The following is a 288,358-nucleotide window of genomic DNA, read 5'->3' on the forward strand; positions in this document are numbered from 1 at the left end:
TATAGCTTTGCTATAAAAATAACTAAAATAATATATTAAAACGTCTAGAAAAATGGCTGGCAAGGAGTGGGTTTTTGTTATTTGTATTATCATTATTATTGTTACTATTATTGTCGTGATGGTTGTTATTTGTTAAGATTCTACCTTACATAAAAGCTAACAAGTTAGCCAGTCTCAGTTTTCTGAATACTAGCAGAAAGACATGAGATTCCTGGGTCAGAGACAAAAGACATTTTTTTTTGCTCAAATCATTATGTATATCATTATGTTGGCATACATTTCCTGAGCCCCAATTCCTACAGGAAAACAGAATGAGTTTCTGGAGAATCCTGCACACACATTGAACTACATTACAAGAGAGAAAATTCAAGCTCAGGGAACATAAATCTTTTGTAATGAGCAATAAACCCATCTGACTTTTGCCTCAGAAAAAGACATTTTCTTTATCATACTTGATTTTGTTACTATCTTTATCTTCCAAGGTTGTTAGCTATACAAACATATTTGAAAAATTAGTCTGGGACAAAGGCAGCCTATACCTTTCTTGACATAATGTGCAAAAATAAAGGAGGCTCATGAAAATCATTTAAAATGATCTGCCCCTTGTTTCCATACCATCTTGGCTTCCGGTGAATTTTTTCATGAGTATATATCACATTTGTATTCCTCTGATAAATCTGATTGACAGAGGCTTGGATTATATCTGTTCAATTTGTCTCATGTAGCTTTTAACTAAGGCTATTATCAATTCCACTACAAGAAGGAGGATGGAGCAAACCTACAGTACTGACCACAGCAATGGTCTCCCAGGTTCTGAAATCCAATCAACTGAACAAATCCCGTAAATCATTAAGGTCTAACTTAGGAAGCCCGGATATTTTTCCTATAAGTTTTTGCATTATCCCTTTCACTTGTGTTGAGATATTAATTCATGTAGAACAGAATGTATTAACAATTGCATGGACCCTGCCTTGGCTTTCAAGGAGGAAGTCTAGGACCATTCTATTATCCCTAACAACCTCAGCCAGGGAGTTGAAGATAACCTTAATGTCTTTATAGGTCAAGGTGGTATTATTGATCATTTCAGGTAAAGTCAAGAAACAAATTTCCTACCACCTTTTCTAACTGGATGACTCCCATTATAGGGATAAACTGCCCTCAGGATGCATATAAATAATGAGTCAGTTATCTCTCCAGGAAGCCCTTCTGAACAATCAAGGATAACTTCATTCTAGAAAGAGCTCTAAATGATCTACTGGCAATGTCTTATTAAATACTCGAAGGTCTCTAAAGTACAATTCACCATGTTTTATAGAGGAATGCAAGTTAATGTCTGGTTTCCACACAAGAATTATAGTCCTGAAGCACACATGGTTCCTTTGGGAAAAAAAGTGTTATTTGCAATTGTTGGGATCCTCCAACTGAAACCTATATAAGTTGAGGGGCACAGGTTGACAGTGCTTCCAGTGTGGCTGAGAACAAAACAAGCATGAAACAGATTTATTATCAGTTGGAAAACAATGGACAGAATCATTTGCTAATAATTTCTCTTTTGCCCGGTGTGAATATATTTTTCTCCCCCTTCTTTCTTCTGTTAATATTTCACATGCTCACATAGCCTATGTTTGTGAAGATAGACTATATAATTATAGAATGCCAACACAGACTTGCGACTGTACTAATGAAGGACTGAGACTGAATGTTTCCCCAAGGAATATTCAGTGACTGCTAGAATTTATTTATTTTTTTTCCTTTTGGACAGTTGTCAAATATATTTTTGTTGTTGAGTGATGGTTTTACTGTTTCCTATGAGCTTATTGTTATTTCTATTGTATGTGTGTGTGTATATGTGTATGTTTGTAAATTAGATATGAGAAGAAGGGTACTTGTGAAATAGAGTAGCCTAATGGTTAAAGTGTGGTGAATGCGATTAACTGACAGTAGGGTGACTTTCTATATTTTGGAAATTTGAAAACATGATATGGTTCTAGACCAAGCAGCATCATACCAGCTTCTCGATTGGAGGTCTTTTTGATTGTGGCAGTGGTTTTGATTGGACCAGCGGTTTCTTAATCATAGAAGAGATAACAGCCTTCTTATCCTGGTCCTGGTCCTACAGTAGAAATATTAAAAATTTCCTGAAAATTTATCTCATATCTTTTTTATTAGTCTTCCTAAGAATCTGGACTATTTTTAAAACTCTGTAATAAATCATTTTGTGCTTAAAATGCCTACAATGTACCGTTTTCTGCAACTGAAACTTTATTAATACATTGCCATAAGTTTGCTCTATAAAAATGATTTATATTTTTTATGGAGTAGACACCTTTAATGCCCTATAAACTATTAGCACAACTCATATAAGATGGATACCTTTCACATTCTTATATGTTTTCTTCTAAAATTATCTGCAATAATCTAAATCTTTCAAACCTAAACTCAAAATCAATCCATTTAAATTGTATTGCTTTGAATAACTGTCTTCGTTGGGCACTGAATTTTTAAATAGTTTCATATTTCATAAATGAGCACAAATGTTTGTAGAGATAGTTGCAGTTCTTCCATAAGTAGTTAATTACAAATTAAGTGTATGTTTTTTTTAATGTCAAATACTAGCACAATGGCTACAGCTGCATCCTGATATATGTAATCTGAATGTTTTCTAGGAGCTTATATCTTTAATAAGATGATTCTACTTTGTTATTCAATTGAAAAATAGAAAGCACACCTTTACTGAAAATGATGGAAGATTAAATGTTTTAGTATCATCAAGATGAAGTCACACTCTTTTGAGCTTTCAAGTACAATCTGGCTGAAGTCAATTGCCAGGACTTCTTTTTAGAAACTTATTCAGTTAGGAAATTTGTTAACATTTATTGAGCATTTAGGATATTCAGAAAACTGAAGTTTGCACAAGAGCATAGAAAAAACAATTACTGCAACATCATTTTGAAATGGGGACATTTACTTACCTTTATATATGACTGAAATTACATGCAACAAATTAAGCAAACAAAATTGTAAGAGGTAGGATCTGAGGGCAACTACTTGACTCAGTTTCCCTGAGTACTAGTACTCTGCATCATGGAGTTTCATTTTGGAGGTTCTCTGTAGACTAACACATGATTTTTGTTATTAAATAGGTAATTTATATTCATATTAATTCTTTTCAAGGAAAGAGAATTGTAGAATCATTGTGTAATTTAATGGAAAGACTGTGGAATTTGAAATTCAAAATATTAAAAATGCGGTTTTAGGCAACTTATTTCATTTAGCCTTGATTCAAAATAAATTATCCAGAAAGAGGCACAGAGAGTTAAAGACATGGAAAACGTAACAGAAAGTTTAGGAAACATGGAAGATAGAGTAAGAAGAACCAATATATATCTAACAAGCATTCCAGAATGAGAAGGGAGAGATAATAGAAGAAAAGGAATGTTATTTAAAGAGATAATGACTGAAAATTTCCAGACCTGACAAAAAAAAAATGAACCATAGATTCAAAAATTCTTACTGAATTTCAATCAAAAGTTTTGTAAAAGATGGGCATAATCTATGCCATTAAGAATATTATAAACTAATGAGGAAAACAAATATTGTGTAAGTGTGAACAGCAAAGGAACCTAATGATCAGCTCAGGAACATGCAATCAGGCACACTTCCACGAGGATGACTAGGAACTTCATGCACAATCCAGGTCAGTGGGAAGAGTGTGAAAACAGTAATAGCTTCACTATATAAACAAGCTGGGGATGCAACAGAACTTCTCCCCTGTAATGCAATGCCTATTTGTGGGATAGCTGAGACAGGCCAACAAACAAGAAATGATGTAGAACCTAATTCTGCCCAATATAAGTGTACGAAGTTTTTTAAAATTTTGTCTATGGTGTACTCAAATCAAATACTAAACTATAAATTACTATCTAGTGCTTCAGTTTTATTATTAAAACATTAGCTATAGCTCCATTAAATTTAAAGGACTGAAGTTAAATATAGAAATTATAATAATATATGCTTAATGAGGCATTAATAGTGACATCTTGTGTAAACAGAACTTCATTTTTCTGAGTGAAGAGTGAAACTGTAAAATATTTCTTTCAGAAATTAGTACTCTACTACCTTGAAATGTGCTAATCAAATAAGTTAAGCTTATACTTAGATGTGACCACTATTTCTGTATCACAATGTCTCACATAGTATAAAAAGTATCTTAATTATAACGTTTGAATAAAGAAGCAGCAATATAGCAAATGCCCATTTAGATGTATAAATTAATATTAAGGGCAAATTACAAAGTCTGGTTTTTGAAAACGAGAAGGCCAAGTCTTCAAATCTTGATTGCAAGTTTTCTTGACTCAAATACCAAGACTAATTATTTCTAACTGTCTTCTGCTACTCTCTGACAAAAATAAAATTGTATTCATTTCTCATAAATGTATTTTATCTTATTTATTTTATCTAATGTTAGTATGACCCAACATGTATAATGAGTATAATGGGTAATAAAGACAAGGAAGATATTGTAGTTCCATTGTTAGTCATCAATGGGAACTCTTTTTCCTTCATTCACAACACATGTTCCAATTCCATTCTAGTTCTACTTATCTCTTCACCGTCTTGTTTTGGCCTTGTTCTTGGAGTTTAAAAATGTTAATTGTTTGTAATTGTCCTAGAATAATTCTTGCCAGAATAATTTATGTTTGACATTAAGCTTTAGTCTCTTTCCAGTCATGGATCCTTTAGAATAGGAAGGAGAGAAGGTAAAACTTCTACGTCCATACGAAGTCCTTTGAAACCTCAGTCCCTCCCCTTATAAATACTTTATAGTGAAGTCGACATGAAAATTTTAGCCTCTAATATATAGAATCTAAAAAAATTAAATTTAAAAAGCTGAACTCAAAGTAACAGAGAATAGAATGATAGGCTGGGTTATGGTGGAAAAAGAAGATCAAAAAACAGAGTGGTGGTTGCCAGGGGCCGGGATGGGTGGAAAGGGGATTGTCAGCACCAAGCTGATAGAGAAGGGACGGTTCAATGGTGAGATGCCCAGTTGGAAGAACGCACAAAAGGCCGACATGAGAATGAAATGGCAGGCACCTACTTTATTGTAGGGAGTGCGTTTCTGTTGGGGGGGTAGCGCGGTATTGCGTGCACTTCTTCTGCTCCTCATCTTGTGTTCCCCTTCTGCTCTCCAGGGGACTGCATGGCTCCACGCATAGCAGAGTACAATAGTGGCATTCAACCACACTTACGTGATACGGTAAGCTGAAGTATGTTTACATATTTTAGGCACAGGTGCCCTACTACACTAATGTAACATTCTAAATCCTGGGTCCTATTCCTAATTGTGAACATGGATCACAGCCAGACCTGGGACCAGCTAGGCCTGGGACCCACAGAGGTGTGTCATGGGGAGTTATTTTTAAATGTGTATAGTTTGTTTTGCAAGATAAAAAGAGTTCTAAAGATGAACGGTGGTGATGGTTGTACAACAATATGAATATACTTAATACAACTGAACTATACTCTTAAAATGGTTAAGATAGCAAATTTTATCTTATATATACATTTTACCATGATTTTAAAAATTGAAAAAAAAAGGACACCTATGGAATATTTCTTTCCTTATGTTGTGATGGAGACATAATTTGTTTTCACTTTTTCAATAAAAAAGATACTTTTCTATTAGAATATAATTTCTAATATATTTCTTTGGTAACGAAAAGTTGTTCTCTTGGATGACTCCACATCTCAATCATAACCCACTTACCTGAGCCACCAATCACCTCCACACTTATTGAGAGACACTGCTGATTAGGGCACTTGTGAGCATAGTAAAATATAGCCTGCCATCCCAGTGTAAACTAAAGACAAGTTAAATTTGATAATAGAGATGCATATAACAAAATCTGTGAAATGCCTGTGTTCTTTGCTCTACTACAGGCCATTTGTATTTTACATTATATACATTATACAGAGATATAAATATTAACAATTCAATTGTAAATTATACTTAAGCAGTAAATTTGCATCAGTTGGAAAATACAATGATTTATATGAGCATCGAGGGCAAGTCTTTATATTTTCCCCTTTTTAAAAAGTATTTTTTAATTTTATTTGCATTTCTGGAGTTTTTCAAAGTTAAAAAAAATATTTGATGGTAATGTCCAATGTTTTGATGTGTATGCTGAACCTTTGCCCATTTTCAATGGGCACTGCCTCTTTCCCTGCACAGGGATGGCCCAGCAGCTGTGCTTATCTTTTTCACTAAAGATAATACAGTTGAATGGACCAAACTGCTCCTGTGAATTATTTTACTCAAAAATTTGAACCATGCTACATAAGCAGTGAGTCTTGTTATTCCAACACATCAGTAAAGTCCCTAGGCCAACCCTACTTTCCCGCACTCAGGCTTTAATGCTTATGAAACATTTTATGTCCTTTCCCTGAGTTCTTTTTGTGTTCACATCACTTGGAAGTTGCTCTTGTTCTTACTCAAAAAGAGTCAAGAGTAAGATACTGACTTTTAGGAAGCAAAATATAGCTTTGCATAAAATATTCTACCTTAACTTCAACACTACCTAAAGCAACTTAAAGGAGTTAAAATGTTCAATATAACTATTAGACAAAAAGAGGAATGTAATGAATAAGTGATTAGTATGAAGTAAAGTAAAAGAATAAAATAAAAATTAAAAATTAGAGAATTAAAAACATTTTTTCCTTAAATATAGAATCAATTGTCTGGAATGTATTGGACTTTGAGATAAGCCTTAGGGATGGTGGCCCATGTCCACACTCATAGCAAAATCTTCCTGTAAGAGGCATGCTTGATGATTTTTAAGTATTGATACTCGTTCTTTTTCCATTTATTTGGCATTTCACGTGTATTTAGTTTGAAAGTAAATGAGCTTTCAACCAGTGAGTACAAGAACAGTTCAAAGTTGATATGCTTCATTATTTACATCTTTTTACTATTGTACATCTTAAGACATGATTTAGAAATTTTCCATAAGATTATTTTTATTGATTCATGGAAGAAATGTTAAAAAATTTTAAGCCATTAATGGAGTTCCACAAGGAGTTCCACAAGAATGAATTTTCCCAGACAAATGAACCTCAAATATTTATGCTCCAAAATGTTCACTGAAATTGCTTTCTCAGCAGTTTCCTTGGTTTTTCACTCTAAAGGTGAGGCAAAATTTCTAATTCCATAGGAATCCCATTGAAACCTTAGCTCCTCCTTTTCTAAATTGTTTGGAGCAAAGATAACATAAAATGCTTCCCTTTATAGCCTGCTTTCATTTACATGAATTTAACAAAGCCTAGACTATAAATTGATATTGGAGAAACTAGCTAAATGCTATTGAAAAATGTAGCATTTTTCTGACTATAATTTTACTGAGATGTGAATTTGAAGCTATACATACTCACCTTATTATTTAAAGTAAGCATGTTTTCCCCCAGGAAAATAGTAGCAAAATGTGTTAGTATGAGTAATTTTAAAAATATTTTGATTTAAAAGCATAGACTGAAAAATAACAATTATAATATTATATAACTGTATGTATACTCACATTGTTTATAATTATCTGCGAGTCTATAATGTACAAATTAATAATTTTAATTAGATTATAATTAATTGATTATATAGTAAATTTTTAAGAATGAATACTTTGTTGCACAAGATTTGACACTGTCACTTAAATTCACTTCATTATGAGAAAAACTAACTTGTAATGTTCATGTAATTTTTTTTTTCTTTACTAATATAGACTAAACTTGAAACTATACACAAGCAAGCAGAGGTCTCCAAAATAGAACCAGAGATTAGAGAAAGCCCATAAATAGGTTTATAAAATAAAAACATGTATACACATAGCTGCAGAGTAGAATTACAGTGGGAGTTTTAAAACTTTATCATAACTTCTCTCAGGATTCTAAATTATTTGATCTAGGATAGGACTAATGTTTTCTTAAAACTCTTCAAGTGATTTTGAAGTGTGGTGAGGGTTGAGAAATAGTGTATGAGAACTTATCTTATTGATAAAAATGGCTCTGTTACACTATTTTGACATTTAAAATTATTTAATTTCAGCAATATTAGCAATAATAGTAATAAACAAATGAGGAGCTCATTTAAATAAAATTGCATTAAATTAACAGAATCTATTCAACTAGAAAACTGTGCTATTTCAGGTTTACAAACAGAATGATAAACTGGACTCTATCTAAAGAAAAAATCTTATTTATTTTATTTAATACTTTCATGTAAATGTGACACTTTTATAATAGAATGTAGCCAATTTTCTGGGTGAACTTTTATTTTCCATAGTACCACTTTCTTAATGTGTTAAAAATTCAACATTAGCAATTCATGACTCTCCCGCCTAAAATTTCAGGGTAGATTTATACTTCTCCTGTCACCCTATACTTTCTATTTTAAAAAGATATCTAAGAAATTAAGATTTAAAACCACTATTATAAAATGTAGGTGCTATACCTCGATAAAAAGTCACATTTACAATAAATTCAATTATTATAAGCAAACGTAATGATTAGAGGACAAAAACCACAATTTTCAGATCAAATATATTTAAATTAATTTTAATAAGTACAAAAAGATAATGTTTAGCATTAATTTGCATATGATTAATTAGGGATTTTTTTTTTAACAGCAAGCATAATGACACATTCAATAAAGGTTGAATTATCTTACACACATAAAAAATAGTGACTTTTCCCAATTACAACAAGGTCACAAATTACAAATATTATTATCTCCCGAATAATTTCCTCAAACCAGGAAACCTACCATACAAGTATAATATCACCCAGAAAATTTAAATTTCACCTAATGTGAATGTTTAAAGTTTATATTTGGAGATTTAACATACATTCCTTATGCATGTAATTTTATTATTAATTTGTAGCAAAGGGAAAACATTTCAGTTCTTTTGTTCTTTCTTCTCTAATTTAACAACAAATATGAAGCTTATAAGTGTTCATGTATGTCACTTCTAAAGGGAGTATTTCATGAAAGGTCACATTCTTCAGTTTGGAGCACACAAATCCTGAATTTGTATCTGCTCAGAAAAATATTGAAAACCAGTGGATACCAACAAATTGAAATCAATTGTGGATCAAGCACCCAAGATCAACAATCAGGGACTTATCCATAGATGATAAAGTTTAATTCATGAAAATTGTGGCTCAAAGTTCAATTTGTTTAAGCCTTTCTCATAACACATTCAACTTCTTCACACATTACGTGAGGTATAAAACATAGCCAAGAGCTTCCACTACTGTGCTGAATATTTAAAACATATATAAATTGGGAATAAATATATAAGGCATTATCCCTACAGTGATTGAACTTTGTTGTTTAGCTTTCTTAGGACCTTTTGTTTTTACAATTATGCTTTGTTGGAGAGCCTCGTTTATCCAACAATATAGGCTTGCATTTGTCAGCATGTTATGGTAAAGTTAGTCTTCCGAAACGAAGTATGTAAAACTGCAATTATTATACCAGCTAAGGTAATTTAACACTTATAATCCCAATACTGGCATTTATTGGGGGTCAGTTTAGGCTTCTTTCTATTAATAGTAATTTGTAACAAATTGCTTGATGGAATCAATATAAAATACTTGAAGTCTGACGGATTTAAATGTCATGAAACCAACAATATTGTGAATAAAAACCTCTCCAACTCCTAACCGAACAGGCAAGAAAGAAAGAAAAGAAAGAAAAAGGAAGGAAGGAAGAGTAGGAAGGAAGGAAGGAAGGAAGGAAGAAGAAGGAAGGAAGGAAGGAAGGTAGGAAGGAAGGAAAGAAGGAAGGAAGAAAAGAAAGACAGAAGGCAGAAAGAGAAAATAAAGAAGGAAGTGCTTCTTCTGTGTGCTTAATCAACTCTAAGCAATTTTTATACATGAGAAGTACCTAGGGATCAAAAAATAAAAATGTAATGTATTTCAAGAAACTAATTGTAACCAATGTTAATAAATAGCTAGTTTCACAAAAGTAGACTCTTGGTTGTTGTACAGTTTAGTTTTAGTGTTTGCTTGGATTTATTGTATAGAATAGCAGATAGTGACTTTCATATTAAGTATAGTAGATTGATGCTCCCCAAAAGGTATAAGTATAAATTTTAATTAAAGCAAAAAAAAAATACAGCTTTTTCTTTTTTTAACTTTACTTAAAATATAAGTTAGACTAGTGTGTTGGTGTACTATATAGAAATTTAAAACTTCCGCAACTTCAAGAATCACACAGTGATTACGGTGGTTGTGACTGAATAAGGTAATATATGTAAAGGGCTTGGAATACTGACTAGAATGTAATGATAGCATGCAATTATAGATGAACTATCTATAAGAATATACTCAGCAGTATTTCAATTCAAAAAAGTACAAAACTAACCATTAACGAATGTAAATGACTTGATATTTAAAAATGATCAACCAAGTATTTAATTTAATGGAGGCTTTCAAAAACCTCCATTGAGAAACTTGGAGTTGAAGGCTTTTTCTATTCTATCTTACAAGCAGAATTGTGATATCATTTTGAACTTAATGGCTCAAAAGAATCAGCTAAAAAAAATCAGAAAAAATGTTTACACCTGTGTAAGAAGCGTATTTCTAACCATTTGTATAGCTTGAGACTAAATTCTAATTAATAAGTTTGTTACTGATTTATTGAAAAAGCTATTCTATTGACTAACTAGTGAATTCCTAGTTTAATAAGAACTACATTTGTGATTGAATCAATTAATAAAATAAATTGTCTAGATTTCATAAATTTGTCTGAATTTCTCAAAATGTTCTTTCGTACCTGGGAAACACACACGCACACACACAAACGTGCGCACACACACACACACTTCAAATCAAAGCTAATAACTTATTAAAAGTGCTTTGGGAATATTACCATAAACTGAAGCATAAACTTGTTATTTATTCTTCTCTACTGGCAATATTAAATGATGTTATGCATTAAATGCAGCATAGAGAAAGTGATTTGAAGCAGGGTACATAATTACCTATAAGAAAATATTCTTTATATAAACAAACAAAAATAGAAAATTTCAACTAAATAGAATTGAAAATAGTAATCTAAATAAGTTGGATAATTAAGAATTTTAAGGAAGAACATGATATAAAATCCTTATAAGTAGATATTGAATAATTTATTGATTACTACATTCCTCAAATGTTTTCACATGAACTTTATCTATTTTAGAATTTTAATCATGATGTGTACCTTGATAGACTCATGACTGTTGGGTATCTCTGCATATAATTGTGTATGTAATTTCTTCCCTCTCTTAGGAGTTAAAAAGAGAAAATGCTTCACTTAGTTTAACAACAGCCTCATTATTCTAGTGAGGCTCTTCTTTTCCTGTTTTTGAAGTCCTGAATTTGTCTTTGAATATGATGAAAATATGAGTGCTTAATACCAGTGGAAAATATCTTTTATATAAAGTTGATAATGCAAGATTATGAATATTAGAAATTATTAATTGCTGAATTTCATTTTTAAAGTATGAATTCAACAGATGAAAATGTCATAATTTGTCTTGTCCATGCAGTTATGACTGATTTGGATACAGTTTCCTGGGTTCCCATGTATGCAAGTGTTAAAAATAACTGCACTCCCCTCAGTTGCAATTTTATGCTTCTGTATAACTTTAGATTAATAAAAGGGAAGCCAAGGTGCCCATGAAACCTGAATTAAAAGGAAAATAAATGCAATACAGGGTAACAATAGCTCAGCTTATGATTCCCTTAAAATTCTGAATCTTTTTATATGAAAAAATCGTTGCAAAATATTCAAATGAATGTAGGAATGCCAGAAGATTAATAACAGAAACAACCTGTGTAATAAATTTATTAATATGGTCCTGGGTAATAAATTAAGTAATAAATGTTTTAGTATTCCACAGGCATTGTCTGGGGGCATCAAGTATGGAGCACTTGAAAAGTGCTCTTAATAGATACTGAAGAACCGTAACTTTGCAAGGATGACTTGAACTATTTCCCTTGTCCTCACATAGAAATGATGACAAGCCACGCCGAAGTCCGGTATTCATAGAATCCACTGAGCTTTGGTGCCCCTCTAGAATCTATGATACCATGGCCGAGTTCCGTTCCCTCAACTAGGAATATAAAAAAAGCCACATCATAAACACATGAGAATATTTCATATGTATATACTATGAGTGAAATAATAGCTTCTGTGTTCTTTTTAAGTAAACTATGAACTATTTAAGAAAAAAAAAAGTGCAAATGTAGTTCAAGGAGATCGCTTATCCAAACTTGAGATAAATTCAAAATAGAAAGATTCCTGAAAAACATGGCTAAACTAAAAAAGTCACTGAAGTTTGAAAAATGTTAAATGGTTATATTAATTTCATATTTATATTCAAACATATAAGAATGCCGATAGGAGAAAAGACATAGCCACCAACTTAGCAGAGTAGTGATCTCACAGCTAAGTGAACAACTCTCACTGCTAAATTAATTTACATGTTCCATTTAGTTTTTGATTTTAACTCTTTATAAGAATGAGATGTACTTTAATTTTTAGCTAAGTTCTATGGGTGTGATATGAGTAGTATTAACACTCTTTCCACTTGATGGCACATAGGAAGAGGTAAAAAAATATTTGTTGAATAAATATTAGCTGAATCAGAGCCGTAGCTATACAGGGAAATTATACCTCTACATATGTACACATATTTACCTACATTTTTTACATACCATAACCTTTTATGTCAAAGTACAACTGCATAAAATAGGCATAATATTACGGGCCAATGAGACCACTGTTAGTATATTAAAACTGCATTTCCTGAAAAATTAGCCTTATTTCAATAATTCCATGTCACCTTGATGTTTTTAAAATGGTTTATGGAAGGGAAGATAATTGTAAAGACTATTTTTTATCATTTAAAATTCTTTCCCATGGAGCATCCTCCTGCTCTCCAGCAATACCAAAGGCTCTCTTTGATTTATTGAAATTTAAAAGATTAAAAAGTGTGAAAAATTCAACAAAAAGAAATAATAGAAAATCCTGAACCACATTATCAGAAAATATGAACTATTACGATGTCATCAGGTTCAAATAAGAGTTTCAATTATAACTAAGAATAACATTAATGATAACTCTTCTGGCCAATCTACCATAAACTTTAATAAAACTGGTGCCATTGATGTAGTTGCATCCCTTTGTCAAAGATGTAGGTGAGTCATTTTTTTGTCCTACAGAAACTGATATTTACAACTATTTTTACATATGTACATATTTATAAATTTATAATTTATAGTCAGACATTAAAGGGGCAATGCAGAACTTAGAACAATATTTTTAAATTGTCTATTAATGCATACCATACAAAGCATTTTTATTGCTTGCCTTCAAGCATTGTGTACATTGTCAGACTATGGCACACTCCCCTAAACTACGCAGAAGAGCTGTGCTATATTTAAATGTGTAAGAAAATAGGATATCTTCCATTTCAATGTATAAGTAAAGTGCACATTTTAAATCTATTTAGATGTTAAAGAAGTCGTTATTGAAAGGGAATTAAAGAAATACATTTTTTAGCTCATGTAACAATTTTATTTTATTACCTTCTGTGAGGGAATTTTTAATTTCAAGGCTGTCTTCACATCAAAATCTGTCAATAAGATGCATTTGTGACCCTGGTAATAATATAATCATGCAAAGCACATAATAAAATCACACTAAAACAAAAAAAGAAAAAGAAAAGAAAAAATGTAAATGAGGCAAAGAAATAGAAATTTCTGTTGTGATTTTGCTTATTTCAATAAGATACTCCTTTTATTGATTTTATGAACATACTTATTTATGCACTATACTGAAATACTATACAAAACTGCAAGAAATGACACTATTTGACTACTTATTTTTCTACAAAAACACCATCGTAAAAGTGTATCTATTAGTAAAAGTCAGCTAATAACTGCTAATATATATGTGAGTCAAAAGGGTTTTAAGTTTTCCAAAAACATTGAATCTACACATGAGACACAATTGTTAACTTCTATTAACATATTTCAGGGGCATAAAGGGCATTTTTTAAATATTAAAAGAAAAATGAATTTTACCCATTAATAATCAGTAATTCTATAAAATTGAAAATTGTGGTTTCTGATTTAAGCTACATGTTTGTATGTGTTGTAATTTAGCTAATTGAGTGTGTGTTATTTTTCTGCATGTAAATTAATTCACAATCTGTTGGTGATGCTTTGAAGTTTCAGTTTAAAAATTTTCAACTCTTACCAAAACCTCTTCTGGTATACAAAGCTGTTGTAAATTTGAGTCAGCGAAATTTAAAGTTGCAATTACAAAAACAGATTTACATTAATTCTTATCTGAAAGTGCTGCTTTCAAGACAGAAAAATGTGCCAATTAACTGCTCTTTCCTTTGTAATTAGTGGCTTCTGAGTCCTGATGAAAAGAAGCCTTAAGGCAGAATTTACAGTAAACAGGAAAGAAGAGAATCATGTAAGTGCTCATCTATATTCTGTGACACCTATGAATTCTCATTGGTGGGAGTTTTTGGCACACTTTTCTAATCCAATATGAATGTTGTTCCACAGCAGCCAAACTGGATGCTTTTTCCAGTCTCCAGCACCAAAAAAATTTTGCTGATCAATTTCAGTACAACACATACCTGGAAAGAGTAAGACACATTTAATTTTACCTTTTTTTAATTTAAGGTAGTATCCAATGATTAAAATGATCTATAGAATTTCAATTATTATTTTCAAATAAACTAACACTAAAAATGTAGAGACCATGATATTCCAATAGTTATTAAATTCTAGGCATAATTAACACCCTGTCAGAGGTTACTCGTAATTATTTGAGCATGTCATGCTGTAATATGTACATAGCTATAGATACTATGCAGAGTAATTAAAAGCTGATGTCAAATCTCTAGTTTTTCTTCTGATGTGTGCTAAGCTTCTAATTATACAAGGAGAGATTCTGAGCACTCGAGAAGGGTGCTCAGATATAATGTTGCAGACATGAGGTTCTGTTATTTAGAAGAATTTATCGTGAAATGGCAATGTTATCTTAACATTATAGTTAGGCAACAGTAGAAAATACTCCTATGTAAGACCTGAATCAAAAGGGTTCATGAAATGCAGTATAGGATCCACGTTTTCACTGCTATTAGAAGAGGAAATAAATCAGGTCACCTGAAATCCACCTTAAATCAGTTCCTAGAGTAAATCTTAAAAAGTTTTGGGTGTAGAGTTCTTTCTGCCTGTAGTTTCGCGAGTTGGCAAATGCATGTCTCCATTAGAGGTGTACTGGTAAGCTGTATCGCTATTTACATACTGTACACATTGGTTCACAAATTAGCAGTTATTAGTCAGACTATACATAGCAAAACAAACCAAGCTTAATGTTGCTATACATCCCAAAGTTAATCTGTGCCTAGATTCAAGGACTGACCCCTAATACAGGTTCCCTGTTTAAATACGTAGCCCAGTAAACTAAATTAAATGTACCAAACAAAACTGGGAAAACTATTCTAGACATTCTGTCAATTTTGCTAACACTGTTGAAGGTTTTTTTGGCTTCGGCTGGCTTGTTTTCCGGCTTCTTGTTGGGTTCTGGCGTGGTTGCACTCTTGGAGATGGTGGAGAGAACTGGGTCTTTTGAAAGGTTCGGGGCATAATTGGCAACAGCCACTGCATAGGCATTGTTCTGTATCATTACAGAGGCTTTCTCTTTTTTCTATTGAAAAATAAAAGAATGAACAGAATGTGGGTTGAGCCAGCTGCTTAACGTTTCCAAACTCCAGTTCAAATTCTGAAGAAAAGTATCTTGGCAAACATCATTACCCATCAGAAAGAAGGAATTCACGGAAAAAACTAAAAAGAGTTTATTAAGTCTTAAAACCGTGAGGGTGAAGAAACCCCCAGAGTAAGATCAATAGTACCATTTTTCTGGAGAGCCATTTTTTGTTGCTCACATGAAAAACAATTAAAAATACAACTTTAATAACTAGTACAGCAGCTTTGACTACTGTAGTAGCTCAACAGTCTGCTGAATGAATGAGTGAATGAAAAGTAAAATATAGAACTCTTTCAACAAGAGGAATGATTACCTATAATGAATCATCTCAAATTCTCAATAAAGAAATTTACTCTTTTACTCGATAACAGGATTTCCCCCTTCATGTCAAAATCAAACAGCAAAGCTTTACTCAGATGGTGGGAAATTATAACCATATACAGATGGCAGTATCATAAACACTAAAAACACAGAAGGAAGATGAAATACAAACTTTTTGATTTTCGCCTAGTTTATCCATAATCTGTTTCTTTTTATAATCCCCAGTTCAGTTCTCACAGACTCTAGTCTAGGTGTCACTGTTATCTCTTGACCAGACAAATAGATATTGCTGATTGCTCTGCCAGCTAAGCTTGACCTCATCCAACCATTAAACATACTATGGACACAAAAATTTTTTAAAGGCATAAATTGGATGATGTCACTCTTCTGCTTAAATCTCTTAAACACCATCTCATGGAACTTAGAATAAACTCAACACTTCTTACCATGGTTTTTTTTCTTGTGCTCATTACATACCAGTCCCATTAAAATAACTTCAGTTTTCAGAATATTTCCTTGTTTGGTGCCTGTGGCCATGCTACTTTCTCTGCCTGGAATGCCTTCTCTCCATCCTGTATTTTATGTGATTAATTCCCTGCCGTATTTTGATCTTGGTTAAATATCATTTCCTCAGAAAGGCCTTCGCTAACCACTCTCTCTAACATGGTCCTTTTCCTCATATACATTCTTTCATAACATCCAGTTTATTCCCACATGACATTTTTCAAAATTTGTAAATTGCTTCTTTTGTGTTGTAACTATTTGGTTAAAATTTTTCTTTCTCATTAGAAACTTAGTTCAGTGAAAGCTAATGTTACTTCTGTCTTGTTCATTGTAATCTTAGCATTTAGCATACTGCTTTCCATGAGGTAAGGCATAATAGGTAGCCGGATTAATGAAACCTGAAAATAGAAATACTATTTATCTGCATTTCTATACTAATATAAATGTATTGTTTGTTATCAAAATGTGAACACAATTAAGCCAGCAATGAATTATGCAACATAGTAAATAATGTAAATCAACAGTTTTAGAGGACCAATCGATTGATCTAGAATGGAATTTTGAGTATCAATTATTTTGAAATAAAAATTCACAAATGTTCAAGTAAAATAAGGTCTGAAAGTGTCTCGGAGAGCCCAGAAGGATCTGAAAACAAGCCCAGGTTTTCTTTCCTTCACTGACATCAGGTTTTCCTTCTCTTTTTCCCTCATTGATGAGGCATTCTTCCAGACCTGGCTGGAGCATAAAAGGAAAAAAGATGAGGGATCACCACTTGTAACTTTATAAAAAGCTATAAAATAGCCTTTCTTCAAAGTGACACTTGCAGTTGCCATGTTACAAGTGGAGGGTAATCTGCAAGCATACAACTGATCAGATGATAGTCAACAACTAGGAGATGGCAGGGTGAATGGTAAGCCTGGGTGTCATCTGTGACAAACTTTACTACTGGATAGAAAGTAAGTTCTATTAACCCTATGTTACAAATTAAAAATGGAAGCTAAAGAGTTTTTGTGACATGACCAGGTATCTTGTTTATTAAGTGGATGAAAAATCATACACACTTAGATGTGTGTGACTTCTAAACCTCTGCTTTAAACACCATGCTATGTGACTTTCTCTCTGAGGAAGCTGTATGAAACTTAAAGTATTTTTTCCTAAATTATTCCAATTTAATTTAAATTACTAGGTCAATCTTCTAAAAAGACTCTTTAACCCATAAAGTTTGTAACATATAGTGTTCATAATATTTCAACTATATCTAAGCATCATTTGAAATGATATCAAATTACATTTATAGAGAATTTGGTCCTTGAGAATGTTCCTTAATCTCTCTCTACTTCAGCTTCTAGTTTGAAAAAAGAGAAATAATTATATGTTGTGAGAATCAACATAGTTGATGAACTGATAGAGTTCATCACTGTGAACTAATACATAGTCAAACCACAGTGAAAAACATAGTCTGTTAGTGAAAAGAAGTGAAAGTTATAACTATGATGAGCTAGACAACAATTATTGGTAAATAAAATGTATAGATAATGTACTTTATATCTTTGGAAGACATAAACACTGTGTAGAGGAGAGCTCAAGGAATGTTTTGTGGAAGAGGGAGATTTAAGTTGGGTCAGGAATGATGATGTAGGATTTAGACATTTAGACAAAGAAACATAAAATGTAAATGATTTTTGTTGCAAGAGGAGTCTACTAATAGAAACTATACTAACTCTTACCAGCATCTTTCCTGCCCTCCCCCCGCACTTAAATACCTTTCAATTTTACATAAATGTATGGGTAATACTATAGATATAATATAATATTACCCATACATATAGTATGTACATGTATATACATATATACATATATATACAAGTGCATATATATGTATATACATATATACATATATATACAAGTGCATATATATGTATATACATATATATACATATATATATATGTGTATATATATATATATGTAACAAATGCTAGAGCAGAAACATTAACACATTAGAACAGATACTCTTGACTAATACAAATGGACATCAGCTATAAATACCAAGAAGGGCTGCACCCATATGTACCAGCCAAATGTGAACCCTATAAATTTGTTTGTTGGTGTTTTTTTGTTTCATCACAGCACCATGGGTGCTATAACAAGCAGTGTTAAAAATTATTCCAACATATGTTTATAATATTTAGTGACTTAGCTACAAATCAAAATTTCTTCTTATTTTTTTTCTTGCTGTCCAAAATATGGCTTCAACTTCTGAATATTAAGTATAAACTTCAGAGGTAGTCTTAGCACTTGAGAAGATAATGGATCGGGCTTCAAAATACTCCCTTGGAAGTTAGAAAATTAACTATTTTCAGAATTGGTAGCAAGAAAAAGTGCCGTAGTCATCAGTACTATCTTTCATCAAACAGTGGTTGGCACTCGTAATGTCTTACCAGTTTATTGAATGAAAAGTAGGACACCTTCATGGTGTTAAACCTTCTTAATTCCTAGCACTAGCCCAGTAAAGCCTTTCTGGCTCAGAATCTTAAAAACCTTGTTTGAAATGATAAAATAACTCCCCTCAGGTCATTTAAAAAAATAATTACCACAAACCTATAGTAAATAAAAGTGTTCCTATCTGGTTAGAATTAAAATCGTGTACGTATGTATGTATGTATGTATATATATATATATATATATATATATATATATACACACACACACACACACACACACACACACATATAGATAAAACATACTGTTGAATTCATAGCTGACTTACAATTCTAAGATCTGCTAAAGCAGAATATACAGATTAAGTCCACATAATATATTTTATTAATGTTCTTTATAAGACCTAGATCTGCCAGTGATAGCACCAAAGAATATTCATCCTTTAAGCCATTACTAGAAGATATTACCTTGCCCTATTCATTATTAACTTCTGTTACAAACAACCAAGTTGATGGATATTATGTTATAAAGTCTTCTGAACATCATGCAAGTCTCTAATCAAGCCAGACCATTGGCAGGCAGAATACTTGGACCACATGATTTTTGACCACTCTAGACTGATATTACGTTATGTGACGTAATCCTTGGCTTACACTCAGATCCTCAGACTCTGGAAGAGAAACTGTCCAATGAAGTCTAGTGTTGTGTTAACTGTTCAAACCAGTACTCACTGCTATGAGATAATTTTGTTGAATGAATGCTCATGTCCCTATATAAAGTTTAGATTCTTTTGAGAACTAGGTGAGCTTTGATTGTTCATACTATCTAATTTCTCATAGTCTAATTTTTTCATTTCTACTTTAAGACTCTTAGGTAGGCCACTTCATAACTTTTCAAGTATAAGGTCAGATATGGTTGAAAATACAAGTTAAAAAATAATGTTAAATATGAAGAACTAAACCAAAATGAAGGAGAATGGGGGAAATAAAGACAAATTGGCACTGCTATTTTTAAATTAAGTGACCATTATGGCTTTGGCTAATTATGGATGACTGCTATAATTTCTCTCACCAGAATTCTTACCCACTGTTTCACTGACTTTTCCATCTACAGGTTTTTAAAACATAAAATGTCCAAACATGAATTAAGGTTACTTTCACTGCCAACGTAAATCTGAACACCCTCCTGTATTCTCTAACCTGTGAATAGTACCACAATAAAGCTAGGAACTGGTAATCAACCCACATTGGTCCTCTAAGTCAGATACATTTTACACTGACTTAGCTCAGAATCACATCTGTTGAACATCACTTGCTACAGCAATTAGTCCCCCTTTCATGTGCTTCCACAGCACACTAGTGCTTATCGCTATAATGTTATATACATGTTTTCACTTCTGTTTTAAAATTTACTTGATTGTAAGCTCTTTGAAGGCATAGACTATGCAATGCAAAACTCCTAACTAACATAGCTCCTGGCACAGAGCAGTCTCTAAAAATGTTTGCTTAATGAAAAATGAATGGAAGGTACTAGATTGATTACTCTGAATATATATACATATATATGAATATATGTATGTAAAATACATAAACATTAGGTGTTTATAGAATACAAAAATATTTATGATTATTAACAGATTTCAATAGTTTATTCTACAATTCTATTTTGTAATTATCCTGAAAGTTCTCAATTTCATTGTCTGCAGATATAGAAGACTGAGAAATCATAAAATAAACTCAAGTAAAAAACAATGTCTGTGGAAGTTATTTTACTGGTAATTGAGACTTATATAAGTGGGAAAGGGGAAATGTGGCTTATGAAAAAAATCAGTTAATGGTGTATTTTCATACACTATCTGGGGGAAAAGTTAATTAACTGTTATAAAATTTGTTGATGCTGCTACTGAAGTAAAATTAACAGAAAATATAACCCACATTAATTAAATTTTCTATTTTTAAATGTTTTATAAAATTCATAATATTCTGAGTTTATTACTTTATTCGAGTGTGTAAATACATATATAAAATTAAATTCTGGAAATTTTTTGATTACAGATGTTGAAATGTCTTTCATCATGGCAACAAATCGATCTTGGCTTCCTTAGAATTTTAGGTAAAATAATGTGTTAATAACTTGAGCACATACACTAGCTAAAATACAGACACCTATTAATGAAGTGGCCTGGCATATAAATCAAAATAACAAACACATGGTTTCAGAATTGGAAAGAATTTTAGATTTGTCTCTTAGAATAAGAAAATGGACTTTCATAAACATAGCATTAAATATATCAGACTTTGGGAAAAACACCAGGTCTGCAAAATGGAAAATCTATTCTCTTTCTACATACCATGTTGCTTTTTTTTTTTTTAAGTCATCATGGCTACTAGAAAGCCCATTACTTGTAAAACAGCAACTTGCTCCCTGATCAGACAATGCTATTGCTAACTATCTGCTAATCATCCTGACTGAGAAAAGTGATACTTACAGAAGATTGTTTGAAGGTTATACAGTCCATCCACTTCTCTAAGTACTCTAAAGTCTTTCCTTGGATTAAATTGGGCCATGAGAAAGCTACATACTTGGACCATATTAGCTTAGCTCCTTGAAGAATTGCCTTCACTGAGTTGTATGTTAATGTAATGCCTTCAGCTTTTATTGAAGGGGACTACAAGAAACATCAATATGAAATTCATTACTGCGTTTATTGGGAAAATATTGATATTACTACCTGCAACAGTACCCAGCTTTGCCTAACAGAAAACCCATATGATATTGTTTTAAGAAGAGTATTCCATGCAGGATTTTTTTTTTTTCTGAGGAAATTTATACTTCTATTTTTTTGATTAAAGAAAATCAATTTCCCCCACCCCATCCCTACCCCCCTGCTACTCCATGGTTCACTGTGATAGCCACGAAGCTCAGAATTTGAAGCTTAGCTACTCTAGCTATGAACTATAGTTAATGTTCTAGCCCAAATGGTGGATATATTTGCAGTCTATTTTTCTTTATTCTGATTTCCTGCTTCTGTTTATATGTTATTTTATAATAATGTAAGTACATGCATTCTTTTGGTAAACTGCCTGAAATGCTTTTGGAACAAGGCAAGATGTTAAAAATGCAAATAAATAAATGATAACACTTGAACAGTGATGTTTTCAAGTGTATGGAGTGAATCACAAAACAATGGCACATTTCATGCTAGTTAGGATATTGAACTGTATGGAGTAAATCACAAAACAATGGCACATTTCATGCTAGTTAGGATATTATGTTGCTATATCTGTGTTTTAAGTAATTTAATATCTTATGTATTTCCAGAGAAATGGTTTGCTTGGGCAGTATAAAACCACTGACTAAGAAATGCAAACCACCACAACAGATTGAAGTTATTTATTTTTTTAAATTTAATTCAAATAAATTATGTGCTAAACACGCTAGGAAACGGCAAAGAAAATGATAAATAAGACAAAACTATTATCTTCTTAGAGATTGTAACCTGCTGCTAGGAACAGATTTATTTACGAATAAATGTATAATTTTATGAGATTGCATAAAATAATTTGTACCCGGTATTGTGGAAACATTTCAGCAATTGGATTTGTTTAGAAAACGTCGAAATTAAGTAACATCATATAGATCTTAAGAAATAAGTAGGAGTTCATCATTTAGGAAAGAAAGGCAAGGGGACTTTAGCAAGAGGGATCAGCATATCTAATGTCCTGGAGATTTGCAGAGGCACAGATATTGAGGATGTATGTAATGGCTACAGGAAGATTGCATGGATCTTAGATCTGTGTTCAATACTGAGTCCATCACTTATTAGCTATGTGGTCCTCAGCAAGTAATTTTACTTGGCCAATCCTATATTTGCTCATTTCTAAAATGGAGATATTCTCGGGCACATGGTATTAAGTGCACAATAAATAACAACAAAAATTTTTCCTTATTATTCATTATGTAAATAAATAGATGAGAAAGCTATATACTTGGACCATATTAGCTGATCTGCTTAAAGAAGTGTCTTCAACTAGTCATTAAAGAGCTGAAAAATTAAATGATCAGATTCCTCTTTTAGAAAGATAACCCCAGAATTAACATAGAGCATAGATTAAAGGGGGACTAGATTAGAGGTAGTAAGAAGTAAAGAGACTCAAAATAATAAGAGCTGGCAAGGGCATATTCTATAATATATAGGTAGGAAAATGGACACCACTTAATTGGTTAGATGTTAAGGGATACATCCGAGTTATCGAAATACAGTTCTAGGTTTTCCCCTGAACTGAGGTAAAGAGGAAAAATAGGTGTGGGTAGGGGAAAGATATAAAATCAATTTAACAGGTTTATTTTTGTTTGTTTGTCATTTCTTTCATATTAAAAAAAAAGATATGGAAAGATTGAGATGTTTTATACAGGTAGAAATGCCTAGGGTACAGGCTGGGTATATGATTCTGGAAGTTAAAAGACAAATATGGAATACAGTTGTAGATAATAGCTGTAGAAGGTAAGATGAAGGTGTGGGTTGTGAATTTGATTTATTCCACTTCATTAATCCATATCATATTTATTGAGCATCTTAATATATAGAAAGCCCTATGCAAAGGGACACAGATAAATGATTAATTAAAATAAATATGGCCATTGATATTATGATCGGTGAAGATGTTAAGACATGAATATGCAATTATAAACTGTGATGAGTCTCTAATGTAAAAGAAGAGGGTATTAAACAAATTTACAAAGGGATCTAATCATTTGGAGGGGGGGCAAGAATTCAGAAATTTCCTGAGGATATTGATATTTGTATTTAGAATGAGTAGGGATTATCTACTTGGGGACAGTAAATGGGTAGTCAATGTGCTTAGTGCTGCAGACAATCCTATAGATATTTTCAGTAAAATCCTTAAAGTGAGAACATATAGTAAATAATAAAAATAAAAACAACATAAAATAAAGCCAAATGACTGTCTGTGGGAATAAACAAGAGCAGATGCAAAGGAAAATGGATCCACTCTGAACTCTGGCAGAGAATCTCAAAGAATAGAATGAATAGTGGCAGCTGCCAGAACTTGAATGAAGAAAGCTGATATTCTAAGTCTTATTTTAAAGAGGAAGAGAAAAAGTTGCTGACTTGGGCCTGATATGAAGTTCTGGAATCTAACAGTATTCAATGAATTCAAAGGGAACCCATTGAGAAAAATTGAAAATTATTATCTGATCTGAAAATGTGAAGGTTATTGGTACCTTTCTGTTACAGGAAAATAAATAGAAAGGAAACCAGATTACAGTGGGTTGAGAATGAAATTAAAAATGAGAACACAGCACTGTAAGCAATGCTTTCAAAAAGGTCAAATGGAGAAAATAAGGCAGAATCTCATGATGGGGGAATGGGTGACATTAGATCTGAAGAGAGGGTTTTTGTTTTTACGGTAATTTAAGCATATTCAGCATCTTCAGAAAATGAAAGGAAGGAGGCAATTGAAAAGGAGATGAAAATAAGAGAAGAGAATAACCAATGGATCAATGTTGAGAAAGGAACAAGAAGGAAAGGAATCAAGAGCTGGAGTTAAATAATTAGTCTTGGGCAAGTGAAAGAACTGGGCATAAGGGAAGGTTTCAGAAGAATTTAGCAGTTGCATAAGTAGATACTTTTGCATATGGAAGGAAATAAAATCTGGATCATTTGATCAAACACTACATTTTTAAAATGATAAGGTTTTGTTGTCTAATTTCACACCTGAGGCTAAAAGTAACATAAAATTGTGTTCAAGATCACGGGGCAAGGTAGGCTCTGTCTTCTAATAGAGGAGTCAAATGTAACTTAAATATGAATTGAGGGGATTTATTTATTTGACTTTAAAGATTGTCAGAGCACAATCTACGTGTAAAGTGTCTGTTAAATACATATTTTTTTTCAAACATATAACATTAATATGTATGTTGCAATGATTATTCTTATGAGGCAAATTAACACTTGCCAGTTAAGAAATTTTCAAGAACGTTTTACATGCTCTTCGAAATGACAGATAATTTAACTACATTTACTCATGTTTACTAACTTCAAAAGCACAGGATTCCACAAGCCAACGGTCTGTGGATTAAAACTCTGTATTTCTAGAAAAAATATTATTTTCCATTTAAAAATTAAATCTAAGAAAAACTAAAACAGAGGTAGACTGCTTTATATATACATGATATTTATATATATCATATATATATAATGTATACATATATATATATATTTTTTTTCAGATGGGCTAGTTTAGAGCACTCTATTTGATTTCCTTTTAGTTTAAGGACCTGGTTATTTCCAAAGTGGGTCGAGGAAACACCTCCAAAAATTCACTTGAATCATGAAATTGGATTGAGTATACATTGATAAATTCATCATTATTAAATTTTAAAAGATTTTCCATGAAGGGAAAAGAGACTTCTCATTGGTTTTACATTGCCAGATTTAATATCGGAAACTCATTTGTTCTTTTATTCAACAAAAATCACTGAAGTACCTGCCACTGCGGTTGGCGCTCTAGCTAAGCAATGTGCCTGATATAAGGTTTACTTTAACTTAACCCCTAAACTGAGTCAGTGAGAACTGGAATAATATAAACTTTATTAGTTGTTTTCCCCCAAATTAGGTTGGAACATCAATGATTTCAACCTAGATTTACCTTCACTATGTGTGATTTGATATGTAGGTAGACTTAAATCCAGTATTTATTAGTAGTAGGTCATAGCTTTTAGAATGCATTATCAAGAATATGTTTATTGCAATTATGAGTACTTCTATTTTCCAAGTTCAGGGGTTGAGAAGGCATATTATTTGATATGCCAAATCACAATATCAATTTGATTGGCACCCTCATAGCATTATAATACAATATATCGGTAAATTACTATAAGGGGCATTTATACTACAAACCACTATCCTTTCTGACATAGTTACAAAGAACCAACTAGCATTTTATCTTAAAAAAAATGTAAATATGAAAGTGCACGTGTAACTAATATAATTAAAAAGAAGTCATTTCATAGATAGCAATAAAAACACGGTATACTATATGGGGAATGAAAACATAAATCAACAATAAAATGTAATGGAAATGCTAAAATAACCTGGAGATTACGGATAGAAAATTAATCACATTCCCTTTAATATTTACTCATTGGCTGTTAGTTTGCAAACCATAGATTATAAAATAAAATAAATCAGAACTCATTAACAGTTCTACAGTTTACAAAATTAAGAGAAAAGGGAAGGACTTTTAAACTATAACACATTTGTATGTTTAAACTGTAATACGGTCATGAAAATTAGGAAAAATATTTACATTCAGATAACTGAAAAGGAAATGAAATGATAAGTATTTATTCCAAATTTGATGGAAGCACATCTAAGCAGATATATTGTTAAAAGAAATTCTGAAAGTATAACTTTTACTCTTATAAGAAAACTTTATATCTCACTGTGGTATATCCAAAGACTCTTCTTAAAGTAGATGAATAATAATCTATACAATAAGAAAGGAAACAGCTGATATATCAATGCACAACTCCCACTAGCTTCAGTACTGGAAAACTAAAAATGGACACCAATAATCCCAACAGAAGTTAATGTTAGAAATAAATAACTTTTGTCTTATAGACTTATATGGGCAACTTAAAAATTTTAGACATCCCAGCACCTACTTACTTATTCCTGTATACAACACAGGAGAAGGTAATAGTGGTGCATGGACTTTTACATCCAAGCAACAGAAATGGAAGTAAGTGAGAGTAACAAGACTTTAAATTTTATAGCACTAACAAGACTTTAAATTTTATAGCACTAACAAGACTTTAAATTTTATAGCAGTTAAAGGTAATGCCCACTTTTCTTTACAAATCTCTTTATTATGAAACAGTGTGGTGTTTAACAGCATGAATTTAATGATCAGACAAATTTTGATTTAAGTATACTTATTAACTACTTGTATTTAGCTCTGACAAATAAATAACTTGATTAAGCCCAGTTTCTTCATTGGAAAAAAAAGAAAATTAAAAAGAAACAACTAGTTATAAAGTTGATGTAAAGATTATATGACAGAGCATATGTAAAACAACTTAGCACAGTGCCTGACACACTGTCAAACCTCACCAGATGCTAGGGAGTGATCTTAACAGAAGTATTACTACCACAAGCACTCCTAAAGTATTTCAGGCAAGAACACACTCTAAAATCTGTATGATTTTTATATATATATACATATATATATATATGTATATATATATAAATATATATAATTTATATTTGAATCTTCTTAATGTCAATTTTGGGAATGTATCTGTTATATCTGTTATAAGCTACATCTGTCAGGGGATTCTCTTACTCCTGGTGAAAAGAAAGCTCTCACTTACCTTGTCATTTACTACACTCTTCCCATCCCAAGCCCATCCTCTTTTGGTGAAGTAATTAACAGTTGCAAATTCAATTAGGGCAGAGAACACAAATGCATAACAAACAGCAATAAACCAGTCCATGGCAGTTGCATAAGCCACTTTGGGGAGAGAATTCCGGGCACTGATGCTTAGAGTTGTCATTGTTAGAACAGTTGTTACACCTGTAGAAGAAGAGATATGAACCAAAAACATCAACAGATACTATCAGGAGAGCACCAGAAGTAGTTTTGTTTTTGTTTTTGTTTTTCTTTTTTTCAAAGCAACTTTCAGTGCCACTTTTATCCACACACACACACAAAAAAACCTACTAAAAAAAAATCCCTGAAATCCTTTCAGTTTTCATTTTTATTTGTATGAATTCTTTCTATTTTTTTCTTCTTAAGTATTATTGAGGTTAAAAAGACTGTGAGACTGAAGTCAACACTTTAAGTTGACTTATTGCCATTAACATGATTTTTTAAAAATTCTACAGAAAGCCTCATATTAATTTGTTCATCATTTATTTGAATCATGGTAGACAATTGACCAATCATCCACAACAGTGATTGCAATGGAACTACGATTAAGAAGTTCTTCATTTTATACATAATTACCTAAGTATGAAATTAATTCTGAATTGCTTAGCATTGTGAGGATATCATTTCTTTCATAATGAAGGTTAGAATCTATAGAAAATAAAACAAGCAACTAAAACCCAAACCTTGCAAAATGTAATACACTAATTTTAAGGAACATTTTAAATTTCTGTTGGTTTAAAAAAATAATCTAGTTGTCCTCATGAACTGTTGGTGGTCATCTAAATAATAAAATGTTATAGCAATTTCAGTATGAATCTATTATGAGATTATTTTTCACCATATTCAAATCTTCTTCATATCTGAATTTTATGTTCTTTTACCTGGTTTTGGTAACTTAATAACATTGTTAACACTGACTATAAGTTCCTTTCTTCTTTCCCTCCCTCCCTTCCCTTTTCTCTTTTCACTTGAAGCAGCAAGCTTTTCTTTTCTTTTCTTTTTTAATTTTTTCTTTTAGGCGAGGCAATCCTTGATTGACCTCACAGATTGCAAGGACCTTGTCAGCTTACAATCCCTTATTTTTTCATTTTTTATTCCTACAGCACCTGGTCTTCCTAGGTGGTCTCCCATCCAAGTACTAACTAGGCTCGACCCTGCTTAGCTTCTGAGATCAGACAAGATCGGGCTTGTTTGGGGTAGCATGGCCGTAGACAGTGTAGCCTGGTCCCCTTACACTGTAAATCGAAGAGCTAGGCATTAGTAAAGAGGTGCACTTAACTGGAAAGCCCACAAACCTCCGACATGCCTGTCTCCCAATGATGGGCATTTTTTTATACTTAGTAGGATCTCCACATCATTTCTTTAACAGACCGTTTCTTCCTTTATCACCTCTGTGGGACTGCTATAACCCAATGCTTTTTTGGGACATTTATGTTTGTTTTTCAGTAAAATAAAGGCAAGTTTCTCAAGGTGTTTTTAGCACAAAAATTCTATGCATATGTGGAATATATGTGAGCATTCCCCATCTAACACACAGCTCTTTTATCTTCTAGTTTTAGTCTCCACAATATCTCTTATTTCAGGGTATAGGTGTCAAAAACCTGCCATTCCTTTACTTTGACACCATTTGCAGCTGAGCAAATGGTGTCAAAGTAAAGGAATGGCAAGTTTTGAGTGAAAACATGCAATGAAAGAAGACAATCAAATCAGGGGAAGCGATTTCAGCAGAGATTGACACTGTGGGCTCCAAGGCCCGGTTCCTGTGTTCTAATCTTTACAAACTTGAGGTTTCCCTAACCTCTTTGTACCATAGTTTCCTCATTTGTGAGGTGAAGATTACAAGTAGTGTTTTCCCATATAGTGTTGTTAGAGCAACAATGAGTTATTGCATATAAAGCAGTATCTCTATTGTAAAAAGAAACCTCAGCACATGTGAAAGAAAAATATCACTCTGAAAGCAAAATCAAAACAGATTGAAATCAGAATAATAAAATAAAATCCTCATTTAGACCTTTATTCCCATGCAATGCTTGTGTATGAGCATTTATAATGTGGGGTGGAAGTTAGGAAGGAGAAGTCTTAGAAACCAAACACACACAAAGTCTGCAATAGAACAGAAATGTGAAATTGTTTGATACCACCTGCTGGTTACTGCTAGAAACAGCAAAAACAACAGACATTCTGATAACAAGTGCAGTTTCCGCCAACCCCTTCAGCACAATGGACAGAGAAATAATACCTCCCCTCAAAACAAATAAACAAACAAACAAATGATAAGATTTACAAATACACTTTAAGTGCACTATGAAAAGTTGCAATTTTATTTTTATTTTTAAGGTTGAGATTTTAAGTCATAACTATACTACATCTGAATGATAAAAATCTTGAAATTTTTATGTGTCAGAGACAAAAATTAGAACTTGTATAATGTATCTGTCATAAAATCTAATTAACTCAAACCCTGCTAATTGAAAATTTGAGAGACTTTAGAAACTATTGATTATAATCCAGGAGAAAATGTTTGAAAGGTTAATTATAATGTGGACAATATAATTGTGAGGGATTACAAATTTTTGTTTGCTCACCTGAATATATCATGGATTTTAATAAATCCAAAACTCATATCTCTCTCCTTCAAGCCTTTTCTTCCTAAGTCTTTTTCTTGGTAAAAAGCTCCTAAAATCTAAATGAAGCCATTTTCATATTTCAGGTTGAAATTGCACTGACATGTATATTCTGTCAGTCTGAGCAACATATCGTTTCCTCTACCTAGAATTTTTTCCTTGTTCCTCATCCATCTTTTTTTATTTAGCTAACTCCAATTTCTTCTCTTAATAAATTATTGGGTACCTACTAAATGCCAGATATTTTTATAGGCACTGGGAACACACCACAAAAGAAAACGGCAAAGATTCCTCCACCCAAGGAGTGAACAACCTACTAATGTTGTAGCACACATGGCTCCATTTGTTCCTTCTGCAGGATTTCGATCTTAAAGGCACTTATGACTTGGTCCTATTCAGACCTCTATCATATCATGATCATTTTATAAAGCATTTATATGGTTTACATGATTGTATACCCCAGTCAGCTATATGGATTAGAACTTGTGTGTATTCTCCCCAAAATGTAAAAGGGTGCCCAGTAGCGGGTAGGAGGTCATTAAATGAATAAATATTTATTAAAACCACTTCCCTAATGATCTGTAATTGATAACCATTGATCTATTAGGATAATTGCAAGAACTCTATTCTTCCATTTATAAAGCAAGTATGCATTTGGTCCCCATTTTGTGCTGGACACTGTGGAGCTGTGAATGGAATGTGAGCAAAACCAAATAAGTTAGACTTTTTTTTAAAGCACAATGTAAATTAACATTATATCTGGTCAGGGTTGATGATGAATTGTAATTAGGTGATCTACCTAGACTGACATATTGAATTAGGCTACTCTTAGAAAATACAAGGAAAATACAAGTGGTCACCAGACAAGAGAAAATAACCAGATTTAGGGAAAAGAATGCACAGAAGCCCAGGGACATGGTGAAGATGACATTTAAGAAGGAAAAGAAGCTTGCAAGGTGAGAAGGCAGGAAAAAATGGTTTCCTGGAAGATGAGGCCAGAGAAGGGGGCAGGAGCCAGACTATTCACAGCCTGTAAGATTGTGTTAAGGTGATAGAACTTCTTTTCAAGAGCAATGAGAAACCATTATATACAGGGTAGTGACATGATCAGTATTTCTTGTTTAAAAGATTACTTTGACTATTGTTCCTCTTGTTAAGGCGGTCGTTTTTTCTTCTTTTGTTTTTTTTTCCAATATTTTCTTTTTGCTTTTGCTTTATTGCAGTTTGAATATGATATGATTAGGTATGTTTTTTGTTTGTTGATTGCTTTTTTGTTTGTTCATTTTTTATAGTTATCTTCCTCGGTGTTCTCTCAGTTTTCTGGATCTATGGTTTGTTCATTAATATTAGGAAAGTTCTCAGCTATTATTACCTCAAATATTTCTTCTGCTCTGTTCTCACTTTCTTCTTCTGATATTCCAATTGTAAATAGGTTATACCTGTTGAAATTATACCATGGTTCTTGGATGTTTTGTCCTATTTTGTTGTTATTGTTCTTGTTTGTTCGATTGTTTTTTTTTTCCTGCTTGAATTTTAATTTGAAAAAGTTTTAAATATATATATATATATATTCATTCTTTGGACATGTTAAGTTCCTTGAGGAGCCCATTAGAGGTATTCCTCATTTCTGTTACTGTTTCTTTGAATTTTTATCATTCTTTTTGATTCTTAGAGTTTCCATCTCTTTGCTTACATAACAGATCTCTTTTTTGATATTGTTTACTTTTTACATTAATGATATTAACATACTTATCAGTTATTTTAAATTCCTTGTCTATTAATTCCAACATTTGTACCATATCTGAGTCTGGTTCTATTGTTTGCTTTTCACCTATAGAGTGCGTTTTGGTTTTTGTTTTTCATTTTTCCTTTGACATGCCATCTTTTCTTTTTCATGCCATATATTTCATGCCATATATTTTCTTTTTCCTCCCAGTTTTATTGAGATATAATGGACGTATATCAGTCTAATTTTTTGTTGTAAGCTGAACGTGTTGATTTGGGTAATAGGAACTGAGATAAAGAAAACTTTAGTGTAGGATTTATGTTAATCCAGCTAAAAGTTGAAGTGTGTTTAATGTTTTCTGTAGTTACAGGTGCCACAGGACTCAAGTGCCTTTTGTGTTCTTATTGTGGTTTTCCCTTTTGACTTTGGGCTTTCCTAAGTACTCCTCTTCCCAGAGTCTTGTCTTCAGCTCTTTCTGCTCTAATCTACTGCTATTCTACTGTATCCTTCCTGTTTTGGTTGATAAGGTGTACAGAATGGAATGAAGGACAGTTCTAAAATCTTCCAATCAAATCTCAATTTCTAGAGGTCCTATATATTAGGCTATAACCTTCACAAATGTTTCGCTACCCGTACAGCTTTATTCCCCATTTTCCTTACTCCCTTTTCTGGCTGCAGCATGCACCATCTATTCCTTTGAAGCTCTGATCTGATGACAGGGTTTCATTTCCTCATATCCCCATAGATGAAAGGGTAAGGCTAGAGAGAGTGGAGTGGAGAGAATGCCCTCTATCAGCTGGGATGAGGGATGAGTCTCTAGCCAAGTCCCTTCTCTTGAACATAGGCTTTTGTTATGGAGAAGGCTCTGGTGTATTTCAAAACAATACCTCTTCCTTGCTCCTTCCCTTACCACAGTCAAGAAGGATTATTTCTCAGATCTTAACCCTAAGAATTCTCTGGTGGGATTCCTGGAGGTAAAACTCATAAATATGTGGAGCTCCCCCATAAGACTGTGGCCTTCGGAGTTTGTAGCTCTCACACACACTCAATCTCCAGTAATTCATCAAAATGATTATTTAAGTGCCTCTATCAGTGTATAATGCTTCAGCAGCATATCTTCCAGGTTAAAGAAAAAAAAAAAATCTTAGCTGTGTCTCTCTGAATGTGAACAATTTGGGATGGTGGTTTGCCTGTCACCTCAATTCTCTTATGAATGCAATGAAAGTATTTAATTTTCAGTTTGTTTGGCTTTCTCTTGTTATAAGAATGGAAGCAAGAACTCGTGAGCTCTTCACTATCAGCTCTGAAAACTAAAGCTTAGTGCCTTGATTTTAATACATGATTTTCTATAACTTCCCATGTTATTAGTCAGATATCTATTTTTTTTTTTTCTTCTTGGGTTTCAGGTTGTATTCTGGGTAATTGAGTTTGCAGATAATTGGAAAAAATGAGGTAATAATTAGCAAGATAATGAATCAGTAAAATATAGGCAACCTTCTGGAAGTAAAGAATGAACTGATTTCAGCAGATGACTGATAGTCAACAAGGCAAATTCGTAAATCTCTGAATTTGGCGAGCATAATTAAATTTGAAGCACAGGTGCTCTAATGGCTCACTGCATTCATGCTAACTATCTTAAAAGGGGGGACTTTAAAAGCATATAAAATGAATTATAATATATTATAATGTCTGATTATTGTTATAATATTATTATAACTACATCATTTTAAAATAGCTTGGATAGAAAAAGTTAAGAAATCAACTAAGTTTTTAATTGATATGTACTTGATTTATTTAGTCAGCTTTCTTAATATACTTTTTTGTTTTTCTCACTAACTGTCTTGATTATATTTTTTGGAAAAAACATGACATACAATTTGGCCAAATTTCTTAATGCTTTCACCACAGTATAAGCAAAATCATATTGTTTAATATTGAAAGTGAGAAGAAAATTCATGCAGGAATGTTACTAACATTAATTTAACATCTACGCATACTGGCTATTAAATTAGTAAAATGTCGAAAACCTTAATGGATATAGACTGAAATTTATTTGCAATAAGTATGAATGTACATACACATATACTCATACGAATATCCCAGAACTCTGGGGAATCAGTGGTGGAGCCTCGAGCTGTAAGGATTAGTTAATACACCAGGTCTGGACTGAGAGCCCCTTTCATGTCACCAGAGCACCTTGCACCTTCCTAGTACATAACACATCATAATATATGCGATTGTTTACCTGCCAATCCCCTCAAACAGACTGTAGCCTCTGTGAGGGTATAGATCCTATCATTTGTATTTACATTATATGTATAAGGCCTAGCATAGTACCTGGCATATATTTTGAACTGAATGAAGGAATAAATAAATCTATGAAGCAAATACACCTATTTGTGTAGATATAGACATAGAAATGAGTGGATATGTTTGTGTATGTTTGGGGTTAAATACACAAATACACAAAAGTAGCCTGATGATAGCTAGTTTTTCTAGAATCCAATGACTAGAGAAATGGATGTCTGAGTAGATATGGGGATAGAAAAATGTATGGTCATTCTGGCACAGGTTTTAAATATTTTATGTGTACTACTTAAATTATATATGTAATATTTTATATATCCACACATGCATATATATGCAGTATGTATATAGTATACATGTACTATATATTGTTATGTACATAATATATATATTATATTGCATATATATAATAAGCTAAAGTTAAGTCATAGAAAAGGTATTAAGCTAAGCACCAGCTAAAAACTATTCTCTGGAGTGAGCAATAAGAAAGCAGACAAGGTTTAATTAAAGGTTTTTCCACTTCCCTCTCATTTAAAAGTTGTGGCATGAGACATCCAGGGTAAGATGGTCTTGGTATCAGAGACTTACGCTTATTTTGGAATATTTCTGTTCTGGTACCTATGATCCATTTCTTCATTTATTTATTTACATGTCTGCCTCACTCCTCCACACTCTGAGCTGCTTGTGGGCACATGGCTCATCATGTCTTTTTAAAACACTGCCACGGAACTCGGATTCTAGCAACAACAAATATTCATTATCCATTGATTTACCCAACGAAAGGATTAATTTAAAAAACTAAACAGTAACACTGGTGAACCATATTTACAGATTCTATAAGAAGAAATATACAAGTTAAGATCTAGTAAGCTTTAGAATAAAACAGTGGTTTAATCACAACATCACAATTTAAATATAAGAATAGTATAAACTCATGCCTTTTACACATAAATCTCATATTCTTACATTACTCCAGATAGAATAATAGGAAGTATCACTTAGGAGCACCTACTACGTGCCACATTCTATTATAAGAACTTTTCATGTATTAATTTGTTTAATCCTAATAATAACCCTGTGAGTTAGATATTGTTATCATCCTCATTTACAGATGAGGAAATTGAGGCTGAGGTTGAGTATCTTATTGAAGACCATAATGTCCTCAAGAAGTAGAGGTGGGATACAAACCCATGCAGAGTGCCTCAAAAGCCCACACTCTTCTCTAAATTATACTGCCTAATATATAAAGGGTATTCTCCTTCAATGTCAATTGTATGTCCGTATCATGTATTTTTCAATATCATAAAAGTAACCCTTACATTTAACTACTTGATAAATTCATATCAAGTATTGACGTGTTTAAATTGCTTGAGAAGTAGCTATACATAGGGACAAATATACACTAAAATTGGGCAAGGATTTGGATTCTGCTTCTGCCACATTTAGCAACTATGTGATCTTGCTAAGCTTCAGCCTCTTCCCTCATTTGAAAAATGGAAACTATATTTCTTCAGGTTGTTGAGAAGATAAAGTACGAGCCTATATGCCTTATGTAGTTAGGTAGTTAGTCAGACATGAGTGACGGGGAATAAAGGAATAGGGGCCAGGCACAGAGACTGCCCAAAGAACACCCTATTGGTAATTAGAAAATCCCTCCTGCATCCTGGAAGACAAAGGACAGGAGGGTCTTAGTCTTAGCTGGCCTAATCTGGCTATGGATGCCTGTGCAGAAGATCATAATAATACTATGTTTATGCCTGGAAGTTCTTGAATCTAATTATAACAGACTGTATTCTGGGTAAACACATGCACACTAGGCAAAGTTATATAGCAGCTAGGTGTCAATCAAAATGACCACTTGCCAATCACCTAGGAATGCCTTTGGAACCACTCCATCACCACCCAAATATAAGGCAGACATTCCTACTTCTGAGTCTCTTTATTATCCCCCTCCTTTTTGCCCTTCTGGGCCTTCTTTTTGCTCCCCCACCTTTTGCCCTTCTGGGCCTTCTTTTGCTTGTTGCCCTTCTGGGCCTTCTTTTTTCTTTTTTCTTTCTGCTCTCTTGTTGTTGTGATGGTTGTAATTACAGCGCTCTGTTGCAGCTCTCATTGCTGGGACAATGTACCTCCTTGGGGCATGCTTTGTCTTTATCCATGTGCCTCCTTGGGGCATGTTTTGTCTTTCTAAAATATATTTTTAATAAAACTATTAAATCTCGATGACCTGTGATTCTTCACTGCCATAATTTGAGGAAGCACAGAGGGAAAATGCTAACTACATGTCTGCACCATTGTTATCTCTCTTCCTTCCCCCTACCACTGGGGTGACACTGAACTCGGATAGGCCCCATTGGAAACAATACATAAAATTGCCCAACAAATGTTCAATTTTCCCTTTTCTCTCTCTGAGCCTCAGTGACTTCATCTCTAAAATGGGGATTATAATATACATCATATAGACTTGAACATTTAATAATACATGCAAATGGCCTATAGAGAACCTGTCAGATAAAGAGCACTATGGCCTCCCTGATATTTCTGAGTACATTAAGATCCCAAAGTATGGATAAAGAATCTAAGAATTCAAACCAAAGATAGTCCCATCTAGTGGTGGTTTAGGAAAAATCGAAGAACACTTAGGAATTTTAAAGCTTAAATTGTTATCTAAAAGCCTTGGGATATTTTATTTTAGTTATCCATTTTCCACCTTGAGAAATAGTTTATTTGCCTTACAAGGAATGAGAAAGAAGAACCTTGAACTAGATTCCCCTCTATTCTTCCACTGTTCCAAGAAAGGCTGAAATATTTTCAGAGTTGATACACATGCATCTGGCCTTATTAAATAACTTTATTTCATCCAGTCTGAACTATTCTGTTCCTAGATTTCTAAGAGGAGATAATTCAACTCTTTCAGGCACAATTTGATAGTCTGATGCTATCAAATGGATTCATCCATGTCATTATGACTTAAGACCAATCTCTTTTAAGAACTAACCTTCAATCACAATTTCTTACATTTGAGAGGTGATTTCCAAGAAATCTAGCATGGTTCACATTTGATCTCAAATAAAAGAGGAATGAAGTAGAAGTTCTGGATTAAGGTAAGATTGAATCTAAAAATGGTTGAATACATCCTGCCAGGGATATCACTACGGGATCCCAGCACCAATGCTCTGTTACTCAAAAAGGTCCAATTTAATGTAACAATTAAACGTTACAGTAATTATTATGAATTGCATGTCTGTCTTTCTCAAAAGTGTGTATATTGAAATCTAAGTCTCAATGTGACGGTATTTGAATGGTGGAGCCTTTGGGAAGTGATTTGGTCATGAGAGTAGAGCCTTCATGAATGGGATTAGTGTTCTTACAAGACGAGGCCAGAGACCTAGCCTATTCTCTTTCCTCCATGTGAGAATACAATGAGAAGTCAGCAGTCTACTACCCAAAATAGGGCTTTCACCAGAACCCCACCACGCTGGCACACTGATCTCAGATTTCCAGCCTTCAGAACTGTGAGAAATAAACTTCTGTTGCCTATAAGACACCCAGTCTATGGTATTTTGTTAAAGCGGCTTGAACTAAAACAGAATATTCTGATTTCTTGAGTTTAAAAGAAACTAATAAATTCAGTGGGATGACAGTAAGACAATAAAAGAACAGGAGACAACAGAAAACACTATCTCATATAAGCTACTCATTGTTTCCAAACCCTTTTTCTATTTCAATCTTGCAATTGCATTGCCATAAAATGCAGGGTGACTGTTCAAATGTTAATAGTTTAGTGACTTCTCATAGCTCCCTGAGGTGATTTAACTGGGGAGATACTATGTTATTTGTGATGAATAATGCATTATTAAAGATTTTTTCACAAAAAGTCACCCAAGTGGAAAACATTTCCTTAAAAGACTAGTGCATATTTGAAAATAAATAATAGCTTTTATCCTTTCTTTTGAAAGTTAAAAAATTAAGAATAAGTATGCACTCAAATTTTGCTATAGTGAAAGTACATATTTAATGACCTAAACCTGTATAAAGAGTAAAATAATCAAAGTAGGAAAAGCCATATTTTTTGTTATTTCAAATTTTAATGAAACGAAAATTATATTTACCAAAAAAAATCAAAACAAGAGAATGACAAAAATCCTTGTCTAGAAATACCTGAAATCTCCCATATATACAAGATTATCAAGCTTTCACCAATCAATTCCAAGACAAAGTATATTATAGAGAAATGGTAGTAATCAAGTTTTTTACCTCAGATTAAACAGAAGTTTCGAATATTCAGGCGATCCTATTATAAGTAACTATACTTTTTAAGACCTCAATTAACTATCCTAATTTGGGTTAAAAATGCAGAATATGACACCTGGGCAGAATGAACTTTGAAAAGCCATGTAGTGTATTAGTTGCTATAACATAATCTGACAGTATGAACTTCTAGACAAGGCATAGGGCAAGGAATTTGAAACACTTCAATAAGCAGCTGCTGATACTAATGATTAACTAGAATTCAAATCTGAATGTTCGCCTCAAGTTCTGGTCTACGTCTGGTAAGCCTGCCTCACCCATGTAATCACCCAGGATATTTCTGACTTCAGTCTTAAAGAGAAAGAAAAAGTAGTTTGATGGCACAATGGTACAGTACAAAAAAAATGAAAGCATTAGAGTTGGAGGGAAAACTATAAGGTCAAATTCTTTCTTTGTTACTGGCCTGCTGTATGATAATGGAAAAGCCTACTAACAGCTCCTGGTTTTAATGTTCTTGTTTGTAAATGGGGACTAGTTACTTTCCTAACTGAGGCTTTTTTGTTTTTTCAGAATTTAACAATGAGTAAATCTGAAGTGCCTACACAGTATATAATGTATAGAAGGTGCTCAACAAATGCTTTTAATTTTTTTCCTCATCATTATTACTACATGGATTTCAGTGTAGGAATTGAGGTTGGATAAATTGCCCATGACTTCAATGGTCATAACTGTACTGAAGTAATATTTTCACATCCTAGAAAAATCTAACAATAAAAGAAATCATGCACAAAACATTTTTAATTCTCCTCCTATACCTATACTAATAATTCATTCTCATCAGTCAAACTTAACTTGTCCACATATATTCCTGAAACAATTTTTAAATCTGCCTCTAGACTAGAACTCACAAGGCTTTCTAATTTTCCTTGCCATGGTTTATTAATGTATTTTGCTTCAGTCATTTTCCTAATTGGCAGTGGCTATGATGAGTCTCTGACAGCAGGGAGGAGGGCGGCTGGTGGGCTGGCAGCTTGCTGATTAGCATGTGCTGCCTTGTGCCAAAGTCAATTCTGGGATGCCAGGTGTGCCGCCTGTTAGCACTTCACAGCCCATGCCTAGTGGAAGACAGAGATTTGGAATGAGTTTTGCAGAGGCTGTTTCTGCCTGCATAGGCTTTCTGTTCACTGGGTTCGTATCCTGCTATCACCTACTCCCGCTGCCACTTTCTCACTACTTTTCAATTAAAACCATCTATGTCTCTTTCTAAGGCTGCCCCAACAGTCACTCACTCACTCTCTCTCTCTTTTAATTTTTCAGCTTTATTGACATTTAATTGACAAATAAAATTGTAGTATATTTAAATGGTATAATGTAATGAATTGATATACATTGTGAAAAGATACCTACCATGGTTAATTAACACATTACCTCACAGTTATCCCTTTTTTGCTCTCTTTTGGTGAGAACACTTAAGTTCTATTTTCTTAGCAAATTTCAATTATACAATACAGCATTATCAATTATAGTCACCATGTTGCACATTAGCTCCTCACATCTCATTTATCTTACAACTAAAGTTTGGACCCCTTTACTAGCCTCATCCTTTTTCCTCAAACCTCAGCCACTGGCAACCATTATTCTACTCTGTTTCTATAAGTTTGACTTTCTCTCTCTTTGTTTTTGCTTTTTTTTTTTTTGGCCCAATTTTCATGGAATGTTCTTTCCTATCTCTGCATGCCTTGATCATAGACTGAAAATTCCAATGTACATAAGAACTAAACAGAAAAAATAAATAGGTAAGGTGGGAAATAGTGAGTGACAGGGGCTGTGGCAAACTAGAGATTACGTGCCCAGCTACTCAGTTCCTGTCCAGAGTTGCCATGCAAGAACATGAGTTCCTGTTTTACTGAATTTTCTGATTTTTCAATTAGCTTTTTTTAAACGATGGAAACTATTAACATCTAACATACACATATGCACACAGAATTTTTTATATATAAAGGCAATAAAAGTAAAATATATGTATTATCTATCATCTTTGATGTCCTATGTAGCCGTATGAGATTCAGCAGTTAGTTCAGACAAAGTGTAAGAAATAGTCAGGTATATAATTAAGAGAATTAGTTAAAACTTCATAGAAGTGGAAATTATAAGATCAGGCTAAAGAAATTTGAATTCAAGAAAGAAATACACAAACCACTTGGATTAACAGTACATTCTACAGTATCCTTGGCTCTCAAGAAATAATTCAATTTTTTGATTTGTTGAATATATAAGATAATAAATGTATTTTTAATATTTAAGAAACCCTATACATGTGTTGTTTTACGGATCCTCTTAACATCACTCTGAGGTAGATAGCATATGTTTTACATGCATTTGCAGCACAGAAAATCTAGAGTTTAGAGAGGCTGCATACTTGCTTAATCTAGAAGTGGAGTCAGGACCTGAGAGAAACTCTCTTCATTCCCGTTGCAATATTCTTTCAAATATGTTGCAAGTACTCAATAGTGTCAGTTGTTTTATTATTAAAGGAAAATATTCTAGATTCATTACTTCAGATCATGATTATCTCTTCATTAAACTGCAGTACCTCATTATTAAGGATGCTTCTGTACAATAAGTGACTGGTTTCTTAAAAGTTGTAGTGGACTCCTTATCTACCAATTTTATGATCACCTATAGTATACAGCTGTGTTTCGTATAACAGGTACACAGCCAATTTTCTGGATAGTTTTCTAGAATGAAATGAAAAAGCATGCTTTTCATTCACCAATTGCACTGTAAACAAGGCATTTCTAATAGTAAACAACTTGTTGGACATGCTGGTGAGGAGGAAGGAATGGCCCAGAGTAGTACTAACTGTTGAGACCTAAGAGGAATTATGCAATGATGAGGGAAACAGGGTAAAGGGAAAGTGAGATAAGAGAGAAGAAAGAAAGGGGACTAGAGACAATAATGATAGAGGTATGAAGGAGATATATTGATAACTCAAAATTATGACTTAGTAATTAGACACTTAATATTTTATTTATAATACATACTGTATGTATAATAAAGAATTTTAACCTTACCCAGGAGAGGTTGATCTTTGCCCTCAGCTTCTGAGATTATTTCTCTGTTTTGAAATTCACACCTGAATGGAGTAGCTTTGTTTGCCTGGGGGCTTTGGGTCAGCCAGATAGTAACAACTGGATTTAGGGTGTCTTTGGATCATGCTTATCAGTTTGACCCCCTGAGTTGCTGGAAACAGATCACCCATAAGACCTGTCAACAGTGCCCATGTGACAGAGCCCAAGACAGACTCTGGATACCAAGGTGCAAGAGCTTTCCTGGTTGGCAGTATTCTGTATGTGTTGTCACACATTAATGCCAGGAAAACAAATGCTGTCCATGACTCTATGGGGAGAAGACAATGGAAGTTCTGCATTTAGAACTTGGCCTGGGGCATACTCTATGTGCTTCTTCCTTTGGCTGTTTTTAATCTGTATCTTTTCCTCATCATAAATCATAACTGTGACTGTAATATATTTCAATGTGTTCTATGAGGCCTTCTGGTAAATTATCAACACGGAGGATGGTTCAGGGAACCCTATGAACTTACAGTTAGTGTCAAAATCATTGCAGCTCTCTACAATGATTGTGTTCCTTCTAAACTTCAAAGTCGGTTAATCTATTGCAATGGATAATTTTTATTTGTTTATTTTTTGCTCAATATCTATCCAACCTTACATGGAAATACACTCTGATATTTTAATTAAGAAAATCAAGAAACTAATTTGCCTACACTTTTAAACTATATGATTTGGTTTTGCTAACCTAACTCTAATTAAACTCATGAATGTATCTGTTTATCATTTTAATCTATCTATCTATCTATCTATCTAGTTATCATCTATCATCTCTATTTATCATCTATCATGCATATAGGTCTATATGATTCTGTCTATCTAAAATTATTTTTAATTTATTACTTATTTTATCAGTATTAGACAGGTCAAGTAAACTTATCTGAGGATTGGCCACAAGATTTATTGTTCATTAGTTAAAAAAAAAAAAAGATAAAAATAACTGCCATCACAAGGATAGTTCAACACAATTGATTTGATCAATGTATACACCACATAAACAAAATAAAGGATAAAAAAATCATTTGATCCTATCAATAAATGCAGAAAAAGCATTTGACATGATACAGCATCTATTTATGATTAAAATAATAAAATGGGTATAGAATGGTAGTACCTCAAAATAACAAAGGCTATATATGACAAACCCTTGGCTAATATCATATTTAATGGTGAAAAATGAAAGCTTTTCCTTCATGAGAAGGAACAAGACAAGGATGCTCTCTCTCACCACTCTTATTCAACATAATATTGGAAGTCTTAGCTAGAGCAATCAGGCAAGAGAGAGAAACAAAAGGCATCAAAATTGGGAATGAAGAAATCAAATAATCATTTTTTGCAGGTGACATTCTTTTTACAGAAAACCCTTGTAGAAGACTCTACTAAAAATTACTTGAAACAATAAGCAAATGCAGTAAAGTTGCAGAATACAAAATCAATGTCTAAAAATTCATTACGTTCCTAGATGCTAACAACGAAAAATAAAAATTCCTTTTGCAATTACAACAAAAAGAATAAAATACCTAGGACTATACTTAGCAAAGGATGTGAAGGACCTATACACTGAAAACTACAAGACATTAAAAGAAATTGAAGAAGACACAAAGAAATGAAAAAGTATTTCATGTCCATGGATTGGAAGAATCGACTTAGTTAAAATAAAATGGTCAAGCAATATACAGATTTAATGCAGTTCCATCAAAATCCCATTTTTTAAATAAATAGAACACAAAAATCATAAGATATGTATGGAATCACAGAAGACCCTGAATAGTGAAAGCAATCCTGAGAAAAAAGAACAAGGCCGAAGGTACATACTTCCTGGCTTCAAATTACATAACAAAGCAACATAATCAAAACAGCCTGGTATTGGCAGAAAAATGGACACAGACCAAATGGAACAGCATTGAGAGTCCAGAAATAAACTGAAATAATATATATGGGCAAATAATTTTCAACAAAGGAACCAAGAACATCAACTAGAGAAAGGAAAGCCTCTTCAATAAATGGTGCTAGGAAAATTGTAAAACTATATATAAAAGAATGAAACTAGACTGCTGTCTTTCACCCTATACCAAAATTAACTCAGCATGGATAAACGACCTAAGTATAAGACCCGAAACAATAAATTGTGCAGAAGAAAACATAAGTACGAAACTCATGGACCTTAGATTTAGAGAGGATTTTATTATTTGACTCCAAGGCAAAGGAAGTAAAAGTGAAAATAAATTAGTGGGGCTATATCAAACTAAAAAGCTTCTGCACAGCAAAAGAAACCATCAACAAAACAAAGAAGCAAACAAACAAATGGGAGAAGACATTTGCAAACAACACTTCTGATAAGGGACTAATATGCAAAATATACAAAGAACTCATACAACTCAACAACAAAAAAACAAACAGTCCAATTAAAAAATGGACAGAAACCTGAACACTTTTCCCAAGAAGATATGCAAATGGCCAGCAGACATATAAAAAGATACTGAATTTCACAAACTATTAGGAAAATGCAAATCAAAATCACAGTGAGATACCACCTTATACAGGTTAAAATAGCTGCTATCAACAAAACAATAAGTGTTGGAGAGGCTGTGGGGAAAAAAGAACCCTCATACACTGCTGGTGAAAATGTAAATTGATACAGCTACTACGGAAAACCATATAGAGGTTCCTCAAATAATTAAGAATGGAATTACCCTATGACCCAGTAATCCCTCTTCTGGGTATCTATCCCTCAAATTCGAAAACATCTGTAAAATATGTGCACCTCTATATTCATTGCCGCGTTATTCACAGAGGCCGAGACATAGAAACAACTGAAGTGTCCTTTGATAGATAATTTAATAAAGAAAATGTGGTACACATATAAAATGAAATATTACTCAGTCATAAGAAAAGATAAAATACTACCATTTGCGACAACATAGATGGATGTTAAGATTATCGTGCTAAGCAAAATAAGTCAGACAGAAAAAGTTGAGAACCATATGATTTCATTCATATGTGAGATATAATACTGAAAGCAAAAAATGAGGAAGACATACAAACAAAAACTCATAGACACAGACAACAGTTTAGTGATTACCAGAGAAAAAGAGGGGAGGAGGAAAGTAGAAAGGGTAAAGGGGGTTAAATATATGGTGACAGAGGAGTTTTGATTTTGAGAGGTAAACACACAATGCAATATACAGACTATGTATTACATCATTGCACACTTGAAACCTATATTATTTTATTAACCAATGTCACCCCAATAAATTTAATTTAAAAAATAACTGCCTTCTTGAAATTTAAATCCTAGTGAAAGAGACAGAAATTGAACAAAAATATTTCTATAAAATAGTAGAAAATGATATGTTCAATAAAGAAAATAATAAAGTAGACCAGGGAGAGCAGAAGAGTTGGGATTGTAAAGCAGTTCACAATTTTATGTGAAGGATTCTCATAAGATTCTCGGGAAAGTCTCTTTGAGATGACAGTTGAGAAAACCCTCAAGGAAATGAAGGAATGAGCACACAGATATCTTAGAAAAGAGAGGTCCAAGCAAAGGGAATAGACAAAGCTGGTAGGTGAATGTTTGCCATGTTCATGAAATAAGAAGGAGGCCAGTGTGGATATCAGGGAAAAAGTGAGTGATAGGAGGAGGGGTAGAAGTTGAACTTGGAAGGAAGGGGAGTTCTTACAGCATAAGACTTAGTGACTTTTGAAGAGACTTTTGCATTTACTCTAAGTACATTAGTGAGCCAATGGGTTTGGAGCATGAGTGTTATATGATCTGAGTTAACATCTTGAAAGGATCACTACTATGTTGACAGTGAACACGCACAAGGGTGAAAGCAAGACACAGTGTACAATCTAGTGCAGTGTTATGAACTAAATGCATGTGTCACTCCCAAATTCATATGTTGAAGCCCTAACACCCCTTGTGGTGTATTTCAAAAGTAATTAAAGTAAATTCAGATCATAAGAATGGGCTCTAATTCAATAGAATTCAATGAGATTAGTTTCTTTATAATAAGACATGCCTGAGAGTACATGCACATACATAAGAAAGGCCATGTGAGGGTATACTGAGAAGTTAGCCATCTGCAAGCCAGGAAAAAGGCTTCCACCAGAAACCAACTCTGCTGGACCTCGATTGTGGAATTTTTGCCTCCAGAACTGTGAGAAAAATTTCTGTTTTTAAAGCAATGTAGTCTGTGATATTTTGTTATGGCAACCCAAGCAGACCAAGACATGCTACATCAAAGAGAGAAATAATAGGGACTCAGTCTATAGCAGTGGTCCCCAATCCCTGGGCCATGGACATATCCCTATCGTGGCCTTTTAGGAACCAGCTCACACAGTAATAGGTGAGCAGTGGACAAGTGAGCGAAGCTTCATCTGTATTTGCAACCACTCCCACCACCTGAGCTCCACTCTGGATTATCAGGCATTAGATTCTCATAGGAGCACTGGTACCTGGTGCCGAAAAGGTTGGGAACCACTGGTCTAGAGTGTAAGCAAGGTTACAAGTGGACTAGATTTTGAGGAAAGGAAGATCGAAACTTCAGTTTGTGCATATTGAGTTTGAGATGTCTATTGGACATCAAAGTGGAGATGTAAGGAAAATAGATGTATGGGTCTGGAGTTAGGGAAGAGGTCTGGACAGATACAAATTTGGTAATTATCACATGAATATTGTAATAAGCCATGATAAGTGATGAAGTCACCAAAGTAGAGAGCATAGAGAAGAGAATGGCTAAATATTGAGCTCTGGAGCCCTCTGATATTTAAGTGGTCTGGGAAAGAGCAGAGACCGGCAAAGGAAACTAAATAAGCATGGAAAATGGGAGATAAATCAAAAGTGTGTGACTATCTTGGAAACTAAATAAAATACTTTCCAAAATATTTATGCTCAGTTACAAGGAGGAATGTCCTCTGTCAAAGGCTTCTGTTAGGCAGGGTAAATTGATCTGAGAATTGGCAATTAAATTTAGCAATGGAGACAGGAATAGTTTTGGTGGAGCATAGAGACAAAGCCTGATTAGAATGGTTTTGAATTATCATAAGAGGGGAAAATTGGGAATAGTAAATATATTAAACTCAAGTAAATCTGCTTAAAAAGAGAGCAAAGAAAGGAAGTGCTGGCCAGAGGATTAGTATAGTCAGGGAAATTTGATTTGAGAATTGGGTAAATAATACCATATTTGTATTTCTGTTAGGGATGATTGAGTAAGGATCACAGACATTGATAACATTAGAGAGAGGGGAGAGTTGCTGGAATAATGCCCTCGAGCAGGTGAGAAAGGACATACTCTTATGCACAGGTGGAAGGGACAGCATTATATAAAAACATAGTCAAGTAGAACTTGTGGGCATGGGGGCTTGGGTAGATGAGATTGTGGGATACTAGGGAGGTCCTTTTTCCATTGCTTCGGTTTTCTCAATAAAGTAGAAATCAAGGTCATCATCACAGAGTTAAGCAAGATGTAAATGGGATACAAAGATCAGCGACTGAGAATGTGTGAAGAGTTATTTCCTTTTGATAACAGTCTCCAATTCTCCTTTCCTTAAATAACTACTCATCTTTTACTTTCAGAGTGGATTTGTCAATACCTTCCCAAATCTTGCTAATAAGTGCGTACTTGGCTGTGATGATTGTATCAAGGATGAGAAATAACCCATGTCTACTCAGTAAAACTTAATTATGGGACTTTGATATGGGATGCACATCTAAGATGGTATTTCTTGTGGATACCTACATAAACTTGTGATTAATTAAGAATGAAGTTGACTAAGAAGCGTAAGCCAGCTTGACCTGGGTTGCATTTCACTATAATCAAATGAGCCTTGACTAAAACTGAACACAGAATGGTATATATAACTTATAAAGAAATATCAAAGATTCTGAAATTCCCTTCAAACAACCCAAAGACTGATGATATGATGTCAAAAAAGCTGAATTCCTGCCCAGTCCTGTCTTCTCTAGAGTTTATAGAGTTTATATTCCTAAAATATGTCATTTTGGGAAGAGATTACTGCTATTCAAACTAAAACAAGACCTGACCATTCTTTACATATTTCTTGACATGAAGGAGAGAATTAGTATTAGATAATAATTATTAATAATAATAATAAATGATTACATTGCATTTACTATGTGCCAGAATAGTTTTCGATGGCCCATGTGTGTATGAATGTATGTGTGTGTGTGTGTATGTGTGTTTATTTCCTAAACTATCTCACAAAGTAGATATTATAATTATTGTTTTACAAGGTGTGAAACTAAGATGCAAAGAGGTTAAGAAACTTGTCAGAAGTCACATAATTTGATAGTAGCAGAGCCAGGTTTTGAACAAAGTTACTCTGGTTCCAGAATATATGTTTTTAATCATTTTAAGGCCTTAAAATAGCAAAATACTATTTTTTTCTTCTTTTAGTAGAAACCATTAACCATCAATCCAATATTTAGTCAATCCATAATATTAGAATACTGAATTTATTCAGGATGGCAATTTCACAGATGTTTTGGTTATGAGATCAGGTTAGGCTAAAGATATATAAATAGAGATTATTGAGAGAGACTTTTGGAAACACTCATTTATGGTGAACAGATAGATGGAAGAGTTATTTTGCTTTTTTACTTATCCCTTCATGTTTTTCAGGAATAAATGTGATGGCTGGAGCACCAACAGTCTTTTTGACCTGTGAAATAAAACTCCATGCTAAGGATATCAAAGAAGAAAGAAAGACTGAGTGTCCCACACCCATGATGTTGTCATATCTGTCGTGGAAAAAAAATATATTCAAGCCACTATATTTTGTATCCCATGACATAAACAGTCAAATTGAATCATGGAACCAGAAAGAAAAATAAACAATCCAAACATACCACTTTGGAGTTTTAATTATTCTAAAATTTATATAAGACAGACATCTAAGGCCTTTTCATATGCCAGGAACTTTTGTGCAACATAAAGCATTTGAACTCTCTGTACTCATTTATCAGACAAACTGCATCCTAACAGATGTTTGCTATTTGATTTTAGTTTTTAATAGACAAAATTCTTTGTTCCATGCTAAATATAATATTAAGGCAAAAATATCAGACATATTAATTATGTATAAACTTATTCATATATTTGCATAAATTTATAGTCACATATTCATATATTATCTGTATATTTGAAAAAAGTATTCTACTTCAAACATAACTCCTAAATTTCTTATAATTATTTCTTATTTACATAAAGTTCTGAAGGGTGTTAAGCAACTGAAAGAACCAGAAGCCCCAATTTCACAAAATAATCCGTATGTTTATACAAACATAAAATAAGGTTTGTAAGTTGTGAATACATTTTTCACCCTCAGGAGCCTTAAAAGCACAAAATCTGAGGTAAAAGGTAAAAAGTTTCTCAAGTGCTTTCTTATACTATTGCCTACAGAGAGCAGCTACTTCATGATGAAGGAAAATGTAGTTGTTTTTTCTTCAAGGATGTATCCCAAGCATCTATAACAGTGTGATAAAAATAGCTGTTCAATAAGTATTTGTTGATGCTAAATAAATTGGACATGAACACTGAGAGAAAATAAAAACAGGCTTTTATCATTGCATGATACATGGTCAGCCTCTTTGAAGAAATATCTTTTGAAATATATCAAGCCAAATCTACAATCATAAAATAAACAACAATAAAAACCTAATATAATGGAGCAAGGTCTCTAATATCAAGAGGTACACATTCTGATTTCAACTCCTCTGCTTACTGTCTTGTTTGCCCCATTTTCCTTTTCTATTCACAGTATGAAAACAGACCTCAAAGGTTGAGAAATTTGACATCTGTCTCCCAGGGCATATTAATTTCTTAACTGTAATAGTTTTTTACTTGGGTGAGGTACCCATCATAGAAAGCCTTGGAGGCAGGAGGAGGACAAGTGAATTAATGATACCTTATCAACTTGTAAACATGACTGCGAATTCAGAGAGAAAATGGAGAGGGTAAAAATGTTGCTTAGGTATCTGCTGTCTACCTGTCAGATCATGATGTTCAAACTCAAAAGGAGTCAGATAACATTGAAAAATGGAATAAGGGTGCAGAAAAAGGAGGCTGGGAAGCTTTCAAGTCCCATTCGAGACTGGACATAGAATTTTTTGTTTATATTTTACATATACACTCACATTAAATTATATTTATTATAAGTTGTACACAGAATAACTTATAGAAATAATACTAAGGATGCTTTTACTACTTAGTTTCAATTTATATGAAAATAGGACTTTTTGAATTTTTAATTTTATATTTGTTACCAATATTTAAAACTTCTGTATGCATTTGTTATAATTAAATCTAACAATTTTAAGATATTCTGCTGATTCAAAGTTAAATATTCATCTATGTACCTCTCCTCTATACTTAGATAAGAGTCTTCTACTTACTTCTTTTAACATGTGCATTTATTTGATTTATGCTGCAAAATGTCTCTATCTCAATGCAATATTTTATTTTCTTCACAACTTTATCAAACAAATACCTAATTATTTTATATTATCTGATTTGTCATATATTTATATATAAATTTAGATCTTTGTGGAATATCAATTGAGTCCTATTCATTTCCTCTGTTTTTAATTATTGTGTCATTTTCCCTTAAACATTTTTCTCTATTATTTCTGTTCTGGAAATCATGTAACCTTATTTTTTAAGTCATCTGAATAAAAACTTTGGCCACATCAAATTTTTTTGGCCACATTTAATTTTTTATCTTTGATTTAATAATGTGCAATTTTTGAAACATGTATCTGAGAACATTAATCTGTCTGTAAATGCAGGAAACCCTTGTTGTACTCATTCAATGATTTTTTTTTATAACTCATGACTTTTCAAAATTATTTTACTGAGGTGAAATTCAAATAACACATAACCCTCCATTTTAAAGTATATAATTCGGTGGCATTTATTCATTCACAGTATTCAGCAACCATCGCTTCTCTCTGGTTTCAAAACTTTTTCACGATCCTAGAAGAACACTCTGTTCTTATTAAGTAATCACATCCAGTTTCCCACTGACTCCATCCACTGGCAACTATTAAACTGCTTTCTGTCTCTGTAGACTTGCCTATTCTAGATTAATATAAAAGGATTCATACAATATATGATCTTTTGTATCTGGCTTCTTCCATTTAGCATGATGTTTTTGAGATTCATTCATGTTGTAACACATGTCAGTACTTAAGTCTTTTTATGAATAAATAATATTCCTTTGTAAGTATATTCCACATTTTGGCTATCCACCCATTTGCTGATGAAAATATGGGTTGTTTCCATCTTTTGACTTTAGGAATGATAGCACTATAAACATGTGTGTACAAGTTTCCATGTGAACATATCAATAATCTTGAGTATATACCTAGATTTGGAATTGGTGGGTCATATGGTAATTCTATGTTTAACTTTTGGAGGAATTGTTGAACTTTTCTTCAGAGGATACATCATTTTGCATTTCTACAAACAGTATATGAGGTTTTTTATTTCTCCACATCCCTGCCAACATTTATTTCCTGTTTTTTATTTTTTAATTACTATTATTAGTATAGACATTCTACTCTTTATAAAATGTATTTTATTGTGGTTTTGGTTTTTATTTTCTGAATGTTCAATAATGTTGCACATCATTTCATGTGCTTGTTTGCCATTGTATAATTTCTTTAGAAAGGAAGTCCATTCAAGTCCTATGTCCATTTTTAAATCTGTTTCTTGTAAGTTGTAAGAGCTCTTTATTTATTCAGTACATTAAGCTCTTATCAGATACATGAGATTTTTCCCATATGTACGTTGTCTTTTCACATTCTTTATAATGTTCTTTGAGGCACAAAATTTTTAATTTTAATGAAATCTAATGTAAATTTTTTTTTGTTATTCATGCTTTTGGTGTCAAATCTAAGAATTCAATGCTAGATCTAAGGTCATAAAGATTTATTCTGTTTTCTTCTAATGAGTTTTTTAAAATAATTTTTTATTTTTCAATTACAGTTGGCATACAATATATTAGTTTCAGGTGTACAAAAGAGTGGTTAGACATTTATATAATTTAGGAAGTGATCATCTCAATAAATCTAGTACCCATCTGATATAATACATAGTTATCACCATTTTATTGACTATTCCTTATGCTACAGTTCACATTTCCATAACTATTATGTAACTATTCATTTTTATTTCTTAATCCCTTCCCCTTTTTTACCTACTCCTGCAAAACCCCTCCTATCTGGCAATCATCAAATGTTCTCTGTATCTATGAGTTTGTTTCTGTTTCATTTTTTTATTTTGGTTTGTAGATCTTGCATGTAAGTGAAATCATATGATATTGTCTTTCTCTGTCTGACCTGCTCCACTCCGCATAATACTCTCTAGGTCCATCTAGGTTGCTGCAGATGGAAAACTCTCATTTTTTTTTTTTTATGGCAGAATGATATTCCATTATATACATATACCACCTCTTATTTATCCATTCATCCATTGATGGACACCTAGGTTTCCTCCATATCTTGACTATTGTAAATAATGCTGCAGGAAACACATGGATGTACATGTCCTTTTGAAGTAATGTGTGAATTTCTTCGAATCAATACCCAGAAATGGGATTACTGGGACTTGTCTCTTGTTATAGACTTTGTTTTAAAGGCTATTTTGTCTGGTATTAATATAGCTACCCCAGCTTTTTATTTCTTTATTTCCATTTTATGAAATATCTTATCCATCCTTTTACTTTCAGTCTGTGTGTGTTTTTTTATCTGAGGTGAGTCTCTTGTAAGCTGCACATGTAAGGGTCTTGTTTTCTTATTCATTTAGGCACCCTATCTTTTGAATGGAGCATTTAATCTATTTACATTTAAAGCAATTGTTGGTAGATATATAGTTATTAACATTTTATTATTCTTTTTCATTCCAGTCCTCCTCTTCCTCCTCCTCCTTTTTTCATCTCTCTAATATTTCTTGCAATACTGGTTTGGTGGTGATAAACTCCTTTAGCTTCTTTTTGTCTGAGAAACTATCTCACCTTCAATTTTAATTGATAGCCTTGCTAGGTAGAGTAGTCTTGATTGTAGGTCCTTGCTGTTCATCACTTTGAATATTTTGTGCCAATCTCTCTGGTCTACAAATTTTTTGTCGAGAAATCAGTTGACAGTCTTATAGGAGCTCCCTTGTAGGTAAACTAACTGCTTTTGCCTTGCTGCTTTTAAGATTCTCTTTTTGTCTTTAACCTTTGGCATTTTAATTATGGCATGGCTTGGAGTGAGCCTGTTTGGGTTCATCTTGTTTGGGACTCTCTGAGCTTCTCGAGATTATATACCTATTTCTTTTGCCAGGTTAGGAAAGTTTCCATCATTTTTTCCTCAAATAGGTTTCCAATTCTTTGCTCTCTCTCTCTTCTTCTTCTGGTATCTCTATGATGCAAATGTTAGTATGCTTGATGTTGTCCCAGAGGCCCCTTAAACTATCCTCATTTTTTTTTTTTGAATTTTTTTTCTTGGTGCTGTTCTGATTGGGTGTTTTCTGCTACCTTATCTTTTGAATTACAAATTTGATCGTCTGCTTCATCTAATCTACTATTGATTCTCTCTAATGGATCCTTCATTTCAGTTATTGTGTTCTTCATTTCTGACTGGTTCTTTTCATGTTTTCTATCTCCATTTTTATGTTTTCTATCTCTTTGTTAAATTTATCACTGAATTTTTCTACTCTTTCTCTAAGTTCATTGTGCATTCTCATAATCAGTGTTTTGAACACTGTATCTGATAGATTGCTTGTCTCCATTAGTTTAGATTTTTTTTCTGAAGATTTGTTCTCTTTCATTTGGAATATGTTTTTTGGTCTCCCCATTTTGCCTGCATCCCTGTGTTTGTTTCTAAGTATTAGGTAGGGCTGCTATGTCTTCTGGTTTTAGTAGTGTAGCCTTATGTAGTAGGTGTCCTGTAGGGCCCAGGTGCACCTGGGTTGGGTGCTCCAGGTATGCCCCTTTTGTGGGTTGTATGTGTCCTCCTGTTATAGTTGAGCCTTGGTTGCTTTTTGCATGTCAATGGGAAAGACTGACTGTTAGTCTGATTGGTTGTAAGCACCAGCTAATGACTATAGTGGAAAAGCTGTTATGCAGAGGTTGACCTTAGGGTTAGGATTTGCTTCAGCAGGGCTCTGCTGCCTTCTCAGTCTGTCATCCTCAGATGTGTCCTTGCATGGTTCTCCAGTTTTATCAGAAGCTAGCCCCAGGACAACCTGAACAGGGTCCCTCTGGCAGGGCTGGTTTAGCCTCAGCCTGTGCCCTGTCTGAGGCCACTTGGCATGACCCACCAACACTGGGCTTAGAAGTGCCTATGGCAGCCGACCATGAACCGAGGCCAGCTGCCGCTAGTGCCAGATTTGGAGCTGCTCAGCAAGAGGTATGGGGCATGCTGAGGCCAGATGCTGCTTATCTGAGTTTTGTGTACCTTTGAGAGACTTTAGGAAATTCTGCAGCATGAGCCAAGACAGGACATTTGTATGGAAAAGCTATTAGAAGTGACCTGGGTGGGCTTACAAGTAAGGTGGTACAGGGTCTTAGGAAATCATTAGGTTGGGGCAACCAGTGTTGGCAGGTTGATGGAGATTCAAATATGGCAGCTGCCTGCATCTGTACACCAGGACCAAAGAGGGCTCAATGAAAGAACAATGAATTCTGCCAATACTTCTGTCTAGGAGAAAGCTGCTCTTCAAGTCTTACCCTGAAGCCAAACAATTTAGTTCCTCCCTGCTGTCTCTGGTATTTTTCATGCTGCTGCCCTAGTTCTGAAGCTCAGAGTGAGTGAGTCTGTCAGTGAGTAAGTCTGCATATGGCCCCTTTAAGAGAAATGCCTGGGACTCTAGCAGCCACAATTTTCTCACTCAGCCACAATTTGCTGTGAGAAACAAATTGTGGGAAGTCCTCCTTCCAGCACTGGAATCTTGAGCTGGGGAGCCCAGTGTAGGACCAGGGCTCCTTTCTCTTCTGGGGATACCTCTGCAGTTTAGATATTCATCTTGATGTTTAACCCCGCACGCAAGTTTGAGTATAGCCCATTCCATGTCTCTGCCCCTCCTACCAGTCTTGAGGTGGCCTCTTCTGTATGTAAGTTGTAGGACTTTTGTTCAGTTAGACTTCAGGCGATACTCAATGATGGTGGTCCTGTAGATGAGTTGTAATTTTGATGTGGTTGTGAGAGGACGCAAGCACAGATACCATCCACTCTGCCTTCTTGACTGGAAATTTTAAAAATTGTTTTGTAGTTTTAGATTTTATATTAATGTTTTGTATCTATTTGAGTTAACTGTTGTGTCTAGAGTGAGGAAGGGGTCCTATTTCATTACTTTGCATGTGGTGGGCTTCCAGCTATACCAGCATCATTTGATGAAGAGACCTCTGTTTTCTCATAGAATGGTCTTGGCACTTTTGTTGAAAATTAATTGTCTGTTGGTGTTTTGAGTTTGTTTCCACACCCTTAATTTTATTCTACTGGACTGTATCTCTATCCTTATGCCACTACCACACTGTTTTGATTAATGTAGCTTTGTACTGTTTTGATACTGGAAAGTCCACCAACTTTGTTTTGCTTTTTCAATATTGTTTGGCGATTTGGAGTCTCTCTGCAATTCCATATGAATTTTAGGATTGATTTTGCAATTTTTGCAAAAAAATGCCATTTTGGACTTTTAACAAGTATTGAATTGAATGTATAGATTGCTTTCGGGGTTATTCTCATCTTAACAGTACTGTCTTCAAAGCCATGAATATGGATTTTTTTCATCTAATTAGTTCTTTTTTAATTTCTTTCAGCAATGTTTTATAGTTTTCAGTGAACAAGTCTTTTACTTATTTGGCTAAATTTATTTCTAGGTATTTTTCTCTTTGGGATGATATTGTAAGTAGAATTATTTTTAAAATTTCTTTTGAATTATTCATTGCTTATGTTGAGAATAAAACTGATTTTTTTTGCATTAACAATAAGAATAGCTAACAATTATATAGCACATATTAAATATCAGGGATGTTCTAAGAGCCTTACACATGTTTATAGCCTCAAAGCACTATAGTAACTTGCTATTGCCTATAAGATAAAGATAAATTATATTGACACAGCTTATAAGGTCTTTCTTATCTAGGTCTCAAATTATACTTCTGTCTGCATGTATCTCCACTGACATTGAAACAGCTCACTGTAACCAAACACATTATATTCTTTCATCCCTCGATGTCATTTCATTATATAATCTATCATTTTTTGGCTAGGATTTTTGTCCAGTATCATTTGTCTGGGAATCTCCTACTCATTTTTCAAGATTTAGATCAAATGTTAACTCAGCTACTTAATCAGTTCTTCTAGAGATGATCCATGTTGCTGTTTTCTATAACAACTTGTATATGCTTTTTTTTTTTAATGCCTTCATCTTATGATATCATTATTTTTTTCTGCTTATTTTGTTGCCCTCCACTATATCGAGCTAGTTGAATGCAGGAACTATATTTTACATGTATTTGCAGCTCTTGGGCCTAGTGCAGTATCCAGGATAGTATATTCTCAATAAAATTTTCCTAAATGATTGAATGAGCCAAATACACAAAGGTAACCTACCTTGTCACGAAATGAGCTTAGCCTATTTCCTATATCCAAAGAGCAGTGACCAGATTCTCCTGAAAGATTTACATCAAGAAAATTAAATATATGGAACACAGTTATGGATGTAAATGAGGGGGATTCTTTCTCTCTCCTTCCCTTCCTTTCTTTCTGTAACTTAAAGTACTAAGATAATTTTTTGTTTACCTAAAAACAACACACACCACACATTATTGATGTATCAAGAAAGATAATGCTCTTGAAAGTACACTATAAAACATAATGTGCTATACAACAAAGTGTGTAGTTATTCACTCACCAAATACAGTTCTTGCAGGCACAGATTCTCTGTTAAGCCAGAATGACACTTGGGAGAGAATGACAGTCATGATGCAAGGCAGATATGTCTGAATCACAAAATACCCAATTTTTCTTTTCAAGTGGAAATGAGCTGTCATTACAGTATATTCACCTAGAAGAAAAAATTAAGTAGCTTAAGAAATAATAATAATCAAAAGTTTGCACATTTTGGAAATATAAAGGATTATACAAAGAAAAGTTTCTGATTTTAAAAAAGAAATAATTTATCACATATATGACATGAAAAGTTTATAACATTTAAATATCAGCATAGCAAGAATGTTTAAAAGAGAGTCTTACTATTAACAAGAAACTTGCATTACATTTCTGTGGTATGGCATTTGCTTTTCTCTCTAGATCATACTTATTTATCAAAGGGTACAGGATTCATAAATTGTTCTCTGGCCATAAATTATTTTAGCTACTCAGGTCCCTCATCCCCACTGGTGCCAGCCTCAAGTTCAATTCTCTCTGACTCTTTAAGTGTCACTTTCTAGCCACATAACCAAGACTGATTTTATGACCCAGATTTTCCACTTTTGACCCTGTCACCAATTCTAAATTTTTCAATGTTGTATGTCTGCTCTTATTCACCGCAGTCAGTTTTTTTCCATCCTCAAAGGTAACTTCCTTTCTGCTCTCTGGGTTTACATCTGCCAGATGTAATCTCATTAGTCCACACAGCTGCTTTTTCTTAGACGAGGCCCTTAGAAAGGACATCAGCTTTCCCGTGTAGGCCAGTAGTAATTATCCATAAATTAAGAGTTCAATATGTACTAATGCAATATACAGATGATATATTATCAAATTTTACACATGAAATCCATATAATTTTATTAACTAATGTTACCACAATAAATTTAATAAAATTAAAAAAAAAACACTAACAAAAGCACTTTTTAAAAAAGTTGAATAATCAATTATAAATTATCCAAATGGGGGAAAGAATTAGAAATTAGGAAAATTACGACATTATTTGAAGATAAAGTTGATGTCTGAAGAGACATACTTTTTGAATATAAAGTGTATTTTAGACTACTGTTTCTCAAACATTAATGCACACCTTGGCATCTCCTTGGAATCTTGTTAAAATGCAGATCCTGACTTAGTAAGAGGTCCAGCCTGAGATTCGGAATTTATAAAAAGCTCCTAAGCACAGTTTATACTGCTAGTTCTTGGACCTCAACTGCAAAAGGTTTTAAGCAAATTGATATGTTCCCAGGTACTTGAACCCATTAGTTTTCTTAAGAACTAGCTTTTCTTTGGACTCATTTTACTAACCTGTACTGGATTTAATTGTCTCCTTCCCAATTGATTGTCCCAACAAATCATATTGATTTAACCTGGAGCCATCAGGAGCAACTTGTACTGAATCAGATGCATTATAAGTCCAAATATAAGTGACCTCCGAGGTTGTATATGCATCTGTAGGAAATAAGAAAAAATATTTTTATTACTTTAGTAAGAACCATCAACAAAGTGCAACATGAAATGTTATATATTTCATACAACCATTGCTAACTAAAAAAAATCATTGATATTTACAGATTACATTTTTTAGGGTAAAAGTGCCTGAAATTTACAACTTCAATATGAAGAATATAAGGCAGACAAAAAAAGATATAATCACAATTATGAAAGTATTTTCACTGCAACCATTTTGAGAGTAGAGAGCAAATTTCTCTTTAGAGCTTGCAAGAATCATTGGGCACTGAGAAGGTTAAAACATCTCCTATAGTCTCAAGGTGGCAGATGAAGACATTGTGGTAAACAGGTTATGAATGCCCATAGCCCAGTTAAATAATTTAGAAATAGCGATCACTTATGAAATGCTAATCATAACCCACAATATTGCTTTCAAGACATAAAGTAATTTAGTTAATAATTAAGTGACTTAGGTATCATGATACAACGTATTTCATTAGAAGAACGAGTACTAATTATTGCACAACATGTAAAATAAATGAGAATGCTATAGTTTCCTCAAGTTGTGAATACTTTTAAAAGCATTTTCATTTTAAAATGAATACACACAGATCTTATTGGACTCTACTTCTATTGCATCCTAGATGAGCTATGAATTGGTAGAAAGAGACAAAAGACATACAGACCAGGTATAATTTCCTGTTTTACTTGGCCAAGGAGAACTTAGCAGAATTGAGATGACTCTAGACCAGAGGAGCAAGAAGCATGTCTTCTCTTAGTTGTTCTCTGGCCCTGGCATTTCCTTTGCGCCTGAATGTCCTGATTGGGGAGTAGCTGGCCTCTCATAAAGTCTCTCCACAGTTGAAAAAAACAGACAACTCTTGCTTTTACTCATCTTGTGGAAAACAGCTATGCACTTTTGCTCATGGGAGTGTTTAGAAACATCAGTTATAACTGGTCCTTGAGCAATACTCAACACCATGGTCTCATTTTCAATTAAGGGAGAGAAAGGACCAGTTATCTGGCAATATTTCTGCCTCTAGCTATCTAGGACACTGGGAAGCTTACTTCCTTTATGTCTACAAATTTTCTAGTTTAAATTGTGCTGAGATGGTCCTGGTACTTACCTTGATTCATAATCTGTGATCATAAATTATTTCCCACTTAATCATCAGTAACAATAAAATGAATGGGTCTTACTCTCTGTGTAGTCTTTTAATGGTATACTACAATGTTGCCTGGTTTTCTGATGGTCATTAGTAAATGTTCATATTAATGAAATACAGATTTCCTTGTATATGTATTCACCTACATTCACAAGTAAATTATTGAAATAGGATTAAAATGTATGTGCATATGTATATATGTCTATATATATATATTAAAAGCAAGATATATTGATATAGTTTGTATATGAATAAATTCTAGTTAGTCTGAAGATTCAATTTTTATTAATTTCAACTAGTTAGTCATTGATGAGTCTGCTAAGATTAAACAAGTAATATCAGAAATGTGGATAACTAGCAATTCATTTGCAAATCATCAAATTGTTCATTTTGGTCTCCCATGAATACATATCATGGCCCTCTTGTCAATAAAATTCCAAATGTCACAGAATTTAATAAATCAAGGACACATCAATGTGCCACTTTATATCAGAAGGCCTCACATTATTCAAATAGTTGTGAATTCTAATAAATTATAAATCTTTTTAAAGAATAATTGCAACACCCTTTTTGATTTTCATGTTACTTTTAAATATAAATAAAATAAAATGAAACAGTACAAATCTGATGAACTTTTAAGAAACAAGAGAGACAGTGATGTGCAGGGACTCTGTCTGATTCGTGGATATATTTCTAGCCGGACACACACATAAAAATTCTTAAATCATTCTTACCAGATTAGTAAATAAACTAATAATATTTAGCTATATACTCTTATAGAAGATGTAAATCTAAATAGCAGCCTAATAATATATTAAAGATGATGACTGATCCTTTTCATGTCTTTTATAAAAAAGCAATTATTGTACTTCTTTAGTTGTACAGGAATACACTTTTTAGATTTGGAGTCTGGAGAGAGCAGATTTAGCACAAAGTTATGCAGTGAGGATTAGAAGCACTCCCTGGTACACTATCACACATACAAACCGGGAGGCCATTACAGTTTTTCTCAGTAAAGTATAAAAGGAGAGAAAGACAGTATGTTTTATAAATTTCATTATAAATTCTATCTCTAAATTAGAATTTCATTAAATAATTTTAATTCTGTTAAGGGACCCATCTTTTTTTTTTTAGTATTGTTCTGTGTTAAACATCAACTGCATGCTGACTGCTTGTTAATATTTGGTAATTTAACCCCACAATATTTTTTCATTATTAATTTTCATTAAAAAAGATAACTTTCCATTTATTTGAGGTTAATGCACAGAATACACCTAGACATCCTTTCAGGAAGTTTTAGTCAAGTTAAACAACAAAGGAATATGTGAAAATATGAGACAATTAGAATTAAACAAAACTGAATTCAAAATTATAAACTTATAGGAAAAATGCTTTTTTTATTTGAGGACAATGATAAATTTCCAAAAACTCCATCATTTTGGGGAATATAAAGGGGATTTTTAAGAAGATAGGAATAAATTACTAGAAATAAAAGTCATGACTGCTTCCGCCAAAATTTGCTGTGCCAAAATCTTGAAGTTGAGGTTGGCTCATTAGTTTAATATTCCATGCAGTTATTCATATTTTTAATACTTACACATCAAGCACCTATGTCAGTAAGGATAAATAAATGAATTGCAAATAGTTTATTCAATGTCAGAAAACAAACAAAGAAAACTAAGTAAAAAACAGAGAATGCCTAACAACAAACTTTATGTATCACCCATATCATTTCTAGATAGACAACCATATTCTCAAGCATGCAATATTCCACTACTCTGTTGACACACTATAAAGTATTTTTACAATTTCACTTAAAATGATTTCAGGTGTATTTATTTCATATTCAGTATTGAGACATCACATCATTTATATTTGGTATCTTAATAGCACTAACTTGTCCACTGAAAAATGCCTTTCCTTCTTACATCATTACTGCATCATGAATAAATCCTTTCTTTGGTATCAAATTTTCAATTTTCTCTTTAATATCACTTATGCAATGCAAATGAGTTTTTCTTTGCTACATCTGCTGTAGTTTTTTTCTGCATCATATTAACGTTGTATAACATAATTGACTCTCTTAAATAATTTTGGAAGAAATGCCAGTATTGAAGTGGTGGTTTCCATGACAATAAAAAAGGGCTTTGTAGTCAAACAAAGAAGCGATTCTCAATGAAAATAGAGAGCTGACACCTTCTGAAAGAATGAACTGAACAAACAAGATTAAACTTCTCCTTTCACAAAACTATGGTCATCAAAATAATTAGAGGGTTTTACATTCATATTAGCCATCATTCTTCCTTTTTCTTTCACTCAGTATAGTCTGTGCGGAAAAAGCACCCTACTTAGACAGAAATATTTTCAATCAGGTTAGAGAACTGCATTTCTATTCAAGAGATGAAAAAGTCAAAAGCTGCCCAAAATGGACAAAGATGGGAGTGCCAGAAAGAGCAAGTTTTCTGAAAAGGTCAGGCAATGGGACACGCTCACATAAGAAAGACACTGTTTAGTAGTGTCCATAAATTTATCCTGAGCTTGCCCTGAATGCCTTGTGGGCCTAGGGAGATGATCTGACCTTCCTTCCCTCTTTTCAATTATTCTGGGAGAGTGAATGCTTCTGCTTGACATACAAGATATAACCTCAGTGACTTAAAGATGGTCAAATGCACAGAGCCATTTTGAAAATATTCTATATACAAAGAAGGTGCCTGCATATAGCAATCCAGCTACATCGTCTCTTTCAAATTTATTTTAGGAAATTAAAAAAAAAAAAAAACTTTCATTAGTTAGAAAGTAAAAAAAATAATTGCACAGATCCAACATCTGTGCTTGCCATTTGCAACAATCTGATAGCTACTTTAATAAACAGTAGACTCTATCCTTTATAATTCATTCTTATTTGACAAAAACAAAACATCTATTTTGCATTTTTAATGTGCTATACTTGGCAAATAAGGTAAATGACATTGTCCTGACCTTCAAGGAGCTCTTGGCCTAGTTTTACATATTTACAAAAACACACTTTTTTTTTATTAGCAATAAAGTAAGTGATAATTTAAACAGCATGATTAAAATACAATGATATTTGAGACTAAAATAGGGTTAGCCAAATAGTTCTATGAGCGAAAACAGCATGTCTTTTACTTCTGTATCTTATTAGGCAGGTATTAAGCATTCCATATGAGAAGAAATTATAAAATAAAGCAGTGCTGCTGACTATCTTTGATATTATTGCCCCAAAACATGTGACTTAATTTCCATACTTACAGCTGCCAAATTTGAGAGGACATGAATGAGCATCCATTGGAAAATCCTCCAAGTGCATTGGACATTCAGCTTGAACTGTAAGCCTAAAAGCCAAAATTCCACTCTTTGTTTAAGTAAATTGGCAAGTCAAGATAAATCACTCACTCCTTATTGTTGACAATAGAATTAATGAAGAGGCAGGACCTTCATTATAGCATCTTTTTTATATTTACATGACCACAATAAAGAGTAATCATAACAAATTTGTTATAAAGTTTCAAGTATTCCATTTCACACAAAGGTAGAGTGGATAAAACAGGTACTAAACTCACAGAAGAATCTCATAATGAGCAAAACGAATGTGGCCAACAATTTATTTAGAGCTTATACACTTCTAAGAGTATGTTTAAGTAGAACTCCGTGCAATAATTTCCAAAACTCTATGTATTCTTTGCCTATATTTACTTAAATTCCAAATCTCTAATCATTGTCTTAATCCACAGGAATGATCAAAGTGTATAAAATTACAGGGATACTGGCTCTATATTGTAAGTTTCAGAGAGAGAGAGATCCATAAAGAATAGCTTATACTCCATTTTAGGCAATGGTCATTTAGTAATGAGTCTTCAAAATTTTTTTCTTTAAAGATCAGAAATATATTATTGTCTCTTCTTAAATAATTTTTACAATTGAAATCTACTACAACATTTCATATGATATAATATTACATGAAAGTTATCCATGCTTTAAAGCCTTCTTAAACATTTTAATTTTAGAGTATATGTCATTTTATTAAATTTGAGATGATTTTCTTTGTTACATAATACGAGAAACTTATTTTAAAAGATTAATTCATGGAAATAGTTAAAATGAAATAGTAATTAGTGTCAACAACTATATATCCTTTTTATAATTTTTTAAGGTTGAAGAATTAAAATTGATGCTACACGACTTTTTAATTTACAAAATGGCAATGTCATATGGTTCAATCTAATACATAGTATTAGATTGATATCCAATTTACTTGTAAGCCTTATTAAATAAAAACTACCTTTGAACTTAAAAAATTATTTTTTTCTTTAGAATAACTTCATAAAGAGGATCACAATATTAAATGAAAGCTTGCTAAAAAATTACTTAAACTTTTGATAGGTTATCTTATGAGATATTAAAAATAAAGTACATGCTGATACAAAGAAAATTTTGTCATGCCATTAAATCCTGCTTAAAAATGTAGTGCAAAAAATAAATAGCCAAAAATTTTTTAATAATTAAAGCAATTATTAAATTTTTAACATACTAAGATAAGAATCAAACTCATAAATACTACTTTATCTTCACTTTTTTAAATATGCAAGCATTTACAAAGCATATTATAGATACTTTAGTGAGTTTTTATGAAAATATTCAACTTGTGCTAATACTTGACCAGTCTTTTAATAAATTAATTTGTCAGTATTTAAATGCAGCATACTAAACTAAAGACATACCTCATTGTGTACAGAAGAGTGCCATCATCCTGTATTCGAAGAAGCTTATTTGGCATTGTCATATTATGAGCTACTGATTTCTTCCCATTGTGAAAAAAGGTATCTGGAGTCCAAATTTTGCTAGCCATTAAATTGTTCAGTCGAAGGATGTTCATAGGACCTTTAAATTTTAACCGTTCATCTTTCCATTTTTGTCGAAAGAAAACATCTATTGTATATTCCTGAAATATAAAATAGCTCTTTTAAAAATAAATGTTTTAGATACAAGAATCATAAAACTCCAACAAAAATCATAACAGAGTTTAAAAAGAGAGAGATATATTGAGAGAAGTAAATTTTGAAACAGAAAGATCATTCCTTTCTCTTTTCAATAAATGTTGCCACTTATGGGATAAAGCATGTGTATGTGCACAATTAGCTACACAATATTATGAAAAAAATAAATTTACTTTCCCTGGTCTCTTTCAGTTAAAAAAAAAAAAGTCTGATTCAAACTGCTTTACTGTATTCTATAGTTTAGAACTACTTGGAGAAGGAGCTTGCTTAGGAGAGTGTTTGGATAGACTGTGTTAAGTCATTTATCTCAGCAGCAAGAAAGAAAAAAAGAAAAACTATTAAATACACTGTCAGATCTGTATGAGTCATCATCTGTTGCCAAAGAAATTGTACAATATCTTTTTTGAAATCTTAAAGAAAGTTGAGATATTGTTAGCAAGAATGTATTAGAGGATGATAATTTCAAAGTTTATTTTATTACATTAGTTGTAATAAAAAATTTTGGCAAGTTATGAGAATACTCAACATACAAATATTCTTTTTTTATAAACTCCCTCAGGTTAAAATATAGTTTTAAATATTCATACAGACCAGCTAGTAATCAATTCCTTTATTATCATTCTCCAATGCTTTGTTAGCTGAGTCTCAATTCTCTCTGTTCTCTCCCTCTCTCCCTATTTTCTTTCTCATCGCCCTTTTCCCTCTCTGTCTCTCCCCTCTTTTCACTTTCTGTTTGTCTTTCTTAGCATAAGAGAGTGCAAACATTTTAGATGTGATATGCAATTCATAGTTGTGATTAATACTAACAATCTATTAAATGGTACAATTTTTGTCAATGTATCTGTGCAAATACAAAATAAATAATTAAAATGCTCAATTACACACTTGAGATTGGAAATTCATAAATTGTCCTTTGAGCACAAAATTAGTTATCATGTTTGAAAAATACACTTCAGCAATTGACTATTGCATTCAACTAAAATTATGTTTTAAAAGGGGCAGATTAAAAAGGCTATCTACTTTAAAAACATAAAATCATTTGTAGAAATATTAACCAAGTAAATAAAAGTAAATGATTCCCAGTGATCCCTCAAAAATTGAATGTATGAAGATGATTTATATATCAGCCACAGGTAATGGCATATGAACAGGCCATGAACAGTGGATCTGGACTGTGCTCTTAATCCTTAGGAGAAAATTTTATAATCGAATCCACCCTCACTCTCTATGGTTTAGTCATTGTTCATGTATCTCTTGTTTAGTTTCTGACTCTGATATCGGTAAATAGGAATTATGTGTTGAATAATTTAATTTATGTGTCTATGTCACATAATCAAAAATAAAATATGCCTAATTGAAGGTGAATGTGTTGAGGACTATTTACCAAACTGGTAATTCTGTGCAACTTGTTCATACTGAAAATTACATAAATAAATATTCTGAGGAATAAGTCTCAGAAAAAAAAAAAAGTATAAAATAAAATACGATGCCCCCCGAAATGATTTCTTCAAAAGAAAACAAACAAAAAAGTTTAACTCCATACAGATGGAATTCAATTAATGACAACAACAAACTAAATTAAGAGATAAGTCTTTGTATATAAGTTTTTATGCAAGTGTTTCTTTACAACTGTGGTTCCCTCAAATGCTAGCTGAAAGTGAGTACCTATGACATTTCCTTTTCCAGGCAAACTGAATGTATTTTGCAAACTGAATGTATTTTGAAAACTGAATGTATTTTACAACTTTTTATAAAACTTCAAATACGATTTTTCATTTTTATAAAATGGTATGATGTTTTATCTGTTTTAGAGGCTATTGCTATGGCAATAATCATATTCTACAGACATACCACATAGGAGATACAGAAGGTTTACAAACAGTAAGTTTCAGGCAATCTTTCTAAAAAATTGTTTTCAGGAACATTATTCACAGTATCCTAAGTTGTGCCTTGCCAACTTATCCAGCGTGATCTGGATCTTTTTCTCTGGCTCCCACCAGGCACATTCATGCGATGCTCCAGGCAATTTTAACAATCCTCTCTCCTTACCATTTCTAAAATAGAACAAGTTCCCTGCCCTCCCTACCCAAGAGCTCTACTCACAACCACACTCCCAGTTCTTTGAACATCTGGAAAATACACAGTCAACCACACTCCCAGTTCTTTGAACATCTGGAAAATACACAGTCAGTCTCTTATCTTTATCACTCATAGAGCATTCCATTACTGCACAGTCATATACTGCTACTAAACGTTTGTACTGTCTCTCAACTAGCTTGAAAATCTTCAAGCAAAGAACCATGGCTTTTATATATATATTATTTTTCTTTGTCTTCAGACATATAAGAGTATAATGAATGTTAAAAACACCTTTAAACCATCACCAGCAGAAATGTTATCACAAATGCAACTGAAGCCTTCCCTCTCCTTTTATCCATCCACAATCACATTGCCCTGCTCTCTGAGGAAATAATTGTCTTGAATTTGGTGTTTGTCATTTACATACATATACTTACACATTTGCTATACAAATATATGTGTTTTATGTCACATTTTTAACATTTACAGAAATGGTACCATACTGTGTATATTTTTCTGACACTCACTTTTTCAGTTACATAGTTGAGATTAATTCATCTAGTACTTTATTTCATTTTCACTGCTACATAGCATTACTTTATAAGAATATTTCACAATACTCATTTTTTTTCTCCTTGCTCTTATATATTTTCCTATTTTCAATTTGTCACTATTGTAAGCAGTACTACTATAAAAATTCTTATACAATGCTTTTAATACAAAGATGTTAAGAGTTAGTCTAGACCAGAGGTCAGCAAACTTTTCCATAAAGAGCCACTTAGTAAACAATTTAGGCTTTGCAGACCATATGGTAAGTATCCCAACTATTCAACTCTGCTATTGTGTGAAAGATCCCACAGGCAATACATAAATGAGTGAGAGTGGTATGTTCCAAATCTTTTCACAAGAATAGGCAGCTGACAGAATTTGGTCCACTGCTTGAGAGTAAGTTGGTAAATGGAATTACTTGGATGTATTGTATGTGCATTTTTAAAATAACAAGATATTGTCAAATTGAAATCCTAGGAGGTATGTATATTTACATCCCCTCTAGCAGTGTATAAATTTTCTTGTTTCTCTACAAGTTGGTACAGATAGGGTATTTCATCTTAACATTATGATTGCTATGCAATGTTTCATAGTATTACTATCTGAATTTTTGTTAAATAGTGAAATTTAACACATTTTCATGTTTATTAAACAGTCTAGTTTTCTCTTATGGATTACCTGTTTTTTCATTTATTCAGTTTCCTTTAGGTTAACTTTGTCTTATTGAGTTATAGAAATTCTTTATATTTCTATATGTGAATATTTTTCAAATATATACTCAGTAATTATTCTAATAAAGATCATAAAGACACAATATATCATAAATATATCCCTGTATGTTTCATCTAAAATATAAATTAAACATTTAGGTCCTGTAATTATTTTGTATCATATGAGATAAAGATCCATCTTTTTTTTTCTAAAGGAGAAAACAACTTTATAGTATCATTTATTGACTGGTTCATCTTTCCCCACAGATCTGCAATGGCATTTCTGTTATGTATCTAGTGTCAATATAGGTATAAATCTATTTCTAAGATTTCTCTTCATTTCTATTATCTGTCTATCCCTGCACCAGTTCCAAAATTATGATTACAATAGCTATATGATAATTATAATTAATAGTATTTTCATCATTCTTCAGTCAAAGACATTTTATAATTTCCAGTATTAGGTTTCTTATTCTTTATGTAGGAGATATTGCAAAGTGTGCTTTTATGTTTTCAAATGTATCAGGTTTTTGTATTTATATTTTTGTCAATGATGTTTAATTTTACTGCATTTATAATAAGTGAATATATTCTGAAGATACCAATCATTTCCAATTTATTGAAAATATCTTGAGTTATTTTTTTTGTGGAATCTAACCATCTCCATCTTTTAATGATAATTCAATTTGTTTACATTTAATGTGATTACTAATATATTGGAAATATAAAAGACTGCTGTGAATGAATAGAGTTTGAGAGCATCTAAAACCTCACTTTATCACATGAGTCCAGTGAAAGTCTCATGGGTCTAATACCAGGGAGGCTGATTGGTTATAACTTAGGAAAAATAACTGTAAGAGAAATTAACTGAAGAGAAAGCCTGTGAGCAGAAGCAAGATAATCAGCTTAGAGCAATAGTTTAAAAAGTGGGGTGTACACATCCATTTGCATGTAAGAAGAGAATATAGAATCTTTATTTTTATATGGAATTATTATCTAAACATAAGAAGTAGGTGAAGCTTTGCTAATAGATAATATGTGAAATGATACTGATATTCTCACCATGTCCATAAGTAGATGATGATCGTGTATATAAGGCATTCTATTGGAAAGGAGCCTCAACAGGAAATGGTCAAGTGATGCCTCACTCATTCATTTTCAGTGTACTGTGATTTGTACTTAGGCAAATTTGTAAATTATAATATCCAGTTTTGATTAAACACACTTATGAAAATAGACAAATGGCTTCAAAAAATCATTGCTAAATGACACTATGAATTGGAGAAAACCCTGATAACCACACAAGCACAAGTGGACAACAAGGAAAAGAGATATCTCTTCTATGTGCCTAATTTGTGCTCTTCATTAGCCACATAAAGAATGATGAACTAATCAACTCTAAAACAAGATCTGCAAAAGAAAATTTATAATTATCAATGAGGCTGTTTAAAATATGGGCTTACACTCATTGTTTTTAATAAGGAGCTTTATCTTAAGCAAATGTTGTACCTTGGAATACTGGTTAATGATAGCATAAGGTCATTGCTAATAATGTTTTTTTTTCTTTTCTTTTTTTTTAAACTAAGCATCTAGAACATGAAGACAAATATATAAAATTATTGGATGGGTTTTTAAAAATTAGCGTGATGTTTCAATAATCAATACCCAATGATGCATTTTCTAAATTTGAATTTATAGGTCTTTTCTTTCTATAACATAAATCAAAACAAGTATTAAAACAATATGAATTAGAATCATACCTTTGATTGTTGTATGATAAAGTATTTAAGAAAGATAATTAGAAATAATAAAGCACATTTAAGCATATTAACATCTAAAATATAATCATAAATAGCAATATTAAGTAGAAGAAAATAAATCTATTTCATTAATAAATAAAATAATTATTTCTGAAATAAGTAATTTAATTTTCTCTTATTCTAATTATTGCTTTAGTGTTAATCATATATTTTAATACATTAGCAAAAAAGTATATAGATATATAAACACATAAATAAATTAGTTGATCCACTAGTTTTTGTGGTTTTGCTTTCTAGATTAAAAAGGAAAGATAAAGAGATATTTCAACCAAATAATATTTATTGGATATCCACTAATAAGAACAGGATTTACAAACAATTTATTTGCATGTGGTTGTCTTAAATGCATATAAAATGTGCATTTTCAGTATTTAAAAATAATATTATTAAAAATTCCTTAAAATAAACTTCAAATTTTCCAGGAGTACGTACTGATATAGAAATTATTTGATTTGTGTTATAAGAAAATTGCCAGAGAAGTACAAACAACGCAAGTTGTTCATAGAAACTTAAGACTTAGATCCATGAACCAAGATAATAAAAGAAATAAATAATAACAAGAGCAAATATAATATCTCTTAGGGACTACACAAACAACTAATGAGAAAATTTAGGGAAAAAAAATTCATCAGGACATATCGGCATGCAGCTATCCTACAGCCCATGCACAGGAGACATAGGACTATTTATTGATGGGGAAAACTAAAGAGTTGAAGAATCCGTATACTTCCAGATTTGAAAAATTCTTTACCAGAAATGTAATCCAAATTCTCCTTTTTATATAGTGAATTTTCTCTTCCCAAACTTGTCAGGGGCAGAACTAAGACAAGGATACAGTTCTCAACCCAATATTTTTACTACCATTAAGTGTTAATTCCATAATTTGTATTGTAAACAAGGAAATCGTTCTCTATTGCCCAGTTCATTGTATAAACGTGATTCAAGGACACTTTAACTTAGTGAAGACAGCATATTTTTAATGCCTGGCCATACTAATTGTAAGTCAATCCTTCTCACCTATTTCTGATAAATTATATCTACTCACTAAAACAACCAAATGGCAGGACTGCTGCTCTCAGTGATTTCCCACTTACTTTGATTTACTGAGTATATCTTAAAGTACCAAATTTATTTTATTATATTATTTATGCCAATAAAGGCTGTTTTCCTCTGAGTAAATTCCAATCAATGTGTTTCTTCTACAACAAAGAAAAATGTGGTTTATAAAGCATATAAATAACAATTAAAGAAACAACCTTGGAATATATAAGAATGGTTAAACTCAAACACTTTCAGTCGGTACTCAAAGGGGCTAAAAAACAAATTTAATCCAATATTAGCACTGCAAAAATTGCAAGAAGCGAGAAGCTTAAGAACAGATCAACAGAATGTAAATAAACCCAATTAGTACAAGATCATAAAACTCTTTTATGCAAAAAAGCTGGTACAAACAGAGATTGTAGAATAACACACAACCTCATGTTCCAATCACTGTGCAGGTAAGATGTCTAGGCTTTCCTTTTGGAACTAGTAGACAAGCAAGTTTTATGAGCAAATTAGAAATTAATACTAAAGATTCAGATTCTAATTATAGATTATCAAAATATATCTAATCAAGGCATTCAAAAATTAATAACAAGTATATATTAATTGCAATTAATTTTGACATAATGTTATTAAAATTCATAATTTTATTAAATAGGAAAAGTACAGCTATTTCACAGATAAGGAATACTTCTGAAGCCACATTCATTTGAAAAATAAAAGAGAGGGAAAGCGAAAATTTGAACTCGAACTTTATGCTTCCCAACACCATGCTCTTTTTGTTATATCAAACATAAAAACAATACTTGAAGGCAAACATCATAACAAAATTTCTTTATTTTACAGACCAATAAATGGAGCCAGTAATGGATTATGAACAGTGACAAGGAGAAATTAGTTGTAGGGCTGATTTTAGAATCTTCCTACATTTAAAACTGACTCAAACACAAGACTGAAGAATAACAAGAATAATAAATTGTGTGATATGAAATAGATGTTAAGAGCATGGGCTCTTAAGTCAGATACCTGATCTTGAGCAAGTTTAGTCTCTTTATTTCAATTGACTTCTCTGTAAAATGGTGATAATAATATAATCTACGCCTTAGAACTCTTTTAAGAATGAAGTAAGATACTATGTGTAAAGTTCTTAGAAACTAGACATCAAGGATGATAGACACACACATAAAAACATATACACTTCACACATATGAATTTAAGGATTAAGGTATTGCATGCAGGTGCAATTACTGATTTGAAGCTTAAATCACCTTCAAAATATCTTTCTTCCCCATTCTCCATACTCAACAAACAGGTGTTCTAACAAGGGAGGGACACCCAGCAGCAACAGGTCATAAAGCAAAGTGCCAGGGCAGGGGCTGATTAGGATGCCACAAGAAATCCATTAAAGAATAAGCCATCTACATTTTTTGGTGTTTGGGTTAGTAAGGATGTCACTGAGAAGAAATCATGGGTGTGGCCCATAAAAGAGCCTGCATTTATCTACCAGCCATACAAATGGCATTGACTGCCAAGAGAGAATCATCAATAGAACAAGTTAAGTAAAAAGGTATTTTCCTCCTATTTATTATCTACCTTCTTGCCTCAACTCTGGAAGACCCAGAAAGAAGAGAGGAAAAGTACAACATTATCTAATGCCCACTATTCATTCCTTAGCTGTGAACACAGCTGAGAAAATAAAAGGTCTAAATGGTGTAAGAGATTGATGTTTAAATTGGACTGGCCTGGACTCTTTGATATTTGAAAGTGAACAGAAAGCTACAGGATGCACTTGAGATGCTGCCATGGTGTCGGAAATGGAGATCCAAAGAATGAAGTGTTGCTGCTTGTCAGTAGAATTTCTAAAGCCCTTGGGATGAGGTCCAAATCCTTTCTCATAGCCTCCAAGGCCCAGCATAATCTTTCCCTCCCTATACCTCTCTAGCCTCATGTTCAGCAGTCATTCCCCTACCCCATATACTTTCTCCTGCAGCAATACTGATATTTCAGGGCCTCTGATGTATCACGTTTCATGTTACTCATTGATCTCTGCTGTACTTTCTCTTCCCTACCAATCGCCACATTTGGCCAACATTTACTCCACACTAAAAACAAGGACCATAACCACCTTCTTCATTGCTGTGTTACAAACATTGAATAAACTGCCTGGAACATAGGATATAAACAATAATTAGTCCATGAGTGAATGAATAAAAGGATTCATTTGAAGTTAAATATTGTAACAAGGATTCTGGGCAACAACTCGAATGGTACATAAGAAGAAAGGCATCAACAGAGGCAGATGGTAGAAAAACTCTCAGATTATTTTACAGCGATTACACCTGCATGCAATACCTTAATCCTTAAATTCATATGTGTGAAGTGTATATGTTTTTATGTGTGTGTCTATGTAACTATATTAAACTAATCACAGTAGGTTTTTATTCTGTATAATAGTTATATTTTAAAAACTGTCAACACATATCCAAAAAAGCCATGACATAATAAGTTTTCTAGTAGCAAAGATATACTATATTTTAGTTTTATTTGGGGATGCTTTTATGGTCTTTGGAGTGGTGAAATTGGCTATAAGTCTTTTCGTGATCTGGCTCTGAGTTATTTTCTAGCCTCATCTTCCCCCAAATCCCTAAAAGCCTTCTAAACTACAGTCACAATGAACTTTTACATTTTACTAAATTCAACACACTCTTATAATTTATGCTAAAACACTTTTCCCCTTATGGAGCTTGCCAATCCCTATTTGTTCTCATTAGCTATTTTCTTTTCTAGAAACTTTCTCAGATATACATATCCTCTACCCCACGGATCCCCAACTCCTGGGTAGTGGACCAGTTACTGGACCGTTGCCTGTTAGGAACTGGGACTCACAGCAGGAAGTGAGAGGCAGGCATTCGAGCAAAGCTTCATTTGTATTTGTAGCCTCTCCCCAGCACTAGCATCACCACCTCAGCTCCACCTCAGATCATCAGGCATTAGATTCTCATAGGGACACCAATCCCTGGTGCCAAAAAGTGGGGGACTGTTGCTCTACTCCCATCCCTTGTATTATCATATTAATCCATAAATACTTCAATAAAAACATAATCACACTGTTTTAAATGTGATGATTTTTTTTCCCTCAGCTCACCCTTCCCTGCCACTGCACCAGGAACAATTTGAGGGCAGCATTAGTTAAATACTTAAATATTTCAGCTCCTGACATTGTGACAGACACTGAGCATGTACTTAGTAAATCCTGTTGAAATGAACAAACACAACTCATGCCTTCTAGTAGCTTAGACTGCAGTAAAAAGAAAGACACATAAATTTTTTATAATCCAGTGTGTAAAGTCATAAAAAATGTGTGAACACCATGTGGTAGAGCACAAGGACAAGAAGGACTGATTCTACTTGGAATAGCCTAGAAAAACATCAGAGAAGATGAAATTTGAGATTGGCCTTGAATAAATAAAAGATTTCTAGTTAGTAAAGGAGAAAAGCATAACAGGAACAGGGAAAAACATCTTCAAGGCCAGAGAGTTGTTAAGTATAATGGTATGTTCAGAGAACAGTGAAAAGTTCAATGCAGTTTTTTTTTTAATAGCTTCACAAATAGTTATAATGCCTTACAGCTACTGCCCTCTGTCTCACCTCCTCTCCTCAACCACGCTGCTTAAAAATGTTGCCTCCACTCTTTCTCCACTTCCTTACCACCCACTGCAATCTGGTTGCTTTTACCATGATCAGCAAATATATCCTTGTTCTTAATCTAATGACACATTCGAATACTTTTCTTGGCTTTAACATATCGTATGACACTTGTTCTCTCCCTAATTGCGTAATACTTTCCTGCATTGGCATTAGAACCCCATTATCCTGATGTTGTGGGAAATCTTTGAAAAAAATCCTCATCATAGAATCTGAGAACTTCTCTGTCTGCCAATCAACATGTAATAATATCTCCAGGAAAACGGGACTAACACCAATGGATAATCAAGGCATACAAGTTCTGTGTGGCTCTTCCAAAGAGATGAATTCCACCCTTGAAACCTGGGGAAAGAACATGCAACCTCTGCAATTTTTATTTAAAAATCACTTTATGTCAAATTATAGCTGTTTGCTATTTAATTTATATAAAAGGATGTGAGAGTAATATGGAATGCCCCTTTTCTGAGGAAGCCAAGAGAACTATGACTGGATATACTTAGTCCTCTCAACCCTCTCTCCTGTAAGATGGTAAAGGATGGAGTCAAACTAGTTAATTATCTTTATCTGACCTCTTCCCTGGGATTGTTATCTCAATCCCTAGGTGAGATTTTATTGTGGGCAAAACATATGGGTTCTTCCCATTACCAAATGAACCATACCCTTTTTAGTATACAGAATCCTACCTTAACTAACAGCTATAAGTAATACAGATATCTGACTATTGCACATCATTGCATCTGATAAGGAATAAAAGGCAGTGGTCTCTGACTTTTGTTGTTAAGAGTCAAAGCACACTCTAGCTCAGAGAAAGAAATCCACCTTTATCTTTTCCTTCTAGGTCTCCTATGCAATCTTTGTTAAACTCTTGTGTTCTAAAGTTTCTTCGAAAGTATGATGACTATTTCATGCTAATCTCTTTCCTCACTCAAGTTTATGCATGCCCGTTTTTCAACTACCATCAGATGGCTTCCCAAACCATCTGCACTCTAAGCCCTTCTCTTAAGCTGCAGATCTATATCTGCTGCCTAGACATCTCCAATTAAAATTCTCACAGACACCTGTTCACTAAATCCAAAACATAAATACTTGTCTCCTAAACACCAAAACAAAAGCAAATAAAACTTCTGTGTACCATACCTTAGTGAATAGTGCCACCATCTACCCAATCTCCTAAGCTTTCATTCTGTGCAAATACCTTATTCTGTTACAATACAGACTGTCATGCCCATGACTAGCAATTATTATTCTACAGATCTTAGAAGGAGCCCAGGAAATTGCTATTTTAATAAATAACTCCCTGTGATTCCAATTTAAGTGTCTATGAATCGCATTTTGAGAAATGTTTTAAAAAACTCTAGGAGGCTGCTGAAAAATATCAGCTGAATAAATTAATGTTCTCCAAATCTAATTCCTATTCTTTCAAAATATCGATAACCTTGACTTCCAGTCAAGATGGCAGAGTAGGTAAATGCTGTGCTGGCCTCCTCTCATGATCATATCAAAACTACAACTAAACTACAGAAAAATCATCGAGAATTGCCTGAAGTATAGCTGAACACAAGTCCTGCAACTAAGGACATACAGAAGAAGCCACCTCAAGACTGGGAGGAGGGGTGGAAACATGGAAGGGACTGGTTCCACCATATGTAGCAGTTGAGAATCAAGAGGAATATTTTGGTTGTGGAGGTTCCCCAGGAGGAGCAAGTGATTTCAATCCCAGACAAGGCTCCCAGCACAGGGTTCAGTGCTGGGAAGAGAAGTCCCTACAGCTTCTGGCTATGAAAACCAGTAATGAATGTGGCTGAGTGAGATGGAGGGCTGCTAGAGCCCCAGGCATTTCTCTTAGAGAGCCTGCTCAGGAACTTACTCAGTGATAGACTCACTCACTATGAGCCTCAGTGCTGAGGCATCAGCTTGAAAGGTGCCAAGGACATATGGGGAAGAATCGAATTATCTGGCTCCAAGGTGAGGTCTAAGGGTGGCTTTCTTCCAGACAGAAGTACTGACAGAATCCATTGTTTCTCTGTTGAGACTTCCATATTCAAGGCTTACTGACCCAGGCAGCTGCCATATTTGAGTTTCTATCGACCTGGCTAGCATTGTTCTCTCTACCCTCATGATTCTCCGAGACCTTGCCCCACCCAACTTGTGGGCCCACCCAACAGTTTCCAGGGGTTTTTCTATACAACAGCCTGTCTTGTCTCATGCTTTAGACTTTCGTAAAATCTCTCGAAGTTTCAAAAAACCATACCCCATACCTCTAACAGAACAGCCCCAAGCCTGGACTAGTGGCAGTCAACCTCTGTTTGTGGCTTGGCCTCTCAAAGCACCTTCAAGCCCAGTGTGGGTCACAGTCATCTGTGGGTTGCTTAGTGGCTCAAGCCAGGTGGTCCTGAGCAGAGCATAGGCTGCAGCTGTACTTGGCCTGTGTCAGGGCCCCTGCCAAGAGGCTCCAGGGGCAGCACATCCTGTGACCAGCTTCAGACCAAGCCAGAGCACCACCTGGTCACTTCCACAGATAATACACCCAAATAGTAGTCTGGGAAGGTGCCAGAGCCCTGCTAAAGTGAATCCTGCCCCATAGGGTCAGCTCCTGTACAACAGATCCTTCAGTATAGTCATTGGCCAGTTCTCACAACCAGCCTTGGAATCAATCCCTCCCATTGATGTGCAAACAGGAACCAAGGCTCAACTACAATAGAAGGACACATACAACTCATATAAAGGACATACCTCAAGCACTCGGTTCAGGTGACCAAAGAGACTATGCCACAGGGCCCGACACTACGCCTATTACATGAGGCCACTCCACTAAGACCAGGAGACATAGCAGCCCTACCTAATACATAGACACAAACACAAGGATTCAGACAAAATGGGGGAGATCAAGAAGCATGTCCTAAATGAAAGAGAAGAAAACTCCAGAAAAGAACTAAACAAAATACAAACAAGCAATCTACCAGTTACAGAGTTCAAAACACTGGTTATAAGGATGCTTCATAAACTTAGGGGAAAAATAGATGAACTCAGTGAGAACTTCAACAAAAATATAATAAACATAAAAAAATAACCAGTCAGAAATAAAAATGCAATAACTGAAATGAAGCATACAGTAGAGGGAATCAACAGTAGATTAGATGAAGCAGAGGATCAAATCAGAGATTTAGAAGATAAGGTAGCAGAAAACACCCAATCAGAATAGCAACAAGAAAAAATCCAAAAAGAAATGAGGGTCTTTAAGGGGCCTTTGGGAAAACATCAATTTTGCCAATGTTTGCATTATAGTGGAACCATAAAAAGAGAGAGAACAAGGAATGGAAACCTGTTTGAAAAAAACAATAACAGAATTCTTCTTTTTCTTGGCAAAGGAAATAGACATACAAGCTCAGAAGTGCAGAGAGTTCCAAGCAAGCTGAACCCAAAGAGGCCCACACCAAACACATCATAACCAAAATGCCACAGGTTAAAGACAAAGAGAATTTTAAAAGCAGTAAGAGAAAAGCAATTAGTTACCTACAAGGGTGATCCCATAAGACTATCATCTGATTTCTCGACAGAAACTTTGCAAGCCAGAAGAGATTGGCACAAAATATTCAAAGTAATGAACAGCAAGGACCTACAATCAAAATTACTCTACCTATCAAAGCTATCATTTAGGACTGAAGGACAGATAAAGAGCTTCCCAAACAAGAACAATCTAAAGAAGTTCATCACCATCAAACCAGTATTACAAGAAATATTAAAGACACTCCTTCAAGAAGAAGAAGAAGAAGAAAAAGAATATGAATAATAAAATGGCAATAACTACATACCTTTAAACATAAATGGATTAAATTATTCAATAAAAAAATAGGATGGCGGAATGAATAAGAAAACAAGAGCTTCACATATGCTCCCTACAAGAGACTCACTTCAGATAGAAAGACACACACAGACTGAAAGGGGTGGAAAAAGATATTTCATGAAAATGGAAACAAACAAAAAGTTGGGATAGTAATACTTATACCATATAAAACAGACTTTAAAGTAAAGGCTATAACAAAAGACAAAGAAGGTCTCAATAATCCCACTCCTGTGTATTTATCCGAAGAAACCCCAAACGCTACTTTGAAGGGACATGTGCATCCATATGTTCCTTGCAGCATTATTTATAATAACCATGATATTGAGGCAACCTGGGTGTCCATCAATGGATGAATGAATAAAGAAAAGGTGGTACATATATACAATGGAATATTACTCAGTTATAAAAAAAGAATGAACTCTTTCCATCTGCAACAACATGGATGGATCTAGAGGATATTGTGCTGAGTGGAATAAGTCAGAGAGAAAATAAATGTCATATAATTTTACTTACATGTAGAATCTAAAGAAAAATAAACAAATAAAATAGAAACTAATAGATATAGAGATCATTTTGATGGTTGCCAGATGGGAGGGTGATTGGGGAAGGAAGTGCAGGTAAAAATGGGGAAGAGATTAAGAAGTACAAATTGGTAGTTACAAAATAGTCATGGGGATGTAAAGTACAGTGTAAGAAATATAGTCAATAATATTCTAATAATTATGTATTGTGTCAGATGGGTACTAGACTTAGCAGGGTGATCATTTCATAAGTTACATAAATGTCTAATCACTGTGTTGTATACCTGAAACTAATTTAATATGGTATGTCAATTGTAAAATTTTAAAAATTAATCATTAAAAAAATCAATAACCTTTCAGCAGTCACTTCTACATGCCAGCTTTAAAGTGAGTAAACATTATTTCTTTACTTTTGATATATAGCATTTGCAATATGTGTAGCGGCTTTCCTTATCTAGCTACATTTACAAATGACAACTGCTGCTAAGGATTAATTTCTAAGTTTTTATCAATTTTCAATCAAATATTGAGATATAATAACTCTCTAAACCTCCCTATAATGTTAACTATTTAATGACATAATATCTTTATAGCTTCTGGGAAATCTAAGAGATAATGCACACTTGTATTCATAAGATAAAAAAGTATTAACCAAGGGGATTGATATGATCAATAAACCAATGTCATTACTTACCTGAATTCCTGCTTCTTAAAAGCCTAAAGGTAAACTCTGTATCAGAAATCTTGAAATGACTTCAAAGCTTACATTGTTCAAGTTCTGACTCTAGCACTTAGCACTGTAATAAATAACCATTTGGGCTGAGGTGGCTTAGCTTTAGGTGCAGTAATTGGTGACTATATCATTTATACCTGAAGAATATGCACACAGAGTGAAAATGTTTATTAACATGAGAAAAGACATCCTATATAGACACCAAAGAGAAAAGAAAAACATGAGAAAAGACATCCTATATAGACACCAAAGAGAAAAGAATAAAAAGAGGAGTGAGTTATAAGTTGCTAAAATGCACACGCTACAAACTTTGTCAATTGTCAGCTACTAGTACATTCCAAAGTTTAATTATATTCTTACTCATTTTTTTAATGTTGAAATAAAATATTTTAAACTAAATTGCAGACACTGTAATTAGAATCTTTAATTATAATTTAGACCTGCAAATTTCCTTAGACAATTACACTGGTTAATGATTCTGAGATACAGTTTGTGTGTGTGTGTGTGTGTGTGTGTGTGTGTGTGTGTGTGTGTGTGTGTGTGTGTTCTTTTGGTTCTTAATTCTTTTTGCTATGCTGCTTTTTCCTCTCAGGCTAATGTCACAACAAATCTACATCATTGACCTGAACCAGAAGACTTAGGAGTTTAGGTCTTTTTACGCAGCATGTACACTGCATAGAAATGAGTGTATCTGCTAAGCTACTAACAGTGAAGTTAAATTTATTCTTTACATTTTTCCCATTAATTGCTTCTGTAAGCCATGAATTAGAAATAATCGTGTCTACTTTTATATGTAGGTGATGATAATATATGTATTTTCCCTCACCATCTTAATAAATATCTTTCTATTTAAAATGTCACAGTCAAGTTTCATTTTTTGACTTGACCATCTACACTAACATAAATTCAAACTTTCCTTAATTATTAATCTTTCATTCCAGCAAAACTAATATCAAGATTGAGAATCTCTTCATTTATTCAACAAGAAGTCAAAATCATTTCTCTTCACAAAATGTATACGTTTTTAAATTGAGCTCTATCTTCACTAAAAGATATATAATATGAGCAAGTGTGTATATTTGTGTGTCTGTGTTACATTTGTATATAGATTTTTCAGCTTTCATTTTCCTTAGCTTCATCTTGCTTCTATAGATTTGAACAAATAATAAACAGTACCTGTTGAGTGAGCAAACTCTCTCAGTTCCTACTCAGAATTCTCCTCATTTCACACATTACGTATACCAATTACCAACCTATTTCCTCTCAGCTCCAAATCCACCCTCCTTTCCCCTTCTTTGTGATATAAGAGGAGGACTCTGTAAACATTGTTCTTTTGCCAGCTCACACAATGTTAGGCTTTGTCAATAGAGAGTGCTGGAGGGATATCCCAATGTCATTGCAAGAGAAGGGGACTTTTCTTTCTGCTTCTCTTCCTGGTTTAGGTGCATTGTCATGCTTTGGCACAGCTTCAAAAAACTGACATGCACTGAGTTTTCAGCCACCAGGTAGGATATTCCTACTGGCCATATTTAGCATGTACATGTTTCTTCATGAGCAATAGCTGTATACTCCTGTAGCAGCAATATCCTCTCCATTGAGGTCTGAATCTCACTCAACCTTGAGGGGAAGGGCACTCTCCCAAGTCCTCAGTTCATGGCGCTTCACCTCTGGAAGTAGATATTGCCTTCTGTATTTGCTAATTCTGAGTTGCTTTGAGTCTTCTTTTATGCTATTTTATTATTCAACCACCTTTTTCTAGTTACTAATTTATTATATTAGATTTTCTGTGTTCAAATTACTGTTATGGATCCTTTCCTCTGACTAGATTCTGAGTAAATAGGTGCTCAGTTGGTGGTTTTGCAATGATTCTGACTTCTAGTGACTGGTATGGCTTAGTAAACAAGATGAATAAAGATTGAAATAAAGTAGAAAATCTGACATGACAAAAAGAATTCTATAGAACTCTGTTAGGTAGGTGATGCAGGGAAATGTATCATTAGAAATATGTCAAGGGCCTTCAAGCCTTTCAAGAGCCTACTGAGATGTTAAATATGTATTTCATTTGGAGGGATATCTCCATATATAGATGCATGTGACCAAAAACACACATATTCACATACACATACACTCCAAAATGGAAAAAAAAATTAAAAATCAAAGTGACCTTTTAATTTAAATGTTGCCAATTATAATTTGACTGAAATCAATTCCACATACATATAGTTTGGAATGTAAGTAAATTTTAATGTTTAATAAAATGTGTAGTAGGGTCCTCAAAATAAGAAAGCATATGTTGAGTTTGTTAAAATTTGTTAAAGTCCTTGGGTTAAATTTGCTGAAGAGACCAAAGTTTTGACTTCAATTCAGAGATGGAGTGTAAATGTGTTCTGTTGCTAATGACTGCATATCTAACATCAGCCCTACTGGCTTTTATTTATTTATTTGCATATAAAAATTAATATTTTTTTAGACTGAAAGCAGCAGATAGGACCACAGACACAACAGCTAGAAAAACGACTGCCTGATCGTGACTACTTCACTTGGACATGGTCCTGTCCCAGCTCTGGGACATGTTCACCTTAACTTTCAAGTCTTAGCTTCGCACATCAGCATTCACTGCTCTCCTTCAACTTGACATCAGTGGATCCTTTATGTTGACTGCTAAAATTTAATTCTTGCAGGATTATAACACTTTTTCCCATTTTTTCTTACTTAATTTTTCTCAGATTTCAGGATTTGTACAAATATATAAATTTTCCAACAAAGGCTTGAAAGGAACTCCTACATAGAAACACTAGCTAAATCCTCACAATTTCTTTTCCTTTCTTTTTTTTCTTAAATATCAGTTTCATTGAGAGATAACTGACAAAATTGCAAGAGGTTTAAAGTGTGCATTGTGGTGATTTAATATATGTATACATTGTAAAAGAATCTTCCACATCTAGTTAATTAACACATCCATCACTTCAAATATTTATCTTTTGTGTGTGTGATAACATAAGTAAGGAGGTCTCAATAAATTGGTCAATAATGTTTACAAGAGCTTGCAAAAAGGGCAGACCTCTTGTTTTTGTTTGTTTATCCAGGTGGAAAAAAAATGTCCAAACTTGTCATCTTTCCCCTTGGGTTATCAGAGAAAGGGAAGAAACTGGGAAGAGATGACATGATGAAAGATGATCACGAAAGAAAGAACAAGGGCATCTTCTCTAATTCAAACTCCCTAGGCCATAAGGAAGGTGGATGTCTAAAGAGCCATTGGACCTTGGAGCGGAGGATGCCTGAGGGGTGGATGAGATTGTGAGCCACAAATTTGCCAGAGATGTAGCATGCGACAAGAGATAGGCATGTCAGGAGAATGCAGTGTAAAGCTGGCAACAGCTGGAAGATGCAGCAGGATCTGACAAGGCATTAGTGAATTAAAAATTACTTCAACAAAAACTTCTATAATAGAGCACTACAGTTAGCAGTAGAAATATAGAAGATTAATTATCAAATGTTTGTGCTTAATTAAGAATTTATCTTTGATGTTTCTAGCCCACCAGTATCTAAACCCACCAAACTATTTTCCTCTCCTACCCACTGTATTTTAATAAAAAATAAATAAGTACCAATTTCATAGAATGCAAGTATGTCAAGATTCGAGTTTTCTTTAGATTGATTTATATGTGCCTTATATACATAATTTGTAAGTATGTAGATATTAGACAAAGTGCCCAACTTACTCAGTGCCTTAAAGAGGTTTCCATTTATAACACTACCCATGACTACTTTCTGTAAGAAGTAGTTATCTATGAAACTATAGAGAAGTTACTTATGGAAGTCCAAGCAGGTATATTTATCCTAGAAAATGATTCTCAGTAATATCATTATTTTTATTTAAATAATTGTTTATTGATCACAAATTTGGAAAAGAATATAACATATTCTTTTAACAAAACAGATAAAGGGTAATCTGAACACCCAAGCTGGAATGGTATACCACAGATACAAACAGATGAACATTCTTAACTCTCCACATACTTGGATAGACTAAGTAGGCATTAGACAGTTATATAATCCTATAACACTAAAACAACTTGTTTAGTCTAAATGATCCCTTCCAATGCATGATATGAAATAAAAATACTATTTAATGAAAAACTCACCATATCTGTGTCTGAGACAGGGCCAAAACTGGTCACATAGATGTTAGTGAAGACTTCAGTAATACTGTCTGATATGAGAAAAAGAGATTGAATATAGACATTATATAATGAGAGCCATAGGAGAGAGAAGTGGTCAAGTTCTTGGCATGGTTAGAAAGTTGCGTGATATTTAGAAATATTTTTTTAATTTTCTTTTCAACTTTCAGAACCAACAAAAATAGCTACATTGATCAAATATTTCATATGTTCTTACGACCTTAAATGCAAAATGTCCAGAAGTATTAAGACCTTCTTACTTGAAAGTTACACCCAATAGAGTATTCTTTTTAAAGCATTTTTCTCAGAATTAAGAGTTTCTTAGAATCTATTTTAACTAAACTAGTTTACAACAAATTTTCCACCAGCACTGAAAACAAAGTATGATTAATATGGTTACCATTTGATATAGTCTGAATTTGATTTTTAAACTAAATATTTCAGATGATATTTCATAATAGTAGATATTTAGTCCATAGATTGTAAATTTGTACATTTTCTTTAAAAACCACAAATACAGATTGTTAATCATTACAAATAAAAATAATCCATATTGTTATAAAAAGCTTTATCATTCAGTGACAGAAAAATAAAAGCAAATAACATACATTAATCACAATGGATTACTTCTAAACAAGATGCCTTTAAATACATTTAAGAATGTCTGAGATGCTAAGACGTAGCATCCATCTTAATTATATAGAATTAAATTCTAAAGTTATGTAACTTATTAACTGTAACATGATTAACAGGATTGCTCTATTAACCAGGTGATTTAAATCTTTGATTTTAAATAAAGCAAATGGTGATAGACAAAAGTTTAAAAGAGATTTCAAAAGAAAAATCCTTTTAATGTTCTTATAGGAAAACATCATTAATTTCCATCATCATGAACTAAATGTCTTATCTATACCTGTCAAAATTTTTATTCTACACAAACAATATCATAAAATATTTTTAATATTACACTGGCCATCAATTCACAACCATGCAAGAGAGAGTAAGGCTGGGATAGTGCATCCACTAAGGCAAAAATAAAAATGAAAAAAGTTTAAGTTTGAAATAATAGAATAGATTTCTTCAAAGGACTTGAAATATAATAATCTGTATAACAAACCTCTGAGATCAATTTTATGTTATCATCCCAGTGTGTATGTACCTTGATGCACAGAAAAGTAAGGAAATATGCCCAATGACCCATACTTAGTAGAGGAGCTAGAGCCAGGTTTTAAAACCCAAACAATCTGGCTCCTCAGGGTAAACCAAAGCATTATACCATAGTCAACAATAAACTTGAAATTAAAACTGTTTTCTCATTAACAATAAACTTGAAACTAAAACTGTTTTCTCATTAACTAATATTTCTATTCACCACAATCTGCACCAAAAAGATGGTCAGAATGTTCCAAATATAGTCATTCAACTTTATTATATTTATATACTATTTTATTTTATTACAAAAATTGTATTTATGAAAGTTTATGATAAAACTGATTTGAAACATAAATATATTTACAAAGTTAATTCTCAGCTGCTACTTGCCCCAAAGACCTGTACAGTTTCAGCTTTATGGATGTGAAACTTGTGCAATCACACAAGAGTGCTCAGAAGAGCCCCATGACTGATTTAATGTTCTATTTTGCTGTCTTTAAATTCTTAATTAATTTTTGAATAAAAAGCCCTGCATTTTCATCTTGGACTGGGCCTCACAAATTATGTAGCTGATCCTTGACCTAAATCATACATGCTATTAGAAAGAAATCAAGAAATGGGACCCAAGTTTCTTTTTTTCCCCCTTATTCATACTAAACCAACCATACTATTACATTTATTCAATAAACAATTTTAAAATTTAAGTCATTATTGATGTTGATTTAACATGTTCCAGGAAAGAGAAACTCAAATGTTAAGGTAGTCTTCACAAACAGAAGCAAATAAAATTACCCTTCTTAGTTTGTAGTAGTAAATTTAAAAAGAGATGATGAAAATGCGTGAATATATTCATGCTGAAGATATAAAGAACATCCACTACAAGCTAAGCAGCAAGTAAAGGGTAAAGGTATTAATCAGTATCTAATGGCTGCAGGGAAGTGCCAGCTAAGAATCCAAAAAGAGAAAAACGCGATTACCCTCAAAGCTCTAAGAAGTAAGAAAAACACTTAAAGAGGCAGAACCTAGATACGCTGTTACCTTAAAGAACTGATTTCATGGTTTATTGACTTCATAAACATAGCTAAAGAATGCATGCATTTGAAGGGATGGTCTCCTGCTATTGAATTTCAGAAAAAGGAAAATCAGCAAGACAAACACTGACCATAAATACTCAATAGATACCTGAGATTGGGAAAGGGATATTTGGTAATGAGACAGGATTTCTGTATAGATTGATGCCTGGAGTTGTAAACAATATGCATTAATGAAATATTTAAGCGTTATGAATACAAATATTTGACACATATAATGCAACTTTCCAGGGTTCTATATTCAGAGTGCGATCTTTCATTAAGATCTGGCTTTTTATAAGAGAAGGGAAGGGAAGGAAAGAGGCAGGAGGGTGAGCGAGATTATATAAATACATGTAAGTTATTTTGGATTTTGTGACACTGATTTGTCAAAATCAGTCCATACTATCTTCTGGTTTTATTTTGTTTTCCCATTGGGATGTAGGACAGGGTTTCGTTGTATTATTAATGCTTTTTACAATATTCTTATCCATGTGACAAATGTATGTCACAAGTAAACAAATGAACTGATATTCTAGTGGAATCATCGTCTCTGCATTTTAGGTACTGTGAGTTACCCTCTCAAATCTTGATCACTTTTAGTGGATATACCAAGCACTGTTCTGATTCAGGGCTTTCACATTGGATTTTGCTTCTCCTCCATTCTTGGTTAACTGCTTCTCTGTCTTTTAGTATTGATTTAAGTATTCTCAGAGCAGGGGTTCACTATTTCTACTATATAATCTAAGTCCTCCTCTCTCCCTCTCTGACACTTTTGTTTTGGTTTGTTTTGTTTTTCCATAAGATGTTTTAGAATTTGCTATTTTTTTTATGCCTTAATATTTTTTTACTTGTTTTTTTGTTCATTTGTTTTGTTTTGTTTGGTCTCTCTCTCCAACTAGGATTCAAATTTGCTAGAGGACGGGGATTGTTTGTGTTCTTTTTTATATCACCATTGCTAACACAATGTCTGCCACATATTATATTTATATCTGAATAATCAAATCATTTCTAATTACAGTTTATGTAGAACATATACCTTTCCCAAAATATTTCATCAACATTAAAAATAGCTGTGAAGTTGTTGCTACTCATAGAGAAAGGGCACTGTCATTTGTGAAGGCAGAGACCAAACTGTCCATTGATAGAAGGTGGTTGAAAGCCTAGGGAATAGGTGCCAAGTGAAGAAAAAAAGTCAAGCAAAAGGGGAGAATGTTTTAAAGGAAGTACTCTCAGTAGAAATCAAAATTTAACTGCTGAGCAGTAGGAGGCTTTTAACAGAAACATCCACCATGAGTTGCTTTACTTCAAAATAATTGCTTAGCAGCTAGATTTTGGGCTTTAGAAATACCAAAAGCATAATATGCAAAAAAGTAGGAGGATCTCTATAGACTTTCCAAAGGCAAAAACACCTTGAGTTAATAACAGGTACTTTAGGAAAAATAAGAAATGCATGTGATAAACATAGAATAATGTGTGATCCTCAGGAGCAATCATCAAATTCAGGATGGCAGCTATTATTGGGGAGAGAGAAAGGGAAATAACCTGCTGACAGGTGCCGAGGAACCTCTAATACATTTCTAATATTTTCCTTCTTTTAAAATTGACTTTAATAAATTTTGAGAAAATCTTAAGATGTGATGAAGCTGGTCATGGAATAAGCCATATTATTCTCCACTTCTCTGAATGTTTGAAATACTTCACAGAAGAAATAAATAAATGGACTTGACAACACCCAAAATAAATATATAAATAATTTCACGAAAGGTTTAAATTAACTTATGGAAATTGTTCTTCACTGGACAATGCAGCATACAATAAAAATTTTTTTGCAAATAGTTAAGTTTGGCTCATGAACATGATCAACATGTGCAGAAGTGTAGAGTATTAAGTTGTAAAGAAAGATAGAAGTTGTATCAAAAAAAGATCTGACAATGATGTGAATACTGTCTCTATATATACAATAGCAGGGCATTCACTGAAGGACTTTGATTTAGAGATTGTATATCTAAAGCTATTATAGTAGAAATGTTATGTAGGCAAACTGAATCAGAGGATATTGAAGACAATGTATCCATTCTGAGACAATGAAATAGTTAAGCCAAAAGAAAAAATGACATTGAGAATAGGAAAATGTAGACATTAAGGAAATAGAGTTTTCTTTTCAAAAAGTGATATTGTTAAAAGATGCTAAAATAGGTCCCTTTGTTTAACTCTTAGAGAATCTTTAGAGCCTAGAAATGAGCAGTTGTAGAATTATAAGGGCAGAAAACAAATAAAAGAGGACTGGAAAGTAAATAGATGTCACATACATGAAAAGAGGAAGTGGAAAGTAGTTTCTTTAAATGCTTCTCAAAAAATATTTGGATGAAGCATAGACAGCTGAAATGTACTTGGTAATGTAATACACTAGCCATCAAACCTTCAAGCAAAAATTTCTAACATTTGATAAGAGTAAAATCATGTCTTTATGTAAAACATGTGGTTAATGATTGATAGACACATGAAATTATGCAATAATGCTTGTTGTTTCCAGTGGTTCTTCAGGAGTGGGCAAAGGTTTTCAACATAATTGAATATAGCAGTGGGCTTTCTGTTACTTTCTCAGTAAGGTACAGTTTCTCATCCCATTTTGAGTTACAACCATTCCATATTTCTCTCTAGTTTTATATGTTCATTTATTTATTGTGTTTACTGTTTGCTGTCTATATCTATCATTATGGTAGACACAAGCCACACATGACTAAGTTTAAATTAATTAATTAAAATTAAAATAGGAAGAGATTCCGGTCAAGACGGCAGGATAGATAAACACTGTGCATGCCTCTTCCCATGACTGCATTAAAATTGCGACTAAATTATGAAATGATCAACCAGGAGAATGATATGAAGACTAATTGAACAGAACTTCTATAACTGGGTATATAAAGAGGAGACCACATTGAGACTGGTAGGTGGGGTAGAGACATGAAGGGGGCCGGTCCCACTACCACCTCTGGTGATTGAGCATCAGGATGTATATCTCAGCTGTAGAGGCCCCCTTGCCAGAGGAGTGACAAGCCACAGCCCCATAGTAAAGCTTCCCAGCTCAGGGTTCCCATGTCAGGAAAGGGAGTCTCTACAAAATTTGGCAGTGAAAATAAGTAGAGATTGGCCATCTGGGCAGATGGAAGGCAGCTAAAAATCCAAACGTCCTCTTAAAGGACTCACACATATGCTCCTTTGCTCATATGCATATACCTTGGGCTCCAGTGGAGGGACAGCAGCTCTGAAAATGCCTGAGACATGCAGAGAAAGACTGAGTTCAGCGGCTTCAAGGCAAGAATTGGAGGAACAACTGCCATTGTCCTTTTGTTGAGCCCTTCTCCCATGCAGCCAGCAAGTAAGCACCATTTTGCCTTTGTTAAACCCTCCCCGCACATGGTCATTGATGAATCTGCACTGGACTGGTGAGATCTACTTGCTCCACCTGGGAGACTCCCTGAGATCCTGCCCCACCCAACATGCAAATTGCCCGGTGGCAATTTTGAGCATTTACTTGGCAACCAGTCCCACCCCACACTCTCAGAAGGAGGTTCCTTATAATGCAATCAATAGGCCTCCACTGCAGCACCTCAGGAGACACTTTCGGTGGTGAGTAACCAGCCCCAGCCACTGTGCAGTATTTCTTGAACAAATCTCAGAGGCAGCAGCTGTCCTCAGTGTGAGCTGAGACTTTTGTGAGTACCTACAGGCTAAGCACTGGCAAAAAATATGAATCTACACCAACCTGGGGAACACAACGTGCCCCACTCTGGTAACTCCCTGACATCCTGCCTCATCCAACTCTGATTCTTCAAGACTTATTCAGCCATTGAGTCATATAAGCAGGCGGTAGGCAGCCTCGAGCATGGAGGTGTCCCGGCCTTTTGCTGAGCTGCCCCAGGCCTAGTACTAGTGGGAGTAGGCCTCAGTTTGCCACCTGGCCTCTCTCAATAGCCCCAAGTCCAGCTCAGGCAGTGATCAAACATGGATAGTTTTATAGTTCCTACCAGGTAACCCAGGGCAGGTCACAGGCAGGGGCTGATCTTGCCCCACACGGGAGACCCTCCCAAGGAGATTCAGAACAAACACATCCAGAGGCTAGCATTAGACCTCAACAGGGCAATACCTGTTAGCCCCACAAATGGCACACCCAAAGAATGGTCTCAAAAGCCAAGCAAACGCTCTGGGGTGAACCCCATTCCATGGGGTCAGCCTGCAGATCATACATTATGAGCATGGCCAATACTCAGAGCCAGTCAACCTGAGAGTCAATACCAGTCAAACAACAAACATTTAACTAAATTTTCCAACTACAACAATGGGGGGGGGTGGGCACACACAATCACATAGGGGTTACTCCTAAAGCACCTGACTCAGATGGACAGAAGACTGTGTCACTGGTCCACACAGGATACCTATTGTATAAGGCCACTTGGCTAAGACTGAGAAACATGGTAAGTCTACCTAATACTTATAAATGAACATAGAGAGGCAATCAAAATGAGAAAACAAAGAAACATCTCAAATGAAAGAACAGGCAAAAACTCTAGGAGAAAACAAAACTAAATAAAATGGAGTCAAGCAACCTGCCAGATACAGAGTTCAAATAATGAGTCATAAGAATTCTCAAGGAACTTAGGGAAAGAATAGACGAGCTAAGTGAGAACTTCAACAAAGAGATAATAAGCATAAAACAAAGACACAGAAACCATAAAAAAGAATCAGTCAGAAATTAAAACTACAATAACTGAAGTGAAGAATACACTAAAAGGAATGAACAGCAGAGAATCAAATCAATAATTTAGAAGACAAGGTAGCAGAAAATGCCCAATTAGAACTGCAAAAATAAATAAGGGACCTCTGGGACAGTGTAAAGCATAACAATATTGGTATCAATATAGGCGTGCCAGAAGGAGAAGAGAAAAAACAAGGGATTGAGAACCTATTTGAGGAAATAATGACCGAAAACTTTCTTTATCTGGGGAAAGAAATAGACATACAAGTCCAGGAAGCACAGAGAGTCACAAACAAAATGAATCCAAACGGTTCACACAAAGACACATAATAATTAAAATGCCAAAGATTAAAGATAGAGAAAAAATCTTAAAAGCAACAAGAAAAAGGCAGTTAGTTACTTACAAGGAGCTCCCATTAGATAGTCTGCTAATTTCTCAACAGAAACTTTGCAGGCCAGAAGGGGTGGGCACAAAATATTCAAAATGAAGAACATCAAAGACCTAAATAATGAACAGCAAAGACCTACAATCAAAACTACTCTACTCAGCAGGGCTATCACTTAAAATTGAAGGTGAGAGAAAGAGCTTCCAAGACAGGAAAAAGCTAAAGAAATTTAGCATAAATTATAAGAAATGTTAAGAAAATTTCTGTTAAAAAAGGGGGGAAACCCATAAATACGAATAATAAAATGGTGATAACTATGTACCTATCAATAATTATTTTAAATGTAAATGGACTAAATGTTCCAATCGAAATACATAGGGTAGCTGAATGGGTAAGAAAACAAGAAGCCATACATCTGCTGTCTACAGGAGACCCATTTCAGATAAAAAGACAAACACAGAACAAAAGCAAAGGTATGGAAAAAGATATGTCATGTAATTTAAAATGAGACAAAAGCTGAAGTAGCAATATTTATAGCAAACAAAATAGATTTCAAACCAAAGGCTATAATAAGAGATAAAAAAAGACATTACATAAAGGCAAAAGGAATAATCCAACAAGAAGTTATAACCCTAGTATTTATGCACTGAACAAAGGATATCTAAATATATAAAGCAAATATTGACTGAAATAAAAGAAGAGATCAATAGTACAGGACTTCAACATCCCATTGATACCAGTGGACAGATCTTCTAGAAAAAATAAATAAATAAAGGAAACAGAGACCTTAAATGACACCCTGGACCACATAAATTTAATTGATATTTATAGACCATTTCACTCCAAAGCAGTGGAATAGTCATTCTTCTCAAGTGTGCACGGAACATTTTTTCAAAATATGTTAGACTACAAAACATGTCTCAAAAAATTAAAGAAGATCAAAATTTTATCAAGCATCTTCTCCAACCATGATATAAAACCAGAAATCAATTATAAGAAAAAACTGAAAATAAACACGTGGAAGCTAAATAGCATGCTAATAAACAATATATGAGTTAACAATGAGATCAAAAAAAAAATCAAAAGATACTTTGAGGCATATTAAAATAAAAACACAATGACCCAAAATCTATGGAACAGAGCAAAAGCAATCCTAAGAGGGAAATTCATAGCAATACAGGCCTACCTCATGAAACACACAAACAAAAAATCTCAAATAAACAATCTAATCTTACACCTAAAAGAACTAGATTAAAAACAGAAAACAAAGTGAGTAAAAGGAAGGAAATAATTAAAATTGGAGTGAAAATAAACAAAATAGAGTCTAAAAACACAGCACAAAAGATCAATGAAACCAAGAACTGGTTATTTGAAAAAATAAACGAAGTTGAGAAATCTTTAACTAGACTCATCAAGAAAAAAAGAGAGAAGACCCAAATAAATAAAATAAGAAGTAACAACTGACTCCACAGAAATACAAAGGATTATAAGAAAATACTACAAACAATTAAATGCCAACAAAGTGGACAATCTGGAAGAAATGAATACGTTCCTAAAAACATACAATTTTCCAAGACTGAGTGGAAAAGAAACAAAATGTGAACACACCAATTATTACTAATGAAATCAAATGGGCAATCAAAAAACTTCCAACAAACAAAAGTCTTGGACTGGATGACTAAAGCAAGTGAAATTTACCAGACGTTCAAATAAAAATACCTTTTCTTGTCAAACTATTCAAAAAAATTCAAGAGAATGGAAGACTCCTCAGTTCATTCTGAGGCACCCATTACCCTGATTCCAAAACCAGATGAAGATATTACAAAAAAAGAAAATTGTATACTGATATCAGTGATCAAACATAAGAGCAAAAATCATCAATGAAATATTAGTAAACCAAATTCAGTAATACATTAAAGATCACACACCATGTTCAAGCGGGATTTATTACTGGGATGCAAGTTTGGTTCAATATCTACAAATCACTTAATGTGATACGCCACACTAACAAATTGAAAGATAAAAATTATATGATCATATCAATAGATGCAGAAAAAACATTTGATAAAATTCAGTGTCTATTTATGTTAAAAACTCAGGAAAGTGGGAATAGAGGGAATCTCAAAATAATAAAGGCTGTATATGACGAACCCACAGCCAATATCATATTCAATGAGGAAAAGCTAAAAACCTTTTCTTTAAAATCAGAAACAAGACAAGAATGACTACTTTCACCACTTCTATTCAATATAGTATTGGAAGTCCTAGCAACAGCAATCAGCCAAGAAAAAGAAATACACGACATTCAAATTTGAAAAAAAAGAAGTAAAAGTCATTATTTGCAGATGATATGATACTATATAAAGAGAACCCTAAAGATTCCACGAAAAAACTACTAGAACTGAAAATGAATTCAGTGAAGTATCAAGATAAAAAATTAATATTTAGAAATTGGTTTCATTTCTATACACCAATAATAAACTATCAGAAAGAGATATTAAGAATAAAATCTCATTTACAATTGTATCTAAAAACAATAAAATACCGAGAAATAAATTTAACCAAGGAGATAAAAGGCCTATATTCAGAAAATTATATCATTAAAGAAAAAACTGGAAAAGATACAAATAGATGGAAACATATACCATGAGAATTAATATTGTTAAAATATAGATACTACCCAAAGCAATCTATAGATGCAATGCAATCTCTTCAAAATACCATTGGTATTTTTCACAGAACTAGAACTTATCATAAAACTTATATAAAACCATAAAAGACCCCAAATAGCCACAGCAGTCTTGAGAAAGAAGAACAAAGTTGGAGATATTACACTACCTGATATCAAACTATACTACAAGGCTATAGTAATCAAAACAGCACAATACTGGCATAAAAACCAATGAAACAGAATAGAGAGTCCAGAAATAAAACCACACCTATGTGTTCATTTAATCTATGACAGAGGAGACAAGAATATATAATGGAGTAAGAAAGTCCCTTCAATAAATGGTGTTGGGAAAACTGGATAGATACATGCAAAAAAAAAAAAAGAAAAGAAAAGAAAAGAAACTGAACCACCTTCTTACTCCATATATAAGAATAAATTAAAAATGGATTAAAGTCTTAAATGTAAGACTCAAAACCATAAAACTCCTAGAAGAAAACACGCAGCAAACTCTCTGAGATAGTTCTTAGTAATATTTTTTTTCTTATATAATTCTTAGGGCAAGGAAAACAAAAGAAAAAATAAACAAATGGGACTATATCAAACTAAAAAGCTTTTGCACAGCAAAGGAAACCATCAACAAAACCAAAAGAGAACTTACTGAATAGGAGATGTTATTTGCCAATGATACATCTAATAAGGAGTTAACATCAAAAATTTATAAAGAACTGATACAACTACTGAAAACTAACAAACAATCCAATTAAAAAATGGGCAGAGGACATAAATAAGCTTTTCTCCAAGGAGGACATCAGATGGCCAATACACATATAAAAAGATGTTCAACATCACTTATCATCAGATAAATGTAAATTAAAACCACACTGAGATATCGCCTCACATCTGTCAGATTGGATATCATCAATAAATCAACAACCAACAAGTATTGGTAAAATGTGGAGAAAAGGGAACTCTCATGCACTGTTGGTGGGATCACAAATTGATACAGTCACTATGGAAAACAGTTTGGCAGTTCCTCAAAAAATTAAAAATAGAAATATCTTATGACCCAGTAATTACAATTCTGGGTATTTATCTGAAGGACACTGAAACACTCATTTGAAAAGATACATGCATCCCTATGTTCATTGCAGTGCTATTTACAATAGCTAAGATATGGAAGCACTCTATATTACCATCAATAGATAATTGGATCAAGAAGAGTTGGTATGTATATACAATGGACTATTATTTAACTATTAAAAATACAATCTTACCATTTGCAACAAATGGATGGACCTAGAGGGTTAAGTGAAATAAGTCAGACAGAGAAAGAAAAATAGCATATGATTTCACTTAGATGTATGATTTAAAGTACAAAATAAACAAACAAATAAAATGAAAACAGACTCATGGATACAGAAAACAAACTTGTGATTACCAGATGACAAAGGGGGTGGGTGTTTGGGTGAAAAAGGTGAAGGGATTAAAGTACAAATTGGTAGTTACAAAATAATCACAAGGATGTGAAGTATAGCATAGGAATATTAGTCAATAATATTGCAATCATTATGAATAGTGCCAGGTGGGTAATAGATTAATCAAGATCACTTCATCAATTATATAGATATCTATCCACTATGCTGTACACTTGATACTAATATGAAATAAGATTGAATGTCAGCTTTAACTGACAAAAATTTTAAAAAATATTTCGTAGATTCTGGAGTAAAAATTGAAAAATATAACAAAAGCTAAAGACATGAGATTGTTTATAAATAGCAAATGCTAACTTTGCACTATTATATAACTTACTATATTAAACCATTTTCTCCTGCATTTTCTTGTACAGTACTGAGAAATATAATATCCTGAAAGGAAAACACAAAGTAATATATCAGATGATCAGTACATTGCTGATTTATAATAACTGCTTATAATTTTGGAAAATAGAAGATGATGCCACTTATTCAATATATTATGGTGCTCAAGAAGCCACCTCTATATACAACTAGTTTCTCAGTTTTGGAGTAAGACTACACACATCATGTAAAGAGGAGCTAATCAACAATTAAGGAAAAAAATGTACACATGGTAGTATCTAGCACTTTCTTTTGTATCAAACAAGGTCACATGAAAGTGATAAATCCAGCCTGCAGTTGCTATGCTGATAAAGTTGCCAGTGCATCAAGTTCTATCTAAATAAAAAAATAATAATATATAAAGTTAAAAGTTGAGTTTCTCAGTCACACCAGCCACATTTTATCCACATATGACTCACTATCATATTGGATAGCACAGCTGAACATTTCCATTATTACAGAAAGTTCTTTAAGATACTAGTCCACAACCTCCCACTAGAATTTAAGCTCCATGAAGACAGGGATTTTTATTTGTTCAGAAAAGTAAAGCCCCAGCACAGAACAACCCCTAACATCATGTATATTCTTAATAAATATTTGTTGAATAAATGAATTTTCATTCTTGTTCACAGAATCACTTAAAATAGATATAGCCTCTGCTATTATAATGGAGCTTACCATAGCCTAGTGAAGAGAGATACTAGGCCAAAAAAAAAAAAATACAAATAAATATACAGTTGTAGACATGATATGTGCTATGAGAGCATATAACAAAGAAATACTTCTCCTGGAAACACTTTTTCACTTGGTCTCTGGAACACCATAATCTCTTGATTTTACTCTAATCTCACTGGTTGCTTCTTATCTGAATCCTTCACTTCTATCGCCACACCCTGTTAATGTTGGAATGTCCCAACATTGAGTTTTTTATACTCTTTATTTACATTTACTTCTTAATTTTTTATTTCACATAGTCAAAAACTTTTAAATTTCTACTGTTAGTCCAGAGCTTTCTTCTAAAATCTGGACTCCTATATCCAATTGTCCAGCTGATGTCTCAACTCGATTATGCAAAAGTTTTCTCAAACTCATAATGTCCCCAAGAAAAATCATTTTCTTCTCCAAAATAAACCATACTTGCAGGCTTCCCTATCATTTTGACTGTTGTTTCAACCCTCTGGGCCACAAATCTTGGTTTTATCCACAACATCTCTCTTTAAACAGAAGTCATGTTGAGTCACAAAGATATCTATAATCCTATGACTTCTCACCTCCTCTTAAAATTGTTACTACCACTGCTAAAGCTGCCCTCATCTCTCTATAGGAAAAATACTTCCACTCATTCATCCCTAAAGTCTCTTCTTTAATTTTTTAATAATAGCTGTCTTGAGATACAATTCACATAATGTAAAATATGTCCTTTATAAGTGTAGAATCCAGTGTTTTTTATTATAGAGTTATACATCACTACTATCTAACCTTAGAATAATTTTTATCATCAGAAATGAACCCTGCGCCCATCATCAACTATTCCTTATCCACCCCCCAGGCTCTCGAAGCTCCTAATTTGTTTTGTTTTTATGGATTTGCCTATTCTAGATATTTCATATAAATGGAATGTCTTCTATGTCTAATTTATAGAGTATTTTTCAATCATGAATGGTTGTTGGATTTTGTCAAATACTTTTTATGCAGATCATAAAGTGTTTGCCCTTTATGCTATCAATTTGGCGTGTTACATCAATTTATTTTGATGTGTTCAAAAAACTTTGAATACCTGGGATAAACCTCACTTGGTTTTGGTTAGTACATAATTTTTTATATGCTGTTTTTTACATGAATTTGATTTGATAGTATCGTGTTAAGCTTTGTATGTTTATATTCATAAGGGATATTGGTCTGCAGTTTTCTTACAATGTCTTTATCTCATTTTAGTATGAGAGTGATACTGGAGTAATATAATGAGCTGAGATGTGTTCTTATCTCTTCTATTTTTTAGGAGATTTTGTGAATATTGGTGTTAATTCTCCTTTAAATGTTAGGTAAAAATGCATCAGTGAAACCATATGGACCTGGGATAGAAATTTTTTCTGTTACTAATTCAATCTCTTTCCTTGTATATTTAGGTTTTTCTATCTCTCTTTGAGTTAGTTTTGGTATTTTGCATTTTTTTCTAGGAATTTTTCTATTTCATCTAGGTTATTTAATGAGTCATCACACAAATGCAATACAAATGGATTTTTTTTATAATATATCCCTTACAGATACTCTTTCTGAGGGTTTTCCCTGGCTCACAAGACAGACTGAAAGAGCAGAGAAGTTTAAGCTTGTTGAGAAAACCATCAACCAATGACTGATGGAAGCTGAGAGAAATATAACTCAGGTTTCTCTCCCCCTCAGTGGAGACAACTTGAGGCATGTTCCACACCATTTCCCAGAGGTTCTTAGTGGAATTAAACCTGTCATCCTCAGCAGTAACCTGCTCATTAGTGTCCCTTGCTTTGGCTCCCTTCCCTTCCCTGTGTCACTTTACCACTCCTTCTAATATCGTTTCTGAAATTAATTCATATCTTAGGGTCTCCTTCTGAAGGAAGCCAAATGTAACTATAAATACCATTTACTTTTTCTAAGAAGGAAAAATTATCACAGTTAAAGAAATGCATTTACTGGTGCTAACCATCCAAGCAATAATCTATATTGTATTCACTCCTGTAATTTAGATATTAACAATGATATTAATAAGGATGTAAACCTACAATACTAAGAGTAAAATCAAACTTTAGATGACACTCCTTCAAGTTCAAGATACTAATAATTTTGTTCATGATATATCATAAATACAATGTCATATACAAATTTTAAGACAAGCTAGTCATTATTGTGGTTTGTTTTACTGTCTCAGCAATGACAAAGACATTTTGCTTCCTGGGATGATTCCCATACATCTACAGAGTCATTTTCACTATCTACAATAGCCAATTTCACTAAAATCAAAGAATACTTATTAAGTGATTTTTGTGTATACTGTACTTAGTGTTCCCCATTAGAAGCTGAAAACTTTGATAATAGATTTGCCACCATTCTACCACAAAAGAAGTGCTGTAGCTTACTCAATATCTTCCTCCCAGTAGACACTCAATATACGCTTGATAAAAAGAAATAACTTGAACAATACAGTGCCTCATTTGGATGGTCAACAAATTGCCCATAAAGCAGAATTAAGAACAATAATAAAACTATTATGTTTTATGTTTTGATACAATCATTTTTCATTTTAGTTCTAAGTTTTGATCTTTAATTCTTTTTGATGATTTGGAAATGTGGAATAGCATATAATGAATATGTGAAATTTTCTCTCAGTGTTGTTTTCTAATTTTTGCTTCTTTATATATTCTGTTTGCTCTTATAGTTTTGCTTATTTACTTTGATTTTTTTCCTACTAATGAAAATTCATTAATTTAAAAAGTATAGCCCGTTTAGGAATTTTGAACAAGAATCAAGATGCTTATGGACAGGATACAAAAAGTTCTTAAAGGAGAAACCAAACACACCCCATCACAACAGTCACTGATTATGGGTTACAAATGAATCTGACTTTGAAATCACTTTAGGGTCCATCTATCTCCAACAAAGTTTGGGACTGTTTTAGCCCCTAGAACCATTAGCAGGTAGATTTGTAGTGCCTTCTCTTTCTTTGAAATGCCTTTCTTCAATACCTAATGATTCAGCTTACTCTGGTAAGGAAGCTTATCCTGGTGAGAAACCTCACTCCCCAAAACACTAGTAAAGGAAATCAATGAGGAAAGGGAAGAGGAGACTGAATGCACACTGAGACCCATTGACTTAGTAGGACCATTTGGTTCAATTAACAAATAGCTACTAAGGGCTTACTAAGTACAGTCCAGAGATGTTCTCAGCCTGACAGACAATGGAGAAAATATTTCCAAAGGGAAGCTGTATTTTCCTCAAGGTAATGTTTTATCAAGCAATTGTTACATGCTCAGTTTGAGACTCTGACAAGGGAAAAAGTAAACATGTTCTCAAAGATACCACTTCTACTATTACAAGTTATATTCTCTTGTGAGAAGATTTTAATGACCCTGTCCCATTTCAAGTTGTTAAAGATGGCAGCCAGAGAACATGGAATATATTTTAATACTAACAGTCTAAAGTTCTGGGCATAGGTTATTATAGATCTAGTACTCCTGAATTAATTAGTAACTTGGAGCTTACTAGTCACCAACTTGAAATCCTACTTTGTTCTCCAAGTACTGATAAAAACCAGCTTGACAACAAAGTTATGATAATTTAAATGTAAAAATTATGCTCATATAAATTTACGTTTTGCTCCTGAAATACATATTAAGAAGGAATTCTCCCATCCAATATGTGTTAGAAATAAACTTTTATCTTCTTAAGATAATAAACTATTTTACGAATCAACATAAATTAAGAATTCTTAATGCACTAAAATATAATTCACATATATTACTAATATCAAAGTACTTTAAAACTCTATTGTATTCATTTTTTTATTAAAAAGTATACAAATTAAAGTACAATAGCTGACTTTTTCTTTTATGACCTTTTCATCATCCCACAGGCTACTGCTGTCAACAATATTTCTGTTTACCTTGCCAAATAATTTTCCTGTTTTTTGTACTATTTTGTAGAAAAAAAGCATTTTATGTAATAAAAGCATTAACATTGCAAATACAACCCAAACAATTTCAAAAACTCATATAGACCATGGCCTTCAATCATTCAAAATTTCTGGTTTGCTTTCTCTATTTCTAGTCTTGGTAAAAGGCACCATCATCTTGTCAGTTGTCAAATTTTTAGACTTAACCTGAACTTCTTACTCATATTCTACATTTTAATTTTTCACTGAATTCTGTTGATTGTATTATCTAAATATTTTTTTATATTTTCCTTTCTCCTTCATAATCATTGGCAATGACCTCTGAATTGGCTTCTTTTAGTCTTCCTGCCTCTAGTCTTGCCAACTCCTATCTATCCTCCATGATACTGCTAAAGTGTTCTCTCTCAATTGTAAATTGTGTGATGTCTCTTGTCTGATCAATATTTTTCTCAGTGATGCTCCTTTGCCTAAAGATCATGTTCAAAGTTCATAGTATAGCATATAGGACCCTTCACAATCATCTTTATCTGTGTTTCCATCCTGATGCAATGCTGTTCCATGTTATATACCTTAGCCATACCACACTCCATGTCATTCTCCTTCACCCTTTCTTTCTTTGTGCTTGCCCTTTACTCTGTATAAAATGTCTTCTAGTTTAATCTTCATTCTAACAAAAATGATCTCAAATAACACTTCCTCTGTAAAGTTGCCCCTACCATCTCTGGAGTATTTAATTAGTCTTTCTGTTGCTTCCAGGGATTTTTACTTCTTCACATGAAATAATCAAATCACATTACAACTTTCAAGCATGAGAAGTTATTAGATGGTCCTGTGTTCCCCCTACTCTATTCACCACACAACAGCTCCTGGCACATTGTTCTAGATGAGTAACATAGAATATCACAGAAAATTGTAAAATAATACAAAGCAACATCCTAAAAGCAATCATTTTATCATTCATTGTTGTCTATCATATAGTTCGTATTTTCTTTAGAAATATGGCTTTTCTGTAGAGAATTAATTGTGATCTTTTTGTTCAACTCTAAATGGATAATAGATTATGATCAACACCATAACAATCCCATCACACTTAAATATAAAATAAATCAAATTAATATCTTTACACCTATGGATAATCTGGACTAAATTACATGTGGGTAAACTATATGATGATAAATTATTGTTTTAGCTTAATCATACATGTAAAATTTTTAAAAGAAAGATTTTAGATTTTGATGCTAAAAACATCTGATTTTATTTCAAGTAGAGTTTAGTTCTCACATTCAACAATTCAACATTTTTTATCTACAACATTCCAAAATTAAATGCATGGGGAATCTTATTGGCAGTATTATAAATCCTGGATCAGCTTCAAAAAGAAACTCTATATTTATAACATGGAGCTTATTGATATTCTAATTTGATGATAGTATTACTTTCTTCCCCAAAATAAATTTAGCTTAAAATAGTATAAAAGGAAAAAAGAACTCCCTTGATGTAATTAACTTTATTACCCATCACGAGATGCTGTTTCCTGACAGTATGTGCATTGGAAAATGTTATGATTACTATATACCTAACATGTAATTGGGAACTTTTAGAAACTTATGTAGCAACCCTTAAGTACTTGTCCTATCTGTTGAATTCCCATTGCATGATAATAAAAGGAACTTACCACTCATTAAGCATATACTCTATGACTCGAATAGGTTAAATTTTTATGTATAAGATATGAAATTATTTTCATGATCACTCTATGAGCTGTGAAAAATCACACTTATTTTTATTTATCATTCACATTCAATAGCTAATAAAATATAAAGTTGCATTGAACTATTTTTCTCTGACTTAAAATCCCATGCTCATTACTATTCTAATAATAAAATGTCATTCAAAAACATAACAAATGCAAATAATGTTTTATTTAGTTGAAGACCATTTGGTATCCTGAGTAGTGCCAGTATAATCAAACCATGTATATTTATTACACATTTGTCATGTACCAGCCTCGTTATATATTTGGGAAGATATAATGATATGAAAATAATACTAAAGAAACATATGGTCTAGTTAAATAGTGCTAGCTTTACAAACAAAGGCTATTTAAACTTTAAGATGAAAAGTTTATATAGGTATGTGAAGTAACACCCATATAAACTTTGTATCTTATTTTATATATATTACATATACATCTTAGTATATGTATGAGAAGTTTATATGTATATGATATACATATACACATACATATACACACAACATATTAAGTACGTTAGAATATATAAATGTATATGTTATATGTGTTATATATGTTATAAATGTACACATATGTGTATATATGTTTGTGTGTATATATACACATATCAATATATAAATTTGGTGTTGAACTGTCCTATATTTAAATCAAAAGACATATTCTGTGTTAAATCTAGAACTTCTGAAAAAGGCCACATATAAAATGACACTGAGAAACAGATACATTAATTTTACTTTTTTTCTTTCCTCCTTCCTTCCTTCCTATTTTTAACACTTAAAAAATAACATATTGAATGTTTGTTGTACTATGTAATACACTTAGCTAAAAAACAAAGAACATAATATGTAACTAACATGGTCTCAAAGAAAAGAGAACAAGCAAATATATTATTGTCCATGATGTGCACATAAATGGTAAAAATAATAAAAAGGGCTAAGGTGTGGTGTGAGGTGCAGATGGTAGGTGAAGGTAAGGAGACAGGAGGCACTGAACTCAAAACTGGGGAGTCAAAGAAAGGCTTACGAAGCCATCCTTTTATCTGCAATGCATGCTTCTTTGTATTTATTTTTTCCTCTCATCTCAGAACCTTTACCTTTTATCGCTTTAATTTAATTTATTCCATGGTCTAATAGTTGCAACCTAAAAAAAAGAGAGCTATTAACTTTAATAAATATTAATACTTATGATAGGTCCCTTTGAAGATATTTTGGCTATCTAGATTTTTACTTAGATTAGAGAGAAAATTCTAAGAAAGCAAATTATAGCATCAGGGTAGTCATCAAAGTGAATGCAGAAACTGGTAGTCCAAGAAATTTAGCAGAAAAGATTCACTGGACACCAGAGAGAAATGAAAGAATGAAAAATAAAAGATAACTGTAAAATTAAAGTGAAGGTAGAAGTCTCTGGTGGTCTTTCAATATTGTTTTGGATGCTACACTTAGATCTAGTCAGGATATTCTCATTTTAATTTAATGCAAATTCTCAAAGTCAGCATTCTTTGCAATTTACAATTATTTTACTTTGTTCTAAATCTGTTCCTGAAACTTAATTATGTCCTCTCTATATTTTCAGAACAATAAAATAATTTTCTTTTAATCATTTTCTGCTAAAGAAAAAGTAAAAATAGGAGATTCTTTTACAATAAAAATTTTTTAAGTCAGACTATTTGAAAACATATGTATGCGTAGTAATAACATTCAAGACTTACACAAGATCTTTCAAGGATAGTGATTGCAGACCATATTTAAAATATAAAAATTGGATTTACCATTTATTAATCTGTAGCATACCTTTAATCTCTCAGCTCTAATCATATCTATTATAAAAACTATTTTAATGTAAATATTCAAGTAATTTTCTTCCTTTTTGATTTGCATTTATATTTTATCCTTTTTCCTTCTTTATTCTTATACACTGTTATTAACAATTGATTTTTTCCCTTGCCCTAAATTCAGTTTCCAGCAGTGCTTCCTATACAAAAAAATATTTGTTATATAAACTTGTAAGTTGATACATTTGAGGTTCTTCCAGAAAATGATTCCCACTTGTCCACCCATACTGCTCCTGCCATTTCTGGTAGTCTTTTAAACTGCTGTTTCAGGCAGTTTCAAAAGGCAGCTGTGGTACAATCTCAGCTAATAGATCAAAGAGATTCACCCCATGTTTGCCCTCACTCAGCTCACAACGTGGGACTTTCACCCTTTTCCTGTAAGGGCAGAGAATCACTAATAAATGAACCATTGCATCTCATGTGATAAAAGTACATCCAGTTTATCGTCACAGGGATAGTTATAGCTAAATCAAGGTATTTCATGTGTGCTCTGATACTCCTCACTTGTAGCTCTTGTATTTGGAACCAATACAACATTTCTGAACTCTTAATTGTTCAGAGTTCTGAACTGAACTCTTAACTAAACTCTTAACTGATAAAAATATCTTAGTCTACTCCCTTCCAAGGTGCCTTCCACCCACGCCAACACTTTACTTTCTCATTTGTCTGATGAGTCATATTAGTACTGGCAATTTATATAAATACTTCAATACCAATTTCTTTTCATTTTTGCCAGTATTGTCTTAATCTGAATAGTCCTTATAACTACAATTGTTCACTGCTGAAATATCTTCCTGATATTTCAGTACACTAAACAATATTTTTTAGGATTAAACATCTATCATGCTTTTAAAATACCCCAAAAGATTGTCTTTCTAAATGGTGCTTTAAACAGCAGTTGTCCCTTCTTTTGTAAGCACGGTGAAGAAATAATATATCCTTTGGGGTCAGGCTATGCTCAATTTCCTCCCTAGTAGACCTTTTAACTGCAAATAACTTTTCTTAAATTGATTCTCAAATTTCTTTTTAAATCACAATTATTATTAAAGAAAACAAGACAAGAATTTCTACATGTACAAAGCATTTACTTAAGTACTTCCTGCAGGGTAGCTCATTTAAATATGTAGGATTCCTGATTTTCCCTTTACCAAAGATCCCTGCTGGGCACAAGAAACCTCAAATAATCACGACTATGCTAGGCACAGCACTATCAGAGCACTATTGGAAAAAAATACATTATAGTCTGATATACTATGAGTTTTCTGCCTTGTTTTCACTTATTTATAATATTCTGCATTACTTTAAAATATGACTAGTTCATTTAGAATGACAGTTAAATAGTAAACCTCTTGAAGACTCCAAATGCATGCTTCATCAGCTTATTAGACCACTTACTACTAATTGTGGTTAACGGTTCTGTTTACATTTGTATCCATTATTTCTATAACAGCACTGATGTACTGTCTGTTCCAAGAGTCATTAGGACTCATCTCTGTCTTCATTGAACTTGCTGAAATGTGGTATCTCTTGATTCATAAAGTACAAACTTCGTATTTCTGTTAATTGTTATTTGGATCATGGCACTCAGTGTTCCTGCCCATAGCTGTCTTCATGAAAGAATACCACTTACTTCCTGATTCACTCTTAAAAATCCTAAAATGAATTTCTTCAACCACTACTGCGCTTATCGGAAAGCTTTAATAATGCCAGAGTTTTCTGAAAATCAAAGTCAGCTTGTAATCTCCTCACTCAGGACTTCTAATTTTATCTTCCTGTCCAGTCCCTCTTTACGGATTTGCCAAAGCCAATCTATTTTCGATTTTCTGACTTTCTTGATATCTCCCATTTTGCCGCAGCCTCTTTACACCCATGTCCAGGCAGAAATCTTCTTTGCAATTATTTGGAGGGTGTGAGTTATGGCAAAGTCACAGAGCAGAAAGTGGACACTATTTTCCATCTTCTCAAATTTATAGTATCTAACAGCTCCTCTCCTGGATGTTTATCAAGCAATTACAGTATTTGTAACAGCAATATCAGAATAAGTATGCCTTTGAAGAATATAGAACCTAGATATCAAAATCACTTCTGAGATTCACATGAACTCTGAGTCTGCATAAATTGTCACAGGACATTCAGGAACAAATCTAATGGTTTCAGAATTAGCATATTCTATGTGTCTAGGGAGACAAAAGGAACAAGACATAACTGCCACCCTATGGAGGTCTGATCTAGTGTTAAGGGGAACCCTTATTCCCCATTCCTCACATTGTCATGTACCTTTCCCTCTCTAGAGGGAGCAATATTGAAATAACACTTCCAGTCCCATTCTCTACCTATTTATACCTCCCCTAATTCTCTACCTATTTATACCTTTATACATTCTCTACCTATTTATACCTCCCCTAATTAGGGGAGGTATAAATAGGTAGAGAATGGGACTTTTGTGACAATAAAATAAGGAAAAGGAACTGAACATGCTTAGCTTTGCTACTTTCTTTGATTTAGGGTCTACCTGCCCCAGAAGATCTATCTTGTCTTCTATTCCTAATCCCCGTGATAAGCATATAACATGGAGCATAGACTTGTATCTAGAGACAGATCTGAGAGTATCCCTTCCTGGACACACTTTTGAGATTCTACATATATGAAAGAGTAACCAGGAGTGTTTGTGTCTATCTTTAGGCCCAAATACTGCCTGGGGTGAAGACTTATGGAGCATGACTCTGACAACATATCTAAACCATATTCCCCAACTTAGCTGTGTCAGTAATAAAAACTGATATTCTTAACTTCATATGTGTGTTTTCTATGTCTAGCTTTTGTTTGAATAGGAATTTAAGAGAGGAATAAAGGAGTCTTACTACTGGCTTTATAGACCCTCAATAGCTAGAAAAAAAAACAATTATGCACGCTTTTCACTTAAAATGTTGTTTTTACTTGATTGGATTTTGTGGATTTTTAAGGACCTCACTTTGAATCTGAATTCTGTCACTAACTATATAACATTAGGCAAGTTATTTAAACTCTTACTGCCATAGATTCCTCAACTGTGCATTCAACTAATATTTAACGAGCACATACTATGTACCAGGCACTGTTCTAAGGTCTGAAGACACACATTGAACAAAAAGACTAAAATGTCTACCTTCATGAAGATTTCTTTCTGTAAAGTTGAAATAATTCTATGACCTAAGGTCAGTATGAGGATTAAATGGGTTATTATATAAGATGCACTTGCAGTAGTGTCTGGAGCATAGTAAGCTCTCAATAACGAATGATGATGATGACAATAATGATCTTTGCTTCACTTAGGGAAGCAATGCCAATTCTAACTGAATAATTCTTGCTATTAATGCAGTTTTCCTTTCTCTGTGATGGGCTCTGAGCTTTAGGATGTCCCATGATGCAATGACGATTCTCAGATGAAATATTTTACAATTTCTGATTTCTAAATTCTATTCTGAAACCCTACATTCAGCTCCTTAGAGGTTACTGTTATTTAATATGCTATGCGATGTCAGGAGGAATTATTTTCTGACTTTGAAAGTACAGGGTTTTCAATTTGTGTGTGTGTGTTGTTTTGCAATGTTAAGGTCAAACATTCTTTGTATATGGTACTTTTAATTAGATTGTGGTAGGCAATATCAAAAAAATTATTTTCTCATACTCTTCTTTGGGACAGTAGGACACTGCTAAATAAATATATCTATGAATTCAACGAGATTGTTGCCAAACAGAATTGAAATATTTTTAAGAATATTCTATAATGGTATGGCCACCATGGAAAACAGTCTGGAGTTTCCTCAACAATTAAAAATAGATATACCTTTTGATCCAGCAATTGTATTTCTGGGTATTTATCCAAACAAAACCAAAACAATAATTAGTAAATATCTACACACCCATATGTTCATTGCAGCACTATTTATAGCAGCCAAGATATGGAAGCAACCTCAATGCCCATCAACAGACAATTTGATAAAGAAGTTATGGTTCATATATACAATGGAATGTTACTCAGCCATTAAAAATATGAAATTCTACCATTTGCAATGACATGGATGGACTAGAGGTTATTATGCTGAGTGAAATAAGTCAGACAGAGAAAAATAAATTTCCATATGATTTCACTTATATGTGGAATCTAAGGAACAAAAAGAACAAACTAATCAAAAACAGACTCACAAATATAGTGGACAATTTTGGTAATGGACAGAGGGGAGGGGAGTTTGGAGAACTGGGTGAATGAGGTGAAGGGTTAAAGAAGTACAAATTAGTAGTTGATAGATAGTCATGGGAATGGGGAGCACAGCATAGCAAATGCAGTCAGCATTAATGTAATGGCTAGGTCTAGAGTTAGAGGAGAGAAAGAACAATCAGGAGGATCATTTCATAAACTATATAAACATCCTACCAATATACTATATACTTGAAACAAAATAAATTTTTTAAAAAAAGAGTATTCTAATCATTACTTCAGTTGCTGGCTAGTTAGGGATTCCAGGCTCACATGTTTGCTGGGTTGGTTTAAGCATAGAAATGGCTACACTAGCATACTCCTGCCCTTAGGTCCAAACATAGCTACTGATTCTAATACAATTAATCTAGATTTTTATCTCAAAAAGAACTCTCTGCATATTCTTCCATCAGAGAGTTCCTTCATCTATATGCAACACCAGTTATAAAGCTTTTATGTACTAGTTTGATTACTTATTAGAATTTGTCCATTTATATTCCTGTTTAATCATCTGTGACAGATCCATTTCTCTCAGCCACATTAATGTTCTATACATAAGAAATGATTAATTGTTCTCACAGGTAGTGAATAACTATCAAACACAGCTCATTCCTTCATCCATTCATTCAACCACCAAAACGCATGTCTGCAATTTGCCAAACATTGTGATCTGCAATTTTATCTTCATTTTGAAACAAGAAATTAAAACTTAGAGAACTTAAACATCATCATGTACATGAGGTCATACAAATAACAAGTAGCAGAAGAATTAACCAGAATATTTTCCTCCTGACCTAAAGTCTATCAAATTGACGACACTGCAGACATTTACCAAAAACTGTCCATTTATGTTGTCAAGTCTAATAAATATCGCTCACTACAAATTTAAGGAGATAATTCTGAAACAAAATCCTTATGGAACCTAACATTCTCTGACACTTTTGGGCCTTTATTCAAATTATGAATACTCATAATATTCATTATACTTAACTCTGTAGGACCCAAGAAAAAATACTATCAATTCTTTCTAAAACAGTCAAAAATAAAATGATTGACAAGTTTCATATCTTTCTTTACTCAGTAATATGTTGCTAAACAACATATCTATAATTACTTTTTTCTAATATTTTAATAAACCAACTAATATTTGAAATACTTTTGGTAAAATCTCCAATGTTCAGAAATCTATGTATTATTTCAAAATATTTACTTTTAACATGGAAAGACTCCATATATAGTGACATTTATTTTTACATTACAATGAAATAATTAATGAGAACATGAAAGAACTGTAAGAGTGGTGGAAGCTCCGCTCACATCCCTGAAAGAAGAGGTGGAGAGAAGAAAACCAACTGGGAAAAAGAAGGTTTTCCTCTCCTGTCCTACTATTTCTGGGAGTAATGAAACATGACAAAATGCATTCTGGCTCTTCAAGAATGTAATTTGTTCAGGAAATCTAAAAATAATTGTTAACATTCCTTAAAGCTTGAAAAAAAAAGCCTCATTAAAACAAATTGTTTTGCATGATAGAGATTAACTAACATTCCATATAACAAGAAAAGCACAATTTGGAAATAGAGCTAACTTCAAAATTTTTAGATGAAATCATGATAACAGAACCAGAAAAAGCTAAGTTAAAGATCTGGTATTATCTCCAAACTTTTAATAACTGGTTATAAGCATTTGCTATATGGTTCCTGATCATTATTAATGAATGAAATTCAAGTCTTAGCAGACTTATATGCAGTAAAGCAATGGTCTCCAAAAGGAAAACAATGATAAAGTTAAACTGAATTATTAAATTATTAAACATTTACTGAGTGATACTCTATGCGAGGTATTGTGCTAAGTGCTGCGAGGATAAGACAATCAAGAAGACTTAGTTCCTATGACCAAAAAATTCTTAATCTACTCAGGAATTTAAGGCATGTACAAAAGTAATAGTAATTCAGATCTTTTCTATTTGAGTAAAAGTCAGTAGTTTCCACTCATTTGCCTAAGCCAAAAACCTATGAGCCATCCTTGATTTTTCTTCTTTTCTCACCTCATCTAGTCTAACAAGTTATATTTCCATTACGTGCAAGAAATATCCCAAATCAGGTATCTGTAAAAAATTAATAAATCAGCAATAGATAAGATAGATGATAATGAAGGGATGATGAATGCATACATAAATAAAAGAAAAAAAGTATTTCCACAGGCTAGCAAGGAGATAAGTGGCAGGAAAAGTGTTAAGAATTAGTAGAAACAACTAACAGGTAAGCATTGGTGGACAGACCTAGATGTTTACACCTGCAGAGATAGAGTAGGTGTGAGGTCTTCAAGCTAAGAAAAGACTTTAGAAACATGCACACACCAGGAGAGCTGAATCCCTGGGAACAGGTGGATGAGACCACTACCAAGAATGAAAATGGAATGGGAGCAAGAAATATTTACATGTATTTAAGAACAATAACAAGAGGTCCTCAGAGAGAAAAAAGGCAGAAACACACTAATACTAATTTAAAAATATAACAAGAAAATGGCCTATTTGATACCATATAGTGATTTATACTAATTTGAAGAACAATTTAACAATGCAAGAGTTAAGGAAAAAACTTTATTATATAATTTCTAATGTGTAATAATTAGCCTGTCAGCTATAAAGTTAATATTCTGAGAATATTTTGTTAAGATATTTAATAAAGATACAAGCACATTAACAATCTTAAAACAATTTTAAAAGACATTTATTCAATGTAAGCTAAGGTGATAAAAATAAAATTACACATCATGAATATATCAATAATGTACTTTAAAAGTCAGTCATTTTATGATATGTAATTTTATTCAGATTAATGACAGTTTTGAGCCATAACTGACATCTAAAAAAAATGTTGGATATAATTCAACTCTTCTATAACAATTTAAGGGAAAAGTGCATTCACATATATTGGTTTAAAAACTATAGTACCCACAGCTAGTAATCTCGTCATGAAAAAGAAATAAAATGAAATTTCTTTATTTCTTGCTAAGAGTTCATAAATAAGATATTTTATAGATCTAATGTCACATCAGTGATATATCTTATCCTGTAGATGACATGTATCACCTCCATGAAATAGCCATAAAGGGGCTTGTAAAATTCCAAAACTTTGAATTAGAGAAATCAAAGTTCAAATCTGAGCATTATTAAATGTGCTGTAATTTGTTCACAGATGGGCTTCATAACACTGATCTTACACTGCTTTTCTAAGAATTAAATGAGATGATGGCTGTAAAGTACACTGTGCCTGGCACAGATTAAACACTAAAAAAAATGGTACATGATTTATTGGTAATAGTAATTGTATTAGTTTTATATTGGATAATGAATAATTACAAACTTAGCAGCTAGAAACAATACCCAATTCTTTTTCTTTTTTTTTTTCCATTTCTTAGTTTATAGTACTATTGGTCAGAAGTCCATTATGGTGTGGCTGGGTTTTCAGGACCTGAGGCTGAAATCATGCTGTGTGCTGGGTTGTGTTCCTTTCTGAAGGTTCTGGGGAAGAATCAGCTTCCAACCACATTCAGATTGTTGACCAAGTTCAGCTGTTTACAGAAATGCCTTGTAAGACAAAGATCCCCATTTCCTTGCTGACTGTCATGGCTCATCTCCTAGAGCAGCGGTCCCCAACATTTTTGGCACCAATGATGGGTGCTCCTATGAGAATCTAATGCTTGATGATCTGAGGTGGAGCTGAGGTGGTGATGGTAGTGCTGGGGAGCAGCTGCAAATATGGGTGAAGCTTCTCTTGCTCTCTTGCTGCTCACCTCTTGTTATGAGGCTCAGTTCCTAACAGGCATGGACCAGTACCAGTCTGCGACCCAGGGGTTGGGAACACCTGTTCTAGAGAATGTTCTTCCCATGTGACCCTCTCCAGCAATGGAGAATCTCTTTCATGTTAAATTCTCTTTCCTATTTCAGATCTCCCAGACTTCATCTTTTACCTCTAGAACCAGATTTAAAAGTCTCATCTTAATATTCTACATACTGTGGTAGTTGTGGTAACTGTCTTAATAACTGTCTATTACGACACTTTCAATCATTTAAAAGTTACCCTTTCTTAGGTGTGGAAAAAAAACTAATTATGATTAAAAACCTAATAAATCCCTCATGTTATTACACCATTCATGTTTAATTATACTTATACACAGGAGATGCAACATATTTATGGAAGACTGAATTTCTAAAGAAAAGCCAGAAGAAGCTAGACTATCATTTACTTGCCTGTTCATATTTTCTCAGAAACACCTTATTCCCCTGGTTTGTTCTGCACTTCCATAGTTGTTATCTTGAAAGCCAGCAATTCTCTTTTAATTCCATGTGTGACAAGAAATATCAAGCAATTCACAGATTCAGAAAAACTTCTGGAGTTTGAGTCTTCCACTAGAAAGGCACCCCAAAAAGGAGAAGTTTAATCAAAGTAACCCTAGGATAAGTAGTTAAAGATCACTTAATTCCATGAATTCTCTTAGTAAAACTAACTACTTACATTTTATTTTTAAAGAACCTCTCATTTTAACTCATTTTTTATCTAAATTGTGAACAAATCTCCACATTATGCCATATAAGGGCAAGTGGAAAGTTCACCACTAATGCACACCTATCATACGCCAGGTTTCTTTATGGGAACATTACCACATAATTTCACTTAATCTTTTTTTAACATTTCTATGAATGTTAGTTATTTAATACCTGTCTTATTTACAAAGAAACTGAGGCTTAGAAAATAACTAATTTGTACAAAAACCACTTATTAGAACATGCTAGCCGCCAGAATAAAAACCTAGGTTTATCAGACTCCAAAGCCCGATCTCTTTCTAAACACAATACTGCCTCATAAGATTAAGATGGGTCACGTGGAGTCAAAGGAAGATGAAGAAGTTTTAACTCAATGCATCTAGTAGAAATGGTTCTTGCATTTAATATTTCTTTATTGCTTTGGTTTTTATAAACATATCCCTCTTCCAAGTGTCACATTCTTTAAACGTGACCTAATAAGCTGACAAAAGCTAGACTTTATGTGACTGAATACATCATTGCATCATTAATTCGACAAATAATCTAAGTTCCAATTTATTATGTACCAAGCAATACTGGAATTATGTACCTAAACCACATGGTTTTCTCATTTCTTTCTCATTAGTTGTTCTTGAGCATAATAACAGTAAAAGCTCTTGATCAAGTGCTTTTACTTGATTTACATCAAGTAAGGAGTAAAACCAGCAGCGTGAGAGTCAAAGATTCTGGATTTAGTTCACCAATATCCCAAGAGATTTCCTACTAATCAATGTCCTTTATGTCCTTTCATATCTAAACCCAGATCCAAGGCTAAGATATTTGTCAAAGTCAAGGCTCACCAAAGAATGTGATAATGAGGACCCCAAGCAAATAAAAGAGTGGGGTTGTAAACCATCCTTTACCTTCCAGAGGTTAATGATTACGCAATTTTAATAAATAATGACCTCCAAAGAAGAGACAGTCTTATTGCTATTCACCGCTTTTGTTGGATTTGGAAATGCTTAATTCCTGGTTGATCAGACAAGGGTTCTGGATAAAGATGCATCAGTTTGAATGCCCACTTTGTCACAAAATAACTGTGTGACAAAGGGCAAATAATTGGTCTCTGGTTCTCATTTTCTTTCTAGTACAGTGAGGATCATTGAATTACCTAACTCATGGGACTAATAGAGTATTAAATCATAGCTAAAGTGCTTAGCATATTACCTGACACTCAAAACATGTTAGATATTATTTTAATTAGATTAAGTATTTAGATAAAATTAATATTTTAATATTTACTTAAATAGCATCTGCAACACAATTGAAAATTTAAATCATCCATATTAAACTAACAGTCTATATTCTCAACATAGAAATACATTTTAGACTTACATTACTCAGGCTTTAAATACATTTTTGTAGTTTCTGTACATGTGCAATGAATGGCTCTTCTGGAGCTTTCATATCCATGTTAGAATGCAGTGCAATTCACCCTACAGGCAACAGAGCCTATAGATCCTTTTGTTAACAATTGTTGCTTACACGGTCCCCAATTTAGTAACAATGAAGGCCACTGAATTAGTCCATTTCACTATATTAAATCCAAACTCATCCTAAAGATTCTAATTTTATGTGCTACTGAATTTAAGGTTCAGCAGAGCAACTCAACCCGCATATCAATCAACATTGTTTCTGAGAAGGATGACTCATTTCAAGGAATGCCAGAAATATAAATCACTAAAATGTAAAGATGAAACTGATTGTTAAATGCCTAAACTGTATCTGAGGGCCCCAAATAAATGGCTAGGCAAATTACAGATGTGTCTATGTAATTTTAGGTATATGATTGGTAGATTTGCATATGTAATCAATTGACAAATAGTGAATTCTATGTACTGTGCCAGGAAATGAGGACATAGTAGCAAACTAGAAAGACATGGCCTCTGCTCCTTGTCCATTTAATTTCACTCTCCCTGGCAATTACTGTTATGGAGGCTTGAGATTTCAGGCTGACACGTCAAAGACTATCTCCTCTTAAATATCTGCAATTTGGGCTATGGCTTCACAGTTCAAATGGCAAAGCTCTTTATTCCTGGGAACAGGGAAAGAAAGCTTTAAAGGTAGATCGAATCACTTGTGTCAAAAAAGCATAACAATTAACTTAATGAACATACTATGCATGTTACACACAAAACATTGTTGCACACAAAACATTATCTCAAAAGAAGATTTAATCTGCATCACAAAGCAGTGCGTGTTATCTGTCACTACTGAAGATGACTTATACCCTGAGAAATGGGTGCTTCTTACTAAGTATAATAATCATTAAGCTGCCAAATACCTCCAATTCTTTTACTTCTGAGTAAATGGCAGAGTTTTCTTCCCTGCCTCTCGAGCACGTCTATATGGCTTCCTTTGAACAATAGAATGAATGTGAGCAGAATGTTAGGTCACATATGGGGAGAAGTTTCAAGTGACAATAAGCTCCTGATCATGTTTTTTTTTTTTTTTCCCTGCCACAGAAACCAGAAATGTTTTTGGATGGTGGGTGTCCATCAGCCTGAGACTCTAATGAAGATGGTGTATAGGATAGCTCAACCCCTACATATCCAGCCTCAGTGGACAGTGTTCAGTCATGAGCAAGATAAATGAAAGACAAATAAAAGTTGATTGTTTTATACCAAGAACTGTCGCTGCAACACAAACCAGGTAATTCAGATTAATACACTTAGTAAACAAATGTAAATCTCTGACCCTATAAAAATGAGAGCCAGCTCAAAATGGTGGCGCAAAAAAGCCCCCTTTTTGAGGTTTTTGAGTAAAATGCTAGTCAGATTCATCTGGTGACAGACTGATCTTACTATATGTTTTAGTTTTTATGTTTAACTAAAAGGATACAAGTAGTGTACTATAAGAGAAGGAAAGAAGACATCATTATTTTTTATCCAGAAATGTGAAGACAGATTATTTGGTTTAGTGTTTGAACAACCTGAATCCAAATCAAGAACACGCAACGAAATGCAAGTTCCTGGGACCAAAATCAAACTAATTGAATCTTTGAGGATTTGTTAAATTTAATTTTAACAAGTTTTCAATATATTACTTCATAACCTTTATGAGAAATTTTGGTTTAGGACCAGAGGCTACAAACTAATAATGCTCGAGTGTTTTGTTTGGGATGCACAAGATTTTTTTGTTTATATTTGAATTAGAATTGTTTGGCCTTTGAAAATTAAGAAACTTCCCATCAAAACAATATTTACAATTTGAAAAAAAATTGGAATAACTGGTGGCTCTAATCTCAAACACTTATATGGCAAAAGTCAGATAAACTTAGCTCCCTTCACACAAGAAATACACATGCTCCAGTTCTTCAGTCTCCATAACGTCAACTCATTCTTTTATCTGTCCTGCCCAAGAGAAGGATGAGTTTGGTTTCCTTTACCCTACTTTTAAATTTTGTTACACACAGTGGAGATTATGCTCTAGAAAGTAGGAAAAAGAAAAGCCATTGAAGAATGTTGGGCGAAAGAATTACATAATCAAATCTAATTAAAAAATAAAAATCCAGTCATATAGACAATAGGATAAAGCTAGGTTTATATATGCAAATGTTTTTTAAGGGCAGCACAATATTCAATGGCCAGGCAGGTAACTGGACTGAGTGACATTTTCTAAATGAGATTTCTGGCTAAATGAAGAGGACACACTAATAGGGAAATTGTGGCTAAGTTTCAAATTCTGTCATCAGTTTGATTTCAATTCCAATTTCTGTCACCAGGAATTTCAGTCTGGGATCACCAGATTTGCTATGTTTAGATGAGAAGATGAACTTCCCATTTTTTATTAGAAATATCTTGATTTCTAAATTTTTAAGTTAATTATTTATCTAAAAACAACAGCAAGCCAATCAACCAGGTAGATATCTGTGTATTACAGGAGAGCACAATTAGATCCAGGAGACTGGAAAGAAGTAAAGATAATTTGAAAAATTATTCTCTGATGGATTTTTAACCTTTTACATCTTGACAAATAGGGATATCATTAACTATGCAAGAGAAACACAGAATGAAAAGCAATTTTAGATAACAAAATTACTTCTAGAATTTAGTTTCTAGAAGTTTGTGAAATTTCATGTATGAAAGAACACAGTCCATCATTAGTCAATCCATCTATTCAGCAAATACTATGATTACTATCTACCTCCTAGAAGCATTACACATAGTACTGGCCTAGTACAGCAGACAAGGGATAATAAATCTCTGCCTTTAGAGATTTCAGATTCCAGTAGATGGAACACAGAGTTACAGAACAGTACATTAATGCTATGCCAAATAAGGTAATGGGCAATTTGTTCAACAGAGATGTGGGGTGTGTGTGCGTGTGTGTATGTATGTGTGTGAGCGCATGATAGCCAAAAAAGGCTGTTAGAAAATAGAGAAATCTAAGCTAGCCCCAGAAGAAAGAAAAATGTGTTCTCAATAGAAGCAACAGTTACATAAAGGCCCACAGGCTAGAGAAAGCCAAATGCATTAGAAAGTAAAAATTGAAACAAGGTCAGCAAATTCAGTCCACTTTGTGCAAGCTAGCTATATGTAGTGAAAGATGAGGTTAGAAAAGTGAACAAAGGCCAGAGCCCTTCTACACTACCTTAAGTGCTTTAGACCTGATCCTAAAAGTAATGGATGGTCATAGAAGGGAATTCATCTGGGCAATAAGGGGCAAATTTACATCAGGACTAGAGATCATCTACCTATAGGTTAATATTCAAGTCTATATAATTAAATGAGATTGTTCTAGGAAAATCTTTAAAGTGAAAAACAATAAGAATTAAAACTACAGAACCTTGGGGAGCACATATAAAAAGGAGAAGATAAAGAGGAACCAAAGAATGAAACAAATAAAGAAAGATAGAGGGACAAAGAACCAGGAATAGAGGAGTGAGTTTTAAGAGGAGGTATATCTATGTCAAACAGAGCAGAGAAGTTAAAGAGGATGAGCTTCGATATGCTGTTGCCATTTTACATGACAAATATCAAGAGAGAAGAGCAATGTTTAGAAATGCATACACTGATATTGGTAGATAAAATTTGATACATTTAACACTACTTGACTTGTACCAATCACTTCCTAATCAAATCTTACTCAACTTTAGGAGAAGCTCTTAGGTGAAATTGTCATGCAATGGAAGCACTTAGATTTGTACAAATTCCTAATTGCTAGAAGTTGGAAGAACAAACAGCCTCTGTACTCTTCTCAACTGAACAGACTTCAGGGGCTTAGCAGCCTTATTCTCCTAGCTTGTATTCAGGCCCACACTCTGTCTCTTAATTTCTCTATAATGAAGAAAAAAAAGATCATAAACTTCTATGCCAAGAACATTATCTCCTACTCTATTTGCCTTGAAACAAGCTACAAAAAGATGCGAGAAACTGTAGATGAAAGAGACATCGCAGGTCATTGCTACAGTTCCCTGGTCTTCATGTTTTGGAAACATGCTTGTCCAAGGTCATAGAGACTTTATAAAAAGAAACGTTTTCTTCCTGTATAAACTAATGTTTTGTTTTGTTTTGTTTTGTTTTTATGTTCTTATATACTGCTTTACTATTGTACCTTCTGAACAAAGCAAAGCCCCTTTCCTGTCTTAGGGTTTTTAAAATTAAAATATAATTCGTTTTTTAATGATTTAGGGTCCTCTAGATTTATAATCTGCTCTCTGTAAGGCACTTTGATATAACCATGTATAATATTTTTAAAGGAAAATCACACATTTTATCTGCCCAAAAAGAAAATTTGGAAGCATCTGAAACGTAACATAAAATGACTTGAAGAAAGAGTTCTATTATTTTTCCACTCTCAAGATTACACATGTGGTAAAATTTTATTTACCACAATACTATATTCAGATTTAAATTTGTTTTTATAATCAATTATTTATACTAATTTAGTTCTTAACTTTCGAGTCAGTATTTTTTTCCACAACTAGTTAACTGAACTATCTAACACATTTTTATGAAGCAGAGTTCAAATACCACCATGGCATCATTACAGGTTAGTTTTAATATTTTCAATATACAGACACTGGGCAAGATGGCATAGAGGGTAGAAGCTTTGTACATTTGCTCTTACGACCACACCAGAGTTGTGACGAAACCACAAAGCAAATAGCAAGCAGAGTCACCTGGGTCTGAAGGAACAGATGCCGTACAACTAGGGAGAGAAATAAGAAATCACCTTCGAATGGTAGGAGGGGGCAGAGATGAGAGGCTGCCCAGTCCCACACAGATTGAGCAAGACAGAGGCTACAGCAGCTGTTCCTCTTAAGAGGACTGCGACTAAAACCAGACCTTCACTGTGACCATCTTGCTCAGTCTGAGCTCTAGTACTGGAGCGGCTGCTCGGGTGGTACCAGGGACATACAGGGGAACACTGAGTTGTCAGACTTCAGAGCAAAGGCCAGAGAGGAGGCCTTCTAAAAGTGCTGGATGTACCTACTGCTCCTCTGTTGATCCCTCTTCCTCCAAGCATGCAGACATAAATACTGCCATAGCTGAGACATCATCAAACTGGATAACAGAGTTCATTCCACCCAGAGAATTCCCTGAATCCCCGCCACTCCCAATTTGTGTCCTTATCCAAGCCACATCCAGTGGTGTCTTCAACATGCCATGTGTCCCTTGCTGGCAACACACACTGGCAGCAACCAGCCTCAGTTTCTAGAGTAGCCTCTTGAGCACAGCACGGGTGACAGCCACCTGTGGATTGCTTGCCGACCATTACCAGGTGGCTCTGGAGGGGCACAGTCTGGTGCTAAACCTGGCCCACAGCTGGATCTCTCTCAGGACTGTGCAGTGGGGCACCACAGGACACCTACTACACAAAGCCATGTTAATAAGACTGGAAACCTTAAGAGTTTTACTTAGTACATAGAAACAGACACAGAAAGGCAGATAAAATGTGAGGACAAAGAAACATCCCACATGAGAGAATAGAACAGAGCTCCAGAAAAAGATCTCAACAAAATGGAGTCAAGCAATCTAACAGATCCAGAGTTCAAAATACTGATTATAAGGATGTTCAATAAATTTAGAGGAAGAATAGAGGAACTCAGTGAGAATGTTAACAAAGAGAAAAAAACAAAAATGGAGATGGAAATTTTAAAAGAGAATCAGTCAGAAATAAGGAATACAATACCTGAGATGAAGAGTATATTAAAGAGAATCAACAGAGTGGATAAAGCGGAGGATTGAATCACTGATATAGAGGATGGGGTAGCAGAGGACACCCAATCAGAACAGCAACAAGAAAAAATAATACAGAAAATGAAGATAATTTAAGGAGCTTATGGGACAACATCAAGCTTACCAACATTTGTATCATAGGGGCACCAGAAGGAGAAGAACGAGAACAAGAAGTTGAAAATTTATTTGAAGAATTAATGATAGAAAACTTCCCTAACCTGGTGATGGAAATAGACATACAACCCCAGGAAGCATAAAAGTCTCAAAAAAGATGAAATTAAAGAGTCCCACACCAAGACACATTATAATTAAAATGCCAAAGGTTAATGACAAAGAGAGAATCTTAAAAGCAGCAAGAGAAAAGCAGTTAGTTACCCACAAGGAAGCTCCCATAATACTGGCAGCTGATTTCTCAAAAGAAACTATGCAGGGCAGAAGGGTTTGGCACAAAATGTTCAATGTGATGAAAACCCAGGATCTACAACCAAGAATTCTTTATCCAGCAAAGATATCATTTAGAGTCAAAGGACAGTTAAAGAGTTTCCCAGACAAGAAAAAGCTAAAGGAGTTCGTCACCACCAAGCCAGTATTACAGGATATGTTGAAGGGACTTCTTTAAGAGAAGAAAAAAATATGAATAAAAAATGGCAATAACTACATGCCTATCAACAAGTACTTCAAATGAAAAAGAATTAAGTGCTTCAATCAAAAGATACGGTAGCTGAATGGATAAGAAAACAAGACCCTTACATATGTTGCCTGCAAGAGACTCACTTCAGACACACACAGACTAAAAGTAAAGGGATGGAAAAAGATATTTTATAATGGATCTAGAGGGTATTGTGCTAAATGGAGTAAGTCAGATACAAACAGATGCCATATGATTTCACATATATATGGAATCTAAAGAACAAAATAAATGACAACCAAAAAAATGAAACAAAAACAAACTCATAGATACAGAGAATATTTTAAGGGTTACCAGGTGGGAAGAGGGTTGGGGGATCAGTGAAGAAAGACAAAGGGTTTAAGAAGTACAAATAGTTACAAAAGAGTCATGGAAACATAAAGTATAGCATAAGGAATATAATCAATAATATTGTAATAAATATATACTGGGGCAAAAGAGTACTAGATTTATTAGGATGATCACTTTGTGAGTTATGTAGATCTCTAATCACTATGCAATACACCTGAAAGTAATATAATGTATGCCAAGTATAATTGAAAATTAAAAATATTATTAAAAAATAAAGTACAGGCCAGTAAAATAAAAATATTTTCAATATAAGTATAAATATATTTGTATGTATAGAGTATAATATAATTAGAATATACTGAAAACTAGATAGAGAAATTATATTTAACCTTATGAAGTATATTCACAGAAATTATGTTCAATCTAATATTTACTAAAATTTTGTAAAGGCATATTGTAAGGAATAAATTTGTCTATAATTATACTCTCTAAAAAATAAGGTTTATCACTGCCATTCTTTAGAAACAGAAATGTAAATTCCTCATTGTTAAAAAATGAAGACAGTAATAATAATAACAACAACAACAACAAAACAACAACATTTAATGAGCATTTAAAGCATCTCTTCTCTTCATGCAGCATATTCTCTATAATGCCCCCTACTCAAAGTGTGGTCCAGGGACCAGCAGCATTAGCACCATCTGGGGGCCTATTAGACATGTAAACTCTTAAGCTCTGCAGAGACAAATTTAATCAAAATCAGCATTTTTAACAATCACCATCTTGGTAATTCTTATTCAAATTCAAGTTTTAAGTACTTTAACTATATCAATTAATCATTGGAACTGATATTTTTCATTTTACGAAGTAGGAAATTGAGGCACAGAGAGATTAAGTACCTTTTCTATTAGCATTAGTACATGTCATAGGCATCAGCAGTAGCCACTGAATATCTAACACATCTCTCTTGTAAGACATTCTCCATTTTATTTAGGGCAGAAATGTTCCCAACCCTGGGTAAGACACTCATTTTCTCAGATGCTCTCCTAGCAGGAAATGGCTATGAGATAAAGGTGGAAATCAGCTGCAAGTGCTGGGAATGCTTATTATTCTGATAAAAGGAACTGATGGAGCTGGTGCCATCCCTTCCTTTATTCCAGGCTTAATCATGGGGATGATAGCTGGAGTTGCAGCAGCCAGAAGTGAACACTAAGAAAGAAGAAGTGGAAAAATAAAGTCTGAGTTCTTGATGCCATTGTTTTAATAACTCAGTCAGTACTAGGAACATCTACCTTTTGAGAGAAAAATTGATTCCCACTTGAATCACTGTAGATAGATTTCTATTTTCTGTTACTTTCAGACAAACACATCCTTAACTGGTAAGTGCTGCAATGATATTTTTCTTTCACGTGTATTTTATTCCAATGTTAAGAAGCAAGGTTTCCTTTATTTCTAATTGGTATTCAATTTGCACTATAAAAAAGCACTTAGAATTATTACAACCTCTTCTAATGTCTTCAGACAGAAATATGTAAAGTGTCACACAAACCTCTCTGAGTAGTAGAAAAATTGCAAAAATGACAGATCACAAAATGGTTCCCTAAAGGGAAAGTATCTGATAAAGAAACATGTGCTTTCTGCCTGACTAACTTTCATATCCACTCACTTAAACATGCACCTGCCCACTTTCTTTATCTGCTGATAGATTTTGCTTAACATCCCAGCTGTTTCAAGGCAGCAGCAACAGCAGCAGAAATTGCAGCTGCCCTCTGCAACTGGTGGCAGTCAAATGTCTGAATGTGAGATGCCTGTATTAGAAGCTGACACCAAAAATGATAAAGACTAGAGTGGGTGTGGCAGCAGCTAAAGGAGAGTGGCAAAAGCTGGCAATTTCAGTGTAATAAGCAGAACTGCATTGAAATGTAAATATCTTCATCTTGAGTTAGGTACTAGATCCCATAGGACTTTTCATCACCCCTATATTTCACAGATAATAATGGAAAGCTTAAATGACCCTCCCTGTTAAAGCTATGAGTCATACCATCAGTTTGGTGGCAGCCAAAAACACCCTCAAGAGCCCTTCAAATTATCTGAGAAGCTTGAGAGAATGAAAGTTGAAATAAATTCTACAGCAATGTTCATTGCCTGGTGTTATCTATTAAGAATTCAGACACCGTTTTCTGATTTATATATTTTAAGAATATTAAGTTTATTTTTGATATGTAATCTCTTTTAAATTGTGACATACTTTAATATAAGCACTATTAGTAATATGGTTCTATTTAAGGTTTTCCTATTAGTTATCTTTGACCTTGTAACTGTAATGACTATTAAGGCAAAAGCTACTCAAAATGATAACAAGATACTCAGTTTTAATTGCTAGTTATCAAGGGACTTTACTGTTCTCTTAGAAATGTTCTAATGACAACTTCCTTTAAAATGGCTCTACATTCATCATCATTCCTTTTTATGACATTTCACCACCTACTCTCTTAAAATTCTAAAGCTTCTCTTCCCTTAACATGTGTTGGATGATTATTTCTCTACTCTACAAAGCAGAATCATGACCCTCACATTTTTTGCTTCGATGATTATCCTCTCACATGCCCAAGAAAACTAATTAAATCTACCCTCCCATAGTCTCCTCTACCGGACCTGAACACCAGACTCGCAATTCCATTTTCTTTTAATTAAGACTTCTTCTCTTTTGGTATCCAAATTTTAATCTTCCTCGTAAACCCAGCTGGCATTTTAGTTCGCTATTTTCTTTCTTGAGACTTTGGAGAGTTTTTCTTTGTAATCGTGGTAACAAAAATGAATTTACTCTCGTTCTCTGACTATGGCTGATTTGCTTAAATCTATTGTAAGGGCTCCTAAAAAATTCATACAATTGAAAAAAATTGGACTCTCCAACCAAAATATCTGATTAATAATTCAGCATATTTTGCTTCAAAATCTAAAATCTTCTCATGTGTAACTAGGAGTAACTGGAAACCTCTCTTCTCTTTCTAAATGTCTCCCATGACATTTGTCTTTGTTCTCCAAACCACTCCTCCAATTCAGGTCTGGAGATCTCTTCCTCACTGGAAAGCTTTTAATACATACCATTCTAAAAGCATCTGTTCCTTTTACTTTCTTAATGGAAGTCAAATGCTTCCCCAATACTTCTAAAATACTTTCAATACCACTACGACATACATCTAAATAATGGGTTTGGAACTGCCATTTATAGTTCTTACCCTTTCTTCAATCTTCCTTAACCTCGTGACATAACTCTATTCTTCTACTCATAGAAAAAATCCAGTTGTATCACTCGTATCACATTCCTGAAATATTCCTAAAATTTATTAAACTTTACTAATCATCTCCACAAAATGGTTGAAAATAGCAGTATCTTATTCTTGACATACATTTTTTCTGTGAATATCATATTGGAAGAAGAAAAACCTTACTTTTTGTATGTTTTAAATCAAATTAGTAATATCTTAACTGAACATGTCTGCTAAGACTACTGAGATACTTTAATACAGAAAGAATGGCACCGCACATGTACAATCTTTGTGCTACATTTTGCATTCATTCTTTTAATTCATTCCTTAATATGCAAAAATTAAGAATTCTAAGAAAACTATATCTTTTGATAAACTGACTTCCCTAATTTGATGAGCTTCGATATGAAATCTTTTAGATTTAAACATTAATTTTATTATTTATGTCTCTTAGTCTTAAATGATAAATCTGTACTTCGAGAAATGAGGATATATCAAGTTAAAGACAAGTTTTAAAAATTCTGTGTTTTGTCAGGAATATTAAAAATTCAAAAGAGATACACTAAATACTTGTTACACTATACTTCATGTCATTTGTTTATTTTTTATTTTACATGACATGTCTAGTTATTATTGAATTCATCTGTAGCTCAAAGCAAACTAAGATAAGGTAGACAATAAGTTTTCCTTAAAAAAAGAACTGAGAAGTATGAAGAAGCTTCAAGTGGAATTAATGCTTACCTTACTACCTGTGGGAATGCCATGCAACACAAATACTCTCAACATCCCTGAGACAGACAGAGAAAGAACTGTTCTCTGATTGTTATGCTCTTCTGTGGATATCATAAGTTTCAGCTTGGCAGTAAATATACCAGAAATCACTCTTCCATTTCTGAGAGAAGATTTATAGTTCAATAAAGATAATATAGGATGATTATACAGAATTCTTAATTAAGGAAGAAAAGAAGAAAACAATGTCTATAATACTCAAAAGGCAGAAAGAGCCAAAATATGGGGTGACATGAATTTCTGCAAATTCATAGTATTTCCAGCATTTAAAACAGGAACCAGCAAATCTTTGCTCCTTAGTAAGAAGCAGTTGAATAAATGAATGTTTATAGATACAGAACTTGGCTAACTCCAATTATATGATATAAGTAAAAGTGATTTTTTTACTTCTCTGAACTTCAATAGTATGCTCTTATAATAGGACATATGTTGTACCATTTCAAGTTCTATTAAAAATCATAATATATCTATTTTATCTGTCCTCCAAGGGCTTCCTCCTCTGTAGGCCATTTACATCTTTATATCCTACAGTGTGTCTGGCACATCAGAAGCCTCAATACACATGTGTTAAAAAACAGAATACTAAAATAGTTTAATTTGACTCTTTCCATGTTAACACACTAAAAAGTAATGATTTGCTGACTGGCCAAGCTGTTCACTTGGCCATCGCCACTACCAACTCAGATTTCTACAATGTGATTGAGTTGTAGTAACCAAAAAATAATACTAAAACAAATGGATCAGTCACGTCTATGGTCTAATTTATGCACTGTGTGTTAGGGGTTGAAAAAACAAAAACTTGAATTGCACCTGAGCTTAAATATTAAAGGGCAAACAATACAATGATGAGGTATGACTGCGCCTGAAAAAGCAAAAATAATAACTCCTCAAAATTATGACTGAGGACAACACCTTTCTAATAGCAACAGCTGAGAGAACAACTGCTATTAACCAAAAAATTTTTACGGTGAAAATATAAGTAGTATTCTCTGGGTCATGCATTTCAATGATGTCACTTTGAATTTTGCTGGAGAAATGTTATTTGGGAAAAAAGTTCCACCATCCAATTTAATATATATAATTGCTGCCATGTACTCAGTCTACCTTTCCTCTAAAAGAGTCACAAGCTATATATTTAGTAACAACAACAAACAGAAAAAATTCTGGAAAATCACCTCGCTCCAAACATTTCTGAAGAAATCTCTTACTACCATTCTCTGACAGGGAGTGGACAAGCAACATTACAGCATTAGTGAGAGTGTGCAGAAACGCTATGATATTCCTTAGCCTTGCCATTAAATTTTAAAAAGAATCCTGAAATCTGAACAAAACATTCCTGTCTCTTATAAGCTAGAATGCACTGTGATGAAGCCCATACTATTTTCATGTCAGCGGGTAAGAACCAGGACAGTCTCCAGACAAAACTGAAGGATATGACTTCAAAAGTCAAACCCAGTTTCCAACCTCCCCAGTAGCATCCCACTTCAGGCAGCTTCTATGTTTCATGCTTCTCACAAAATAATTAAATAAATAGGAAATGACAAATGACTTGATATCAATCATTTACACATTTACCAAATGCTATTTACACTCTTGTGTGAAATCACCCAACTAATTTCCATTTTATCACTCATACAATAATCAAAGGCAGTGCACCCTGTGACCTTTAGGTAACTCAAGTGGGATGGAGAAGATCTGGTGATAGACACTGATCAAGTTTCTGAAATCTTCTATGCCCAGGGCTTATTCTGAAGGTTATCCTAATATGAACACTTTAGGGGATACCAGAGAGTTGAGTCAGAGGGAATAGAGACTAGACTCTTTGGGAGCATCGGCCCCAATCACAGCTGCTCAATGAGTTGGAGAATGCCAAATATCAGAATTTTTTCAAAAAAGGATAGGACTCAATACCTGGAGTTTATTATGCTCCCTCTATCTGAGACTAGAACTTCTTGACAGCTTAGTCTCTTCCTTTCTACTTGTCTTGCAACCCACTTTTACCCTTCTCTCTCTTTCAATTCTATAGAGAGATTTCAGTCTGTTTCTACCCTTCACCTCATATAATGCTATCAAGTATCAGTCATACACTCTACAGTTGCAAGACCTGTTCAAGTACCTGGCACATCCCAGGTTAAACAGGTGAACATGTTTTCAGTTTCATGTCTCTAATATCAATCATCACAGATGTCATATACTGAGTTTTTTATTCCATAGATGTAAATGTTCCTACATACAAATTCATTATCGTGAATTAATAATGCTAAATTGTTCTATGTCATCATGATAATTATAAAGGTCAATAAATACGTCATTTATTTTGTGATAGATTTTATTTTCAAAGATTCTGTATACACACACACACGCACACACACACACACACACACACACACACAAAGGTATGGCTATGAAATAAAACTAATTTCATAAGAAAAACACAAACATCTCCTTTCTTTAAATCTGAATAACATGTGCTATAAATTTATCAGTTTTGTAGAAGTCAGAGCTGTTATAAATTTAAGTGAAACAGTGGATGATGCCCTATATTGCATTCATAGTGGAAGCGGTGTAGTGGAACCACCAATAACATCAATAATATCAATATGTATTGAGTTCCTACTCTGCATGTCAGAAACTGTCCAAAGGATTTAGATAAAAAAATTAAATCCCCAGAAACCCAATAAGTCACATGATTTACTCCCGTTTTACAAATAAAAAAACAAAGTAAGAAGAGGTTGCGTAACATGCTAAAAGTTTTGTAGTTAATATATGGTGGCAAAATAATTCAAATACAAAGGAGTCAGTATCCAGAGGCCTTGATCTTAATCATTGCTTGATAGAGTGATAAGATGCTATTTGGAAGACAGACACCTTCTTAGGTCCTAGAAGAGATCATATTTTTCTGTATTAATTTCTGTCCACTGAATAGCTTATATTTTATTTTTATAAATTTGAGAGTAGTAAAATTCATAGAAACATATAGCTCACTACAGCCTGAGGATAAATATCTAAGAGTGAAGTTGGAAACTGACCCTCAGAGCCTAAGTCTATGACCTGACATCACGTTTTTCATGGCTTTAAGCAGAAAGATTCTTCAAGTTTTCAGAGTATAAAGCAAGAATACTGGGGAGAAAAAACTTCTATCTAGATGACCCCCTCAAAACAGTTTTTTGAAATGCAGTTAAGCATTTCAAAGTTAAGCATTTCAACTCAATTTAGATTTTCCAGACTAAATCTATAATTTAGATACCAAGCCTTGTCATTTCTAATAGATGTCACTGTGGATGTTAGCTGTCATAAATATACAGAACCTGTTTATATATTCATTTTTCCAATGACTCCATAAAATTGGTTCAAAAAATAAATATTGCTCCTTTTATTTGGCTAACAATGTGACAGCCTCCTATGGAATTGTAAAAATCCATAAGTGGTACCACAGGGTCTTAGTTCCAATGACTAAAATGAAGACAAAAGCAAAAAATGAATTAGTTATTAGTTCTAGCTAATCTAAATGTATAGTCTTGGTAAATTAGATATCAAGGCAAACCAATCTCAGGTTTCCAGGCTCAGAAGGGAGAAAGCCTCCAAATGAACAAGACCTCCCAATATTATCTTACCATGTTTTTAAAAGATACTACTTCTAAAGATGATGTTCTCCTTGAAGAACTCTCCTCTGCTATTCCTAACAATACTAACACTTGTCAACGGTATGTTGTATTATGTTTTCCTCAGAATTTTAATTAACTTGAGCCACACAATATCTTTGTGAGACGGAAACAGAAAAAGTAGAACTTCTCCCATTTCACAGAGGAGTAAGTCAAATCACAGATGGAATAAATGAACCCCAAATCACATAGTTAGGTCACAGCAGAATCACAACTACCATAAGTCAGGAGTTTAAGTAATCGATATAATAATTGTTTCAACTCACCAAGAACTCAGCCAAAAGTATACTGATGTTAATAGTGAAATTCCAGTGTGGTTAATTAAACGATAATTGCTCCATTGCTTTTAAGGACAAGGTAGGTTATATAAGTGATTCCTTTCCTGGTAGCATACCAAAATATAATAAATTAAATTAGAATTTATTCAATAAATATTTAATTGAGCACTTATTATGTACCAGGCACTGTTTTAGATGATTGGGAACCAAATAACAAAACTGGCAAAAATCCTTGACCTCAGTAAGCTTACGTTCTAGCAAAAGAGATAAAAATAAACAATTGATATAATGATAATAAAGAAATAAATGATCTTGTATTTATCTGGTTGGCCAGAGTAGGCCTTATGAGATGATGACATTAATGGATATGCAGAGAAGAGGACTAGCCAGGAAAAAAGCTCCAAGGAGTGTCTTGGTGCATTCAAAGAACAGAAAGGAAGCCAATGTGACTGCAACAGCATTAGCAAGAAAAAGACTTGTGTGAGGTGAGGTCAAAGAAAGAACAGGGAGACAGATCATGCAGGTCCTTGGAGGTCACCACAAGAAATCTGGGTTTTATTCTGAATGAAGTAGAAATCTTTGCAGGGTTTAGAGCATAATCTGACTTAAATTTTAAAGAGGATCTATTATTAATCATTAAATATCTTAAAATTTCATCACTCAACATATTGTATAATTTTTGTCATAAATATGAATCCCAATTTACTCTCCTTTCAGAAGAAAATACTATTATTCCCATTTTCGCTAAAAAGTTACCAAAGTTCAGAATATCTAAGTAACTGTCTAGAGTAGGATCTAGTAATTGGCAAAAAGGGTCAGAAAAAGGAACAATTTTTCCAACTCATGGTCTAAAACTGATTATTCTTTCCTATGTACTCATTTATATTAAAGTCACAAAGGAAAGAAAATAATGAGATTCATTATCCAGATTATCCATCAATAAATATGCCCAGTTTTATATATTAAAATTGAATAAAACACTCAAACTCATATTTCTCTTATTAATTTCTGGTGCATAAGAATACAAATACTTTCCCTGAACTTTCTATTTGAAATGACATATGACCATTCAGGCTAAGAATTTTGGATGCAGAAGTAGTCATAATGATAGCTTAAAATTTCAACAGTACATTTAGAAAGTTTTTCAGTCTTTTAGTTATTGTTATTTATTAACTCTCTATTATATGCCAGTCACTTATTAAATTCTTTGCATATGTTGTTTTATTTAATATTAATTAAATACTCTAAAAATAGTACTATTCGTAATCTCATTTATGCAGGACAAATGTGGACCTAGGAGGCTAAATATTGAAAGGTCACAGGACTGCTCAGCACTAGAGACAAGATTTTACCTAAATCTCCACAGTCGAAAGTTAAGTTCTCTTCACTAAGCCACACTACCTTTCTGCAGCATAATGCTTAACATGTCATTTCAACATTTCTAACTAAATGGTCAGCCAGATATGAGTAGCCCCATTTTACAGATGATTAACTGGTCATAGAAAAGTTAATCAAGCAATCAATATTTATTTTATGGCCACAATATGCAAATCAATATTTAGATGCTGAGAGCACAGAGGATTCATGATACAATATCTTGTGTCGATGAGCTTGCAATTGTGTTAAAGTAATAAGAGACACATAAAAAGGCAACAAGTAATCCAAGATAGCGCATAATAAGTACCAAATGAGATATAGAGCCACAAGTGATAAAGAAATTCAACAGAGAGAAAACTGAATCTAGGTGCTTCAATTCAGTTAAGAAAAATCTGCACTAAAGAGGGTCAGTGTTGAGGTGGTCTATAAAGGAAAAGGGTTTAGATCATCAGAGAGAATGAGGACAATAATTCCAGTGAGTGAAGATAATATGACCAAAAGCCAAAGGAGCAGATGTGAATGGATTATCAAGAGAAAATGAAAAGATGCATTTGAAGTACAGGACAAATGAGAAGGTAAACTAAAAATGAAGCCAAAGAAGCAGATTTAGAAAACCTTGAGTGGCAAATTAGAAATCTAAGGGAGGAGGGAAAGAACAGATCTTTGTTGAAATGCTAGTGTGTGGCACCTGCTTTGCATACACTTTTCATGTAATCTTCTGAACAAGATTGAAATGGAGATCTACCATGGCCACATTAAATGAAGAGAAACAGAGATTATCTGACCAAGGCACAGCTTTTTGTGTGTGGATAGAGCAGAAATTCCAATCTAGATCTATCCGCTGCCAAGGGCTATACTCTTTTCACTACTCCTCACCACCAGCTACTGAAGGCAATGGGGAGCCACCAAAGGTATCTGATCAAGAGAAAAGAGTGACATAAGGAAAACATTGTAAGAATAAAAGAAGACTAATATGACTGTGAGATATTATCATATGTACAATATCAGAAAAAAACTGGGGAAAGAAGACACCAGGCAAGAAGAGCCACTTAGTCTATTGCATTAACCAAAAAACACGATGACGAGGATCTATATCTGAGTCCTGACAATGGAAGTAAAAAAAAATTTAAGCGGTATTACAAAAGAAAAATGAAGTGATAAATGGCAAAACTCATGTCCTGCAACAGACAGTTTCTACTACCCAACCATCACTCACAGCATAATTATATCTCCTAAAACCTCAGAAACAAAATCCAAGGTCTAGCTCAAGTATTTTACGTTTTTGAGAGCATATAATTTATTTAAAAGTAATAAAATCTATGGCTTAGGAAAAATGTCTGCCTTAGTGCAATCTATCTCAAAGCACCATCATGAATTATGAAAGCCTTTTATTAGGCATAGCTCTATCATATGAGTTTGCAAATAGCTCATTGCCATATATGTTAACATGAACAGTAATTCCTTATATTCATGTGCATTAGACATATTGATTACTAAGGAAATATTCTCTTCCTTTTAGGTTTTCTTTTTAGAAAATTAAGTGTAGATTAAACAGTTGAATTCTCTCCGAGAGATACAATGTGTCATATTTCTGAACATGATTCCATCCCAGCATTTGCTCTTAAAAATGTAAGGTACTACTCAGGATTCAAGAAAAAACTAGTAGCAACTAAATGGCTTATTCCTTAAAAACAAGTTGGGTCTTTTCTGAATTTTTCTGACTCCCAGACAATGCTCACCATACAATTGCCAAACATATATAGATTAAACTAAATCCAAGCATTTAGTCATTAAACATTTTTTCAAGCAATTAGGTATTGCTAAATTGCCAATCTGGTAATAACCAGGCTAACTATATAAATATTTGATTAGTATCAGGTATCCAACTAATTTCTCTTAATTTTGAATTAATTGTGAAACTGAACATCCTAATAAGCACAACATGTACATAATAAATGTGTGCATACAGATATATACATATCTCATATTAGAAGTAATGAGTAACGATATTTTGACTCAGAATGGCATACATACACCACGTTCACCTAATCTCCTTAGTATTACCTGGCTATGCTGAAAGATTATTAAAATTCAACATATTATCCAAGCCTAATTTCCTGTACTTTTATGTATAAAAACATATTTGTTTTTCTGAGTTGAAAATGAATGTTTTAATTTTAAGTCAAACTGAGCCATAGTCCAATAATTTAAGCCTACAGCTAATGTATATCTAAAAATCTCTTTGAAAATTTCAAGAATGCCAAACCTGTACTACATTTGAGAAATGTCACATGCATGTGTAAAGAAATATCACAAGATCCTAAAAAAAAGTATGTACCGAAATACAACCCAGATACTCTTTTATTTATGTTCCTCATTTCTGCATATCTGTACTGATGTGAAAATAGGCATCTGTAAAATGTGAAAGAAATCAAAGATACGACAGAAGCATTTCTGCCCAATAATGTTACCCTTTAATATACTGTAAGTTTGAAAAACTTAGCCATTATAAAAGAACAAATTTAAAATCTATTTATATAGAAGATCTGGGCTTTTATATGACTTTAGATATTTCATAAAAGATACATTAAATATATTATGTGTGTGTAAAGGGAATCACAGATAACGTTTATTTCCTACAACTTTTTTTTATTATCTATGGTATTTCAATACACAGCAATGTGTTTATACATAAAATGCATTAAAATATGATTATTAACCTTAACTTATAAAGGTAACCTTAACTTATAAAGGTATTATTTAAAAAAAAAAAAAGAAAAGAAAAGAAAAACCATTTTTACCTCCCAGTCCTGGTCTAAGACGATTATCATAACCATCCAGAAGTCTGTCTAGAATTCTTGTGAAGATGGTAATGTTATTTTTAGCTTCATCTTCTTGGATGTTAGCCAGCACCAACCTAAACAGATAATTTTACAAGCTGATATATATACATATGTGTGTTTTGCAAGTGCTAATATGCTCTTCTTCCTTGATTTGAATTTTAAGTCTCCCTAAGGGAGTCATCCATTTATTGCCATCCATTTTCCTCCTTTTGTTCACTTTTATAAATACCAGTACATCTATGGGGAAGGTAAATATGCTGTGGAAAATGGATACTAAATAATAGATTATTAAAAAAATTGTTGTCAAAATTATTTCAGATATCTCCCTCTCAGTATTGTGTGTAGACTACTCATTTTTTTTCTAAATTCTATTCCCTAGAATATACTATGATTGTAGATTATTACATGCAGATACTATTAGTAATGCTATTCTGTGTTTAGAAAGGTATGATAACCAAAGAGTTTCCTGAAATAATTTTTCAGTGATTTGCAAATTTATTGGGAAAAAAAAATTGCCTTCTTGGAAGCACAAAATTCTCTATCTTCCTCATAAATGTCTTTCTTTTTTTCCTTATATCTTTTACTCTTTTAAACCAAACTGATATCCTTAGTTTGGGTATACCTCCACCCAATGGCCAAGTGCAATATAGACATCAGGAGAACTACACTGGCTGTGTTCCAGGCTCCACTGTAGCTAGGAGGTGGAGGTGGGCTCTGAAAGGATCAGTAGCACACACACAGCAGCAGAGAGCGTTGGAGGAGACCCCTTGTAAGTGGCCTCTGAGGAGAGTGATAGGGGTCACCTAAAGATTCAAATGCCCAGCTACTTTAGTATGCTTGTATGATAAATTTATGGAAAGAACAAATGGTCTTAAAATATCGCCATAAGAGGGTTAGAAACAGTGATTTTCTCCATTATTTCTCCATGAGAAACCCAGAGACCTGATTTTGTGGCATCCAACGACTTGGTACAGAAGCAACTGGGTATATAAAACAAAATGTCCCTTTTTACTGCCATTTTCCCCCCAGAATGATTCAGAGATTTATACTATTGGCCAAAAAAAGAATATTTCCTATAACAGAATAAACTACTGGTATGAACATTACTGGTAAAATATAGAACAGAAAACTAATAAAAGTAAATACATTAAGCACTGAAGATTTTCAGTGTTACTAATTGACCACAGTTTGTTCACTACTTTAAAATAAAAGATTCTGTGTAATCTACATTCAGATCAAGATATATTGTGTAAAATATCATTGACAGAGTCCATTTGCATGTAAATTATTATACCGCTAGTAGCTAAAAATAGTTATAATACATCAAAAATTGGTAACCAAGTTAAAATAAATATTCACTTGAGAGCAGTGAAAATATTAAAATGCCAATATGAATATAAACACTAAAAATTATGTAAGCAAACTAGTTCATACTTTTCAACTCAAAAGTTTCTAAACTGTTTTAAGCTAATTTTAAAACTAATCACTAAGGTAGTCATAAAGTTCCACATAGATATTTTTGGTCAAAAGTATTTTTTCATCACGTGTCACATTTTCTTTCTAAAGTTAATATTAAGATGTTAAATGAGATTTTTTTCCAATTAAAATAAGTCTTTACAAAGAGATTTCTTCTCCATTCTAGAAAATATTTTCATACTTGAAAAATTACTTACACAGGAAAATGAAAAATTAAAAGGCAAATAAATATATAATAAAGACTTGTTTTCTAAAAATGGAATGGTTACATGAACATTCTTATAAATCTTGTATTTTCAGACCCATGGTATTTTGAAAACATATCCTAAAGTCAATAAATAAAAGATACCCATTGATTATACAAATCAGGAAAGACTATAATTATGATGAAGTTAGTAAAAACTATAAAAATTAATTTCATGTTTATAGAACATAAGCAAAACAAAATTAGCTACATGTTTAAAATAAGTACTCTTTATGATAGTACTTATTTTAGGAATATAATAGAACCATTTTAGGAATATAAGATCTCTAAATCAATAATATAAAAAGTTGATTAATAAATCAACCTTTTATTTTATTTGTGATTGTGGAGTTGTATACTACCTCCACCTAGAGGTTTAAGGCTTACATATCATTTGAGTTTTCTGTGTTGACTAAAAGAGCCAAGACTATAAAAAGAAAAAAAAAAATAACACTCAAATCATTTTAGCTTGCACTTTTTTGTTTGGCTTAAAAGAAAACTCTTGGCTTCTTTACCCAATTTTGGTGTTATTGTAAGTGCATATATCTTAATCACTTCAAGTCCTTGCAAGAACATGCCAATCAAAGGATATCGTTTTCTTTAGTGATTTTTTAAAAGAAAATATTTGTTTACTTTTGTATTTATAGATAAAAAGAAGCAGCAAACTTTCTTATTGTCTCTGTCACTTCATAGTTCAGTTTCTTAGTACAACCTTTTTTGATTAGAAATAGTTCTTCAAAATACTCCAGCTTCTCAAAAGCCACCCCTGCATTGATGCCATTCAAAAACACATCTTTAGCCTGAATTAAAAGAGTCATATGCAATAAACATCTCACCTGGCTGGGTCCCACATCAAGAAAACAAGCAGCAGCAACTGCATATCGAAAATGTTCAATTTCGTCTTCATCGCCGCTCTTTGTAAAGCTATGAAAGAAAAACAAAATACACTGAAAATTAAAGTCAGTCCCATAATTCAAAAAGCCCAAAATACTCATTTATGTTTGGAATTAGAGTTAAAGCTACGAGATTATTCCAGTGGAGTGAGCGTAGGCGTGATGACTGGATAAGGGATTTTTTTTTCTTTCTTCTCCTTCTTTTCTTCTTCTTCTTTTCTTCTTCTTCTCCTCTTCCTCCTCCTCCTTCTCCTCCTCCTCTTCCTTCATCTTTTCTTTTTTTTGACAGCCAAATGATCAAGTAATCAGACTTTGCTCTGCCAGTAACTTCCCCCAGTTCCATCGTCAGCAAACACTATTTTGTACTCACACACGTAATAACAACATATGGGACCCTGAACTGACATATGAGCTAGAGAAGAGAATGGGTTAGAGGGGAGAGTGAAAAAGGGGAGGAGAAGAGATAGGTTTTTCATGCCACAATCCCATCAAGCAAGACCGCCCCCGCAACCACAGCGAGAAAAGCAAGGGGGGCAGCAGCCCACTTTTTCGATTATTCTTTGTGTTATAGTGAGCCACAGTCCTCATGTCTTCACTTCTTCACTTCCTCTAAAATAATATAAAATACAATAAAAATAAAAAAATAAAATAAAATAAAAATCTCCCACCCTGCCCATCCACAGTTGCCCAAGGCCACACGTCTTGGAAGCAGCCAGCTAGGTTCGAATCAATTGCTGCGAAACGACGCGTTTGACAGCTGTTCCCGAGCCCACTACAATCCCGGCAGGAGCGCGAGGCTCCCGGATCCAGCACCAGCAGGCAGGCACGGTGTGCAAAGTTGAAGACTATAAAAGGGCCAGGCTAACTGGGCGGGCGAATAGGAGCTTATTGTACTTGCAAATATGCTTCTGATGATGATATCGAAATTTATATATATAATTTCTTTTAATGTACTGAGGAGGAGGGGGTGACCTAAACCTCCTCGGTTTCCACCGAGCATGGGAGAGTGGGGTGAGGGAGATGAGACATGCATGGGAGGAAAAGACAAATGGAAAGGGTCCCTGTTGGGACCAACATGTGCAACCTTACCTGAAACAGCAAGCAGAATTGGGTGTTATGCTCCCTTTGCCCTAATCTCGAGAAGATTGGAAACTTGAGAGAGAGAGACAGAGACCGAGACAGAGAGAGAGACAGACAGAGAGACGGAGACAGAGAGGCAGAGACAGAGAGACAGAGATAGAGACGGAGACGGAGACGGAGACGGAAACGGAGATCGAGACCGAGACCGAGACAGAGACAGAGACAGAGAGAGGCTGACTGCAGCAGCCGAGCGAGCGGGGAGCGAAGAGCTGGTGAAAGCCAGAGAGGAGCGCGAGCGGCGGCGGCGGCAGAGCGAAGAGTAGAAGGAGGCGAAGGCGACCGTAGTGGCGGTGATGGGCGGAGGAGGAGGAGGAAGAGGAGGAGGAGGAGGAGGAGGAGGAGAGGAAGGAAGGCTGGCAGGAAGCGTTGGCAGGAGCCGGCGGGGTGGGGGGACGCGAGCGGAGGCACGGTGCGCGCAGGCAGTGGCGGGCACGAGCTCCGCGCCTGGAGAAGGAGGAGCCAGGCCTGGGAGGAGGGCTAACGAGGTTCCAGGGCACGCAGGGACCCCCAACCCCGCGCCCGATCCCGAGTAACTGCCCGCCAGGCACCTGCAGTCGCACAGCCCCGAGCGGCAGCTGCAGGCGCTCGAGTGCTCCTGGAGCATCGCTCCGGAGCATCCACGCCGCGCGGGAGAAGCGGAGCCCACGCGACGCCCGAGACTGCGCCCCGCGGCCGCCCGCCAGGGCTATCCCGCGGTCCCGAGGCTCCTGGGGGCTGTCGGTGGGTGTGGGTGAGGAGCTGAGAATGCAGTGTTTCGGTGTTGCCTTAAGTCCACGGGGCCGCACCCTGCCTCTCGCCCTGCTTCTCGTCCCCCAACATCTCCGGCTTGGGAGCGATGTGGCTGCGGAGGAGAGGTAAAGAGCTACTGTTCCAGCTGGAAGGCAAGGGGGCTAAATCACGCCTTTACTTAGTCATCAGCGCATCCACGCAGGATCAAGTTCAATACATATTCGTGGAATCAGACAGCAGGAAGTTTCTTTGATTTCTTGAGCTAGCTTGCGCTTGCTCTCGCTCTCTCGCTCTCTCTTCTCTCTCTTCTCTCTCTCGCTCTCTCGCTCTCTCTTCTCTCTCTTCTCTCTTCTATATTCTTCTCTATATACTTTCTCTCTCTTCTTTAAGCACTCTTCTTCTAATCAGGATGACATCTGCCAATCAGGACCAATATCTACTCAAAGCTCGGAGGCTTGAACACTTCCTTGAGCCGGTCTATAATGTCCATTTGCAGATTATACTCCTTGGGAAACCTCCCGCTCACACTCAGCAATTCTTTTTGCCCATCTCTTTTCAAAGGCGGCCTCTCTACCTGGTGATCAAACTCAATCAACAGCTCTAAAAAAGTTTACATTTCTCCAGAGCAAAACTGTACCTGCTATGTTTCTTCTAGCTCTGATTCTTTCCCCAGAGTGTGTGAGGTTTCCCCCTTTAAGGCTTCCTCCCCACCTCCTCCCGCGCTCCTGGCAAATGGACCTGTTGTAATCCCAGCCCCATTGTATATTTTCAGCACTGTGTGTTTGATCTGTCTCATTTCTCTTCTATTTAATCTGAGATGATAAAATTTAATCGTGAAACTTGAACAACAACAAAAAAACATTTTCCTTTTTGTATTGCACATAAGACAAAATGTTATGTACATCCTACTAAGGCAAAGCAGAGTGGGTGTTTATTTCTTCAAGAAATTATAAACTTTAGACGATTTAAAAGGGGAAAAAATATAAGTATGCTGATATGTTTCTGTCATATTACATTTGGAGTTTATATGTGCCAAAACACTTCAATTTGGTTAGTTATGAACCAAAAGTTCAGATGTTTTTCCTGGATGATGCAGTTTTCATAACAACAAACACTGCTAATGTACATAAATTTTAGCTTTGCTTTGAAGCTAGATGCAAGGAGAGTAAAACCTTTACATTGTAAATACTTTAAGCTGTTTTTTTTAACCTATTAATTACCCCTTTCTGAATGAGCATTTAATATGCTACACCTTAAACAAAAATTTGCTCTCCTATTTAGCACGCTCTGTGAAGAATGGAACACCACGCAGCTTTCTCCTCTACCATTTAATATTCCCTTCCTGACTTGCCCATTTCAGTCTAATTGAAATTCACAAAGATAAAAAGCAAGCCATTTAAAACCTTGCAACTAGGGGATCCAAACATCATCTACTTGGTGTATACACTTTACTTGTTATGGCATTTTCGTATTTTCCATTTCTATGAGACCATCTTTATTAAGATCTCTATCATTTTGTCATTTATATTACTACTAAATTGTTTATATTTTGATAATGAAAGTTGAACAGCATATGGTTTCTTCCCAACCTTAACTGCTATGCTCCAACAGCATTTCTCATTCATGAATGTCACAATTTTTATAAATGTCTTCATAGATTATTCTCATACTATAGTTTCCCCTGGATTCTAATGTCTATTTATGTATTTTAGCTTAATCGCTTTATTTCAAAATTTGTATCTTCTGGAATTATTTGTTTTTCAAAAATTAGCCTTATTAAATTGACATCCTTATTAAATTTTCAACCTCATTGTTATATGACCCATTTATATGTAGCTTCACAAAGTTCAGACTATTTTGGATGACTTTTACCATTTGGATTTTAAAAAATTGTATGTTAGAATAGTCTATAGATTTGGATATGCACTTATTTGAAAGAGACTCACAAAAAAATTAATTATAAAACCATGATTTTTTAGTTTTCCCTCACAAAATACTTTGTAATTTTATTGCTGTTGGATAGCACGTTAAAAAAAAAAAATAGAAATCAGAAAAGCTGATTGCAGTGGACCTCTACTTACTGCTATATCTATACTAATATTTTACTCTATAACTAGTTCAGCCAAATTTCTTCTAGGATTGTCCAGCTTCCCCAGACATCTGATAATTGCAGCCTGATTTTTTTTCTCCCCCATCATTCTCTAAATGATGGAGCACAGTGAGCTGCCTGAGATTTGAGAGCCAGGCTGTGTCAGTCATGACTAAGCTCTTCCTACCCACTTTTTTTTGGAACATGTCCTAAGGCAACCAGTTCTATAGAATTGACAACTAATTGGTGGCAGGTAAATTCATTCCTGCCAAAGCTAGGGCAGTGCACAACCTTCTGTTTGAACTAGTCTGAATAACTCTCCCACAATGTGGATTTGGGGTGGGGAGGTCATGTTTTATCTCCATCCCCCAAACTGAAATCTCTTAAAGAGATTTCCACATGAGGACCAAAAATAAAAGAAAGATGAAAAATTGGGGTATCTTAGTTTTGTCTGATTTTTCTTTTTTTATGCTTCACAATATTGTACAGTTTTAAAAAAATTCACTACAAAACTGTTCATGTTTTTGAACAGATATTGTGTAGAGCTTCCCTTGTTCCTGCCCAGACTTGGCATCACTGTTCTAGGCAACCACTACTCTTTATAACCTAAGGGACTTGAATCTTTAAGTTCTATAAGATAAAATGTATATATAAGAATATATAATATATATGTGTATATTATATACACACATGCAAGCACATAGATATTTATCTGTAGAAAGATAGGTATCTGAACTAATAAAATTAAGTATGTGGATTTAAATGAGAATAACATTTATAGAACAAACACATTTCCACAAAATGCATTTAGTCTCACTACCACATAATTTGATCATAGTAATTTTTACATACTTCGAAGTACCAGAATTACTTCAACAAGAATAGCATCTCACTGTATTTACAAATTTTAATATATCAGCATGTATTCCATAAATAAATTCATATACACTTTACATACTTTCCTGTGTGAGTCATTTATTCAAATGAGAATATAAACTGATGGAAAATTAGGAAATAAAGCATAGATTATTCTCTTTTCACAGAATTAAATATCTTGTACTTTTATGCAGAATGCTTTACTAATTTCAAAATATGTTTGGAGTGCAAGTCTGTTCTTACCTATTCACAATTAGCATTCAAAAAAGAAGGAAGGAAGGAAGGAAGGAAGGAAGGAAGGAAGAAGGAAAGAAAGAGAAGGAAAAGCTGGAGCAAATATTCATTTGGTAATTCTCAAGTTAAAACCATGGCTTATTCAAGTTTTATTTTTTCCTGTAAATTGAATTTAGATGGAGGGTTCTAGTATGTCCACTAGGTTTCAAGTTTCTGAAAGAAGAAACAGCTGGAAAGGGGGAGTAATTAGCCTTATAAACAAATAATTCCAAAACTACTCTGTTACATTAATGTATCTAGGTCACATTTCATTAGAGCTAAATATATCACATATACTAGCTCAGATAAACTATCCACATACATTCTTCAATCCAAGTAATTCTTCTGTTTATAAAGTAATTTTATAAATCCTTATCCAACTCATAAATGAAATATATCATGCATTCAGGATACTTTAAAGTCTAACTATTTATATCAAGCACATATAGAGTAACTTATAAGGAAACTCTTTTGCCTTCCTTTTGAGAAATTATAGATAGAATTTATTTTCATGTTTATTTGATTGCTTCCTAAAACAATGATAATAATTTCAGCCCCAAACTCTTTCATTCAAAAGTATACTGTGCATTTCACTGAAGGATAAGCTGTTACATAATTGACAGCTTTTGCCTGTGAGGCAGGCATTGTAAATATTAATCAAAGTAGCAAAAATAATAAAATAAATCTATAATGTCTTTTTTTGTATAACAGTGTAGACTCCATTCCAAATACTTTAAATTAATTTAGTTAAATATCAAAAGAGTTTGATTATTATTTCCATTTCACTGATGAGAAACTTTAAGCACAGAAAGTTTAATCTTGTTCAAGGTCTCCCAGGGGTGGAGCCAGGAGCAGAGCCCAAGCAATATGTTTCCAGAGTCTCCATCCTTAACTACTATACTCTACTACCTCTATGCTATTTCACGAAAGCCAAAATTCTAGCTTCTTATGTGCAGTCGCACCATGGAAACTTTGGACAAAATATTTAGCTATTGATATCTTGGTGTTATCAGTGTAATGTAAATCTGTTAATAATAGCCACGTATTCATTTAACAAGTCTTACTAACTGTTTGCTTTTTACAAGACTCTCTGGTAGGTACCATTCTGAATATAATGACGATTATGGCATGTTCCTACCATCAAAGAGCTTACAGCAAATTCGAAAGTCATAAAATAATGTATGACATTAATTGCAAACAAATTAAAGACCAAGGCCTATGCATGTACTCTAAAAATTTATTTTCAGAACAAAACTATTTCTACTAAGTAGTAACATATAGTTTAAGAAAAATAATGTAATATAGGGAGCTTTTACTTTAATTAATAATTTACAAATTGAGTTGCCATATAGAAATAAGTGGATTATTAATATTATTAAAAATATGATTAAGTAGTTTCTATAACACAAAAAGCCGCTAGGTCTAAGACCAGGAAAAGTGTCCAGAATGAAAAAATATCTACCTTACATGGATATTTTCCAAATAATAACACCTCATCATGCAAAATTGTGCAAAAGAAGCCAATAACAATAACCACAAAATCAGAGAACAGAGGGAGCCCAGAACCTAATTTGGGCCCATTTATGTACTTCCTAGGTGGGATAAGAATGGTCCCAATTGAAGGATTATTCCAATAGCATTATTTTTAGCATTAAAACTCTTTCATCTTAAGGGGAAGAGAAGATATATGTATTGTGAAGAAATAAATGAAAAATATATTCAGGGTATGAGTATTTCATGGTTAGTCAGAGAGACACAAAAGAGAAAATAGAAACCAATTATTTCTAAGAAAAAGTGAATAATACAATGGAAAATTAATTATGGATATTAAATTATTTTAAATAACAATATGTAGATTATTTCTCCTTGCTAGAGATCTCTTAGTATTTGCCAGAGTAACTTGATCATAGATTTACAATAAATAATTGATGAATTATTTGTAGAGTTGTACACTTTGGAATGTAAATTGGCATCCTTGGTACCAGACTTAAAAATGCCATGACCTTGGGCAGTCTCAGCTATAATATTCTGGTAACTCTCAAAGCTCTCTCTGTCTCTAACAGCTCACTGTGCATCGCTGGTGGACACCTTTCCTCAAAAGGTATCTCATCTGGTGTTCTTTGTCTTATCACCATCCCCCCACCAAAATCCTGAAACTGGGAGTCATTCTAGATTATGTTTTCTCAGTATCTTGCCCCATCTTCCCAACACACACACACACCTCACATACCCATTTGCTATAGCTGAGCAAAATACCTTCTATATATACATTATCTGATCCATTCAACGCATTTGCAATTTCATAGCCTCAGCTCTGTCCTCACTTGGGCTGTTGCCAATAAGCAGTACCAGTAAGCAGTAACCTGCTAACTAGTTTCTATCCTCCAATCTCGGCCTTCTCCAGTTGGTTTTCCACAGAGCCAACAAGAGTGTTTCAAAACTAATTTGATAGTGTCACTGGGTAATTTAAAATCCTTTCTTGATAAAAGTGTAAGGTGCAAACTCTTTTGCATATCACATCTGACCCCTGTTTATATCTCCAGCCTCAACTCTGCTCTTTTCACACATACCTTGTCACATACACATCCATAATCAGCATTCATTTCTCAAAGTCGTTCTGTCCTCTGTAAATGAAAATGTTTATGTTTCTCTCAACAGCCAATGGTTTCATATCTCTATGCTTTTGGTTCTCATTGCCTCTTTCAGCTGGAATTCCACTTTCGTACTATCTACATGGTGAACACTTCAAGCCTCAGCCCTATAAACTATTTCTTACTTTTCCAGATAAAAACATTCATACTTTTCTTTGTACTGCTGAATTTAGCACAAGCATTAAAATGAAACCTGGAATATGCGATCGAACTTATTTATTAACTTTTCTCACTCTATTAGCCTACAAGTTCTTCAAAGGTAATGAGCCAGATCTTAATCATCTTTACCTTCCAAGTGCCTAGCACAGAATCAGATGTATATAATCTTTCAGGAAATTATTAAGAAATAAATGAAAGAAAGAATAAATCAATGCATGAATGAAGAAACTAATGCATAAATAAGAGGATACATGAGTATCTGTGCCTTCATATGTATATGAGAACCACAGTACTTTCTCCAGAGGAAATGAAATGCAACAGAGAGTAGTGGTTCAGCTCTCAGATTCTGGTAATAAACACAGGTTCAAATAGTAATTCTACTTACTCACTATGCAACCTTGGATAAATTCTTTCACCTCACTATGATTTGTTTCACTTATAGAATATAGGTAATTGTAGAACCTACCTCATATAGTTTGTACATATTCTTTGAGTTGATGTATGTACACATAACAACAATTGGATCAAAGACAACACTACATGGTGTTTGTGGATATTACCGAAGGATTTGAAAGCTGTCAGTACACTGCCTGGACATTTAGTACATGAGACTTACTTGTAGTCCTCATCCTTGAATTAATTGAATCTTTTCTCTTATCTTTTCCAGATGTTCCCATCCTTTCTTTGCCACTGACATTCAGGTGCCCAGCTTGGCAGAACAAATGGTCAGAGCCCTCCAAATGGACCCGCATTTTTTGTTTCCACATAAATACATTGTTTCCCATATTCATTCTCTCTCTCTCTCTCTCTCTCTCTCTCTCTCTCTCTCTCTCTCTCTCTCCCCCCTCACCTTTTTCTCCCCTGTCCTCCTTTTAATATACCATGCCCTCCTTTTTTATTCCAGTTCAGCCTGTGTTTTCATCTTTTGTTAGTTCTCTATTGTTCCTTTTCGCTCATTTGCTAATAATATTTATATATAGCATAGTTTGTGTTTGTGTCCACACTTGTCTTATGGAAAAAATGTGTTCGTAAGAGTACATACAAATAAGAAAGGTCTATTTAGGCAAATGGGGATGTGAGCGCCTGCACTACAAATTCATGGGCATCTCTGTCTGTTTCTGTGTGTAGTTCTCATATAAGTCATACTATTAAATCTACTCAAGTGTATTTTACTGATTCATATGAATTGAATAGATAAGTCAAATAACTTTCTTTTTTGAACTGGCTATTGGTTAGCTTGCAATAATTATTTATTTCCACATGTTGGGTCTTCTACTGAAGAGACTCCTATCTGTAATATCTAGAGAGCCAGTCACTAATCAATACAGGCACTTCTAACTGCACTCCTAGTCATACCCTAAATTAAAATATGGTTACAAATTACTCTTCCTTTTTTTGCGACTTCCAGTAGTATCCTCATGCTACTCAGCTGGGAGCAAAAAATAAGAGAAATTTTTTCATTATAAGTTAGGAATTAATGAATTATCTTTAAAGGATTTTTTTTTTTTGAGGGGAGACATTTTAAAAGAGACTTATGACAGACATTAGTGCTATCCAGCAAATACTGTCAGTTTCCAGCCTAGGTGTATGACCACATTGAATTTCTTCTTTCTTTGAAATTAGAGGTGGTAGTGGAACTTTCTCTGGTCAGTGAAAAGTGAGCAAAAGAAACACGGACCATTTCCAGATGGAGGCTGAATGAGAGAGTGTCAGATTCACCATGCTGTCTCCTTCCTGTTAATGAATTGTGGCCAGTGATACTCCAAATGATGGTCATTCAGTGGTTTCTTGAGTAAGGACAATACAGTCAGAGTTCCTAGCTGACCTGTACTGGACATATAGCATGTACTAGCAATTAGTATTCGTTGTTTTAAGCCTCTGAAATTTAGGGTAGTGTTTAACCACAAAATAACTTTGTCTATCCCGACAGCTAAAAGATGAAGATAAAGAAAATTTTGTTGTGTATGTTTTTTAAATACCAAATATTGAATGATGGTGGGGCACATATAATGTTTTCTGGCAGGAGATACTTTCTTAAAAATCCTGAAATCACAGTATATAGTCTGTGATTGCCTGACTCTGAACCAATTGAATTGTTTAGTCTTCGGTAACATTTGTGCTATGTTTCCATCTCTTAACAGTTCTTCACCTTCTTTCCTCACCTAAACACCCAGGCAGTTTGAAACAATGTCTGAGGTCATTCTTAACAGTTTTTCTCAACCTCTACTTCATTCTTCCCCACAGCAGTACAGACATTGAATGTGGTGGTGATGAGGATGAGAAGATGGTATTCATTGAGGTCCAACAGGAACTCCCATTACTGAAACATCTTACAGGTCCCAGAAATGGCATAGAAATGATAAAAAGAGAAAGGCTGAGGAAAAGAGTCCTGACTGGTGCAGCAACTGCTAATATAAAAGAGAGATAGATAAGAAAACTGGTTCTAAAGAGGAATTCATGTTAGGAATATAACTCCGTATCACTACTACATAAAGAAAAACGAAAGAAATTGACTCTGACCTAAATACACAATGTGAAAATTTTAAAACCATTTTCAGAGATTTCTAACAAGGTAGAAAAGGCAGTTAGTCATGGATTTTAATATAAATTCACTTGTCATTACACAATTCACTGGAGCAAGAATTTCTAGGTTCAAACTGCTCTTATCTAGTCAATCAACATCAAGTACAAACCATTGCAACAACTTAACATTCGAATATGAGAAGAAAAATATACCTAGTTTTAATGCGCTCTTGTGGGACCAAAAACTGTGACTTGTCTCTCTTTTTATCCATCACCATGCTTCTCATATTATAGGTATTCAGTAAGTATTAAGAGAAGGAAGAATACATAAAATGAGTAAATTACTAAATGAATGCAAGGATGTGTCAAAGAAGTTATAAATGTTGTTCACTGTAGCTCATCTGTTCTCCCTTTATTTATACTGACTCTCTCCAGGCTGGCCTTGATGTAGTAATCTGAGTGATCTTTCCAAAATATAGATCTGCTCATGTCACTGAATAACTTAAAATTGTTCAGATATTTCTTATTTCTCATAAGGTCAAGACCAACCTTCTTATCATGGCCAGAGGCCTGGGTGCCTTGACTCCTGCTTGGCCTCGAACCATTGTTTCCCTTGCTACATCAACACTACTCTTCTCTCAGTTCCTGGAATGTGCCAGGTTCCCTACTGCCATTTCTCCTCCTGCCTTAGAGCATTGTAGCTCACATTCTCTCTGCCAGAAAGCTCTTACCCACCCACTCCCACTCACCTGATTTACACTATTCATCTTTTATATAAAAAATTAGGAAGCACTTCTTGAAGCAGCCTTCCCTGACACAACTCACTCGCCCCCACTAGTCTCTGTTGTATTTCATTTTTATATGAGCTTTCTTTTGGAGAATTCACCTCGGTTTTTTATCGTCATGTGTAATTATTGGATTACCACTGTTAACCAACTGTACTGTATGTTCAGGGATTATGCTTATTTTTTACTTAATATTGCATCCTTTGAAATTAGTGCACTGTCTGATTTAAAATAAGCACTAATTAAATAGTTGTTTAAGAAATGAAGGAATACATGAATGTGTAATAAACATAGGGTTAGAGGTATAATGTTACTTTCAAAATTAGCATCTGTATCCTTAACTATAAATCTGCAGTCCAGTAACCTGGATCATTACTACATTCGTAGTCTAATAGCTGAAGACCTTGTCACTGCCTCTCTGCATTTATAAGAAATGAAAAGAAGGCATAGTTAATGTTAATACCGAGGAGGAATACATTAAATCAAGATAGACCAGCAAGAGGAAATATGAAAGATAACCATATATAAGTTCACGATGAGGAAGAAAATTTCTGTTCACCCAGTAGCATTTGGTCATGACAGAGGCCAATGGATTCTTGAATTCAAAGGATAAGACCACATATAGGTATTTTCCAGTCTTCAAGAAGTGATCGTGCCAACAAATCTTGCCTTAGTATTCTCTGCCTAGAATGGGGTGACCTGTTCTTATTTAGCTTGAATACAGAACTAATTAGCAGCCCCATATGAACGATATGGATGCAGGATTATAAGTATTCTAAAAGGATTTTTATTATGACACGGTTGTGTGGATAAAATGTAAGACAGCTTTTATTTCTTATATAATCTATTATACGAATTCTCCATATTGACTAAAATACTAATTTCCTTAAGTATTTTATTACAAATGGAAAATTTTTTTGTATCGCTTATTCTTAAAACCTAAGCTTTTGAGTCAAATGAAATCTTTAGCTGTCTCACATCCCTCTAAATCCAAGTGTATGCTCAGATAAATTTATATATAACATAAATATATACCTAAGTAAATATTTGTACATTTGTATATACTTATATTTGCAGCATAATCTGAAATAATCAATTAAGACTCAAGAGTCAGTAAATTAGCTACTGCACAAATTTGGCCCGCTACCTGTTTTTGTATATAAAAAGATTAGTGGTCATAGCCATTCCCATTCATTTATATATTGTCTATTAGCTTTTCTGTGCTACAGTGGCAAAACAGAGTAGTTGCAACAGAGTTCATATGTCCCCCAAAGCATAAAACATTTCTATCAGACGCTTCAAGACAAAAAGTTTGCCAATCTCTGAACTAAGTCAAAAAGTTATACATATAGTTTGAGTAGAAATTTAGAAAATTTTGGCTATTATAACACGGTGGTTCTTTTATGCCTTTCTTTAACAATTACCTTTCTAGATCCTGTGGGAATATTGTTAAATAAGTATCAAAAATATCTTGATAAATTAGTTATCACTTTTTTTCCCAAAAGAATAGAAAAAATTTTATATATAATTCATAACATGCAAAACGTTGTATTAGATCTTATTTTAAATTAAAAAAAAAAAAAAAAACAGGAAAAAGAAAAACAGGATCACCACCCTTGAAAAACCAGTTTGGTGAAAGAACATGTGATCTGCATACACATACACAAAACTAAAATAAAAGGTCTTGTGCACATCATCCATATTGTTGAATGTTCTTTCCCTGTGACTTCATACTGTCTTCTGCCTGCATTATCAAACTATGTTGCAAAAATACGTTCACCTATTTCCCCAAGTGGAATGTGAACTCCTTGAGGGCAGGAGGCTTATGATTTATTTCTGTGTTACCTTCTGCGTAGCACAGTAATGAGTTCTTAAGAAAAATTTGTTGGAAAATATGGATACATGAATGTATGGATGGATGATTAGGTCAAATGAACACTGCTCTGCACGAAGAAATTAACCATCGGTCATAAGATCCTGAAACAAATTGGCATAGAGAAGAAAAAAGTACATTTTTTAGAGATAAAACCCTTCCTACCTGATAATCTGATGCATGCTTATGTCGATGTTACCTGTCCATTGTTACCTATACTTAGCAGAGGAATTTCCTACTGTTTCAACATAGTTTATGCTTTTTTGTTACCTGTCCATTGTTACTTACACTTAGCAGAGGAATTTCCTGCTGTTTCAACATAGTTTATGCTTTTTGTCACAGGATTGTTCTAAAACATTTCTATTATTTAATTTTTGCACTAAAGTATACAACAGCAACAATAATTCACATCAATTGAAGTTCTATCAAAATGTCTGAAAGCAGAGATAAAATGAAATTGAATCTCAAGAAGAGAGTTTGAATTTTTTATTCAGGTATCATTGCCTGCCAATTTTCAAGCAATCGACTGTCTACGAAATCAAATTTAACGCACCAGTCTTTTTACAGATAAACGTGAACTCTTGGGCTTTTACTTTTCTACTGTTATTTGGTACAAGTTATGGATATCTGAATAAAACATAGAGATGGCTATGGAAAGAGAGAGAAAGAGATATCTTTTTGAAATGTACAGTAGAAATATTAATTGATTGCATGAAAATATTACTGTAAAGACCTGTTATTAACACAAATCTTTGGAGAAATAAAACAAGGAAGTGCCATTTTGTTCCTATAATTTTTTTTGTAGGTCATTTAACTGCTCCCAAGAATGGATCCCACCTTAAGCTCAGAAAATAATTGTAGGAAAATAATATAGAGTGTCCTGAAATGAGAGTTTGAGGAACAGACATCCAGTCAGCCTTGTTGGAGTTCTCATTCTAATCTGCCTCCATAGCTGTAACAGAGTTATTTGGTTAAGATTAAGTCACAACCACTACTTGGTTATGGTACATGGGATCTCATTTTATTTTTCCACACCCGATTCCTGTTTTGTTAACTCTTTAATATCCCCAATCTTTAAAAAGTAAGTTACTGTTTTGTTTTTTGTCTCTTGGGACCTCAAATCATAATCTTGAACTCTGTACGCCTCCAGCTCTGTTCTCATCTTCTTTTACTTTGCATTTTCTTAGGTTTTTATGTAACAGTGAAAAAAGGGCATTGCCCATCAAATAGCAGAATCTTAGGAGAGGCTGACAAAGTCTAATGGATTAAGAATGCTGACTTTATAGAGAATCATAGACTCAAGTGTTACAAGAGATTTTTAAACGTCTTCTAAAACTTATCATCTACTTCTACTTAGGACTATGTCTAATCTATAAAGCTGAGTAACTTCAAGATCCCATTGACTTTATTTATTAAGTCATCTATGAAATTACTGAAGAATCTTCTCATCCCACTAGGTTTGTTTGTTATATTTTCCAGGTGTAATTAACATTAAATATTTAATTATATTGCATATACATAAGTTAAATTTAACTAACACTCTAGAGGGAGTTAATCAGCCTAAGAAATGTCTCAATATGAATCGATCCTTTGGGTTAATTAATTTGCATAAAACCTATGAGAAAGAAACCTTTGTTGGTGATAGTAATGGAATTTGAGATATTTGAAAGGTTAAAAGGAGTTTAAGAGAACCTAATGTCATTACATGAAAAAAAATAAGAGAAGACCAACAATCAGAACTCCATCTCTAGGAAACATCTTGCCACCAGATCCAATTACAAAGCCTGCAGATCCTGCCATTAGAACCTCTGCATGTCCCATGCAGAGTGAGTGTTTGAGTGTTTTTCAGGGATGATGCCCGTCCATGAACCTGCGGGCAAAAAAAAAAAAAAAATGAACCTATCTTAACTAAGCTAAAAAAGTTCTGTGACTATGCCTGCTTGTTAATAAATGTCTTCTGTTTGGCAGATTTGCTTTCACTGTGACTTAACAGTTGGTAGAGAGGTTACAGGGTGGAAATTTTCTCTAACCAGGAGTGGCCATTAATGTTTACCAAAAGAACTTGACACTCACTGAGGGACCAAACTGAATTGACGTACTTAGGTAATTTAAAACTGTTCACAGGAACTGTGGAGTTTGAAAATGAGAAAATAAGAAGAGAGCAGCTAGTATTTGAGGAAATGTTGCTAGAACTTTAGTGTTGGCATAGGGCTAAAGATAGCAGTAGTGACACAAATTGGCTGGAGTGAGTACAGAAAAGGAAGGCTTAACTTGCATCTGAGTGAGGCTCTTGAGCTTGTACAAAGCCTTCCTGGGAAAAGAAACTTAAACCATAGGTAGGAGAGCATGGAATAGATAAGGTGCTTTACTGTTAGAACACTTGTAGGTAATACAGAAAACAACTCTTTAACCCAAGTCAGAGCCAGAGATGTTTTAATTCTTAGTATTCTTCCTCAAAGAAAGCTCACCATGGCACATGCTAGTATGAGTAAGACTGGAATTGAAAGATCACAGATTTACAGCCATAGATCAGAGTTCACGAGAAAGATGAAAGTTAACAAGTTTAAGCAATTAGACAAGAAATTATTAGAATCTATTAAATTCTCTACTTGAGGGAAGGCATGATTAATGAGTTAATAACCAAAGTTGGGAAGGCTAGAACATTGCAAGAATGAGAAACCAAACAGAGTCTTTTGCCATCTGGCCTTGAGAAGGTCTACATTGTCCCCACTTACGGACTGACATTTACATAAGTGTCTACTTGGAGAAGATTAATGTTTAGGCCCCTTTCCTCTCTCACTCCTCATCTTCTCTTTCTCAAAAAGCGGCAGATAAAATAAGAAATGTTTCTCTTTCTTTCCATTTGTCTGAAACCCAGGATGTCATCACTGGGTGCCGGGAAAAGAGAGATGCAATGACTTTATTTTTTTTTAAATTACTTTTCATAAGAATTCTATCATATTTCATATGGTAGAACTAAAAAGTTCATAAATTCTCAAAAATATTTTTAAATTTTATTTTTTTAAATTGTCTATAGTCATTTTTAAAGAATTTAGTCAAAAACTTGGGTTTTCACTCATTTATAAATCATCCAAATGAAAAATAAATATAAATGGACACAAAGTCCATGTAGTATGTGGGCTTTGCATAAGCTAAGGAATCTGATTGTATAGCCCAAGATATTTCAGTTTAATGGCTGAGTAGTTAAAGTAAGCAGTTAATTTATAAAGTCATTAAATATCTTTATAGAAAACTATTTTGATTGAATTTGCCAAGCCTCTTAATCAACTTCATTCAGTAGCAATGTAGCAAGCAGTGTTAAAAGAAAGAGAGAGTGAGAAAGAGTCATAGAGACAGAGAGAAAGAGCTCAAGTGGCATTTTGGTTTCTGTAATAGAAGAAAATTCTTTATTTTTAGTAAAGCAAAAATAATTCACATTCATTGAGCCTGTACCCTGTGCATGATACTATACAGAGCATCTCACCAGTTTCTCTAAACAGCCCTTTCAGATATTAGCTCTGCTTTAAAGATTAGGAGAATAAGATTCAACCTGGTTAAGTAATTATAACTTATTCATTCAAGGTGTCAGAGCCACTCGGAAGTGTATTATGACTTTCACAAACTCCAGTCACTGTTGCCTTTGTGGGCTCTTCCCTTCATTAAAAAATTTACTTAATTAAAATTAAATAAAGTTTTAATTGTACAAGTATAAATACAATTATTATCCAGGATGGATCCAATATTAAATATTATGTATTATTACATTTAATTGTTTCTTTTTGATTTTAAGAAAATATAAAATTAAAAAATTTTTGTGAATCTCTAAAAAAAAAATATCACGAGCCCTAGGTACCCTGCCTACTGTGCCTAAAAAGTAAGTTGGCCCTATAAACACAAAATTCAAACTCAGGCCTATGGAGTAAGGTCAAAAACTATGCCCTTCCACCTTACTGCCTTCATCTTCACCACCGTCAAATCACCAACTTCACATTTTTCCCAATTCTCCCAAATTAAAAAAAAAAAGTTAATATAACAACCTTATTAGCCTAAATTCTACGAGTTTATAGAACTCCATTTTTTTTGCTTCCAAGATATCATACTCTAGAATTAATTCTGTAATTTACAAAGAAAATTGTTACAGTATTTGTAATGCTGCATAGTGAAAGGCAATGTTTTGTTCATAATCATTTGAACTCTTGAAAAACACAAAGAGCAAAGATGCCTAACCTATTTTTTTAAATTCATTTCTGTATTATTGGACCAAAACTGCCTGCAGGTGCATGTGGCTATTTAAAGGGAATTGTAAATGGCTTTCATATCTTACTAACATAGTGAGGATGTATAAATAGTTGCACATGGCAGATAATTAGTTTATGCCAACACATTATTGTGCTCACAAGCATCTGGATATCAAATACTTGGCAAAGGAGCCGAAGGAAGTTATTGCTAACAAAATACTATGAAGTCATTTGCAAAACAGTGAGTGGTGCATATTTAAGGGACAAAAGAAATATGTTAAAGGTGTGCTAACATATAAGATTTAAGTTAAACAATGGAATTCGGAGAAAAAGTAGCTATGCTTGACAATCAAGTATTAATGTGGTTAATATTAATGTTTCTTGGAATCTGTTCTGTTTACCTTTTATTATTTTGTAAAATAGAACAGACCAAATGCATAGATAAAGGTACCTATATTATATCAATTACACTTTTTATACTTTATAGAAAACTATTAGAAAAAAATTAGAAATACTATTTCTAGAAACTATATATATATAGCCACATTCTTTAAAAATTCTAGGATAAATTAGTATTCCTTTACTTATCAGGCAGTCTAAAATCTGTCCATCCATAAAGAAGTTTACATTGCCTATAGCCTTCATAAATTGTGGCCATTATCTCTGTTATATTTCATGTACCATTCAGCTTGGAGGTGGATAGGCCTCCTATTTGATACTCATTGCAACATCTAGACCAGTGTCTTCTGGAATACCTAAATACCCAAGCCTCTTTTGAGGCAATGTCTTCAGTACACGAACTCTTACTCCTTCATGTTGCTTCTATTTCCTACCTTTCATCCCTTATTTTTGTTCCTCAGTTTCCATAATTTCATAAATTGTGAGACCTATTGACTCTACTCCCTTTTCATTGACCATGCTCTTGTCTTTTCTTATCTGATTCAATTTTTTTGATGCATCATCATGATCATTCCCCTGCACAGACCTTTTCTCACTCCTCTCTTATATTGTTGAACTAATTTTGGAAAAGCCCGATCCTCATCATACTAGGTCTAATGTTCAGGCACCTAAACAGCTGTGCAAAGCCAGTTCGGAATACACAATGTTATGACTAAAAACCTCAATTGCACTCCTAGTGCTCCAGGGCAATCCTACTATTTTTCTCTCTCACTTTGCTACATGATTATTTCCTATTTACTTGTCTCTCTTCAAATATCCACAACTGCTCACTGTCTCACTCTCTGCTAATTATTTTGCTTCTCATTCTCCAGAGCAAATAAAAGCAAAAAGATGAGCTTTTACATGCTCCTACCACCAATTCTAAATTCCTCCATGTACTCAGGTCTTCTACCAGTGCATTAGCTTCTATTCTCTCTCATCCATTCAAAGGCATAACTCCACCAATTTTCCCCATTTGCATCACAACATGAATTTTTTCCTGACTATAGTCTCATTTCCACCAGCAAACAAACATACTATAACATACTTTACTAAAAATCAACAAACAAGGACCAAAAACCTTCTCTTGGCCCTCCATTCTCCTATAGTGATAGCATAATAAATTTTCTTCTCTTTCAACGATCTTTAGAAAAAGTTTCCACTATCTGAATTCCTGTCTTTTTCTTGGATTCATTTTGGCCCTAATCACATTAGTTAAAGAGCTCATGTTAATGACTCCGAAGGCCTCTGTGTTGCAAGGATCCACTTACTTGTCAATATCCTCTTAATTCTTCAACAGCGTCTGGAATAGTTGTTCATTCCTGTCTCCCTGAAATACTGTCTTTACTTGACTTCTTGGATACCACTTCATCTAGGTTATCTTTCTACATTTCTATTCATTACTTTTTTGTCCCCTTTGCTAGATCTGTCTCATCTTTCTTTAAAACTTCCGAATGGCCAGGATTCCACCCTCAGATTGTATTTCTATGCTCACTTCTGAGGTGACCTCATCCATTCATGACTCTAAATACCATCTGTACAATGACTCTCCAGTCTATATCTCTGTCTTAGAACTATTCCTGAATTCTGGACTCATTCATCTAAGCATTTACTTGACATTTCCACTAGGATATTTAATAGGCACAGCAAATTTATTATGTACAATACTGAACTTCTGGTTTTAATCTCCCAAATACGTTTCTCATACAGTCTTCTCCACCTTCATAAATGGCAATTTCATTATTTATGCTGTTCAGATCCAAACTGCTAAGTGTTCTCTCTGAATCTGTTCTTGCCCCCTTACAGCCCATTTCCTACATACCTGCATCTTTGTGTAAGAGGTGCTTCCATTTCTTTTCATTACTAAAATTCCCCAGCCATGTCAGAGGTAAGCTAACTGCACAGCTTGCCTCAGGGTAAAAGGAGTGGATACCAGATCTCTATGTGTGTATATATATCATTCTGACTAGTATTAATCATTTTGAATTGACTAAAGTCACAAAATAAATGTTATTTCTAATCAGAGTAATATATACATGTTATTAAAATGCACAGTATTATAGAGATCTGAATCATTATACTGACTCTAAATCTGAAATCTATACTAAAAATCTAAACCCTATTTCTCACCTCTAAGTTACACTACCTCAGAGGCCACAACATTTAACCATTTTAAATATTTTCTCTAGCAGTTATTTCTCTGTATACAGACAACATCCATAGACTGATATTTTCTGATTATTTGATTTCAAATATTATTCAAAGTGTTCCTGCTATGAGAACTTAGGTCTCTTACAACTCTCCTCTCTATCTCATAGGCCCTATTTGGTTTTATAACTAGTTCTAGTTGAACGGATAAATAGCACATGCATGATTATAGCTAGATAAATACTTTACTCTAGAGAGCTAAGTAAGGTGATTTTTATTCCATTTTCTTTCTTTTACAGTATTTTCTTTTTCCTTAAAGTTTTAATTATTTTGTACTTTCTTGACTATATCCTCAAAATTTTTTTTAAACACTCATAATGTCAGGAACTCTACTAAAGCTGTCTCTCTTTTTATTTCTTTTTTCTCCTAAACACCTACTTGCTAGAGTCCTCAATCTCCTGCTCTAAATTAAATAATAAGATTTTGGACAAACATTTATTTAAGATTAATTTGATTACTTATAACATGGAGATAGGACAAATCTTCTATACACCATGCATGGTTATTATGAGAATTAAATGAGCCGTATAAAATATACTTTATCAACTAAAAGAGCTGAAAATGAGTTATTAAAATTCCCATTCTCATGTTAAGTTGTCAAATCAGCTTCAAAAATGCAAAATACTAAAACCAAAACTTCAGAAAGGAAGAGCTCATCTTTCAGTAACTCTGGCCAATCCAGATTTGTGTCTGGCTCGGAGGCAGCATAGAGTCTTCAAAGGAACACAGACTTTGTAATGAAAAGGACTTGATTTGAAACTTGAACTTTTCACTAACTGACATTGGTTAAGTCACTTAAATCTTCCACATTTCAACTTCTAAAATATGCTATAATAGCAGTAACTATTTTTAATTGGTCAGGGTAATGGTAACTGCTATAACACACCCAGCGTTGGTAGTTTAATTTTTTTCTTGTCCATGTACCAGCCCAATGTGATTGTTTCAGGTTGGTGGTCAGCTCTCTCTATGCGATACAATAGTCTTCCCTTATCCGTGGTTCCACCTTCCTCAGTTTCAATTACCCACAGTCAATCACAGTCCCAAAATATTAAATAGAAAATTTTGGAAATAAGCAAGTCATAAGTTAAATTGCATGCCATTCTGAGTAGCATTATGAAATTTTATTTTGTCCCACTCCATCTTTCCCAGGACATGAATCATCCCTTTGTCCAGCATATCCACACTGTATAGGCTAACCGCTGGTTAGTCACTTAGTAACCTTCTCAGTTATCAGATCAACTGTCAGGGCATCACATCGCTTGCGTTCAAGTAACCTGTATTTTACCTAATGATGTCGCATTCATGAAATTTTTATTACAGTATATTATTATAATTGTTTTATGTTATTATTATTATTTGTTAATCTTACTGTGCCTGATTTATAAATTAAAGCCTAGCTTAGGTATGTATATATAGGAAAAACATAATATTTATAGGGTTCAGTACTATCTGCAGTTTCAGGCATCCACTTGGGGTCTTGGAACATATCTTCCATGATTAAGGGGGACTCCTGTACATGGAACCAGATGTTTCTTACATTGGGACTCTGCCAATTTTATACAGCAGTGGAAGGTGGATGGGAGCCCAGAGAAGGGCACACACACTGCTTAAAGCCATAGTTTAGAAGTGGTAGATTTCACTTACACTCATATTGCATTGGTGCACAATAGTCACATCTAAATATAAGGAATGAAGAAAGACTGAGAAATATGGTTTCTACCTAGATAACCGCTTTATATTACAAATGGAGAAGCAGATATTCTGATGGACAGCTAGCCATCTTTCTTCTGGCTATTTCACAGGTATTTAGGGGCCGAAAATCAGATAATACACTTAAAATTATTGCATATTACTGCATAAACTAACAATCAAAATATCAACTCAATGTGTGAGTACACATGTGTGTTTTATTATTTTATTATTATTATTTTATTATTAAGATCATATCCCCAACTAAATATCAATCAAATAATAACTTGTCTCTTTCAATTTAATTCAACAGATATTTATTGAGCATCTGTCACATGCAGGCACTGTGCTAGGTGCTAAATACAAAGGAGGAGGCGGACAGTATTCCCTAATCATGCAGTGAAAGTTATAACAAATTAGTCCCAGTGTATGACAACCATGTCTGTAGGTATTCAGGGAGTTATTATTTAGTGTTCCATTAGAAAAAAAAATGTACTGTATGGAAAAAAATGGAAATCTTGGGACAAAAAAAGCTAAACTGATTTCTTTTTAGCACAATTTCTCATACATCTCGAATATCCAAAGAAAAACAAAAACACAAATTCCTAAACATATTTGATCACTTGCATGCATTCCTACTAAAACCTTGTGGAACATTGCCATTTGAGAATTTCATGAGTAGAGCATCTTATTTTGTAATTTTATCACAGTACTCTCATGAGTTAGGAACATAATAGAAGTTCACTTCTAAATACTCGTTTGTTTTGTTTTGTTTTATGATTTGACTTGAATTTTAGATTAAAAAGTTCTGATTGTTTTTTCCAGCTGAGTATCTGAAAAACTTTCTCATTTAGGACACTGTTGGAAACTAGAAAAAACACCATCTGTTGACACTATGAAATCAGGCACCCCAAGATAGATATTTGAACATTTTCTTTTTATGTATTTTTTATTATTTAATATATTTCTTGTTCTTCCCCTACCTTTCTGTTGCCTCTCCGCTCAAGTGAAAGCTAACACATGTTATAAGGTGTTACTCTATTAGCGAGTTTCCTGAAGAACGTGCTCCTGACAAATGTCTCACGTTCCTTCTTAAGAATAATTTGCATACTAATGCTGTTCACACTGTCTGCCCTAAAACTCATTCCTGGGGTACAGACGCATCTTGGATATATTGCACGTTTAGTTCCAGACCACCGCAAGAAAACAAAAAACGCAATTAAGTGAATCGTAAGGTTTTCCTGGAGAAAAATTAATTTGCAAAAAAACGCAACATCTGTGAAATACAAAAAAGCAAAATGTAATAAAACAAGGTATGCCTGTATATCACATTCAATCCGATTCAGTAAAATGTCAATTACAATGACCCCTAATCCACTTCTATCTGGCCATCCATTTTAACATCTAATCCCTGGATTTTTGTTTGACACTGATATAATTGATAACTATTTAGTTCAGTGACAAATTTTAAAAACTGATTTAATTAAGCTCTATTGAAAAAGACACTAAATTTTTGTTATATCTCACTCAGGATTTTATTCCAATTAAGTCCAGGTTTTTGTTTTGTTTTGTTCTACTTTGTTTTAGTAATACTATACATGTCTCATCACTGAGGCCACACTTTAAAAAGACCAATTTGATTATGTTCAAATGTATTCTCAAAATGGTGTTCCTACCTTTTACATAATAGACAGTAAAATGACTCTCTGTAGTGTTCATTTTACTATTTCCTTCAATCAGAAATTTCTCCTAAATTGGGGAGATATAGGAAACAGCCATGCTTGTGGTAGCTGGTCGCTGGCCTCTGTTAAAATCAGAATTGGGATTTACTCAACCTCTATTTCTTCCTTATTACAAAAAGAAGTTGTTTGGAAACTTAATCTGACAGTTCTCTGACTTCCTGATAAGCAGCAGAAAAGCACAGAGAAACTTGTCTAACCTAATGAAGCCCTTGCTAGGAGCATGGAGTGGTAACAGGCAAACTGGAAGTGCTGGCCAAGACTGAGAGCTGAATGCATTTTCATTTACCTAGGACAAGTTTCTCTACTCTGTTTTTCTCTGACTGTTTTCCAACTTTCTTTGAGAGATGATAACAACAATAAATACTACCTGATACAAGTAAAGCCCCAGGATCTTTTTAAATTAATTAATTTATTTTAATTAGTTTCAGTACTGTATACTAATTAAAATAAATAAATTAATTGGTTAGACATTTATGTAGTTTATAAAATGATCCTCCTAATTGCTCCTTCTCTCCTCTGGTTTTCTACCTAGCTAACTGCATTCCCTATGCAGTGTTCACCATGCCCATGACCATTTATCAACTACTAATTTGTACTTCTTTAATCCTTCACCTCATTTTCCCAACCCCCTCAATGCATCCCCCGTCCACTACATATGTGATTCTTTTTAAAAATTTATAAATTTTAGCACAATCAATGTCAATAGATAAAATGTCCTTCAGAACTTGGGTGTGAATAAATCTAATGGACATAGTAGAAATATCTGGGTCATCCACTGTGTAGCTACTTACCTGTATTGTAAGGTAAAGAGTTAAGTGCAAGGTAAGTTTGGTAACTAACTGATGGAAACAGAAATAGCATTTTCCACAATGGATCATTTACACATCACTTCATAGTTGGGGATATTGAATGTGTTAGTCCCAGACTAAATAATTCCAATACATAAATTAGTTCACAAGATAATATTGTAAGGTTTATAGAAAATGGAAAGAAAATATTCAAAGCTAAAAAGAAAGTAGGTTTCAACTAAATATTGCTATCTTTTCTTTTTTTATTTCTTTATTTTTATTTTCTTTATTTTATTTTATTTTTTCGGACAACATTGGAGCATCTCATGGCTGAGTTCTCTTACAGCTCATCTTCTTTTAGTATAGTTAATCATAGGTATGTTTATCCGATACCATGGCTTGAAGGCACTAATGACTCTTTAATATAAACCTCCAGGATTGCCCATTTTCCTGAAATCTAGGACACTACATTTAGGTATCTAATTATTATAAACTTAAAGCATCCCTAGACAAATTTATGATTCCTGCTCTACTTCAAAACCAGCTCCTCTCTGCCTTCCTTCTGTTTGTCCCACAACACGTTCTAGCTCAGTAAATGATACTATTGTTTTCCTAATTGTTCAAACCAAAACTCGTATAGCCACCCTTTAGTCTCTCTTTTTCTAAGCCTTGATATAACCTATCCATATTTCTCATGTATTCATCTTCAAAATAAGTCTAGAAACTAACCATTTCTCGCTCATTCTACTGTTAACTCTCTTAGTCTAAGTTACAATCATTCCATGCCATGACTGGATTATGTCAATTTTCCTTCTAATTAGTATGTCTGTTTTCATTCTTGTCTTCCTCCAGTTTATAATTCACAGAAAAGCCAGAGTAATTCTTTCAAAACTAAATTATACCTAGTCAGTCTTGTGTTCACAACTGTAAGTGGTGTCCCATACTATATTAAAATAATGTGAGTTCTGGTCAAAATGGTGGGGTAGGTAAATGCTATGTATGCTTCCTGTCCCATGATGACATTAAAATTATATCTAAATTATAAAACAGTTAACCTGGAGAACTATCTGATACTAGCTAAACAGAATTTTTATAATGGTATATAAAGAAGAGGCCATACTGAGACTGGTAAAAGGGGCAGAGACATCAAACAGGCTGGTTCCACACTCACATGTGGCGACTGAGTATCGGGAGAGAGATGTCAATTGCAGAGGCCTCCCAGCCCCCATATCAGGGCTTCTCAGCCCAAGGTTCTCATGCAGAGAAAAGGAGCCCCACAATATCTGGCTATGAAAATTAGTGGGAATTCCTACTGTCCAGGTGAGATCGAAGGCAGCTGAAAATTCAGACATCCTCTTAAAGGGCCTGTGCACAGACTCACTCACGGGCATTCACCCTGGGCTCCAGTGGAGAGACAACATCTCAGGAAGTGCCAGAGATACACAGGGAAAGACTGAGTTGTATGACTTTAGAGCAAGACCTGGAGAGACAGTCGCTATTGTCCCTTTTTGAGCCCTATTCCTATATAGCCTGCAGGCAAACGCCATCTTGCTTGTGTTAAACCCTCCTCCCACATAGCCGAAACTGAATCTGCATTGGCCTGATGGGATCTGCTCACTCTGCCCTGGTAACTATCTGAAACCCAGCCCCATCCAACTTGCATATTACCCTGTAGCAATTTTGGGTGATTACTGGGCAACCAGCTCCACATCGCACTATCTACAGAAGGTTCCTTCAGTAATAATCAACAGATGTTCACTTGCACACCACGAGAAATACTTTCCATGGCAGGAAATTGCCTACCTGAAAGATTTCTTGAACAAATCTTGGGAGTCCGCAGGCCAGAGTTGGTGTGAGCTGAGACTTTTGTGAGTGGCCACAGGCTCAGCACTGGGAATAAATATGAATCTGTACAAACCTGGGGAACACTACTTGCCTTACACTGGTGACTTCTTGAGACCCCACCTCATTCAAATTTGGTACCCCCAAGGCTCATTCAGCTGCTGAGCCTTATGATAGCTGGTAGACAGTCTCAGTCCTGGGGGAGCCCTGAGCCTTTTGATGGGCTGGTTCAGGCCCATTATTGGGGCAGTCAGCCTCAGTTTGCCCGTGGCATCTCTCACATACTTCCAGATTCAGCGCAGGCAGTGACCAAACATAGATAGCTTTGTAGTTCCCACCAGGTAGCCATGGGCCAATCAGAAGCAGTGGAAGTTCCTCCCAAGGGGCTTCATAACCAATACACCTATAAGCAGGAATTAGACGTTAACAGAAGACCACCTGATTAGCTTCACAAATGGCACATCCAAAGAGCAGTCTCAACAGGCATACAAACCAACTGTGACTAACCCCACATCATGAGGTCAGCCCCAAACAACAGATCATATATTGTGAGCATGACCAATCTTCAAAGCCAATCAGTTTGAGAGCCAATCCCACTCAGAGGTGCCAAAACAATTAAGGCTCAACTACAATAAGAGGGTACACACAAGCATCCAAGGGTGATTCCTAGAGCACCTGGCACAGGTGATCAGGGTGACTGCACCACTGGGCTAGACAGGACTAAGGCTAAGAATGAGAGACATAGCAAATCTACCTAATGCTTATAAACTAACACAGAGAAACAACCAAAATAAGAAAACAAAGAAACATGTCCTAAATGAAAGAACAAGAGAAAACTCAGAAAAAAAAAAAAACACTAAATAAATTAAAGACAAGCAACCTACCAGATACAGAGTTATAAGGGTGCTCAATAAACTTAGGGGAAGAATAGATTAGCTCAGTGAGGACATTGACAAAGAGATAATAAGCATAAAATAGGACATAGAAAACATAAAGAAGAACCAGTCAGAAATGAAGACTACAATAACTGAAATAAAGAATACACTAGAAAGAATCAACAGTAGATTGAAAGAAGCCGAGGATTAAATCAGCAATACAGAAGACAAGGTAGCAGAAAATATCTATTTGAAACAACAACAAAAAATAATAATAATAAGTTTTATAGACCTCTGGGACAACATCAATTGTAACAACATTTGCACTATAGGAATGCCAAAAGAAGGGAGAAAACAAGAATTGAGCACCTATTTGAGAAAATAATGACTGAAAATTTCCTTAACCTGGTGAAGGAAACAGATATGCAAGTCCAAGAAGCAAAGAAGGTCCCAAGCAAGATGAACCCAAATAGACTCACACCAAGACACATTATAATTAAAATACCAAAGGTTAAAGACAAAGAGAGAATCTTAAAAACAACAAGAGAAAGGCAGCTAATTACTTACAAGGGAACTCCCATAAAATAGTTCACCAATTTTTCAAAAGAAATTTTGTAGGCCAGAAGGGATGTGAACGAAATACTCAAGGTTATGAATAGCAAGGACCTACGACAAGACTCTTCTACTCAGCAGGGCTATCAATTAAAATTGAAAGTGAGAAAAAGAGCTTCCCAGATAGAAAAAAGATAAAAAAAAATTCACCACCATCAAGCTAGTATTACAAAAAATCTTGAAGGAATTTTTTAAGAAGAAGAGAAAGAAAAAAATAACGAATATGAATAATAAAATGTCAATAAGTATATATCTATGATAATCACTTTAAATGTAAATAGATCAAGTGCTCCAGGCAAAAGAAATAAGGTAGCCAAATGGATAAGAAAATAAGAACCATACATATACTATCTACAAGAGACCCACATAAGATCAAAAGACACATGCACACAAAATAACAGGATGGTAAAGGATATTTCGTGCAACTGGAATTTAAAAAATAAACTGGAGCAGCAATACTTACATGACAAAATGACTCTTAAACAAAGACTATAATAAAAAACAAAGAAGGACATTTCATAACGATTAAGAGATCAAAGTAAAAAGAGGCTATAACCCTAACAACATTTATTTATATGCCCAAAAAAGGAGCACTTACGTATATAAAGCAAATATTGACAAACATAAAGGGAGAGATCAACAGTAATAACATCATAATAAGGGACTTTAACTTACCGCATTGACATCAATGGATAGATCTTCAGACGGAAAATCAACAAAAAACAGCGACCTTAAATAATACACTAGACTTGACACATTTAATTGATATTTTTAGAGTGTTTCACACTAAAGCAGCAGAATATACATTCTTCTCAATTGCCCATGAGACATTTTCCAAAACAGACCACAAAATAAGTCTCAATAATTTTAAGAAAATTGAAATCATATCAAGCGTCTTCTCTGACCACAGTGATACGAAACTAGAAATCAGTTACAAGAAGAAAACTGAAACACGTGAAACATATAAACACATGGAGGCTAAATAACATGTTACTATATAACGAATAGGTTAACAATTAGATCAAGAAAGCTATTAAAAGTTTCTTTAGGTAAATAAAAATGAAAACACAATGACCCCAAATCAATGGGACACAATGAAAACAGTCCTAAGAGGAAAATTCATATCAATACAGGTTAACCTCAAGTAACAAGAAAAATCTCAGATAAAAAATCTAAACTTACAACTGAAGAAACTAGGAAAAAAACAAACAAACAAACAAACAAAAAACAGCAAACAAACCCCAAAGGAACCAGAAAGAAGGAAATAATAAAAACTAGAGTGGAAATTAAAAAAAAAAAAGAATCTGAAGACACAAAAAAAAAAAAAAAAAATAGTAGAAAATATCAGTAAAGCCAAGAGTTGGTTCTTTAAAAAATATAAACAAAATTGATAAACCTTTAACTAGACTCATCAAGAAAAAGAGAGAAGACCCATCCAAATAAAATACTAAATAAAACTAACTCCACAGAAATACAAAAGATTATAAGAAAATACTATAAACAATTAAATGCCAACAAATTGGACGATCTGGAAGAAATAGATACATTCCTAGGAAAATACAATCTTCCAAGAACGAGTCAAGAAGAAACAGAAAATATGAACACACCGGTTACTACTAACGAAATCAAATTGGCAATCAAAAAATTGTCAATAAACGAAAGTCCTGGACTGGACAGCTGAAGTGGGTGAAGTTTACCAAACATTAAAGAAGAAGTATCACCTTTTCTTTTCAAATTTGGAAAAAAAAAATTCAATAGGAGGAAAGACTCAAGGCTCTCAAGTTAATTCTATGATGCCAACAAATATTATGCTAATTCAAAAATCAGACAATGAAATTACAAAAAAAGAAAGTTATATGCCAATATTCTTGATGAGCATAGATGCAAAATCTTCAACAAAATATTAGCAAACCAAATTCAGCAATACATTAAAAAGTTTATATAACATTTTCAAGTGGGATTTATTCGTGGGATTCAAGTTTGGTTCAATGTCTGAAAATCAAAAAATGTGATATACCATATTTAACAAACTGAAAGATAAAAATCATATAATCATGTCAATAAATGCAGATAAAGCATTTGACAAAATCCAGTATCCATTTATGATAAAAGCTCTCAGCAAAATAGGAATAGTGGGAAAATACATTGATATAATAAAGGCCATATGTGACAAACCCACAGCTAACATCATACTCAATGAGAAAAACTAAAAGAATTTTTCTTAAGATCATAAACAAGACAAGGATATCCACTTTCATACCTTTTATTCAACATAATATTGGAAGTCTTAGCCATAACAATCAGACAAGTAAAATAATTAAAAGGCATATAAATTGGAAAGGAATGTAAAACTGTCATTATTTGCAGATGACATGATACTATATAGAGAGAACCCTAAAGATTCCAACAAAAAAAAATCTTAGAATTGATAAATTTATTCAGTAAAGTTGCAGGATACAAAATTAACATTAGAAATTGATTGCATTTCTATACACCAGTAATATACTATCAAAAAGAGAAATTAAGAAAACAATACCAATTAAAATGACATCAAAAAACACCTAGGAGTAAATTTCTCCAAGGAAATAAAAGATGTGTACTTAGAAAATTATAAGTCAATGAAGAAAGAAATTGAAGATACAAATAAATGGAAGCATATACCATGCTCATGAATGAGAAGGATTAACATCGTGAAAATGTCCATGTTACCCAAAGCTCTCTATAGGTTTAATGCAATCCCTATAAAATACCAATAGCATTTTTCATAGAACTAGAAAAAAAAATCCTAAAATTTCTATGGAACCACAAAAGACCTCAAATAGCCAGAACAATCGAGAAAAAAAACAAAGTTGGAGGTATCATGCTATTTGATATCACACTATACTACAAGGCTATTGTAATCAAAACAGTATGGTACTGGCACAAAAATATACACATTGATCAATGGAACAGAATAGAGAGCCCAGAAATAAATCCATGTCAATATGGTCATTTAATCTATGACAAAGGAGGCAAGAATATACAATGGGGTAAAAACAGTCCTTTCAATAAATGGTGTTGGGAAAACTGGACAAATATATCTAAAAAATGAAACTGGAGCACCTTTTTAAGCCATATACAATAATAAAGACCTGAGATTATAAAACTCCTAGAAAAAATCATAGGCAGCAAACTCTGACTTTGTTCTTAATATTTTTTCTGATATATCACCTTGGGCAAAGGAAACAAAAGAAAAAAAAATAAACAAATGGGACTACATCATACTAAAAAAGTTTTGCACAGAAAAGATAATCATCAACAAAATGAAAAGACAACCTACTGAATGGGAGAAGATATTTGCCAAAAATACATCTGATAAGGGGTTCACATCTAAAATTTATAAATTCACACAACTCAATACCGAAAAAGAACTAAGGATCCAATTAAAAAATGGGCGAGGGACCGAATAACTATTTCTCCAATGAGGTCATACAGATAGCCAATAGACCTATGAAAAGATGCTTAGTGTCACTATCAGAGAAATGTAAATTAAAAACACCTCACACCTATCAGAATGACTGTCATCAAAAATCAAAAACAAGTTGTTGGCGAGAACATAGAGAAAAGAGAACCCTTATGCACTGTTGGTGGGATTGCAAATTGGTATAGCCACTATGAAAAGCAATTTGGATGTTCCTCAAAAAATTAAAAATAGAACTACTGAATGACCCAGCAATTTCACTTCTGGCTATTCACTAAAAGAAAACTTAAATAGTAATTAGAAAAGATATATACACCCCTATGTTCACTGCAGCACTATTTATAATAGCCAAGATATGGAAGTGACCTAAGTGCCCATCAGTAGACGATCGAACAAAGAAGATGTGGTACAGCTAGTAATGGAATATTACTCAGCCATAAAAACAAAATGAAATCTCACCATTCGCAACAACATGGATGGACCTAGAGGGTATTATGCTAAGTGAAATAAGTCAGACAGAGAAAGACAAATATCATATGATTTTACTCATATGCAGAAATAAGGAGCAAAATAAACAGACAAACAAAACAAAAAAAGACTCACGAAGAGACATAAACTGGTGACTGTAAGATGGGAGGAAGGTTGGGGGCCTGAAAAAATGAAAGGATTGAAAAAATGAAAAAGATGAAAGGATTAAGAAGTACAAATTGGTAGTTACAAAGTAGTCACAAGAATGTAAAGCACATCTCTGATAGGTTATATAGTCAATAATATTGTACTATGTATAGTACCAGGTGGGCACTATTTGGGAGGATCACTTCATAAATTATATGAATGTCTAAACAGTATGCTGTACATCTGATACCAATATAAAGTAATATTAAATATCAACTCCAATTAAAAAATAAAAATAAAGAAAAAATTTAGAGAACAACAGGTGCTAGTAATATGTAAATATGAGCATCTGAAATGTGACTTTTCTGAATTGTGGTATGCCGTAAGTATAGAATACATACCAGATCGCAAATAAGCTAAAACTATCTCACTAGTAATTTTAAATATTGATCATGTGTGGAAAGGATTAGAAATGTTGGTTTAAATAAAGTGTATTATTAAAAATAAAAATAAATAAATAAATGAAATGAAATAATGTCCAAAGATATTAATATATGAATATATGTGTATATAGCAGAATAATATCCAGGAACCTTACTATTGCATTCAATCCTAGGATATTAAGAAGTCTAATACTTCTCTGACCTCACTTCCTACCATGCTTCCTTTCATTTATTGTTTTAAAGTCACAAGAGTCTTCTTATGATTTGTTAGGCATACTACAAATGCTCTTCCCTGCGCACTTACCTTTGCTGTTCTCTGTCTAGAATATTCTTCCCTAGATATCCACCTTCTCTGATCAATTATCACTACCTTGGAAAAATAATCTGACCACTTTGTCTAAAAATGGCATCTCTTAAAACTATCTTCTGTATTTTTCTTCATGACACTTATACTGTCTGTCTCCTCAAATTGAACATAAATTCCATGAAAGCAAGATTTTCTGTTTCATTCACAGATTAATCCCAGAGTCTGAAATAGTAATTGGCATATAGTGGTTAACTAATACATATATTTTGAATTAATGAATCTAGAGATAAGAAAAGGAAGAATGCAAGAGTATCTATAGCCTAATTTAGATTGCAAAGAAGAAAAATCATGAACTTCCTACTGTTATCCCCTTACATAGGAAGTCCAGTGTAACTCTGATTTTAACCAATTACTCAGAGTAATACAAAGTAAGGAGCCAAAAGTAAGTGAAGCGTTTCTAATGAGCATTGAGCACCTAGTGTGAGTTGGATACTTTGCTGAGTATTGGGCACTCAGAGATTATTTAAAAATGTTCCTTGAGTTCCAAAGGTTTATAGTTTAAAATACACAAATAGATATTGTGCACTTTGGTAAGTAAAATAATAGAAATATGAGTCCTGTAAATACTTTGTGGGGCTCAAATTGGGAAAGACTCATACTGTGCTAGATGTAGCTGAGTTGAAGAGGACTTCACAAAGGATTCTTGTGCCAAATTAGTCTTTTAGCTAAAACTCTATATAATATGTCTTTTAACTTCTTGTAATTTGACTTGATAAAAAATCATAATATATTCTTAGAAATTATAATATATTCTATTAAAAACCTTATTCTAATTAGTATTTCTTCTCCTTGACAAATTAGAGACAAATAGTTTTTCTTATCACTCTAACCAAAGATAATGTAGAAAAAGAATAATGTAGTTAGTGAGGCAAAATACGTGTCAGAAATCTGACATCATCTGAGTTCAATTTTTTTAATGTTCACACAAAACTCATCAGGCAATTCTAAACATTTCAGTACTTTGGGTGTTGTAAGTGTAGCATTCAGCTCAATTAAGCAGATGATGTAAGCTGAAACACATTTTAAGAAGAAAAAATAAAGAGTGAAATATTTTAACATTAGCTTTTTTATAATCGTTAAGAAAATTTTTTTTTTTTAAAGCAGTTAATCAGAAACAAAACTCTTTCCAAGTGGCTTTAACATACCTTACAATATATATTTTTTCTTGTATGCTTAGCTTAATTACTTTGTCTATGCATTTGGAGTAAAACTGCTATAAACTGGTGGATAAAGATACTATATATGAACCCAAATTAGGATAACAATGTAAAACATTCAATAGCTTAGGGTATCAGAAAACTTCTAAATTCTCTTAAATTATCTAACATACTTTCGTAGCTTATACTTATAATTTTGGCAATGAAACAAAAATTCCTTCTTTCTACCATTAGAGATTAATTTTTAATTCACATGTTCCAAGTAGAGGAATATATGTTCAAATTCACCCTCCAGCATAATTGACTGGCAATAGAAACCTAAGAGCAGATTTTGAGATAGCTTTGGGCCCCCAGAAGATTTGAAGTCACCTGGTTAAATGAAAGAAAGGCTCAAAACACAGCATAAAACTAAGCATAAAGTCTCTCTATTTTACAAGTTGGCTTAGGAAGACAGCTCGTAAAAAAAGTAGTTTTAAAAAGATGCCCCAGAATAACCTCTGGACTTACTCATAGCCAATATTTTAATTTAAACAATATATATAAATTATGGTTATTAAGAATATTAAAGTATTTTGGCAGAGGAGTCAAACCATTGATCAGATGGATGGTAACGCCAGGAAATAATACATTGGCCTATTCAATCCTTTGAAAACACATAGGAGAAGCACTGCTTACTTTTTTGAAAAGGGTCATCGGTCAATATTATGTTTGAATTTAAGGCCCACTGTTGGTTGTTTTACTCAGAGACATTTGTACTTCTAAGATATTAACAAAAGCCTCAGTTTTGTTCTCATATCCATCTGCTCACATCGATATGACCAGAATTTTTCCAGAACCAAGATAAATGTAGTAGTCTCATCCTTCCTTTCATTTATTGCTTTAGAGTTGAGCATATAATTCAGCTTCAGTTAGTAAGAGGAAATCTGTTAGGAGCTTCTGGTAAAGACTTCTTTACTCCTAAATAAAGTCACCAGAGAAGAAATGATTATCTTTCTCCTTCTGAACACTGTGCTATCTTCAACAAAGTCATGCATCTGTAAGAGCCATTTTGCAATTAAAAAGTCACTCAGCTTGAGGGGATTACACTAGTATGAGAACAGAGAAAGAAAAAGAACTTTACCCCAGATGACATTATTGATTTAAAAAATTAACCAAATCTATCTTTAAACTTTTCCTTTTGCCTTTTTCCTTAGATATGATTGTTTCCTTATTATTACAGACATTTTTGTTACTTGTAGCAAAAAACACTTTATCTATAAAAAATCAAAGGAAAGAATCATGCACAGCAGTAGTTTTTAAAATGAATTATTAAATTACAAGAAGGCACAAAACCCGTTTATCCACTACATTTTAAACTGGGATTTTTTCCCCTAATTTGCACACCCGAGATAAAAAAATGCATTGCAAACATGTGGCAGCTGCTGAATGACTCAGCCTGACAAGTTTCCTATCTGGAATTATGTGCTGTTCTGAGTACCTCTAATCAAACATTTACCCCAGGCGCATAAGTATATGCATTCAATAAATATCTGTTAGACATGCATAATGGAAAGTTGGAATCATATGGAATATATCAGACGTCTAAGACACAGTGTCTGCCCTTATGATGCTGACCATGAGGGTAAAAAAAGGCACGAATAAATACAAAATAAAAATACAAGAAAAGAATATTACAGATAGTATAAAACCAAATGTTAAATAAATGATGTCAAAACTAAGTCCCACAAATTGAAAAGAGAAAATAATCAGCATTATCTGGAGCACATAGAAGAGATGATGGAGTTTATATTAGTTCTATTAGACAGGTAGAATAAGGAGATTCAAAAAGGAAGAGGAAAGATTTTCAGTGTTATTTTTTAACTCTGTGTTGTACCATGTTGGACTGAGCAAGGTATAGCTAGGAAATATAAAACAGAAGGATAATATAAGAGAAGAGTCAGAAATAAGAGAAACGCGAGTTTGGACTGACTCTGAAAGCCTTGAACATAAGGCTAAGAAATCTGACCTTGATTTTGTAGGTGAGAAAGTAATTGGAGGTTTTGAGCAGGGAAGTACAATGGTTAAAACAATCTATTTTGAAAGAAAATCTGGTATCTGTATAAAGGTTGGAAGAGAAGAATAGGAAGTAGGATACCAATGAATAGGCCATTGTAAAAATCCGTTCCTATGAAAAAATGCTTTATTCATAATTCACATAATTAAGCAAGGTTATCATTAAATAAAATTAAATTAACTTGAATTAGATTGACAATTCAGTAAAAAAGCAAACAAACAAAAAACAAAACAAACAAAAAAATATTGCAAGGTATTTGATACCAGGTAGATTAATAAACAAGACATTTTTGATTTTTCTTTTTTGGAAACTATTATTATTATGATAGAGCTTTATATTCAATGTGGGAGTTTCTAGTTAATACAAAGAAAGAAATGGAGATCAATGGCATATGGTCCATCATTCCACTGTTGTTGTTAATTCATGGTTTTAGGATCTGGCTGGAGTCATCAAGGAAAATGTTGCTCCATTGTTCCATAAACAACAGAAATGACCTTCATTTACCAAGTTGGAAGCAAGGATGCCATTTCTTTGTAACAGTATTTTTGTTACTAGTTACAGTCTTTAATTATGGGATTCATTTATTTAATCTTTGATTATACAATCTTTAATTTTGTGGTTCATTTATTCATTCAAGCATTTATTCACTCATTTATACTTCTATTCAACAAATATTTATTGAATGCCTCTTCTGTACTAGCTGTTCAGTGCTCATTACTAGAGATACTTAAACACATGAATAGGAAAGCCTCTTTTTCCTCTGGAGTTTGTAGTCTAGTTAGGGAAGAATCCCATGAACTATAAGCTTATAATTGTGATAAAGGTTATGATGCAATCAACACAGGTTACTCTGAGAGCACACAAGAAAGGAAATGAACTTATCTTAGAAATCTCAGCAAAAATTCTATCTCTGTTCTACTATTACTTAACAGTTATGTTATCTTGAGCAAATTAACTTCCCACTGCATCACTTTTTTCATCTATAAAATGATATCTCCTTTAAGGAGGCTATTATAAAGAGGACATATCACATATATGTGTGCATGATGACTGCTATATTATAAACCCAAACTCAATGAATGTTAGCAATTATTACTATTATTTTTATTATCATCATTATTATGCTGACTCATGAAAATGGGTAAGGCCCACTAAGAAAATGAGGTAGTAAAAAGGAGACGTTATTGGATGCAGAAGAAAAAGAGGGTTTAATTGATGGATGGGGATGGGGAAAATTAAGAGCAGAGCTTATGTAGGGATGACAGTTCTTCCCAAGGTATCTGTTAATAGTAAAATTTTGCTGCAGCAATATTTTCTCTCAATATTCAAAGGCTTGCTTGCTTTCTTCCCCCTTATTTTAGTGTATTCTGTTCCTCAAGCACCAACCCTTGTGTCTCATCAAACTGTGGCAACCCAAGCGTGTTCCATCATGTTCACTGTATGGTGAAAGAGTGATTCTCATTCAAAGCTAAAACAAACTTAGTAGAAATCCGAATGCTAAAAACTTTCCTGTGTACTGCTTTCTAAAAAAAATTGAAGTCTAATTGACATAAAACATATTAGTTTCTGGTGCTCGAAATATGATTAGATATTTGTATATATTATGAAATGATTATAGCAATAAGTGAAGTTAACATCCATCATTTTACATATTTAATTGTTTTCTTAAGATAAGAACTTTTAAGATCTACTCTCCTATTGCATATTAATTTTAACCAGACCACCTTCATTCAAACCGCACACATCTCAAAACTATATGCAAATATTTGTCTATATACAACTTTTAAACTTTTTTCCCACAGGAAGAATATATATGTTTCATCAGATTTTCAAAGGGGTCTATAGTCACCCAAAATTTGCTCTAAAAGTTAATGATAATCCTGGACCACCCTTTACAACCACTATATAGAATAATTTTCCACCAACTTTAAAATGGTTTATGTAGTCTTTAATACCTACTTAAGTTTTCAGCTTATGGTATCTTCTGGTGCATTGAATTCCACAAAGATATTCTCCATTATAAAAGTAATTATTTTCATTTTCTTGTACTGAAAATCTTTCAAGCATCAGGCTATATCCATAAGTTCTAGCATTACTGCATCTTGGGAACAAGTCCCCAGGGAGAAGCACTGCTGTGTTTCAATAATCTTTGAAGAAAGGTAGTTTTTCTTTGTCCTTCTGACCTATTGTAGAAAGACACTGTTGTAAAATAAAACTTTAAACTGTGGCAATGTCAAATTTCTGAAAAAATTTCTAAGTGCATACTCTCAATTTTTTTTGTATTTACCTGATCAGTAAAAAATCAGTTCACAGACTGGCACCAGTCTTGGAATCACTCTTTAAGCAGCACTATTATAGAACGCTGGAGATAAAATGCGCTATCTTATACAGACATTTGCATTTTATAAGTGAATTGGTGGAGATTAAAAAGTTTACATGTTTCAGAGAAATTATTTTCTTACTCTGGTAAAAACGCTTGAGATATACCCTCTTAAAATTTTAAGTATACAGTACAGCATTGTTAAGTATAAGCACAGTGTTGTACAGTGGATCCCTAGAATTTTTCTATCTTGTATAATTAAAAGTCTATATTCATTGAATAAGAATTCCTCCATCTTCCCTCATCTAAGAAGGAAATTATTTTAATGGTTAAAATTCAATCTTTGAAAGAGATAAGAAAGAGAGACAAATCCCCAGTGCCATTGTATGTGTTTATAAAATTATTAAATCAGCTGGTGTATATAATTAGATAATAAGACTGAACAAGAATAATGATTGCAATAAAGTTACTTCTCCTTCCTTCCCTCTAACATGCCTGAAAATATCATGGTAATGAGAGTTGCTGGGTTCTCTGTTCACATAAAATATTAACTATTATCCTATATATAGCCTTCATTTTTCAATGCTTTCTTTTAAAAATATTGATCTTAATGCAACCCTACTTCAAATACATATCATTCAGTCTTTATATGATGGTCAATACTTATGCAGAAACGTATGAAAAATGAAGTGAAATTTCAAGGTGCTTGCTATGTAGCATGACAGAGAACACAGAAATAAATCCAATGCAAGGCATGTTGGAACCAGCATCTTTCAAGGCATACAGAAAATAAGAACTATAGTTGTTAAGAGAAAGAAAAAAAATTTTTTTCTAAGGATAGGAATGAGGACTAAATAACTTATTTGTTTTGCTTCCTTATTGAGTTATCTTGTTCATTTTAATCTTTGATAGAAAATATTTTTAGTACTTTTATTATGAGATAAAAATTCATTGTGCAATGATTCAGAACTATAGGCCAGATATATTTAAGGGCAGAGACAATGAGATTGAAGATGCTAAAATAAAGAGATAACTGGAGAGCCAGATTTAGAGTTGTTCTGGAATATCACATTTTCAAAATGTGTTCCTTATAGATGGGCAGAAAACCATAACATGGGTTATGTTAAAGCAAGGGAGAAATTGAAGAAGATAACAGAGATCATATCAATTTTCCTACGTAAAATAGGCAAGATGGAGAAATGAAACAATTTTTGAAGGAAAGAGGAAGGATGATAATTTTTGAAGGATAGAAACAGGTAAAAAGGTGGAATGAGGAGGTAGAGGAAACAAGGGACATTTTAGAATAATTGTTGCAGTGAATATGTTGGCAAATCGCCAAGATGCACATAATGTTATTTTCATTGAGAACACAGCTAAAGCCAAAGCACATAGTTTGATTCTTAGAGTGATCAACATTGAGAAAAGTTCCTGAATTGATTGTAAGGAGATTCTCTGAATCATCTTTAATGTTCCTGAAGTAATTTAAACATTTTTCTGCAGAGGAAAGTGCACAAAATTATGTTTGCATTTCTCTTCTGAATAAACATACGATATGATTATATACATGTAGAAAATGACTCAGAGTCTGTATCCATGAAACTACAAGCCTTGGTTGTGAAATAGTTTATCTCTTTAATTAGATTTCATTAGAGATAAACTTAGATTCCTGTATAATCATGATGATCAGTTTAATGCAAACTATCCACTGGATAAAAACCAAAAACAAAATAAAAAATACAGTTATCTGATCAGATCTTATCATAGTTTATTTACAACATGGTGAGTTGGAAGCTCACTCTTAAGCAGCAGGGCTACAGATGTAACTTCTTACTGAATAAGTTTTACCTGCACATCCCACCAACTCTTCAAATAATAGAAATAAATAAAATAGCTTCTTATTTTCACTTCTAGAGCTCTTTTGCCTCCTGTATTCTTAAATTTTGTCGTTGTCATTCTTATACCAAGCACTCAAGCTAGAAATCTTAAAATGATTTTCTATTTATTCTTTTGTCTTGACATTTATAGCCAATAAGCTGTCAAATTTATTTGATTTTACAATAATAATAATAATAAAATAGGAAATATTTCTTGAATACTTACTATGAGCTAAGGTTTATGCTACATACTTTGTATTTATTGTTTCATTACATCCTCGTTCTCATACAAATCTTAAATAGTAACTTGATTATCCTTATTTGTAAAATGAGGTAAAGCTTAGAGTAATTGAGTAACTTGTCCAAATTTATGCAGTTGGAATGCAGGGAACTAAGATATACATTTATGCTTTTATCAATATATTGTATTCTTTCACCTCCTTTTCATTCAAATGCCATTTCCTCACTCAGTATTTAATCACTTTGTAATTCCTTCTATGTTTTCTCATATAGTGCTTCCTTCCTAATCTTTCTCACATTTTCCTCACTAAAATATCATATGTTTCCATTGTTTAATAAAAAACAACTCAAATTTTATAGAGAAAGGGTCAAAACCTTTCCTATTTTGAATCCGATTCATCTTTCCAGCTCTAACTTCTCTTATTTCCAGCTATACAATCAATACTCCAGCCAAATTAACAACATTGCTTTTCTGCAGAGGATTATCTATGCATGTGCAAAAGCTGGGAAGTCTTGAGTGTTCAAAAAGAAAAGTGAATCATGCCTTTAGTATGGTGGAAACTACACTGGAAAAGTGGTTGTAGCCGGAATACAAAGAAATTTGAGTCTCATGCAAATAAATTTGACTTTGGCCTGGAATCAAATAAGTCTGACTTTTGGTAGAGGTAGGAGGAGGAATGTGTGTACGTTGGGGGAAACAGTCTCTACACAATGTTTTAATGGTATTCTGTCTGAATAAATAAGCTATCTATTTATTTTTGGTTTACATAAGCAAAATTAAGGAAATTGGAACATAGAACAAGATAGTTTAGATTAGTTTGTTTCAAATAACTCAATGGTTAATGTAGACGGACAATCTTGAACCAAAGAATTTGATTTGCTCAAGATATTAAGAGATATCGGGGTGAGGCAAATGTCAAAAGAACTTTATAGCTAATCACATGAAATGATAGTCAAAAGACAAAAGTAATATAAAGACTGACCTAGAAGTAGTGTTTTGATGAAATAATATAGTCAAGCCAACCTAATGTGGGACATATTGACTTTAAAAAAAAAAAAAAAAAGACAATCTGATATTTCTCCAGCAAAATGTTTTTATTAGGAACAATAAATAATTGCCATTTGGGATACGCAGTCTAAGGGTGAACCATGCTCAAGTCCAGAGAAGAAAGGAGGAGAATATCCTTTTATAAAGGAAAGGCAGAGTTCAGAGGAACCATTGTAAACAGAGTTAATTGGAGGAAAATGGGAGTTCAAAGTATAGTGTATAGTGGCTTTTTCATTAACTGAGTTGTCTTTCAATGGCTGAGTGGTTGCTGGGCTAGAAGAAGGTCCTCCTTCTTCCTGCTGAAATAGTATAGTAGAAAAACATCTTCCTACAGAGAAGTAATGTACATTCTTTCTTATTTGGATTAATTGACGATGAATGGTAGGGTGTAAGAGCTCCCACTGTAGGCCCTCTCAACTCCAATTTAAGTGAGGTTTCTATTTATTAATCTTCATATTCATATAATATGTTAGTAACCAATTAGCAGATATTTCATTAATCAATTTGAAGTTTTGACTTTAAAAATTTCTTGTCATTCAAAAATGTTTTTGATCAATCTATCATTCTTCACTCAACTTTCTTGGAAAAATCTAAACATATCTAATTTACACATATTGGTGTTATTATTTTATGCTATGTAAAATCAAACAAAAAAATCAAAAATCTCTCAATTTACAAGTAGCATCACAGTTTGTATTCTAAATAATGGGACCATTGTTTATTCTTCTTTTAGGTGGTATAAAAATATTTTATTAAAAGTTATAAACACAATGGTAGGTTTCATTAAAAGAATATTTTCAATGTACAGAATAGTTTCTATTGGGTGATTTAAAAAATAACTTACATACAGAATAGCATTTCGTATCTTGCATTTCATGCATGTGAGAAAGAGGTCTGAAGCCCAGAAGTGCATGTATTTGGAAGACAGAATTCGATGGGCATGACATTTTCTAGCCAGATAAAAATACACATGCATATGTCTGTATGAGTCATTCCACACAACTCAAAATTGCTGGAGAGTGGGTGTAGCTATGAATATTACTGCACAATGTAGTTTTCAAAGAAAAAAACACATTTGGCAGATCCAATCTTCTTGGACAACTTTAGATTAATTGAAATTTCAATTAATAAAATACCCAACTAAAAATGCATTAAAGGCATGTCAAGTACTAGAGAACAAATGAGAAAGGATGAATAATACAAAACTAAGGTGATAAGTGTTCTATATAAATGCACATATTTTGTCTGTCTGTCTGAGTACATTTTAACAAAGTTGGGCTATGACTCAGCCAGTAAATTAAAATAGGCAATTAATTATTGTCTGTACTTTGGTTTCATTGTATTTCATATCCAAATTATAAGATCCAAATATTCTAAATACTTTTTTTAATTTCAAACATTTGTTTATAAATTGTGACTTCGTTATTAGTTGTGAATGACCTATGTTCTAATAAATAAGAAAAATAATAAAGATTGCTTTAATAGCTGTCATTTTTGTGTATTTTCTTATGCCAGGTACTGTGGTAAGTGACTTTACATGCATTGTCTCTTTTAAACATAAAATAAAAATATACAAATGTCTTCTTCTTCTTATCCTTAATTTTTGCAGGTGAAAAAACAAACAAAATAGTATAGCATACTCTACAAAGCTAGTAAATGACACAGTCAGGATTCAGCTCCAGGTTTGTCTGATGCCAGATTGCTTCTCTAAACTGGTGCAGTCTTCAGCATCTCCAATAAAGATTGTTTCAATTGAACAAAGGTTATGGGGCCATTAATAAAATTTTAAAAAACAAGTGAGAGGGGTAATATAAAAACATGCTCACAAAGTTTTAAAGAGATATGTGAAGGTTAGTATATAAACAATGATATATTTATATAAATGCATTTTATTCATTGCATATTTCCATTTTACATGTTGTCCATATAATTCACTCAACTCTGACGTAGCAAAACCAATATAATCATTTTATTTTTTACACGGAGGCTCATACAAACATAGTAAGGTACAGAAGTTGTGTAGGAAGCTTCTTGTTGGAAAGTTTATAAGTGTACAAAATTTTATCTATAACAGAGCCCAGTGTAGAGATTTTTGTCTTTGTAAATCATTTGGTAGAAATTTTTGAAAATTGGATGGTTAATAAAGGTTAAGTCCACTACAACCAATAATGAATGAACCCACTACATGAGACCACAGCTATGTGAGAGAGAGAAAATAGACAAAGTTATAAAAAACAGTTTCCATAATTTATTTCTGTCCACGTTAATAGTCAGTGCCACTCACTGCAGCTTTTGCTACTGCTATTGATTATAAAATTGACATTGTCAACGATAAAAATCACTTACTGTCCTGCTATCTATTTTATCAACTTCAGTATGTATACATCAATCAGCAGATATTTGTTTTGTGCACATTGAATAAAGCAAAAAGCAAACAAGGAAGCAGCATTACTTGTCTCTAATATTGTCTGTGCTCTTCTAACTGAGCCTTGAACTCTTCATTCACAATTCCACAACTGTCTGTATGTTTGCAACTTGCAAAATAGTTTATGTTGATCTCACCTCTCCCAACTTTATATAGCCCACTTTACCTAATACATTCGTCCTTATTATTAGTTAGATTACTTTAACCTCCTGAAGTAATTGTACATCAATGTACATCAATTTTATTAAGAAAAAGTTATATCTAAACATAGATTTTAAACTACAGAGTGAAATGTATAGATTACATCACAAAAGATAAAAAAAAGTTATATCTAAACATAGATTTTAAACTACAGAGTGAAATGTATAGATTACATCACAAAAGATAATTTATACTTATATAAAATATTTTAAAATTATAACATGATTTTAAGATTGGAAATACTTTCTTTTAAGGATTTATATCATAAGTTTTAGTGGCATTCAATTATGTGTAATGGGGAAAGCAAAATATTATGCCAAACAGAGTGGTGTTGGTATTGAATCAAAAAATGCATTTACGTAAAATATAATAATGATGCTATTTTATATCTCTATGAAGAGATGTTTAAAGCCAAATACCCAGGATCTACATTCTCTCATTGGTAAAATTAACTCATTTATTACTTTTATAGAAATAAACTTAGTAAATATCTACTCTACTTAATATTATTTATGCTATACTCTTCAGCAGAAAAGGCCTATATATAAAGGAACAGTAGCAGAATATTTTTGAGAAGAATTTCCATCATAGTTCTTTTTTTTTTTATGTTACCCTTTCAGCACAGAGCATTCAAGAGACAAAACACTTAGAACACAGAGTGATGCTAATTGGTTCTCACATGTCACTCAAAATAAAATCTTAAATATCCTCTTTCGGAGTATAGACAAGTCACTCTCTGCAGAACATACCTTGAATAATATTCCTTTAACTTACTTAAATTTTTTTTCAACTTTATGCTGTGCCAATGCTGTTTTGGAAAGAGTCAAACTTAAACCAAAATCTGCATAAATATATAAGATGCAAGGCATTGAGGCAAAGTTGTATGTGTTTTAATCCTTAAGTTATTGACTTACATTTATTGTCTCATTTCTTAGAATAAAAAAAAAATGTCAGTTGGACCTCTATGTAACTTCATGAGAAAATTAACTAAATAAATAGATTTTGTACAGTGAATATATTTATTTGCATAGATTTTAGATTTGCTTAAACACAAAAATTATAATGAAGTTACTATATCACAACTATAATAATAAATAAAGTATTCCTTATAAAATTATAATTTATAATTACAGAATTACACTCTTAATATAAGAGTTCCCTATTGTTAATACTTGATAATAAATTGTACAGAAAATTTGGCACCAATCTGTCCATAAAGTAGTGAGCTTTAGTATAGTTGTAACAAAAAAGAATTTGCTAAGATTGGGGCATTATCAAAAGACTGATGCCCATAGTAAGAAAACTTAGAAGGTGGCATTTACTTAATGATCTAAAGACAATATTCTTTCACATGTGTGTGAGAATGCGGGGTGCGGATGCCTGGGATTCATGCACGAGAACCCTCCTTCACCGGACAAAAGTGCAGAACCCTCACCCACATGATCAGAAACACTGCTTTAGAGTTTAAGTCTCACCTTTACAAACTTGGAAAGCTAAAAAAAAATAAGTAGATCAAGTATAGATTTATCTGTCTGGAGCAGACTCATCACCTGAGTGCAACAGAGAGAAAAGTATGTAACAAAATGCTAAAGTATTAGTTTAAATGAAAACTAGACCTCGTGAAAAGCAGTACACTTAGGTCATTAAAGCAGGCAATTATAATAAAAAAGTTGCTTAGAAAATGCAGACTCAAAACAAAATGATCTATAGGATTCAAATAAAATGACATCAAGGTATGAGTTGTTATTGATCTCACAAAAAATCCTGTGAATTATGCAGCTTTGTTATTGTCATCTTCATTTTTTCGTGAATATGAATATTTAAAAACTTATAAAAGACAAATATTGCTTCATATTTCTATCACTCAGAATTAACAAATGTTAAAATTGTAATATATTTCATTTTTAAATACTTCAATTCTTTGATATTTAAATTTATATAATTTATATTATATATTATATATACATATGTTGTCCCTTTGTTTATAAAACATTACAGGTATACTTCCTGGTGAAACCATTTATTCTCTTCACTCATGTACAGTATATTTATAGTTGTTTCCTTGAGTCATGCATAAGCTGTCAGAAATAATGTTCGTTTATATGAAAGTACTGAGTGTCTGTTGCCATATTGTCACTTTCAGCTGTTGACTGACCATGCTGCTACTGTCCATTTAAAATGCATCCAGGGATGTTGACAGCATACTTCATTATAGCAACTGGAAGTATGTTTTAGATAAAAACAAATAATATAGGAGGAAAATATCACCTAATGACATTTCAACTAGTAATTCATTCTAGAGACATAAGCATAAACAAATGGGAAGAATTAAGCAAACAAAAGAATTAGAAATTTCACACCTCAAAATGAAGGAACCTCATAATCAGAAAAACAAGATTTATATATAAGAGGATATAATTCTTTAATGAACAAGTAAAACATTTGCATATCTACTATGGCTCTAAAATAAAAGCATAATCTCTTTTAGGCAAAAGAGATAATTAACAAAGGCTTTTTGGAAGACAGGGATTTTTACCTAAATCATAGTGGTCCTGGGCAAAAACTAGTGAAGAAGAAAAGGGTGATGCTCTTTGCTGGCAACGCTGTACGCACAATTTCACAAAAGTGGAAATAAATAAGGCTTGTGTAGGCTGTATCATAAGACCACCTAGAGTACAGCTTATGACAATTGTCGAAGAGATTTAAAAAATGTGCGTAATAGTCAGACTTTAATAATAGGTTTTTTCAAAATGATTTTCACAGATTAGCTTTCCTTTAATGGTGTTTTGCAAAATGTTGGTATTCTGTTAGATAATAATGCTATCTCTCTTTCCCTCTAAAATAACATATTCTGTCTGCTTGGGAACTGCTATCTACTAAGTGTCGTCATGGGGATTTATAGTGGGTATTAGCACATTTTAGTTTCTATGGGGTTTTGTAGCAAAGAAACACCATTACATTTGTTCACTTTAGTCACTGTACTCTTTTTTATAAGATTAATGATTTCTTTGGTTTGATAAAACTTGCAAGAAATGGTGGGAATGAGTACAGATTCTTGAACAAGTTTGCAGCATGGTAAACATCATCTTCCAGAGGCTGGAAACTGGTAAAAGAAATGTGTGGAGGTGAAGAAGAAAAGGGAATTGTATCAGGAAATTGGGAGGTGGTTAAGGTCCCAGTGAATGTGTGAGGCAATGAGTATGAGACTTCCATTGTGCAGAGAAAATTATAAAAACAGGTGAAACCTGAGAGACAACAAGGCAAAATAAATTGATTACTTGAATATAAATGAATGAAACAAAAGGGAGCGACAAGAAGGGCTTAAAGAAGTCAGTCAGTGCAAAAATGAAATTGTATGAGTGAATATGTAGATGCTATGCAGAATAAAATTAGAAGTGATCAATTCAAAGGAAGTGGAATATAGTTAACTAGTAAATTAATCAAGAAGGTAATCTATGAAAGTTAGGTCATCTATGATATTAATATTTATATATTGAATAATATATCACATAGGAATATATTTTCATGTCTATGTTGTTTACATATATATGAAAATTCACCCTACCAATATTACATATTGGTGTGTATATATATATATATATGTACACACACACACACACACACACACACATCTATACATATATATGTATATATATATGTTAATAGTATGTACTTTTTTATGTTTTTTTAATTTTAAGGTCTGGAACTCAAAGGAGATTTTAAGATTGAGTTTAGAGGACATATAAACTGAGGAAAATATATATAAAGTAAATATGGGAAACATACTAAAATTTAAAATTAATGTGTTCATGTTCACAGAAAAAAAATGATGCTGTGATTAATTTTTCTTGAAGCCTGTTACGAAATAAAATAAATGAAAATGTCAGTTAATTCTCTATACACTGGCAATATTGACTTCCTATGGAATGACAAAGTAAGAGAAGTCAGGCAATAGTAATTTCAATCACCTCAAGATTGATTTATTTTCAATTGCAAGTTCCGTCTGGTGAAAGGTGTTATAATGGCAGCTTGAGATTTCCAAAGTAAAATAGAACCAGAGAAGCAGTAATTTAAACTGTTCTATATGCAGGCCTCTATCCTGACCTAGAAAATCACTATAGATGTTCAATTTTAGATTCTTTTTTTATACTAGTGCTACTTTTCTTGAATCTTATCTGTAGAGTGAAGGGTCCTTTATGCAATTTCTATCCATGCCTTCAGTAGATAAAATATATAGTGTATTATCTCTCAGTTACAATAATGTGACACTGGACCATTGTCATTATGGCACTAAGAAAATGTGAGGCATTCATGTAGATGATACTATTGACAACGTGTACAGCACTTTACCATTTAATGAAGTAGTTCCACATTATGATCTCATTTGGTATTTAACAATAACAACGTTATATTTAAAATTACAAAGAATCGAGTGCTTTCTCATGACTGTACCAAGGACTACACAGCTATGCTTACACCAAGATTTTTCAGTCTTGGCTCAGTAGCACCCTGGGTGTCGCAGATTTACGCATTTTTATATATATATTCATTTTTAAATATATATTTTATATATAAATGTATATTTAATATATATTTAATTTATTTTATATATTAAAATATATTATACATATATTTTTAGATTTTCTATTTCATTTTGTTAATAAACAATATGAACCTATTCTGAATTATCTGAATCAATATCTTATAATTGAATAATAATAAATTTCAGTTCTTGATTTGGAATTTGGGTTTGCAATCACACATTATTTACTGATATCCTAAAATAATAAAATTTAAGATCAAAGGCAATGCTTCTCAAACTGGAGTCCAAAGATTGAGACATATGTACATCTACTCCTGAATGCTGAATACTTGTGTACAAGCTTCAGTTTTAGAGAACAAAATCCACTGATTTTGTTTAAGCCAATTTAAGCACAAAACATTTTAGTACAGAGAATTATTAAATGATTTCTAGAATAACTGGAAGGACAAAAGAAAAAATATTTCAGTAGGAATTATTCCCAAAGATGCTACAGAAATAAGCAGCCAAAGGAGCTACTGCTACTACAAGTAAAAGCATTGCCTGTGCAGTCAGAAAGCTGATGCTACATGTACTGGCTCCAGAACCCTACAATCTTAGTGACAATGCACACCAGCACTCGCGTGATTCATCTATCTCCATGTGTCCAATAGACACAGTGTTTAGTATGAGGGTGATATTCAGTAGATATTTATTGAAAAGATGAATGAATATCCTTTCTTTTTTATTATACAACTTAAAGTCCATTTGGGCAAGGGGCTAAAGGAAATAAGAAAACTAATTATGTCCATAGTGAAAAGTTGGATAGCAATACTGAGACATATATTGTTGTAGATTTTTGTATTAGTTAATATAAGTTGAGTTGACCCTTGAACAATGTGAGTTTGAACTGCACAAGTCCGGTTAAACCCGATTCTTTTCAATGGGCCCTCACAGTTCACACCAGCATTGTTCAAGGGTCAGCTGGTGGTTGGGAATATGGGTATGTATTAGGGCCTACTTAAATTATAAGCAGATGTTCAACTGCATGGGTGGATAGCACCCCTAATTCTTGTCTTCAAAGGGTCGACTTTGAAGTAGTAACTATGATAAAATATCATCTGTGAAATTTCAGTGACTTAAGAGAATAGTAGTTTTATTTTTATAGTCAAGTGAAATTTATAGGCAGTGGAGGAATGGAGATATCCTACTTCATATCTCATTCACAAACAGGGTTTGGGAGGAATGTACTGAAGATAGCTTAGCCTTCTGCAGCCTGGATCGACATGAAGTTGACATCTGGGGAAGTGAAGGTGCTCATTGTCCAGGTGTTGAAGTGGTACACATAACTTCTATTCACCCACCACTGACAAGCATAAGCATACAACTTCAGCTTACTATAGTGGAGGCAGGGAGTACAGTAGAGTTATTTATTTTATCTACATGAAGAATAGGAAATAGATTTTTGTGGACACAAGTGACTTTGTCACAGTGTTGGAAAAGAAACCACAGCATTTTTTAAATAAAAATAACTATGTTAAATTGTATCATGAATGCTGCTTTTGATATTCATTCAAAAATAATATAGATAAAACACTTTCTCTGTACAAATGGTAATGAAAACACTTTAAATATTTTTTTCATGACTACGATGCTGGGTTTTAGTATATCTTTGAGTAGTAAATAACAGCTTGTGAGATTTATCTTTTTCTACATAACAGAACAAAGTTGTTCCCATTACACTATTCTTATAAACATTTTCCAAGAGAAGCAGTTTACGGTTGGTACCTCTTCCTTAATGTGGTATTTTTCTGCTGTTTGGTATATAGTACACTCCTCCTCCACCAATTATCTGTGTTTTATGGAAGTGCCATTTAACCAAAACAAATATAAAATTTAATCTCTAAGTATGGCCCCTTAAAATGAAGATTGATGTTGAGTCTAAGTAGATGTGTTTAAAAAACAGAAAAGATAGATAAAAATTGAAAGAAATGAAAAATCATAGAACATATAAAGACTTTTAGAAAGGAAACAAAATTCTGTTGCTCCCTGCATATATAAAGTTTGCTTCATTTTATATATTTTTATTTTTATGAATGCCTTAAATTTGGTAAAATAGTTTCTGATAATAGTTGGTTTTATATGATGTTTTGAAAAATGTCATATGAAAAAAAATGTAGAATATAAAAGGAGAAATCAGAGATGATATTCTCTTCTGAAGAGGAGGGTCTGGTCTTAGTCCCTAAAAATAATGGGTTATAGAAAACTTACTTTTTCTTTAAACCATATAATTGTATCTATCCTCCTCTAAAAGTAAAGAAAGTTCAGAAATCCCATAGGCAAAAGGTTAAGCTACAAAAACTTAATTTTAGTCTTGACCTTCAAGAATATCTTACTTTCTCCCACTACCAGTTAAGACTTGGGAATGTGATTTTCATAATATAAATGTGGCTATTATAATATCTTAAATTTTTATTGACAATGCATTTTTTCTTTATAATCTTTACAATGTGTTTAAACAGGTCTCCCTCATTTTCTACAGTTATTGAAAATAGTAACATTTATCATTAATCTTTTTACAAATCAGGTACCTAATAAATATGCGTTGATGTTGATTAGGTACACATGTATATATACATTTTGTCCTATTATCAGCATGTTGTCACAAAAACAAGGAACAAATTAGTGGACCCGCAAATCATATGATTTTTCAAAGAAATTGTTTAATTGTTTTTACCATTTGCTCAAAGTTGCCTACTTACCTTCAATCAGCAATATATCATGTCCGATGTAGGAACTACTACCTTTTTAATTGTCACTGGCACAGTTTATTTAAAAATTTAAGTATCAATAGGTGACTAACACAGATATAGGATTTTGCTGAGCCACCCATGCTTTCCTCAGGAGACATCTGGCTTTTCATTGGGGTTCTTTAAGGTATTAATGTGTACATAACATATACCACATGGATAATAATCTTATATATGTATATATATAATTTTTTACAATTCACTCTTTAATAATCTAGGATACAGCAGTGATAAAAGACTAATAATAAGTCTGCATCAGTGGATTTTCAATTCTAACAGACAACAGGAATATAAACAGACAAATGAAATAAAGCAGATAGTGGTATATGCATAGAAAAAATAAAACAGCAAAATGTGATAGAGACTGTCTCTGGTAGTGTACAACATTACACGGAGGAGTCAGGAGAGAGCTCTCATGAGGTAACATTTGTGCTAAGATCTGAATGACAAAGTTGTCAGCCATGTGAAAATCTGGAAGGACTCTCCAGGGAAAAGCAAGTGTAGAGGTCGTGATGACAGAATGGGCTTGTTTTATTTGCAGAACTGAGAAAAAAGGAGTGTGGCTAGAGACTAGAATGAGGGGAAGTGGGCTGAGAGAAGCGATCAGAGAGGAAGCCAGACCCTACCTTTGGTAATAATTCCCTTGTCTATTACTAGGTTGGAGGCCTCCAGAGAGAAGACTATCTGGAACTAATCGTGTAAGAATATTCTTAGGGATCTTATATAAGAGTTATTTTTGTTTTTATTAATTTTTCCAATGTTTTCCCAAATATGGTTATGATATCTACTTATTGTAGAAATTTTAGGAAATAGAAGAAAGTATAAAAACTAAGAATCATCTTCAACCCCAAACCTACAAGTAACTACAATGAGAATTTTGTTTATGCCTACTTTTCCTAGGTATTTAGAGTAGGTATCAGGAAACTCTTTCTGTAAAAGCTTAAATAGTAAATATTTTAGGCTTTGTGGGTCACGTGACCTTTGTTGTGATGACTCAGCTCTACTGTTGTATCTGAAATCATCCAAAGACAAATGCAAATGAAGGAGCAGAATGATGTTTCCAATAAAATTTTATTTATGCATATGAAAATTTGAATATTAGACAATTTTCATGTATCACCAAATAATATTCAACTGTTTAAATATTTTAAAAACTATTCTTAGTTGCCTGGTTGTACAAAAAACAAGTAGCCAGCCAAATTTGACCAGGGCCATATCGAGCTGACTCTTAGTTTAGACATGCAGATATAAATAAGTAGATATCACTATATTTGTGTATGTATACATATATTTATGTGTGTATATATATATACACATATATATTTTTATATATATGGTATAAACAATTAATTTTAAAAATGACCAAACAATAGATACCTGTTTTGGAAACTATTAATTCTCACTAATTTTTATCTCATTTTTGGCAGGTGAAAAAAATACATTTCCCAGTTCTTTTTGCAATTACTCAGAACTATATGGCTAGTTAAGGTTGCTGGATTGAGTCATTGAAGATTGGGGTGAACCATGAAGTCTTAGGCTGAGCTGGCAGCGTCACCACATGGAATCAGACAGAGACCTTGAGCCACCACTTGCCGTGGAACATTGCTGAACCTACAGCAAATGTTGCCTGAATGAGAAATGAATCTTTACATTTTAAGCCTCTGAGTTTTTGACGTTTGTTATTGCTACAGAGCCTAATCAGACTAATACAATGTTGTTTGTGTTGTCTAACTTTTAGCCTTTAATAATGAATTCTGAAGAATCGTCTTTTAAAAATAACATCTTTATATCAATATAACATGCTTTTCATTACATAAATGTCCACTATAATACATATAATCAATCATTTAATTAGTTTTCAGACTTGTTATTTTCTAATTTTTGCCCAGTGTAAATTCAGCCACAGTAAAAGACTTGTAAATAAATACTTATATTTCATTTTAGTTATTTATGAATTCTGAAAATGTAATCATTGAAATAATGTGCTAATTATTTTAAAAACCATTGATATATACTCCCAAATCACTCATTGTATTGTTTGGAACATTTAAAACTCTTATTGGCCATATATATTTTATAATCATTTCATTATCATTAGTTAACATTGTTTTTTTAAATCTTGTTTGATTTGGTAAAGAAAATGGTCTTCGTATAGTCTACATTTCTTAACTTGAATTTTTTCATGTTTATTATTAGTCTTTTGAATTTTCTTTCTAAATTAAAAGTTTATTGAGGCCCTTTGCTCCTTCTTTTATTGAGACATTTATCTGTTTCTTACTGATCAATAATATCTTTAATAAATAAAATTATTTATTGACATTTTCCATATTTGCTGCATTTATTACTCTGGATTTCCATTTGCCTATTACTTTACATAATGTGATATGTTTAACACATATTTGTAGATTTCTTAAACTTGGTTTAAGTCTGTCAGTTTCTTTTTTATAAGCTTATTCACTTTAATGCTTATAATATTTTTCCATCCCCAAACAAATTTATATTGCTAGTATTTTCTTCTTTTTCTTTTATAGGTTTATTTTTACTGTTTGTGGTAGGTGTCTGCATCTTAATTCATAAACCTGGTAATATATTATCTTATATGGCAAAAGGGACTTTGCAGACATAAATTAAGGATCATGAGATGGGGAAATAATCTGGATTATCCAGGTGGGTTCAATGTAATCATAATAGTCCTCATTTGAGGGAAGCAGGAGGTTCAGAGTCAGAGAAAGAGATGTGATTACGGACACCGAGGTCAGAGTGATGTAGCCGCTAGCCAAAGAATGAGGGCGGTGTCTTGAAGTTGCAAAAAGAAAGAAATAGATTCTCTGCTGGAGCCTACAGAAGGAATGCAGCTGTACTGATATTTTGATTTTCTCCCCATGGGGCCCATTTCAAACTTTTAACCTTCAGAACTGTAAGATGACAAATTTGTGTTGTTTTAATCAATAATTGTGTGTTAACTTATTACAGCAGGATTAGGAAACTAAGACACCATTTAATCCATTTATTGCATATAATTAAACCACATTAATTTAATCCACTTAGAAATTATTTTTTTGTAGATATAAAAGTGAAATTTATGTTTTATAAGAGCTAGAAAATGAAGAGTCTCAGAATTTTAAGGTGTTTATATCCTGCAGCTTAGTTAAACTGGTTTGGGAATTTTAGACTTGGTGATATATAATAAAGAGAGATGGTGCTTTGGGAACCCTGCCAGATAAATTCAAGTTCCAACTTGTTCATAACAGAAGTTCTACTTCAAGATAAAGTACTCTCAAGTGGAGGCATTATGAAGGTGACCTGCTGACTGCTGGCTCTCTAAAATCTTTTCTCCATCTTTCCTTTCACTGACAACTATATATTTCTACCAAAGGTTACCCACTGAAGGATCTAGAAATGACAGCCAAGGACAGTCTGACGATTCTATAAATATGTTTCAAAGTTTAATTTTATTATTTTATGATATCTGATAACAATATTGGAACTGTAGAGGTTACTGCTATTCAATTTATAACATTATTGGCTATTTTGAACAGGGTGTTTCTTTCTTCTATTTTGCTTTCTTTGTAGGGTTTTTTAAATGTCCATTCCGCTCTTACCTATGGTTTCCAATAAATAGAAATAGTTTTCCTCAGCAAGAGAAGCTATTTGCAATGGTTGAGCGGAGCTCCATAATCAGACAACCTGGTTTGAATCTTTCTCTGCCCCTTTCTCTACCTTGAGCAACAACATATTGACCCTCTCTGAACCTCAATTTCCTCTGCTATGAAATGGAGACAACAGTAGAACTACCTCATGAGAATAGTTTGAAGTTTATATTAGATAATAAGGGTAAAATATTTAGATAGTATCAAAGTTTGCACTCAGTTCATTTAGATTTTTTTATTATTTTTCTCTTCATGCTCATTTCAAACTTTATCTACCTTTCAATACCCAAAATAACCGTAATTTAAAACTTATTTCTGACCACTACATAGCAGAACACTTTTTCCCTCCCTGGAGATAGTATAAACTACTATATTAAAAATCAGATATTTTTACCTAATTTGATTCCTAATGATATACTGCTTAATTTTTTATTTTTATTTTTAAAATCTTTTTTTCAACAAATGTATGTTTAATAACATAGTTGTTAGGATCTCTGTTGCTTAGCTTCCTCATATATAAAGTGGGAATACAAACAGTACTTAGAGGCTTTTTATGAAAACTAAATGAGTTAACCTATGTAAATGCTTGGGACAATGTTAGTGCATAGGGCAGGCTAAATGTTAATTTTTACTAGAATTAATAATATTACATTTAAAACACTATAAATTAACATTACAAAAAGACTATACACTTCTTTAAAAGGCCTATGTCTTCCTTATATGACATTCTAAGTTGTTAATAGATATCAAATCAATGAATTCCAAAAGTGAAAATAGATTGTGGAAAATTAAAAATTACAAATATAGTCATTCTAGGGAAAATTTGATGTGTGATTGGATGGGTGAATGTCTATATATTTCAAAAGGAAAAAGAAAGAAAGAGGAATGTACATTCTGCTTTTTATGTATGCTACTAACTGCGAGGATTTTGGCTGCTTATCCATGAAGTTGATAGGAAAAAAAAACAATAATAGCAGTAACAAAGATCTACACAAGAAACAGCTAGAAACAATCTGAAAGAACATAGGACTATAGGATGTTTATATGCAGTCCCATGTTAATACTGAAACAAATTCAGTAAAAAGGGAGATGTGACGGAATTGACAGGATTTGTGTGTAAGAAGGAATTTTGCTCATAAAATATGAAAGAAGAATTCCTTTTTTAAATAATGCTATGAGAAAAGCAGAAAATTCTCATGAGCTGAGAATATTTGGCAAAAGTATAATTTGGCAAGAGGCCAGAAATGAAGTTTCTTGAGATAACAAAGAATATTTCTAAAGTGCATGTTAATTATCAATGCCCAGCTATTTTTAGGTGAAGTTTCATCTGGAAGATCTGCTCCTTTCTAAATATATCTGCCAATCAGAAGGAAAAAAGAGCAATCCAGACTCTAAGAAGTTCTCATTCTTACACATCCCAGTTTGTATACACTCTCCTGTGTTGCTAGATTATTCATTAGTGCATTATTTTCAATATCATTCACTCTTTCATTATTTCATTTATTAAGCAGGCCTTGATTGAGTACTATTCTATAGCACATATTCTGCTTGATATCCTGGGAATGTGTGTGAGAGACTAATAACAGTAATTATTATTATTATAGTAAGCTTTATGGCAAACTTTATAGAGCATTTATGGTGAATTATGCTGGAAGTTGTTCTAAGCGTTTGATTCTCATAAACAAAAAATTACAAGGCAAGTACAATAATTCTGTTTCATAAATAAAAAATGAGGTGCAGAGGTGAGCAACTCTCCTAAGTCCAGAAGCTAGTCAATGTCACAGCTGGCATAACTCTGGTCTGTATTCTTAGCTACCATGCTGAAGTTGTTTCTGAGATGATCATGTGCTCTCAAAAGATTTCCAGACTGGCACAAGGAATGAGGTAGTTATAATAAAGAGTGACAAAAGCTGTACTGGGGTATATATAAGGTGTCATGAAAACATATATGAGAAGTATCCGTCACAAGGAAGAAGAACAGGAAAAGGCTCATCTAAACTAAAGCCTGATTCATAAAGTAGAATAATTGGATGTTTGGATGGAAGGTTAAAAGTGATATGAGGAATGATTTTTAAAGTCAGTGAGTAAAAACGGACTTTTAAGAAGAAAATCAATATTCCATATGGCTTTAGAGACATTTAATGGAGAGAACAAGAGTAGAAAAACAAAAGAGAGGATTTAAAGCTAAAATAGCAGAAATCAAAGTACATGTGAGAGAATTTGTCCATTGCATCAAGATAAAGAGTATTAAAAAAATCAGACAAGAATAAAATCTGCATAAAACATAGAATATGCAAAAAAAGAGGTTGGGATTAGATATACGATATTAAAAATAGACAATAAGATGGCATAGAAAAAAATTAGAAATCAAGAAAATGCTCTTTAAGAAAGAAAATTATGTCATATAAAACAGAAGTACTGTGTGCCAATACTGAAGAAATAATCAAGAGGTTAAAAATTATTCTGCAACAAACATATCAACTCAAAAAATTGCACTGAGTAAGGTAGAATTTAATGTTTTTCTTAGATTTGATACTTGGTTTTCTGCTAAGTCTTTCAGCTCTTTAAGAAAGAATTCTAAAAACCCTTTGGATTAAAAAATGTATGAATAAAAGGTGAAAGGCTAGTATAAGAGAAATTACCAGAAGAAATTACAAAGGAGAGAGGAAAAACATTAGAATCTAGAGACCACTGACATTACTGAACACTGATCACAAGACTTATGTAGACATCACGCTGCAAAGGTTGGCAAGCCTAGCAGCATGCATGACACACAGGGCAAATGATATGTCAGGGATCCAAAAATAGCTGATTGTGAATTTCAGGAGAAATCTGAAACAGGCCAAAATGAGAGGTAAGAAAATCATTAATTAGTTTATTGAAAAATATGGCTTTGATGATGAACTACAATAATTCTTTCTTTAAATCTGACTCCAAAACAGTGTTTGCCAGATAAGGCTGCTGAAATAAGTGAGAATGTTATATATCAAAGTGACCCATATTTTAATTCTCAATGGGTGAAAGAAGAAATAAATTATTGTGACAGGGTGAATGAGGCAAGTCTACCCACAAAGTCCTTTATTTTCAAGTGTACTCTGTAAAAGAGAAAGAACCTTTTCGAAAGAAAATAAATAACAAATCGGAGAGAAACAAATAAAAATGATTTAAAAAGGAAGATGCTATCATAGGTTAATAAGTCTGTGTACCAGATGCAGATAACATTTTGACAACAACAGACAAACCAAAGATAAAGATATTTAAAATCTAAAATGAGTACTCCAGGAAAACTGAAACAAAAGTTACAGTGCTAAAAAAAAATGAGACAAAGGGAGAGCTGATAATATTAAATATATCAAAGTGCAGAATGTACCACTGGCAATGTTTGACTTGCTTTGGAGAGGAAAAAAATGCAAAATGACATTAGTGCACTGAAAGTAAGAGAACAGAAGATAAACATACAGATAGGGAATTTGCAAATTTGGGGGAAGCAGGAAACAGTACATATAATTAAGCATTGCCAAGAGCTAATTCATATTTGCTCGTTATAGCTTTTACCAATTGCATGCAGCTCCTTCATTAATGAGTCATTTTAAAGTCCTCATAGAACATCCGGGAAGAGAAGACTTAACACGAGGCTTCGTATTTCTCACAAGAGGGTGGAATGATCAATGTCGAAGTATTTTATCAGTCAATGTTTTTGTCTTTCAAATACACAAAAGCGGAAGGTTGGCACAGACTGGAAGAGGTGATGATGCACAGCATGGTGGGAAATCAGCAGCTTTGGTGGGCACAGGGCCCCTTTGATATCAGGTTTTACATTCATTAGCTGTAAGGCTGGGTTAGTTCCCCATCTAGAGTTTGTTTCTTTTTCATTTGTAAAAAGATGATAACTGTAGTATCTCTGTATCCTAAAATTATAGTGAGAGCTAAAGGGATAATATTTGTAAAGCATTTAACATATGGGTGCTCAAATATTTTGGTAGCTTTTAGGAGAGGCAGAATTTTTAAATCTAAAGACTAAGAAAGGGCGAAGAAGACAACATTAAAATAATAAAATAAAATTGAAGCATTTAAAGTTGCGATGTTTAGAAATGTTTCTATATAGCTACTAGAAATCATTGTGATATGGAATGTTTTACAAAGAACAAAAACAGAAGCACAAAAAAACACCTCCCAAATGTGAGAAATGTGAGAAGAGGAGACAAGGCAACATAAAAGAAGGCATTTGGAGCCACTGGGCTATAGAGGAGGAAGGAGATGGGATAACTTCCAGTTGCAAGTGCATTGTTTATGGTGCATTATTAAAAGAATTATACACTTGAAACCTATATAATTTTATTAACCATTGTCACCCCAATAAATTTAATAATAAATAAATTAATAAACAAACAAACAAATAACAAAGAGAGGAAGGTGGGACATGCTCTCAAGGGAATAGCAGAAAGGGCGAAATATTATTCATTCATATCCATAGATTTAACAAACATTTACTGTGCTAAACATAGTATAATAGCTTAAAAAAGAACTGATAAAAAATAATATAAAGAAATAGCATAGAAAAAGATATTAATGAGCATTGCATACATTTGTGTGCACTATATTAAATTATTACATGCTTGATGGTCATTGAAACAAAATAAGAATCTATATCAAGAAATTTAGGGTACTATGTATTTGTCACAGCCTCACGTGAAAATGTATGGTCTGATTTTCACATATTTGAGAGAAGGTTTTAGATGATCTGACTCAATCCATAAGTTGGAGGAGAAAGAGGAGCAGAAATGCATGAATTTAACAATGGTTAAGCTCTTCTTCTAAACAATTTCTGAGAGGCCAGCTAGTTGTGAATCACACATAAACAATCTTTAAACTATTTACTTCATGGTAGATGTAAAAGAATTTTGAGAAATGTAAATCATAAAAATTATAAGAGATTATTATTTGCTATAGACCTATAAACTGCTCAATGATCAGGCTTTTTGTATCCTTCTGCATATAGATAACCAATACTCAGCGCAGTGCCTGGCACTAAAATAACATTTAGTAAGTGTGGAACTTAAGTATTTGTGTTTTATAACCCTATTTACTTATGCCTTTGTACCTAATGAATTAAATCCCAGGGTATTCTTCTGAAGATATTTCTGGCTGACAAGAGGAAGCTGAAGCCATATTTGCTCAAATATTTCTCTAATAGAAACATTAAGAAATATTTATCAAAATTAAAATAAAAAGATTAGACAAAATAGCGACTTGTCACCCAGGCAACGTAGTTGAGCTTATTAAGTTAAATACCATTTTAAGGACTTTTTTCTCACCACAGCAAAACTAAATAAAAAGAATAAAAATAAAACAAGTGTTATTGTATTTAAAATATAATGTCAAGATGACACATAGTTTCTGTAGTTATAATGGTGCTATCACTCAGCAAGTGGCTGAATAAATTAGAAATAGAGCACAATATTATTCATTTAAAAAAAAATAACCCAACACAAAAGGTTGCCAAGATACTGAGCTTTTATCATCTCTAAAGCTTGTTCTCCTGGTTACTTTTGTTCTGTCTACTCTATGTGACAATGTTTGTTGCTATAGATAAATCTAATGTTCATTTTTAGTGTCGTTGCATGCTGCCAGAATGCACAAAAGGCTAACAACACTGTGTTTTTAAGCAAAATTCCTCTATCAGGGTTCAGCTTAAGCTTATTTTCCATAGTAATTTTTAAAAGTCTAAATGTCATCAAGATTGCTTATCTTGTGCCAAGTTTTCTCCAGACAAAAATATATACTTACTTATCTTAGAATTGTAATGGAATAGAATTCTCTCTTATACCCTCATGTATCATTTCTATTTAATGTGTAATACTAACTGTGTATTAAAACGTTGCCAGGTGAGAGTTAATACTTAAAAGATCTCATCTTCATACAGACTTCATCTTTGATCATGGATTTAACAAACTTGAATATAACCCACTTTACGTATTCGAGGAATATACATACTGAAAGTGGGATGGATTCAGACAAGTGAATTGCAGTGGTTATCTCTGGGAGGTGGAATTGGTAGGAAAATTATATATATTTATTTATATACACACATACATATAGACATGTAATGACATAAATAAATATATATGTAATTATATATGTAATTCTGTAATATAAATATACATATAAAATTTAAATCAAATGTGCTTTTCCACACTTTTGATATTTTCTCTAATAAACTGCTTTTATTTTCCAAAATATAATTAATATATGCCACTGAAATACAGCTTGAAAACTGGTATAATTGGGATCTAAGCTGCTTTGGAGACAAATCTCCCAATATTAAATTGGGGAATGCAAAGGATATTTCTCAAAAAGTAATATCTCAACTAAAATCTGATATATCGTTACTGACCGCTCTGCTTCCTTCTTACCCACATGCCATTTGCTAATTTCTATCCCCATGCCTTTCTTTTTTTCATGCTGCCATCAGAAAATATTCTTTCATTATCATTACAGTGTCCATCATCTCTTCTAAGACTCAGTTCACAAGATGCATGTTATCTCATGAAACAATGTAAATGCAAATTTTTTTCATTAGAAGCCTATCCTGAATAATCCCATTTTAATATTAAATCCTGCACATAGTTTAACAAAATCAACTGCAAAGATTCAAGGTTAGAGAAAACCCAGATTCATATCAGTATTAGTTTTCCAAAGTATGGTGTAGTTGCCAAAAATTAATGCATCTGTGGGCTGCATTTTAGGTCAACTTCACAGAATTGTAGGGCTTAGATCAAGAAAGATGATGGTGCAATTTTGCCCAAAGATAGTATGATCACTTTTGAAGTATTATAACTGTCATAGTGACATATTTAAACATATTCACGTAAGAGGGACCAAAATGATAATAATCTGGAACTCTGAAGAAAATGGGCATATTTAACTTGAAAGAAAGAAGATTTGATATATGTGAGCTCTTTCTTCATGTATTTGAAAGATTTTCAAATAGGGAAATAGAAATGTTATTTATGTTTCTAAAAGGAAAATGCCAGGGCCAGTGGGAGGAAGTGATAACAAAAAGATTGTCAGCTCAACATGAAGAACTTTCTAATAATTTGAGAAGATATTAAAGAAAAATTATTCTGACACTTGTTAAAATGGTAAGTAGTTATTCAAGACTACTACAATAGGGGTATTGCAATAGTGGAGGGAGATTGGACTCAACACCAAACATGCCAAAGACAGCTGGGGAGTTATAGCCAGTGAGCAGAGTAAGGAGATCAATGGATGGAAAATTACTAAGAGGAGACATCAAGAATAAGGAGATTCTTCCTAAATTTACTTATCAGAATTCTTACTGAAGGCAGACCAGAGTAATTATATGTTAAGGCTGGGGATGAGGAATATGATTATCTATCAGGGTTGATCAGATATCAAGGGTAGGGGATTCTTGCTGAAGTGACATGGAACGATTCTTGCTAAAACTAGGCTCAGTAAAGATGGACACGGAGACCTAGTTGAATGATCCTAAGTAAAATTTAGTCAAGGAGTCTTTGTTTAGTAATAGTAATAATATCTTGTTTAACAAATGATAAAATTGAGGATTACAGAAGTTAAGTAACCTCCTCAAGATCACTCAGCTGGTGAGCAGGGATTCATACTCAGATATGCATTACTCCAGAGCTCTAACTGTTAACCATGAAAGAAGTTGCTTTATAAGATGGAGAGCTTTAGGGTTAGTCTTTAGCTAAAGGTTATTTAATCAATGATATTAAAGAAGAATTCCTGAACTGGATGGAAGGTGAAGTGATTGCTGAGATATGTTCTAATTTTAAGTGTCCATGGTTTTCTGATTCTACTCTGATGATTGTTTTGATTTTCAATCTATGCTAGAAGGAACCTTAAAACAATTTAACCTTTCTCCACATCCTCACCATTAGTTGTTATTTTGCGTGCGCACGTGTGTGTGTGTGTGTGTGTGTGTGTGTGTGTGTGTGTAATAATAGCCATTCTAACAGGTATGAGGCAATATCTCATTATGGGCAGCCTAGTGACTATAGCTAATAACACTGTATTGTATATTTAAAAGTTGTTAAGAGTAGACGTTAAAAGTTATCACAAGAAAAAAATTTTGTAATTGTGTGGTGATGGATGTTAACTAGGCTTACAGAGATGACAATTTTGCAATATATACATATATCAAATCATGTTCTACATCTGAAACTAACATAAAATTATGTCAATTCCATCTCAATAAAAATATAATGCATATATACAAACCTAAAAAAATCCAGCTTAACACCCTCTTTTGAGAACTGGTAAAACTAAAACTAAAAAACAAAAGTTAAATTATCCATTATCACAGAGTAGGCCTGAGAAAGAGCAAAGAACAGGAAAATCTACTCATCATGTGTATAAGATTATGCTCGTTTATTATTTTGTAGTGTTCTAATCCATATGTCAAACGTTATTGACTAATTTTTCTTAAACAGTAATTTTCACTCTTGCAGAAGAAAGTGTGGTGGTTCCTAAACACATCCAATATAAAGGCTTCTTGACTTTCCAGATCTTTAGAAGTCTGGTTTTTAAAATTTTTCATAGTGTTTTACTTTTGTTCACTATAAGGGAAAAAGCAATCTAATGGAAAGATTTTTATAACTAAAGTATTAACACTTTAATTGTTCCAGGATATTTGCATTTTAAAAAATGACATTCTAATCCAAATGAAGCTGGAAAAGGAATTTTCATCTGTATGGCTGTGTTATTTAAGTGAAAGGAGTTATTGTGGGATAGAATTGTCTCTTATCTTGCAGAAGAAGTGAATTACTTCATCTTCCTGCATACTGATCCAGAAGCAAGAACCACAAGCACCATGTTTTCTCACCACAACTGGTTCTAGACACACTAAAATAATTCTAGATTTTATAAGCTTTTTTTCAAATTCAGCTCTACCTAGATTAGTTTATTCTCCTGGGGGTTATGCTATGTAGGTATGATGACCTTTGGTTTCAATCAACTGTTTCAATAGGATGATGCTAGAGTTTCATGTGCCAGCTCTTAAAGATGAGCTACAGTCTGGAGAACTGGGCTGTCAGCAGAACAAACCTATGCACAAGACATTAAGCGACATTTGACTGTGGATGTTCACTTTTATAAATTGTTGATCATGAAACCTAAATATTTAGGCTCAATTAAGCAAGCAAATTCTTTAGAACTGTTTTCCAAAAGTAAAGTATGGCAGTTTATAGCACTAAATTATTTAGCTAGCCCTAGGGAGAAGAAAACAACTAAGAAAAATAGCAATGAATATAATTTTTCTGTACTTAGTACTTAATAAATAATTTATTTTGTTTTGACCAAAATTCAAACATTCGTTCATAATTTCACAGTGCTCGACTGAAGTAAATAAAAATAACTTTAAAGTGCTTAGTTGAAGAATGAGAGCTAAATGTTACTTTTAATAACAAATTATTTCTAATAATTTAAGTAAGAATAAGAATAATATTGAAGAAAAAGCTTTTACAGCATTAAAGCAAAAGATTGCAAGTTGTGCTTTGTTAACATATATGACTCATAGGAATATGGGATAAATTTTGCCCTTCCACCCCCAGAGATGCTCAATTTCAAAGTTAAAAGCAATTCTTTTTATTTTGGATGGGACGATAAAAGGGCTACACAGGAGCTTCTTTACTGTTTCAGGGAACTGGTTCTCAAAAGTAACAGAGAAATAAGTCTGAAGCATTCTCTATAAACAGTCAATATTTCAGAGTTCAATACAGTAAGTAGACTTGTGCAGAGAATGTGAAGTCAGGAAGTCAGTTCAGAGTGGAAGTGTATCTCTTGGAGTTAGATTTCTCTAATTCCTATATTATGCTTTCTTCGGAAATAATTAAAGAAACTTAGAGAATTTTATCAAATGCTATGTAATTTTCAAAAGAAAATGGAGTGCTTGGCAGAAGACCAATTAGCAAAGTAGAAAGAACATTGAGTTTAGAGTAAAAGGATAGAAGTAGCTTTAAACTTTAGCTCTGTGACATTCTAACAGGGCATCTTTAAAGTTAACTCTGCTCCCATCCTCCTTATATTTCCTTATATGTTAAGACAGTGAGAGAGAAGAAAAGGAGGAAAAAAATGCCCAATATCACATTTTATACTTTATTTATCATTTGAGAATCAAATGATAATATAGGTGAATCATAAATTATGAAGTTATGCTAAATCGCTTACTGTTGAGTTTTTGAAAGCATTTTTTATGAAATATCCCAGTATTTAAAATGGTAGGAACTAGAACAGATATACGTACTTAATGACATTTTGTTTAAAATGCTACTATTCTCCTCAATTTGCTTGTTATAACAGCCACACCTACTTTTCTTTGTTTTAAATCCAACACAAATGACTTTCATCCTAAATACAGTGGTTTAGGGTACCGGTTCTGAATCTAAACTTATGAATTTGTCTGTCAATTCTGCCACTAACTAGTGACCTATTTTAATTCATGTTACCTTTCACTGTCTTAGGGTTTTTTCCTTATAAATGGGGATATTAATAATAATACTTAACTAATAAGGTTATTTGGAGGATTAAACGACATAATATATGTCCAGTGCTCACTACAAAGCTTTACACTTCATAAGCACTCAACACGTTGGCTATTTTTTCTTTTCACAACAGCCCACAGAGTCAAATAAAGTAGAAACACTTGTCTTACCTAAAGCTAATTTAATCCCTCTACCTGCATCCTTCATCCTGCCCAGTCCTGTTTTTTGTTTAATTGTTTGTTTGTTTGTTTTGAGTGTAGTAGTATTTTTTTTTCATTAAATTTATTGGGGCAACATTGGTTAATAAATTTTTCTGGTTTTTAACAGCCAAACTAGCTATCATTACATGGATTTCTATCATGGGACCCTGCCTAAAAACCTAATGTTTATTAATGTCACTAAAGCAAATCTAAACTCCCATGTCTAGTTTTCACATTTCCCAATGCTTAAAAAAGACCTATATATGAATATTCTTATCTCACTTTTTTGTAATACTTCTGTTCTATTCAGACCTACCTCTTCATTGCTCCTCGAAAACATCTTGCATCTTTATTTTACTCATGTCTGCTATTGTTATATGAGACTGTGTCTTTCCTGCTGCCAATACAAATCTTACCATTCTGTATCAGTCAACTTATCTAAGTGATGCTGTAGTAACAAACAACTCCCAGTTCTTAGTGGTTTACAACCAAAAAAATGTATTTTTTACTCATGCTGTGTTACTCTCAATGTCTCTGTGATTCTCTCTACATAATCTCTGTGCTAGTATTGAAGTTGATAGAGTAGCTCCTTTGGGATACCAACGTGAGTATCCTAGACGGAAAAAAAAAAAGAAAGAAAGAAATAATGGAGCTATTAAAGCTTTTGCTCAGATAATAACATTTCACATCTGTTCACATTTCACTAGGCAAAGCAGGTCACTTGATAAAGTTTGATGTCAATAGGATGGGATATATCTTTTCTTCACATAGAGATGTTGGGTAGTTAGTCAAGCAAGAGCAGCAGGAGTGAAGGCTCAGCTCTGTAACCATAAAAATCTCTCTCGAAAACCTTCCTTAAGTAACTCCCAGAAACACCTCCCCTTTAGGGTTATAAATTACCCCAAATCCTAGAGCACAAAGGTCATAAAAACTACTGGCTAAACCAGCTACAAACGCATGAGCAGAAAGTACTGCCCCTAACTTCAGCCTCATTATACCATCATTCTAATACCATGACTATGCCTAGAAGTTCATGAATCTAATTATAACAGACTGAATTCTGGATAAGCACGTACAAACTAGGCAAAGTTATATAGCAGCCAATTGTCAGTTAAGGTAACCTCACATAGGAATCATCTAGGCCCTCCCATCACTGCCCAGATATAAACAGACCTTCCCATTTCTGCTTTGTTACAGCTCTCCTGGCTAGAAACTCGCCCCTCTCTTTGGGGCTTACTGTCTTATCTCTTCACCTCCTAAGTTCCACAGGACTGTAGCCTTCCTTAGTGCAGCTAGTATCCATCCAAAATGTACTTTTAATAAATCTTACTTTTTCTAAATCCCGCCAACCTGTAATTCTTTGCTGCGTTGGTGGGGAAGAACCAAGGGACAACACACAAAGCCACTGTCCTTCTCCTTCTCCCCCACGCTGCTGGGTTGACACCGGATTTCACATCACCCCAGCGGTGACAGAGAGGCACAGAAAATCCCATGGCTAAGCCTGATGTCGACTAAGCCTGAGCTGCATATATAGCACTTCCCTAAAGAAGAGCAGCTAATATTTTGAAAAATTATAAAGTCTACTACAGTCTACCTCCTTTGTCACAAATACATACTTTTCTCTCATGCCCACAAAAATACACTTACTCCCTCTCCAAGAGAGACAGCTTAACAAACAACACGCAAAATCAAACACTCTGATCTTATGATATTCTATGTTTACCTGAAGTCAGAATATGACTCCTCTAAAAAGACAAATTATATGCTACCACATACCAAACAGGCAATGGTAATGATAATACCGGTAAATATATACATTTGGAAAGGGGAAGAGCAGGCAGCATATGACAGCAATGGGTACAGAGCAATATTCAAAAGTTGCTAGTGGGGTGTTATGGGGCATGCTACCCAGGAGAGGAAGTGTGTTCTTAAGCAGATCCTGGTCTACTCCTTCAAAGCAGCCCCTTAGCCCACTGTTTCCCTTGTCTTCTCCAGGGCACACTGATTATCCTCTTTCATGAATTCATAAGTACTAAAGGTGTTATCACATTTTAAACATTTTAGATATTCTGATACTATACATTTATAAGTACTAAACATTTTAGATATTCTGATACTATACATTCATAAGTACTAAAGGTGTTATCACATTTTAAACATTTTAGATATTCTGTTTCATGTATATTCATATTATCTCTCCAAACAATTTGTAAACTCCTTAATTTAGGGAGACTGAATCTTATCAGTCTGTCCAATGTATTACTATACATGTTATAGCATTTAGGAGAAATTAAAAATACAGTAAAAAGACAGGACCATTTGATTCAGGCTGACCCTTCACAGCGGTTTCAGTAACAATTTTATAAGAATTATATGTATGTAACAAAGTGTACAAGTGTACATTTAATAAGCTGACACTCGGTTTAAGTGCAGCTATGACCATCTGGATATATCTCTTTATTTCATGTACCTTTATAGTTTTCGTTTATGTTTTTATTATAGAGACAAGAGAATTTCTTGGAGCATAGTGTAATACCAGTAGACAGTTGTCCTAGTACCTGCCTGGCCCTCACCCTATAATGTAATTTTGAAAACTGTAAAATCTTTATTCAGAGCTCTATTTGTAGATTGAGGAAATTAGCTCTGCCCATCACCGTTCCCAGGGTATTATGAGATTCCCTAAGGTTACACGATCAAGTGTTTTGAGTTCTTCATAGTAAAAAAAAAAAAAAAAATTATTGTGATTATTAAAGTCAAGTCTGATAAAGCTATGAAGTAAGTAACTGCCTTTAAATTCTTTGGTCTCTCTATGCATTTATGTAAGATTAGAAAAGAGACAATACTATAGAAGTAATTAACTTTGGTTATGTCAATGAGAGAGATGCTTTTATACAATGGGCCATTTATGACCCATCAAGAATACCACCAACAATACTTCTTGTCATTTACATAACAGAAAAATATCTCCTACCACAATCTTGTGAGATAAATGTTAAGAACTTTTAACAGTGTTAGTACATAATATTAACAATTGGCACCATACTATTCAATAGAATTTAGAGCAAACTACACTGAAAAGCTGATGGCTTATGAATCTGAATTTTCAATTCTTTTTTTTTAATTCTAATTTGAAGTTTTCATAAAGTTCCTATTTCCCACGGTTTTGTTATTTCTCAATGACGTTCCTTAGTTTTATTCTCCCCTTTACTTATAATGCCTTCAACTATGTTCTGGATGTTGTGATATTTTAAGAGATGTGGGGACTTTCTAGTTTAGCATCTTATGTGTTCAAGGCATGTGAGAAATAAGAAAGTTATTAAGCTGGTCTACAACTGAAGACTTTTGACATATGCATATTATAAATTGGGAAAACACATATGGACTTTAAATATTGAGATGCTAAGCAGTCTGGGAAGATTGTAGACTGTAAATTAATTGTTACTACTTTAGATCCTGAAATGCTGATGAAAAAATTAACACTTCTCAAGGGTTCAACATTAAAGTCAGCATTTTGATTAAGGAATCTAGTTATTTTTTATAAGGTGACACTAATAATAACTAAAATTTGTTGAAGGTTTGTTAAATGTCAAGCACAATTCTCAGCACATTGCATCTATTAATTCATTTAATCCCTATAACAACATTATGAAATATGTACTATTATTCTATTTTGAGATTAGAAACTGAAGCACAGAAGGATTAAGTAGTCTGCCCAGGGTCATTGTTGTAGCCAGGATCCCATGCAAGCAGTTTGGTTTTACAGCCTGTGCATTGACCACTATGCGAAATGGCTTTCCAGGGGATAGGAGCTATTTTAAAAACAGGAGCGAAATAACTGCTGAGAACCTAAATACGGTATGGTAAAGATGAGTTGAAGCTTATTATTATTAGCTTAATGAAAATATCATTCTCTAAGTTAGACCTGAATTTATGGCCAGCCTGTTCACAGGGGGCTCCAGAAATCATGTGGTATATAAAATTCCCAGAGATATATGAATGAGCTGGAATGTCTTCTTTGTGTATCACTGGAGGCCAGGGTATAATAAAGAGGCTTGAATTGACATGGAAAGAATAACTTATCATCAGAAAAATAGACATTTTATTTGTTGAGGTATCATTATCTATAATGTGTAACACTAAAGATTCTATCATTTTCTATTGTAAGCAAACATGGTGAAAATTCCACAAGACAAATTATTAGTGTGAATATTTTAATGAGAGTATTTAACACTTAGAAGAGTAATACATACATAGTATTAAGGATCCTGATATTAGTTACAGGTTTACTAAAATTTTATTATTGCCCTTTTAAACTTTATTACTATACCTAATCCCTTAGTAAATGTTTGGCCCAGAATTTTCCCTTTCTCTTCATTAAGTCATCTAGCTACCTTCCCTTTGTGCTCTGTTCTCTCAATTTATATTTGTTGCTATCTGATAACTGACATCCACCTTCTTTGGACCTCTGAAATATATACCTGCTCTAATTATGTTATATCTGCAATCCGCATCTTCTCTTCTTATCTATTAATATATACGCTGTAGCCAGATTTTGCTTCTTCACCTCTTTATATTTACCTTACAAATTTGTTGAAAATGCAGATGATGTGATACCTTTCAGCCATTTTCATATCAAGATATACAGAGAAAAAGATAATCTTTGTCTACTCGGGGATCCTTTGATGAGAGGGCTCATGTCAGAGGCAAGAAGCCAGAAATTCCAGCTGCTTCAGGCCTTGTTGGCTGATCTTAAAGTTAAGAGGATTAGTACAACATACCACCTATAATATATTCTTGCATTTATTGGGAAGCCTTGATGTTGTTTGTGACCAGATAATCAGGGTTTGCATTTTGACTTTGCTATGCCATAGCTCTGTGATCGTGATAAAATAATAATAACTTATCTTCTGTTTTCTGTGTTATCTAACAGAAATCGCAATGTCTAAGGGGAAAGTACACTTCTGAACCTTCTCCCATTGGTTCCAGTCTGCCTATTTTTTTCAATTCTTTTCTGAGAGAGAAGTTAGCAGTTCAGTTGGTGAGAGTTTAACATGTTCATGGAGCCATATTAATAGTAGTTAAGGTCCAAAGGCATGAATACATTCTCTGCTTCTTGCCTTCCAATCTGCCTCCACCATAGTGTCAAGCTGGAGCCTTGAAAGCCATTTTGGGGAAGAGGAAGTAGCCAACACAGAGATCCCTTCCATTTAAACATTTCCCTGAAAAAAATGTATTGGATTTATTAAAAGATTACTTATTCAAATACTTGCTATGTTGTAGACATGATTTAAGTCATGAGGATTAAAAAAATAAATTTAGTCTGTTCTCAGTGAGTTTAGGGCTTATCTAAGAGATAACAATAAATAAGATTTTATAAGTTCTATAATCTAAGTGTGGGCAGAAAACCAGGTTAGCAATGTCTGGAAGGACACCTTTAAGATTGTTGATCAAGTGCATTTAATCTCTCCTCTCCACACTTGCGTCTGTCTATACCATATTTCAGGGGAGGGGATATTTCTGCCACTCCTTTTAAAATTTGAAGTGAATAGAATTCTATAAGGCTTCAGGTAACCATTAATACTGTCCTAGTACAGTTCCCTATCTGGCCTAAGACATTTCTCTAAGTTTACTATTATTCTCAGCTACACTTTGAAAAGTGAGGAACACATTTACTTTAGTCCTAGATTCTTTAACTTTTTTAGAGTTTTATCATGTCCCCATGGAAGGAGAATTGGTAACAAGATCCCTTCTCAGAGTCACACACCAGCAACTCCCCCTCTTGTTTATGTCTCTGCTTCTCATTTCATGAAGCTTGGGCAGCATAATCGTGTCCCTTTGCTATTCACAGTTCATGGCATACACTTATACCCCGATTTCTAAAGACTTAATATTTGATGAGCAAATGCAAAATTAGAGAACTCAATCACTTTCAATTCTTAAAATATAATTCTTACAAATCAAAGAGCTATATTTTTAAATGTAATTTTTGAAACTCAAAACATTCTTGTTATAAAAATATGAATTATTCCTGGAGATTGGAATTAGGGGTAGATGGGTAGGGAAGTATGTTTTAAGGAACTCTGAAAGGTGAGTTTGGGAGGAAACTTGGGCAAATCAAATGAGAGCAAGTTTCAAGGAGATAATGTTCACCAGAAAGAAAAAAAGGGGTGGGGAGGGGCAAAGGACATCAACAGTCAATTAAAAAAAAAAAAGAAAGAAATGTAGAAGGCCAATAATCATATGAAAGAATGTTTATTTTCAGTAATAATGAAAGTGGTATAAATAAAAATAATCAAGAATTACTTGCCCTCAACACTTTAACATTTATTTGGAGCTGTGAAGTAACTATTCCTATACATTGCTCATAAAAGAACATACAAGTACAGCTCCTTGGGAAAGTAGAATGGGTAAAATATGTCTAGCCTTAAAATGTATATAATCTTTAATCTAATATTCCCACTTCTAAATATTTGTAAGAATGAAATAACATTTTAAAAATTTTCTGCAGAACATTTATTTTTGTGAATTTTATAACACTTGAAAAAAACTATAATGTATATAAAAATCATTTATATACACTTATATCAATTTCTATATATTGATATATACAACTACTTAATATATATTATATAATACATAGTGTATATCATATAAATATAATACATATTATAGAATATGTCATATATGGCTTTATATTCATCATATATTAATCACACATGCAGTGTACATATATATAAAACACAATATATGTGCATGTAGAATTAATTAATTACTTTTAAATGGTGATATTTTTTAACCAATTTCCTTTTTTCTCTCTTTTGTACATTTTCTACATTTTTTAAAAGACTGTATTATTCCTATAACAGAAAAGTCATTAAAAAGAAAGAAAATGATGAGCAAAGTTTTCAATGTTGGAACAAGGTTAAATAAGGCAAGAGTTAAAAGTGTTGATTAGATTTCTCATTTCAAACATAATTGATGACTTTTATCAAAGTGATTTAAAGATTATGGCTAATTTTTATTGCTATTTCAGTGGAGGTGAATTCATGTACAGAGAGCACCTAAATCTCATTTTCAATTTATTTATCTCTTAGGGTACAATTTTAATAAATGTTTGAGCCCAATATTACTTTTTTAGTATCAAAGGTTATTATCTCCAGATTTTACTCCCCAAATTATGATGCATTTTATTTAGCAATGTAAGGAATACAATTTAAATAAATGAGGCACAGCTAGGCAACAGTTTATAGCTGAGAGAAGTGGGCAGGATAGTGCCAAGTAGGAGGAAATTAGCAAAATCATTTGGAAGAACATAACTCAGGAAGATCAATGTCACTTTTCTGGGCAAAATGTCTAAAGGGAAAGAGAGAAAACCATGGTATGAGGAAAAGAAAAACATGATTATTTATTTATCTGTTTGTTTGTTTATTTCTTCTGGCTAAGTAATTCATGTATAATTTAAAATAGGTATGAAGAACAAAGTAAGGGTTTTTTTTTTTTCCTCTAAGATTTTTCTTATGGAATTCATGTGTATCAGAGTAATCAAGAAAAATGACCAGAAATTTCAAGTACCAATATCTAAAAAGATAAGAATTCAAGTAATCCACTTACATCCCTATTGGTTAAAAGACAAGAAAAATTTGCAATGGCATAAGAAGGAAACTGACACATCTTCACCTATGATGAAGAAAAAAATGCAGAAAATTTAAAATGTTGGAAATTATTACTATAGAAAAGAAACTAATTAGCTTCATTTGCCAGCTTGTGGTTTAATGTTGTTATACATTTTTTAAAAATATGGTCCTTAATATTATAAACTTAGCTAATCATTGTTCATTCATTCAACAATGCTTTTTGAGCATCTGCTCATACACTCTGTTTATCTACCAGGTACTCTTTTAGCATCAGGACAAACCAATATACATCACAAAATCCCAGCCTTCTTGTAATTGGATTCTTGAGAGTGAGACAGAATTGTTCTTCAAAGGTATCCACTCTTAAATTAACATCAGTTTGTCTGTCGTACATGACAGGTTTGTTGCCCAAAGTAGGACTATGAAACAGGTAGCAGATACTGTGAATTGCTTTAGTATCATGAGGTCACTATTTTGCCCAGTTCAGGTCTGACCTTGATGCTGCTATCCATAACCCTTACTGTACATCTGACTGAGTTCTTGAAGCAAGTCAGTAGTCTCTCATGGCTGCTGAAGAACAAGTGGCCGTCATCTCTGTTCGTGTAGAGGTATCTTGATAAGTTAGAACTGGCAAGATCACAATGTTTGAGAACGTTTTCTTGGCTCTTGTTGTCTGCCAGCACTAAGCCCTGTTGTGCAACATCAGCAATGAAGGAAAGAACTCAGAATAGTCAGATGCGAACCTGAAAAAGATTGTTACCGTTTTTGGCTGGAGTCGAAACTTAAGCTCCTATGGCTTCATATTAAATACTAGTTAGTTTTGTCATTGTTACCTCTAATAATCAGTTCTACTTGTAAAAAGGATTATTCTCATACTACTGATGTACGGAAATCATGTTAAAAATAAAGGTTCCATATTGCTTCATGGGAAAAAATATAATGTCATGTTGTAGCATGTTCTGAGGAAAACTGAAGGACAATTTAGCAGAATAAATGGTGATATTAGGAAGGATGGCTATTATTTTAGATTGGATAAGTCAAGACATTAAAGGTGAACATTTAAACAAATGCTTGAATGGAGTAAAGGACATGAATTAAGAAATAATTCAACAAAGAACAGCATAATAATAAGGAAAATAATTGAGGGTGATGATCTGAGATTTATTCACATATAGTCTGGTATGTAATTTTAAAAAGCCTTGCCATTTCATGATAAAATGCTTCTATTGTGAAAAGGATAGAGGTTGAAGGTGAAAATTGTCCAAAACTATCAAGTGAGAAGAACGTGGACAAGTCAATTCATTAAAGTTCATTATTTTTAAATTTTGAGATTTCTATATTGAAATAAAAATTTACATACAGACACAGATCATCTCTCTATTCCCTGAATGTCTTTTGTAAGCAAGGGTCAAGTATTTTAAGAATAATTCTTAAGGCAGGAAGTACAATTTGATAAAATAATAAAAATAAAAATACCATACAATGCATGGCAACTATGTTTTAATAAATTCAGCACGGACTTGAGACACCTAAAAGAAATTACTGTGTCACAGATGCATTTTTATTAAGCATATTCTAGAAAGACGTGCCATTAAAGCATGAAGTGACTTTCATTATAAATTTCTACATTTGGAGCAGAGAAACTATGATGTAGAAGAGAGAGCTTTTTTTGTTCTCTCATTTAAGTGTTTCATATATTTTTAGAATTCAAAAACTTATTGGAGTTTCCCTTTATGCCTAGGATGTGAACTTCTGGAAAAAGGGTTGCCACCACTCTAATAACAATTAGAAACAGTCAGATAAACCACAAAATAACAACTTTTCTTAGTACATTAGGGAACAGAATTCCCGAATCAAACAAGAACCCTGAAATCTAAGGAGGAACAGGCTCCCCCACACAAAAATAGGGTGAGCTTATCACAGACTGGCAGATTATGAGAACAGATAGTACTAATACACAAACAAATAAGAAGAAATCATCTAAAATTTTAATAAATTTCTAAGGACTAGGCGTAGGATAAGAAAATACAAAAAACCCCTAGAGCTGTCAAAACAAAAGACCTCAGGTCAGCTCTTATCCACAGACCTCTGCTGGGTGCTCGTAGGAAAGACTGGAAACAGGTGAAGAAACAGGAGAAAGTTTTGTTTTTTATTGCCATGTAGACACGTAGAAAGGTATAAGTTCCCTCCAGGAAAGTTATAAAGCCCCATTCCCTCCTCAAAAGCCTTAAATCTCTGAAGGATGGGCGGCAAACTGTATTGCTCACAGGCACATACGAAGCTCATCATTACTCGAATGGAAACATCCCTTACTCCAGGGGAAGAGGCAGCTAACAGTACTAAGCACAGCATCCTGGTCCATTACTAGTGGACATCTCCTACATTCAGGGAGGGAGAGAAAGAACTTTCTGCTGGATAAGACACCCATAGTCACAAGGCACATTTGGGCTGCCTACCATAAAAAGAAAGAATAGGAAAACTGAAAGAACCTTTTTCCTGAGGCCACACAGAGCCTACCTAAGACTTTAACACACACTACCCCAACAACAGTCAAGTGAGTACCAAGCATAAGCCATAAGAGTTCAAGTTCAACCTAGGGGAAGGAACAAGAGTTGTATAAGAGAACTCTGTAGCTCAGGCATATAGGGATGGCCGAAACTGAGAATGGAACGCAATTTTTAGAAAAAACCCTCCACCAGTAACTACTAAAGAACATAAAAAAATTTTGTAAACTGATGGATATATTCAACATCTTGATGATGTTGGTGGAAAAAATTCATGCAACTATATACCTAAAAAGAGTATATTTTAATGCATGCAAATATTACCTTCATAATTCTGATTTAAAATAAATGAACAAAACAAAGAAACTTATTGGAAAAGAACAAGGAGAATCCTATGAGAGTCAAGTGAAAGCATGATATGTTCCTTGGCAACCTTCCAGGATATTTTTCATTGTTGAAAGTGTGGAATAGTAAAGCTGGGACTTCATTTAAGTCATTCTGAAATATTTATATACAGATCTCTAGAGAGATCTAGTAATCATGAACTCAGGTTTCACTACACAAAATTCTAATTTAGTAATTAATTTGGCCCATACTGATTTCTAGTGTCATTTTATGTCTTGATATTCTTGGGACTTCCCTATTTATGCCTGATTTAATGAGCAATAGCATCCTGTTTTCCTCTCCAAAGTGTCCCTATTTGAGCAACAAAACACATTGTCACCCTACTTAACTGTATATCCTGTTAGGCATACAACAGATATAGGTAGAAGAATGACTTCTCCATATGGACTTGCTAGGAAAAGGTAAGATTCAGATTGAGATCTCTTGAAAGACAATGCTATGTCAGTCTGAAGGTTAGTCTTATTGTTACAAAAAGGAAATGTGCAGAGGTATGCACTCAGCTTCTTTAATATGCTATTATACATCAATAAAAGTTTGCTGAATGCATTGCAAATCCTGGTCAGCACATTTTTTAGCAAGTTAGTTACTTTTTAAAATAGGAAATTAAATCATTAATGGCTAGAAATTAAGTCTAAAACCATATTTAACACTGGCTCCCACAGAGCATCAGCAGAGAGCTCAAAACAAACAAACAAAAAGAAGATGAGGTTAACGATAAGCTCTTCTCCAGAATTTAATGAGATCAAGTTAGAAAATTGTCCTTGTTCTTAGGTCATTGCTCCAAGGGTAGAAAGAAAATGCAAATTAGTATATTAGGTATTTAAACTATTTATTAAAGCTTCCATTGAGAGAGAGGCATGGCCTCATTTTATACCTTACTCTATGTCTTAAAGAAATAAAATGAAATTGGAACCATTAATGAATTCAAATGAAGCTGCTCTAAAGTTCACAAGGAAGATGATAGGGCTAGTATTTTCTCTCCATCACCACACCCAAAGACATGCATGGATTAGATATAGTTGTTGTTGTTGTTGTTGTTGTTGTTGTTGTTGTTGTTGTTTTGGGTGAGTAAAAACAAGATAAACTATTGGGGAAATTAGGAGTCAACTATATTTTAAAGGACTATTATAAAGAAGTTTCTATGTAAATATAAAAATATTCACTCCATTTCCCTTCTTTGGATCTTATTAAACCACGCACTATATTTAACTTATTTTCTCTTCTAAGGCATAATAAATTTTATTAGCATGGAAAATTAATTCTTCAAAATCCTGTGAAACATCTGAATTTTTCTAGCCGTAGGTCTTAAATAGCCAGAATTCAAACTGCAATTTGAAGAGTTAAACAACCATTAGCAGAACAGTTAATACTCAGGACAAGCCAGAATAATTCAACCAATATTTAAGTTGAAATACTCCATTTGAGATATTTTATATTTTACTCACTCCTCAGCTGTGAAGTAGAATATAATTTATCTCAAGAAATAGGTGAGTCATTTTTTTAGCAAAGCATATATAGTAGTAAAGTGTTCTAGAAAATGTATTGAGGGAGCAGGACCTGGGAAGAAAAATATTGTAATGGAAACTTTGATAAAATATGTATGGCTTGTATAAGAAGCAGATCTTCTTCATTACTTGGACTCTCATACCTGCTTAAGATCTGGCCTTATGAGAAAAAATAATAATTTTTATTCAATAAGAATATGCAGGAAATAAACCCAATAACTTTATGCCATGTCAATTAGGAGATGTAACAGTATTTGACAGGAGAATCAACATTCTTACAATAAATAAACCTTGGCCTTAAGTAAGTCCTCAAATACCAAATACTTCATTTTAACACAAAGCTGTTCCTAAAATTCCACCATAGGATTCAGTTAAAACATCCTTTCATTCTTTAAATACCAAGACAGTATCAACTTCTTGGCTAGACTCTTTCATGTACACTTGTATTATCTGAACTTTTATTTTATATATTAGATTGTCCTATTTCACTTTGGATTTTATTATTTTATCTTATATGTATCTTCAATGTTGTACTCTATTGATATATAGAGACCATCTTTGGAAGGTATAGATTTTATTTTTTTTGTATTCAGCCAAAAAGAAAAAATTTATAATTTTGAAAAATATTGATATAAATCATGAACAATATTATAATTTTATAATTCATAAATTAACTAAGTCACCAGGTTAGTCTTTTTTCCCTCAGCTAATTAAGTTACTGCCACGTTAATTTTGTTTGGTCTATAGGCATCAGTAATAATGATGTGGCAGACTGTGTATCAGTATATCCAGTGTATCAAATCATTGATTGATTTTAAAATCTTCTTAAAGTCCAAGATTTTGACATTTTGACTTCAATTCAATACTAATCTTTTAATGAGTGACCACTAATATATGTATATATTTGTGTTGTGTTACTGTGACTGAAAGCTTTTTTAGACCTTCAAAATTCTTTATATTGAATAAATATTATCTTCTTAGTGAGATTAAAATAAACGAACACAATATGCCATGGGAAACTGCATGTTGGAAACTAGGCTCAGAGATGAAATAAAACTAAATTCCTCAGAACCAGGAAAAAGTTGCAAACAAGCTTCCAGTAGTAAATAAAGGCAGAGAAATCAGGCAGTACAGTGGAATATAAAAGTAGCCTATCAGGAGCTTAGTGCCAAAAGTGTTCAGCAGGATACAAGGACACAAGCACCAAGAATAAGTCTCAGAGATGACTCCATTTCTCAGAGGAAGTGAGGACTAGGTAAGCAGGACCCACGCCTCAAGAATTATCTCAGGGTACTATACCCCAATTAAGATGGAGAAAGTAAGATCAGATAGTTATAGAGGGTGGGTATGGTGAAGGAGAAGAACTTTTATAAATTTCAGACTCTTAGATACAGCCAAATCCCAAACCATCAGATTTTAGAATCATGTTCCAAATGAGCATATTTAGATCTCTAAAGAAAGGACAAGTACCTGTCCTTTATACCTATATGGAACCCCTGGCAATGATGAGCAGAGCTAGGACTTATGTGAATGGACACCATTTGCTCCATTAGCCTATTCATTAACCTTGTCTCAGAACTCTAATTTCTCTGAAAGAAGGAAGAGGTTATCCTAAAGCTTAGAGCAGTGGACCTCAGCAAACACTGAATGCCCCCGTCCTGGTATTTCAGAGATTTAAAGGTCCGTCTCTCACACTATAGACCGTGTAAAGTTATGAGGGAGAAAAATCTCACTCATCAATCCAAAGGAGTCCCTTGAATTATATAATATCAGGAAAAGGAGTACTGAAGGCTACTATAGATGTTAGACAGTCAAAGAAATTAATTGGTCCCAGATCTTAGAGCAGAAGTGAATGTCTAGGTAGGCAATTAAATTTTTCCAACAGTGATTATTGGAATAGCTCATTTGTTCCTTAAATTCTTAAGTCATTAATTCAATAACTATTTGTATAAATGTAGGCTATTAGAAAGACAATTGCAGTAGTCAAAAGATAGATGAGTAAGTAGGGTAGAGACAGGGAGAAATAACACCCAGTAATGAGGCAGGTAAAACAGATAATATATAATAATGTTTGGGGAATCAGTATTAAGAAGAACTTTCATATTTCTGAATTGAAAACCTGTTTGTCGGCGACAGGAGACTATGGAAAGCAGAAAGGGTTGAAGAAATATGGAGTCATGAGTTCAATTTTGGCCATGAAAATGTGAAATGTTTTTTTTAAAAATCCAAGCGTAGATGTTAAATAAATAATTTCATGGATCTATAACTCAGAAGAAAAGTTTTGGCTGGATATATAAATACAAAAATATTTAGTTTATGGATATTGATTGAAGTCCTGAGAATGGATGTGATCATGTGAGGAGGTTAGGGTAAGGAGGGAAGAAAATATAAAAATAAAAGAAATAAAAATAGAGCCAAGAGACAAGGCTGAGCAATAAAGGTATTTAAGAAGAAAATCTAGAGGGATGTATTAGAAACAAAGAATCATAATCCTTCAAAATTAAGTAATTTAGTAGATTAAGATTTTATAGGTTTCTTCAGCCAGCATAGGTTTATTGAAGTGGTTCTGTCACTTTGAATTCAGTAAATTTGATTCGAGTAGGTTAAGGAGTACAGAAATGTAAAAAAAATGGAAGCCCTAGGCAGTTCTGGAGAAAAGAATGTTTTCTCTATTTTAAACATGGGAAAAAAAGGAGGATGGCTGAGGATTCGGGGAGGTATTTATGTTTAGTGGTGGGAGGTTGAAGGAGTTCCAAAATGCTGGCTTTTATTTTCTACAGGAAGTAAGAAGAGACTTCTGAAACTCTATTTAGTGGAGTGAAATAGAAGAGGTTGAGAGTCTAGATAGAAAGGAAAAAATGAAATTGTTATTGTGGAAAGTAGAACAATTAGCTGAATAGAGACATGCCATTTAAAGTTTAAGCAGTGTCTATATTGGTGAACAAAAATTGACAATAGTGTCATTCAAATCTTGTTGTGCACTTTTCTTCAGCCATGCTCACTTGCCCAGGTGGAGATGCAGAGAATGAATGGTGGGCTCATCAAAGGGGCAAAGAGTTTCAGGTTTGGAAACAATGACTAAAATAAAGAAACCTTCAAATCAATCTCAGCTGAATACAGCAGAAAGTGAAGAGGAAGGTAATAATGGATAATGAGAAAGATGAGAAATCAGTGAGTTGAAAATCCCAGGGAAGCCAGGAAAGAAAAGTTGTTGTGGAAATGTTTAAACAAGCTGTTTGCAAGGGTAGAAAGTTGGGGTTGGAGAAGGAGATGTTTCAATAAATAATTTTGGAAATGAGGGAGTTGGGGTGATTGCAAGCCCCACAGTGTGACTGGATGAGGGTGTGATGAGATGGATGAGTGATACTGGAGAAGCTGTTATTTACACTGAAATGCGGTAGAAACGGAGGAGCAGGCACCAAAGTTCTCAATGAGGATTCCACAAGATGAGCTAATACTACCTAGAAGGAGACATGCAGGACAATATAATAACTAAGAAGATGAAAAGGGATTTCACAAGCTGTATTATAAATTATCCGCTTAAGGGGACTGCAAAGAAAGCAGTGTCCATGGGAGAGCAAGGTGGAAGAAGGAAATAAATGTAATAACTATTAAAATTGAGACTGACATCAAAAAATAAGATGATTGTGCCAAAATTATATGAAATAAAAGAATGTTCAACCTAAAGCATTTAGGTCTAATTTGCTATATTTACCCTTTATTTATTTGTTTATTTATATATTCGGGATATAGAACAGTGAGAACCAAAACTTATATAAATCACAGAAGCAAAGTAATCATGCAAATCTATGAAATTTCTTAAAGAATAAATAAAGACGATTTTAGTTTCAGGTAAAAAAAGATAAAGGAAACTAAAGCAACAGTAAGGAACTTGGAATTTAGAAGAAGGGGAAGGAGAAGAAGAATGAAGTCCAGTTACTACCATTTCTGTGACATTCCATTCAAAACTAATAAGAATACATTTCAAAAATTATGCACACACATTGAATTGACACCTTTACCAAAATCATCTTTCTATGTTTTACAATTGCTTGTGTTTATTTCCAAGTGTGTAAGTCCTTGCTTTATTTCTCTGAAACATTAAATATACTTATTATAAAGGCAGGGTCTATTGGTTCTATTAACTTTGTTCCTTTGAGTGCAAATTCTATTTATTTGTTGAGTGTGTTATCTCTCCTAAACTTGGATTTTTTTAAAAATATGTGGTGATTAAGTTTATTGTAAGGCATTTTTGTGGCATCTTCTACAAGTTTTGAACTGTAGCTTCCTGAAGCAGCTGTGAGTTTCACCCACTGACATCAGTTCCTGTGTTGGCTGTCTTTTCCTAAGATAGTCATGAATTACGAATGACACACCTCTTCTACTTTGTGTATATGTGTGTGGAAGGATTCATTTTACTTCTTGTTTATTGATATTCTTCTTTCTTACTTTTCAGCATGATATATTCTTATTTATTCCTATAAGATATTTATTGTTTCTGAGTTTGACAGACATGAGGGAGATGTAGAATGAATGCGGTCTACTATTTTGGAGTTAGAAATATTAACAAAGCTATACATATACATGGAAATAATTTATGAAATACAAGAATTAAAGCTTCAACAATGCTTTTATTATTAATAAAAGATAATGAAAATTATTATTGCCTAATTGAAATTATTAAAATTAGTATTGACTAATTAAAAATTAAAATTAGCATTGTCCACTTATACGGTTAGTTAGTATTTTGGTCATATAATTTCTAATTTCTATAATGAGAATCATAGTATATATTTATTAGACCCAAACTTCTGTTACTTATTTGTAAAATTCTAAGAGTTTATTAGATTATCTTTGAAAGATTTGTTTCCCCATTGAATTATAAATTTAGTTTCTCTCCAAGTCCATTTAATTTAATAGAATGTCTAGAATCATACCCTATTATAAAATAAATTGGAATCAATCTAAACTGTAGCAAGAAAACAACTTAATTAATGCATAAATATTAAAAAAAAAGAAATTGCATTTGAACTTACAAAATTGTGTGCAAATCAAAGAACCAAGCAAGATCATGTATCTTAACATCAACAATATAATAATATCTAACTTAAAATGTATATTTGAAATTCTGAAGTAAAGATATTTCAGTTATACTGATGTACAGTGTCAGTATTTGCTTTTTTCTTCTCATGATATGATATCTATTTCATTAAAATATCATTATAAAAGTAATCACACAACACCATATCCTTTTTTGAAAGATGCAGCACACTTGGGAACCAAAGGCACAAATGGCTAGGTTGACATGCTAAAATATTTTAAAAGTGAATCTAAAACAAGACCACATGACATCAAAATGTCGAGGTGATCTAAATTTTTTAAATTCATATTTAAAAACCTGTTATGACAAAAGGGAAACATAAATGTTGAATGAAAGATATTTTCAAAGGTTTGTTCAAAATAAAATTGTTAAAATGTACTGAATTCTTCCTATATTTAAGCATTAAGTATTTAGCTAATATTGTCGCGAAATGTGTGCTAAGGGTGAAGTTTAGTGGTCAGGACTTGGTCTAATGGTTAGAATTAAATCTCAGTAGAAGATCTTCTCTGGCCCAGTCTCAGGTAGGTCAAGGTAGAGATATAATTAAAGATTGAAAGTCACAATATTTCAGGATAGCAGATATAAGGTGACTAGACCTAAGAAACTGGAAAATTGCTGCTTGAGCAAATGTGCCCCAAGCAATGTGGAAGTTCTCAGTCATTGCCAATAGATTGTATTTTTTTTATTTATTTATTTATTTTTTTTTTTTGGAACATGTTCCAACAGTCCACTAGGTTTTGAGAGATACCAAAGAAGTTTAAGACAATATCCATCTCCTTGAAGAGCTTAGATCAATGGTCTTGTTGGGAAACAAAACACACACAAATAAAAATAATTACCAAGCTCCAAAGGCCACCAAAACATTCTAGAAAATTATAGAATCATGTAGAGACACAAATCCTGAGAGGATTAATTTGAAGAAAGAAGTTTCGAACATGTAAAGTTGAAGTAAGTTTTAGATGGACTTTGAAAAAGCAGAAAATTTAGATTGGCAGGTATGAGAATATCTGCTTTCCTGGTGTCTGCAAAGGCATAAATGTTGTCTCCAGGAAAAAATTTCTCTAGGAAATATTCACAGTACTGTAGTGCAGAGATGATATGATAAAGGAGAAAAAGAAAATAAGAAACTGCTTTTTTTGTTTATTTTTCTGTATCAGACACTGTAGTAGGCTTTATCTGTTCCATTCATCTCAACAAATCTAAGAAAGTAGGCATTAATGTGAACTGACAGATAACAACTGGGGCTTAGAAATACTAGATAAATTCCCCAAGGCTAGAGTGTGGATAATGGTAGAATCAGGATTCAAAGTCAAGTGTGTTTTTCTCTAAAACCGTTCTTCCCCTATAGCACAGAGCACACAATGACCAGGGATTTGTAATATTTCTGACTCAAGTCCTATATTTCAATAACATACACAGAGACATATATATGTTTATGTGTACATGTGTGTGTGTGTGTGTGTGACTATGGATAAAACTCTGCCTATGAATATATGTGTTTATAATTCTCCTTGCAAAAATATATACATATTTAGAAATATGTTTTTGTATATGTATATGTGTACATGTGTACACACATGCATAAATTCACAGGCAGAGATTCATTTATTCATTTAACAAATACTTATGGAATGACTAATATGTATAGGAAAGTTAAGTGACTTACAAATGTGAACCTAGCCTTATCATCTGTTAGCTCAAAATTTATCAAAAATTGTGAACCAATACATCTCAATGCTAATCTTACATGTAAAGGAAATCTTTGTTTTTGCAAAGGAAATGAGCATTAATATAACCCTGAAGGTTTTAAGTTTTTGTTTTATGTATGTATCTAATAATATTTATTTTATCTTTCCTCCAAGTATTTTTGGTTAAAATTTAAAGCAACGCAATCTTTTTTTAAATAAATTCATTTTATTGCTAACCCTTAATTAAAACTTACAAAAGGAAATACAAAGAAAATTAAGGCCAGGGATCCTTCAGAAGTCCATTTCTGTACTATATCCAATTTTCTCCAATTATTACCATTTGCCTTCTTGTACAGAACATCCTGCAACATTTGCCAACTACCTTTTAGAATCACAATCAAAGAAAAAAAGTGAACCTCAGTGATTTTTGGCTCATGTAGATAGCGTCTTCAGTAGCAGCTTGCAGCATTGATTTGCCCCAATGGAATGTTGTTTCCGGAAAGAGGGTGAATGAATCACTTTTATGAGCTAAGAGTTTTTCTCTGCACGTCACCTTGCATTATTAATGGCTGATTCAATTTCGCTGGCTAGAATTATTCTTTCTAGAGTAAGGTTAAATTTAAGTCTCTGTCTTATGATTTCCTACATGGCCAATGATTAGTATTATTTAGACCCAAAAGCTTCATTTATCTTTTCCATATATTTGAATATATTCTTAATTTCTATGTAAACTTCTAGAAGATACTTTTAGCACTTGTTATGCAATACTTTAAGACATGGGCTTTGAAGTCAGACACAACTGGATTTGATCCTGATCTACCATTTAAGCTTTATAACCTTGATAATGTTAATATCTCTAAGGCACAATTTCCTTGTTTCAAAAATAAGTAATGGAAAAAAAAAAGAACTGGAATAACCTATCTTGTTACAGTTGTTATGTAGATAAAAAAAAAAGACAATAAAGGTTTCTACTAGGGTTCTTGGCATGGAGGAAGTCCTTGATAAATGATAGGCATAATAATTTGTCAGACACTGTTATGTTACATAATGAATAATAAACATGGCAACAATTCAAGTTCAAAAATACCAACACAGGTCTAAATTATAATTGCACAAGAATTTCTTTTTATTTTCTTGCTCTTTTGCTCTTTTAGGTTCAGAATTATGTTCTATTTTTATTAATGTAACATGCTATTAATTGGACAAATACTATATGGGTGGAAATACGCTAACTTTTTGAGTATTTTATGATTCCAAACATTAAGGGGTTAAAATCTATTTAAAAAGGAAATATAAGGAACATGAAGCCATGAATAAAGCAAATTATACATATACACATGTTGCAGTATGTGATAGAGAAAGTAAATATATAGGAATTAAAGAAGTAGAAAATGAAAAAATGAAAATTTAATATAGTCAGGAAAAGTTTGATAAAGGACTTAGGAACTTGAGTATGTTCTTGAAAGGTAGTTAAAATTTCTATAAAGGGCTGGGAAAAGGTTAATTTGTATAGTTTATAAATGAATGAATTAGTGTCTCACTCACAGAAACTTAGAGTTAATTGTGTGTATGTGTTGTCACACACACACACACACACACACACACACACACACACACAAAATCTTCCTCTCTCTCTAATATGGAAACCTAGAAAATGTATTTTAGTAATTCAGGTACTTAACTACTAGTCGATGTTAAAGTTCAAACAACTGATGTCTAGAACTTCTGCTCCTGTCCCAGTATTTTTTTACTGCAATATTTTGAGTGAGCAAGCCTTCAAAAGCTTCTTGAATTATGCATATGAAATATGGAAAATCCTATATTATCACATAAGGCCATTTCCATTATACATATTAGGACTATTATGACTTTTCTTATATTTAGTCATCTCAATGACTAATCCCTGCGCCATCAGTTTCAGTAGTGTGCTGGAGCTGGATCCTACAAGTTCATGGACGTCAATTCTGTACATTGCCTCCTAAATCCATGTTCAGTGATGTCATATTTGTAGCTTGAAAAAAGCCATGGTGGGAGTATTTACATCATGTAAACAAGCAGAAGCTACAAATTAAGTCTCTCTTTTTTTTTTCCTGAAGAGTCAGTTGATAAAAATTTACCAGCACACCGCTGATTGGAATAGTAAATTCTATGCAATTTCACTATTAAAATAGCTAACGATATGAAATTATGTCTTTAATGTTATATAAATGGACTTTAGAATAGAGTGAGATATGGAAAGTTTAAATAAATAATAGTCTTTGAATAAAAGTAGCGAAAATAGAGGAATTATTAAGTTCTATCAGATGATTTTCTCATTACTAAAGCAGAATAGTATTTTGAAATATAATACATATGGAATTTACAATTATAATAAATTTCGTTACATATCTATGCAAATTTACACAAATTAAATAGAAATAACCTACCATGAATAAACAAATTCTATCCCAGGAACTCAGGGTCATTACTATTTCAGAAAAATCTATAAATTTAATCTGATATTTGTCAGTTGGTAAAATATGAAAATAATGATTATAGTAAGTCTTCACTTAACTTCGTCTATAGGGTCTTGGAACTTCAGTGAAACAACATATAATAACACTAATTTCACCATAGCTAATTGATAGAAACAAGAATTAAATTCTTACAGCATCTAATCAATGTTATAATGCAACAACATTGAATAAAACAATGTTATTCTAGGATCTGCTATATTTAGTAGATAAAGATAAAGTATTTGATTAAAAATCTTAGTAATTAGATGTGATAAGATGATAGCATATGCAAGTTACATATAGTAAAACTCAGTACTTTCTTGTATATATGTAAAAAATAATTACAAAATATACTAATTACAAATGATTAATGAAACGCTGCATTTTTTATATATGGATACATAGACCTGGAAGATTATGCTGAAAACATTAATCAGAAATATCATTGTTGGTGATTTTTATTTATTTTTTAGAATTTTCCCTATTCTAAAATGTTTTCTACATTAAAACATTTAGGCTACGTAGCTAATGAAAATTATTTTAAAAAATATAAAAACCAGACCTCATTTATTTACAACAGCAACTAAAACTTAAAATACCTAAGAGTAGCATTGGTGAGAAAATTAAAGTTAGATAAATCCTAGGCATATAAGAATAAAAAGGAGGAGAAGGAAAAAGGAGAAAGAGTGATCAAAGAGTAATATGAATTTTATTAAAGTGTTGGCATGGGAAAAAAAACTAAAAAAAATTAACTTTAATAGTAGTATCTCAATGGTATGGGTATATGTATTTGGTTTTTCTTTTATATACTTTTAAAATATTTTCTAATTTTTTACAGCATGCATAAATTATTTTAATTTTATTGTTAATATTTTTTTTTAAAAGATGTTACATAATTTACTTTCCTCAAATATCTCAGGGCTTCTGGCAGAAATGCTTCCCAACCACACTGTATTTATTATACTTATTATACTTAACAGTAGATACTCCTACATCTTGTTTTTTTCTTTCATTGTCTTTATCACAATAAGTGCATATTTATTTACTTATATGCATTTTAGATATCTCTTTCTCCTTCACTTACCATAAACTCCAAAACAGCAGTGATCTTCCTCTTTTTTTTTGCCAATTTGTAGTCATTGCCTAGCACAACAATTGGCACATTAGATAAGCATTCGATAAATGTATTTGAATGAATAAATATGTAAACCAGGAAAGTGAAATCATAACATAGTTTGGGGGTACAATTAAAAATCTGTAAATGTAAATAAAAATTTATTTACAAGGACAAAATACAAATACAATTGCAAATTCTTCTATCATCAAAAAATTGGCCATTAGTGTCCAGATATTTTTTTCTTTTTAGTATGTTTTACTATTTTTTGCTGAGATTTGTTATTCTCAAGCATGAGATATAGCCATGTAATATAAGAAAAAAAAATGTCTCTGAAATAACATAAGCAATGGAACCAGCACTAAGGTGACTCAAATGATGCGTCTTGGGCACGCAATGTAAGGAGGCACACACGGCTAGGTTTGTGCAAGCCCTGATCTGATACTGCATGGCCCTGAGAGTGAGCACCTCCTTAAATGGTGTACTCTAGGGCTATCACTTGTCTCAACCTGTGGCTCTGGCAATTTATCTATTATTTATTCTTTCTGTAAACCTGTCCTGGAAGAAGAAAACTGTGGCTCTCTAGGCTCTCTTAGCTCTTTGACCATATTCTTTATGGATGTCCCTCCCTCTATACAGATTTCTTTCTCTTTCTTGAATTCCTGCAAAACTCACATGTGAAAAAACTTCTGTATTAGATAGAGATATTTCTTTCCTCCAATCCCATCCTGCTAAATACGACCAAGCTGATTGGCTGCACTAGCCTTAGCTGTTCTGTAATGAGAACTGTTTATTCTTTTTATTTTTATTACTGTTGGATTGTGCATGCCAGAGATTAAAAACAAGAGGTCTTGAGTCTCAGTTCAATGCATAAATATCATAAATACTTTTATTTGCCTTCACAGTACTTAATTTTAAGTACTTTCCAACATTTAAAAAAAGTAATTTTACATAAAAATCCAGATGCATACCATCTCAAAAAAAAAAAAAAAAAAAGAAGAAGAAGAGAGAGAGCAATAGTACAGCTTCTTTTAGTGCATGGCTGCAATAAGCTGGAACTTTCTTACCACTTTGCTGAAATGCCTTTTTGAAAAGCTGTTAATGAGCTTACTACTGACAAAAACAAAGTTTACTTCACAGTTGTCAATTAACTTCAGACAGCTGCAGTATTTTTTAAATAATACTTAGCCCTTATATATTAAAACTCTTGTGAAATATTCACAATGAGACATGGAGACTTTACTCTTCTATCAAACAAAAGTTACTGCTCAACTCACTCCAGGAAATACAAGATCCCAAACATGTCTAATCATGCTATGAATACAAATTTTCATGCTGACAAAGTGTTCCTCTTGCATCCTAGGCAGTCCTACTACTCCTCTTAAAAACCTCACATGTCTAGTCTTCTAAAACCTCTTTCACAGGAAAATGTGAAAATTCTAAAACATGTGCCCCCATGAAATATACATATCTGAACACAAATGTGTATATTCAAATCCCAGGGCCAGTCTTTACTTTCTTTGTGGTCATGAGTCATGCTCACAATTTCATTAGCAAAGAATTTTTCCAGCTATAACTTTAGTAGTCTCTCTAGAAAATGCTTTTTTTTAATTTTAAAATATGGGGATAGGCTAAGAATTTTCTGAATATTTAAAGTCTGTTTCCTTTTTACTTAACAATTTCTTCTTCAATTCACCTCTCCTCTGGCGTTTTCTTATAAACAGTAAGGAGAATCCAAACTTGTATCTTCAACATTTTGCTTAGAAATCTCCTCAGTGAAATATTTAAGTTCATCATAAACAAATTCCACTTTCCACAAAACACTAGAATATAATTCAACCAAGTGGTCTACTCCTTTATAACAAGAACCACCTTTCCTCTAATTTCCAAAAACATGTTTCTCTTTTATAACTGAAATCTCACAGAAATCACCTTTAAATTTTCATATTTCTACCAACAGTCTCTTCAAAGCGATCTAGGTTTTTTCTAACATCTACCTCAAAACATTTCCAGCCCCTACTCATTAACCACTTCCACAAAGTCACTTCCACAGTCTTAGGTATTTGTTATAGCAGCACCCATGTTAGAATCTGTATCAGTTTGCTAGACCTGCCATAATAAAATGTCACAGAATGAATGACTTAAACAATAGAAGTTTATTTTTTCAAAGTTCTGGAAGCTGAAATTCCAAGATCAATGTATTGATTTCTCTTGAAGCCTCTCTCCTTGGCTTGCAGATTGGCCACCTTTTCACTGTGTACTGACAGGGACTTTCTCTATAAACGCACATTTCTGGTGTCTTTTCCTCTTTTTATAAAGACACCAGTCTTATTGAATTAGGGCTCCACCCTTATGACCATATTTAACCTTAGTTACCTTTTTAAAGGCCCTATCTTTGAACACAGCCCCATTCTGAAGCATGCTGAGGATTAGGATCTTAACATATTATTTGCGGGGAACACAATTCAGTCTTTCACACCTGGCATTTTATCCATTTAATTGTGAAAGCCTCCAGGAAAATGAGGCATCTACTTATGAACAAATCTGCTCAAGTTCTTGTGTTTCACAGTGAGGGCTGTCACCTAAAGAGGCACTTGATTGCCACAAACTACCAGTGCCATCGATGCTGCAGTTGCCTCACATGGCACTGCTTTTCCTAGCCCAGTCTGGTGGTATCCAAATACCTCCACACAAGGTAAAAAACCATCATAATCTCCCATGAATAAAATGGCATCATGTCCCTCCAATGCCTACTGGTTCCTGATGAATCCTGTGAGATTCGTTAAAATTGGGAAAATATTTTTTCTTTCATAAGGTTCAGATCCAGTTTGTGAGGCTAGTTTCAAGAACATATGTGAACCCCTTCATCCTGCTCCTGTGATAGATTGAATTACTCTTGTTAATTCTTCACTACCCTACACCTATATCCATGCTATACCACATGGTAGGCAGAGTATACTCCCCGCCCCTTGACATTAGTCTTGGCTTTTGGCCAATATGATATTGGCACATGTAACACAGGCAGAAGCCTTAAATAACCTTGCACGATTTGGTTTGTCTGTTGTACTCCAGGAATCTTCCATAAGAAGAGTTTTTCTTGGTAACTGATATCTCTTCAACCTGATCCCTAGAACAAACAATATGGAGTAGATCTGAGCCCTGATCCCAGCTGAAAACCTGGAACCAGATTCAGTTTATCCACAGCTTGAAGTAGAATGCCCAATGGAGCCAGCTTAGATCAAATAAACTGCTTTCAACCTCCTGACCTGTGATCATATGAATGAATAAATGTTTATTGCTGTAAACCACTATATTTTGGTGTGTTTTGTTATATGGCATTATTGTTGATAATAGCCAACTAAAACAGTATTTAAGGAAGGTGTACAGCAACTGTCCTCCTTGTAGTCCCTCCTATCATTTATGTAACAAAAATAAAGCCCACAGACAATTAGGGGTAAGTGCTCACTAGTCTTTCAGACAAATTGAAAGTGAAGTTTCAAATTTATCAGATTTCAAATCACAGTTCAGTGAGAAATGCTACTTTGTGAAACTTCACTATTAAAGATGGATTTCTTACTTTTCATGGATTCATAGGCCTTATTAGGGCTAGAAGGCATAGTAGACACCATATGATAATTCTCTCCAATGAATGAAATAGGTAAGGCCCAGAGAGGAAAATTATTTACATCAGGCTACACCATAAGACAATGGCAGCATCAGGGCTACACCTTGGGTCCTCTGCCTCCTAATCCAGGACTCTTCTGTTATGACTCATGATTTATATTTGGGGAGTAGGAAAACTTTACTGTGAAAGGTTTTTATGGGAAGCTTCCATAATGACAACAAATTATAGAATTAGCATTAATTCCCTGATTAGATCATATCAATTATTTTATTTTCGTAGTTTACTTCAAGGTCAATCTTAGATAACTTTGAATCATATGTTGACTTAAAACTTAACTGAAAGGAGTATTTTAGTTCAAGAGAGTGAGATACACTAAGAAGAGTGAGCTGGACCAAACATTGAGATCTATAAAGTACCTGAGAACCTCAGAACAGTCACTTACTTAAATCTACTCATTCTCCTTACTAAAGAGTCATCTAGAAAAATGAGCTAAAAGGAACATTATCGATAGTATTTGTTTCCTTCTAGTGTTGAGATTTTCAGCTGCTGATTAAATTTTAACATTTTGGGGAAAACAATTGCTTATATTATTTGAAGGGAAAACGTAACAATAAGTTAATGCAAAATATGTATCCATGTGACAAAATCATTTTGTTATACTGTATTTTTCTACTAATTCTGCAAGTGTGGATTTAAACTTCTGAAAACATGGTAATAGGATAGAGAAGCAAAATTGTTAAGGATTGCCTTTGTCTTTAGAGGCAATAGAAAACTTTTAAGTTTGCATATCAGTTTATCTTTCAGTACAAGGCAGTATGGCATGGTTTTTTGAGCTCAGATTCCATATCTATCTGCATTTGACTCTAGCTCTACCAATTATTAGTTGAACAATCAAGAAAAACTGTTTACTTCTTTGTCTATCAGTTTCCTCATTTGTAAGCTGAAGACAATAATGCTAATACCTATCACAGAGTTGTTTTAAGACATTAAATCATTTTATGAGTAATTTCGATTGAGTACCTACTATCTGCCAGGCATTGCTTCTCTTGGTACTTGAGCTACATAAACAAAAGTGACCAAAGATTTCTGCTATTGTGGAACTTATATTCTTGAAGACACAGAGAGACAATAAAAAGGAAATCTAATAGATGAATGACAATGTACAGTGTACTCGACAGCCATAAGTATTATGGGGGGAAAAAAAAGTTGAGCAGGGTAAAGAAAATCAAGAGTGTAGCAGAAAGGGGTAAGTTGCAATTTAAAATGAATTAGTAGGACACATTTCATTGGGAATGTGCCTTTTGAGCAATGACCTGAAGAAGACAATTGCAAGTCATGCATGTATCTGGAGTGAGCATTCTTGGCATTAGCTTCCCAGAGAAATCAGATGGACACAGGAATCTTTTGATAGTTTCACAATTTTTCTCATCTGAATTTCAGCCTCAAGCTAGGCTAGAAAAACAGTTCCATAGACTGGAAAACACATGAAGGGTCAGCAGAGCAGCATGCATCTGCAGTTCTGCCACTACCAATAATACACGTTGACTCTGAGCATGTCACTGCCTCTCTGAGGCTGCTTTCTTTTTGGTAAAATGAGACTGTTGAATTAGATGATCTTTAATACTTTCTTTTTCTTTTTCTACCTTCACTAAATGTAAAATAAGAGCAGATACTACAGATGACTTAAGGATAAGTAAAAATAGTGGGGAGTGTGGAGAAGAAAGAGTAAACAGAAAATAGAATCAATAGAAGGCCCACGAGAAAAGAATCATAATGCCACATTGGCTATTGCAAACATTCTGATATTTTTCATTTTAAAATGTTTGGATCTAGTCTTGATTTAACTAGTACATTTTAAAATTTTTGGATCTAGTCTTGATTTAACTAGTACAGTTACTGGTAGGCTTGCTTTAGGCTATTTTATCTCTTTTCTAGGAATTTCAGATTGTAAAATCTCCGGGGCTGTGAATAAGGTAAAACCCAGATTGCTGTGCTTTTCTTTTTTCCCTGTGTGGTCCCCATGGACCCAGCCTGCTTTTTCTTCCTCTTAACTTGTTGACACTTCACACCCTTTCTCTTGGAGCTCTGTCCCATCCCTTCCCACATTTGCCTTCTCCATAGTTTATTCTTACTCCAGCTCAATATATTTTTGATATGCTCAAAGATAAATACATTCCTTTTATGGTTTTAAGATTTTGACTTCAAATCCCTTTGGGGAAACAGTCAGAAGAACACAATAACAAACCCAGGGAAATTCAAAGTTTTAAGAAATCTTAAGAAGTTCAAAGAGTTATTGTCCCTAGTCTGTACTGCCTACTGCTATCACGTCTATGATACCAGAAGGAATATGGGACTCCAATTCACCTATATGCTGTTTCCTCCAGCCTCTATTTCCTGTGTTGCATCCCCTTCTCTAAATCTGAATACGCTCTTCTTCACAAAGCATCTTCTTCTTAATAAAAAAGATGAAATCCTGAACAGAAGTATAGAGATGAAAACTGTTTATTCAGATGGTCATTGGAATCAAATGCGTTCTTATGTATAAATAGGAAAGAAGTGTTGAAGATGTTATTTTCCAAAAGTAACCATAACATCTCCAAACATGGTCTTTTACGTTAATGGCTAATATTATCTCATTCCATTTAAGAATTGAAATCTATGTCTTTTCCCTTTGAATCTGAATGGATATGCGACTAACTCAACCAACAGAATAAATATAGCAGAGATGATGCTGTATGACTTCTAAGACTTGGTTCTACAAAGCAGTGAATCTTCTGCTTTGTATCTTAGGACATTTTTTATGGCACTCTGAGTAGCCCCATACAATTTATAACTACCCTGAGGCCACCATGCTATGAGGGAGTTCAGGCCATATGGAGAGGCCTTGTGAAGGTGCTCCAATTAACAAGCTCAGTTGAGGTTCCAGCCTATAGCTAGTACCAACAGTCAATCAAAAATGCCTGCAGATAATTTCATCATCCAGCCATGGAGTGTCCACCTCACCAGTGACTGAGTCTTTCCAGTCTTAATATGAGGATCTCCATCTGGATTCTTGACATGCAAACTCCATAACCATGCTAAAATAGTTTTTAAGCTGTTGAATATTGGCATATTTTTAATCAAGACATAATAACCAGAACATGGTTGGAGCCCATGCATTTCAAATGAGGTGCTTTAAGTGACTGTCTCCACTCCCTGACTAGATCCCTGGTGCTGCTCCCATTTTTTATATTCTAAAGCCAAATTCTTTAGCATTTTGTCAACTCATAGACTCCTAATATATCACCTTTTCATTTAACTTACCTAAGATTGTTTTCTCTTGCTTACAATCAATGAATATAAGCTGATTCTGTATTCCTTTGCACTGATACTGTACTAACAAAATGCATGAGCTAGGAAGCATGCTTCTAGTAATGGAAACAAGAGGTCTACCACCCTAAAACTTCCATCCTTGTTGGCATTGAAGTAAAATTTCTAACAAGGTAATAGATTTTTACTTTAGAGAGCACAGATATCCAAAGCAAATGGGGCACAGAACAGTTGCATTTTAATAGACAAAAGGAAGAAAATTACCAAGAGACCCAGATTAAATATCATCTTTTACACTTTGAGTTCAAGAGTTATGTCGAAAGTTAATAGTTGAAAAGTTCCCAGATGTGACTTGGATCCACTGGTTCTGTTAGGAATTTCTTTTCCATGTAATATAATATGCCTATAAATTTCTAAGTTAATTAATATGTGGTTTCTTTTCAAAAAAGAAATTTCATGTCTCTTTCATTTATTTGATACATACAAATATAAAACTAGGTATAAATTCACTATACTTATTGCTGCTATAAAACTATAAAAAAAAGAACATTTTAAAGTTGAATGCAAAAAAAAACTATAGGTCCTATTGAATTTATACTGCAAATTGCTAATTTAAAACAATAAACTTTGATGATGGCACTATATAACATAATCTACTTCGGTGTGTTCTTGTTTAGGTATATTGGATGAAAATATAAATTTGCCAAATATATTTTTTTTAGTGTAAATCTTTTGTGTGATGTAGCATGATGTCATTTGTGTGAAGGTATAATTTACATATTTAGTCATTCTTTTATTCTCATGATCATAAAAAAGTATTGGTAATAATAAAACCAAATTTAATCACAAGCTTTAACTTCTAATGAAGTACTCATGTAAAATTTGGTTATCCACTTGAAAATATATTATTCATCAAAACATACAGTATCAGTTGTCTGTATATGTCTATATGCATATAGATAGGTGAACTATGTTCATAACGTAGATACATATAACATTCTATAAGATACATTTTTGGACTTATCTATAAATATCCTTAAGATTTCACAACACAGTAAAGTCACTTCAAAACGGTTTGGTCATTTCATATCTTACATTTATTCTTATTTGGCAGGACCAAAAAACATTTATTTTAGTACTATTTTTGCCCCATTATTGAGGCAAAGTTTTTCTGAGTCCACAGCCTAATGCCTCATGAAATACAAGGTTTTTCCAGTCTGGCTGTTGGAAACATGCAATTCTTCTGACTCATGTGAGCTCCTGGTATTTTTCTCTCTTATTGTTTTACATCTTTTCTATTTTCCTCAACCTCAGGCAATTTCACATTCATGCACTCATCTATGCTCCACTGAAGATTCAAGAGTCTAGAGCTTTCACCAGAACTCCAGAACTCATTCTGTACATCTTTTCTCTCTACTACTTTGCCCTGTAAATGATACCTGCCTCCCAGTAAGTGAGCATAACAAAATTCCAGCTCCATGTCCTCAATGCAGGGAGACACTGGCCTCCTCTGGGTTTCCCCTTCCTGTACTGCAGCTTGGAAACTTCCCAGGCATTATGCTGAGCCAGGTGCAGGTCTTCCCACACTCAAGGATTATTGCACTATGTAGCCTAATATACAATCATACAAACTATTGTTTCATATATTTTGTACAGTTTTTCAGTTGCTTCGAGTAAGGGCTAAATCCCATTCCTGTTACTCCATCCCAGCTAGTGGCATAAGCCATATAATATTAATTTTTAAATGAGATAGGAAATTTTTGCATGGTGATGGTAACATATACTGATTTTCTCAGTAAACCTTAGATATTGGCCCTACTTAAATATATTTAAGTTTTCTCTATATGATATAGCTATCGAAGCAAATAATTATTGTTTATTTTATATTGAGAAATAATAGAGATGATTGTGTAACTGTATCTTGTCCAATGTTAACACAAGAAAGATGACACAGAGAAGACTTAGGTCTATATTCAAGGTTCATTTGTGCTATTTAGTAAACAAGCTTACATTTTTTTTAATGCTTTTAGATTATACTCCTTTGACTTAAATGTCTTTTATTTTACAATATATTTCTTTTCTGTTGTTGTTTAGTAAAATTTAATTAAACTATAGACTGACCACATAGACTTTGTATTGTGTTATCATTAACATGTGCTGAAATTGATGAGAACTATACATGACTGTAACAGTGTTTAGATGCATACGTAACTTTCCCAATGTCAGTAAATCACTCTGTCCCCAGAAGTAGTTCAGAGTTCACTCACATCGATAGACTCAATCAACTTTTTGACAATGAATTATATTCAATCCAGGAAATGTTCATTTAGATTATTAGATGGAACTCATGGCATAAATGTAGACATCATAAGTGATTTTTCTGAAAAACTTTTATCTACAAAAACAATTCTATCTTTTCTTGAGAGAAAAGCTAGCTAGCAAAATATTCTATAGCTAATTGAGTGTATTAGCAATATTTCCAAAATAAAGACAGATGGAATTTTTATACTCCTTTAATATCAAGTTAATTTAACATCTCCTTTATTAATGCAATTATTCTATTAATTAAAGTAAAACTTCACATTTAAATTTAAATTCTTTGAATACTTGTACTCAAAGAGAGTTAAAATGACTCCATTGGATACTGTTGACATACATTTTATAATATGGGTGCTGATTGAGTTGAGAACAACAGAACAAATATAAATATCTGTTAAATATTAATGATATGGTTTTAGATTTTTATTTTATTGCTTTTTCTTTCGTGTTCACAGTGGAAGTAACTTCCATCATTTTGTCGAGATACTTTTATATAAACTATGACCTGAGAATTGTTCTTCTGATTCAATGTCTAAATCACAAAAGGGGGGAAAAAAACTTAAATTCTAATTATTTTTTTAGAATAATTAGAATTATTCTAATAATTCTAATTATTCTAAAGGGCTTGTCCACTTTAAGAGATTTTTTTTAATATTTCTGAGTTTATGTGTTATAATATTAATAGTCTTATATTACCATATAATGTGAATTCCCTCTGACCTAGAAATTTTATTTCTAGGAATAAATTTAAATAAAAAGAGCTAGCATTTATTGACAATATATGCCAGGCACTTTTATAAGTGGTTTATATGAATTGTCTTATTTCATTCTTAACAGAATCCTATGAGGTCAATACTATTAATTCCACATACATGAGGGAACTGAGACACAGAGGGATTAAAAGACTAGCCCAAATAGTGAGTGAGTGGTGGAGAAACAACTCAATTCCAGGAAAACTGAGACCACAACTCACATACTTAACAATAAACTATGTTACCTTACAAAGGATATAATCAGATAGGCAAATAGGACATATGGAGAAAGATATATAATAGAGGATAGATAGATGATAGATGATAGATAGATGATAGATAGATAGGTAATAGATAGATAGATAGATAGATATAGATGATAGATGATAGAAAGATAGAACTAGAAGTATATAGATATTTATTGTTATGTTGTTTACAGTAATGCAAAATGAGAAAAAAGTTTCATCATAGAGGATTAGCTAAATACATTATAATATTCTCACTGAAAGCCTACTGTGCAATCAGCACAAATAATGACTGAATAGATATATTTTTTAACATAACATATTGTACAAGAAAAATTTAAAAATTATAAATGGTTTACATATTGTTATCTTATTTTTATAAATATATGCCAAAAAAAATTAGCACTGGAGTACTGGAAGGCTGCTCACCAAAAATCTAAGCAGAACTAGAGATCTCTAGACTTCCAGGTGGTAAGATTTTTTTTTTCTTATATGCTTTATTGATTTCTATTTTTCTAAAATAATCATGAATTGCCATAAAGAGAAAATGTTAAAAATTCAATTAACAACTTTAAAAAAAATAGTTAAAACAAAAACACTGTCTTTCAATGTCTTTAAATATTTTTGAGATATGACAGTCATTACAAAAAAGAAAACTATAGGTTGATATCTATGATGAACACAGACGCAAAAATCCTCAACAAAGTATTAGCAAATTTAATTCAGCAATACATTAAAAAGATCATACATGATTAAGTGGGATTTTTTTCCTGGAATGAAAGGTTGGTTCAATATTTGCAAATTAATTAAACAAAATACTCAGTAGTCCCTAACCTTTTTTGGCACCAGGGACCAGTTTCATGGAAGACAACTTTTCCACAGACTGGGAGGAGGAGGACAAGATGAGGGTTTCATGATGCTTCAAGCACATTACACTTATTACGCACTTTATTTCTATTATTATTACATTGTAATATATAATGAAATGATTATATAACTCGCCATTATACAGAATCAGTGGGAGTCCTGAGCTTGTTTTCCTGCAATTAGATGGTCCCATCTGAGGGTGATGGGAGACAGTGACACCCGAAGAGCGTTGCTTATCCAGCCTACCCTGCAATCTCGTTTTGGTTGCTGTCACTGCAGAAATCCCTGCTTCAAAAAGATAGGATGTTGGAAATGGAAGCGGGCTTTTCGGTGCTTTTGCAGAAATCTCAGCATATTCTTTCTTTACTTTAATCCAGATTGTATGGAGATTTGAAGTTGTCTCAAACATACGTTTAAGGCCATCGTCATTTGGGATCTCAAGCAGTTGATCCTCTTGTAGTATGGACAAAGTTGATTCATCTGGCTTATTTGCAAGTGGGTCACAGATCCATTCCTTCCTAGTTCGGAGGTCTTTTGTGGTTAGGAAGTAATGCTCGAACTCTTTGGAAAGCTGAGATAGGTGATCATGCACCACCTGGGAATGCTAATGTTTGAAATGTAAAAAATCCCAGTGTTCACTCATCTCCCCATAATTCCAGTTTGATTTTGAATGCAGCCACTTTATCTGCCAACTTGAACACAGTAGTCATTCTCCTCTGAAGTGACAGATTGAGTTGGTTAAGCAAGTTAAATATGTCACACAAGTAAGCAAATTTTTTGACCCATCCCATGTCATTGAAATGTGCTGCCAGTGGTGACTGTTTTTCTAAAAGAAATCTCTGAAGCAACTCAAAAATTCTGGCCAGTGATCTACCTTTAGAAAGCCATCTTACTTCTGCATATAAGAAAATATGATATGATCTGCGTCCATCTCCTCACAGAGCTGCGTGAACAGATGTGAGTTAATAGTGTATACTTTAATGTGGTAGATCATTTTAATCACATCCTGCAAAATTTGTTACATTCAGGTGACATTTTTCAGTTAGCCAACATTTCTCTATGGATGACACGGTGCATAGACTCACGTTCAGAAGTGACCTCTTTGACCCAAGTAGTGAAACCAGAAAGCTGTCCTGTCATGGCAGCTGCTCTGTCCATGCATATAGCAACACAATATTGACCAATTTTGAATAATATGTAATCATTCAAAAATATGAATAGTTCTGCAGCTGCGGTGTTGGTTGGTACATATATTATATGTACAAAAGTACATATAATATATCCTCATGCACATGCTCTTGAAAAATATATCACACAAAAAATAAGTTTTGTTGCCTGTTGTCAATATCAGTAGACTCGTCAACCTGGATTGCATACCACGGTGACTCATTAATCCTCTCTAACAATTGTGCTTAAATATCTTCTGCTATTTCATCAATTCATCTAGTTATGGTGCTAGCTGAAAGAAGACAAATACAACCTTTTGAACATCAGGCTTTCCTAAACGTTCATGACAAATGTCCTTAGCAGCAGGCAGGATCAACTCTTCATCAATAGTAGAAGGCTTCTTAGCTTTAGCAATGCAGTTAGCCACTAAGGACGATGCTCTCAGTGCAGACACATTTGATGAAATGGTGGCCTTCAATAATTGCTTCTATTCTTCGTGTTCACGTTTTTTTTTTCTTTTGAAAAACTCCAAAGCTTGTCTTTTAATGTAAGATGTTTGGTCTCTATGTGGCAAAGCAGGTTCGAAGGTGTCATGGCTTCGTCGGATAGCTGGTCACCACACATTATACAAAACGACTTTGGAGAATGTGAATCACTTGTTTCAATGAACTATGATTTAAGTAGGACCCGGTATTTTCTTTTAAATGCAATTTTCTTTTTGTTGGCAGTCTTAGAGTCTTCTTCTGTCTCATCATTAGGTCTTTCCCCCTTTTCAAAGAAGCTCTCCAGTGACATTTGATTTTTACTGATTTTGGCTAGGGTTAGCTTGTGGGCTTACCAAAACTGTGACTGAGACCAGTGTGCAGTGTGAGAAAGAGGCGCGGCTGAAGTGGTAAATAAAATGATGGGCGAGTCATGCATGAACTAAAATAAGTGTTGGATACTGACTGAAAGCCTATCGCCAAATGCAGCTGTACAATTGAAGTACATCAACTCACTTGCCACTATAAAGCCTGCCATCAGATGCAGCTTAATTGTCACTTGCAACTCAATGATAGGGTTTTGATATGAGTCTTCAAACAATTGATTGTGGTCTCTGTACAGTCAAACCTCTCTGCTAACATTCATCTGTATTTGCAGCCACTCCCCAGTATTAGGATCACCACCTCAACTCCACCTCAGATCAACAGGAACTAGATTTTCATAAGGAGCGTGCAACCTAGATCCCTCACATGCGCTATTCACAATAAGATTGGAGACTCGTGATACACCGCATAAACAAAATGAAAGATAAAAATTATATGATCATATCAATAGATGCAGAAAAAGTATTTGACAAAATCCAACAGCTATTTATGATAAAACCTCTCAGGAAAGTGGGAGTAAAAGGAACATACTTCAACATAATAAAAGCCATATATGATAAACCTACAGCTAACATCATACTCAAGAGGAAAAGCTGAAGGCATTTTCTTTAAGATAAAGATCAAGACAAGGAAGTCCACTTTCACCACTCTTATTCGACATATTATTGAAAGTCCTAGACACAGAAATCAGACAAAAAAGAAGTAAAAGGCATTGGATTGGAAAGGAAAAAGGACAACTGTCATTATTTGCAGATGACATGATACTATATAGAGAAAATCCTAAAGATTTCAACAAAAAAAAGCTGTTAGAAAAGATAAATTAATTCAGTAAAATTGCAGAATATAAAATTAATATTTCGAAATTGTTGCATTTTTTGTATATTAATAATAAACTATCAGAAAGAAAAATTAAACAATCTCATTTACAATTGCATCTAAAAAATAAAATATCTAGAAATAAATATAACCAAAGAGGTAAAAAATACTGTATTTAGAAAATTATAAAACATCGAAGAAAGAAACTGAAGAAGATAAAATAAATGGAAGCATGTGTCATGCTCATGAATAGAAAGAATTACCATTGTTAATATGTCCATATAACCCGAAGCAATCAATAGATTCAATGCAATTTTTATCAAAGTATCAATAGCATTTTTCACAGAGCTAAAATAATCCTAAAATTTATATACAGCCATTGAAGACCCTGAATAGCCACAGCAATCTTGAGAAAGAAGAACGAAGTGGGAGGTATTACACTACCTGATATCAAACTGTACTATAAGATTGTACTAATCAAAACAGCATGGTACTAGCATAAAAACAGATGCATAGATCAATGGAACAGAATAGAGAGCTCAGAAATAAATTCATGCCCATATGGTCATTTAATCTATGGCAAAAGAGGCAAGAATATACAATGGGATAAAGACAGTCTCTTCTATAAAGAGTATTAGGAATACTGGATAGATGCAAGTAAATAAAATGAAACTGGACTACCTTCTTACACCATATACAGGAATAAACTCAAAATGGATTAATGATTTAAATGTAAAATCTGAAACCATAAAACCACTATAAGAAAATATAGATAATAAACTCTCTGACATTGCTCTTAGTAACATTTTTGTTTCTGGTGTATTTCCTCAGGCAGGAGAAACAAAATAAAAAATAAACAAATAGGACTACATCAAACTAAAAAGTTTCTGCACAGCGAAGGAAATCATCAACAAAACAAAAAAACGACCTACCGAATGGAAGAAAATATACACCAATTATACATCTGATAAGGGGTTCATATTCAAAATTTATTTAAAAAATTCATACAACTCAACACCAAGAAAAACAAATGATCCAGTTAAAAAATGAGCAGGAGACCTGAATAGACATTTCTCCAAAGAAGACATATAGATGGCCAATAGTTGTATGAAAAAATGCTTAAGGTCACTAATCATCAGGGAAATGCAAATTAAAACCACAGTACCTCATACCTGTCAGAATGACTATTATCAATAAATCAAAAACGAGTGTTAGCGAGAACGTGGAAAAAAGGGAACCCTCAAGCACTGATGATGGGATTGCAAATTGGTATAGCCACTATGAAAATTAATTTGGAGTTTCCTCAAAAAATTAAAAATAGATCTACCTGATTACTCAGCAATTCCATTTCTGGATATTTATCCGAAAAAGACCAAAACACTAATTTGAAAAGATATATACACCCCTATGTTCATTGCAACATTATTTACAATAACCAAGTTATAGAAGCAGTCTAAGTGCCCATCAGTAGACAATTGAATAAAGAAGAGGTGGTACAAATATGCAATGAGATATTACTCAGTCATAAACACAAAATGAAATCTTACCATTTGTGACAACATGAATGGACCTAGCGGATAGTATACTGAATGAAATAAGTCAGACAGAGAGAGACAACTGCCATATGATCTCACTTATGTCTAGAATTTAAAGAAAAACAAACAAAAAACAGAAACAGACTCATAGATGCAGAGAACAAACTGATGGTTACCAGATGGGATGAAGTTTGGGGGACTGGATAAAAAAGGGAAAGAGATTATGAAGTAGTAATTGGTCATTATAAAATAGTCATAGGGATGTAAAATACAGCATAGAGAATGTAGTCAATAATATTGTAATAACTATGTATAGTGCCAGATGGGTACTAGACTTGTCAGAGAATCACTTCATAAAATATGTAAATGTCCAACCACTGTGCTATGTATCTGAAAGTAATATAAAATAATATTGAATGTCAATTTGAACTGATAAATAAAAAATAAAAAATAAATTTAAAATATGAATACATAGCATAAAAATGTTAATCATTTCAAAAATTTAAATCAGTTGGCCTGTAACACCACCACTACAGCCCAAATCAACAAAGTAACATGAGATTTATATTAATAATGTAGCAAATATCTATGATTTGTAAACCTTTTTCAAGATTTCATATTCAGCAAAAAATTATCTAGAACTAATATGTAAAACTAGCTATGCACACACTCATTTTTCTGTTTTACCTTTCTAAATTCACCTATCTTCTTTCTATGTTATATTCTCTCAGTCAAATTCATATCTGCTATTGCCCTATAGTAAATTTTCCTTTGTGTAACATGTATCTCCATATTTTTTCTATTTTAATTGGGTATAATGAAAATGGTATGTTATAGTTCATATAAACCTACAATCCGATCACCTGTACTAGCATCAAAAGCCATATCTTTTTAATGCTAACATCAGTTTTATTTTTATCAACCTAACATCTTACTGATTTCATTTTGCCTTCAGTTTTTCAATTGTGTGCTTGTTTTGAATTGACTTATGACAAAATTACTATTTCGATTTAAGCATGACAATATTGAATGCATCAAAAAAAAAAGTTCAGAAATAGCTGAAGTAAAATCAATGAATCACCGAAGTAGTAAATTAGTAAAAGTATATTGTACACATACCAAAAAGACAGTTTGCAAACCAGAAGCACTTTAAATAAAATGCGGAATGAGGCTCAAGTGTATATTATCATAAAGCAGACTGTATAGTGAGAAAGCAGTGACTGTTTATTCTTCACAGTGATTGGTTATATTTGAATTTTTATATCAACCTTGGGAAACTTAAAATTTTTCTTATGATTTCCAGAGGCATAAGCAAGAAATGACCCAGGTCAAGTTAGTCTTGTAAAATAAGCTAAATTAAGCCTATTTTTATGACTAAATTGGTTTTGTCTGCCCAGGGAATTCTCAAGCTCTTCTCTATTTTTTTTTTTTATTTTAACACACACTTAACACTTTTTGAAGAAAATAATTAAGTATTCAGTACCAGATGTTAGAAGAAAAAATAATTTTTAAGAAAAAAAATTATAAACTTGAAAAGAGAAAGTAATACTCTTGAATATAACATGAAAATAGAAATTAAAAGTATTAAATGTAATATCTTAGTTTTAAAAAATTGAACATAAACCTGTTTTTAAAAAGAAAAATACCACACTAAAATATTAAAAATTTGAAGAAATGTGTAAAATAAGAGGTAGAGAGAATAGTAATTAATTGTTGACACAGGTGACAATTATGTAGGTTTGCATTTGGTATCAGTATATAGTAGGTATGTGATTTGGGATATTAATTTACCTTTTCTATATATCAAGAATCATAATACAACCTCCCTCATAAGGTTGTTCCGAGGATAAATTAAGATACCAAATAATATTATCATCTATGCTAGTAACTTGGCAAATCTTGATGAAATAATTGATTTTTCTGGAAGTAAAATTGATTCAAGAGTCAGAAGATAACATTAAGAAGCAAATAGTTTGCTTTTAAAAAATAAATTTATCTCCCAGCTCCTTGATAAACTTTTCTCTTAGAATCTTGCCTACATAATCTTTCTCTTTTCTTTAAATCTTAATTTAAACTTCATTTTAAAACTTCCCTTTCAGTATTTATTGTAGGCAGAATAATGGTCCCCAAAGATATCCACACCATAATCCCTAAAACTTGTGAATATGTTACCTTACACAACATAAGGAACTTTGTAGTTATGAACATTGAGGTAGATTATTTTGGATTATCCAGGTGAGCCTAATCTAACCAACTAGTCCTTAAAAGTGGAGAACTTTCTCTTCTGGACATGTAATAATGGAAGAAGGCTCAGAGAGAAATTTGATGTTACTGACTGAACATAGAGTAGTAGAGCCCCAAGTAGATGAATATGGACAACTTCTGGAAGCTGGAAAAGGCAAGGAAATAAATTCTCCCCTAGAGATTTCAGAAATGTATGCAGCCCTGGACACTTCTTTATTTTGGCCTGGTGAGACTTTTCATCTACAGAATTGCAAGATAATAAATTAGAGTTGTTTTAAGCCACTGTTGGTGATAACTTGTCACCAACTTGTCAGCAGAAATAGAAAATTAATAGTGCTATATTCTAATGTTCAATTAAAAAAAAAGAAAGCATGTGCATAGTCTCTAGCCTTGCTAATACAGGCTTTCCAAGGTCAAGCAGAGCATTTACTATTTCTATCTATAATCTATAGCATCTAACATGTTGTTTTGCATTTATAGATGGAAGTGTTCAGTACTTATTTGATTGGTTTGATGCTCTCTTTACAGTATCATACACTACCTTTTCCTTTTTTTCTTTCTATATCCAATGTATCTCAAGTAGTCTGTGGGGCAAGTCATTCAGATTCATATTGAATAAGTGTGATTAGGTGTTTAGTCCTGGGATTTGGCATTAGCACACGCATCTAAAGAACACAGTTCCACAGTCCTTCCAGAAATAGCTTCTCTTCAGACAGACTCTGCCACCTGAAATATTAATACAACAATCATCTTTTATCTAATCACATGCATTTCCCCCTAATAACTCATGACTGCAATAGCCGCCTGCTTTAATTACTGCATAGACACTTATCGCACCACAAAGACAATACTCATTACACACAGACTGCATCATTTCCTTCAGAGAAATGCACTGCTGATTGATGTCAGAGAGCCATTATCAGATACCGTATTGGCTAAGCTCAAAAGATAGACTATTTATAGCAAAACAAATTACATATACTTAAAAATAGAAATGTAAATAGCAAATAGAAAAAATAGTAATAGAGGGGTGGCTCCATAGTGTAGTAGTTAGCATGTCAGCTTTACACACAGAGGGTCCTGGGTTCATGGCCCAGGTGGAGCCACAGACCATACCCTGGGTGTGCCAGGCCCCCCAGGGTATGCCAGGCCCCAGAGGCACCAGGAGCATGTGGGAGGAGACTTTCCATGTTCAGAGATCCAGTTCTTAAGGGAAAACAGCAGCATCCATAGGTCAGAGATGGAAGTGCGGGTGGGGGGAGGGGTGTCTCTTGAGGGGGGGTCTCCTCCAAGATCTCTCCAAGATCTTTTCTCAGTTGTTAATATTGTATATAAGATTTACTCTTCTTCAAGTCATATTGGTTTACAGTTCAATTATTTCTGAATGATAAAAATTACTTTGTAGAAATTATACTGAGAGTTAAATTTTCTTTTCAAAGAAACATAATTTTAAATTCAAGATTTTGAAATCCTATGTATGATTTCCTAGAGCTTTTCCAGAACAGAATTAGTAAAAATAAACCTTTATAATTTATTCTTTTTTTATTTTTAACTGTTCTGCAAAGTTAATACATTTGTGAATGAAGATATTTCTATTTAAAAATAATCTACGTATTTTTTTAAATTAATGACAGTACTATAGTAAATTCAGGACATTCAGAATATTAGCTATTTTAAAACATGATGAAACTTTATTAAAAAGTTCTGGTAAAAGTGTACTCACTTGTGCATATCTACATTCTCACTAAAAAGACTAAGAAAATTTAGAACAAAAATAAACCCTGTTTGGTGATTCTAAATAGTTCTCAAGGCAGAGAAGAACTGCAAGGCCTAAATCAGAGGAAGAATTAAAGCCCGTGCAGGTAAATCCAAAATATGGGACCATATTCTCCCCAGAGGCAAATGCCCATTATAGAGGAGATTATAGAGAGCCTGAGAAGCCAAGCACAGCATTTGATAGATTCATGTACAGCAAGGACAAAACTTGGAGTCCAGAGCCCACTAAGAATGAGAAACTGTAGTAAATACCAAGATTTTAGTTTAGGACCCAAAGGGACAACATTTTAAGAATAAGAAAAAAAAGAAAATAGCCTTTCTGGCATTAAAAAGAAAACTTAAAACAAAAGAATGAAGAATAGAGATGATAAAGAAAAGAAGATAAATTAATAAAATAGAAAATAAAAATTCCTTGGAGATAAATCTACAATGCTAGGTCTACAAATGCCGGTTGAGCCAAAGAAGCCAGGACCAAAATAGTACATAATACATGATTCCATCTCTCCATATTTTTTTAAAGCAGACTGATCTAAGATTTTAGAAGTCAGGATAGTAGTACCTCTGGGAGGAGGGAAAACGTATGATTTGGAGAGATCACAAGTTGAATTTCTGAAAGTAATGGAAATACTCTATTTCCTTACCTTGATATCAGCTATGCAGCTTTATTCATCTTGTGTAATTCATTATGCTGTACAATTATGATCTGTGTGTTTTTCTGTATATATATTAGTCAATGAAATTGAAAGAAAAAAGCTTTAGCAATAGAACAACTGTTAATGATATACTCTACTTAAAAAAAAACACTAATTTTCTTCTAAAGGGTAAGTGACACTCTGATTTTCTTTAATTTCATAGTTATAGAGGACTTATCTATACAGTATAATCTATTCTATGCAATAAAAAATGTTCTTTTTAAAACACAAATTAGCTCTTTCCATATCCTACTCAAAACTCTCAACGACTTCTTATCACTCTTAGGTTAAAATCTATAGTGTAGAAAAATTCTACGTGATCTGGCTTCTGTTTATTACTCTGACTTTATTCATTATTTCTGTTTCCTCTACACTCTAGATTCCTCGCTAAACCCTAAATATAATTAGTAGGGTTCCACTTAGGCTGTTTGTGCTTTGCCATTTAGCCTGGCATGTATATAGTATCCCAGTACTCCTTTGTCTTATTCATGATGTTACAGAAGTGCTACTTCCTCAGCAAGACCTTTCTTGAATCACTTATTTTAAATAGCACCCCAATCTCCTAGATAAACTTTCTTACCTTTCTCAGTTTTATCCATTCTCTTATCACTAATACCTTATATTATGTTGCATATTTGTTTATATGTTTTGCTAGCACAAGGAGATTGCCCGTTTATATGTCACTTTTTTTGTTAACATATAAAACATGCCTGGCATCAAGTAGGCATGTAATTGTGAAATGACTAAATGAATGAATAGGTGAGTTAACGTATGAATGTATGAATGCAATGTATTCTACAGAGTTGGCACTTTTATACCCTGAGACCACTATTCTTAAGTTTACTCAAGTGAAGGCAATTTGTTTTCTCAAAGGGAAAAAAAAAAGATGTGAAATTTCTCTCTAATTGAATTGCTATGAACTAAAGAACACAGACTTTGTTTATAATGTTATTGACCAACTGTTCACGTCTGTAGGTGTAGCTCACAGCACTCACAGAAAAAAAAAAAAAAGTCATGCTAAGGCAGCATTCTGTACAGATTGTTTACTAAGTTTATCTTCTCTGAGCATCAAAATCTTTATCCTCTAGCCTAAGCCTCTGTATTAGTCAGTTTTCCAGAGAAATGGAACAAAGAAGATACATACATTTATATTTATATATATATATATATATATATATATATATATATATATTTGATATATAGTTTTATTATGAGGAATTGGCTCACATAATTGTGGTGGCCTAGAAGTCCCACTACCTACTGTCAGCAATCTGGAGCCCCAGGAAGCAGATGGTATATTCCAGTCTGCAATCAACAGCCTAAGAACCAGGGGAGCTGATAGTATAAATCCTAGTCTGATCGCTTCTTGGCCTGTTGGCTAAAATCAAGTGAAATCTCAGTCTGAGAGCAGGAGAAAGTAAGATGAGATATCCCACTCTAGCAGTGAGGCAGAAAGAAAAAGGGGTGAATTCTTTCTTCCTTTACTTTTTGTTCTGTTTAAGGCATCAACAGACTGGATGATGCCCACCAACATTTCAGAGGTTAATTTACTTTTACTGAGCTCATTAATTCAAATGCTAAACTTATCAGGAACATCTTCACAAACACACTAAGAAATAATGTTTAATCTGGGTATCCCATGACTAGTCAAGCTAACACATAAAATTAACACAGCACCTTTATGTAGTATTTGGTAAGTCTCTTTTAACTCAGAAATCTATAGTTAACATTTTTTTTTTAGAATAACTGAACCTAAATTTAGACATACTGTAATTGAGTATGTCTAATTGAGACAAACTATATATACATACAATTAGTGGAAGGGCAATATATAAATAATTCCTGATTTCTGATAGAGGTCTTCAGTGCCACACTATTAAGAAACAAATGTTGCCCCATTTGAGTTCTTTCTCTAATACATGGTTTAGTTTCAGACTATGACAGTCCATACTTAAAATGTCTGCTTCTTGCTTTAGAGTCATCCACATTAGTAATTATGTACATGGGATTCAGAGTTAGTCAGAACTGGCTACAAGTCCTAGTTTTGAAATTACCAGTTACATGATTTACAGCCATTTACTTAACTTCTCTAAGCTCCTATTTTAAAAAATAAGGTTGATAATTGTATATATTTCTTATGATTGTCAATGGGGTGTAAAAGCAATAATATTATGAAATATTCAAATCAGTACTTGGCATGTAGTAATTAATCAATAAATGTAAACAGTGTAAAATGAGAATGAATAATTATATGTTTATAGAATAAAAATTTAATGTATAATTTTATGTGCTTTCTCAATGTAATACTTTATTTGATATTTATTTGTTAATTCTAAGGGAGATTTTATTTTCTCTAGTATGCTCTGCAATTTTCTGTCTTTTACCAGGTTGCTCTATGTTTATCCCCAGCCATTCTGTAGAAACATAGTTCTTTATTCGATCAATAATAGGCAAGAGTTTTTGATTTCCTTTTTTGAAGGAAGATTCCATTCTTGTTTGATAAAGAGCTTTCCCGAGGTTCAGAAGCATTCTTATCATGGTACTTCCTATACAATATCACTAGACTTTCCCCTAAAAACATAAGTCAGGAAGTTCCTATTTATCCCTTCGTGCTCCTTGTCTGGGATGTGTGGGCTTTTATACATATTAAACATACTGTCTTATGCTTAGAATTTAGTCCTGTATTGTCATAGGCTTTTGCTACTACATCAGATTTGTCCAAAGTCTAATCGTGTCTCATATGTTTTGAGACTTGGAAATGAAATGTCAGCTCTTCAGTGCCAAAGGGACCACCTGAGGCTGCTGTATGATTTAAGCATTTTCATCTCCTCCTGCTCTTTTGCTTTGAAATCAGTAAGGTTGTGTGTAATCAAAGAATAAATATGATCACTCAAAGGAATTAGTGGCTGGTAAATTTAGAACTAACCCCTCATATGTGACTTCACACAGAGATTGTTTTTTATCTTTCTCTGCATGTCACAGACCTCATCAAAATGAGAAGTACAAATATTTTCAAAGGCAACTCTATACACAGCTCAAAACTGTGAAATAATGATGAAAAAGAAGCCTTTAGTGTATTATCTGTTCTACCTAACCTGACTTCTTACTTCACTCAAGATACATTGATGATGTGACTAAGTTTTTAATGATTTCTTATTAATTGGAAAGGGTTACATCATTTAGGAAAGAATATTGGAATATTCATATTTGAATGGTAAGCATGCAGAATTAAGAAGGAAAAGTTAATCAGCATATGTTAATTAAATATCTACCATATGAAAAGCATCGTGATAGGTTTGGGGAGAATATTAAAGACAATGTCTTAGTCAGCTTGGGCTGCCATAACAAAATACCATAAATTGGGTGGCTTATTAAGGATAGAAATTAATTTCTCATAGTACTATAAACTGGAAGTCAGAGATCATGGTGCCAGCATGGTCACATTCTGGTGAAATCCTCTTCCAAGATGCAGATGGCAAACTTGTTATTGTATCTTCACAGGTGTAAAAAGACTAGCTAGCTCTCTAAACTCTCCTATAAGGGCATTAATCTCATCGAGACAGCTTCACCCTTGTGACCTGATTACCTCCCAAAGTCCCCACCTGCAAATACTATCACACTGGTTTTAGGGTTTCAAGAATTTTGGAAGGACACAAACATTCAGTTAATAACAGATAACTAAAAATAGCTACTGATCTCATAGATTTCACTACTGAGTTGTAAACAAATAAGATATAAATCTATGGAATCATAACCCTCAAGTACATAAACTCCTGTGCTAAAAACCCAGATTCATTGCTTGAGGAAATCATACTGCATAGGCCTAAGCCTATAGTACTCAATATATCTGAGAAATATGCCATATTGAGTAGAAAGCAATCTCTTATTGCAAATGGTCTTAACAAAAGGTGGAAGTAAGGTTAACAGAAAAAAATATGAGAAATCAACTCAAAAGATTACATGTGTCAACTAACAGTTATATTAAATCTCAGTGTTTTACATATCCATTCCCATCGCTGACAGTCTAGCGGGTAAGGAGCAGACACTGTCTTGGCCCTGCCCTACTTACAGAGCTATTAGTGTCCCTGATACCTTGCTAGATTTTCATTGAGGCTCAATTCTTGTGTCTCTGGGACCTATTATAGATTCTGTTCTCTCCATACATCTTCAGTTCTGTGTTCTGCTTTCCTGAGTGCTGCCTTTATATGAAGTTTGAGTCTTATGTAGAGCATACTTATATCCTTTGCCTTGGTCTCTTTCCCTGCATTATTAATATTTTCTTCTTTTCTTTCTCCTTTGCTGCCCTAGTGAAAAATGTAAAGTTCATTACCACATAAAGCTTTAGGAAGCACATTTCTGGAGCTTATTACTCACAGCATTACAGTTGGCTTACAGCAGTGGATCTTACTCAAAGATTAATAGACACAAGAAGGTGCCCATTAGCATCAATTTTTACAAAAGAAAATTAAATAAAGCAGTATTTGAAAAAGAGTTCCATAGGTATCACAAGAATGTGCCTGGTGCATTTGCAAATGATCTATTTTGGTAGTAATTAGAAGTTCCATAAGTTTAGAAAAAAAGGCATTACTGTATGTGAATTGGTCTAGAAATGTCTCATGAGTTATAAAGAATCTCTTTTAGTCTCCAAAGATGGATAAAATTTAAAAAGTGAAAATGAGTAGAAAGATCGTCCCAGATGAGGGAAATCTGTGATTAATGGTAGATGCATAAATGTACTGTAAGCTGAACTCCACTGGAAATAGTAGGGTATATGCAGCTGAGATCTAATTCCGTCAAAATTCTGGTCCTGGATCTAATTCTTTTTTCCTCTATTTGCCAGGTGAACTCTTTGGCAGTATATAGAAAGTAAGTGTGTGTGTGTGTGTGTGTGTGTGTGTGTGTGTGTGTGTGTGTGTGTCTTCAAACACCAATGAGTTTCTTCATGACAGAGTCAGATACTGTTTTGTTATGTGCCTCTGTACTGACTTTGGGGATTGGATTCAATTGCAAAGCAATAAAAGTGTAGAGAAAGGAATATTACTATATTAAAGGGTAAGCTTTCGAATATATTCCAGAGAACATTGTTAGGGGCCTAAGGGAAATCTCATTTCACTTGCTAACTCTTCTAATGCAGATCAGGTATATAACCTGTCTCCTGAGAAGATAGAAAAAGATATGCTGAATAAGGCTGAGTGAAAACAGGCACATTGAGGAGAAAATGATGACCCTTCTCTTATCTTTTTATGTTTAGCAACAATATGAAGGCAAAATAGTGAGATGTTTGTTGTTATGGTTGGTATTGCAAGTAAAAATATTAAATGAAGTACTTGCTCAGATTGCCATTTCTAATTATACATGTGTATATACACATACACATACACATGTATATATTATATATATATATATACATACACATATATATTATATATTTTATTTATATATTTATACATTTATATATTTTATATTTATATATATTTATATATAAAATAAATAAATGTATAAATATATACCTTCCTGTCATCATATATATATGTGTGTATATATATAAAATATAGCACCAGTAGCTGTCATCGCCATAAATATATAGACATTTTTAGATATATCTGTATATATACATATAAATTGAATTGATCTATCTGATTCATAATTTTTCTGTGTACAGATTTCTTTTCTTTCTAATGCCTAGGTATTCCAACTCTGCTTTTCCCTATCAACTACGTCTCAGGTAACTTTTGCTCCACTTGCTTTATCTCTATTCCATTCTACAGTCTTGGATTTATTCATTGACTCAATTATTATTCATTCGTTAAGAAAAGGGAGAAGACATCAAAGAAAAAGAAAAGAGAGTAGAACCAGAAGAAAGAAGATGTAAAAAAAGATGGCAATGTGATAAATATACCTCTAAACCCTTTCTTCTGAGCTCTAGAAATTTTAAAAGCCTCAAGCTTTCTACAGAGCCTTCCAGAAAATAAATCTGGTGGAAACACAAATTACCGATCACATTTTAAGAAAAATGTCATTATTCTCCCCTTAAATAAAACAAAAAATATTTAGAGCCCAAGCACCACAGATGGTAAGAGAAGCATATTCAATACCATTAGAAATGAGATATTTTTTGTTTGTTTGTTTTTCAGGAGAATCTTCCTCTCTCTCTAAGAGGCACAGTCTTCCTGTCTCCATCACGACTGGTACAGTGGTATAAGGAATACAGATTTCCACAGCTGGAGCTCTCTATTTTTACATGAATAATTGAAAGCCTACACCATCCTTTCATCTTCTTTTCAATGACCCTTGAGATAGGATGTGGCCATTCTATTTTTCTGCAATAATCAGATTAAGCCATAGTTGCAATTCTGCCTATAAATGGCACAAATAAAAAAAGGCAATAAACATAGGTGAATGACATTCTCTTTAATGATTCTATAGAGTGAATTAGAAATACCAACCGATGGAAGTAGTGCTCCATGTGTGAATCATATACATTTCAGTGCACCAAATGATTCTTTTTCTAACTCCATCATAAATCAGAAAACCATAGTGCTGTGACTAATTTCACAGGTTTCTTTCTGATGATTGAGCTGCAACTTTAACCCAAAATTCTAGCTTCCTATGATAAATAACTTAAGTAATAAGAGTTTTATTCACCAGTGAGAAGTATCTCTCAAATTTCAAAGTTTTAAAAGTATGAATACATTAGGTGTTTCATAATTTGTTCACTTTTTGCAAGAAAAACTGATCAAGAAACCAGACAGCATTTTGCCTAGCATTAATGATGCAAATGTTTCTTTATTATTATACTAATTTTTGGTAATTTTATTTACACTAAACTCTGCACTAAATTACCATGGGGGATACCTAGACAGGAAGGTCCTAGAAAACAGACATTACTTTTGTTTGGTCCTCGAGCAGTACCTATTATGTGCTTAGGCTTTTTAGTTAAGTTAATGATGTAACATGAAGTTTATGCAAATAAGTTGTAATAATACATTGCCATTATAGGATAAATACAAAGAAAATTAATGAATCATTGTGGAAATGTTGAATTACCACTTAATAGTCTAATTTTCCTAATTTTGAAGAACAAGTTATTTGAAATCACACCTCTAATTTTGAGGGACATGTTATTTGAGAACTCACCTTATCTCTGTCAGAACTGGATGCTTGCTAATCATGTCAATAGAGTTCAGCTAGTCCATGTGGATTCCACTTTCTCTGTGTCATAAAGGAAGCCTATATCATGAAAACAAACAGTAACCTAAAAGTTCTATGGTTCAGGTTCAAGTCTTATGCCTTCTTAAGTGTATGATGCTGGAGAACCACTTACCACCTTTTAACTTCAGTTTCACCACTGACAAAGGGAACAATAGTACTTATCTCACAGTGTGATGTGAAGTTGAAATGAAGTGGATATGTATGAACATAGTTTTTAAATTCTTAGGCATTATTATTATAAAATCAATGTATTATATCTTCAAAAATTTAAAGTTGATATGATTTAGAAAAACTTTAGGATTGGTGACACCTAAAATAGCTCTTGAATAAGAAATACTGTGATTGCAATAATTTCAACCATTTTACGAAGCTTCGGTATGTTGCCTAAACCCCAGTGAATTAATTTTAATCAGCCAATGAGGTGAGCAAAAATACATGATAAAGTAATTAAATGTATAATTCTGCCTATCAACTTAAAATTTGCCAGTGACCTCAAAGCATGCTATTTAAGGAAATGAAGTAAACTTAGCAAGGCATTTCTTGATATAAAAGTAGGTACATAGAATTTCATGTCTGAATTGTAATCTCATAGCTCTAGTAATGACAACTAATAATTCCAATATGGCTATACGATTGAGTAAGTAAGTTGTCAGGAGACAAAGACAGCAGGTCATTGTCAAAACAACTGGAGTCTTAGAACCAGATATCCATGGCTTCTTTCTGTGAATTATACAACACTGAGCACATTATTGATCTTTCTGGCCTCGAGTTCCTTTTTTTGAAATGGAGAAAATAATATCTAACAAATAGTAACATGAGTAAAGTTCCTAGAACAAAGTAGGCATCCTACCAAGGCTGGTATATTTCCACCATCCAATTCTTTAGTCTCATATTGGGTATACTAAGCAACAGTTTTTGAAAACTATATTAGTTTAATTCATTAGCTTACTGGTAAATAAATTAAATACAAAAGTGAAAAGAAGCAAACATTTACTGTGATAGTTTTTGCGTACGTTATCTAGAAAGTTTTCCCATACTTCATCATACATCAATCAAAGAATTTGTGCTAGAAAGGTTAACATCTGAGATATCCAGAAATTGAAGGCAAAATGAAGTCCTACTACAAATTTAACATTAAATAAATTAAGTGAAATATTTTTACATCTAACATTTTGTTTCCTAAGTAGCCCAATACCACCCTTAGTTTGGAGGTTTAAACTTTAATAATAATAGTAATAATAATAATAACTATAACAATTAGTGATAGTAGTAACTATTATTTATTGAACTCAAACTCGAAATGTAATCTCATTACCACAAGAACGACATATAATATCCCAATAAGCCTACTAGAGTAACTATTAAGTAACCAACAGTAGATAGTAGATAGTAGGTCATTGTGAAAACAGCAGGAGTCTTCAGACCAGACAGCCATATTTTCCTTGCATGAGTTATATAAGATTGAACATGTTGTCGACCTTTCTGGCTTGGAGGGAAATGCCATTTCCCACTCCAGTCTCCCGAGAGCAGGTATTTTCCCTTAGCCCACTCTGGCCTTTTGCCACTTTTCATTCACTCCATCCTAGTAGAAGCAAAACAATATAACTAACCGGTTACTTTGAGAAGAGTAACTACATGCTTGATCTAGTTTCACTCTTTTGTCTTTTGGTAGTAACTCTGTCCTCAAAGAGCACACATTTTTCTTCATTCCTCTGCATTGCCCATGATTGGGAGAGTAAATCTGCCCATTTCTGAGATTCTGGATTAGCAGGAGCATTGCTAACAAACCAAGAGCCACATCTGGTTTCTAGTATTATAATGGCCTCCATTTATGGCCTTGATTTTTTTTTTTCTCAACTTCAGATTACACCAGTGTGAGGAGGGACAATAGTAGTTTTGTGGTGATTTTGTCAAAATTTCAAAATTAAATGCATCATCCAGAAATATTGAAAATTAAAACCCAAAGAATGGAATTTGGGGAGGGGGCAAAGTATACATATAGGATATCTTTGGCAGTTTAAGTATATGAGGTTTGGGCCTTGGTATTCTAACTTTGGTGATTTGAAGTGGCCATTTATAGATCTAGGTGAGTGTTTCTATTCTGTGATTGACTAGATTAAAATATTTTAACCCAAATGCATGGTATTCGGGCTGTGAAGGTGATCACAGCATGTGATCATTTGTCTGAATCAAAAGGCTATTTTCCTGGAGGCAGAGATTTAAACAAAGGCCTCTGAGCTTCAGGAAAGAGACTCAAAAGGGATATCAATAAGAGGAAGACTGTGAGAAATGATTTTAAATGAGGTGCAGAATGTAGGTGTTTCAGCAAAGTGAGATGGGATCACTCAGCTCTTGGCAGAGGTGCAGAGTCTGGTAGACTCTGGGGCCTAGAAGGAGAGAGTTCAAGATTCAGAAAACTGCAGTCTTGTCTGCAGGCACAGCTTTTTCTAAGGAGATATGACTGGGACAAACATCCCACCACATGGAAAAGAATATAGGTCTTTTAGATCTTAGTGAGCCAAACAATATTTGATGTGTTTACATTGCCAGGTAATAAAGTCCTTTATATGCCTCTAAAGCATGAGCGAGGTTTTAGCTGGTCAAGTACATGGTGACAGAAGGAGACTAGACTTTGGGTGGTGAGCACACAATGGAATATACAGATGATGTATTGTAATATTGTATACCTGAAACTTATAATGTTATTAACTAATGTTAGTCCAATAAATTTAATTTTTTAATTAAAAAATAAATAATTAAAATATTTTTAAATAAAAATTGTTATTTCCAGACACCTCTGGACCAGATGTGCAAAATTCCATTCTGCATGTAGGGCTAGGAAAATAACTGTAGGAGGGCAAATTATGAGGATCGTCTACAAACTCAAACTCATTTCCTACTTTATAGTTTCAGGGTGCACTAGATTGGTAAACTCCAGGTTGAGGGAATACACTTTGCTAGGTGGTATGTTTCTTGGCAAGAGGCACTGAAAATATCCACAATGCACAGAACCAAAAATGGATATTTACAAGAGCGTGCACCAGTTTCTTGATGCCACATTTGCAAACTCCTAAACTTTGTAAGTAGGCTGTGTCATTCTCAAAGACAGGAGACTAGGTGCATAAATGGATATTCCCTTAGAAATTTGATTGCTGAGCACCAAAATTAACCTCTGGCTAGAAGAATTCTCTCAACTTAGTTTAAATTCATACTTTGAGGATTTAGAACACCTGGAACAGACTGAGTGGTGTCCTGGCTAGGCTGCAACCAAGAAAATGTTCTCCTTCACTTGAAAGGAGTTTCTTCTCTGGTTTTTGGCATCATTAAAAACTCAGTTCTGGGAACATTTTTTGTTCCTGGAATAGCTTTTTAGAAGTAGGATGGGCTTGTTGCCTTAATTAAGAAATATGACAATTTATGTGTTTTATTAACTCAAATTCTTTAAAAAGTGAAGCCCTACAAATTGTGATTGAACTGACACAACTTCTCAGACCAATAAAAGAATTTGGCTTATTCCAGAAACAGCGAAAGCTGTAGTTACTGATAGAACCCAGGTCTACCCAAGCATGAAGAATCATTCAGCTAGGAATGATCTGAAGAAGTTTGTGAGGATACGTATTGCACTTCTATTTCTTCGAATTTTGGTTAAAAGGGTAAGAGAACTGTATTTCTTGAATATGAAAGTGGGTTATATGTTTAGACTTTAATTTCTTTCCGAGAAGTTCATAAGAGTTTACATTCAAATTTTAGCATCTAATATTGGCATCTTAGAATATCTTAATGTTATTTAATCTCAGCCCAGAATCTCTAATGTATTATGTTATCTGGCTGGACACATTATTGGATACAAACAGAATAAGGAGTGAACTTGTGCTTTGGGCACTGAGTGTCCTTGGATTGGGTATAATTAATAAATGATTTTAATCCATTTCATAATTTTGAAGGCAAAGTTATATTGTCCTCATGTGATCCCAAGAAAATGCTTAAGAGGGAAGTTAATATGTAAGAGTGACATCTTAAAAACAGGAGATAGTCCAAGTATATTGCTATTCACTTCTCTTGAGAGACAGTAGCCAAACCCACATTTTGTTAAACCTCATGAATTTATGGGAGAAAAAAACAGGCAATCCTTTTCCCACTCTTGACTTCTATGAGGAGAGATTTACCTTGAACATTCGTCACCTCTTGCACTGCTTCTCTCCCCTCACTTCTCTTCACAGAGAAGGAATAAGCCATACATGCTACTTGTGTTCAATCCTGCCAAAACATCTTAGAAACTGTGTGACACCAGACAAATTTATTAACCTCCCCATGCCTCTCATTTCTTATTTATAGAATGTGGACATTAATACTTTCTACTTTATGAAGTTACTATAGGGATTAAATCAACTAATGTAAGTTAAGTGGTTAGAAGAATACCTATCCTTACAAAGTGTCGTGTTTAAGTATTAACTATTATTTGTTAAATTTGTCTTCAATTTTCTGTAAATGATACTTGTTCAAACATTTTAAGGTTGCTCTGCTTGTTTGAAATGATGGAAATGGAAGAGACTAATTTTTCTCATTGCTTTTATGTATCAATGTTCCTTAAATTATGTCCTAGTGTAACGTCCCTTTGTTCATGATCTGAATACGAGAATAACCAACCTATAAATTATTCTGATCTATTTATGAGCAGGAAATTATGGGACTATTGAAACCTCAACATAACTACTCTTCTCTTCATTACCAAATCTAAATAGTGTGAGATGAATATTTGGGAGAGGATTCTAGATGTGAGGTATAGGAGCTGATATGAGGTAGATAACCAATAGAATGGTAGAATAAAGAGATTAGGGAAATCTAGAAGGGTTTCCAGGTAGCACCGAGGGCCTCTTTGAGGTTAGTGGTCACAAACAGAAAATGGTTAAGAGGCTTAGAGAAGAAGCAGACTAAGTAAAGTGTTTCATTTATTCAGGGTAGGCATTTTGACAGGCAAGTATAATGGCCTCCATACCATCACTGGTAGGATGAAGAAGAACCTGTAGATACTCTGGTAAGACTCACTAGTGTTCCTGGTAAGTGCTCCTTACCTAGACTCCCACAGCTTCCTTCCAAGCCTCCTAAATTAAATACTAGTAAAAGTATTTAATATCAAAAGACAATTACATCGGGACCAAGTAGGGTTAACCTGAAGATGTTATTATAAAATCTATTAGTATAATTCACTTCATCAACATGTTTAAGGATAAAATTAATATGACTGTATCAATAGAAGATAAACATACATAGAATACATTTTTAGAAATTCTAATAAAAATTATAATCAAATTTGTATAGAAGTCAGTTGATTAAATACAATAAAGACTTTACCAAAATAAATTATTACCTCAGATAAAGATGTCAAAATCATTTCATTTAAATGCAGGAACTAAATGCCATATATAGGAAACCCTCAGCCAACATTATACTTAAAGGTGAAAAACTAAAAACTTAAGATCAAGAATAAGGGAAGGCTGTCCACCATCGCCACTCTTATTCAATATAACATTGAAGGTCCTAGCGAGGGCAATCAGGCAAGAGAAAGATATAAAAGGTATCTAAATAAGATGTCACTATTTGTAGATGACGTGATTCTCTACACAGAAAACCCTAAAGATTCCATGAGAACACTACAAGAAACAATAAGTGAATACAGTAAAGTTTCTGGATATAAAATCAACATTCAAAAATCCATAGCGTTCCTATACTCTAATAATGAAATGTCAGAAAAAGAAGTGGAAAAAATAATTCCTTTTGCAATTGCAACAAAAATAATAAAATACTTAGGAAGAAATTCAACAAAACATGTGAAGGACCTAAATAATGAAAACTACAAGACCCTATTAAAAGAAATCAAAGAAGATACAAAGAAATGGAAAGATATTCCATGTTCTTGGATTGGAAGAAGCAACATAGTTAAAATGACCATATTACCTAAAGCATTATACAGATTTAATGCAATCCCTATCAAAATCCCATTGGCTTTTTTTTTTTAAAAAAGAAATGGAACAAAAAATCATCAGATTTGTATGGAAGCACAAAAGACCCCAAATTGCCAAAGCCATCCTGAGAAAAAAGAATGAGGCTGGAGGCATCACTCTGTCCAACTTCAAATTATACCACAAAGCAACAGTAATCAAAACTGTTGGTATTGTGTTGGCATGGTATTGGCAGCAAAACAGACACACAGACCAGTGGAACAGAATTGAGAGTCTAGAAGTAAACTCATATTTATATGGGCAAATAATTTTTGACAAAAAAGCCAAAATCATACAGTGGAAAAAGGAAAGCCTCTTCAATAAATGGTGCTGGGAAAACTGGAAAGCCACCTGCAAAAGAATGAAACTAGACTGTTGTCTATCACCATACACCAAAATTAACTCAAAATAACTTAAGGACCCAAATATAAGACCTGAAACAATATAATGCATAGAAGAAAATATAGGAATGAAACTCAAGGACCTTAGACTAAAAGGGGATTTTATGAATTTGACCTCAAAAACAAGGGAAATAAAAGCAAAAATAAATGAATGGGACTACATCAAACCAAAAAGCTTCTGCGCAGCAAAAGAAATGTCAACAAGGTAAAGAGACAACCACCTGAATGGGAAAATATATTTACAAGTAACATCTCTGATAAGGACCTAATATCCAAAATATATAAAGAACTCATATGACTCAATAACAACAAAAAATATGTGATCCAATCAAAAAAATGGGCAGAGGACCTGAACAGACACTTCTACCTAGAAGACATACAAATGGCCAACAAATATTTGAAAGGATGCTCAACACTGCTAGCTATTAGGGTATGAAAATCAAAACCTCAATGAGATACCATCTCACACCTCTTAGAATAGCTATAATCAACAAGACAAGTAATAACAAATGTAGGAGAGAATGCAGAGAAAAAGGAACCCTCATACACTGCTGGTGGGACTGCAAATTGGTACAGCCACTATGGAAAACTGTATGGAGGTTCCTTCAAAAAACTAAGATTTGATCTAGCATATGATCCAGCAATTCCTCTACTGTGTATTTATCTCAAAGACTTGAAACCCATATCCAAAAAGATATTTGCACAACGATGTTCATAGCAGCATTATTCACAGTGGCCGGTTCATGGAAGCAACCAAAGTGTCCTATAATAGATGATTGACTAAAGAAGCTGTGGTAGATATATACAATGGAATATTACTTAACCATAAAAAAGGTTAAATACTGCCATTTGTGACTACATGGATAGACCTCAAGATAATCATGCTAAGCGAAATAAGCCAGACAGAAAAAGTTCAAAATCACATGATATCACTTATATGTGGGATATAAACCTAAAAGGAACAAATGAACAGGACACACAAACAGAGACTCACGGACATGGACTATAGACTAGTGGTTACCAGAAGGTAAGGGGTGGGAAAGGAGGGGATAGGTAGATGGTTAAAGGGGGTCAAATATAGGGGAGTAAGGGGAGGGCGAAGTGGGTAAAGGGTATCAAATATATAGTAGCTGAAGGAAACTGGAGTTTGGACGGTAAATGCACAATAGAAATACAGAGGTCAAATTATAATGTACACCTGAAGATTATATAATTATATTAACCAATGTTACCGCAATAATTTTAATTTAAAAAAATAAAAAATAAAAATAAATTCAAGAACTATACTGGGAGACCCATCATTATCATTAGTATTTAATATTGCCTCAAATTTCCTAACAAGTGCATTCAATAAAATAAAACAATATTTATAAAAAATAAAAGTTAAGAAATAAGACTCGTGGTAGAGTTGATATTTTCTACAGACAAAACAAAAAACACAAAAAATAGAATAAATAAGATAATAAATTGTCTGCACATTTGCTAAACAAAAATAAATAATGCAATATTGTTTCTAATTTGGAAATGAACATCTAGCACAAGAAAAAAGAAAAATAATTTTTTATTCATTCATTTTAGCTACAAAAATTGTGAAATTCATATGAATGAATTTAATATATAGATAGGATCTGCATGTATAAAATCTTATTGGAAGACAAAACATAATGAACAAATTAAAACTATCTCATGTTCTTATACAGGAAACCTTAATGACATTAGTATGTTAGTAGTTCCAAATTTAATGAGTAAATGTTAATACGATTCTAATGAAATCCCAATACAGCTGAATTCTGGGAAGGAAAAAGGGGAAATTTGAAAGAAATCGAAAAAAAAAATATTTATGTGCAGAATAATTGATTACAAATCACCAAGAAAATTTTGAATTAAAAAAGTGGACAGAAACTTCCTTATCAGATGTCATAACACATTATAAAGCCTCTATACTAAACACACTATTGGCATTGAGATGGAAAAATAAATTAGTGAAACAAATTAGAGTCCAGAGATAAATTCTAGTATATATGAGAATACAGCACATGAAAATTCTTTGATAAATGCTATAATCATCTTTTATGATCATCATGATCATAATTATATGATCAGAATTATCATTATCATCCTCGCACTCTCCCAATACATAGTTCCTGGCATTGAGTCAGCTCACATCAATATTGTTGGAATGGAATTGATTCAAGGGTGATATATCAATAATTAACTGCATTATATAAGAAAAATGAATCTAGAGAAGTATAGAGGTTTTTGACTAGTTGTGATGTATTCACAGTTAGTGAGGTAACATATGTGAAAGATCATTAAAGATGATAAAGTAGTCATGTCTTATTTTCAACATTAGTATTATTTTATATCCTGCAAGGTCAGGATATATATATGTGTCATATGTAATGCAAATCACAGTGCAGTACACATGACACATACGTATTGGTAAATGTGTTAAATCATTATTCTTTCTGTAGGAATAAACAAAAAAATATTGTGTTTCTACAGCCAAGTTTTTCTGGTAAAGGATCAGGAAAGGAGCCTTATTACATTCTCAAGATACTAATCACTTCTGGTAAACACCTATGTCTATTCTAGCTCCTATCTTGAGATATTTACATATTCTATTTACATGTTTTACTTCAAGGAACATATAAGTTCACACAAGGAGAACAAATAGCCTGAATAATTTGCCTTGGTTTCATTATGTACTACCTCATCTCAAAAGCATTTTCTTAGAGGCGAGAAAAAAAAAGTGAAATCTGTTTTATTTCTGATAAATTATCCATTGTTGACTTCATATAAACCCTGGGATATTGTTTACAGGCTGTGTTCAGTTTTTTCTCCTGCTCTTAATGGTCCAAAGGGTTACAAAATTTTATAGTCCAATTTACTTTGGATGTTATTTCATTCCTTCAGAAGTAAAACTAACTCTAGATACACCATTTTGTGTTTTAATAGGTAGATTCCATTATAGTCATAGGGAGTGGGAAGTGAGGAAGAAGTTTACTAGCTGTCTCTAAGTAGTTTTAAAGTTTATAAATTCTATAGGCACTTTCTTTGGTATTCTGTAGGGGTGTAACAAGAGCTTTACTTTCCTGTTTTGCTTCTACAGTGTGCAAAGTCCTAACGGATCAATCATTTTGAAGCCTGCATGTCATCCTATAATGGTAAAACCATGGTTGCCATTAAGAATGCCATGTTTTTCACCTTTCAGTATAAAAGTGCTCTGTTTTTGTAGTTGAGAATGCAGATCATACTTGGGAAAAAACAAATCTAAATTTTTATTAATAACTGTGACCTAGACATTAACTCTATGTTTTTAAAATCCTACATTATTCTTGTGTTCTATCCCTCTGCTTCAGATTGGCTCTGGTCTTAAAGCAACAAGAATTGAAATATAAATGAGTGCCTCCCTATGTGTCAAGTGCACAATTGTTTCTATACATGTTGTTTCATTTAATGTGTACTAACTCCCTGTCTTTTAGATATTACCACCATTTACCTGTAATAAAACAGAGACAGAATCAGAGGATTTTACATAGAGGTTCGCAAAAATGATCTACAATTAAGTCTCCATGTTTTTTTTCTTCCTAAAAACAGGATTGCAGTCGGAGTAGCAACATCTAAAAAATGTAGTGCTCTTTTGACACTTTCTTCTTGAACATTAAAAATAAATAAATAAATAACCATACATTCATATGCTAAAGATATCCCTGCTATAGGAGAATTGAGCATGATGTATAATATTTTACATAATATGAGAAATCATTGGCGATGTCTCTGAAAATTCAGCTTAGAAAAAACAATTCAAATATAACAAAAATGAAAAAAAATCTGTAAATTTTATTTTAATGTCAAGAGAAGAAAACAATTCCTTAAGCAAATCTCTATTATTTTGTTGCTTTTGTTATTATCACCATCATTATCATCCTCATCATTTCTATTATAGAAATTTTGGTTATTAAAATACTAGTTGCAAGTGACAAACACATAACTAAAATTTATTTCAACAACAACAAATATTATTTAGTTTATATAACTGAAAAGTTAAAGACTTAAAAAAAGTTTTTAAGTAAAGCTGAATCTAGAGATTTGAAGACGGTCAGATAGGCCTTGAAATTTTCTCTCCATCTATCGGTTCTATTTTCTTTGTTGGTTTCATTATACGTTGTGATTCTGTCCATGTAGTAGCAAATGTATCCCCTGGAAACTCATGGTTTAATTGATCTTTAGTGCATTCATTTCAGAAGAACACTTCTCACCATACATCTAGGTCAATCTCCACAATATGTTCTGAATGGACCTACTTGAAGCATGTGCCAATCTCTGGGGTTCCTCAGATTAGGACATCCTAGATCTCGCTTCTGTGGAAAGTTATCAGAGCTGTTCCTAAAACTAAAAGAAAGGAAATAGAACTTGGACAGAAAAAGTAATGTTCCAAAAAATTGTGAAAGATGTAATCCATTTGAGAAAAAATACATGAAGTATAAGATTTATTTTTATATGTAAATTTTAGAGTTAATAGGTATAAAACTAAATCCTCAAATCTTTTAATTTTCTCTTCCAAATACCTATACCATATTTTGTCTCCATGTGTAAATACATGTTAGATCTAACAATGAAGGACATAATGAGTAAATTCAATGAGCCATCTGTTGAAAAAGGATGAGTTGGGAGACAAAGGTCTGTGTAATTAGTCACAACTAAAAATATAAGTTGGGTGGTCCATTATAGAAAGTTGGATTCAGAATTGGAATGCACACACAGTTCCATTTCAGAAGTGTGCAAAGAAATAAATGTGAATCTGGATAATCACATAAGGCTCTCTGGCAGGGAGGTGAACTATTGGAAAATGCAATGGAGTTTAGTAAAATGGTATGAATTTGGTGAGAGAAATTATGTGTCAAAGCAAGCTATATAGAGGATCTGATATCAAGAGAGATGGGAAGTCAAAGAATTCTCTCATCAAAAAGAGAACATAATCTTATTTAATATTTATAGTATGAGGTATTATTAGAAGTGCAATGCTCAAATGTCATTGTTAATATAAATTTTTTATCACTAAAATAAACACATGAAAGAGATTCTTAAAGACAAAGATGATAAGGTTCATTGTCCAATATTGTCTTCTTTTCTTCTTAGGGCTTATCTAAAGATATAACTAATCTTTTAGCATCCTCAAAAACTATTTATACTTCCTAAAAGTAGAATACTATTTTTCCTAAGTAGTATATTTGTTTCAAGAGTTTTTATGGCTTCGGACAAACTGATAATATCAATCACTCAAAAATAGATCACTTCACTATTGCATAAAATTGGGTAAGAAATTTTCTATATAATGGAGATGCCTTCTTAAAAATTTGGATTTTGAGACAAATCTGAATTCTCTGAAGAATGACAAATCCTCCACTCATTTATGGTTCTACAGATTAATTTTGTGGCATGTGTGGCATGTATATACTTAAAATGCAAAAATTAGCCACAAAACTTGAATTTTTAGCACATTGCCTAACATATGTGCCTTGTTTTTCTTGTTCAGGAATAAGTGCCAGAATTCTGATAAAAAATTATTTCAAATATTTCAACATATGATTTTAATGAGCAAGCCCATGGACCTGGCAAAACTAAACCCTTATCTCAAATAATGTAGCTATTAATATTCAGTTCTTGAATTCAGGGTTTTTTTTTGTTGTTGTTTGTTTGTTTGTTTTTGTCTGTTAAAGAGATCGGCATTTTTTTAACATCATTTTAATAATAAAAAAATCTTTAACTTAACTTTTAATTGGTCTCAGGTCAACAGCTTTGTAATTTACAAAGCCCTCTACCTGCAAACGAAAAATAATAACTGTTTACATCCTGAAATAAAGACACAATAACATGTCTTAAACTAACAATTGTCTTACTCGTCTAAAGTTATCAACCCTTCATTCTACAAAAAAAAGGTATCTAAAAATTACCATGTTCTCAGTACAAATACCTACAAATATTATTTCAATATACCAGACAAAGGGAAATTGCCAAGCAGATTTAAAAAGAAAGATACTCAGGCTAACTTATTTTACTCTCCTTTATCTTCCAGACAGAAGACATCTTTACAATAGACAAGTTCTTCTCAAATATCTTAATTTACTTATCCAAAGGTAGGACCATTGGTGGAACTCTGAATTCTCTTTAACCCAGAGAATTTCGATATCTTTCAATATGAGGCAAATCAAATATGTATAATTATTTGTTTGAGTTATAAATTTCTACCTTTCATCAATTGGCTATGAAGGGTTTGTGAGTACACACTCATATTTTGATTTGTGTATGCTGACACAAATAGATAATTCAATAATTGTGTCCAAGATAATAGGAGTATCTGGTCCTCTGAGAACATTTATAGTGCCACATATCCAGGTATTATCTGTAATAAGAAGCTAAGATCCCACAAAATAAAAATCAAAAAACAGGATGGAATTCTCAAAGAGAAATGTCGAAAGCTCTTCCTTTCCACCTTTTTTGACACCCATCCTAAGAGGAGGATGATGAAATGAGATGATAGAGCAGATACCTTCTCTGCAGACAAGCCCAGCCTATGTAAGGGGAAAAAAGGCCTACCTCTAAGGTGAACTTAGGATATGTAATTTTCTGTCCCCAAGATGCCGGTAGTTATTCGGATATCTATCTTTTCCTCATTAACTCAGAACTATACTGGCCTCATAATTCTAAATGTGAATGACCTCTTGGAAATAATACCACCTGTAATAGAATTATGTGCAAAAGTTGTTATGAAGTAAATGACTCTTTGGAGATTAGGAGGGCTCATAAAAAAAGTACCATACTGTATGCTGATAAGAAGTTTACCAAGAAGAAACAGTGAGGAGGCATATTTTGAGTTCAAAGATCTCATCTGCTAAATGCATAAGCTTATAATAAAGCCAAATTAAAAGATGATAAGTCTCAAGATAAAAAAAAAAAAATCCACATTTTCTTTAATGAATGCAAACGGTAACTTCAATTTGAATAAACTTTTTTGCCAACATTCCAAAGGAATCAGAACAGTTTGGATAGCTTCATGCAGTATATTACAATTATTAGAAAAACATAATTTCAAGAGAGAAGTGGGATAATTTGATTGTCGAGTGTAGCTTTGGATTCTCAAAAAGGAAGACCCAGTTTTTCAGGGTGTCTTCATAAAGTCCAACGGAAACATGAAACCCTTCTTCGGACTTATTTACTGAGGAACTGTGTTCAGAACTCTCAGGTAACCTTTCTCTAATAATTAAGACCTTCTTGTTTTCCATGCCTTCCTTCAGCCTTGGACTTCATTTGCTTGACTTCATTTACACAGTGCTCAGAGTTGTGTCTAGGCCTCTGCTCCCAGTCAACTACCTGACACACACCACTACTTTTTACTTACCTACTACCTGTTGAGAATTCTTCTATTTTACTGCTTTACCTTTGAATTTCTCCTGCTGTAAAACTAAACTTTAGGACTCAGTTTTTTTCTATGGATCACTGTTTAACTCAGACAATAATCTAGAAAAAGGTAACCCATATAATTCAGTTATTATCCTCCATGGAATAAAACTAATGGCTGCTTGTAGATAACATTCTCCTTCTGTAAAAGCAACTACTTTTCAACCTTATTACAAATTATTAAAAGGATTAAAATGTGGCATTACAGCAACCTATTAGCTCCATAATGACCATAATGACTCAAACCATCCGCAGGAATTCCAAACATATAAGACTATAAATTTCTACAAGAATCTCTAGCTTATTTATCTCTTGTGTTTCTTCCACTGTGATTCTCACTTCCTTCATGGTAGGAGAACGTGTAATCATAAATCTGTGTTGTCTGCAGCATCAAAGCAAGATTGCTCGGGGGGAAGAATCAAGCCCCTGCTCTTTTGGAGCCAACAAAGACAATAGCATCAATCTGACCCTTTTATAACCTTGTTCTCAAGGCCTCACTTTGCTCATCTCTCATGGAAAGTGTGCGCAGATCCACCTATCATGTTTTTGCTCAATAAAGTGGCATATGTTTGCAGAACATCTTGTTTTCCTCTTATTCATATTTTGACTTGGCATTTATAGCAGTTGGGTGGGAAAAAAAAAAAAAGACACAGTCTGATTTGCCTGCAACAGACAATCTAATTAAATTGGAGGGGAGGGACAGATGTACAAGGCTGCTGAACTGCTCATAATACAAAACATGGCAGCTTCAGTTTGGAAAAATCTGGCATGATGGTGCCAACAATTTCTGCTTGCTGAACTAGCTGAAGTATGTAATTTTGTTAAGTTCTCTTATTTTAATTCCAATTTCATATATATAGCTGATGCATTTGAAAAGAGCATGGAAAGTCATTATTTAGGCTGTGATAAAAGAACAATATAGACATGATTCATAAATCTGTAATTTTTTTGGTTCAGATTTTTCAATTTTAAGTGTCATTTTTACAAAATAAACATATATACACACATAAGGTTTTTTTCCATTTTTTGAAAATTTTTCCTATGTGATCCAAATCAACATCAGTTTTTTAATACTTAAAAACTGCATGCAATCAAGAGTTCAACTGCTGTTTGTAATATTGAAAACCTGAAGCAAACTTTTATGAACATAAACTCTTATGAACAGAAGTATAAATTGCTTGCATCTCTGGTGGTAAGTCCTCTTTGTCAAGCTGTTTTACAATCTGTATTCAAGTATAACACCTTTCTTTTAAATTACCATGGGCATTCATGTTGATATTGGGGGACAAAATGTTAATCTCACACCAACATTTGTCTGTTCCATCCCATACCACCTCAAAAGTTACAAAGGCTACAGCCATCACCACCTTTCAATGTGAAAATATGTTTACATGTTAGTAGATAATACACATTGCATTTAAAAATTCACTTTTTCAGAATAATTTTCAAGATTCATGCCCCCATTTGAATGTAAAAAGTTTCAAGAGACAATTGTTATAAAATTATCATTTAAAAAACTTCATAGAAGTGCTGACAATACAAAGAACCCTAATTGAAATAAATTTTTAAAAAGTACCAAGACCTTCATAAAAGAAGATATTTTTGTTAACAAAATCAAGCAATGACCAACAATAAAAACAACAAAAGGTAAGAAAATGTGTTCTATGATCAAGAGAGGAAATAGTCAATGAAAGCAGACACGAAGATGGCCCAGATGAACTTTATATTAAATATGGAAAAAGTTCAAAAAATTTAGTGGAAAATGTACAACATGCATTAATACATAAAAAAATTGAGAGGTATGTAGAAGCTATAAAAAAGTAAATCTTGTATATGATAAATATATCACAATAACATGTGAGAGTAAATGCTTATAATACTTTAATGTGAGAATACACTATATTCTCAATTAATAAAAGTTGAAGTACATTGTCATGATTTATCTTTAACTCTTACTCAAAAGGAATACATTAAAAAATGAACTAGGTGACACCTGGTTAATGATAACAGGTTTAACATAGCAGTAGCCTTCACTCCTTCTTGAGGTATTATTAAAAAAATATATATTTTTAAAAGAGTATTAAACTAAAGAACAAAGAGACAAACTTGCTAGAAGCTAAAACCAGATGAAAAAGTAGTAATTGCTTAAACTGATCTAAGTTCTATCTCAGAAAGAGGAATTCTAAAGCAACAATGAAACCCGAGAATCTCTCAGATGATCCACTGCAGACCAAAAAACCAATGACTCAGGAGTTGGCAGTATCAGGTCTTTATGGAAGTTGGAGTAAATATAGTAGAATGAAATCAGAAAAGTCAGTTGAAAGTCTGTTTAAACCCCCAGATCACATTTTAAACACCCTCTTCCTCTGCATATCTAAGGATCTACTACTTTACACACACACACACACACACACACACACACACACACACACACACTCACACAGCAACTCACCAACTAGGTAGATAATTGGTGGTTTAATAAGAGAGGACAAATTAAATATTTCTGACCTGTGTTAAAAACCAGAGTATTATACTAAAAACAAGGAAATTTAGATAAAATTTAGCCACTAAATATATTATCACACCAGGATCTGGAACTGAAAGGCATAATTTATGTCCTTCTAGCCACTTGAAAAAGTTTCCCTTGGAGTCTAGCCAGCCCAGGAGAAAAGTCCTGAAGGTAATCACATCAAGGAATTTTCTAATAAACAGCACTGTTAGATTACCCTGTAAGGAAACTCATACTGTTTAACATATGCATAGATCGACTAAAAAGTATCCTTCTTTTAACTATGAGTCCATAGTCAAAATGAGCAGACTTCTAGGCATCTCTCTATTGTGAAAGACAAGAGCCAAGGCAAACAAAAACAAGTAATGGAGAAAGGAGATTATAAAGTGAAAAGAAAATCTCTCTCTCACACACACACACACACACACACACTCACACAAACTTAGATACATGTTTTTAGAAAAAAATATGAGAAATAAGAATATACTAAAAAAAAAAGAGCATTCCAAGAAGAAAGAAATGAGTCATTTGAAAAGAAACATATGATATTAGGGGGGAACATAAAAACAACTAAGGATAAATTGAAGATAAACTTGAGAAAATCTCCCAGAAAGTAAAACAATGAGATAAAAATAGAAAAGATAAGAAAATAATTAGAGGACCAAGCTAGAGTTCTTAATACCTAAGAATACATGTTACAAAAAGAAACTATAAAAATGGAGAGAAAGAAAAAAAAGGGCGAAACAATTCAAGAAAATGTTCCAGAGCTAAGCAGCATAAGATGCCTCATCGAAACATTCACCTGGTATGCAGCAGTAGATAGAAACAGTCCCACCCAACAGGATCTTTTCATATGGCCACACTTGCAAAATGCACCACGTTAGGGGCAAAATTGTAAATGACAATGTGGATGGACCTCTTTTTACATGTGCCTTCTGTAATGGTGCCCTGGATCTTCTCAGTGCAGTGGCCTTTCTTAGCAACCTACCTCACTGTAAAATTTTAGAAAACAGGAAATGTTACTAAAAGAATAAGAGCAGCAAATGGTTGCTTCCAAGAAGTGAGAAGCGGACAGTGGCACTATTGCTACGGAATGAGGCCCGTGGAACTATTTCTCTCCTTAAATTGTGCACAGAAAATTTAAAAACCTGCAAGTGGGGTCTCCTAATCAGTCATTTGTTGTACAACTAGTATAGTATTGTGGTTTCTTTACATATGTTCACAGACTTCTGCCTCTGTTCCTAATAAGCACTTGTGTATTCTGCTGTATATTGTCAACTGGCTTGTCAGTCAATTTGCCTAATTCCTCCCAGTATCAGTCCCTGGGATTAATTAGACACTGTACTCCGAATGCACATGAATCTTTGTGCCTTCTTTGACACTGGACTATCAGGAACCACGATTATGTTACTTAAAATTAATTTCCAGTATCACGTTTACCTAAAACTTTATAGTTCTTTGAACCCTGGAATTTAGACTATGGCAGTCTAATTTTGTGGGTAAAAATTTTGAAGCAGTTTAGAAACTTTACCTGGACTGCCTGGATTCGAGCTTTGGCTCCAGAATGTACTACCTCTATGACATTAGGCAGTTTGCTCAACCAAACTGAACCTCGATTTATTGGTTTATAAAGTAGGATTAATAGTACTACTTAACTCAAAGGATTAAATCTTAAATAAGTACTCCATGTAATGCATTTATTTCATACTTGGCATTTAGTAAGTTCTAAAGAAGTGTTAGTTATTATTCTTCTCATCTTCTCATCTTCTGGCTTGAAGGTCTATCACTCCCCCTAAACAATTTGGCATCTTCACTAGCCTGGGACATGTAGTTTCCAGAATTGCCAAATGCCCAGCAACTTGGAGCTTTGGGGCTTTTATGCGAATGACACTAAGGGGCTATCTGTGGCTTTCCAGACATCTTAAAAACAAGTATGCAAATCAGATTTAAACAGTCAGCTTGAATTACATATGAGAAAATTATTCCAACACTCACAAGCACCTTCTGTAAAAATAACCAAAAGACAAGACTATGATCAAATATAATGAAAGAAAAATAGTCTCTTAAAGGTATGACTTTGACTTTCTATTTAAGTATAGGTCCTGTAGAACATTCACAAAAAGATACAAAATCTGAAAAGAAGGTAAATATATAAAGAAAGTGAGAATAAAGAGTCTGCACCAATCTGGAAGAGAGAATGAAAATAAATGTAAGATTTTAAAAATAACGGGTTTTTTTTTTTTTTAGCTGTAAGGCAACGTAAAACTACATAGATAATTAAAACGCTCACTAATAATCTAAGATATGACTGCAATTTGATTGCACCTGCATCCTCAGAGTCCTGTAAGTTCCCCCAAAATTCTAAAATATCTGTGTATTTTGCTTCTAATTTCAGTTTAGCATTGCTTTATTTAGAATTAGACACTGAGAACAAGCAATGAGTAATTTATATAAAGGAACAGGTACTAAGAATCTAATAAACACAATTTGAACTTGTGTCAAGGTGTCTCAAAGGATATTTTTACATTAGATACAGTTCCAATTCTGGATGATAGGCCAGTAAAAGATGCATTGCATTATTCATTTTAAACCTGAATCATAGCTCGTTGGCTTAATTTTTAAACACTGTGCTATTACATAATAATGAAAGTTTTTATTTGGTGAAATCATGTATAATACTTTCTTTTTTCCCTCACTCATGGATTGGAATCCAAAAATCAGACTGAGACAAATGAAAAGGGTACTTAGACTGCCATCTAGTACACATTTTTCTGTATAGCATAATTTCCAAAGCTGTTTGAATAACATCTCTAGCATTGGATCAAATATATGCTTAAGTACAATTTTTTTAATGTATTAAAAATTGTATATGAGATACCCTTTTCATTCTTTGACCTAAATTCTTCTCCTAAATATTAATTTATGTTTCAATCTGAATATCTATTTATAAGTACTTCATTCCTTTGGCCCAGATACAAAATTTTAATCTATTAGGTATTTTTCTTCAAAGGCCTCATTTTAAATATTCTTACTAACCTATGAAGTTCTTTCTCGAGAAAGTATATAAGGATTTGAGCCATGAGTCTCTCAGGATTTAATATGCTTTTATAAAAGTACTTACCTTTTCAAGAAGAAGGCATTATTTTATTGGCACAAGAATAGTTATGCTGATGACTAAAATTAAGTGGAAATATTTTCATTAACAGCTTTCATAAACTACATTCTGATATCTATTTGTAAGCCTCCTGCCACTAATCTCATAGCTCTATGTCTATTCTTGCTTCAGTACAGGGAGGGTACAGAAACCAATAGGAGCTGGAAGATACAGAGGGCACCCAAATACTGTGTCTGAAATGAGCCAGGATAAAGCAATATTTCAAGGCTTACACTGAACACTTTTAAGTTAAAACTTGATCAGTAAATGTTCTAACTTGACTTTAGTTAAGAATAGGCTAGACTCGCAAGGACAGTTAAGAATAAAACAGAAACCACAAGCCTTTCACACATTCTTGGAGCTCTGGCAGAAAACAGAAATGTTCAACTTTGCTCCAGAACAAAAACTTGGCTGAACTCTGGACAGGCAATCTTAGGTTGGTTATCCAATTTAATTTAATTCAATTTAATCTCACACATTTTTATTGAGCTACCAGTATGGACTAAGAATAGACTTTAGAGATTCAAGAACAAATAAAAATCATGCTATATCTCATGAGCAGCTTATCATATTTTGAAAATACAAATTTCAGGATTTAGAAAACTTTCAAAAGGCTATATTGTGATATAGTGGAAAACCTAACCTTGCAGATTTTCTATTGGAGGGTAGATAATTACCTGTCAGTTACACAGTTGAAAATATTTCTATATTGGGAAAATGTTAGATATCTTAGATGCCATTTTAATGCATAATTCTCTGACTTTGTTATAAATGGACCATATCAATATAAAGAAACTAGAACATTGTATTTCATTAAGAGATACAATAGTTTTACTCAATGGCAAAGTTTTAAATACTCAAGTACCTTAAAATATTAATGAATCAGAAAATGAACTTAAAGTTTTTAGTAATCTCTGCATTGTAGAAAAGCAGTGTCGAAATAAATGCCAAAATTGTGACATATAATTGTATGATAACTTAAGAATATTTAACCACTTATCCATTTTGTCCTTCAATATGCTAGATTTCTTTTTAATAATTTTTATCTGGTCTTAGAATATTTAATTTGGAAAGACAAGTTCAAGATAACAATTCTATGCTATGCTGCCAAAATGATTCTAAGCAAAATTCATTTCATTTCTGCAGCACCATCATCAACTTTCAGTCACATCTAACTTCATGACTTCATGCAATTTAAACAGTCTCTGAGGATTTGAATCCTAAAAAGAAACAAAACCAATTATTTATGCATATTTCAAAATGTAGAAAATTCAGCTAAAGCTGGATTCCAAATAAATCAATGTTTTAAATGTGTTTATTAGCACAAAGAAAAATGAAAATAAATAAACAAAGCACTCAACTCAATAAATATAAATCGACTCATGTTATTCAATTCCTCTATAGTTTAAATTTTAATTCAATTTAGTTTTCCTGTTTTCACATTAGAATCTCTCTCAAATTGATATAAACACAATATACCCTAACTTTTCTTTACTTCCATTTTATCTCCTTCATGAAGTCCTCTTTCTAGGTAAATATCTCTTAATAGTCAGCAGACCATTCATGTCAGGTCTCTTTGGCCCATATTTCCAGTTGTCTCCTGTCATTTGCTTGGGATTCCATAACAAAGTACAAAATCTGGGTAGATTAAACAACAGACATGTTTTGTTTTGAGAGTTTTTTTTCCACACAATTCTGGAGACTATAAGTATAAGATCAAGCTGTCAATATGGTTTGTTTCTTCTGAGGCCTTTCTCCTTGCCTTATAGATAGAAGTCATTCTGATGTCTTCACATGGTCTTCCATGTGTGTGTCCATTCTAATCTCCTCTTTTTATTAAGACCTCAGTCATGTTGGATTAAGGCCTACCCTGTGACTTCATTTGAGTTAACCTCTGTTAACTCTTTAAAGTCCCTATCTTCAAACACAGTCACATTTTAAAGTTCTAGGGGCTAGGACATCAATAGATGAATTACAGGAAGATACAATTAAGCCTATAACATGGACTTAGCATAATTCTATTTATTTAGTCATCTCATGTTCAAGGTTTTACAAAACATCAACATTTTTATCTCTTCTCTTAATTCATATTACTTATTTCAAATTTTTCATATTATTCAACATTCTTGAAGTTATTTCTCATTTGAGTATATGGTAAATCTCTTGAGAGCAAATGTTTAACTTCTTTTCTGTATCCAATAGTGCACTACATTGGGCGTTATGGAAAGTAAATGTTTAATAAATATTATTGACTGGATTTTCTGTGACTTCTAATGTTTTAACATTTTCTGTCTTCTCTTTTACTGTCCAGTAATCCAGGATCTTTAGAGAAATGTTTACTCTAAGAGATAAATGAGTATGGGTTGTCAATTTATAAAAGAAAGGAGTTTTCTGAAAATTGCTAGTAATTTTTTATTTGTTTTTTAAATCTATACCTTCTCACTTCATACTTTCTTAAGGTTATTCAGAGTCATATATAAAGTGATTGCTCCCCTCACTAAAACTCTATACTGCAAGTCAAATCTATGGCTGAATATGAAACATGAAACAATTCATGGGATACACATGTGAAACAACTTACCCTTCTTACTAATTTACACACCTTATAATTAAGCTTGAGTTTGTGCGAACTATACATTCTATAGCAAATGGATATTCGGTATCATCTATTATGGTATCCTTCCAAAAAAGAGAGAGAGAGAGAGAGAAATGTTATAAGGAATCTAAATGACTCCCTATCCATTCAGCACTGTAATCCAAAAAAGTGAGCAATCAAGTTCAAGCATTCAACAAATAATTTTAATGTGTAGTCTATTTACATGCTCTCCTTAGATTCTGAAGTTCCCTGTCCTGTGAATTCCTTGAATTTTGACATCCTCATGGGTACATTAAAAGAAAAAGAATTAATAAAATTTTAATTTTTAAAATTTATCCGACACTTAAATTTTGTTTAGCAAAGAAATTATTCAGATACTTGGTCATCCAATATAAGTTCAACATTCATATATTCACTATATTTTAATCTTATGCTATTGCATGTATCATTGTTAAAGATAAGTAATTTAGAAGCAGAAGAAGTAATGTTAAAACTCAATCTTTTTAAGATTCTTGAAACTTATTGTGAACTTAGTATCTTTTATCTTTTAAATCCAGAAAAAAATAATCAAAATTAGATATTGAGTTGCATTAATTCTTAGAGATTGAGAAATATCATCATAACATGACTAATTTAGTTCCACTAATTTCCAAATTAGTATTATTCAAATTATAAAACATTTGTGTTCAGTAACTAATTAAATATACATGCTTTCATTTTTATTAGGCTATATATACAATAATTGATTGAGTTTATTATAGCCTTGAATGCTTGGTTCATCTCATTACATAAATGTCATCATAAAATAATCCTAAAATAATGGGACTTTGAGCAAGTAAATATTCATGTTTGTGTAAAAAAGGTATCTCAAACTCGCAGTTGGATTTTGTCTTAAATGTATTTCCTTTAGCTTGTATAACTAAGATAAAAGAAATATTAGTGGATGATATTTATTATTTTAAGATTTCACATAAAATTTCATATTTGTGGCTCTTTTTGAAAATATAATTATGTTACAAAGGTCAATTTGCCTACAAGGTGACAGTCAGGTGGAACTGAGTAGTCACTGTCTTACTTAGCGATGTAGGCATTTATATTTGTCACACTTCATATCATAAGAGAAAGACAGAAAGATTCAGAATTTGGCTGGGTTTGGATCAGGTTCTTGGGGGAGTTGAGAATGTTGTAAGACTCATCAATATTGAAGAGAAAAACCAAAAAAAGGATACCCACATTTATGGTCAAAGTACCGGAACTCATTTTTCGAGAAAAGAAACAATTAGAAGGAAATAGACTATATAGCTTTGTAATATTAATTGTAAGGTCCTTTAGGTGTGTTATGACATCAGAAATATTCAGAATACTATAGCATTAGGTATATTTTATTGATATATACCTATATTTATTTATCAATATATTTATTGATATATATTGATATTAGGTATAATTTCTAAGCCTTTGAAATTAGTGGCCCATGTGGTTAACACAAAGCAACTTATTACTGAGTAGAATATTCATTTAACTAGGAAAAAATAATTTCTTTAAAGATTTATATATAGTAAATACATTTTAAAAGGTTTACACAATTCCTAAAAATTCTGTTATTCTTTTCCTAAGGTGCTTATGTAAGTTGCTTGTATAATGGCTCTATATAAGTGTCACAAGAGATGAATAATAAACTGTATTTTATGTTGTGCTTAGGGTATAGTAATCAAGTCCATTGTATTATCAAGTCCTGTGGACATTATGAGTCAAGTTGAAAGCCATATTGCTAAAGATTTGAGTTTTCTTCAGCCTTCAAGTGAAAATCCATCTAGTATTGTCAATAAGATAAGATTTAGAAATTTTCTTGATATTTTTGTTTATTCATTTATAAAACTTAAACAGAATTATTATTCTGTGACTAAATATGTAACACGTATAGTTAAGATTAAATGTATAAGAAACTAAAAACTTAAAAACAATTTATAAAAGTAATTACTTAAGTAGAAATGCTCCCATTGTACAGTTAGTATAGAATGAAGTAGAAAACTTTACTATTTAAACAAATTAATAATTTGAAGATTACATTCTTAACAATCTGATTAAAATACACTAAAATAACAGATGAATTCAGAGAGAAGAAAAGTCTTTTAATCCGTGCTTTAATTTTAAGGAGCCAAATGAAAGAAAATAGGGGGATAAGAAAGGAAGGAGGGTGAAAGGGAGGAATTATGAGACATAGAATCATAGTATTAAAATTAAAGTCATCACACTTGGCCACCTATTCAGTTAATGAAAGAATGCTTCCTGGAAAATGCTAAAGCCATTCCTAACATGGAAGAAATATAATTGTTATATAGATTAATAAACTAGCAAATGACTTTGAGCTAAAATCTGCCTTTCTTCTATTTCTACAGGCCGATCTTATTTTAACATTTGCATCTGCAAAATTAGTCATTTTTTCAATCTTCCCTTTATAGTGTAAACATGACTTCAAAAAATTGTACTAAGGCTGCGCTATTTATTGTTGGGGTCAGAAAACCATGTTGGAAGTGTTGCTTGGTACCACTCCGGAACACTTTGTCTTCTGGAAATGTTAGTCTTTAACTCTACCCCTGTTAACAGGAATCATTGCTATTGAGTTTCCAAATTATTCAACTATTTTTCTTTTGTTTTTTGATTTGTGTTTTGTCCACCCCCTCTCCAATTCTGCATAGGTTCATTCCATTATTCCCTTCAGAGAGAATACAGTAAAAAAGTTTTCAAGCTTTGAAGTTAGTGAGACCTGGGGTTAATCAAAGTTCTGTTAGATCATACTAACCTGTTAATTCGTGGACCACCTTTTCATGTTTGCTAGAAAAATAATATGAACAAAATACTCACAACTCACTTTCTAAGGTTAAATTAAGATATCATTGTTACTCAAGGGGTCAAATATGTAGTGATGAAAGGAAATCTAACTATGGATGGTGAACACACAATATACTGTATATATGACATACTGTTGAACTGTGCTCTTGAAACTTATTGAATTTTGTTGATCAATGTCACCTCAATAATTTTTAATAAAAACATACTAAAAATTTTTTTTCAAGTAGACCCAATTATAAGTTCTTTCCCTATCATACATCTCATTCAAAGAACCAATTTTTTTTTGAAATGGTCATAAATGCAACAACTCAGTAATTCAGTAAGTTATGGGAGGATAGTATTGTCTTTTGGAAAGTTTTAACTGATGTAATTTTTTTCAAGATTACTTGCCAAACATGTTGAACTTTTTGAGAAGAAAAATATTACCTTGCTACTTGGCTATTTACCCAGGAGACATAATTTGTGGCTTGAAATCTCTAGAAATTTTGAATATCTATTTACAGTTATATTTTCCTGTGGAAATGATAGTAGACTGAGTTATTGTTCCCAATATTTCCGACCCACTCCCTTCCATAATAATATGATAATATCTGCCCAATGTCAGAAGACTTGCCAATGAAAAATGTAGAAAGAGTATATATCCATCCCTGCCTCATTATTTGAAGCTCGATCATATGATATACTCTTGACAATGGGATATGTAAGTAGATGTGCTATTAATTATGTTAAGCAGAAGCTTTAAAATTATTCTAGAGTCTGGTTCAGCCTCTCTTGTGTTACTCTCCTATGCTATGGGAATAGCATGATTAGAATAGTGTAATAATACCCAGAAAAGGGCAGATCCTTCAGCCTGAGTCCTGAAATGCAAAGGCATGTTGGTTCAGACTTGCTACTGGTCACCAGCCTAGAACACAATCAGAGAAACCCTACTTTACGACACTTGAGCAAGAAATAAATGTTTTGTAAGTTCTTAAAATCTGGGAGTCGTTTGTTGCATAGAAAAATCTAGCAAAAGTTGATTAATGCATTGCTCAGTAATTTAGATCATATTTTCAAAAAAGGTTTTTTATCCATAAAAAAAACAAAAGTTACTGTTATATAATATGCTATGACAGCACAAACTGTTGTGAATATTTGGCAATTTTCTGTTGTATTTCTTCATGATACACTGTCAAACTAGGCAATTCAGCCTGCAAGTTAATCCTGGAAAAAGATATTCATGTTAACCCATGGTCATTGTTTACTTTATTCTCATAATACAGTAAAGTAAATTACTCCAGTCTTTTAGCCTCTAAATTCTTCATCTAAGTCTCATTCATTCCTTGCTGAAATCTTTTTTACATTCCTGGATTTCTAATTAACAAAGATTAAGAATTAGAAAACCGTTACTATAAAAATTACATTCCAATCTTTTCCAAACGTTTTAAAATATGAATTGTCATTTAAATATTTGAAGAATGCATCTGTTTTATTTTTTCAACAATATATTACTGAAAAATGTCACATATGCCACTTATTTGTTATTTAATCATTCAGTGTCCAGATTTCTGAATTTCCTGAACTAATAATTTGTACAAGGTTTGGAGATCCCTAGAGCAAACCTCTACTTGAATGACAGGTTGCAGAAGAGCTCACTGAGGTTCTGAGAGGTTAAATTATTTGACTAGGATCACACAGCATGCGAATGGCAGAACTGAAACTTTAACCTAGATTTTTAATTCTCAATCTCTTCATTGTTACTAAAATATACTGTGATTTAGGAAGATAAACAAGTAGCCTCTATACGGATTGGTTTATATGAGCCTTGATAGACAAAATTTGTGAACATCCAGGAATTTTGTCATTCTTGATAGGACCATACAAAAATTTAAGATTAGTATTGTCTGAGGGCTTGAAAGGCAAAACTATTTAAAGTAGTAAGACGTTTCCCCATAACTTACTTTTAATTAATTATTTTTTAAGAATTCTGGTATGCTTTAACTAGCTTCTGGGTATGCATTTGGTGATCATAAGTATAACTATATGACTCAAAAGTATAATTTACATGTCTCAAACTCAAATATATGCAAAGAAAGTTCCTACAAATCTATTTTAGAAATCAATCACCACTTATATCTACCTTTGAACATAGTTTATTCATTAAACAATACATAGTTCAGTCAAGTAAATTTAATGGTTTTCAACTACCTAACCTATACCAGGAACTCTATTATATGAGAGATACTAAGATGATTATGGTATGCATTTGTTTGCAAAGTGTTCACATTAAAAAATAGATACCCATCAATTTGGAATATAATGTGGCCTTTCACTCTGAAATCATATAGTATAAATTTTTAATTTATATAAATGTAGTCATGAAGACCAAAAACACCTCTTTCCCTTCATAAAACATAAATCTACAACCACTGATTCTGTTTTATTTAACAATTCTCTTATTGAATACTAATACAGAAAGCAGTTTTATCAGAAGGTGTGGCATTAGTTGCCAAAGGTTGCATCTTTATGTGGCTCTGAAAAGTTGAACGTGATTTTCATGCAAAATATACTTAAATGTTATATTAGCATTTCCTAAATGCCTGCCCTGTTCATCTGTGTCGATAAGCATTCAAATATGTCCATTAAGACATTTTACATTATTTTCTCAAATGTGAGCCAATTTTAAATTAATGGGCCATTATTTTGAATGAATGGAAGTTAAATATGTGACTTTTTACCTAATTTACTGTGGTTAGTATTAATCCCTAGCTAGTCCTTGCTTTAGGAACTATAAAAACGAAGCTCCTTCATCTTTCCTACCACACATGCTGGCACGGTGATACCAAGCTTAGTTGTCATCTTCCAAGAGAAGAGGAGTTGAGATATCGATGAAATATTCTGTTCCCTTTGTGTAAAGTATGTCTTATTTTTCTCGTAGGACTCCCTAAAATGAAGGCAGACTGTGGGATTGAAGCAATTCATGGCTGCAGTTTTTAAAAAAATGATAAAAAACGCATTTCAGAATGCCAGATCTGTGATTCATGTCTGTTACTCTTTTTAAGACATGGACCACAATTCACCTTTTAAAGAAATGTTTTTTTCTATCTCCATCTGTGAATAAGGTGACCTTATAGTTTATTGTCTATCTGGAACACTGTTGAGAGTGAAATGGGGCTATAAATAATAGGGTTGCGACAACAGGCATAAACCGAACTGTCTCTGTTAAACTGGGATGGATGGCTACCCTATCTGTGAAGGGAGCAATATCTCCTCGAGATTCTAATAGTATTTACTGCAGGCTTTACTTATTTGACATTCAGCATATGCCATTGAGTGTTGCTTATATTTTATGTGCATGTTCTGTGGCCTTGACTTAGTTTTTAATATCCTTTGAGAACAGAGAGGATGGTTTTTACTTGTTTGTTTCTCCAGATTCTTACACAAATCCTGCACATAGCACACACTCACTAGATGAGTTTAAGACAGTGACCGAACAGAGTTAATGCTTACGTGGTTGTTGAACTAATCTGTATTAGGGTTCTCCAGAGACACAGAGCCAATGGGTTGCTAGATATAGATACCGAAATAAAGTTTTTACATATATAGAGATTTATTATAAGAGATTAGCTCACATAATTATGAAGTCTGAAAAGTCCCAAGATCTGCAGTTGGTAAACTAAAGATCCAGGAGAGGCAATGTGTGGTTTCAGTCTGAGTCTGAAAGCCTGAGAACCAGGAAAGCTAAGGTATAAGTTCCAATCTGAACGCCAGAAGGCTCAAGATCCAAGACTAGCCAATTTTTCAATTCCAATTCAAAGGCAGGAAAAGACTGATGTCTCAGCTCAGTCAATTAGTAATATCTTCCTACTCCTGTGAAGGTCAGCTTTTTTGCTTCATTCTGGCCTTCAGCAAATTGAATAGGTCCACTAACATTAAAGAGGGCAGTCTGCTTCGTTCAGTCTGAGTAAAATTTTATTCTCATCCACAAACACCATTATCGACACACCCAGAATAAAGTTTGGCCAAATATATGGGCACTCCATGGCCCAGTCAAGTTGACACATAAATTTAACCATCACAAAATGTATTACATGATATTTGCAATGACAGTGACTTCAGTTAATATTATTATATTATTGCCTGCACAATTTGATTTTAGCTGAATGTATAACGAGTTATTTCTACTGCAGGTTGATAATCTTTACTGCTTCCACTGGATTTCCCCAAAGTGCTAGATCATACATACTAATACTATTAAGGATAACAACTTAGGAACTGTGAAGACACAAAGGTGCATATGGCACAGTTTCTGCCTTCGGCGACCTGAAGGTCTTATTTGGAAGAGAAGAATACACATAAAAGAAGATTCACAATAGAGCTGATAAATCATGTCATGTCTGCAGTACAAACAGATAGTACAGAGCAGTCTAGTGAGAAGTATGAAAATTTGCAGTCTAAAACCTGTTTGAGTAACTTCTACATCATTTTAAAGAGACATGCATTTGAATCCAGCTCATGAATTAACAGTTGTGTGATTTTTTACATTTTAAACTTCATTTACTCTGTTGTAAAATATGAACAATAATAAGCTATTTCTATAATTGTTAGGATTAAGTGAGTTGTGGGACTGGCACATAGTAACCATTTCAATAAATTATTATTGATATAATCATTATTGCCATTATTAACATTATCATTATCGTTGTATCAACAGCTATGATTTTTGAGCCTTTCTTCTTCCTTACATTATCATCAAATGTGGAGAATACTAAACCCAAAGAATTATTGTGAAGAGTAAATGATATAACGTATGTTTAAATATTTAATTAACTTAAAATATAATATAATTATTAATTGAAAATATTATTGTCATTACTATACCATAGATGGCATAGCTTTGTCTACTATTCTATAACTATTTATAATTGAGAAGTGATTGAGCCAACAAATAATTCAAAGAACTGTTGTATAAAATATTTTTATTGTTCTGCTATATCCCTTTCTTATATTCTTTTATAAAAATCCATAATTGGATATAAAACAGAAAATTCCAAAATCTGAGGTTGCAACAGCAAGGAGAATGTTTGTAGAAAAATGAAGGAAGCAAACATAAAGCAAGAGAGATTTTAAAGTGGCCTTCACACAGGAAGGTTTTCACTTTTGCCAAAAGCCATAAAGGTCTATTATAAGCCTTACTTCCATCCTATAACTTTCAGAAAAGTAATTCTCGCTCACAATGGAAAGTGAATATGAAAATATACATACACAACAACTAACTTTGTAAAGACTATGCTTTAGCTAAAAAAATAGAAATACAAAACTCACAGATACATAGATGAAATTTCTACCCTCTAACTCTGAACTTTGAATATATTCAGATAAAATGGATATGAATTAGAATATCAGGCCCAATACAAGCATGGAATCATTTAAAGGCACATCAGCATTCAAACCCACATATCCACAGAGGAGAGCAATATAGAATAAGCAGATGAAAAAAGAAGATCCAAAGAGGAGCTGAGTGACCAATTGTTGGGGGTCCAATTCAGTCAAGGTCCAAAGTATAATCAGAATTGTATGTTAATTATAATTCGTTGTGCTTATATTTATACCTAAGGATACCTGAACAGATGCTTTGAAGTCACTGAGAGAAAGAATGGAAAAAAAAAGTCTTATGGATTTTCAAATATATAACCTTATTTTTATTTTTTTAAGGCTACGTAGGTGTCTGTACTGATTGATAGTATCTAGAGATTGGTTATCATTGCTCATATTTACCTCTATATATCTCTTATTTCAAAGTTTCTATTATTACTTTTTTGATTAATTTTAATTAACCTCAATAAAATCTATATCAAATGGTTTAGAATTTGAAATCCCTAATTTAAAATTATAACTCCTATGTCTGTTTTTGATCTTGAGCAAGTAATTTGGGGAGAAAATAGTATTAACTTCATAAAATATTATGAGGTTAAATGATATATAAATGTTTTAGCAAAGTGAGTATGATTTTATAAAGGTTAGTGATGCGCTGTTTTTATTATAAGAATAAATCCTTAATTCAAAGAGAGGGAATATTGAAGCCTTTCATCTTTCCAGAATGTCTTCTTCTTTTTTTTTCCATCTTTCCGGTGTGTTGCCTTTTTCTTTTGTCCATCCTTTACTTCATACCACCATCAGAGAAAAGGAAAGGGGTGGGGGTGGATGAGGAAGAGGGAGGAGGAGTTAAAAAGAACTTTATCTAAAACACTTCAAACTTCACATTCTACAATGGTTCCAGTGAAAGAGAAAAAGAAAACCTAGAGAGATGTATGGAAAAGCTTGATTGGTAGAAGGTGAGGACTAAAAATTGGATCAATAGAGGGGTGTAATAGAAAGAAAGTGTAATTAAATAGCAAACTAAATTGTCATAATATCTGAGGTCACTCAACCCTTCCTTGGGAGCAAAATACCTTAAAAAAAAACACCACATGGCCCTATAAACATCACAAAGTATCTTCACATTCAGTTCTTGGGATTTAAGTATAGAAAGCTTCTGTAGAAGAACAAAATATGTACAACTTTCTATGAATAATGGTTTGGTAAACCTTCATTGTATGATCCTGGGACTAAGATCATCACCTGGTGAGACACATATAAGTAAATTTGTTTTGTCATGTTTTTGTTATTTTTAGCCATTAGAATTAATTGGATTTGGTGTGGAGGAAAAAAATATACATATCAGGATATTTGTTCAGCTATCAATGGAATCTTGGTCTAGCATTTCAACTTCAAGACCTTAGTTTCTTCATTTGCATAATATTAAATTGCAATATTATTTTTCCATATTTCTATGTTTTTAGTAGTAGTCCAGCACTCATCTATATAAGAAATTGAAATTTTTAAAGGTCTCAGGTCACTCAAACTGTAGTGACTCATCTAAAATACAGCACTACTTTAGTACTGAATTAAAACAAATGAACAATTAATAAACTTAAGTTGTGCCTGCTATAAAGCCTCTTACAGAATCTTTCCAATAGAGAGCTTTCATTAATACTCAAATCTACTAATTAGAGTAAGTTCAGTGCACGTTTCAAGGCTTAGAAAATAGATGTGTTAATGGCGTTTAGGTGTTGCATCGTGTAAGAACCTGGGGCTCAGTCCTTGGACTCCCATGAAAGATATGCATGGAGGTCCGATGCTTGGAGAAAACAGAACAGAGGAAAAGTGGCAAACAGAAGCAATTTCATTAAGCAAGGCAAGCAAAGTAAAGCACGCTTGGAGAAATTCCAAGTGGGCCGCTCAATAAAAATCGAGTGCGCTGAGAAATTGAGGGTCTGAGATTTTATGGGCCATAGTATTTTTCCGTTCTCCTTCCAACGCCCCTACCTCAAATGGCAAGAATTTCCAGTTCCTCCCTCTGTACCTCCTACTTCTGACCTGGGCATGTGCAGTGTGTGCCCTTAGGTGGGAGGTCATACGCCTGCGCCGGGAGAACTTTGAGAGCAGGAGCATGCATGTTCAGTTAACCAATTTTGCCAATACCAGTAGAGCGCCCCCAGAGTAAGGTCATGTAATGGTCACCTACAGTTAACTGACCGCGGGGGAGGAGGGGAGTAGAGAGGAAGGCACCAGGTGCCTATCTAGTTTGGATATGTTTAATTGCAATATCATGTTGTGTATATTCTGCTGAGCAGTCCTGGGGCATTGTTAACCCTTCGTTGTCTTTCTCCCTCTGGCTCACATCTACCGATCTACCTACTCCGTCAGATGGGGCACGAGAGAGTGCATTGATCAGTATCGTTTTCTCTTTACTTTGTAATTAGCCAGCAAATCCTTTTGGTTTCTACTCCTTTTCGAAATCATAAATTTTTATTATTTCTTTTTTTAACTTAAAACTATACTCAAACCAACAATTTAAATGTGTTGTTTCTTACTTTAAAAGTAGATTCAACATAAGCCTTTGTTTGTGGTAGAAATTCTTGTCCGGGCGTTATTATTTAGAATATAAGCTCTCATTGTGCAGTTAATGTAGGTATGTCTGTGGCCCTGAAGATATTTTCTAGATATAGCTTTTAAATACATTCATGTTATGCTTAATTATCAAACACATTTCTTCCAAAGTGGAGGGCAGGAAAAAAATTCTGATTCATTGAGAAGTGGCTGTTTCATCTTCATTTCTTTCACTCCTTCGGCTTGCTCTCCCTTCAAGTTCCCCTCACTGCACACTAGCACTCAGTAGTGAAAAAGAATGCAGTTTCTCGATATACCCTATTCCAAGTAATAATCTTAGCATCTATCTTTAGTCTTAATCTTCAAAGCACTTGGTAAACATGAAATAATTAATCCCACAACATATTTGGGAAGTAGGTATATGTTAACAGGATCGTGACAAAATGGAAGCCTCCTGAAATTAAATGAGTTGCCCTAGGCTTCACATCAAGTTATCATCAGAGCTAGAGTTAGTTGCTGCTCCCCAATCTCATTTTAACATCTCACCAGGTCCTCTCCTGTCCTAATAAGAGCCCAAGTCCACTTTCTGAATAATTCTCACTAGATCAACTGTGTTGCAAATATATTTGTGTATTTGTATTAATAATTTTAGAGATGGCAAGCTCAAATTTAGTAACCAATACTGCAATAAAATAGATTTTATTTCAGCTTGTTCTGACAGTGACAAAAGATTTTACCTTTAAACAAGAAATCAGATGATGGTTGTCCAGAAAGGAAATGCTGCTATTGTCAATAAGTTAGTGTTTCAAAATTTCCATTTTCAAAATGGGATGTATCATATTTGTACCATAATAGGTAGAATGGATTTTAGCAAGAGCAATAGATATGTAATAGGAAAGTACTTGGTAAAATCAAAAATGAAAGAAGCATTTTCATTAGCATCTGTTGAACACTGAGTCCTTGCTAAGAACTGTGTGTGGCAAAGAATTAATCATAGTCTAAATCTCATGGGCTGAGGCAATTGTCTTATTAATATTCGCTTGTAAGTAGCTGTAGTTGTACTTGCTAATAAAATCCTCAAATGAAGTGCAGGTCATTCCTTCTGCAATCCCTACGCTCAGTACCTCAGAATGTGTACATTCTCCATCTCCCAAGTTAAGAAGCTCTGCAAGATGGAGCTGTGCCCTGACACTTATCACAGAATTAACAGAATTTTGCTCTCATCATGTCCAGCTGATAAACATGAGCTGAGCTCATGTTGCTGGTCTGCTAATTGGCCAGTTAGATTCATTTGGTGTTGCTGAGCCTCTAAACAAATTAAGGTTAATTGGAATCAGAAATGGATCAGCAACCTCAGTACTCAATCTCTTAAACTCATTACTTTTTTTCTTTTAGTTCCTTGGACAAGGAAAGTGAGGCTCATTCTCTTTGCCTCTATTGTGAGCATATCTTATAATAAAATGTTTCAAAGAGATTTAAGGAACAAGCTACACATTACAACATAACAGGATCAGCAAAATTAACACCTCTAAGATATACCTTACAAATGTCATATTGGTGTAGCTTTTCCAAATATGTCTCTATTCAATCCCTCAGGAATTTTTGTTTTGTTATTTTGAGTCTCTTTTGCTAGAATAGAACCTAAGCCTGGGAAGGACCTCCAACTGCTTTAGTTCAGAGATTATATTAAACACATTTTATAGATTAATTAAAGGAACTCTGAATGGAATAAAAAAAAATTCCCAAATTTCAATACTTAGGGCATTAGTATCTTGGTCTCTGCTTCATAATTTACTGAATTTCAACTATGCCATGTTGCCTCCACAATATTTTTTTTTTCTTTTTTAAGGCAAGGCAAACCTTGGTTGACCTCACAGATTGCAAAGACCTTGTCAGCTTACAATCCCTTATTTTTTTTTATTTTTTACACCTACAGCACCTGGTCTTCCTAGGTGGTCTCCCATCCAAGTACTAACCAGGCCCGACCCTGCTTAGCTTCCGAGATCGTACGGGATCGGACTTGTTCAGAGTTGCATGGCATAGACACCTCCATACTATTTCTAATTGTCAATACTTATTGAACATTCACTTAGTTTCAAGCAATGGTGAAATGTTTTCCATACATTGCAATTATGAATTCTTACAACAAACCTTATTCATTGAATTAACCTGATGGCAAGGTTACTGCTACATATTCAATAACATTTATCTAATAGATACCTGTAATAAATTGTAGGATCCATCTCCTGCCAGCTATCACTTTGAATTAAAATCATAACTTTGAAAGACATTTCTGTGGTTTCCACCTGCATTCATACCCCAGCAATGAGGAAGAATGAATGGAGCAGCATTAATACCCATCAGAATCCCACTAAATAGTGTGTTCATGCTATCCCAGATTCATTTTCTAAAATTATATAAATAATAAAATATTTATAAAGATGTAAGTTGCTTTATTAACTTCAAGGGTGAGAATTTTTTAGGTTATTGAGGTAATTTTAATTTAGCTGGTCTTCTTGGAAGAAAAAAGGAACTATATAAAATATTGAATCTTATTAACTGTATATTGGGTTCCACATACATTCAAAGACCCCTCTTTTGGCAATGTGATATTCTGTTCTCATTGCTCTCCTTTTGGCATTTCTCTAATCCTTCATTAATATCTCTCCCCAAATTTCTCTTTATTTTATTTTTTTAGATGTTCAGCATTATTTTATAATTTTTTTAATTTATTTTTTTATGGTGACATTGGTTAACGAAATTCAATAAGTTTCAGCTGTACAATTTAACAGTAAGACATATATATTTACACTGTGTGTTCGCCTCCCATAGTTAGGTTTCTTTCTGTCACCACATATTTATCCCCCTTTACCCCATCTACCTCCCCAATCTCTTCACCTTCTACCCTCTGGTAACCACTAGTCTATTGTCCATGTCCATGAGTCTCTGTTTGTTTGTCCTGCTCATTTGTTGTTTTTAGGTTTATATCCCACATATAAGTGATATCATGTGATTTTCAACTCTTTTTGTCTGACTTATTCCGCTTAGCATGATTATCTCGAGGTCCATCCATGTAGTCACAAATGACAGTATTTCATCTCTTCTTATGGCTGAGTAATATTCCACTGTATATATGTACCATAGCTTCTTTAGCCAATCATCTATCGTAGGATATTTCGGTTGCTTTCATGTCCTGGTCATTGTGAATAAAGCTGCCATGAACATCGTTGTGCAAATATCTTTTTGGATATGGGTTTTCAAGTCTTGGGAGTAAATACTCAATAGAAGGATTGCTGGATCATATGGTAGATCAATTCTTAGTTTTTTGAAGGAACCTCCATACAGTTTTCCATAGTGGCTGTACCAATTTGCAGTCCCATCAGCAGTGTATGAGGGTTCTATTTCTCCACATCCTCTCCAGCATTGTTATTACTTGTCCCGTTGATTATAGCTATTCTATATCTCACTGTGGTTTTGATTTGCATTTCCCTAATAACTAGTGATGTTAGGTATCTTTTCATATATTTGTTGGCCATTTGTATGTCCTCTAGGAAGAAGTGTCTATTCAGGTCCTCTACCCATTTTTTTGATTGGATTGTTTTTTTTTTGTTGTTATTGTTGAGTCGTATGAGGTCTTTGTGTATTTTGGATATTAGGCCCTTATCAGAGGCATTGCTTGCAAATATATTTTCCCATTCGGATGGTTGTCTCTTTACCTTATTAACAGTTTCTTTTGCAGAGTAGAACCTTTTAAGTTTGATGTAGTCCCATTCATTTATTTTAGCTTTTACTTCCTTTGCGTTTGAGGTCAAATTCATAAAATTCTCTTTAAGTTCAAAGTCCTTGAGTTTCATTCCTGTTTTCTTCTATGCATTTTATTGTTTCAGGTCTTATATTCAGGTCCTTAATCCATTTTGAGTTAATTTTGGTGTGTGGTGATAGACAACAGTCTAGTTTCATTCTTTTGCAGGTGGCTTTCCAGTTTTCCCAGCACCGTTTATTGAAGAGGCTTTCCTTTCTCCACTGTATGATTTTGCCTTTTTTTGTCGATAATTACATGTCTATATAAACATAGGTTTATTTCTGGACTCTCAATTCTGTTCCACTGGTCTGTGTGTCTGTTTTTCTGCCAATACCATGCCGTTTTGATTATTGTCACTTTGTAGTATAATTTGAAGTCGGGCAGAGTGATGCTTCCAGCCTCATTCTTTTTTCTCAGGATGGCTTTGGCAATTCCCCATACTTCTCTTTAAAATAACACCTCAGCCTCCTATTTTCCTCAAAGGCATTAAATTAGTGAGCAGAAATACAGAGGCATTAGCCTCTGTATCTTCTCTGCCCCTAACCATTTCCTTTCCACTACATCATGGTGTGTTAATGAGAGGAACTTTAGAAGTAATGGAGTGCTATTTGCCTCACACAACCCCGAATTTGTGGGTTTCTTATGTAATTATTTCCAGTGTTTTTCCAGCACATAAAAATGTATAAAATACCAAGACAATATATTTGCTTATTTATCCTTGAATATATTCTCTCATGTTCCTGGTCTAACAATTCAAGTATTATGTATCCTTTGAAAATTTTTTGAGGTGAAATAATGAAATTATTAGGGGAATTAAAAGCTCTTTAATTGTTTTGTGCAAAATTTTAAATTTTTAAAGCTTCTCACTATTTTATGGCATGATTCTTATACCTCATGTGCATGAGAATCAACTGGGACTGTTATTAAACAAGTAGAAATTTCTGAACCCCGCATCCAAGAGTTTTAATGAATACAGTATAAGTCTGACAGTGTCAATTTTTTGGATACACTTGAGAGATTTTATTTATAGAAAAGATTTTTTATAAATACTTGGTTTTTTAAATTAATAATCAATTTACTAAAA

At 33.2% G+C, this 288,358-nt stretch overlaps 1 protein-coding gene and 2 pseudogenes across 3 annotated transcripts; all 3 read right to left on the reverse strand.

Annotated features, from left to right (window-relative positions):
• Positions 1-13,595: 13,595 nt before the first annotated feature.
• On the reverse strand, positions 13,596-137,100 carry GABRA2 (gamma-aminobutyric acid type A receptor subunit alpha2). 3 transcript variants are annotated; one of them, XM_039845127.1, is made up of 10 exons: positions 136,971-137,100; positions 135,226-135,313; positions 132,628-132,743; positions 83,308-83,375; positions 63,882-64,102; positions 62,413-62,495; positions 57,833-57,976; positions 56,511-56,663; positions 27,495-27,697; positions 13,596-15,772 (listed from the first exon to the last, which is right to left on the reverse strand). In XM_039845127.1, exons 2-10 carry the CDS (start codon positions 135,294-135,296, stop codon positions 15,476-15,478), a joined length of 1,356 nt encoding a protein of 451 aa, XP_039701061.1. In that variant the 5' UTR covers positions 135,297-135,313; positions 136,971-137,100; the 3' UTR covers positions 13,596-15,475. The 3 variants fall into 3 exon arrangements, with proteins under 3 accessions (XP_039701061.1, XP_039701060.1, XP_039701062.1); XM_039845126.1 differs by lacking the exon at positions 136,971-137,100 and adding an exon at positions 136,372-136,551; XM_039845128.1 differs by lacking the exon at positions 136,971-137,100 and adding an exon at positions 135,951-136,076.
• On the reverse strand, positions 28,648-28,766 carry LOC120588642 (uncharacterized; annotated as a pseudogene).
• Positions 137,101-285,399: 148,299 nt separating the features above from the next.
• Positions 285,400-285,517, reverse strand: LOC120588544 (uncharacterized; annotated as a pseudogene).
• Positions 285,518-288,358: the final 2,841 nt, after the last annotated feature.

The sequence above is a fragment of the Pteropus medius genome, unplaced genomic scaffold (assembly GCF_902729225.1).
Source record: "Pteropus medius unplaced genomic scaffold, Ma_sr-lr_union100, whole genome shotgun sequence".
Classification (NCBI taxonomy): Eukaryota; Metazoa; Chordata; class Mammalia; order Chiroptera; family Pteropodidae; genus Pteropus; species Pteropus medius.

Excerpts from the sequence above, each read along its gene's own strand:
- GABRA2 (XM_039845127.1), bottom strand. The coding sequence starts at position 135,296 with ATGAAGACGAAATTGAACATTTTCGATATGCAGTTGCTGCTGCTTGTT. Across the intron at positions 132,744-135,225 it reads TTGATGTGGGACCCAGCCAG|GTTGGTGCTGGCTAACATCC; the intron begins GTGAGATGTTTA and ends TTATCTGTTTAG. Across the intron at positions 62,496-63,881 it reads ACTCTTCTGTACACAATGAG|GCTTACAGTTCAAGCTGAAT; the intron begins GTATGTCTTTAG and ends TTTGGCTTTTAG.